Source organism: Eretmochelys imbricata, chromosome 2, assembly GCF_965152235.1.
Source record: "Eretmochelys imbricata isolate rEreImb1 chromosome 2, rEreImb1.hap1, whole genome shotgun sequence".
Taxonomy (NCBI): domain Eukaryota; kingdom Metazoa; phylum Chordata; order Testudines; family Cheloniidae; genus Eretmochelys; species Eretmochelys imbricata.
The window spans coordinates 157529497-157817854 of NC_135573.1; the positions used below are offsets into that span (position 1 = coordinate 157529497).

At 43.2% G+C, this 288358-nt stretch overlaps 2 protein-coding genes across 6 annotated transcripts; one reads left to right on the plus strand and one right to left on the minus strand.

Moving 5' to 3' along the window:
* Nucleotides 1–24102: 24102 nt before the first annotated feature.
* TPPP (tubulin polymerization promoting protein) lies at nt 24103–129989 on the plus strand. Its single transcript, XM_077810896.1, has 4 exons — nt 24103–24170; nt 53648–53959; nt 115702–115855; nt 129795–129989. The coding sequence occupies exons 2-4, from the start codon at nt 53652–53654 to the stop codon at nt 129987–129989; spliced, it is 657 nt and encodes a 218-aa protein (XP_077667022.1). The 5' UTR covers nt 24103–24170; nt 53648–53651.
* Nucleotides 129671–196928, minus strand: CEP72 (centrosomal protein 72). Of its 5 annotated transcripts, none has more exons than XR_013345248.1 (15): nt 196868–196928; nt 190786–190913; nt 189034–189226; nt 185175–185289; nt 180264–180442; nt 179384–179487; nt 176454–176505; nt 175579–175791; nt 172865–173172; nt 170152–170290; nt 166102–166304; nt 156210–156336; nt 151828–151939; nt 148163–148593; nt 129671–129991 (listed from the first exon to the last, which is right to left on the minus strand). XR_013345248.1 is itself a non-coding variant. In XM_077810895.1 (15 exons), the coding sequence occupies exons 1-14, from the start codon at nt 196926–196928 to the stop codon at nt 148437–148439; spliced, it is 2091 nt and encodes a 696-aa protein (XP_077667021.1). In that variant the 3' UTR covers nt 147424–148254; nt 148396–148436. The 5 variants fall into 5 exon arrangements, 2 of the variants coding, with proteins under 2 accessions (XP_077667021.1, XP_077667020.1); XR_013345249.1 differs by lacking the exon at nt 129671–129991 and adding an exon at nt 131116–132225; XR_013345250.1 differs by lacking the exon at nt 129671–129991 and adding an exon at nt 139392–139505.
* Between the last annotated feature and the right edge of the window lie 91430 nt (nt 196929–288358).

Consider the following 288358-nt stretch of genomic DNA (forward strand, 5'->3'; position numbering starts at 1 on the left):
ATCTGGGAACCATTAGCAATTATCTTTGAAAACTCATATAGGATGTGTGAGGTCCCAGAGGACTGGAGAAGAGCAAACATAGTACCTATCTTTGAAAAGGGGAACAAGGAGGGGCATTATAAACCAGTCAGCATAACTTCGATACTTGGAAAAATACTGGAACAAGTTATTAAACAATCAGTTTAAACACCTAGCGGATAACAGGATTATAAGGAATAGCTAGCATTGATTTGTCAAGCACAAATCACACCAAACCAAACCTAAATTCCCTGTTTGATAGGATTACTGGCCTAGCGGATAGAGGGGAAGCTGTAGCCATGATGTATCTTGATTTTGTACGGCTTTTGACACAGCCCCACATGACAGTTTCATAACTAAATGAGGAAAAAGTGGTCTAGATGAAATTGCCCAAAGATGGGTGCACAACTGCTTGAAAGACTGTACTCAAAGAGGAATTAGTTGTCAAACTGGGAGGGCGTATCTAATGGGGTTCCACAGGGGTCAGTCCTGGGTCTGGTACTATTTAATATTTTCATTAATAACTTGGATAATGGAGTGGAGAGTAGGCTTATAAAACTTGCAGATGACACCAAGATGGCAGGGGTTGCAAGCACTTTGGTGGACAGGATTAGAATTCAAAACAACCTTGGCAAATGGGAGTGTTGGTCTGAAATCAACAAGATGAAATTCAATAAAGAGAAGTATAAAGTACTTCATTTAGGAAGGAAAAATCAAATGCATGACTTGAAAACTGGCAATAACTGGTTGGTGGTAGTATTGCTCAAAAGAATCTGGGGATTACAGTGGGTCAAAAATTGAACGTGAATCAACAATGTAAAAAGAACAGGAGTACTTGTGGCACCTTAGAGACTAACAAATTGATTTGAGCATAAGCTTTGGTGGGCCACAGCTCACTTCATCGGATGTGATGCAGTTGTGAAAAAGGCTAATATCATTCTGGGGTGTATTCATTGGAGCTTAGTATGTAAGCCATGGGAGGTAATTGTCCCTCTCTACTCTGTATCGGCGAGGCCCCAGCTGGAGTACTGTGTCCAGTTCTGGGTACCACACTTTAGGAAAGATGTGGACAAACTGGAGCGAGTCCAGAGGAGAGCAACAACAATGATGAAAGGTTTAGGAAAGATTAAAACCTATGAGAAAAGGTTAAAAAATTGAGCATGTTTAGTCTTGAGAAAAAAAGGGCTGAGGGGGACTTGATAGCAATCTTCCACTAGGTGAAAGTCTGTTCTGAAGAGGACAGTGATCAGTTGTTCTCCATCTCCACTGAAGGCAGGACCAAAAGTCATGGGTGTAAGCTACAGCAAGGAAGATTTAGGCTAAATATTAGGAAAAACTTTCTAGCTAGAAGGGTAGCTAAGGTCTAGAACAGGCTTCTAAGGCAGGTTGTGGTATCCCCATCTTTGGACACTTGTCAGGAATGGTCTAAGTTTATTTCATCCTGCCTCAGTGCAAGGGGCTGGACTTGATGACCTCTTGAGGTCCCTTCCAGCCCTACTTTTCTTGTTCTTTTATGGTGCTTAGCAGCATCTAAACTCTGGTGGTCAGTAGAGCGACTCCTCTTTAAACTTCTGGGGCACCCCTCTTCAGGCCCAGACTCCAGTAGCTCCAGCCTCCTACAGCTCTGTTAGAGTTCCACAGTGGTTAGCGTAAGTGACTGTTTGCAGCTGGCTAATCTTCACAGACTTCATTCGCATGGAGGGACTGGAGCCTTTTGGCCTGCCATTGTGCAATGCCAAAGCTCACTAGGTGAGGGCTCCATCCTGCTTCATGGTTCCTCACCAGGGTCTCTCCAATAATAAACCCAATGCCTATGACCAAGCCGACCTGGTAGCAGGCTTCATCTATTGGGTAGATGGCAGGCTTGCTCTTAATTTCCCACACCCTGGTATGTAAGAGATCAAGACTGAGATTTGCAAACCAATCTAGAAGATTTGGACACCTCCACAATTAATTTGATTGATTGGAAAATGTCTAAATCCCTTAGACTGCTTGAACATCTCAACCATAGTGTTCTAAGGCTGAGGGAGTGGGGGGAAGTGATTTGGTTTTGGAGCGAAAGGAATTAATTGGTGGGGGAGGATGACAGAAGGATGGTCGTTAGATATATACACACAAAGCAGGTCATGCAATCCCCATTGATCAAGACTAATTGGTCAGGGGTTTAAATAAGAGCAAAATTTAACCTGGTCACGTTCAGATGTCGTCTTATGGCAAAATTATGAGGGCTGCATAGATGATATCATGCAGGCTGCCTGGGACTGTCAATCTGGTCCTGTTCACTGGAATTGCTGCTGAGTTTATAGCATAGAAATGGATTCGGTTGCCCTGAAATGTCGCTTGCACACCTTCCATCTCTGTTCAATGCTGATTGCAAACCCTGTGTCCATAAATCAATTCATTTACTATTTTAAAATACAGAGAAGCCATCTCCTTTAGGATGGCATGCCATTACATTTGCAAAGGGAGTTTAATTCAGGCTAGTTTAGAGAAGATGGGAGGGATGTAAAAATACAAACTGACATGCAAAATTAAATGCTCAGGAAGTCATTAAGCAACGTAGCCCCAGGAGATCTGTGCTTGCAGCTTTCTTTCAGTTCTATGTACTGTACATGCTGAAAAGACTAATGAACACTGGAGCCTCAGATGCTTCTCAATTCTCTGTAACCTCACTCTTGTCTAAATTCCAGTGTGATTATCAAAGAAGATGAAATATTCCCTTTCCTAATTTCCTGCTCTCACCTTTCCCTCCTGCCCTCCGCCCCAAACAACTCCCCATGCAGGACGTTTCTAGTATGCAGTTAAAATGTCAACACTTCTGGTGATCATTTTCAAAGGGTACGGTTCTTGAATAATAAGGTTGTAGCACTCTCAGGAGTCTTCTGGTGCCATCCAAAACAATACACATTAGAGTTCTGTGGTTTAATGTGGTTAGTGGCCTGCTGTAGTAGTAAGGGCTGTTGAATAATTGTGGTGCATGTAATTTTTTTAATGACTGATGAACACAATACAATTTTTGTTTATTTGGCACCCTCTCTGCACAGCATAGCTCAAAGCAGCTGAGAAAAGAAATACTGATAGTATTTGTTGGCCTCTTGTATTGATGTTTATAAAGTATTATGCCCAGCATTATAGAAATCCAAAGTCTGGTCATGTTATTTGAGATAGCACCCTTCATCCAAAGGGTTTTACAAAGGTGGATAAATATCATCCCTGTTCTACAAATGGGGAGACTGAGGCACAGAATTTTAAAGGTCTGATTTTGCAAGGACCAGCTGTTGTAGGCTTCTGGGGGAGTTGCTGGCTTCCACTGTGGTCTGTTCATTATATTCTTGCTCTTTATTCTAAGTTCATGTTTATCCCATAACCAACTTCCTAATAAAATTAGAGGAGTTAAAGGCCTGTATTTTCACTTAGTTAAGATACAGCCACAAGTTTCTCATGCTTAATACACTAGAGAACTTTTTTTTCTGATAATACTGAAAAAAGCATGTTTTTAAAAATTCTTCTTTCCTTCTTTGACAAGCAAAGAATTTGTCTCTGTACACATCATGGTCTTGTAAATTTATTCCACCTTTTTGATGGAGAGCCATATTTTGATATTTTTGGCATTTTTCCTAATAGCTATAAAGATGTTTGTGCGTGCATGTGCACACTGTTAAATTTGATCTCAACAGAGAGGAATATCTTACAGTCATATGTGGGCGGATGAGGGGAAGGCCTACAGACTGAGAATGAATGTACTGTGAAGATCACCAACTCATCTGACAGGTCTGGCAATTACTAAGATACTATGTGCTTTGCTGCCAGTGGCTATTCCTAAATGAAATGTAATAGAATTAAAATTTTAGTCCAGATGTAATCTGTCCAGATTCTTAGACATGCATCTCTAACTACCTTATGCGTCCTCATTATTTATTTCGCAAAAATGGCTCTAAACTAAACATTTGAAAGAGGCACAGATTCAGAAATCCTCCAGTGCTCTTGGAAATCATTTATTAAATTGGAAATCATTTATTATACTTACTCATCTATAAGTTTGTATGACATTTTACTAAATGCCTGACCGGGATTATAGAAAATAACTAGATCCAACTTAACTTTAGTTTTAAAAAAAATCCAGCTGTAATTAAATCTAACTCTTCTGATTAAAGATGTCCATTATGCTGCTGCTGTGGAAAACTGGTTAGCGTGGTAGAGAACTGGATTGTTTTATCAGGGACTGGAATTGCTAATGAGGAGAAATAGATTGACAGCATTAAGACTTGTATTGTGTGCTGGACCTTAATTCACTGTAGTATGGGAAATTAGCGTTCACTGCAACAAAGCAACCCACCACGCAGTGGACCATTTAAAACAATCTAATGATGGACATCCAAAAGAAGACAGGGTGGGGAGAAGGAGATTGAGAGAGAATAATAATTTTCAGATCTTACTTCAAGCAACTGAATTGCTTGGGAACAAAGATTTTCAGCCTACTTTGCCACACTATAAATTCAGAACTAGCTAATCTAATTTTGTTAGGTAGAAAAAATTTCCATCTCCTTAGGCCACAATGGAAAATGGGCCCTTCCCCCTGTTGACTGTATACAGTAATGGTTAACTGGGGAGCTGGGAAAGGGCAGATCTGCCTACAAACTTCTCAAAAATAAAAACAGTTATAAAATCCACCAGGGACATAGTACAGTCACACAGTTCTAATGGGCCTGCACTGTTCTAGATGCCAATCAGTTTGCCAACTGGGATATAAGGCCAGAATCTATGCATGCTCTGGATAGAGGAGGCAAATCCTACACCAGTGACATCAGTATGGGTAAAATACTGTAAGGAGAATCTCATGAGATTTCCTTCACCTAGATTTCCTACCTGTGATGATTATACTCCATGGGTTCAGTCGTAGCTTCACCATTCCTATTCCTGTCAACCAGTGCAACTGCTCGCAGCAAATATGCCCAGCAGGCAGCGATGGGACACTAGATGGGGAGGGCTCTGAGTTCCTAAAGAGAATTATTTTCCAGCTGTCTGGCTAGAGAGTCTTGCCCCACGCTCAGAGTCAAACTGATAGCCATAGTTGGGGTTGGGAAGGAATTTTCCCCTGGATCAGATTGGCAGAGACCCTGTGGGGGTTTCGCCTTCCTCTGCAGCATGGGTCACTTGCAGGTTTAAACTAGTGTAAATGGTGAATTCTCTGTAACTTGAAATCTTTAAACCATGACTTGAGGACGCCAGTAACTCAGCCAGAGGTTAGGGGTCTATTACAGGAGTGGTTGGGTCAGGTTCTGTGGCTTCCAATGTGGAGGAGGTTAGACTAGCTGATCATGATGATCCCTTCTGACCTTAAAGTCTATGCGTGCAGGCTGAGCATACTGGTTATGCATGACTGGGGAAATCTGGCTCCTCCAACCACCTGATTCACAGTGTTATTACTATGCCAGCGTGATAAAGGCCATGATGCCAGCGCTCCAGTGGCAGTTTGTACGAATAAGGTGGGTGGCTTGAATTAGAGCAAAATGACTTTGGAGTTCAGAAAAATGTTTAGGAGTCATCCTCCTCCCTTGTTACATACTTACCATTCCAGCCTTAGGGACTGTAATCAGAGTTTGTATTGCTATAGTGGTTTAGAAATCAATACAAAGTGGTACAGTCCTCCTAGCTCGGACACAGTTGTACATGTTTAAAGGTGCATATATTGGTATAGCTTATTCCCATTCTGGAATATGGACTATATAAGCACCTTTAAACTGGTATAGCTGCGTCCACACTAGGTTTGTACCTCTTTAGCTATACTGACTTCAGACGGATATAATAGACCAGCCGTTAGGTGGAATGGCTCAGTTTGTCAGAGAAGGGGGAAACGCACCATGTCTCATCACTGAGTGGTGAACTTAATAACCATTGGAACTTCACCCAGTCTTCAAAAATTGTGGGTCCATTTATGTCACTACACACACCTAGTTTTCTGTTGTATACAAGCCATTTTGGGTTCTCATGCACTAGCATAATGCTGCCACATTTGAGTTGCAAATACAGAAGGAGAGTGGTTTTTGGTTTGTTTTTTTTAAGTGTTTCCAGTGGAGTTAAAACAATTCTGTTAGTTGTAGCCTTTGTAAAATGTTGTTTACCAAATGTATTTGGCATCAAATTTCACCTGACTGTTCCATTAAAAAAATGATGATTACTCACATCGTTTTGCATTTTTCACCTTTGTGCCCTATGACAATGGAATTTGTAGGCCCAAAGGGAGAAAAAAAGTGGCACTCAGCCCTAATATGCACAAGCCTGGGGTGGTGGGCCTGATTCCATGTTCCTTATTCAGGCAAAACTCTCATTGCCTGCAGTGGGCTTTCTATCTGAAAAAGGAGCACAGAATTGGGTTCAAAACCATGATTTGGAACTGTGTTCTGATGCTGTCATCTTTAGCATCTCTCTAGGTTTTTAAAACTTTCTCTCATCCTATTAGTCAGTTATATAGAGCAGAATTGTTTTGATCTCAAATATTGTTTACTAGTAACCATTTCCCCCCCATTTGGTGCCATGTTATGAAATATTAGAACCTGATCCTACAGTCCTTCTTCAGCAAATGTCACATATCACCCCATGCATCTGGCTTTCCATGCTTTAAATTCTGCTCCTGTCAGTTGTGCTAATTGGAGAAGAGTTTAACATGAAGGCACCTGGATCAACCTATGAGTAGTAGGTCTGTGTTGCCACTTGTGACACCATGTGCTGTACCAATATTTCCCAAACTGTGCAGTTTAATCTTCCACCTTTCCTTTTTATCTCTTGTTATGTTTGCCTGCCTACATGAACTTTTGGGAGCATTCCATGGCTAGCTTTGGCAGGTTATGTTTTGTTAACTTTCCGTTCTTTCTATTTTGTTTGTGCAAGTGAGGTGAATCAGAAAAGATCAGAGGAGGTACCTCTCTCCTGCTTTCCAGTCCATTACCAATATGCAGGTGGCTTATGTGTAAAGTTTCCTTGGTTGTAGACTCCTGTGTAAAGTAATTTTTCTGTGTACATGATTGTGTTGTATAGAGAAAAAATTTGCATCATTTTGTCTTCCAGAGTTTGGCGTCTTACATGTATACAGATAGTTTAACTCTATACATTGTTTTTTTATAGCAATTGGTGTGTCTATCTTATAGTAGTTTATCTAATCTACATTTCTCGCCACAGAGAGCCTGGGATATACAACAGTTTGTTCAGAGGAAGGAAGGCCTGTGGGTAAGACTTGGGACTTTCAGCCAGGAGACCTGGGTTTTATTTCCAACTCTGCTAATGAGTCACTGTATGACCTTCAGCAATTCATGTAATGCTCTGCATCTAAATTGTTGTAGGCAGCGCAGGGAGTTGCACCTATAGTTAAGATGGCCTCATACTTCCTACTTAAGACACTCTATTCAATTGTTTATAAAACTTTGCTAAATTTAAATTATTTGGACTGACATTTTCTGTGCCAGGTGTCTGCCTCAGGCTGAATTCTTTGGGAAAATGTCAACCAAAACCGGGTCAGCTGTTTCCGAGATTAAGATTAGGAAAAAATACAATTTCCCAGTCAGGAAAAAAAAATTCTCACAAGCTTTTCTTTGAGAAGCTCTAGCATCTCCATGTGTTGAAAAAGGGACTTGAAATTTGGCAGGGTGTGTGCGTGTCAGCCTGGTGTCAGGAATGTGTCTTTTGCTCTTCCTTTGAAAAAAATGCTCAAATTTGGCCAAAAGTCTCAGTTCGCATATGCTCAATAGAGACTTGTTAGAGTTCAGCAGCTAAATTCTCCAAAGATTATGTCTGCACTGAGCATGCTCCAGTTTAGGGTTGCAGGATCTGAGCAGGACTTTCCCTGCAATTGCCCCTCCCAGCTGCTAGGGGGTCCATGAGTTCCTAAGTAATTCTTAGGGTTTTGTTTTTTAATCAGAGCTTTTTATTTCACCCTTATACATGATACCAGTGCCCAGGTATATTTGTTCACTGAGAAATATTTATGCGTTATCTGATATGTAGAAACTAGCCTAGGCTGCCTATGACCTTACTCAATTTGAAATGGTTAATGACCCTTGCTGTTAGAAATTTGTCCCTTATTTCTAATTTTAATTTGTCTGGTTTCAGTTTTCAGCCAGTGGTTCTTATGGTTTTCTGCATTATATTAAACAGCCTTTTTACATCTGGTATTTTCACTCCTGAAGGTACTTATATATTATAATCAAGTCACCTCTCAATTTTCTTTTTGATAAGCTACCCACATTGAGCTCCTTACATCTCCCACTGTAAGGCATTTTTTTCCAGCCCTCAAATAATTTTTGTGGCTCTCTTTTGCACCCTTTCCAATTTTTCAACATCTTTTTTTAAAATGTAGAGACTAGACCTGGACACAGCATTCCAATATTGGTCTCACCACTGCTGTACACAGAGATAAAATCACCTCCCTACTCCCCACTTTATACATTTAAGGATTGCATTAGCACTTTTTGTCACACTGGGAAATCATGATCAGTTGCTTGTCCACTATGACCCCTAAATCCTTTTCAGAATTAATGCATTCCAGGGTTCGGTCCCCATTCTATATGTATGGCCTAAATATGTGCCCCAGGGATTTGTTCCAACACTTCCAAGTCCCCTAGCAACCTCAATCACTCCAGTTCTTCAGTAACTCTACAAATTTCAGAGTAGCAGCCGTGTTAGTCTCTATTCGCAAAAAAAAAAAAAAGGAGTACCTTGTGGCTCCTTAGAGACTAACAAATTTATTTGAGCATAAGCTTTCGTGAGTTACAGACTCCTAGTTTATTTCAGGATCCATTTCAAAATTGCTATCCTTGTTTTTCAATCCCTTACTTGCTCCAGTTGACTTCCTAGAGCGAACATAGCTTCCCTTACTACTGTCTGTATTACCCGAAGGCCCCAGTCGAGATAGGATCCAATTGTGGCTACGTGCAATACAAACAGAGAATAAAAGACAGTCCCTGCACTGCAGATGTTATAAGCTAGAGTTGAGACAAGCTGCTACAAGTAGGTTTGACATGCAATAGGCAGGAAATGCTGGGGGAAAGATGAGAGTAACACTGCTAAGATTTATACGATCTGAAGAGAAACCAGAGTATGAACAGGTTTCAGAGCAGCAGCCATGTTAGTCTGTATTCGCAAAAAGAAAAGGAGTACTTGTGGCACCTTAGAGACTAACAAATTTATTTGAGCATCAGCTTTCATGAGCTACAGCTCACTTCATTGGAGTGAGCTGTAGCTCACGAAAGCTTATGCTCAAATAAATTTGTTAGTCTCTAAGGTGCCACAAGTACTGCTAAGATTATGCTTTTACAGAGGGTAGCTGGCATAGGCAGCATGTAATGGACGCCAGGGGAGGCTAAGCCTCCCCAAACCTCACACCACCTAGGGGAGGGGAAGAGGGGAAATGGTGGATTTGCGGCCCCTGGAAAAATCTCCCCGGAGCTGCAGTGGGGGCACAGAGCTTTTCCAGTCGCGGGCCGCAGAGGGGGTGAGAGGGTGGAAGGAGCAAGCAGGGGGCAGGGCCTCAGGGGGAAGAGGCAGAGTGGGGGCTGAACAGGGCAGGGCTGCGGGGAAAGAGCTGGAACTGGCGAGGGACTCTGGGCTCTAGCCAGGGCCGAGAGAGCTCCGGCGTGCTTTGGCCAAGCTCTCAGCCTCCCCACTCCATGGCCCTGACTGAGCTCTCAGCCTGCCCAGCTGGAGCCATGGTGGGAGGGGCCGAGCTCTCAGTACCTCACCCCCCCCCCACCGCCCGGGGCCATGTGGGGCTGAGAGCAGCGAGCAGGGGTGGGGGCTACCCTCCCCAAGAGGAAGCTTCACCCACTGCCCATAGTAGCTGGTGCATGACCTGATTTCTGAGTCAGGTATTAATATTCTTTTTATTTTATTTTATAAAGACCTCTCTGCCTCTGATTATTTCTCAAGTTTTACACATACATATTCTAAAATTTCTTTTATGGTCTAATTTTGTGAATTAAAGCAGACAAAAGGGAGAACCGTTGCCACCCTGTGTCCTCGGCTTTTCTAGTACTGATCTCTTTTGGAACCCTTCATGGACTCTTGACACTGTACCTTTGCATCGATGACTGAGGAGAAGTGAAGAGAGGAAAGGAATGGGAAGTAGTCGCATGACTGGGATGACAAATTCTCAGCTTGCTTGCTTTTGAAAAGCTGAAAACTCTGCTGATGGAAGTGCCTATATTGGCCTACTCTGACTACAGTTTGTCCTTCAGAGTCTACGTAGATGCTAGCAATAAAGGAGGGGGACTGTATTCGCCCTAGAGCAAGACAGTATAGAGAAGTGACTGCCTATGCTCGCAGAGGTTTACATGGGTCAGAACAGAAAGATGAGAGATACAGCTCTTTCAAGTTGGAGTTCTTGGTACTAGTCTGGGTTATCACTGAAAAGTTTAAGAATTATCTGACGGCAACCACCTTTGAAGTGCATACTGACAACCACCCATTAGCACATTTAATACAAAAAGAAAAGGAGTACTTGTGGCACCTTAGAGACTAACCAATTTATTTGAGCATAAGCTTTCATGAGCTACAGCATCACGATGCATCCGATGAAGTGAGCTGTAGTTCACAAAAGCTTCTGCTCAAATAAATTGGTTAGTCTCTAAGGTGCCACAAGTACTCCTTTTCTTTTTGAGAATACAGACTAACGTGGCTGTTACTCTGAAACGTTTAATACAGCAAAGCTACAGGCGTTGGAACAAAGATGGGCCTCCAGATTAGCCAACTTCAATTTTGTTGTGAAATGTTGCCCTAGGAAAAATAATGCCAATGCTGATGCACCATTCAGACTGCCTACCATGCCAGAAACAGAACATCATGATGAGGTGCAGGAGGATTTAGAAGTGCCACCTTTCCTTAATGTACCTTTAAGAAGTTGTACCAGCTTACTGTCAGCATTGTGGTGTTCCAAACCATGAGATGAGAAAAGAAGCAACTGAAATTGAGGGGTCTCAAGATGTATGGGCATGATTACAATCTGAAAGTCCTGTGTTGCAAAAGGTTAAAAGGATGCCTTGTATGAGGAGAGGCTGAGGGAACTGGGATTGTTTAGTCTACGGAACAGAAGAATGAGGGGGGATTTGATAGCTGCTTTCAACTACCTGAAAGGTGGATCCAAAGAGGATGGATCTAGACTATTCTCAGTGATAGCAGATGACAGGACAAGGAGTAATGGTCTCAAGTTGCAGTGGGGGAGATTTAGGTTGGATATTAGAAAAACTTTTTCACTAGGAGGGTGGTGAAACACTGGAATGCGTTACCTAGGGAGGTGGTGGAATCCCCTTCCTTAGAAGTTTTTAAGGTCAGGCTTGACAAAGCCCTGGCTGGGATGATTTAGTTGGGGATTGGTCCTGCTTTGAGCAGGGGGTTGGACTAGATGGCCTCCAGAAGTCCCTTCCAACTCTGTTATTCTATGATTCTATGATGCTGATTGAAAGGTGCAGGGTTACCCCTGAATACAGAAAACAGGCATCTGATGTGATATTAAAGCTGTTGAAACAGAGAGTATCTCTGTGAAGAACTGGGAAGAATGGACAGGGAAACTTGAGATCCACAGGCTAACGAGGAGCTAACCCAGATAGTGTTGACAAGAGTGGTGTGACCCGAGGTGCTTAGGGTAGCCCACACTGAAAATGTCATGGGCAGGGCAGGCTGCAAAAAGGAGAGCAGATTCTCCCAAAACTAGTGGTTAACACTGTTGTTAGATTTACCAACCAGTCACAAACTGTGCTCCTGATCTCCCACACTGGTTATCAAGAAAAGGAGTACTTGTAGTACCTTAGAGACTAATAAATTTATTAGAGCATAAGCTTTCGTGAGCTATAGCTCACTTCATCGGATGCATACAGTAGAAAATATAGTGGGGAGATTTTATATACACAGAGAACATGAAACAATGGGTGTTACAGACTGTAACAAGAGTGACCAGGAAAGGTGAGCTACTTGATTACAGACCTAAAAGTGGCAATTCTTCAACAAAAAAACTTCAAAAACAGACTCCAAGGAGAGACCGCTGAACTGGAATTAATTTGCAAACTGGATACAATTAATTTAGGCTTGGATAAAGACTGGGAGTGGATGGGTCATTACACAAAGTAAAACTATTTCCCCTTGTTTATTTCCCCTCCTACTGTTCTTGTAAAGTACTGGAAATGGCCCACCTTGATTATCACTACAAAAGGTCCCCCCCCACACACACCCCTGCCCTGCCCCGCCCCGCTCTCCTGCTGGAAATAGCTCACCTTTCCTGGTTACAGTCTGTATGGTAACACCCATTGTTTCATGTTCTCTGTGTATATAAAATCTCCCCATTCTATTTTCCACTGTATGCATCCAATGAAGTGAGCTGTAGCTCACAAAAGCTTATGCTCTAATAAATTTGTTAGTCTCTAAGGTGCCACAAGTCCTCCTTTTCTTTTTATGGATACAGACTAACACGGCTGCTACTCTGAAACTGGTTATCAAGAAGCTGAAAAAAGAAATCAGACAGCCCCCTTTATTGCATTACAGTTCTCTGGCTGCCAATCAGCAAATAAGTCCAGTAAGTTGAGGAGTTATTTAAAACTGTTCACTATACAAAATGTTCTTCTGATCCCCAAAGGGCCAGCCACGTTACCAGATCAATACTAGTTTGGATCTTACCTAAAATACATGCTGCCAGCCAATCCTTTAGTATCTAAAACTAAAGGTTTTATTATAAAAGCAAAGAAAGAGAAGAGAGCTGTTAAATGGTCGCAGCAATCAGATTCATACATATGACTTCGGAGTCCATATATCAGGGTCTTAGCAGCACTGGCGAGTTTGCTGGCTTTGTGAAGTCCCTCTGGACACATCCACAGCTTGGATCGGTCTGTCAGTCCTTTTATTCAGAGTTTCAGTTTGTAGAGAAGTTACTCCAGAGGTGAGAAACACGACTGAAGACAAAATGGAGAAGATGCAGCTGCCTTTTTATATCCTTGCCATGTGGCTTCTACATTCTTTGTCCCAAACCCAAGCTCACAGCACATGGGCATGGAAAAGCATTTGGAGTCCCCTGTCCACCAGCATGTCCCTACATGTGCTGCTGACTCATAGGTGTAGCCCCTGGCTTCTTTTAATGGGTTTGTTGTCAGCTGATTGCCCTTGATGGGCCATCCTACAGGCTAGATAATGCTGATGCCAATCTGTCTGGGGTGTCACCCAGAAACACAGCACAAGTTTGAGATATCAATATGCCATACATATTTATAACTCACTCACAAAGATGATACATATAAACAAGATTATCATGCTTTGCAAATCATAACTTTTCCACTGATACCTTACATGGCATATCTTGTAAAATTCATTGCAATTTTGCAATATTGGGATCAAGAATAAATGGTCACCCAAATTCAATACAGCATCACAAGCAAATTCAAAAATCATATTGGAAGCATACCATAATTCTTCTGGGCATTTTGGATGCTGACAAACTGAGCTGAACATTAGGGGTAGGGTTAAAAGATGACATTGTTCAGTGGTCAAATTGTCAAATCTGCAGTGCGAAGGACAGCAGCCAATGCACTATTAACCTCTCTGGAAAGTAATGCACCATTAGAACTGGTAGCGCTGGATCACTTTAAATTGGAACCCAGCAGAAGTGGACCATCCTATGTATTAGTGGTGATAGATCACTACATCAAGTTTGCAGTAGCTGTTCCGGTAAGGGGACATGACCACCAAACCCATGGCAAAAGTCTTCTGGAGACATTTTGTGCAGCTCTGTCGGTATCCAGTGCAGGTATAGACTGATCAAGGACCTGCTTTTGAGTCACAGTTGTTCCATGAATTGTGTAGCATGTATGGAGTCACAAGCTCAGAACCACTGCAGATCATCCCCAAACTAATGGCCTGTGTGAACACATGAACCAACCTATCATCCATATGATCAGAAGTCTACAGGAGGACCATAACATGGACTGGCTTGAATTGCTCTCTGAGCTGATTTATGTGTACAACACTACAAAACAGACTTCCACCCAGTATACTCGATATTATCTCATGTTTGGCAGACATGGCAGGTTGCCTAGGGTTATTGTTATTTGGAGTGACAAATGAGCCTCAATATAAAGAAAGGAGAGAGGTAACCAAATGGGCTGAAGAACATCATAAGAGGATGAAGGAATATGGAACAAAAGTAGCTCAATACCTAAAGAAAGCAAAACAAAAACAAAAGGAACAATGTGACTTTAAAAAAATGATGGTTGGAGAGCAGGTGTTGCTGAGATGACAGAGGTGCAATAAAATAGACAGCAGATGGAATCCTGAACCATATGTTGTGGTTGCAGTTCCCTATCCTGAGTTACCAGTCTACAGAATACAGATGGAGTCTGATATGGCTGTGACCAAAGTGGTACATTGCCACCTGCCGAAGCTTGCTGCTTTGACATGGATCCTGGTGCAAATGGAAGCAAGGCTGACCATGGAGCTAAAAAGGAGAGGCACAGGCAATCGGGAGGGGAAGCAGTAATGCTAGGCGTCCCAATTGTGCAATGGGACATTGTGTCAGGTTTCTTCCAGCTCACAAGGAATCTATAAGTCTAACAACTGACACAGATGAGGTACCTAGATGCTCTGAATGCACTACAAAAGGGGTACCTCCAAAAAGGTTGCTACAAGAGGCAATAAATGCACAGTAACCAAAAGAATGGGAGTGGTGGAACCCCACCAACCTTATGACTGTACGGTACCTATGGGGAAAGTGAACAATGAATAGAATGGTTCTAATCGAGAGTTAACATAAATGATGTTAGGAGTATAAGTTAGTTTAATGGAGTGCCACCTAAGTATACATGGGGACATGTATGTGAAGGGGGGGATGAGTGTAGTAACTCACATCCTGGCACTAGCACCTGCTGCAGTTGTGATGCAGCAGCACAGAATGCTGTCCTGGGGAGAGAGACGTCCAAGGAGAGCGCAGCTCGAGCTGGGGAGGGCGCTTGGAATCCACCCGAAGGGGCAGTCAGAAAACACTGTTAGAGAAGGGTGGAGATGCTGAGCGAGTGGAATGAACTACAGCTGGGGTAGGAAGTGAGGGGATACGATAAAAGAAGAACAGGAGAATAAAAGCAGGGGACTTGGAAGTGAGAAGGAGGAAAGAATACAGTTCAAAGGTGCCTAATGAGCAAGTGAGGGCCACAAAAGAAACCCCGCTTGTGGACAAACTCGGTGAAAAGAGGGACAGCCACAGGAACACTGAATCTAAGGAGCACTTCAAGCAGAAGAGAAGCTAAGAACGGGACAGCAAGGCTTTGTCTACACTGCCAGTTGAACAACAAAACTTTTGTCATTCACAGATGCTTAAAAAAGCCCCCCCGTCCCCTCCAAAAAAGACAAAAGTTTTACCACGGCAAGTGGCAATGTAAACGGCTCGTTGTCGGCAGGAGAGCGAACCCCGCTTGTAGGGGGTGGAAGTATTTTGTCACTAAAGGCTGTGTAGTGTAGACAAAGCCCAAGAGCGGAGTTGGATTTCCAGCCAAGGAGAAGAAAAGTTGATTCTTCTCTGAAGCGACACAATATGTTGTAATTTCTTTTGTTCATTTTAATAACAATGCATGTGGTACTAACTGCACAGCACAGAATCATAGAAATGTAGGGCTAGAAGGAACCTTGAAAGGTCATCAAGTCCAGCCCTCTGTGCTGGGGCAGGACCCATTAAACCTAGACCACAGTTTATTATTAAAAGTCAGCCAATCTTTGGTAATGTTCTATATTATTTATGCTTCTGGTACAATTTTGGGGGTTTCCCTTATAAAAGTTCTAAAAATTTAAAATTATTGCTTTTGTCTTGGTTTTCCTCAGCCATGCCTCACAGTTAGCCTAGCCTAGCTAGGTAACTGCACAGCATCCCTGAAAATCTGGCCATTTATTTAGGAGCCTAAATCTAGGATTGTGAGGCCAGATTTTAAAGGTATTTAGGTACCTAAAGAGACAGACAGGTGCTTAGTTGGTTACCTTTTGAAAATCCCACTTCAAGTATCAACATTTGAACATTTGGTCTAAATCAAATAATGCTGTAATGTATTAGAAGGTGTTCAACATGTGGATAAATGTTATTGTGTACAGCTTTCTGATTTCTTATTAAATGGAACCACTGACTCTCTGAGAAAGATACTTTGCAGTAAAAGATGAAATCAGTTTTTAATACTTTGGATTTCCTCTGGCTTACATTTAATAGCAACACAAAACACTGAAATAAAATGTCACTGTAGTAAATGAACTCTAGCCCATACAGGTTTGTAATGTCATTAACCTATTTACACTCCATAAAGTTACAAATGCTAAAACATGGTAAAGCTTTCCACAAATGTGGAGGTAAGGGGTGGCTACATATCAAGGATGAAATCCTGGCTTCATTGAAGTCAATGGCACTACTCCCAAAGACTTCAGTGGGGCTAGGATTTCACCTGTGTACCTAGTTTCATCTACAGTAAGCCCACTTGCTGTATCAGTGTACACTCATGCTGAAGGGATGAGCCCTAACAAAGCTCTATTTGTTTTACCTCAAAAAGAACACTGAGAAGTAGCCAAAGGTACAGAACAGCTTAGCTAAGAGTTCTGGAGGTGGTTGTGGGATATCTTAAAAAGGAAAAAAATAAGATGTGACAAGATAGCCATTCACAAAACAATGAATGATTTAGTTTAAAAGTACTCCACAAAAGTACTTCCATCCACTTCATCCCATCTCATAAGAACAAGGAGCACTTAATAACAATTGTCTACTACCAAATGTAATATTGAAAGGATACTAATTTACACAGCATATAGGAACATCTGTGGAATTCAGTGCCAAGGAAAATCAGTAAGATTTGAGACAAAGAAATTAGTGGGATTAGAAAGAACACTTTTTGTATATATCATAAAAACAGATTATTGTAGGCTAGGATGTTGAATAAAAAGGCAGTCTTCTCATGCTTCAGGGTAGAGCAGCTAATTGCTCACAGTGGGCCAGAAAGACTTTTTTTTCCTCTGTGAGAAATCCTGGTATATTTGGGAAAGTGCAATTATTTTCTTTTTTCCACCTTCCTTTGAAGCATCACATATAGGTCACTGTTGGAACAAGGTTACTGAATGAATGTCTCCACTATAGCAACTACTGTGGAAAGCTTGGTGTGCTCATTTGCATATGAATGCCCCACATATTTGTCCAGGTTCTGTCTATTGTTCCAACACAGCTGATGCCTAAGTTCTGGCCAGGGGACTTACACTGATGTTCACTCTCCCTCTATTGGCTTGGCAAATTCCAGGGCTGCTATTTCTCTTTCCAGGAATAGGACTGCAGGAGCAAAGACATTTATGGCTTGCTTCTCTCTAACTGATGGTAGTTTGACACCTGCAAAACATAAACTCTGAGTAAACTAAAAGGTGAGGGCATACTTGTGAGTGTGTGTAATGAATCAGATCCAATTTACCAACAAAAAGCTACTTGAAAAGATTCTTCAGGTTGCAAAGTGAAGCACTCAGAAATCAGAAAATTACAAAGTTAAAGTAGGTTTCAGAGTAACAGCCGTGTTAGTCTGTATTCGCAAAAAGAAAAGGAGTACTTGTGGCACCTTAGAGACTAACCAATTTATTTGAGCATGAGCTTTCGTGAGCTACAGCTCACTTCATCGGATGCATACCGTGGAAACTGCAGCAGACTTTATATATACACAGAGAATATGAAACAATACCTCCTCCCACCCCACTGTCCTGCTGGTAATAGCTTATCTAAAGTGATCATCAGGTTAGGCCATTTCCAGCACAAATCCAGGTTTTCTCACCTTCCACCCCCCCACACAAATTCACTCTCCTGCTGGTGATAGCCCATCCAAAGTGCCAACTCTTTACACAATGTGCATGATAATCAAGTTAGGCCATTTCCTGCACAAATCCAGGTTCTCTCACTCCCTCACCCCCCCTTGTCCTTGGACTGGCCGCTACCACCACCAAACTAATACTGGTTACTGGGGAAGAGCTGTTTGGACGCGTCCTTCCCCCCAAAATACTTCCCAAAACCTTGCACCCCACTTCCTGGACAAGGTTTGGTAACAAGCCTCACCAATTTGCCTAGGTGACTACAGACCCAGACCCTTGGATCTTAAGAACAATGAACAATCTTCCCGACACTTGCACCCCCCCCTTTCCTGGGAAATGTTGGATAAAAAGCCTCACCAATTTGCATAGGTGACCACAGACCCAAACCCTTGGATCTGAGAACAATGAAAAAGCATTCAGTTTTCTTACAAGAAGACTTTTAATAAAAATAGAAGTAAATAGAAATAAAGAAATCCCCCCTGTAAAATCAGGATGGTAGATATCTTACAGGGGTAGCTGGTGCAAACTTAACCATTAACCTTTGTGAAATATGATACAGGGTCTGATTTTCAAAATGCCTAAGTGACTTGTACAAATCCCATGGAAAGACATGTGCTCCTAATTCAGTAGGTGCTTTTGAAATTCCACCTACAATCTTTAATCACATAACCACGTTATTTTTTCCCAAAGGATGCCTGCCATATTCAGAGCACAAGATGAACAATGCTCAATGAATGAGGCAGCTGTTCAATATTTATTTTTATTTTCATTATTCAGTGGCTGGTCTTGTACTCTGCACAACAGCCAAGTTCTCCCCTGAATGAGAAATTTTTCTCTATAGGCTTTTCTGTAGTATCCATCAGGGTAGTATCTGAGTGCTTCACCAACATTTAATGAATATATCCTCACCCAACCAGACCAATGGGAAATAAGGGAGGATTATCATCCTCATATTACAGATGCAAAACTGAGGCATAGAGAGATTTAGGTTCAGATCCACAAAAGTACTTAGGGATCTAAAGCCCAGGCTTAGGCGCCAAAGTCCCAGTTTGGCTCCACTGCCATCCAGAAAACTCCCACCTGAACCCTGTGGTACCTAAACTCACTCAGCACCTAAGTTCCCAGGATAAAGGATCCCTCGGTGCCCAAGTTTCTGCCTCTGGGCATTCGCACTGCTGCCTCCCTCTGGGTGTCCAGATGCCTATCTCCTGCCTAACCCCCAGAGTGATTCACAAATGGGGGAAAGATAGGGTATGTGGGGCCCAATCTGGTAGGCATCCTCAGTGGGCGCCTACCGGATCAGGTTCCATTCAAAATCTGGTTGGAGGAGGAGGTAGTGGTAGTGGCAGCTACCTTATAAGTTTTAGCCAACTGGTTAGGACACTTGCCTGGGATGTGGAAAGCCAAGGTTCAATTCCCTCCTCTCTGGCATAGAGGGAAGAGAGGATTTCAAAAACGGTCTCCCACCTCTCAGGAGAGTGCTCTAACCACTGAGCTATGGGATATTCTGATGAGGGGCTTCGTCAGTCTCTCCTGGTGAAGCTGTTCCACTGTGGACAGCTACTTAAATAGTCACTGGGCCAGAGAGAAAAACACTTAAGCCCCTTAGTGGATCCAGGCCTTAGTGACTTGCTCAAGGAAGCATGTGCAGATGCGGCACTAGAATTCAGATTGCTTGATCCCAGGGTATTGTCTAAATCACAAGACTGTCTTTTCTTTTCTAGAGGATCTCTGCCTTGCTCAGTGCACATCACAACTTGTGCACTCAGCCACGGGTGTCATGGACTCCAGACTAATTAGTTACACAAATGTGCATCATTCTGTTTCCAGTGTACTCAGTAAATTAGATGGGTCTCTGAGGAAACAAACAACAAAGTATGTGATCATAGATTCATGTAAAGATTATGTTGTCATACATATGCATATCAGGGCAGACAACAGTTCCACAGGCAACTTTAACTTTGTCAATTTCCAAGTTTTGCATGCTTCATTATTTTTAATGTCATTTTTCGTATGGACATTCCAACGTATTTTTAAAAAGAAAATTGACTAACCAGAAATTCCACCATGTTCAACTATTGTGCTTTGTACTGCTCAATATGTGCAATGAGTGAGACAGAAGCCTATACATTATTCCATGCACACCTTTCTGTACCACATGGAAAAAAGGCAGGACTTCTTTACAGTTCCACCTCCCCCATATGCACCTTAATTATTATTAATGAAGTAATTACTTATTTGCATTGCAGTACTACTGAGGTTCCAATTGTGAGCAGGGCCTCCTTGTGCTAGCTGCTGTACAAAGGCATAGGAAGTTGCAGTCCCAATATAAAGTACTTTTGATACTCCAAATCCCCCTGCTTATGAAAACTGTAATTCTATTCCATTTTGTTATGCATTGACATCTACTGGAAGCCTCAGACACTATTCAGTTTCCCATTCAGTTTACATGTGTATTGCAAACTGTTAGTTTTACCATTTAACATAATCCAGAGTTCATGTTTAAAAATCCTTACAACTTGGCCACAACATACCCAATTTTCACCAGATCAGTGAAAAATGCATAAACCCAGGGACTGTTTCTGATAATTTTCAAGTATATATTACCATTGCCAGAGGTACTAGAAGATTTTCAGAAACTGATTGCAACACATTTCCTTAGCAGAAGAACTACATATTTGTTTTTCACTTCCTCTGTGATTTAAAATGTCTCAACCATTTTGATGGAACTTGCACAAAAACATTTGCTCCCTGACTCAAAATCACAAATTTTAGCTGTAAAGGGAAAACTTGGAGAAAGTTATAAGCAGCTGAAAATTACCCTTTGGAATAGAAATACTTAGGCAATCTTCACTATAAATTTCCCTACCCATGCCATTTATATTTCCAAAGATTATTTAGAAGAGGAAAAGAATTTAAAAGAATTTAAAATACTAGGTCAGACCAATGAACGATCAGGTTCAGGTATCTTGATTTGTGCAAGGGCCATGAATGATTTATCAGAGAAAACATTCATCCTCCAGCTACATTTGTGGCCTACAAACTCAGCTGTGATCCTCTGGGAAAATGCATTTTACAAAGCCCAGGCTGAAGATGGTGAGAGATGGAAATAAAGATTTTTGGGATTTTGGCTATGGAATAAACTTCCAGAAGGGATCAGACTAATCCAGAGTCTGACCACTTCCAGGGCTTGCTGCAAGATCCCCCTCTTTGACAAAGCATTTCCACCAGAATTAGCATGAAACTAACGAAATACATTCTTCCCTGAATAGGGAAGAATTCTTCCTACCTTATGCAGCGAGGAGAGAACAGAAAACTCACTGACATTTTAGGGACCTCACCATGTAGATTTAATTTAGCTGGAACATATTTGGATGCTAACATTATGGGTGCTGCAGGAAACCGTAATAAAGATACATGAGTTTGCTGCTGGATTTATCTTTATGCTTTGATTTGAGTATTTTAAGAAATTTCAAAGGCACATAAAGCCTAGGATAGCAGCCTTCTTATATTCTAAATCTAAAGGACTAAATAATAAATGTAACTGCTTCCTTTGACAGTTCTAGATTTAGAAAGATAGTCTAATCTTCTGGCCTCAAGGATGGGAAGATTTAATCTGTTTAGTGTGGAAATGATCTCATGATTACATCACTTATTGCAGCAAACTTTGAGATATCCCTTGAAATGGATTTTCTGGAATTTTCTATGTTTATTTGGAGGGGGCAGAAGATCAGTGTTCAGATTAGCAAATTTGGGTTAAAGAAGGAGAACAGAGCCTTAACCCTCTTCTATCTACTTTATTATTAACATTATTGTAAGGTTTCTGTCCCTTGAGGGTTAGCTTGCTATCTGGCTAGATGGTTGTGAGAGGAGTGGGGGCTAGCAAGGATTAGACTGGCAGAACATGTTTGTCTTGAGGTACGCTTGATCACTTTCCTATTGATGACTCACCTATCTTCCTCAATTAAAAACTGTCTGGTGGTACATCCTTCAATAGCATATACACTTAAGATTTGCTTTGTGAAAGGAGGGAGGTTATCTTGCATGGCAACTCCTAGGATCCTTCATATTTGTGGGTAGGAGTTTTCAAAGTATGGTCAAAAAGTAAGCCTATTTTTGTTTTAAAAGGTTTCAAGGACAAGGAACTACTCAACTGTGATAAAATGAAATAAAGTGGGTTCTTAATGGGGGTTCAAGTATATAGGCTGGATCAAATTCATACCTGGCATTAATTTATGCCAGGGCTTAATCTGCCCCAAGCACTACACTTCTATGGTTGATCCTAGAAGTTGAGGCCACGGATCTGTGCATGCTGTGGAAAGTCCTATTAGAGAAATATAATTTACCAGAACACCAGGTATACTGGCACTTGACTGGAAATAGGGATAGGATCAGCCACAAAGTCAATCAAGTAACAAAATCTAAAGGAGGGAGACTGGTTTGATGCTAATAGGGTCCTGATCTGGCACAGATCTAGAGAATTACTGGCTTGACTGCTATAGCATTACCTTCCCTTGCTGTAACCCTTCTGAAAATAGGTTCTCAGCATTACTAAGAATAATGACCTCCCTTTTATTAGACCTGAGGTTCCACTTTCAGTCTTCTAAAAAGTGGAAGAAAACTTTTTAGAGTAGAATGAGGGTTTACTGGCTCATTTTATGTCCCAGTTCTAGCAATCTATACCCAGAGGTTAAAGCAGATTGAAACAGGAGGGGGAGCTCTCACAGTACCAGCTGAAGGGGAGCTGGAGCTGTGAGGCAGCACTGCTTACCCAAACCAAATTTTAGTAGATAAGGGAGAGCTGTTCTAACCCGCCCCTGGGACACCTTACTTCAACTCCTGCCTGTCCCAGAGTCTGGTCACTGGTCTATTAAAGGAACTACAGTGCAGTCTTGGAGAAATTATCAGCCAACCTGCCTGGTAGGGAAGAGAACTTTGATCAGCAGTGCACAGTCTTCTGGGGTTTTATTAAGCATTAAGAGAACACCTCCTTCAAATGGTGATTTCTAGGATGCTCTCTGTATCCCATCTCTCTGCTATTCAATGGCATTTCTATAGGGATCATATGGCTGAGTATCCTCATTATATAGACTTCCTCTACACTTGCCCCTTTTCTTGCCTTTGCATTTAAGGGCTCCAGCTCCAGGGTGCTCCTCCCTGAGTACCTTTGTTGTTTAATCACACCTGTGATATATGACCTCTCCTTACCCCTAGCTAGTGCCTCTGAGACTAGGTTCCCTGTGCCCATAATGTGAGGAAGAGAGGTCCAGGCTAGGTCTACCTGGATCCTGCCAAATTTTAGACCAAAGTTCTCAAACTGTACTGCCAAAAAGAAAAAACAAATGTAGTCACCCCCTGCTGTGTTCCAGCACAGCAGTACCACAAAATCCAGGATGTGGCACCTGGATCCTGCCAATTTTTGGCCCTAATGGCATAACTTCCACTGCTTAAATTTGTTTAGCTGCTTCTGCTGCATCTTAAAAATCCTGACCCCAGGGCACAAACTCCAGATTAGCCCTTTTCCCACCTCCCAGGTACCAAAATGTCTTGGGGGGGGGGGGAAGAGAGGGAAGGTGTTTGGTGATTTTCAGAGGAATAGTAGAAGCAACACTTGTTCTCGAGATTGATGGAACCATTTCTGCATTTGTGGCCAAACTCGGCCAGGCTCCCGAGGCCAGGTCCCTGCGGTGCTGGGATTCTGGGAACATCCAGGGTCAGATTTCCAAGGCGCTGGGAGCAGCAGCGGCTAACCAGGGTCCAGCGAGGCCGAGGAATTTGGCCGGCCCCAGGGCAACGTGGCCCCCTCTGCAAGGACAGACTTGGGGGTGGGGGTTGCAGGAGCAGCTAGGCTTGCTGCCAGGGGGCGCCGATGCCATGCGAGGGCTAGGATGCAAAACGCAGCCAGGGGCGCCGAGCTCCAGCCTTCCCGCAGCAGAGCCACCGCCCCCGCGGCGCTGTGATTGGCCTCCCGCTCGCTGCCTGCCCCCTACCTGCCCGGGCACCTGCCGCCGGGCCCCGGGCGCAGCAGCAGCGCCGGGGAGGCGCGCGAGGGGACAGAGAGCAGGCGCGGCGGGCCGGGCAGCAACCAGCCATTTAAGGCAGCGGCTCTGGGCGCGCTAATTCATTACCTCACACCCGACGGGAGCCAGGGCGGGGCCCGCCCCGCTCAGCCTATGGGGGCGGGCGCCGGGGCGGTCACCAATGCCAGCCCAGCGGGGGCGGGGCGGCGGCGCCCGGCTCGCGGTGGCTGGGCTTCCCTGCGTGCGTCGGCTCCCGGGTGGCGGCCAGGCTGGGGGGGACCCGCTCCCGCTCAGAGCCGAGGGGTAAGTGGGCGCCTTGGCAAGGGGGCGAGGGCAGCGCAAGGCGTCCCCGCGGCAGGCGGAGCGCAGGGCGCTGCCGGGGGCTGGCGCTGCGGGTGCCGCTGAGGCGCAGCGCGGGCTGCAGCCCCTCGCCATCCCCCGGCGCGCCGCGGCGAGGGCGGCAAGTGGAGCCGCCGCCGGGCTCCGGGACTGGCTGGCGGGGCTGGTGGCGTTAGCGGAGCGGCCCGGGATGGCCTCTGCTGGGCTGCCACCGCGCCGGAGAGCGGCGTTTGCGGTGGACTTTGCTCCGGCTCACCGGCAGGATGCGGTCGCTGCGCGCAACCTGCCCGAGGCGCCTAGGTGCGCTTGTTGCACGTTCCCGGCGTTATAGAGCCATCTGCCCCCGGGGGGATAGAGAACCGGGCAGGGAGCTCGTCTTTAGCACCCTCCCAGCCTGGCCTTTTGCGCTCTTTATTGGGGCGACGTTCCCTCTCCCACTGGGGTAGGAGCAGGAGAGAGGCGCAGTGTAAAGCTGTTTCCCTTCTCTGGATCGGCCATCAGACCAGTGCCAGGCAGCTGGGATCTTGCTCCAGCTGCATCTTGTCTAACAGTGCAGGATGGAGCCCGTGAGCGTTGGTAGCTGCATCCTTGAGTAGGACGCCTCCTCCCGCTCCCCTGCTTGGAGGACATGCGACAGCACCTGCCTTGGAGGGAGCTGGATTCTTGCATGGTTGATGTTAGTAGCACTCCCTGGGTGACTGTTTAGCCCGCGTCGCGCAATGCTCCCTTCATTCCACGCTGAAGAGAGCGCTGCCTTCACCGGACTTGTTCACCCAAATGTTCCAGGTGATATCTGGCTCTGCATTAATTGTGTAAATGTTTTAATTTTATTTCACCTTACTAACGTAAAACTACCTATTCCTGTTTCCCCAGAGCTTCTTAAGTCCCTCATTATGAAATCCCTTGTGTTTTGATACAGAACAGGCAGTCGCCTTATAAAGTGTCTGGTGGGTAGAAAGCATCCAATTATTAAAAACATTTCACTATTAGTTCGAGATTTGTCATATAAAGCTACACAAAGCAGATCTAAACAACCCTCCAAAAATTCCAGTTTCCGGCATACAAGAATGCTCCCAGAGAACAGACTGACACCAGGTAGAAAAGCAAAATACCATATATAAGAAAGAAAAAAGTGAGAAAACACACAATATTTTAAATTAGCCAATTACCTTTTTCAGAGCTAGTTCATTATAAAAGTAAGTAGTTGAAATTAATACTTCAAACTCTGGTAAAACTAGTGGTTTGTGAATGGCTGCAGCTCTACTTTGGGCAAGTAGGATTTTTTTTCTCCCATTAGTATTGCAAAATATTAGTGTTTGAATATTCAAGTATGAAAACGGATTTTTTTTAAGTTCAGAAATTTGGTACAGTGCATACTTTTTTAATTGTTCCCTGGGAAACACAGCTTTTTCACCATGAACGCTTCAAAATGTCACTGGGGCAGTTTGTGCAAAGACTTGCCTTTCATTTTGACATAAACCAGGAAAACTTTGAAATGTGATTACAAAAAATGATTTTGTTTTCGCTGATCTTGCTGCCAGGGGAGAATCTTTTAACATAGCTCTGTTTATGTCTTTAGATAACTTGTCCTTTATAATATTTGCATATCCATTCTCAGTGGGATTTAAAGATTTTTTTTTCTGTTAAAATGAAAAATTGAGAACAAATGGGGAAGTGTAAAGAATTTTTATTGTAGGCTGTGTTCTCAGGCTTAAATGATGATTGTTAACAAGAGCACAGATATGAAAAGTTTCAATTTTGGTTCTTAACATTTCAGCAATCGTTTCTTCTTGCCAGTAGCTACATGCCTTTCAAAATTAGTTACAACTTTTTTTTGTCTAATGGCTGTATTGAGCTCTTTTGTGTCTGTGACCACAGCCATATGTCTGCAACCAGTGTGTCACTTGTGACTGCCTAAGTGCAATGTCCACTGTTAAGTATTAAAAGAGCGTTCGGTTTTATGGAGCCATGCATAGAACAATTCACAGATAATGTAGATCCTCCCCCTCACTATTATTATATTTAAGATTATTGTAACTGGAAAAAGGTCTGTATACATTGAAGTTTATGTATGGCAGTTATTTATCGTTCTATCTTAATACATGTTTTAGGCTACAGATTGACTGACTGTGCTGAAAATGGAGCTATTTTTATTTATGACATTCTAGCTACACTACATATAGCTAAATGCAGTGTGGCTTTTCCTAAACATTGTTTTGTTAGAGCCCTCAACTTTGTACTAAAACAACAAAGACAAACTAGTACTCTTAAGGAGGAGAGGCCACTAAGCCTATCTGATGGTTATGTGTATCATCTGTGCACAGACTAAAAGACTTAATTGTATGTCTAGGTATAGACTGACTAAAGGATAAGCCATCTAATGTTTCAATTTGGGTAACTAGCTGGACTGAAATGTGCACTCCGAGAGGAAAAGCTCAATACAGTTACCAGGTAAAATAGCAATGCACCATAGAAATTCAAGCATTCTCTTGCATTACATAGTTTACTTGTCATACTAGTCTGATTTTTCTGCAGTATAAGGATGTGCCAATATTTGCAAACCAATTCTGATTTTCTTTGTGATGGTTCCCATAACAAGAACATCACTTTCTTCAGCATAATAATTGGCTGACTTACTTCACCCTCTTACTCATGCATACCTGCTGACCCTATTTAAGGAAGAGAGACCATAGTGTTTAGCAAAGTATTTTTAATTTTTCCTCTCTCTCTCTCTCTCTCTCTTTGAAAAGACCTTCTCATGCAATGGATTTCAATGAAATTAAACTAGTTTGTCTCTTTTTCACTTGAAATGCCTCTCTTTGTAAATATGGCATGTGTGTCATTTTGGTGGGTCAGAGCAACAATTATCACCTTTTGCTTGTCATGAATAGACAGTTCTCTCACACTAGTGTTTTAAATGCTTGCTTTAAAAGTGGAGAAAAGATTGATATTAGTTGACCTGAAGACCTGCTATAGTTAAGTGTCTGTTACTATTGTTCCTTTTAGAAATCTCATGTGCTCAGACATCTCCCCAGTGAAAGTTATCTTTGGCCTCAAATTGGCACAAGTCTGGAGTAGATTATGTGCAGTGGGTTGAGGAGGAACTTTATCAGATTAAAAATGGAGATCATTGTGTACATATAGGCAGGAGAGGTTCTTACATGCTTCTACTAGCCAGTTAAAATGCTTGAGTTTAACAGCTTTCATGATGGGGATGTGCATGTGCTAGAATCCAAAATGGCTCTGCTTTCTTGTACACCATTTCTGCTCTGTGTTTGGGTTTTTTTTGCTTTTGGATTGTCAGCTGCTTTGTTCCTGGAAATGAGATCTGCTGGTTTTCTGGGTTGGGTGTGTGGCTGAATATCGGAATGCACAGGTACTAGCAAGCCTTGCCAGGCTGCAAGGGCCTTTTTCTACCTAAGGGGATTTATCTACAGTACTAGTGATATAGTGTCTCTCAGGTTGATTTTGTGCTGGCCTTGTTTTCTTGGCATGCAGTAATTCAAGATATGTTTACTCTCTAAGGACTATACCCTAGGGGTATGCTGGCATAACTCTGTAGGGTAGACAAAGCATACAGTGATGGACGGGTTTTCTGTCTGTGTAGGAACACCACTTTTCTGAGCTAGGTCTATGGAAACATTCTTCTATTGACCTTGTTTTGTCTACACTGGGGATTAGGTTGGCAGACCTATGTCACTCGGGTGCGGATTTTTCACACACCCTGATCAACGTAGCTATGTTGACCTAAATTTAAAATGTAGATGAGACCTAAGTTTGAGTTCATCTGAACAAGTGGAAAATCATTCTCTGTGTGCTTGTGGTGCATGAGCATGAGACAGAGAGAGGCGGGTGGGGCAGTTAAATCAGCTTTTCCCAAGAAGAGGAGCTGTTTCAGGACTTTAGACTGGGCAGCAGGTATACAATTGGATTTTTAAAAGATAAGTAAATAAGAGGGAGCCTAAACTGTGCCGCTCTTATAGGTTTCTTTGCTGTTCCTTCTTTTTCTGCTATTCTTTTTGCACATATGTGCATGTGTATGCATGCACATGTCTTTTGTGTGGTCTGGAAGCATGTAAACATGGACTTTATCTGGTGCTGGAATAATGCCAAAGAGCAAGAGTGACAACCCAGACTTCTTCAAGGTCCATGTAGTTAATGCAGATGCTGAAGCTTTCCCTGCATCTACAGTGCTACTGTCCTCCCCAGTGGTTCTCAGCCAGGGGTCCGGGGCCTCCTGGGGGGCCGTGAGCTGGTTTCAGGGGGTCCTCCAAGCATGACCGGTGTTAGACTCACTAGGGCCCCGGGCAGAAAGCCAAAGCCCCACCGTACAGGATTGCAGCCCGGGGCCATGAGCTGTATCGCCCGAGCAACTTAGCGTCACGGGGCCCCCTGTGGTGTAAGGCCCTGGGCAATTGCCTTGTTTTCTACCCCCTAACGCCCGTCTTGGCTTTTATATGCAGCAAAACAGTTGTTGTAGCACAGCTGGGCTGTGGAGGTTTTATAGCATGGAGGGGGGTGGCTTAGAAAGAAAAAGGTGGAGAACCTCTGGTGTACTACAGCTGTCATAGAGCTAATTGCTGGCAAATATTACTTGCTTCAGTGTACTTCTGTCTCTCAAAGTTTAAATGTAGGGGACATCAAACAAAATGAACATGTTAGAGAGATGTTTGAAGAAAACTGACCATATAGTGAAGCCCCTGAAGGTAACAGCCTGTTTCACTGAGGGAAGCGCATAGAAACAGTATGCCTGTTCCTGTCAAGATATTAAAGGCAAATTTAAAGTACAGCATTGAATGGAGTATTTAGCCTAATTAGTGCTTTGAAAGTGCAAGTCCTAACAAATTCTGTTGACAAAGGAATCCCTATATTGGAAGGACCTGAGACCTTTTGGTTTTGAAGTTAAATGTTAAAGACTCTGTTTATCTTGAAAGGACTTAAAGGAGCACCTGGTAAAGACAGTGTCTGTAACAGGTAACAGTCTGAGTTCCCTCTCAAAAGAAAAGGACTGGAACAGAATCCCTCAGGGAGCCTTTATTAGGGTATGTCTGTACAGGTAACCCAGGGAGGCATAACCATGCTAGCTTTAATTTAGCTAGCCCAGGGAACGACAGCAGCATAGACGCAGTGGCAGGGGCTAGCAACATAGTACATACAATACTTGCACTGCTAGCCTGTATTGAAGCCTGTGCCGACACATCTGCATGATGTGGTCATCCACACTAGCTAGACTAAAGCTAACACAGGCTATACCTACCCCATCTATGATCATGCCTTCACTTGCAGTGCGGACATACCTCCCCACTCTCCCAAGCTAAGCAATGTTGGGGTGCACCAGTCACTGAATGGCTAATCTTAAAGAAACTCACAGGTGGTTTCAGAAAGCACTGCTGATGATTCAGTGATGTCTTCCCCCCGCCCCCCATCTTATCTGGTACTGAACCACTGCCTGCACAGTATGCTGCTAGATGTACTTGCTCTTATGGATTAGCGGTAAAACTGATGAGGCCATTCATTCATAGAGTTTAAGTCCGGAAGGGACCATTAGATTATATAGTCTGATTTCCTGTATATCACAGGCTATTACATTTCACCCAGTTACACCTGTTTTGAGACCAATAACTTGTGTTTGACTGATATACGAAGGCATTCAGTCTTGCTCTGAAGAATCCACTGCTTCCCTTGGTAGTTTGTTCCAATGATGAATCACCCTCACTATTAAAAGTGTGTGCCTGATTTCTAATCTGAATTTGTCTGGCTCCAGCTTCCAGCCATTGGATCTTGTTATGCCTTTCTCCACTAGATTAAAAAGCCCTTTATACTTAGTAACTTTTTCCCTTGAAGGTACTTATACACTGTGATCAAGTCAGTCACCTCTTGATCTTCTTTTTGATAAATTATACAGATTGAGCTCTTAGTCTCTCACTGTAAGGCATTTTCTCTAGCCTCAAATCATTTTTGTGTCTCTTTTCTGCATCCTGACCAATTTTTCAACAGGTCATGACTGGCCATTAAAAATTCCACGGTGCTTATTGTAATAATAGGGCTGTTAACTCCATTTTCCTGACCAAATTCCATTTCTGTTAATTACATTCTGACTGATTTCCTGCTAGATTTTTAGTTGTTCACAGTATTCCATGTGCTAACTAGTTGTATAGAATTGCTGTACGCTTTTGAACAGCTGCTGTGCTCCTCCCCATTTTAGTGGTGGGTGAAATGATCTCTTATCTACCTCCTGGAGAGCTGAGTCCTCATTAGGCAATGTTTTGGAAAAATGTTTTAAGATCCACGGATGAAAAGGTGCTATAGAAGTTCAAAATAGTAGTATACTACAGAAAAGAGGTCAGAACATGAGTGGTTCAGGCTGATACGGAAGCTCTCCCAAGGTTAGTGGCTTGACTTAATTTGGCCCAGGCTCTTATCTGGAATTAAAGGCTACTGTGGCTGGAACTCTGGAGCTGTTTATTTAATGAAATACAGGAGACAGTTGAGAAGAGCTACCAGGCTAAAATAGAAAAAAAAATACTTTGAAATTATCACTTTGTATGAGTATTTTGTCCAGCCGCTTCCTCACAGCATAGCAAGGAAATGACTGGACTGAATAGTGGTGGCTCCTTTCATGCTGTATTGTAATCAAGTGAATTTGGACCCAGCCTTTTCATTGCAAATAGTGGAATATTGTTCATATATTTCTGTGAAACCTGTAGTGGACCTGTTGGCTTGCTTCCTTCCTATGCATGGACAATTGCAGAATATTGTGGGCTTGATTCTTTGTTCCACTACAGTCCATTGGAGCTACTTTGCCAGCAAATGGCAACCCAGCAGATCTGGGAATAGACTCAATGTAGGAGGAATCCTCAGGTGATGCAAAGCTAGTAAGGTGGAGAATAACTCATCATACAATTCACCTGCATACTGAGGTGTTGATGTTGCCGGTTGGAGTAAAAAATTCTTGTTACAATGTGATTGTGAGGAATGTTGTGTGTGTATGATATTACTGTACATGCCAGAGGTGTATGTGACTTATTTACAGAGCGGTGGAGTTTAGCTGTGTGTGTGTGTGTGTGTGTGTGTGTGTGTGTGTGTTAAGGTATGTTAAAGAAGGATATCTTAACTGGATATATCCTTGCTTTTAAGGGTTAATGTTGTGGTGTGTTCCCCCTTTAAGCAACCTGAGGAAGTTTCTGTTTTCTTTGTGGAAATTGAACTTACTTTACTTTATGTACATCAGCAATCTTGCAACATTTATAAATTATAAAGGTAGTTATCTTTGGTTTTTGTAATAAAACAATAACAACCATTTGGTTCTCAGATCAGAATCAAGTCTCTTTTTTTTGTTTCTTTTATCTAAAGCAGTTCTCTTGAATGGCATGTGTAACTTCATAAAAGTCTGAAATACTATTTTGCAAACTAAAAGAAGCATTAGGAAAGGTGTGTAATCAGTATTATTGTATTATTATTATTTATTATTATTATTACTGTGTATGTAAATTGGCGGCAATGAGCATTTCAACAGTTGTCTTTATGCAGCTCTGTATAGTCTACCTGCCTTACCCTGTCCATAGTGCTAGGCACAAGTACGCGTTTAGGCACACAGTTCCTCATAAAGCCAATTAAATGAATGAAAGTTGCATGGCTAAGTCCTTCACAATGCTTTGAAAAATTGTGGAAAAGATCTTTAGGCTTCACTCTGCAGTGAACAGTACATGGTCCACATCTCACAGCAATCATGCCATTTGCTGACCAAGTTGAGTGCTCAGTATCCCGCAGATTTGGGCCCAAATTGAAGAAATTCAGTCCAGAGCAGAGCTCAAAAAGGGACTGCAGTAACTCTGATTCTAATTGATAGCTGTAGATGCACTGCAAGGGAAGCTTGCACTGAATTGCCACAAGCAACTACATCTGAATAAGGAGATTTCATTTCTCCAGTTGCTAATCCCTTTACTCGGTATAAATGTTAACCCCAAAATGAGGAAAAAATTCCCTCTGAGTTTTGTCCCTGTTGCTTTAATGTGACACAATTCTATTTTCTGTTTGTAATTATTTATCTATAAATGCACTTATGGAATATTTTTAAAACAGCAAGATCAAATTTTGTCTATATTTAAGCAAAACAGAGAGAGAGATGCAATCAAGAAAAAAGAAAAACTAAAAAACTAAAAGGGTTTAGTGCTATATGCTAATGTTGGGGTTTAGAGAGCATGACCCCTTTAAAACCTCATCCTGAGGGAGAGGAAGCGCTGGTTGTTCCGAGGGGAGGGGAGTGAAGGAGAGTGAGGGCCTACAGTGAACAGGCCTTTATGTAGTGAAGCACCCAAGAACCGGTCCGAAACCCAGGAGGGACAGAGCGGCTGACCGGAGACATCCCAGGACAGGAGCTAGGAGGAGCACCGTATCAGGAAGGAATCCCCTGAGGAGCACAAACCAGAGCCAGACCCAGTGTTACTGTCACCCGGAGCTGTATGGGCCTGTGAGTAATGGGGCTTGTGACTTTGCATTGAAAATAAGGAGGGAGCCTGTAGCTAGCTAAGTTGAGAGGTTGTCGCTCTGGATTTGCAGAGTGTGGCAGAAGGGGGCACTGGAAGGGTGTGTTTCGGGAAAGTTTACTGGCATGGAAGACAACCAGGAGCACCCAAGACTCACTGCCTGACTGGAACTCTGCCCAGGATTCCTGAACTCTGAGTCTAGATGCAGGACCCCTGTGGGTCCACATTTTGGATGTACCCCTGTTCTTCCTCTCTCCCTGTCTTCTACCCACTCTTGTTTTTCCCCATTCATCACTTTAAAAATAAATATTTCCCTTCTTTATATTTGGTGTACTATTGTGTGTGTTTACTGTAGGGGGTTTGGAGCAGGTGCCTATGGGATGGAAGGGAGTTTTGCTGCATTCCAGGGCATGCCTTTTCTTGCCCAGAGCTGCCCAGAGAACAAATTCCATCTTGACCACAAGGGCGCTATTGTTACATCTGGTGGCCCGTATGGGGACTTCAGCTGGGAAGTCTCTGAAGCTCGGGATGTGCTTCCCCGCCCTTGGTGTAGCATTCTGTCCCCCATTAGTGGGGCTAGGCCACCTATAGCTTTATGAGCCTGCTACAGACTTGGCTAATAGAGGAATATCTTTTAGCTCATGCATTAAGATCAAGAGGTCCTGGGTTTGATCCCTGCTGCTGACTACTCCATATGGGTATGTGCAGTACACACATGCACACAGCGACATCATGCACCCTGAGCACTACTCTGCAGAGCAAAGAGACACCTGAGTGATTTCTCTCAGTCAGAAAAGCAAAGAGAGGGGATTACTAAAAGATGTGTGCCAAGGTGTGCGGATCTCAGAAACTAAGGGGGTGCTGTTGATAGGGTTTCTGGAAAAGATGGAACCCAGTGAAATTGAGGAGAACCTAGATGCAGTGGGAATACTGGAGAGAGTGAAGAGCTGCAGCTGTATTTACATCCATGTAGTGAAAGGCCTGGTATCTCTATGTACTCACGCGAAGGAAGTATCTGGACAAGGCTCCCAAATTGCTGCAGGTGGGAGTTACCCCCTAGAAAATCCTGGGACCAGAACAGCGCTTTGTTGGTATGCTCACATCACTTGAGGAAGATTCATTAGAGAGGAATTAATCTCAGCACTGGGAGGTGCTCTGGCACCTGCAGCACCCAGAATGTTAGAGTGGGCTAACAAGCTCGGGAATGCCCTCAAAGATGCATTGAAGCCGGCATATGAAAATGCACCATACAAGCAGTTATGTTCTTTCTCAGGAGTGTCACCCATATCCTTGGGGAAGGATGATTATGAGACCTGGAGGGATTTTGCAGTGCCCCTTGCCCAAGAGTGGGAATGCTCAGATGCCCAGAAGCAGAAATGGGTGCTCAAGAATCTGTGTGGACCTACCATCTGAATCGTCCAAACCCTGAAAGACTCCCAACTGGCTACAATGGTGCAAGACCATTTAGCCACTCTTGAGAGCATCTACAGCAACACTGACAATGGTGAAGAGCTGTATTATCATTTCCATCACACCTATCAGGAGCCCCGTGGACGTCTGTCAGATTTCATCAAGAGACTAGAGCACTTGCTGCAACAGGTAGTGATTCCACTGGGTTGGACCAGATCCTTCGGGTCACCCAACAAGATGGGATGATAATGTGGAAGGAGGACCCAACCCTCCCCTGTTCCATGACCCTATCTGAGAATACCTGAAGAGGAGGAGTGATCATTGTGGGTGGATGCAGTGATGCAGCTGAAGAAGGCAGGGAGTCACACTGCTGTAGGGCTCGAAGAAAGGGAAGAGGCCCCATCGGTGGTGGCTCTGAGAGAATTGACCTGAGAAGTGGCCATGGTGAAGACTGGGACAATCCCCATCTTGCAGGTGGCAGGGTAAGTAGCAGGAGTGGGCTGCAAAGGGAGGACAGTTGAAGGGGTGATAGTCCACAAGAAGATACCTGTTACAACTGAGAGAGAATTGGGCACTATGCCTTGGACTACCAGAACGAGACAGACAATGTAGCTGTATCCCGACAACTGTAGTGAACTGTTGGGGAGCTCCAGGGAAACCCTGAAAGTCCAAAGCTCCCCAGGAAAAACCACAGACAAAGGTTAAACCAAATGGGCTGATAGGACCCCAGACTGCAGTGTTTATCCATATAGGAGGATGATTGTGTGAGGCATTGTTGGACAGCAGATGGCAGATCACCATACTTTATTAATCTTGCTACCAAGAACACCTGCGGTATTTATTGTTGCACCCCCTGTCTGGCCTGACAGTCTGGGAAATGGTTGTGACTTCTGCCCTTATTGGGGATATATCCTTTTGAAGGTCCGATTTCTGAAGGACAACACAGGGCAACCCAGGAAATAGAAATGTTGGTGCTGGTCTGCTCAGATCCGGAATGAACAATGTGTGCACCCTGAATCCTAAGAACAAATGTAAACCAGTTTCAGAGATTGGTGTGGAAGTTCCATGAGATGGTGGGAAACAACTACCTGCAGGAGCTGCCAATGCATGCTTTATGTAAAGCTGCATATTGGAGAGTGAGGGGGCCCGCATCCCAAGAGGAAATTGAGGATAAACCCTTGGGGAGGGACAGTTTCCAGGTGGATTCCTCTCTTTCTGCTCAGTGAAAGGACTGCCTGTGTGAGAACTTAGTCGAAAGGAAGGCTGTTTTCGCTATGCACAAGTGGAATATAAGTTGTGCTCAAGATGTGGAGCACCATGTCCAAATGCAGGACAACTGGCCTTTACGAGAGGGGTCAAGATAATTAACCCCCACTGACATCGAAGATGTGAGGTGGCACCTGCGGGAGCTGGCCGAAACTAGTATCGTTGAGGCATCCGGGATCCTATACACGTTGCCAGTTGCTGTAGTGCAAAAGAGAAGTGGCAAGGTGTGCATGTGCATTGATTATCACACTCAGAACTGGTGGACGCTCCGCAACCAGTACATAATACCTTGGATAGCCTGAAAGGCAGTTGCTGGTTCTCTATCCTTGATCTCTGCAGTGGATACTATCAAGTATCCATGGCACAGAAGGACCAGGAGAAGACAGCTTTCATCTGCTCCTTGGGATTTTACCAATTTAATCATGTGCTTTGGGGGGTGTCCAGGGTTCTAGCCACATTTTAACAATTCATGGTGTGGGTGGTAGGGAATGTGCACCTGTTAGAGTGCCTGGTGTACCTGGATGACATTGTGGGATTTAGGCACACTTTAGGAGAACATGAAGCTCGACCATGCAAAGTCCTGGAGCTTTTGGAAGAGACTGGCTTCAACTTATCCCTGGACAAGTGCATCATCTGCCAGATGTGTGTAAGGCATTTGGGACACACAGCATCTACAGATGGTATGGTTGCGGACCTGGAGAAAGTGAAGGCATTAACCACTTGGCCAAGGCCCATGACCTTCAAGGAATTAGTTATTTCTGGGATTCTGTGGCAATTACCGCAGGTTGATAAAGAATTTTCCCCACATTCTGCATGAAACCACAGAGCTCACTGAGGGATATCCCCCATAAATAAGAAGGGGAACCCATGCCGGGATCAATACTTTAATGTGAGTGCACCTTTCAGAAAGCAGTGGACTGCCGAGTGTAAAAAAGTTTTCTGGAAAAACATTCGACAACTCACTCAAGCACCTGTCTTGGTGTACGCTGATCCCACCCAGCCACGTGAGTTTCATATTGATGCATGCTATACCGGGTTAGAAGCTGTCCTTTATCAAAAACACAAGGGCAAATTTCAGCCAGTAGCTGTTGCAAGTCGAGGCCTCACGCCCCCTGCGAGGAACTACACTGCTCATCAAGTGGAGTTCCTGGCATTAAAGTGGACTGTGTGAGAGGTTCCATGACTACCTCTATGGGACTGAGTTTATCGTGAAGACTGATGATAACCTTTTTGCTGTATGTCAAGAGAACAGCAAAATTATCTGTAGCAGGGCGCCGGTGGTTAGCAGCACACTCTGCCTATGATTTCACCATGCATTATTGGCCCAGGCAATGGATGCAGATGCCTTGTCTCATTGGCGTTAAACTGAGGACTGATCTCTCAATGCTTGGATGGATGTGGGGATTCCTGATTTGAGAGCATTATGCCAGTGGGTATCTGATGTAGAGGATAAATCCACAACTAATGGAGAATGAGTGATTGACTATCTGTGGTACCACCAGAAGCCACACCCACACCCACAGTCTACTCAAGTTTTACTAGAGTAAAGGACCCTCTGCTGCCCAGACTGAGGGATGAACAGATGGAGCATTCCCAGTGAGCCGATTCACAGATGACGGATCCCCTTTATGGGTTGGAAAGGGGAAAGGACTTCAAAGCTATGTGGGTGAGTCGCCCAAAGGGAGGTCCTTTTGCTAAAGGAATGGATCCACCTATTGGTTTGCGACAGGAGACTTTTTAATGAGGGCAGAAGCCCATCGTGTTCACACCTGCACCAGGTGTAATCTGACAAGACTGCCTAAGCAGGCAGTTCCTCTTGTCAACATCACAAGTTTGGCACCCAGGAAGTGTGTCATTATGGATTTTCTGTCTAGAGCCTGACCACTGGGGTACTGCTAATATCTTTGATGGTGACTGACCATTTTACTTGTTACGCCCAGGCTTACCCCACCAAGGATCAGAAAGCTTCCATGGCTTCCAAAGTCCTGCTTGAGAAGGGATTTTGGGAGCTGGTTAATAAAAGAACCGTGCAAGATCATGGGGATCAAAAAGTCTCATGCCACCCATTACCATTTGCAAGAGGATCTGCTGCCAAAACAAGTGAACTGCACATAGTTCAGCATGCTGGGAACCCTGGAGCCTCGGCAGAAGAAATACTGGAGCTGGCATGTGGAGCACTTGGTACGTGCCTATAACTGCACTTGGCATGATGCAACTGGGTACACACCATATATGCTGATGATTGCTTGAGAAGCCCAATTGCCAGTTGATCTCTGAGTGTTTTCACACGGGGCGCTACTGGAAACCTATTTGGGGTATGAGACTTGGCTGAGCGATCAATTGAAGGAGGCATATCAGATAGCGACACAAGTCTCGGGTCATCAGAATCAACAAAATAAAGCCCTTTAGGACTGGTGAGTGAGGTAACAGGAGCTCCAGATTGGTGATTGAGTTTTGGCCTGGAATCAGGGAAAACACAAAATTGCTGGCTGATGGGAGTCGCACCCATACTTTGTAGAGGAGAAACTGTGGGACCTACCAGTATATTATATATGCTCAGAGGGCAGTTATGACCCTGCCAGATCTCTCTGCTGGAATCATCTGTTACTTGTGGGACGAGTACTGTTCCCTAATGAGGATGTTTCCATGGATTCTGAGCCTGCTAGCACCATGAGTTGGACGTGGTCCTGGTGATGATCTACCTGGTCTGTCTGGATGCCCAGCTCCTGGGGGAGTGAGGATGAAGTGAGGTATAGCAGACATCCTGTTTAGGAGGCTCCCACAGCATTGGTCCTCCTTGTCATTGCACAAAGACATGGTGAAGGTGGAGATCCCATGCTGACCGTTCCAGAGGCTCCACTGTGAAGTGAGTCCCTTACACTGCCAAAGCTGTGGGGGGCCCTAGAGGGCCCAATGAGGAAGGGACAATGTGGGAAGAGAATGCTGTACTTTGAATGGCCACTCTAAACCTACATGCCCTTGACTTCATGCCTTACGGACCTGACCTTTTGCCTCCATGGTGAGTGGTAGCACTTCAGCTGGTGCCTGACAGCCAGCCTAGCTGTTCCTCCAAGGAAGGGCAGCCTGGGCATGTGCTGATGTATGATCATTTATACCACAGGGTGGGAGGGGGGGGAAGCAAGTTGCCTTGTGGGAACCTATTCCACCCCCAGGGTCCTGTGGGTGTAAGGACCCAGGGACTAGAACCCAGTTCTGCAGAGTTTGGGGTGTCTGATATTCCCACAGTGCCACCCCACAGCCAGGCAGAGCTGCATCCAGGGATCACTGCAGAGAGTAGGCACTGCAGGAAGTACCACCCAAGAGACCAGGAGTGACAGTATCCTGTGGCCTGCTGATTTGGCCAAGTGCCCTTCCTTAACCCCAGGGGTTGCCCCAGGAAGTTGTCTGGGCCACTACACAGACTTCAGACTGCTTCAACGCCGGAGTTTGCCTTGTCTTCTGATCTCCGGTCTCTCATTCCAGTCTGGATTCAACCCCTATTCCTGCCTCTTGATGCTAGCCTGGTACTGCCTCTGATCTCCAGTCTTCGACCTCGATCAGACTCTGACCTGGTTGCTTACGGGACCTGGCCTTGCCACTCCTCCAACGCCTGCCTGGTGACTCCTATCCCTGGTGGTCAGACATCATCCCACCTGAGACTTCTGCACCAGACTGCCTAAGCCTGGGTCCCTTACAGTGGGTTGGATGCTGGGGATGCTCTCAACCAGTAGGGGACCTGGGTCTGCTGCTGGAGATCTGCTGCCTAGAGTTGCCCACCTTGCTGTGGACAACAAGGATTATTTTTTGTTGGGGTTTAGAGAGCATGGCCCCTTTAAAACTTTGTCCTGAGGGAGAGGAAGGGCTGTTTATTCCAGGGGGAGGGGAGGGAAGGGAAGGGAAGATAGAAGGACCCACAGGGGCATGTGTGTGCCAGTAGCTTCAGCCAAGAGGGCCTACAGTGAGCAGACCCTCATTTAGCAAAGCAGCCAAGCATGGACAACGGGTGTTGTAGGCCAGGGGAGGCTTAGCCCTGTCCACGCTCCACCCCTGAGGCCCTGCCCTCATTCCCCCACAGGGTGGCCAGGGAAGGCAGGCTGGGGCTCCTTTGGCCTCAGGGGGAGGTGGGGCTTGGGGATCCTCCGGCCATGCGGGGGGGGGCCTCGGGCAGAAGGGGTGGGGCTGGGGGCTAGTCTCCCCGAGGGACCGGTTCACTCACCACCTATGCAGCTAAGAACTGATTCAAAGCCCAGGAGGGACACAGCGGCTGACCAGGGATGCCCCAGGATGGGAGCCAGATGAGCACTGTGCCAGGGAGGAATCATCTGAGAAGGACACTCTGGAGCTGGACCCAGTATCACTGTCGTGCACAGCCGTACGCGGCTGTGAGTACTGGGGGTTGTGACTTGGCCTTGGGCAGAGACAATGTGTAACTGTTGATAGTGGGAGGGCCAATTTAAAGTAGCGGTTTTCAAACTTTTTGAGCTAAGCTCCCCCTTTGTGTTACAAATTTTGGTTATGCCCCTCCCACCCAGACAAAAAGAGGTGAGTCGGGGTGGACGTGGCACTCCCGCCCCGAGCCCCGTTGTGCTGGGCTGAAGCCTAAGCCATCTGGCATCACCGCTGGCTCCCCTGAACTTTCCTCTGTGCTCCCCAGGTGGCGTGCCCCATAGTTTGAAAACCTCCAATTTAAAGGTTCTGGTGGTATGCAGCACGGTTTAGGGCAGGGCATATAAACCCTGGCAGAAAGCTGGGGGAGGGGGAGCACGTGACCCTCCTCCCCCTAGGCAGCACCTCTTGGGAGGTTGTTGCTCTGTGTGGGTTTGCAGAGAGCGTTTGAAGAGGGCACTGCAGGGTTTTGCTGGAGAAAGTTTACTGGCACCAAAGACAGCCAAGACTCTGCAGGACTGGAACTCTGCCCAGTATTCCGGAACGCTGAGTCTAGATGCAGGGCTTAGTCCCCGCAGGTCCTCGTGTTGGATGTTACCTTGTTCTACCTCTCCCCCTATCTTCTACCCCTCTTGTTTTTCCCCATTTATGACTCTGCACATCTATATTTCCCTTCGCTATATTTGTACTATATTTGTACTATTCAGGGGTGTGTGTGTATATATACTCCGGGTGCTTAGGAACAGGTGCTGCTGGGGCGAAAAGGAGCTTCTTGGGAAGGAACCGCCCCGCAGAGCAGTCTCCGTCTTGGCAACAAGGGCACTATAGTTACAACCAATTAAAATCTCTCTTGTATAAACAGCATCTAGAATGCTCTGTTAAAAATTGTGTTTCTGCCTTTTGCTTAGATTGCTCGGAAGGATATAAGCAGTGTTGGATGCACCTGCTAATCGTGCCGAATATTTTTTAAATGAGGACTGACTAATGTGATGTTTTGATCACTATTTTGCTTCAGAATTTGAAAAATTTGAAAATTCTAGCCTATACGTTCCACAAATTGCCCAAAAATATGGGTTCTGATCCTACTTGCATTGAAGTCAATGGCATACCTGCCAATACTTGAAAATAAACAAGATTGTAAGGAACATAAAACTCGAGGGTCATACACTTGGCTACTGATGAAGGCTGAGCACTGTGTATTATCCAACTTAAGTACATATGGCTTTTCAGTTTTAAGGACCAGCTGAGAAGGTATTTGAGGGGGAAGAAATCTTTGCTTGGCTGGCCTCAGAAACTGACAGTGTAGCTGTGGCAGGTGAGGCTGGAACTGTTGTGACAGTGAAATCAGACAAGAAGAGGAAAATTCCAAGCAGACGTGGATGGGAGTAAAAATGACTTGTGAAGGCAAGGTGAAAAATGTCCTGACAGAAGATTATGCACTCCTTGTTTCTTCTGTAGGCTGAGCTTATTCCATACACTGGGGCTCCTTGCATCCATCCGTTCCACTCCCCGCCCCTCCAAAAACAAACAAACAAACCTCCCTCTGTGCAGATACCTCCCCATCCTCCTCTGTTTCAGGGACTCCCTGCCATGTGCCAGGGGCTCTGTGTCCAGTACGCCACCTGCCCCCCTCATTTCCCCCTTCCCACTATTCTCCTCCCTGCCACATACAAGGGGTTCTGTGTCACCCCATGTCCCCCGCCCCCCATACTATTGTCCCCCATTCATCCCTATTTTCCTTCATACCACGGTTACCTATTTGTCCCCTGCCCCATGCCAGGAGCTGGGCCACTCTTCCCCCCACAGCGCGCCCCCCCCCCCCCTTCCCTCCTACCTCTTTTTTTAACTCCCTTTCTGAAAGAGAAATGTTTCATGGTGTCAGCATGTTAAACTAGTGGAAGGCTGGGCAGATATTATGCTGGAAGGTGTTAATGGCTGCCATCAACCATTTCTTTGATCTGTAGAGAATTACTGAGATGGCTGAAACTGCTGGCTCTGAGGGTGTGTTCACATTGCAATTGAAAACCTGTGGCTGGCACCTTTCAGCTGCCTTGGGCTTGTGGGGGCTTTGTCGAAGGGGCTGTTTAATTGTGGTGTAGACATTTGAGCTTGTGCAGGAATCTGGGCTCTAAAGACCCGGGGATGTGTGTGTGTGGGGGGTCTGTCTACACAAGCCCCGTGAGCCCCGGTCAGCTGGCATCACAGGGGTCTACCTGCAGTGTAGACATACCCTATGCGTGTCCTCCCCCCTCATTTCCTACCTTTTGGTTTTTCTGATTTTTCACTGAAATTGAGTTCAGCTCACTGATACCTAGGATATTCCCTACCATTTTGGAATTGATCTCCGGCAGTGTTCAAAAGTTGTCATGCTACAGACCGAGAAATGCCACCAAGTTCCCACTCAGCCAACTAAACAAATATGCATATAGAAAAGGAGTACGTGTTTTCATTGATCTGCATAAAGACTGTTCCCATTTATCCTATTTAGCAGGCAGGGAAATGGGGCGGCCAATCAGATGGGATTTCCCCATAGACTAGTTTTTTTCCTCTCCATAAACTCATAGTAGGGTCTGAAAACTCAGAGGGTTGGTATCTATGCCTGGCAATTTTATCTTCAGTGGAAGTAAAAGAAGGCCTATGATCTGAGGCTTACAGTTGTTTGGGAGGCATACACTGTTGACTAGAGGTGAAGTTGATAGTAGGAACCTATTGCCCCACAAATTAGAAAAAAAAAATTATCACCCTGGGATATAATGCTTGAAGGAATTGTTGCAATCTGAGATGAAGTTTTCCAACCTGTAGGGAAATAGATTTTCTTATAAATGTAATCTTTTCACTGTGGGCTCAACTCTTCCTGTCCCACTCTACAGGCATGGAAGGCTCAGAATTGCCACAGTTCTCTCCTTTGGGTGGGAAGCAGGCTATGTAGAGGCCAGTCAAGGGAAGCTGCATCTTTGGTGTCCCATGGAGCAGTGGTTCACAGTGGTTCCCATGGAGCAGTGGTTCCACATCTGTGTCATTGAAATTTAGGGTTTGGAGTAAGCAGGGGCTGGAGGCAGGGTGGATAAGCTCATGGCAATTCCTTTGCAAGGGAGAATGTAGCTGGTAAAACTGCTGATTCTTTTTCTCCCAACCTCAGTGGAGAGTCCAACCAGGATTTGTCCCTGTGTGCCTGTCTTTAAAAATGTCTTCTGTTCCTGTAAATAATGTGGACTGAAAACTTTACTTATTTAGTTCACAAGACTTTTGACCTTGTCGCAGCCAGCTGGTGAATAGTTTTAGAGAAAAAAAAAATTACTGATCAGCGAGGAGAGTAATAATTCAAAACTGTTTTAAGATACACAGCTCTCTCTCAGCTTAGCTGGATTGTGTCTAAGAAATTGAGGCTGTAAATAATTATACACTGCATAGTTAGTAGAATAAATTGGCTGGATTGCTCTAACCCCTTGACTCCTCTATCCTAGAATGTACACTTCAGTTGATACAAAAGCTAGTGTCTCTCCATAGTTAATGTTGAAGCAAGGCTTCCATTATAAACCTGTGGTGACACCCATTTGAAAGCAAGCTACTTGAAATCTTAGGTGTGGTCCGGTGCCAGGCCAGAATATTTCTGGAAAGCTGGAGACAAATTGGACAAGGCATTTGGGAAAGGAAATAGGGAGGTTCGAAAATGTAGGCGATCTCACTTTAGAGAGTTTTCTAATGCTGTGTTGTAATGTCGTAACTCAGAGATTCATAGATTCATAGATTCATAGATATTTAGGTCAGAAGGGACCATTATGATCATCTAGTCTGACCTCCTGCACAACGCAGGCCACAGAATTTCACCCACCACTCCTACAAAAAAAACCTCACACCTATCTGTGCTATTGAAGTCCTCAAATTGTAGTTTAAAGACCTCAAGGAGCAGAGAATCCTCCAGCAAGTGACCCGTGCCCCATGCTACAGAGGAAGGCGAAAAACCTCCAGGGCCTCTTCCAATCTGCCCTGGAGGAAAATTCCTTCCCGACCCCAAATATGGCGATCAGCTAAACCCTGAGCATATGGGCAAGATTCATCAGCCAGATACATGGTTTGGTGTAGATATCTTACATTTGAGTTAATAGGCTGCCATTGGTGATGAGTGATACCTTTGTCTAGTTCTGTGTGGGGTGGGAGAAAGAACAATACTTACACTAGAAACATCAATGTTCCGAATGCTTCATGCTGGCTCGTGCCTCTTTTACACAAAATATACTGACTTGCTCTGCTGCTTCCTAAGCAATGTCAGGGCCTTCGTGCAGCAGGTCACAAGGGGCTGGGCTGGACACCGTCTGCAGTAACTGCTTTAGAACATGCAAGACCCACAGATGTTTCTGTAGAGTTTATAAACTACTGAAATTATAAACCCCACAGGAAATTTAAAGCCAGTGAAACCCACAGGTCTTCCATATTTGAGGGTTGGTAAATAGAAAAGACAATCTCTGCTTTCATTTAAAACATCCCAGGGCTCTAGCCATAAGTGTACAGCCCTCTTTCTAGCAAAATAAACAGATGCAAATCATTGTAAACTGATCACTAGGGCTGAAAGTTTGTGTCCTAAAGATCACAGGGTATTCGTGCGTCTTCTAAGGCTACCCAGCACTGGCAGTTGGGATGCACGGACATGTTAGCTGTAGGTTCCTGCATTTTTGGGAGGATTCCAGATCATTATGCGGCTTCCATTGATGGTACTTGGATAACTATGCTCTGGGCTTGTTGCTTGCAGCTGAGTTGGCACCTCTGCAGTGACTAATCTGGGCAATCTGTGACCACAAGGAAAGGCAGTTCAGTAACATGGGAGGGAACGTGATCTAGTGGACTAGGCATGGAACTGTAAATAAAGGACTTCCACATTATAATCCTAGTTCAAACCTGAATCTTTCTGTGACCTTGGTCAAATCATTTAACTTTTACAGCTTACTTTTTCCATCTCTATAATGGGCAATAATGTTTACCTACCTCAAACTGGAAGGGGGAACAACAGTTTGTAGTTTGTGAGAATGAAATAGTATATATAAAGCACAGTATATGTACGATTCACTGGGCTGCACACACAATCCTCCAGTTGTTTGGGCCAAAGGCATCCTGGAACCCCAGTTCATTTGAACAGTTATTTCACAAAGCTTTTTTAAAATGTTGGCAGCTGTGCAAAGGCTTCAGCACAGAGATGATATCCAGCAATGGGAGGCTTAAAGGAGCAGAGACCTAAATGCACATAATGTTTTTATGAACATGAGTCTGTTACATTTGTGGTGCATCCCAAAAACTAACCTTGTTTCCTCTCCTCCCTGTCATCATCCCCCCCCACCCCCCCACCACCACCCCAGGCCGGCTCCAGGCACCAGCGTTCCAAGCAGGTACTTGGGGCGGCAGTGTTTCTGTGGTGGTGGCAATTCGGCGGCAGCCCCTCAGTGGTGCTGGCCGGGGCGGCAGTTTGGCGGCAGCTTCTATGTTCCGCCGGCTGCGGTGGCAAATTGACAGCAGCTTCTCCCCTTTGCCGTCCGTGGCAGCAGGTTTTTTTTTTTCAGTGCTTGGGGTGGCAAAAACTGTAGAGCCGGCCCTGCCCCCCCCACACCCCTCGCAAAAAAACCCAAACAAACCCAAGAAGGGACAAAAATATCCTAAGGCCATCTTTGTTGTATAGTAGTGTGAGCATGGTGGACTGATGTTTGGGTGGGGTGGGGGAAAGAGAGTGGTGGCAAAACATTGGTTCTCAGGCCTGCTAAAAAGTGCTCAGGCTGGCTCTGTGGAGTTTATAAGTTTTAGATGACTCTTTCTCTCTCTCTCTCCCCCCCCCCCCATAGTTCAGTAGGCTTTTTGGGTGGTGTTGAGGAAAGAAAAGCAAAATTACAGTTGTTTGGGTAACCTTAATTATATATTTTCATATTTTGTATGTGTGTATTTAATTCAACCTTTATTTAGAATTTCTTGACTTTTTAATGTTCAGGTTTTTAAATATACAGTGCTCTCAAGTTCTTCTTCCCTTAAAATTGCACAGAAGCTGGTGTTTTTGTTTTCCTTTTCTGCTGCTTAGAATGTAAAGGAGAATCAAAATCCTTTTTAGTTAATCCTAAATCAGAGATGGGCAAACTACAGTGGCCCGCGGGACCGTCCTGCCCAGCCCCTGAGCTCCCGGATGGGGAAGCTACCCCGGCCCCTTCCCTGCAGACTCAGCACGCTGTGTCACTGGCAGTCTGGCCCACCGCTCCCGCCAGGCAGGGTGGTGGTGTGGCTGTGAGCTCCTGCCGCTCTGAGCAGTGTGGTAAGGGGCGGGGAGGGGTTGGATAAGGGGCAGGGGATCCCGGGGGGCAGTCAGCGAGCAGGGTGCAGTTGGATGGGGTGGAGGTTCAGGGGTGGTGGTCAGGGGACGGGGAGCAGGGGGTTGGATAGGGGGTGGGGGCATGGATAGGGTCAGGGCAGTCAGGGGACAAGGAGCAGGGGGGGTTGGATATGGGGTGGGGTCCCGGGAGCAGTCAGAGGGCGGGGGTATGGATAGGGATCGGGGCAGTCAGGAGCAGGGGGGTGGTTTGATAGGTGTGGGAGCAGGGGGGCCTGTTAGGAGGTGGTTGGATAGGGCAGAGGTTCTTGGGGGGGCAGTTAGGGGATGGGGAACAGGGGGGTTGGATGGGGGTGGGGTCCTGGGGGGCAGTCAGGGGGCAGGGGTGTGGATAACGGTCGGGGCAGTCGGGGGACTGGGAGCAGGGGGTTTGGATAGGAGCAGGGGTCCTGGGAGGGGACAGTCAGGGGACAAGGAGCAGGTAAGGGTTGGATGGGTTGGAGGTTCTGAGGGGGGCAATCAGGCGGTGGGAAGTGGGACGGGACAGATAGGGGGTGGGGTCCAGGCTGTTTGGGGAGGCACAGCCTTCCCTACCCAGCCCTCCATAAAGTTTCACAACCCCGATGTGGCCCTCGGGCCAAAAAGTTTGCCCACCCCATCCTAAATTCATAACCATGCTTGACTTTTTAAAAATATACAACTGGTCCATATTCACTTTGGAATATAAATCTCCTTCCCATGATTGTGCTGGGTTACATAGTTTTTGATAAGTTAAATTGAAATTCTGTTTTTGATTAATGGGAAATAATGTAAAATTAATGGAGTTAGTTTCTTAGCTTTCATGTTTTGCTATTCTGTGCCTGATTAAGTCTCTTAATTTTTGTTTTCAAGGGGTTTGTGAACATTTGTCCTTGAAAGCTTACTGAAGTATTTTATTTGTATTGCCTGGAAGGATGTAGCTTCAGTTGATGATGAATCAGTGTTTTTCCTAAACAAGATACAAGGTATCCTTTTTTGCTAAGCTTCCTAGTGTAACCAAGGATTTGTACAGATAAATTATAGATAGGGCTATCAAGCGATTAAAAAAAATTAATTGCGATTACTCTCACTGTTAAACAATAATAGAACACCATTTATTTAAATATTTTTGGATGTTTCCCACTTTTTCAAATATATGATTTCAATTACAGTGCTCACTTTAGATATATTTTTGATTACAAATATTTGCTCTGTAAAAAAGAAACACAAGCAGTATTTCAATTAACCTCCTACAAGTACTGTAGTGTAATCTCTTTATAATGAAAGTTGAACTTACAAATGTAGAATTAAGTACAAAAAATAACTGCACTCAAAAACAAAACAATGTAAAACTTGAGAGCTTAGAAAGTCCACGCAGTCCTATTTCTTGTTCAGCTAATTGCTAAGACAGACAAGTTTGTTTACATTTACAAGAGATAATGACACTCATTAAAAAATATGCGCTAATTTGTGACTGAACTCGTTGGGGGGAGAATTGTATGTCCCTGTTCTGTTTTTTAGCCGCAGTCTGCCGTATATTTGATGACCCAGAACATGTTGTTCGTTTTTAGAATACTTTCACCTCAGGTTTGACAATACACAGAGAAGGTACCAATGTGAAATTTCTAAAGATAGCTATAGCACTTGACCCAAGGTTTAAGAATCTGAAGTGCTTTCCAAAATCTGAGAGGGACGAGGTGTGGAACACACTTTCAGAAGTCTTAAAAGAGTAACACTCTGATGCAGAAACTGCAGATCCCAAACTACCAAAAAAGAAAATCAACCTTCTGCTGGTGGCATCTGACTCAGATGATGATAATGAACATGCATTGGACTGCACTGCTTTGGATCGTTATTGAGCAGAATGCGTCGTCATCAGTATGGACACGTCCTCTGGAATGGTGGTTGAAGCATGAGGGACATATGAATGTTTAGCATATCTGACGTAAATACCTTGCAACGCCGGCTACAGAAGTGCCATGCAAACGCCTGTTCTCATTTTCAGGTGACAGTCTAAATAAAAAGCAGACAGCATTATTTCCTGTAAATGTAAACAAACATGTTTGTCCTAGCAATTGGCTAAATATGAATTATGACTGCGTGGACTTGTAGGCTCTAAAGTTTTACATTGTTTTGTTTTTGGGTGCAGTTATGTAACAAAAAATCGACTTTTTTTAAGTTGTACTTTCATGATAAAGATATTGCACTACATTACTTGTGTGAGGTGAATTGAAAAAAACTATCATTTTTACAGTGCAAATATTTATAATAAAAAAATATAAAGTGAGCACTGTGCACTTTGTATTCTGTGTTGTAATTAAAATCAATATATTTGAAAATGTAGAAAAAATACCAAAAAATGTAATAAAAACTAAAAGATAGAAAACAAAGGGTAGGAATAAATGGTCAGTTTTCAGAATGTAGAGAGCTTACAAGAAGTGGAAGATTGGACAAATGACCAGGGAAGAGTATAAAAATGTTGCTCGGGCATGTAGGAATGAAATCAGAAGGGCCAAATCACACCTGGAGCTGCAGCTAGTGAGAGATGTTAAGAGTAACAAGAAGGGTTTCTTCAGGTATGTTGGCAACAAGAAGAAAGCCAAGGAAAGTGTGGGCCCCTTACTGAATGAGGGATGCAACCTAGTGACAGAGGATGTGGAAAAAGCTAATGTACTCAGTGCTTTTTTTTGCCTCTGTCTTCACGAACAAGGTCAGCTCCCAAACTGCGGCGCTGGACAACACAGCATGGGGAGTAGGTGGCCAGCCCTCTGTGGAGAAAGAAGTGGTTAGGGACTATTTAGAAAAGCTGGACGTGCACAAGTCCATGGGGCCGGATGCGTTGCATCCGAGAGTGCTAAAGGAGTTGGCGGCTGTGATTGCAGAGCCATTGACCATTATCTTTGAAAACTCATGGCGATTGGGGGAAGTCCCGGACGACTGGAAAAGGGCTAATGTAGTGCCCATCTTTAAAAAAGGGAAGAAGGAGGATCCTGGGAACTACAGGCCAGTCAGCCTCACCTCAGTCCCCAGAAAAATCATGGAGCAGGTCCTCAAGGAATCAATCCTGAAGCACTTAGAGGAGAGAGAAGTGATCAGGAACAGTCAGCATGGATTCACCCCCAAGGGAAGGTCATGCCTGACTAATCTAATCGCCTTCTATGATGAGATTACTGGTCCTGTGGATGAAGGGAAAGCAGTGGATGTATTGTTTCTTGATTTTAGCAAAGCTTTTGTCACGGTCTCCCACAGTATTCTTGCCAGCAAGTTAAAGAAGTATGGGCTGGATGAATGCACTATAAGGTGGGTAGAAAGTTGGCTAGATTGTCGGGCTCAGTGGGTAGTGATCAATGGCTCCATGTCTAGATGGCAGCCGGTATCAAGTGGAGTGCCCCAAGGGTCAGTCCTGGGGCCGGTTTTGTTCGATATCTTCATAAATGATCTGGAGGATGGTGTGGATTGCACTCTCAGCAAATTTGCGGATGATACTAAACTAGGAGGAGTGGTAGATACGGTGGCAGGTAGGGATAGGATACAGAAGGACCTAGACAAATTGGAGGATTGGGCCAAAAGAAATCTGATGAGGTTCAAAAAGGATAAGTGCAGGGTCCTGCACTTAGGACGGAAGAATCCAATGCACCGCTACAGACTAGGGACCGAATGGCTAGGCAGCAGTTCTGCGGAAAAGGACCTGGGGTGACAGTGGACGAAAAGCTGAATATGAGTCAATAGTGTGCCCTTGTTGCCAAGAAGGCCAATGGCATTTTGGGCTGTATAAGTAGGGGCATAGCCAGCAGATCGAGGGACGTGACCGTTCCCCTCTATTCGACATTGGTGAGGCCTCATCTGGAGTACTGTGTCCAGTTTTGGGCCCCACACTACAAGAAGGATGTGGACAAATTGGAGAGAGTCCAGCGAAGGGCAACAAAAATGATTAGGGGACTGGAACACATGACTTATGAGGAGAGGCTGAAGGAACTGGGATTGTTCAGTCTGCGGAAGAGAAGAAAGAGGGGGGATTTGATAGCTGCTTTCAACTACCTGAGAGGTGGTTCCAAAGAGGATGGTTCTAGACTATTCTCAGTGGTAGAAGATGACAGGAGAACGAGTAATGGTCTCAAGTTGCAGTGGGGGAGGTTTAGGTTGGATATTAGGAAAAACTTCCTCCCTAGGAGGGTTGTGAAACACTGGAATGCGTTACCTAGGGAGGTGGTAGAATCTCCTTCCTTAGAAGTTTTTAAGGTCAGGCATGACAAAGCCCTGGCTGGGATGATTTAATTGGGGATTGGTCCTGTTTTGAGCAGGGGGTTGGACTAGATGACCTCCTGAGGTCCCTTCCAACCCTGATATTCTGTGAAATAGTGGTGTCTCCAAGGGGTCTGTACTGGGGCCAGACCTATTCAACATATTCATAAATGATCTGGAAAAAGGGGTAAACAGTGAGGTGGCAAAATTTGCAAATGATACAAAACTACTCAGGATAGTGAAGTCCCAGGTTGACTGCAAAGAGCTACTAAAGGATCTCTCAAAACTGGATGACTGAGCAACAAAATGACAGGTGAAAATTCAATGTTGATAAATGCAAAGTAATGCACATTGGAAAACATAATTCCAACTATACATATAAAATGATGGGGTCTAAATTAGCTGTTACCACTCAAGAAAGAGATCTTGGGGTCATTGTGTATAGATCTCTGAAAACATCCACTCAATGTGCAGCGACAGTCAAAAAAGCGAACAGAATGTTGTAAAGCCTTAAGAAAGGGATAGATAAGACGGAAAATATCATATTACCTCTATATAAATCCATGGTACGCCCTCATCTTGAATACTGCATGCAGATGTGGTCACCCCATCTCAAAAAAGATATATTGGAATTGGAAAAGGTTCAGAAAAGGACAACAAAAATGACTAGGGGTATGGAACAGCTGCCATATGAGGAGAGATTAATAAGACTGGGAATTTTCAGCTTGGAAAAGAGATGACTACTGGGGGATATGATAGAGGTCTATAAAATCATGACTGGTGTGAGAAAGTAAATAGTGTTGTTTACTCCTTCTCATAACACAAGAACTAGGGGTCACCAAATGAAATTAATAGGCAGCAGGTTTAAAACAAACAAAAGGAAGTATTTTTTTTTTTACCACACAACACCCACTCAACCTGTGGAACTCTTTGCCAGATGACGTTGTGAAGGCCAAGAATGTAACAGGTTTCAAAAAATAACCAGATAAATTCATGGAGGATAGGTCCATCAATAGCTATTAGCCAGGATGGACACGGATGGTGTCCCTAGCCTTTGTTTGCCAGAAGCTGGGAATGGACAACGGGATGGATCACCTGATGATTACCTGTTCTGTTCATTCCCTCTAGGGCACCTGGCATTGGCCATTGTCAGAAGATAGGATACTTGGCTAGATGGACCTTTGGTCTGACTCATTGTGGCCGTTCTTATTAGTATGAAGACCTCTCCTTTTTTAATGTAATTTATTTGGCTCTCTGAGTCTTTATTTAAACCTTTAAAAATATACACTGCCGCTTCACAGTCTGAGCAATATCCCTTATGGACACATTATGTGGTGCAAGTTTATTATGTAATGGCAATACAAAGCTCCCTTTGTTGTAGTAGTCTTTGTTACAAGATTGCCTATAGTGTAGGGCTACAAAATTCTAGCTTCAAGAAGTTCATTATAACCTCCTACTTCACAATAGATTGCTCTCTCAGCTCTCAGAGAGGATGCACTCTGTTGAAAATAGGTAAAGATATATGCAATAATTGTGTATGATTTTTTAAGAGAGCCAATATGATGTCTGGAAAAACCTGTGATGGTCTTGAGAGTTGTGTAGAACTAACCTAGGTGCTTTATTAAGAGTATAAATTCTGAAAATGTATTGTCCTGCTGGTAAATGTGAAATAATATAGTGATTTCTTAAAGATTTTTGTCTGGGAAGTAACTTTAAGAATGAGTTAAGGTAGAAAATTCAAATGACAATTACGTTATTATAGTTTACACAACAAAGCTCAAATACTAGAAAAAAGGAAATTTACTGTTCCAGTACTAAACTTTGTCCTTCTGTTTTCTCCCCTCTTCTGCCTAAGAGTGGGAGATGCTAATCATTGGCCACATGAAATTTATGTGCCTTATTGAGAGTGTGAATTCCAGTGGTACAGTCTTTAGTTGCATGTTGTTACAACCTGTACCCACGCTACAAGATTGAATACAGCCTGATTTCTGCTATGCATCTGGTGGGTATTGGGGCAGGTTAAGGGTATGTCCTTGGGACCCAGGTTCTATCCTGGAAAATGCCCCAAATAGATCAGCAGGTGTTGCACAACAAATAGCTTATGGTCAGCTGCGGTTCCAGAGTGCAGGACGAGGCTGAGTAGGAAAAGGAGAAATATGGGTATGTCTGAGTCCTCTGAGGTTACATCAGATAATTTGGTGACTGGCCTGAGGGGAGGCAGAAACTGAGCCAAAATCTAATCTAGGCATGATATCATATTCATTGCTGTCACATGTGAGCACTGGGAATCAAACAAAAAGAATTTTGCACGTAATTCAGAAGTAAAACGCACACTTGGGCACATGTGGTATTCTCTACACAAACTAACTAAACTGTGTTAAAAGGATGTGGTCTCTTACCCATTTCAGAAGCAAACACACAGTTAGTACAGAGTTTTCCGCCCATATCCAGAGAGGGTTGGACTGGATTGGAGTTGTGTATTTTCCCCCTTCCACTGATGAGTGCTCTGGATAAATCAATGTTGGAGGATTCTAATTGTAAGAAATTGTACTGCTTTTTTGTATTGCTTCTTCTTGATGCTGCCTGCAAACAGCTGTTACGCTAACTAGCAGCGTGCTAAAATTTCTCCAGAAGGGCATATCAGACATAGGTGCTGGAAGTAGGGGTACTGTGGGTGCTGTCTCACCCCCTGGATTGAAGTAGTAATAACAACCCAGATACATGGTTTCCACCTTCAGCACCCCCACTATAAAAATTGTTTTAGCACCCCTGATATCAGACTGTGAGTGAAAGAAAGTAAAACAGATGGACCAGATGAAATCAAATCTGAATGGCGTCACCTGGAATAGGAACATGCTTTTCTAGTGCTACTTCCTGCAGGTGTTGAATCCAACATACTGTAGCAGGTCAGTTCAGATTTTTTTACCTCGTAGTAGTTTTGCTAAGAGAAGGGTACCGTCCAAGAATTTTAACCAGAGTCTCTGGCCATGTGGACCTTGCTTCCAGGCACTAAAATTTCCATAGTGTGTTTTGATGTACTGCTGTTTCAAATATTTAGTGTGCAGTAGCAGGGTCCATGCTGCCATTTAATGTTCAGCTAGCGTGCTGTAGATTTGCACCCTGGATTGTCCCGCACTAGGTCTCCATGTACATAAACACTACTAGCAAGTGCCAAGTTACTACTAACTGTGTAGCATAAGCGCCCTTCACAGATTGTAACATGGACTGTAGCATGTGGAAAGTCTAGTTCTCAAGGGACAACCTAACAAAGAGGGTAAACTATGCAAATTAAACTGCAGGAAATGCAATGATCTTTTTTCCCCTCCTCTTTGCAGCACGATGGCTGACAAAACAAAGTCCACTAAACCTGCAAACAAGACCCCTCCAAAGTCTCCTGCAGATCCAGCAAAAGAGAGAGCAGCCAAAAGGCTATCTTATGAGTCCAACAGTTCCCACGAAGGGGCTATGGCAGCAGAGCTTAGTGCTCTAGAAGAGACTTTTAGAAAATTTGCCATCCACGGAGATACCAGAGCCACAGGAAAAGAAATGCATGGGAAAAACTGGTCAAAATTATGTAAGGACTGTCATGTGATAGATGGGAAGAATGTGACAATCACAGATGTTGACATTGTCTTCAGTAAAATCAAGTAAGTTCCTTCCCTTTTCTCGCTCCCTTGTCTTGTTATACTTTGCACCCACCCCCAGGTTTATATTTATATTCCCCTCACCCCACAAAGCTGGTGTGACTTATAGAATTAACATTTTATTGAGCAATAACAGGTACAACACACAACATGTACCTCTGCCACAATTACACCCTGGCTCTGGTTCAAGTCAGGCTATAGTCAGTGGTAAGTGAGGGGTTAACCCATGCATAATTCTACAGGTTTTAAACACACTTGTAAGCCAGAGGGCAGATTCACCAGCTGGGGCAGTCCGAAGAGCTGCCACAGACCCTCACTAGTTTTTGGGTTTTTTTTCCCCACCTTGGAGGCTAAGAATCCAGTTTGACTGAGGTAATAAATAAGATTTTCTTGGTGGTCCCAAACTTGTGTGGCATGGGCACGCATCTACATCGCAAATACGCCATGCATTTTTTGTGGCTGAAGCCTTCTACTTATCAGCCACCAAAACTTGGATGGTGTACTGGTAATGAAAATGCATGTGCATGCTGCCCATAGATTGGCACTGCCAAGCAAATTTTATTTATTACCTTTTACCAATTACCACCAAATTGGAATCCTAACCTCCCAGGGGAAAAACTAGTCAAGGCCTGATCCAAAACCCAGTGAAGTCAATGGAAAGACAGTTAGTTCAGTGGACTTTGCATCAAGCCCTAAAATTGCTATCTTACTTGCCTCCCCCCTCCAAACTGCTTACGTTTGATCAGATGTAGAGACACAAACATATTGGCTAATTAGGCCCTCTCCTCCATTACCTTAGAAGTTGTTTAAGTTGCACAACACTTAGTTTTATTTAAGGACAAATTTTCAGCAAGGTTCCTTAATTGTGCTAATAGTTTTCAGGAGTATATGTTTGGACATGCTCTTACCCACAGTTTCATGTGTAAATGCTGGTTTGAGGCCATGCAAACTGAGGCAGCTGCAGGTTCAATTAGGGAGACTTGCTGAAAATTTGACCCTTAGAGCCCACCAAAGATAAGAAATACGGAGAAGAAAGGGCCCTTTACCCTTCACGGGTTGTCCAATGTGATGTACACGAATCATAGGACATCATGTCATTAATTCTTGAATGAATCCATTGTTTATGCTTGAACAACCTCATCCACTGGCTTTTCCCTAACATTTGTCATTTTCCAAGAGGGGAAAAAATGCTGTTTGTGGTGAGTGTGTTTCCTCTCACGGCTGTTTGCTTCTTGCTCTGTCTTCAGCTGACAAGCCAGCGTAGGCACTCCAACCCTTTTGTTCTTGGGTTAGCCTCTCGCCATCTCTGCTCCCGTGACAGTATTTTTCTGGAGATTCTGTTACTATAACCAAGCTCTGTATTTCAAGTGGAATCTTATCAGTGAACTAGCCCACTGTAGTAGATGGCTAAGCTTGGAGGTGTTTGGCCTTTCAGTTTTGTGTTTTAATTAATTTTGATGGATGATGTCAATGTTCTATTTTCAAGTATTCTTTGGTTTTGATAAACTTAAATATTTATTTGTTGCTAGCCTAACAGGAAATGACAAAGGACTACTTTCTCAGGCCAGTTTCCATGCAGTAAATGATGTGATAAGCCCTTAGTATTGCAGAAACTGGCTGTGCACAGGATTGATGGATCCCGAGGACTCAGAACTGATGCCTCCTGGGGTGGAGTGGATTCACTTATGCTCTGTGGGAATGAGGTGTGGATCCAGTGGTGCAAGTAGGGCGATATGGTACGCCATACCACTAAGCTATTTATAGCCGATACGGGGTACCGGAAAGACACAGGAGGAGCAGAACGTGGGGCCACCGGGTGGCCCCAGGCCAGCAGCTCCTCTGGTATGCTTGTACCGTCACCAGCTGTTCCATCCAGCTGCATGCATGCATACATCTCCTCCTGTCCGGGGTCTATACAGCAGCCCCATTGGAGGACAGGACTGGGGGCGGTACAGCTGTGCTGGAAGAGTTGCCAACATGGGGCCTCTCGGTGGCCCCAAGTTCTGCTCCTTTCACCGCTGCAGTTCCCGGGAGAGCCCTGAGGTTCAGCCCAACATGTTAGCTCCTCCAGCACGGCTGTAGTGCCCCCAGCCCTTCCACACAGCTGCGTGCCTGCGTTTCTGGTCTGGGGTCTGTACAGCAGCCCCGCTGGGGGCAGGGCTGCCGTGCCGGAGGAGCTGCCAATGTAGGGCTGCCCAGTGGTCCCATGGTCTGCTCCTTTCGCTGCCGCGGTTTCCAGGAGAGCCATGTGGTTCAGGCCATCAGCGCCTTCGGCACGGCTGTACTGCCCCCCACCTTGTCCCCCCAGCCCTGTCCTCCAGCAGGGCTGCTGTACGGACCCCGGACAGGACTCAGGAAATGCAGCTGTGTGGAAGGGCCGGGGGAGGGGCTGGGGGCAGTACAGCTGTGCCAGAGGAGCTGCCGGTATGGGGCTCAGTTGCCAGCGTGTCTGAAAAAAATATTCTTTGCTGTCAGAGGGAGCTGGTTTGAAGCTCTTCTGCTGGCAATTCCCAAAGCAGGTGTGACTGTGAAGTGGCTATTGTTCCAGGAGCAAGCCCCCTCTTCTCTTAGCAGCCCACACAGCAGCTGTGCTCTGTCCACCCACTGGGAGCGCTCCCCGCCCAGGTAACGTGGGATGGATCATGAGGAGGGGGAGAGTGCATGGCCCCGGGTTGAGGGCGGATTGGGTCACGTGGGGAGGTAACGCACCCTCTCCCCCTTTAGCCGGTGCTGTGTACCTGTAAGACCTGAATTCTACTTGCACCACTGTGTGGAGCGTTAGGGACATGGGGCAAGAGCAGGGGTCTCAAACGCAAATGACCACGAGGGCCACATGAGGACTTGTACATTGGCCCGAGGGCTGCACCACTGACCACCCTTTCTCCCCCCCGCCACGCTGCCCTGGCCCCGTCCCTGCCCTGCCTCTTCCCACCCCTTCCCTGAAATCCCCATCCCAACGCTGCCCCCAGGGGGTGCAGGAGGGGTGCAGGGTGCGGCAGGGGGCTTAGGGCAGGGGGTTGGGGTGCAGGAGGGGTGCGTGCTGCTTCAGGGGGTCGGGGTGCAAGGTGGGGCAGGGGGTCAGGGTGCGGCAGGCAGCTCATGGCAGGGGGTTGGGGTGCAGGAGGTGTGCGGGGTGCAGCAGGGGGCTCAGGATGGGTGTTCGGCTGCAGGAGAGGTTTGGGGGGCGGGTTTGACCCGGCACGCACTGGAGGCAGGGCAGGCTCCCTGCCTGCCTACACTGTCCCTGTGCCGCTCCGGGAAGCGCCTGGGACCTGGGGGGGGGGAGGGAGGGTCGGGGCACAGGAGTCTCTGTGGTGCCCTGGCCGCTCCTCCAGGTACCTCCCCCCAAAGCAGCCTGGAGGAGCAGCCAAGGCAACACACAGACCCCTGTCTGTCCCCAGTCCGTCCGTCCCCCCCCCCCCCCCCTCAGGTCCCGGCCACTTCCCGGAGTGGTGCAGGGGCAGAGCAGGCAGGCAGGTGCGTGCCAAGCCGGAGCCGCTCTAGGTAAATGCTGGGGGGGATGTAGGGGGGCCACGGGGAGCTGGCAGGCCACAGAAAATAACCCCTGGCCCTCGGGCCGTGTGTAAGAGACCCCTGGGCTAGAGGGAGAATGCACTGATATAAACACAGGCCACTTCCACTCCCCTGTGATCGCTATTGTCAAGGAGGTAACCAATACATTTTTTTGTTGTATAAAAATAGCCCAGGAATTCCTGATTTCTCAACCTTTGCTGGAATGACAGAGCTGCAGTAACTCCCATGCAGCTATTACAGGGTTAATTGCTTCCCCCTTTAGGAATGGGGATCACTGGGTTCTTCCTCTCATGACTGCCCTGGGGTGCTGGCTCTTCTGGCTCAGAGGGCCCTGTCTTCCGTCTTTTCTCCTGGCTGGCTGCTTCCTTATGGAGCTCTGCAGTGTAGTTGTAGCCATGCCAGTCCCAGATCTATTCAGAGTGGGTGAAACCAAACAATCACTATGCTCTCGAATGAACTGACACAGAAAACTGATAAAAGACAAAACCACCCTCCCACCTGTGGGTGAACACATTTCAGCAATCACTTCATTTATGACCTCTCAGTTCTCATCCACAACATGTTCCAAAGACAAGCCTGGGAGCTTAAACTCCTAACTCTGCTAGACACTAAAAATCATGGACTGAACAGAGATGCTGGATTTATGGTTTATTACAACAACCTATAAGCTACTAATTGCCTCCTTTTGTCCTATGACTGCAGAGGTGTCAACGAGCCACTTTACCTTGAATGGTCCCTTAGCATATTCGCTAACTACTTATGCTAAACAATCTGTTCCACCTTGCATTTAGCTGTCACACTCTTGAGTGCCTTTCCCAGCCCTGAAGGAGAGCTCTGTGTGGTTCGAAAGCTTGTCTCTCTCACCAACAGAATTTGGTTCAATAGAAGATACTACCTCACCCACCTTGTTTCCTTTTGGAGCTGTCAGCCAAGGACAGTGCTGAAACAAGGGAACTTAGCCTCTTACCCCCCTGTCAATCAACTGGAGAAACCAGTCTTCCATTATCTTGGGAAACCGTGTGCATACTCATTGCCTCTTTAATGTCATTCCTCAGTGCCCAGGTGGGGTGGAGTCATGAGTAGGGTGTAAGTATTGAGCAGTGACTGCTGGTTGGGTGGCTTTCAGAGGCTCCTACGCAAAGGTGCCAGGACCCAGGATTAGCCTTCAGGTACTGTTTTCTGTTGATACCTGAAGTCACTGCCTTTTTAATAGTTGGAAGATAAAATAATTTATTTTAGAATATTAATTTCTTATTAACAAATTGCCCACCCATTGTCGGCAAGTGCAGCATAAGTTTTGAAAGTTCCCTCTGTGTAAATTAGTATTTTTAGCTATGACATTTCTTTGTATTTTATCGGTGGAGAGAGAAATAAGCAAAAACTGACATTTAACTGTGAAAACTTCAATATTTCAAGCCTTCCTTAAAAGATTCTACCACATCATTTTTGTACACCCTTTTCAGTAGTTATTTTTCCAACTTGTTTTTGTGTTTTGTATTTTTTTTGTTTTGAGGAGTTAGTTCATTGTGATGGAAGCTTTTATTTTCACTAGAGATCACATACATATTTCATGTAGCATTTTAATTATGATGGGTGTGTTAACAGGATCAGTGAAAACATCAGAAATGCTGAACAGTGCACACATTTAAAAAGTGAAATAAAAACTCGAATGAAATCTTATGTGTAGAAGGCTAACAGGCTCAACTGCTAGAACACTGGCACTGTATTCACTTTGTGGACACCTGGGAGACATGTGCAAGCTTGGTGTATACTGAATGTACTGGTTGTGCTCAAACAACTGCAATGTCTCCTTTCCTTCTCTTCCCCTCTATACCCAACCAAAAAATCAGTGGGCAGATTCTGTGACCCTTACTCATAGATTGAGTAGAACCGTAGTTTGTTGTGAATAGTCCTATTTTTCCCCCGTGGGATTATTTCTACAGAAAGGTAATAATAATTAGTGTAAGGTACGTGGGTTCTAGGCAGAGTTGGTTAAAATTTTTTAATCTAAACTGTTTTTCAACAGAAAATTTTCAACATCAAACACCTGAAAATGGAAAAATTTTGATAGGGGGAATACCACTGTGGTGCCTCATGGGAGTTGTAGTTTAGGTGCCTAAAGATCCCATTCTCCTCTATGGGTTGGGTTCCCCAGATGGACTACATCTTCCATGATGCATCATGGCCAAGGACTGCCAGGGTGCATTATGATGGCTCAGCAATAGGGAAAGCCATGATGCACCATGGGAGATGTAATCTAGTCAGAGACCTAGGCCTATAGAGAACAACGGGGCACCATGGAGAAATTTCGAAATTGGATTTTCAGATGAAATTTTCAGGAGGGACAATTTTCTGATCAGCCATACTCTTAGGGTATAACTGGAAAACTTTGTGGAATCTGGAGACAATTTAAGCTTAGTGAAATCAGTCTTCGGTCAGAATCACTATATCCTACATATGTATGGCTGTAGTCTGGGATGAGGGATAGCTTCTGAAAATAAGGAGTAGGTGATCACTGCTGACTCCTTTGCTCAAAGTCATCTGAGTGATGCAGTTGGTTCCGTTCTTCAGAGATACTTTTTACAAAAAAAAAAGTATCACAGTAAAGCATTTTCCCTCCTGCAGAGTGCTGGTACTGATAGAACACATTGGAACTTTCCCTGGGAGGTACTGAACACCTTGTAGGATTAGTAATCTTTTCTCAACGTGAACATCATTTATTGGTCTAAGCAAACTTAATCTATGCAAGTTATAGTGAACCTACACAGTTTGAAAGGCTGGAAATGTCTGTCTTTCTTTCCTTCTAGCTTTTAAAGGAAGCTCAGCTAAGGTTCATTATATTACTCAGCATTGGTGATGAAGCCATGTGGTAGCTTAGTTACACTATTTGAATTAAAATGAAAAATTCGGAGTCACTGTCAGTCTCTAGATGGGAACATAAATTCAGACTGGATTGTAGCTATGCTGGTGGCCTCTTGTGGGAGGATTATATACAGGGTAGAAGAGAAATTGAACGGATCTGGGAGTGTATGGCTTCTGAATGTACATTAAGGTAAGAGGAAGCATAGGTATGAAGAACACACAAGTTGAGATGATTGGAAAAATAAAAAAACATGTGTTACAAGAAGACGTGAGTTGAATTAATTGTTATTTATGGGAATGTATTTTTTGTTTGATAATCATCCAGATATTTGAAGACACTTAAGAAAACACTCACAAATCCCAGATGTTTGATGGATTTTAGAACAAATTACTATCATCTAAAATTTCATTCCAGAAATGCATTATTTGTAAGGCCCTACTTAATTTGTGATAGTGCAGAAATTGCAGATTCCTCAATATTAAGTTTCCACCGCACTTTTGATTTTTATTAGCTTACTATGCAGTCCACAATTTTGCATACATTTTCAGGTTTGCAACACACTTTTTTCCCCATTAGTGCAATAGAACCCCATTTATCCAAATTGATAGCCCTGTTGCTGGCGGTGGCGCTGCCTTCTGAGCTGGGTGGCCAGAGAGCAGCGGCTGCTGGCTGGGAGCCCAGCTCTGAAGGCAGAGCTGCATCAGCAGTAGGGCAGAAGTAAGGATGGAATGGTTTGGTATTGCCACCCTTACTTTGGTACTGCTGCTGTCGGGGTGTTGCCTTCAGAGCTGGGTGCCTGGCAGAGAGTAGTGGCTGTTGGCCGGCCGCCCAGCTCTGAAGGCAGCACACAAGTGAGGGTGGCAATACTGTGACCCCTCCTCACACACCTAAGATAATCTTCAACCCTCCTGCAAATCCCTTTTGGGTCAGGACCCCCAAATTGAGAAGCACTGGTTGCCCCTGTGAAATCTGTATAGTACAAGGTAAAAGCACACAAAAGACCAGGGGAGACCAGATTTCAAGGTCCATAATGTATTTTTTCATGGCCATGAATTTGGTAGGGCCCTATTGATGAGATCTCTTCAAGGTCATTGAATCATGACCATGTGAAAGTGCCTGAGCCTCCTGGGTCAAGTGGCGTCATGCACACACGTAGTGCAACACGTGAGACTGAGACTCAGACCTCTACAAGCCTGGCTAGCCACTGTCTGCTACCCTTCTTGCCATCACCGGGACTCAGTGATCATGGGTCTGGTACAGGTCCTCAACTCGCTGACATGGCGGCTGGACAGCCAGATAGTCTGTGTGGGGATACCCTTCTCAAATCTCTAGTCATCCTTATCTCTGATATGCAATGTCTCGGCCCTCGGCTCAGTTCTCCCTCAGAACTCAAGGTCTTTGGACCCAAGAAGAGCTCTCCCTGCACATCAGTGTCAGGGAACTCAGGGCAATACGTCTAGCCTGCCAGGCATTTCTGCCCCACCTGGTGGGAAAATGAATTTTGATCCTCACAAACAATATGAGTGCTATGTTCTGCATGAACAGGAAGGGCGGGGCACATTCTTCCCCCGATGCCAGGAAGCAATCTGCCTGTAGGAGCTCTGTGTCAATTACTCCATCAGCCTAGAGGTATCTTACCTTCCTGGGACTCAGAACCAGCTGGCAGATCCCCCCAGCTGTGGCATTCTCCTCTCACCACAGGTGGTCTCTCCATCTAGACATCGTGACGGTCATCTTCCAGTGGTGGGGGACTCTCTTTATAGATCAGTTCGCCACCTGAACCAACAGGAAATGCTACTAGTTCTGTTCTCTGAGAGGTCACAGCCCGGGGTCTCTTACAGATGCATTCCTGCGATCCTGGGCAAGGCACCTATACTCTGCATTTTCTCTTATCCCGCGGATTCACAAGGTTTTGATGAAGATCAAGCAGGACTGAGCACAGGTCATCCTCATAGCCCCGGAATGCCCCAGGCAACACTGGTTCCCATCCTCCTAGGCATGTCCGTTGAGACACCACTGCAGCTCCTGCTGCACCCAAACTAGATATCCAGGAAATGTGGCTGGCTGCAGCATCCGAACCCCACATCCCTTCATCTGACGGCTTGGAAACTCCAGGGCTGAATGTGGAGGAACTAGTTTGCTCAGAGCAAGGCCGTGAGGGCCTAATGGGCAGTAGAAAGCCATCCACCAAAGCCACCTACCCAGCAAAATGAAAGCAATTCTCCATTTGGTGTTCCCAACGTCAAGTCCTGCCCTTGTAGTCATCTCTGCGACTTGTTCTAGATTACCTCCTTCTGCTCAGACAACAAGGTCTAGCCCTTTCTTCAACTGCTAAATGGACCTTGACTATGTCAGCCTTCCATCTCAAGATTGACAACTGTTTGGTCTTTTCACATAACATGGTCATCCAGTTTCTCAAGGGTCTGGAGAGGGTATACCCACAGGATAGGGGTCCCACCCCTACTTTCTCTCTGGGAAGGTAGCTTTCCTGGTGGCCATAACTTCAGCCAGGCAGGTTTCAAAGATCTGAGCCCTCACCTTGGAGCCCCCATATACGGTCTTTTATAAAGACAAGATCCAGTTGAGACCACACCCATCATTACTTCCAAAAGTGGTCTTACAGTTCCATTGCAATCCAGCAATTTTTCTGCCAGTGTTCTACCCTAAGCCACATGCACATAGAGAGAAACATTTGTTGGACGTTCAGCGTGCCCTGTCTTTTTAGATACAAACTGTTCCGTGGATCCACTCACCTGTTCATAGCGATAGCAGAAAGTATGGAAGGTCTCCGGATTTCTGCACAGAGAATCTCGTTGTGAATTACTTTGTGTATCAGAGCGTGTTAGGAGCTCATGGATATTCTGCCCCCCGGCGAACCTAACAGCACATTCTACAAGGTCTCAAGCCTCCTCCGTCGCCTTTTTTGCATAAGTTCCAATTCAGGACATCTGCAGGGTGGCAACTTGGTCGTCGGTTCACATGTTCATGACCTGCTATCCCATTACACAACCGGCCAGAGACCATGCTGATTTCAGCAAGGCCGTGTTACGGTCGGCCTGTCCTTAATCTTGGAACCCACCTCTAGTACTGCTGCTCGTGTGTCACTTACATTGGAATGGACACGTGCAAGCACGCAAAGAAGAAAAATGGTTACTAATCTTTCTGAAACTGTTAGTCTTCAAGATGTGTTGCACGTGTCCATTCCAAAACCCACCCTCTGTCCCCTCTCTCAGAGGTGGTCGGCAAGAAGAAACTGAAGGGGAGCAGGGTTGGTAGGGCCCTTTATATCAATGGTATGAGTGTGTGACACCTGGGGGCACCAGAGCTGACCCAACAGATACCAGTAAGGGGGAAAAAAAAATTGGCATCTGTGCTCAGTGTGCGCACACCTACACTGGAATGGACACGCGCCACACATCTCAAAGAGCAACATTGCAGAAAGGTTAGTAACCATTTTTTTTCATTGATTTTTTTTTCTAGTCTTATGTCATGTCCTCAATGCTGACAGTTGATTTGTAAAATCTGTTCATCTGCATTTATTGTAATGGCTAAACCATGTACCTGCAGGGAAAGTGTGATGAGTTTGGTGAGTTTTGTGGCCCTAGAGAAAGCTGGCCAATTGATGACTGACTAGAAGTGGAAAAATACAAAATGTGTCTGGATTTCATGTTGATCCACCAAAACACTGAGGCTGTGACAGAGCAGGTCTGGGAGTGTTGTTTTTTCATGCCTTGGAAAGCAAAATATCTAAGAAGAATAGATGTGATTACCCTCTGACCGGCATTCCAACGTGTTGCTTTGGGAACATAAATTTCTTTGTTTATTGGGATCAGCAACTGCTCAGGGGAATTTGATACAGTAGATATGCCATACACATGCTCCACTTGTTGGATGCAGCTAATGTGGTGTTGGTAATAATAGCCCTGATATAAATATCTTTGCCCTTATTTTAGAAGTGCAAGCACTAAACACTGTAAGAAAATGGTGTATGCACTGCCATAAAATTGCTAATTCTATGATATTACTTTATAGAAAAATCAAAATATTTCTGTTTATACTGGCATGTTACTATGGATGCAGGCAGGCCTGGGTGACGTCATGCCTTGGCTCTCTTGTGAGCATTTATTTAGGTAGTTGTCTCCATGGAAACATTTGTTTGTTTTGATGTTACTATGTGTTAAATTTTTTTAAAAAATTTGTGTGTGGTTCTATACCAGTTTGTTACTGAAGACTCCTTTTAAACTAGAGAAATCCTGTAAATATACTTTACCTCTCCTACCCTCCAAAAATATTGTGCTGCAAAATATCAATCAAAAGCATAATTGTACTCTTAATTCCAGTAATAGCTTCTGACATTGCTTTGACATGTTTCATTGTTGCTGAGGAAGCCATGTATTCTAAAGACCAGAAAATTCTCCTCCATGTTTTTAAGAAAGGAATTTTTTTGTTCCCATGGAGAACCCTCACAATATACTGTGCTATGTCCTGACCTGAACAGATCCCACCCATGTTCTAACATACTTGCAAGTCAGCTGTTTAGCCTAGTTCCCACAGTCTGGGTCAACTAAGTCTCACAAGTAATGCTTCTACCTGAGGCCAGCTGGGTTTTAATTCAACAGTAGCTAACTGCTGTGGTAAAATCATGGAAGAATTAAACCAGATGTGATCAGCCTACACAGCTACTTAGTTCAAACTCCTGGCAAGGATGATAATATGCTTTTCCCACTTGACAATCGGAATACAACCACAGCTGTCGTTTATTTTCATTGAAAAGTATTACTTCAAACACTTGTCAAAGAGCAGCACTTTGAAACCTGTGCTCATTCAAAAGTCCTCCCAAGAAGCTGGACTGAAGTACTTCCTGTTTAACAAACACTTTCTGATGCCTCTTGTGGCTTTTTATGAATACATTGTGCAATGCAGTGAGACTTCCAAATCAACTCTCCTAGGTAAATGAAGCATATTTATCGTAATACACAATTGAAAATTGTCATCTTTCCTATTGGAATTATTCTCAAAGTGGTATTAGTATTTTGATTTTAGAATCCCACCTGATAACTGTTCTACCTGTTTTATGTGATTTTTGCACATTGTATCTGACTACATGGGGAAATGAGTACTAATTGGATTTGGAATGGTACATAGGGAATTATCTGTGTTAATCAATCTCTGACTTTCAGGCTGACTGAGAAAGGGCACGACTTAAGGCTGAAAAAGCAGGTCAAATTATAGCAGGAAGTGATTCAAAACAGTTATTTCTTCCTTCAGCACACATCAGATATTTGTTTGTTAATTGAAATTACAATTCAGATGGGGCTGCCTAATCCACTGTAGTATCCAAGAAACCAAAGACTTAAATGATGGTTGCTATTATGTATGTATACCAGCAAGTGGTGGTGGTGGTGATGGGGGTTATTGTTTTAAAATAAAAACCCAAACAACCTAAGTATGTACAAGTATAGAAGTGGGCAGTTCTGGGAAAGTAGATAAATATTCACATACACTGTCTAATTTGTACAAATGTAAAATGTATAGGTCAGTAATGTATGGTATTTATGATTTTAAAATCATAGGATTTTGTGTAAACGTATTTCACATGAATACTTATCTCTGGCAGTATTTGTGTTTTCTTGGAACTTCCCAGCTCCTTTGTGTGCTTATATGACATCACATCTAGTACGTATTGTCCAACAGCTTTGCTGTTCAGTACAGTTTGCATGAAGCAGTTCCGGATTATAAGGGCTTTTTTTTGGTTTGGAATATGAATAGGGCTCTGATATTAGACAGTCTCTCATATAGCTCTCATCACTTCAAGTAGAACTTCATTTTCATATTACTCCACTTAGTCTGTAACTTTTTTCTTACCTATTTAATCAACCAAATCAAATGTGTTTTTAACTATAAAAGCTAAAAGCTGGAACCCTGTTTACTGATAACAAATAAGTATTTTCTAGATCTATAACAAGGTTTGTGTCCCTCCCCTTCTCCATGGAAACAAAATGAAAACAAAATAAGATATTGGCCAATCTATAAGGAACCTAGCAGGATTAGTCTACCTGTAAGGAATTTAGCAAAACAAACTCTGCCTGGATAGCCTGTCTCTAACATTTTGCTCCTTCCTCAAGCACCTTTTTCACAAAAGTGTTGGTTGTTTTATGGATAAATGTAGGTAGAATTTGTATACCTAGAAAAGGAAGAATCCTCAAAACTCACATTGCTCCCGAATCCTGATTAGAATCTTAATAAATGTTTACTCTAAAATCCCCTCAGATGACTTGCTGAGATCCTCATAAGGTATGACTATAGGTGGTGGGATTTATTATTAGCCAGATTAATGTCTTGCATTTATACCTAAACCTAATAATGCAGAACTTCATACAACACACTATACTAAATATGAAACAAAGTTTCTGGCCAGTATGTATTGCATGTGCAACCGAAGTTGCAAATATTTCTGATTATATGCTTCACACTATTCCTGAAGGTTTGTACAAAAGGTTAAGTACTGTCTTGAAGTTATTGGAGCTAAATACATGTTGTTTTTTTAGATGAAAAACATTAGTGGAAGAAAGATATATATCTAATGTTTATGCATCATAAAGTAACTAGATCAACTAGGAAAGGTTACTATAACCACCTGAAATAGATACTTTAAATAAATTCCACGTTACTGCTCTAATGGTATGTTAATCTGCCTTTGGCCAGATAGCAGCTAAAAGAAATAAAAAATATGGTCCTGCTCTTGGGAAAAAGTGTGTTACTGTACTAAAGGAAAAATGCATGTGCTAACCTGAGTCAGTGGCACAGCTGTTGTGCTGTTCCTGTTATCCAGAGCTGCTTCAGAGGTTTGTAATAGAACCAGAAGAAGCTGCATGGCCATGCTTAGTGAGGGAGGCTGTGTTGTACCTCTATTTTCAAATGTATTTCTGAACCCATCTTTAGATATTGATAGCACTCATAAACTGAGGAAGGATTAGCCAAAAACCCAGCTTGAGTGATTGCTGGAGCTTCTGTGTTACATGGTCTCCCACGTCCATTTCTGTCATGAATGAATGTGAGGATCTCTTGTGGAAATAGGTTGGCAGAAGAACATTTTCAGCTGTAGATAAGCTCACATTAATCATGCTATTGGAACCCTTGGTTTGTAACTGGTTGGGATCTTGGGATACTTGAGAGCAGGAATCTGGAGCTAGTGTTACAGAGGAGGAATGGAAAAGTTCATTTGTAAATGCTAACTGTGCAGGACATGATCTGGCCCTTAGAGTTGTATACTACATGACCTTACATCTGCAGTGTTGGATGTAAGCCAAATGAGTAAAGTGTAATTTATTAAATTCAGCATGGTACTGGAAGTGATTGCCGTCAAGAAGATACCTTCTTTCCATAATTTGGTCATGTGCTAGCTTGGCTACTTATTGGTGAGAAGTTTTGGAGGCTGTATATAGAATTACTTACAGTGCTGAAACACTGACGTTAATATTACTTGAAACCATTCCTGAGGGTGTTTGCACTGACTTTAGTAAAATGGCTAATTCTTACCCTTTTCGAGTAATTTTCAAGACTTCAACCTTGTGCAGCTGTGGTTTATTTTTTAAAAAGCATGTACACCTTTTGTACGGGGCCCTGATAGAGCTAGTCAGAAAAATGGAAAATTTCAAAAATGTTCCATGGGGACAAAACTTTCCTAACTTTTGATCAACTCTAGGCCCTGGTTATTCACTAGGGTTCCTAGCTGCTATTGTAATATAAATAATTTAGTAATAATAATGCTGATATTGCTTGCACTTATACAATGATGGTAATCCTGATAGGTCCCAGAATACTTACACTGTGTATATGAGTCTCCGTGACAACCTGCTCTAGGGTAAAATACATCAGCTGTTTTACCACTGCTAAACAATAGGTTAGGGCAGCAACTGGCGGAAGCTATTGAATTTAAACTTAATGAGGAATTTAGGTAGATTGCACACAATTACTAGAGCTGGAATGTAGCCAGGACACCTGGATTAGCATCCCTCCTCTCCCCGAAAAAATGCTATGGGGTTTTTAATGACCGCACTATCCAAAATCAGCATTTTCAGTCCCAAATAGTACCATGCTGTTACTGTGTGATACAGCACTGTTCCTGGGTTAAGCGTTACTTTGGGTATGTCTACACAGTGAGCCTCCCAGGCTGACTTGACAGACTTGGACTTGCAGGGCTTGATCATTGCGCTAAAAATAGCTGTGTAGACAGAGCTTTGAATTTGCGGCTCAAAGCTCACTCCCCCCCCCCTTTTTTTTTTTTTTTTTGGGGCTGGAGCTCAGGCTCAGAAGCCCAATCCAAAACATCTACACAAGTATTTTTAGTGCAGGAGTGTGAGTCCCACCACGAACAGGAGTCTGTCGACCTGGGCTGGGAGTCTCACTGATGCGGGCTGTGTAGACGTACCCTTAGAGGAATAAAACCACCTATTGAGAAGCCAGTACTGCATCCTGCAGCTCTCCCATCCACATTCTAATTTAGCCAACTCTCTTTATGCTGTGAATTTAAAAAAAATTTATTTTTTTTTTGTTATATCCCATAAGCTAAAGTTTAAAAGGTGGTATATGTATGCAGGTCACTACTTTGGTCTGACTATAATTCTTGCCTCCACTACTCCATTGTTAGACTCCTTCTTTGAGATTGAAATGACATTGATAGTTTGTTTGTTTGTCTTTTTAAAGCCAGAAGGAACCATGATGATCATATAATCTGACGTCCTGCTTAACTGAGGCCAAAGAACTTCTCCCAGTAATCTCTGCATCAAGCCCATAGCTTCTGTTTGAGCTTTGGATAGCTCTGAAAAAGTGTTTTCTGTCTTGACTTAGACTGCAAGTGATGGGGAATGTACCACATCCCTATGGAATATGTTTTAATGGTTAAATGCCCTCACCATTTTAAAAAATGTGTCCTATTTCTAGCCTTCATGTGTAATATTATTGTAGTCCAACACCTTCTAACTCTAGACTTCTGAATTAGTTACACCAGTATTAACTTCTAATATACACAGGTACAATTTAGTTTGGGAAATTACCAGATTAAGCTGTACTGAAATCAGAACATGTTTTCCTCACAGCTTCCTCCTCCCCATCCCACCCACTTCCTTTTTACTTTTAGTCCCTTTGCAGTAAACCTTTGAGTACATTTCTCAAGGCTGACGAAAACTGAATCTCTCACCCTGCTCTGCCTTTCCAGCCTCCTCCTCCTCCTCTGTTCGTTTATATCTTGTCTAGAGGTGGAGAGGATAATAAGGAAGGATTCTTTAAGCTGAATCTCTTATATTGGAAAAGGAGATGGGGGGAATGTCTGTGACACGGTTAAAAACTTCTTTTCTTCTTTGACTAGTGTCCCTGTCATCCACTCCCAGCTTCTGGCAAACAGAGGCCAGAGACACTCAGAGCATGGTTTTGGAACCCTGACCGTCCTTTTAGTTTAGAGTTGTTAGTGTGTGTTAGTTAAGGTGAGAGGACTGTTTTCCTTCTCTTTTCCCCTAGGAGACTTGTCCTCTCCTGGCAGGATATGCCTAGTTTGCTGGGCTTCAAATGCTGCCTGTCTTGCCGGGAGGCTATACCAGTGAGCAGTGGACAGTCCAAGTGTGTCTGTTTCCTGGGGGAGTCCCACATCTCATAGAAGTGCTCCTTTTTTATGGCCCTTAAGTCTGGAGCTAGGAAGAGCAGGGAGATAAAGCTCAGGATGTTGGCGATGGAACATTCACTGCTCTCTGAGCCAGGTCAGAAGACCCCCAACTGCCCTCTGCCCCATACATCTGTCTCTGAACAGATCCAGTGGCCAGTCAGCCTCGTGGAATGCTTCTCCTAAGAAAGAGAAGCCTTTGGCATACCTTGGGAAGACTCACAAAAAGAGGAATCTGTATCTGAGGAGTCTGCTCCAAAAAAGACCAGGTCCCTAGTTTTCAAGGGTACTGTTGAGGCCAAGGACACTTTTTTCTCTGGTACCTATGGGCCTGTGAAGCCCCAGAGATCCAAGTAGAGGAAGCATGGCTCTAATAAGGTGCCTGTACCCTCCACTAGTAAGGAGAGTAAGCACAGGGTGTCATCGAGCTCAGTCCTGTCATCAGTACTGAAGCATCCCCCGTTGATCTGTTGTGTGCTTTAATCCAGCCATTAATGCCAATGCAAGTAGCTCAGCTGGGGATGCCTGTACAGGCGATACCCTCGGTACCTAGTAAGTTTGTCTGACAAAGCTCATGGTACCTTTATTGTTACTGCTACTGTCAGCTTCTGCCACGTTGGTGTTGGTACTTTGGGGTTCTCTCTGGTAATGCAGGAGTTCCAATACTCCAGGGATCTCTGTGTCAGATGAACCGGAGTCCCCGTTGTTGTCATGGTACCAAGACCTTGGACTCTGAGTTGCCACTCTGTAGCACAGGACTCTGTTCTCATTGGCTTCCCCCCAATGTGAGGATGTGGAGGAAGAATAGGACTCCCAGTCGGTCTCCATGATTTCTGTTAGTGGTTCCCCTACATACCCCTTTGGGAATGCCCCCTTCCACAGGGAGGACTTCCAGCTCATCCAGGATGGTGCTACCTCTGCTCCTTTATGCATCTCTGCAATGGCCATATTGTGACCTGTGGGTTGCCTATTGGCAACAATTCAGTAGAACACCGGTACCATCCCTGTGGGAGACCAGGGTTTCACATCCTCCCTTTACCCTTTCACAGCAGAAGAAGATGTTTGAGGAGTTAGAAGCTAGTGTAGATGAGGAAATCATCCCAGAGACTCCCATTTCATCGTTGTCACCAGATGAGGTGGGATTGGGAATACCTCCCTTGCCTTCCATTGCTGATGATGTCAGATGATTCCAGGACCTCATTAGGTGGGTAGCTGACACTCTGCACATCCCTCTGGAGGAGGTCAAAGATCAGCAGCACAGACAGCTTGATATTTTTCAGTCACCAGCACCCTCCAGAATGGCACTACCTATTAATGAGGCTCTCCTGCATCCAGCTAAGTCTCCATGGCAGATGCTGGCCACTATTCAACTAACATACAAAAGAGCTTCCCTGAACAAGAGTGTAGGAAGACCTTTAGGAGGACACAGATTCATAACTGAATGAGAGAAAAATTAATCCTCCATAGTCACTTATTTCTTTGTCCTTGCTGAGCCTGCCAACAAGGATGACAGTTAGTGCTATTTGTGATGGTTAGCAAATTGGGATAGATAGGCATCAGTGACTGATGGATGCAAGGCTATGCATCTCATTACAGCTACTCACTGCACCATCCAGTGTTCTAACAAAACATCTTTGTTCTCATGCTCTCCATCTGCAAATATTGTAGTTCAAAATAATGTAGACTAATAAGAGAAGTAGTTGTGGAGTCAATGGATGTATTTTTCTTAGGCTCTATGGATCCTATCATCAATAAAGATGGTAAATTCTATCATCATCAGCAAAGTGTGTCACAGGATAATGGTTTCTTGCAGCAAGCAATAGCAATGAATCCATGGAATGGTACTGTAATGTGACAGCTGCTCATTGTGCCATTATTGAAAATCTGAGTTCTGACTGGTTTAGAAAACAGACTGGCTGTGTGCTTAATAATCAGAAGCGGATTATATATACAAGTACAATGTCTTTAGATATACTTACCATTAAAGCGCTACAGGGTAATGCCAGTTAATCCACAGTTTGGCTGCCTGCTGTGCCTCAGAGGAGTTGATTATTAGGCATTACCCCAACCCTTTACCCGTGGTAACTGCAATTTTCACTAATAAATGAATGTGAAATTATGACTTTGAGACCCAGAGTGATGTGGAATGTGAGGCGGCCTACCACATGAGCAGTAGTGGCCAGAGGCATTTGGCCTGCAGAGGACAGCGATGGGCAGGTGGCTTCAGGAGTGCTGGGGACAGCCATGGGATTGTGTCCGATGTGTACTAAACCTTTTAAAAAAGGCTGAATATGCTCTCCTCCCCCAGTGCAGCCTTTTAGCTTTTGTCTCAGGACAGACAGTGCCTGAACTTGTCACCAGCCTGCCTGATCATTGCCCTTTTAGAGTGCTGAGTGTTGCCTTGCCATGCTTGCGCCTCCTGCTTGGAGAACATATCAGCCCCATTCTGGCTTCTTCCCTGGGAAAGAGGCCCATGTGCTCTTATCACCTCATGTACCCAATCGGGACGGCGAACACGTAGCCTTTCTTCCAGCTGTGCATTCTTAAGTTTACTGTAATTTCAAAGTGGATGGTGCCTGGATGCTGGGAGTGTGCCTGATGCCTGAGGCACATGGTAGCTAGGAGGGGAGTGGTGTGGGTAGGTAAGTGAGACAGGCATGTATGATATCTAGTTGGGATACGGTTGAGGGAAGGCTTTGACAGCTGGGAGGATGTGGTATATTGATTCATGTTGATTACTCTGAGGAGTCTCTATTTAGAAACTATTACTGCTTTCGCCAATCTAAATCAAGATTTTTAGATTTATTTAAAGTACATCTCTTTGAAGAGGCTGTTTCCTTCAATTTTACCAAGTAAATAATCTTGAACCGGTTAGGAATTTAATTGAAGACACTGATTTCACTTAGTATAATCATAAATGCACCCTTTGAATTACAAACCACCTTTATCCTTTACTGCTGGTAATGCCTGTGTAGTGGCTGCTCTTAAGCTTTTCCCCAGGGCACTCTGTGCGGAATCACAGAGGAAGTATGAGTTGCCAAATTTTGGATTGTCTTTTTCCAGCTCTAGCTCTGCAAGGGCTGTTTTTAATATCTATCTTAAATACTTAATATATTAGCCCTGTTTTACAAATGGGCAACTGAGGCACAGAGAGAATGAGTGACTTGCCCGATCACACAAGAAGTCTGTGACAGAGCAGGGAATTGAACCTAGGTCTCCCAAATCCCAGGCTAGTTCCCCAACCAGTGGACCATCCAGTTACTATCCTCTTTCACCTGTGGTAGCCCCAAAATATACCATGCACTGTGCCATTCCAGCAGAGCTTTCTAGTGTAGCCGCTCTAAGTTGACAGGAGAGAGCTCTCCTGTCAATTTATTTAATCCGCCCCTAATGAGTGGCGGTAGCTATGTTGTCGGGGAAAGCTCTCCCACTGACATAACTCTGTCCACACTGGCGCTTAGGTCAGTGTGACTTATGTCACTCCGGGGGTGGCTTATTCATACCCCTGAGCAACGTAAATTATACCAACATAAGTGGTAGTGTAGACATAGCCTTAGTGGTCCATAGAAGCAGTTACCTAACAAACAGTGCCACTAGAGAAAGGAGGCACAAAACATTGAATCCATAGAAATGTGTTAGTTACTACAGCTGTGCACATTTCTGCTGACATCCCCATTAATGCGACAGTGATAATGTGTGGGTATGTTTGTGTCTGCAATAGTAGTACAATAAACTCCCCAAACCATCTTTGTCTAATCTTCTGTTGCTAAAAAGAAAAACAATGGAAACGTTATTAAATTGTGTGAGTCTTCAAAGAGGATTTTGCAAACAAGAGTTTGTCCTGTGATTAAGATTTTTAAAAAATTCATAGTTTTAAGGAAAATGTTAAGTGTAGTTGATAGTCATTTTAAGTGAAGATGGGAGATTCTGATCTAACTTTAAACAAGGATCCATTATTAAAATAACACTGCTGCCACAATCCAGCAATGATTTTTAGCAATGCAGCCAAGATTTTCTAAAATAAGTCTACAATTTCAGGTTCCTAAATTCATAGTTAGAGACGCAGATAAGTAGCCTGTTTTTAAAAGGGCTGAGCACTTAGCAGTGCCCTCAACGTTAGCGGGAATAACAGCTCAAAGCTTCCACCACTCTGGGCCAAATTCTGAAAGGTCCTGAGCACCTGCAACTTCCATGTCTTCCACTGAGAAATCACGGGTGCTCAGCACTTTTCAGAATTTTGTATTTACAGTTTTACCTTGGGCATCTCCATGAAAAATACTTTCTCTTACAGAAATGTGCTGGCATTTCTTAAGAGGGCAAATTAAGACACAGATAAAGGAGTTCAGAAGGCAGTGCAGAGATCATTGTATTTCCAGATTAAATGAAAAAGAAAAATAGATGCTCTGTACATGTGAATCACATTTGGATGATATTCTTCAGTGTATCCAAGCCCATAATTAATAGGTTGTAAAACTTTTCCATTTAGTTAGTAAATGGTATCTGGTAAAGGTAAGCAGAAAAGAGAAGGATGCAAGCTTAGATATTGCACCAATGTGGATTAGAAGGTGGTATTGATTACAGTAGAGTAGACTGGGAAGGGAAGTGGATCAGTTTAGCAGAAAAAGGATATTCTGGGGCTTGCTGTTGGGAATCTAATGCCAGTGAACCAAGAGAACTTTGAGTTAATAATTTTCTAGTTTGTAGGGTGGATTTTTTTGGGGGGGGCGGGGTGCATTTGAAATCTGAATCTAATGGGTAACACAGAAAAGAATAAATTTTAGGGAACAAAATCTTTTCTGCATGGGGAGATTCTTTCCTCAGTCCAGCAGAGATGGTAGTTTAGAGGAACTAGGAATGTTAAAGAACCAAGCGGAGGATCACTGTTGGCTGGGGTTAGGGATGGAGGCCTGCATGTGGGATTTTGGTTGTACCCTCTGCACCTGATTCTCCATTTCTTTGCACGTTGAAGTGATTTACTCTTATGTAAAGTGGATGCAAAATACTGCTGAAGAAGAAAGTTACAAAATGAGATTTCACTTCAGGGTCCTGCACTTAGGATGGAAGAATCCAATGCACCGCTACAGACTAGGGACCGAATGGCTAGGCAGCAGTTCTGCGGAAAAGGACCTAGGGGTGACAGTGGACGAGAAGCTGGATATGAGTCAGCAGTGTGCCCTTGTTGCCAAGAAGGCCAATGGCATTTTGGGATGTATAAGTAGGGGCATAGCGAGCAGATTGAGGGACGTGATCGTTCCCCTTTATTCGACATTGGTGAGGCCTCATCTGGAGTACTGTGTCCAGTTTTGGGCCCCACACTACAAGAAGGATGTGGATAAATTGGAGAGAGTCCAGCGAAGGGCAACAAAAATGATTAGGGGTCTAGAACACATGACTTATGAGGAGAGGCTGAGGGAGCTGGGATTGTTTAGCCTGCAGAAGAGAAGAATGAGGGGGGATTTGATAGCTGCTTTCAACTACCTGAAAGGGGGTTCCAAACAGGATGGCTCTAGACTGTTCTCAATGGTAGCAGATGACAGAACGAGGAGTAATGGTCTCAAGTTGCAGTGGGGGGGGTTTAGATTGGATATTAGGAAAAACTTTTTCACTAAGAGGGTGGTGAAACACTGGAATGCGTTACCTAGGGAGGTGGTGGAATCTCCTTCCTTAGAGGTTTTTAAGGTCAGGCTTGACAAAGCCCTGGCTGGGATGATTTAACTGGGAATTGGTCCTGCTTCGAGCAGGGGGTTGGACTAGATGACCTTCAGGGGTCCCTTCCAACCCTGATATTCTATGATTCTATGATTCAAGTTAATAAAATTATTTTAAAAAGTGAAAAGGAGAGCTAATAAAAAAATTTCCCATAAATTAACATTAAAAAATTAACTTTTTTCATTTTTTGCAAAAAAAAAAAAATTGAAATGAAATTTTTAGAAATAAACTTCATTTCAAGTTTTGATTCTCCTTTCTTTCTTTTTTTAATTTCAAAAGTTGTGGGAAAATTCGCACTTTTAAAGATTATTTTTATTCATCCCCTTTTTTTGAGTGGAAAAGTATGTGAGTATACGAGCATGTGTGAAGTTTCTCAAAATACAAAGGATAAGAGAAAGTAATGCTCTTATCTCCCTTCCCATTTGGAAATAATTTAAAAAAAATAGTATGGGAAATTTTGCATAATTTTAAAAAAATTTTCATTGCAACATTTTATATAAAACTGTAAATAAGTAAATTCACTTTTTTTCTTTTTCCTGAGGTGGAGGAAATTTTTTTCAGAGTGTTTGACTAGCCCTAGTACAGAGAAACACATTGATTCTGTGAGTTGGACGAGCCTGGAAAGCTCTTGCTGAAATATTTCCAGGAGGGGGTGTTAGCGAAAAGCAAATTTAGAAACTAATTTGCAACCTGAAATAGCACTTAAAGGAAAAAAAAGTTAATTATGGATTGCATACAAAGCTTTCCGTACTGGTCTGGTGAGATTCCAGCTGGAATCTCTTATTTATTTCTTAGAACTACAACATTAGAAAGAAATTGTCAAATTAGAAGTTCTTTAGAGAAGAGCAACAGAATTATTAATGAATTGAGAGGGACTGAGTTAGGAGGAAAGAAGAAAAAGCTGAGCTGTGTGTATTTAGCTGAAGAGATTACTGAAGAGGGGATGATTAGACATTTCAGGACACGTTATTTTATCCAGGGTGGTGTGTAAATTAGTGACATTGCCCTCAACCCACTTCCTCCAAAGAAAAAACCTGCTGTGAATTTCATCAGATTTGAAAGTTGGATTGGGATGAGTGGGTACTATAAAGCAGATCAGATGGACAGAAATAAATACTCCATCATTGATAACCATGTTGGATGATATTCCTGAATGTATCCAAAGGTGAACAGGTTACTTTTTCAGGCACTGTGATGAAACCCCCCTTTTTAAAATCGGGATCCTGTGAAGTTACATGGTGGTTTGTCTATGGTTGGATTTGTGGCTTTTTGCCCCATTAGTTAAAGGTGGTAAGGCCACTGATAAACACACGTGCAAATCTGAGCAAGATGCCTATTAAGTGGTTGAGTAGAAGGCAATCTGCTTGTGGCTCACATTAGGAAATGGAAGTGCTGGTACTAGTTGAGAATGCATTGCAGTGTGTGTTCAGTTTGATAACTACTGGGATTTTGACAAAACCAACCAAAGCATTCTGTTCCAGTGGGCCAGTTTTTACTAGTATGACCATAAATGGTTTGGGTCTATAAGCTGTCATTTGCATTTTGGTGAGTAGTTTTATCGTACAGATAAACAGAATTGTTGATGATACAATTACTTCTTTACATAAGCAGATGAGGGGGAAATGTCAGATCTTCTTCGAAACTTGCATCTCCCTTTCATCAGAACTTAAAACAATTCTTAGTAATCAACAAAAGGAATCATCTAGTCATATTTAGAAGACATGATTGCCAATTTTGGAGATAAACTGCATTTTCCTAGTAATTGCCACTGCAGATACCTGTATACTAATCCAACCATCTCCAGAGAAGAATGACATGGGAGAAATGTAATTAGTTAGGAGAATTACACTTCACATCACGATGAGTATGATGAAGGAGTTGGTGGTTATTAAAGCAAAATGCAAAATTAGCTTGGTCCCAGTTTCTGCCGAAACAACTGTGTCTGACTTATTGCCTGTCCTCCAGCCCAGTCAAGAAGGTCTGTAGAAAGGCCCCAGAGCAGCCAATTAAAGAAGCTTCTTTGCTCTCACCCTGTCACACTACTTAGAAGAAGTCCGTGCTCCCTGCTTTGATTTCTAAGTCTGTTTTTAGAGTTTGACCTCCTAACCCCTTTGGCTCCATCCCCAAATCACAACTTGGTCACTTTAAACAAAGCCATTTTGCCTGGGTTGTATCATTCTGCTTAGAATTTGATACTTTATTCTAAAGCCAACAGCACAGATGTCCAACACACACGTCAGTCATTGGTTGGTTTTTCCCTAGTTCTAGGGATAATAAATATTAACATTGAAAGGTGTGGTGAAGGAGGACCATCTGGAGTGAGGGGGGGGATCTGAATTTCTTCTGTTCTGGGGTTGCTTTGTGTTTCTGCTGGGGACAAACATGAAAGTTCACCACAGCGTCAACAACTGCCCAGGGTATAAGGATTGCCTATAAAGAATGGGGTTTCTCTAGAGGGGAGGAGTTCAACAGCTGTGAAGCAGCTATAAACTTGGAAGTGGAATGATGATTTTATTTTAAAAACATGTCTGAGCCATCTTATGTACAAGGCGCTTTTCATTTTATCTTTTTCATTTTGTGCTTTGTATATGTCATGGCATTTGTGTTTAAAAATGTTTTTATCTGCATTTGTCAGTGCTGAGATAATAAGATGATGGTATGAAGTGTTAGGATACGTTTACCCAAATGCTGTCTTGTGTAATAATCTCAAATATTGTGTCATTTCCTAGAAAAACATGGTCACATTTAGTGAACAGCACACCTTCCTCGGGACACAACAGGAAATTCAAATAGATTTTTTGGTGGCTAACTATTCCTTTGGTAACTGTTGCTGTTGGCTTTCTCTTTAACTTAAAACTTTATAATTTAAAGGAAATTAAGAAAGTAACATGTGCTTGATTTGTCCTTCCAAAAAAATCACTTTGGAAAAAAATTCTGTCTCTAATTCTGCTCATCTTCCACACGTTGGTCCCTTTGGAAATCAATGGGACTACTTGGGTGAATAAAAGTAACAGGACTTGACTTGAATATTATTACTGTATATGTGCCTTCCCTCCTGGGATGTTATGTAAATGATTTACTTCTCCCAGCGCCTCGGATGGTTTGGCTTCACTACAAAATGAAGGTGTGATTGTAGCATGGCAGCCACACCCATGCTAGCTTTAATCTAGCTAGCACAAATAACAGTTGTGTGAAGAAGGGGCGTCATGGACTTCAGTGTGGGCTAGCAACCCGAATATGTATCCGGAATCCCTGACTGGCTTGTGTTTGGGTGGTTAGCCTAAGTACAAGCCCATACCACCATATCTTCACTACTGTTGTTACCCATTCTAGCTAGATTAAAGCAAACATTGGTGTGTCCACCTGTGCTAGACACATTGCCGTGTTGACATACCCTGATGAGGTAGGTAAAGAGGCACAGAGTGTGGCTTAGTGATCTAGCCAGGGTCACAGGGAGTGAAATTCATCTGTGGTACAGAAAGCCAGAATGAGATCCTCTGCAACACTTCATGCCTTCATTGGGGCCGTGTGATGGCGATACTGCTGCAGTGGCCACACAAGAGTGCCTGTCTACCTCCTCCACCCCCTGTGGAAGGGGTTTCTGCACTAGCCTTGCATAGCCTAGAGTCAGTTTATGCAGACCCCCTGAACCCAACATCCTGCACGATTGAGAAGGTCCGTGGTTGCCACTTTGGCCCTGTCATACCCATACAGCTAAGGGTAGCATAAAATCCCTCCTTCACCTGTAAAGGATTAATCAGTTCTATTAACCTAGTTGGCACCTGACCAGAAGGACCAATGGGGAAAGAAGATACTTTCAAATCTGGGGGTGGGGAAGATTTTTGTTTGGGCTTTTGTTGTTCTCTCCGAAGACAGAGAGAGAGACCAAGCAAGTAATCCAGCTCCTACAGAATGATACGTCTAAAATTACAGAAATAGTAAGTAATAGCAAGGAAATGCATTAGAGTAGCTTTTGTTTTAGCTTGTGATTTTTCCCTATGTTAAGAGGAAGGTTTATTCCTGTTTTTTTGTAACTTTAAAGTTTTGTTTGGAGAGGAATCCTCTGTGTTTGAAATCTTATTATCCTGTAAAATTATCTTCCAGTCTGATTTTACAGAGGTTTTTATTTTACTTTTTTTTCTTTGTAATAAAAGTTCTGTTTTTAAGAATCTGATTGGGGTTTTTAGTGTCCTAAAAACCCAAGGGTCTGGTCTGTGCTCACCTTGTTTACTCTCAAGCCTCCCCAAGAAAGGGGGTGAAGGGATTTGGGGGGATATTTTGGGGAAACAGGAACTCCAAGTGGTCCTGTTTCCTAAATCTTTATCTAACTCACTTGGTGGTGGCAGCAATACCGTTCCAAGGACAAGGAAGAATTTGTGCCTTGGGGAAGTTTTTAACCTAAGCTGGTAGAGATAAGCTTAGGGGGTCTTTCATGTGGGTCCCCACATCTGTACCCTAGAGTTCAGAGTCAGGAGGGAACCCTGACAAGCCCTCTAGGTTGAATTAGTACCTGCCAGGGAGGCTGCCTGGAAATGTATATGGTCTGGTCCTGGCCTTGCAGGTGGGGAGGATTTAATCCCTGTGTTCCACCTAGGGATGTGAATAGTGTGTGGTTTTAAAAAAAAAAAACAAAACCCTAACCATGTAACCAATTAAAATTCTATCAGTTAAACGTTTAACGGGGGAACTAGGGTGTGTGGGGTGCTGCAGCACTCCCACGTTTTACATGGGGCCCCGCTGCCAGCTCCGCATTCAGGATCTCCACTGCCAGCCCCACGCCTTGGGCTCTGCTGCCGCCCAGCATCCCAGCATAGGCTATAACCGCTATGCTTTCAGATAGCTCTGTAACAAAATCATCTGATGCCCAAACGCTTCAGCTGCAAGATAAGCAATAATAATTAATAGAGGCTATCTTACCAGTACTTTCCACTTTAAAATGCACTACAACTGCCATGTCTGCTGAACAGTCAGTGTCAACTTCAAATATTTATCCAATTAGCAACAGTCTTCTCCAAACTCACCTCAGAAGCGAAGCTCTTGTTAAAAATGGAAAAGTTGTTGATTTGTTCATCGCTCTCTGGAGCATCACATGAAACCCAACGATCCTGCCATAACTGCCAAACCTGCACGGATTGCCTTCTGGTTAAATCCACGCCATAAACACATGCGGTTTCTTTCGCCTGTTGTCCAGATTGCTGCTAAATCAAAGCTTCTGCAACTTGCATCGATGTTAGAAATAGAAGAACCTCCACGTGCCAGAGCTGAACTGAGACGTGCTGAACCGGATGAGCCAATAAAGCCAGCGCCGAAAAATATGCGTGAAACTGAGAAGAGTGCTATAATGATGCTTTTAGGTGAAGATTACACCAAGCCTTGGAAAACTCGCAAAGAGTTGCTTGTGCATTCCAGAATTGTCTGTGCCTGCAGAATATGTGTTTTCCAACGCTGGCCTTACTGTTAATTGGCTGTGCACAAGACTGACACCAGAGCGTGTAAACATGTTAATGTTTCTTAACAAAAATCAGCAGTAGAGTTGAAATTCTAATTAGACTTTTTGTGTTTTTGGATGGCTCAGGGATATTTATGTAAAAAGTTAAAAAAAAAAAAAGTGGGTTTTAATTTTACACATAAGACAGTTTGTTTTTGTTGTTCATAAAGGCACTTGACAAAGGTAATATGTGTGTGTGGTAGATTCAGTGTGATCCAGTGGCGCTGGGACATTTTTAGTAGTGGGAATGCTGAAAGCCAGCCCCCTCCTATTGTCCTTCCCACCTAGCTGGGGCTTGGAGCAGAGTCATGTCTCCAGGAGGGAGGACACAGACAGAGGTAAGGGAGTGGAGGCTGGGGCCACAGCTAGGGGTGGGCAGGGGCCAGGAGCGCAGGGTTAGATGTTTTATTGCAGTGATTTTTTACTCACATCCATAGTATTAACTGATTGCTATATATGGGGTGGGAAAACAAGGACATAGTGGGAGGACCATTTTCACGTTCCAAAAGAAGATTAACCAGAGATCACAAGATCAATTTCCATTACAAGATAAAGACTCTGGTCACTTGTGCTTTTTAGTTTCTCTAAAAACCCTGCAAGATAAGATCCCATAAACTTCACCAGTAAGTAATATATCTGAATTGACTATGTCTATCTATCAGAACATATAAGGGATCCAGTAGGGCAGGCAACAGAGCCCCAGGCCGGGCAGCAGCCAGGAGGGATTCCGGGCCCGGGGCTGGCAGCTGGGATCCCGGGCCTGGGGCAGCAGCAGAGCCCCAGGGCCAGCAGCCGGGATGCCAGGGGGAAGCAGAGTCCGAGGCATGGTAGCAAGAGAGCCCTGGGCGCTGGGCAGCAGCCGGGATCCTGGACGCCTGGGGCCAGCAACAGAACTGAAATGGATAAGCATTAAGCTTGTCGGTTAACCGGTTAAACTTTTACATCCCTAGTTCCACCCACGAGGAGCCAAGTTACTCGGGCTGTTCAAGAGTGGATATCACTCCGGTGGCGATAGCAGAGTTGGGATACTAGATCAGATTTGTGACCCGCCTTGCAGTAAATGCTACTAGATTGAGTGATGACCAGCCCAGGTAAAGAAGTAGACTTCAGAAGGAAACAATCGGGAGGTTCCACATTCAGATAATTTTGAATGAATCAGACATTTAAATGTGTAAGTATAAAGAATAATGGGCCATATTCTGCTGTCAATTACACTGGGAATAAATATAGAACAACTCCATTGATAACAGAGGAGTTACTTCGGTTTAGTCCAGTGTAATTGACAGTTTGGCCCAATGTATCCAGTCATTCCACTGGCTCTCATTTTATATCTGACATTTTATATCTGAGAGTGAGAATGAGCCAACTGAAAAATGTTCAGCTCTGAATAGACACATAATGACTGGAAATAAGAGTTCTAGTGGAAAACTACTGACCCACAGACTGAAGTGAACAAGAGGACTATGAAGCCATTACCTTGGTAACAAAGATGCAGTGTTTGTAGTCTAAAATGAAGTTGGGTGGGTTTGGGGTTTTATTTTATTGTAGTGAAGGGAAGCGTGTAGGCTTTGTTGTGTACTAAATCCAGCTCCCATAATTCCCTGCAGGAGTCACTTTTCAGTCTTGTTGTACAGTATGTACCAGTGCTCATAGACCTTTGCCTAATGTCATGTCTTAAAGAACACACAGAGATTCACGACTGACATTACCAGTTCCAGTATGAACTGAATGCAACCTTATGTCTTATTTTAGAATTTTATTTTGTTTTAATTGCAAAACACGATTATGGTTGATGATCTCATTCTAAAATTCAGTGGAATATAAAACAGCTGCAGCATTTATGGCCTGGACAAATTGGCCAGATTTGCAAAACTAGAAACTACTTTCCAACCTAGGATTCTGAATTACAGTTAATTTGCATAGAAAAAGACATGCATGCATGGAGTTAGAGGGTGAAAGAAAAGAGAGCCTTTCTCTTTGGTCAAGAATCTCTCTTATGAAATACAGGCTTGGAAAGTAGGAGGCAAATTTTGCACTTGCATGCCTGCTCATAAGTTCCAATGAGCTCAATGGCAGTTACATGGATATGCATGCACACAATTGAGGGCAAAAATTGACGTGTCAGATTATAGAAAAACAGCTTTTCCACAACATACTTTAAAGCCTAACTGTGAGAAGTTTAATGTACCATAAAAACCTTCCTTCTTTCTAACAGAAAAAGACTCTCATCCTATTAGTAGGTGATTGGTGCATACGTAAGTGAGCTTCAGACACTTAAGTTCACTAATCTACTAATGCAATCCCTGTTGTGACTTGTTGCTATTACAGTAAGGTTTATTGATTTTACATTTCATTTTTTAAATAAACCACCATTTTAGTGGGCTTTATGCAATATATGCTTCCAGTCTGAAAACTTTGTTCCTTGTCAAATAGGAGGGAACAGGCTATGAACACCACTTATTTACTAAAAAAGAAAAGGAGTACTTGTGGCACCTTAGAGATTAACAAATTTATTTGAGCATAAGCTTTTGTGAGCTACAGCTCGTGCCACAAGTACTCCTTTTCTTTTTGCGGATACAGACTAACATGGCTGCTACTCTGAAACCACCACTGATTTACTGTTTTGAACATATTCATCAGTTTTTTCTAACTCCTTCATTTTGATGTTCTATGGACTATTTTGGATCTCTCTCCCTGCCCTTATTCCCAGACTTCTAGCTGGCATTTAAACCGGAATTTATCTTCCAGCAGTCAATTTTAACTCAGTCTTTTATAAAGTTTAACTTCTGAATATTGAGCATCTCCTGGGTTAGCTTTTTCACTAGAAAATTAGTTAAAAGCAGCTGAAAGGGCAACACACATGAGGTAAGTGCTTTGTGGGAAGGGGCAGTGTCAAATGGTAACCTCTTTCACCTCCTCACCATAAGCTGCCTCAATGCTTGCAAATTACAAATCACAGTTTGCAGAAATATTATTTCACTAGTGCCATCCATGCCGCAAAGCTTCTTCCTGCAGGTGATTTGTGGGAAATCATCTATCTTTGCATATATGTCTTTGAAAATTTTGTAAATCTTTTCTTTCTGATTTTGCATGGTGAGGAAACAACCAAGAGTGGTTGAATATTGCTTACAGCTCCATGGCAACCAAACAGGAAGTGCCCCTTGTGAAAGCCACAAGTGGAGAGGGCCCTCAAATATCCTGTCAGTTTGGACTAAAAAAATGTTCTCTTGTTGGGATGGAAACCTGAAGGGCAGTTTGTGCTCTTCCTCCATTTCAGTTCTTTTGAGGATGGTAATTCCTGTTTAGCCACCAGGGAATTCAGTGCTGTTAAGGCCCTAAGGATACTAATGGAAATGACACTGCAACAAAATGTCTGTGGGGAGAAGTGGTCAATTTAACTCTTGAAGAATCAGCCTCTGCCTCAACCCTACCCCCTGTTTCCCAATAGATTTGACAGCAGATGTAACAAAGAGGCTAAACTTGCCAGAAATTTCCCATAATAGTTCAGTAACCCTAGCTGCTTCCTTGGTGCAGTCACTGACGTCATGTCAGACGCTTCCAAAATTGCTGGAATCTTTTCTGGCATTGACTTGATACCTTCCTTCAATTGCTGGTGCCCTAAATAAGTCACAGAATCCCACAAGAATGTGCACTTGTTCTTCTGCGGTCTCACCCTTACTTTCAGAACGCATTCCAGCATCTTCTTGGAGGCTTCCAGGTGTTCCTTGTCATTTTAGCTCCTGATGATGATGCCATCAAAGTAGATGGCTGTATAACCTTTGTTATCCTTTCAAATGCATTTATATGATTCTGAGAGGCTGTCTGGAATAAATAGACCTTTATGTCTGTGCTTAATTGTTGTAAATTTCCTCAAAGTTTGTCCAGTTGTACTTACAACTATTCATAATTCAGCTCCAGCTGGAATGGGAAACAAGCATTAATCCAGGGGAAGTGACACTGTGCTAATTTAGAAATGGGACTAGAGCAGAGTGCATTAACAAACTATTAATGCACATCAGCAGGGTCCGAACAGTTAATATCCGGTAAACTAGTGTGGGTTGATTCCCACCCCCGCTTGCCACAAACTAAATGTTTGTGTGGACACACCTCTAATGAAACTTGTTCACTGCCTGTTTGTAGTCTTCACAAAGTGTCACCTGCAAATTCTCTTTATACAAGGAAGCCCTCCGTTACCAATCTGTGAATTTCTGTTTCCCTCTTTGTCCACAAAGAAGACAGGACCAACATCTCCTTAAAAAAAATCCAAGGACTGCACCAGAATCCAGATGACTTTTGAAAAGGCTTTGGACCTTGAATGGTCCAAAATTTGTTCTTAAAATAGGCTCTAGGACTGACTTTGCTGTAGGTTGCTTGGTCTATCTTTATCTGATAAACTAACTCTTTCAGATCATGTCTCACGTTTCTAACCAGGCCCCGTAAAGAAATGCATCCTGATTATAATAGGATGTGTCTTTATCTATTTCAATTGAAGTGTTCCTTGTCAACTTGTTACATTATTTGTGGGTGAGAAGTCCATACAAATGAGCAGTTGACTGCTGAAATAAATGTAGTAACTAAGTGGGCAACTTTGTTAAAATAAATTAGCTCAGCATTTCAGAAGAAGTGGGTGTCTTCAGGAGAGATTTAAATGAGGAGCAACGTTGCTGGCTTTGTGGGGTAGCTCAGGAGAGGGTCATCTGTTCGTGGTGGGAGGATGGATGAAAGTGTGCTGACAGTAATGGGAGAAGTGGGCAAATGGGAAAACAAGGCCAGCATTGTTAGTAGAGCAGAAGGCCCGATGTAGTAAGAGATGAAGACAGATGAGTTTGGTAATTTCTGTTACACACGTGATTCAGAGAGAGCTGGAAATGCCTCAGTATGTAATGCTAGCAAGGGCTTGTTGCTACTTTTGAGGACTCAGTCTTCCACATCCAAAACCACATACCTTCCAACTATCCTGAGGTCATGCTCACATGGTTATTTTACTACAGCTCCTGGAGACGAAGGGTGGGGTTTTTTTTGTTTTTTGTTCTGTTTTTTCAAAAACGCTCAGCACTGCCCTAATTCTGCTCTCATTGATGTTGATGATAGAACTCCCATTGATTTCTGTAGGAGCAGTTAGGCCAATGTTGAATGCACTGGAAAAGCCCACACAAAATGTGTGTACAGACATTTTGTAATATGGTTCAGTCAAGGTTTTCCAAGGAGTACAGCATATGCCTGACCTCAGAACAAACAAAGCCAAATTTGCTTCTCTGATCGAGAAAAGAACAGCTAAATACCACTGCTGTTTAACGTCTAAATAAGTCTTCATTTGATATCAAGACCCTTTTTTTACATTATCATTTGATTTGAATGGAAGCAGCTTTACAATTTTTTGTAGACTACTTCCAGCTGCTGTGTAGACTAGTCTTTTGACAGTATCTTTCATAGAGATGTGATTTTAACTATTTCTGATTTGTCTTTTGATTTGAGATTAATGTGCAGGTATTCTATGATCTTGCTTAAGAAGAATTTAGCATGGCTATTCTAAAGACCTACTTGCTCCTCTGTACTGGTACCAATGCAGTATTCACTGTGGTTAGGACTCTTCATAGTTCTGATTAAACTATCAGAAAATAAGCAAACTGTACATACTTTGATATTTAAAATTTGTTTTCTGAAATACATTTTTTTAAAGTAAACTCCCAAGGAGCACTTTTCAAAATGACCTGTCCATTTGGATCACAGTATTACTTATGCAGGTTTTGGGGTGTTCAGTGAGTAATTGCAATGTTGCACTTGTTCCAAAACCTAGATTTATATAAAGAAAAGGAGGACTTGTGGCACCTTAGAGACTAACCAATTTATTTGAGCATAAGCTTTCGTGAGCTACAGCTCACTTCATCGGATGCATCCGATGCACCTGCATCCGATGAAGTGAGCTGTAGCTCACGAAAGCTTATGCTCAAATAAATGGGTTAGTCTCTAAGGTGCCACAAGTACTCCTTTTTCTTTTTGCGAATACAGACTAACACGGCTGTTACTCTGAAGCCTTGCTGTAGACGTTTACATTAAGCATCCTCTTCGCTTCAGAACTGCTGAAATGGAAAGCTGATGACACGGTTTTTAAAGGATTGGGCTTAAGCTGCCAGTTTTCTGTCCTCTTCAGATCAACATTAAGGATGTCTTCGACTACCTTGAGTGTTGCAGTCTACATCGTTAGTGCCAGGCTATCAGAATAAGTGAACTTGCAGCATGTCGTTTATGGGAACATCATTTATAAAGGGATGGTGTTAGTAGTGATCCCTGTGGGAGGCCATTGTGCAGACTCAGCTTTTTGCTGACCTGACTTCTGAGATGAACACACAACGTTCTGTCTGAAAGCATTGATCTGTGAGTCAAAATGTCTGGTCGCACTGAAGTAGGGTGGATAGCTTCAGCAGTAGGCCCTTATGGCAGACAGTGTCATAAGTTGATGACAAGTCACTAGAAGCTGTGGTCGTTTTAAGCTTCTGCTGGAAACTAGCTTCAGAATGTGTAGTCAGTGCAAGCACTTGGTCACAGCAGCTTCACCCTGCCCTAAAACCTGCCTGTTCTGGGGGGATTGCAGTCTCCAGAATGGAGGTAAGCCTTGCCAGGATCACCTACTCCAATAATTTGTATGTTGTACAGAGGAGATATATAGAATGAAAGCTTTTTGGGTTCTCAGGCAGCTTTCCAGGTTTTAAAATGGCCATTACCTTTGATTCCAAGTTGTTGGGAGTTCGTTGGTGGTGATGACTTCTGTGACAAGTGCTGCCATCCATTCGTGTCCTCTCAGCCCAAAATATTTAAGGAAGTCCAGAAGGATGCCACCACTGCCAGCTGCTTCTCCTGTTTGGTAGCAAAGAGGACAGCATCAACCTTGAGTCTTGTGAAGTACTGACAGAGATGATGAAGGGAAACTTTTTTTGCAGGATTCCTTAAGAGCTGTTTTCACCTCTCTTTTTGTCAGCTTACAGTCATCTTTGAATTTCTTAGCCAGAAGCTGGCGATGCTGTCAGCAGTGACTTTGTGGTGCTTAGAGAAAAGGAGTACTTGTGGCACCTTAGAGACTAACCAATTTATTTGAGCATGAGCTTTCGTGAGCTACAGCTCACTTCATCGGATGCATACTGTGGAAACAGTTTCCACAGTATGCATCCGATGAAGTGAGCTGTAGCTCACGAAAGCTCATGCTCAAATAAATTGGTTATTCTCTAAGGTGCCACAAGTACTCCTTTTCTTTTTGCGAATACAGACTAACACGGCTGTTACTCTGAAATTTGTGGTGCTTGTGTGTGTCATGGCACTGCTCCACCTAAGTGCCACAGAAGGGTCCATGCAGAATGGCTTTAATGTCTGAAGTCTGTGGCCTCCACCATTTCTATCCATCATTGTTGTCTTGTAGAGTGCAGTGATTGAAGGAGAGCAGTGGCTAAATCCAGGTCACCAGTAGCTTCATGATCCCTTAGGAATGTTTTGGTCTTTAGCCTCCAGCGGGGAATAAAGAGGCTCCTGTAACCATGGAGGAGCTTACGGAGTGATGGGGGCAACCTTCATGTGGTCCTCCCTGTTAAGTACACTTTAACTGATGTGTCCAATGTAATGCCACCACTTTGGAGATGGAAGATCATTCATCGACCTCCTGGTCAAAATAGCAACTATTCCAAGAAAAAGGCTCTTTTCAGAGCATTAGGGGGCTTATTCCTTCACCCACTTCCTTCCCTGGTCCTTCTCGCATGAACAGAGAGCAACAATACCCAAAGTCCAAAGGTGCAAACAATTCAATGTTTATTGGGGTGAACTTCCAGCAAGCATGATTCCAGGTTCCTTCCTTAGTGTCCCCCTTCCCAGCTCTGACGCCACAGAGCCTTATCTGTGTCCCTGTTCCCATTTCCCCCCCTTAGCAAAACATGATTCCAATTCCCTGTTCCCATTTCCCCCCCCCAACTTCCTGATTGACTGCAGACTATATAGTAAAACTTGAGTTCTGCTTAGCTATACCTTAACCAATCATTTTACTGAAATGTAACTAACCAATCCTAACATATTGTAACATGATTATTTAACCAATTATATCCCACCACCTTAATTAGTTTACACCCAGCAAAATTAATTATACAGCAGACAGAAACAATCACAGAACCAGACAGAGACCATGCAAATAAACAATAGCAAAGTGGGAACTATAATGACAAAACAATACAGAAGTGAGGATTTCACATCCCAGCTATTGATAAGTGAGTTCTTGCCAGACAGGATGCTATCAAACTGAGTTTCCTTTTATATTTTCTAGGCACTTCCCTTTCTCTGGAGGTGATAGGCATTATCAGGACAGGATTGTATTCCTAACAGCCCAATAGCACCTTATTTCAATGTGACTAGTTTGGAATGTAAGGATGTGACCATTCGCTTCCCAGTTTATGGCTGCCTCTGCTGCTTAGCCAAAGATCTCAGCCTAAGAACAGGGCCTCAGACTGTCACAGTAAGAGAAGACCCTTATACCAGCAGACAGTGATTTTGATTCTTTCTTTTATGCCTCTATAACTAGCTAAGTGATCAGAATACACCTAAATTCTTAGAGTATAGGCCTTTACAGACAGGCCTGAATATCTATATCCTAACACAGAGCCACACTAATCAAAGAATAGGCCCTTTGAATTGTCTGTGCCAACAATGTAGAGGGCCTATCTCATTCAAAGGCTGATGTCATTGCGAGGCTGCTGATGGATAATAACATCAACATCCTGGCGCCGCAAGAAACATATTGCGGAATAAGACTCAGCACACCTCAAGACACCAGGAGGCATCTTTCCCTCCAAACAAAACTATCCAAAATGGCATGGCCACCTAAAAGACATAGCCAAAGCACTGCCAATAATGGACAACCATTTCACGATTGGTATCCTAGCCGGTGAGCTGACAATATATAACATGTATAAGTTGCCCAGCTGGCAGTGGCCCTTACCAGACCTACCAAAATCACAACATCCATCTGTGTACCTTTGGTGATTTCAACAGTCACCATACAACATGGGGCTATTCAATGAATGATGTTTCACGTGAACAGTTTGCTGAGTGGGCATCGGCACAGGATCAGTACCTGCTATTCGATGCAAAGCAAAAAGGTACCTTCCGTTCAGCCTGATAGAAGAACGAAAACACACCCGACCTATGTTTTGTGTCCATAGACTCCAGCGGACCACTGCTTATTGCATCTTGAGCTATCCTGGACCCCTTCCTGTACAGTCAGCACAGGCCAGTGGTGGTACGCATCAATCTCAAGCCCCCTCTCGTTACCAGCATACCAATTCGACACTGGAACCTGAGATGGGCTGTTTTTTTACAGTGGTGGAGAGACCCAGCAATAGAATGCCACCAAAGCCTGAAAATGTTGACTGGTTCACAAGGCTTATTATTAAAGCTGCAAAGAAGAGCTATGGAATGATAAGTCATTCTATAATAAACCAAATAGCAAAACAAACTTGGTCAGGGTACCCATCTGGACTGATGGACAGCTGTGTTCCCTCAATTCCCCAAGTTGGGGTGCCTTCTATGCTGCTTTGCTGTGAGAACAACCACTCCTGGTCTGCTCACACACACACAGCCTACAGCATGTAAATAACTCCTAGCTACACTGTACAAGTGCTATAGCCAGCCATGAATTACACTGCAGAGCAACACCAGCAAATTCTCCAGTCCCAGAATTCCCCCAGAAATGTCTTGTATCTCCCAGTGCCAGCCTGGACAATACAAGCTCAAAGTCTGTTATTTGTTAATAGAATATGATCTGCACAAATCTTGTTATCCCAAATGGAGCTTCCCAAAACACTTCAATCCAAACACATTGGTTTAGAGAAAACAACAAAGCAAAGTCATTAACTACAGAAAGATAGATTTTAAGTGACTATAAGTATTGAGGCATATAAGTCAGAATTGGTTACAAGAAAATAAAAAGTAAAGCTAGGACTCTTGATTAATCACAGTTAACTCACACGATTAACTAAAAAATATTAACCGTGATTTTAAAAAATTAATCACAATTAATTGCATTGTTAAACAATAGAATACCAAATGAAATGTTTTAAATATTTTTGGATGTTTTTCTACATTTTAAAATATATTGATTTCAATTACAACACAGAATAAAAACTGTACAGTGCTCACGTATTTTTTATTACAAATATTTGCACTGTAAAAATGATAAACGAAATAGTATTTTTCAATTCACCTCATACAAGTACTGTAGTGCGATCTCTTTATCTTGAAAATGCAACTTACAAATGTAGAATTTTTTTATTAGATAACTGTACTCAAAACCAAAACAATGTAAAACTTTAGTGTCTACAAGTCCACTCAGTACTAATACTTGTTCAGCCAATCCCTAATACAAACAAGTTTGTTTACATTTACGGGAGATACTGCTGCCCTCTTCTTATTTACAATGTCACCTGAAAGTGAATACAGGCATTGGTGTGGCACTTTTGTAGCTGGCATTGCAAGGTATTTACATGCCAGATATGCTAAACATTCATATGCCCTTTAATGCTTCAACCACCATCCCAGAGGACATGCTTCCATGCTGATAACACTCATTTAAAAAAATATGTTAATTAAATTTGTGACTGAACTTCTTGTGAGAGAATTGTATGTCTCCTGCTCTGTTTTACCCACATTCTGCCATATATTTCATGTTCTAGCAGTCTCGGATGACGACCCACCACATGTTGTTCATTTTAAGAACACTTTCACTGCAGATATGACCAATGCAAAGAAGGTACCAATGTGAGATTTCTAAAGATAGCTACAGCACTCGACCCAAGGTTTAAGCATCTGAAGTGCCTTCCAAAATATGAGAGGGACAAGGTGTGGAACATGCTTTCAAAAGTCTTAAAAGAGCAACTCTCCAGTGTGGAAACTACAAAACCCGAACCAGCAAAAAAGAAAATCAGTTTTCTGCTGGTACATTAGAAGAAGATAGATAGATAGATAATGTATTTAAAGGAATATATATCTTCTTACTATATGTTCCATTCTGTGCATCCGATGAAGTGGGCTGTAGCCCACAAAAGCTTATGCTCAAATAAATTTGTTAGTCTCTAAGGTGCCACAAGTACTCCTTTTCTTTTTACAGGCAATTTAGACAGAGTGAAATTAACAGCATGTCTACTATAATTTTGTTTGCCCTCTGTGCTGTACCTGTCTCTTCCCAACAGAGCTCACTTGCTGGCAGTGCACCAAGTATGTCTTTTAATTTCTCTTTCAGTTTTTTGGTACTTTTGTTGGTACTACCTATTGTAAGGACTGTGGAGCTGGTTTTCAGGGTAACTAATCTGTTAAAGGAGCTTAACTTTAAGAGTTGAGGGACTGGAGGTCAGATGCTCCTCTGGCTTGTATTCTGTTCTTACATAGTCATATCTCTATTTTTCAATGAGATCACATTGTTGACTGAAGAGAACTTAAAAATCAGTAAAATGTGACTAATAGCCTGAGACAAACTGTTCCTCTAATGCCTAAGCTTCATTTTTGCAATCCAAAGTAGAGAGGGCCTTCTTCAGTATTTTTGGACTACACTTTGCTGTGCCTGTTTGCAGTGCCCTGGTCATATCGGAGAGGTGGCCTTCCACTTTAGGGGCCAGCCAGCCCTGTTCTGATCTGGCCCTGTTGGGAAGAGATCAGGAGATCCCTATAAAGGGCTGAAAGGGCTCCAGTGGAGGAGAGCTGCAGGAGAGAGGTTGGCTCCTGTGACTGACCCTGGAGCAGAGAGAAGGGGACAGTATGAAAGGCCTCTGTTCATTGGAGATGGCTTTGTTTTGTGAGACTTAGGGTATTTTCTGTTTGATTTTAATAAATTGTCCTGAGGGAAGGGCCTACGGTTGCCCACCCTCCAGGATTATCCTGGAGTCTCCAGGAATTAGAGATTAATCTTTAATTAAAGATAATGTCATGTGATGAAGCTTCCAGGAATTTGTCCAACCAAAGTTGGCAACCCTAGAAGGACCTGAAAGAGAGTTGGGCATGGTATTAGTCCTTCCTGGGCTGTGGGAGGCTGGCCAGCAGCCCGACATCACTATTCGTAATTCTCCTTAGCTGTATCATGGTCTTTGGCTCTTTAAGAGTACATATGGATCTTGCCTGAGGAGCCATCTAGGAAGTAAATCACCAATGAATCCTCCTGGCAGCAGCTGTGCTTGTGAGCTCTCTTTTGACCATGCACCCCAGCGTCCAACCTTAACCTCCCAGTACAACTCTGTAGGAAGCTCTCAAGATGTCCACAGAGCGACAGGGCTTCTGGGAATGGACCAGGACCAAGGTTAATCTCCTTCCCTCTGTATACAGCAAGCATAATTTCACAGCCCTCTTTCCTTATCCTGTGGGAAGGATGCCCTCGGCTTTAACACTCTGTCCCTTCATTCTTTGCCATCAGCAACCCATGCCATCTCCTCTTTACCCCGTCCTCTTGTCTGCTTTCCCCTCTTGTATCACAAACAGAATGTGCTTATGCTCCTATGTATAAAAGTTTCCCTTGCTGTCTCTTTTCCCAAACTACACACAAACAAAAATAATCAAAGATGGCTGTAATCCCACTTAATATTTTGGGAGCATTTTGTTGAGAAGTTTGTTTTCATGCTTGCATGTGATTTTTATATGAAAAATATCCATCCCTCTGACATCCTGTGAAATGTTGTGGGTGTAAAATCAGCTGGAACAGAAACACTTATATAAAACTTCAAAAAAAAATCCTTAGTTTTGTACCACTAAAGGTATTTTATTTCAGGATACAGGTCACTAAATTTGAAAAGGAAATTCAGTGCTGGATTAGACCAAGGCACTGTAGTTTTGGCTGTAAGATTTGTTATAAGCAATGAACTCACAAAAAAACACAGTCTGTGGGTATCAATCCGTGCTAATTCATTTCTGCATAAAGTTTTCAAACTATAATATTCTATGGAGTATTTGGGGGAAGGGTGGCGGTTATTTTACACGTAATGTTAATCATTGTCCTTATACTTATGTTCTCAAACAAAAAATGGAAAATTAAAATGAAATTAAATTTACAAACTAAAATTAAAAAGAAAAGGAGGACTTGTGGCATCTTAGAGACTAACAAGTTTATTTGAGCATAAGCTTTCGTGAGCTACAGCTCACTTCATTGAATGCATGCAGGTTCATTAAGGGGGAAAAAAATTGATCTTGGTCCACTCAGCTAGTTTCGTTCACATCTCTTGAGCATGAAATGTGAATAGATTTACTGGTGCATTTTGGCAGCAGTTCCTTGACCCACATCAGCAGTGGCTGAATAACAGAGTGAATGTAGTGTATATGAATTAAAGACTTCTTTTTTCCATCCCCCCTCTTCATTTTCCTTGACTTCGGCAAATGATTTTTTTTTTTCTTTATACCAAACAATGTGACTTCTGCGGAAAAACTGGAATTTTGTCAAAGGCCTTGCTGGAACCAAGGGTTCCAGGCATTTTTCCCCCATGAGAACAAACTTTGCTTTCTTACTCTGTGTTGATCTTGACCAATAAAATATTCAAATTGACCTTGCAGTTGTATTTGTCATGATTTGCTTCAATTAAAAATACATAAATCCTGGCCTTGTTTTTTCATATCACTCATATTGGAATGGGTTAACACAGTTACAGGCATAATTACCAGCATGACAGATTCTAAGGGCTAGTCTACACTAGATGGGCTTCAGCAGTGCAGCTGCACCACTGTGGCTGTATGGTGAAGATGCTCTAAGATGATGGGAGAGAGCTCTCCTGTCGACTTAATTACTCCACCTCCGTGAGTGGTAGTAGCTATGTCAGCGGGAGAAGCTCTGCTGCCAACACAGTGCTATCTATACCAGTCTTCGGTCGGTGCAAGTTACATTGCTCAGGGGTGTGGATTGTTCACACCCCTGAGTGATGTAAATTATACCAAAGTAAGTGGTAGTGTAGACAAGCCCTAAGACCCTTCATGGGGATGTAAAGCTCTTCTGTTGAGTATCCTGATGTTAGATGTTTGAACCTTGTATGGTGATGTGGGGCTATTTTTGCCGAGACACTGAAGTTAGATCAAATCTATCCAATGAGCTCCAAGCAAGGAGTTCTATATAGAAACACTGGGAATGTCTTTCTGAGGCAGAAGGAGCTAGGGATAGAAATGATGTTCTTTAGGGAAAATGCTAGGAAGATCCAGATTTGGGGAGAAAGTATAGGGTGATGTCTGGGGGGGAAGGGGGAAATGTTGTCTTTAACTTGATGATAATACAAGCAAACTACAAGAAGGAGGTAAATGTGTGATATATACAGTGTGTATATAATCTGTGTGAAGTAGAATAGGAATCCCACCTGCTCACAGTGCGGAGCAGAATTTCATTATAGGTCTCTTGAGGGGAGGGCGGTTAAAGACTTACGGACATTACACCAACAGTCTTGTGGGTCCAGAGTAGGCTGATTAGCTATTGTCTGCTGTTTCGCATTGATTTGTGCGTGCTCTAACCCAATGCTTTTTTTCCAACCATTTGAAGGCTTAAGGCACTCTTTGGGAAAATGAAGCTCTTCCTTCCCAGTTACTTGACCGAGCTGTATACATCTTCAGTGGGCTCCAGTGAGTCCTGGGATGAATGCATCCTGCCCTTTGAGAAACACTGCTAGAACCCCAGGATTGTAGCAGTCCAAGCCATAGGCACCGGCTTCCTCATTTCCCCCCTGGGGTGCTCGACCCCCAAGTCCCACACCCACTCCACTCCTTCACCCACTTAAGATGCCCCACCCCGCCTCTTCCTGCCCCTCTCCACTCCTGCCCTGCCTCTTCCAGCCCTGTTCCGCCCCCTCCCCCCAGCACCTTCTGCATGCTGCTGAAAAGCTGATCTTGGTGGGTGGGAGGCTCTGGGGGAGAGGGAGAGGAGCTGGTCCATGGGACTGCCAGTCCCACTATTTTTTTCCCCATGGGTGCTCCAGCCCTTGAGCTGAAACCTTGCTGAAGCTGGTGGTTGTAATAGGTGTCCTTCATTCAGGATAAATGTAAAAAGCTGTTAACCGTGTTTGTGGTAGATATCTGAGACAATTGGAGCTGGAAAGGCCAGTTAAGAATCTGAGCTATATGGAGGGAGGGGTTTCACTAGGGAGCACTGAATGCAAACACAGAGGGCCGGATATTGTTTGAAGGAACTGTGCATGTGAGTGAGAGAAAGAGAAAAGTAGAAATACCACACAAGCACACACAGAAGGTAGCATGCAAGCCAGTCCTAGAAACAGACGGACAGTGCTTGTAGCATGAGTCTGAGAAAAAGATGAGCGAGAGCCCCTTTGGGTAGAGTGCTGGCTAGAAAGAGGTTTTGACCTGTGAGCAAAGGCACCATCTCCTGTTGTTTGATTTCTACTGTGTTGAGAGAAACAGGACTTATATACGGGTTTCAGAGTAGCAGCCGTGTTGGTCTGTATCCGCAAAAAGAAAAGGAGTACTTTTGGCACCTTAGAGACTAACAAATTTATTTATGTACATTCTTTTAAATTAACAGGATTGAATCAAAGAAATACCTGACTCCATCCTCCATTTCTCCTCCAATGCAAACAACACACAAGACCCCAAATATTAGGTAACCGGGGTAAAACAAGTGTAACTGATTGGGATGTGGACAGTTGTAGCAGGTAGGTGCTCAGCGCAGAAGCGCTGCATTAAGGTAGGCAACGGTACTGATCATTAAAAGCCTGAAGTGCCGACACTGCTATTAGTGATTGAGGAGCTAGGTCTTTTCCATCTCTAATTTACATGTATCCATAAAATATACAGGTTGATAAAAAACAGAAGTTATGAAAAACAGTTGATGATCAGACTTTTTTGTTCTGAGAATTTTATTTCCTGTTTTGTTTACTTTTAAGCTGTTTTTTGTAGTCTGTTTATTTGATAGTTGACTGTTGCTTGGGGCAAAATGCATTCCTTGTTACTGGAGAACTCAGTTTGGTTTTTCAAAGTTATCCTTAGTCAGCCTGTGATGGTATTCCAGCTTCCTTTCAGCAGTGTTTGTGTTGAACATATTTTCACTAGTATGTCGACTGGGCTCCTTTTTAAACAAATATTTTCACACTGTTGTGGAGAGAGAATCAAAATGCACTTATTAACCTGTCTTTATTTTTTCCATCATAGGGCCGTGATTTATCAATTCCCATTGAGCTGCTCATTAACACTAGAAGGATTCCTTATTTGTGGCTGCCTACCCTCTTTCCCTATGCATTCAGTGTAGGAATGCATGTACTATTTGATTGGCAGACAAAGTACGGATGTTGGGTCTTTAGTCTGTCATCTGCCCTGGGATTTCAGCTATTCTATTAGGAGTAATGTCTTTTGCCATGATCTGCTTTGTAGCTTTCCAGTCACAGAAAGAGCAACCCAAGTGCATGGTAACAGTATTCGTCTCTTAACTAGTTAGCACAACACTTTGAAATGTAAAGTGGTGTATGTCTGAGTTTCAGGGTAACTGCACCTCTGGTTCCCCTCCATAGTCCCTCAAGAGCACCCACTTAAGATGTCCAGCTTCCAGCCATCATCTCTTGGGTAGACACCCACGTTTCTTTCTCTTCTGATGGGGTTTTAAGGCTGCACAGCTCCCTGCCTTATATTGTGATATCCCCAGCAAGCCAGTCTGTCTAAAGGCCAGCACCTGTGCTTTGCTTTCTCTCTCTAAGGGCTATGAACAGAGTACTGCCAGCAGTTATGAGTTATCACACAGATCTTACTAAGCAAGCACATTTATTCTTAAGGTAAAAGCATTACAGACAAAAAAATCCCCAAACCAATACAGTTTTAAATCAATACTATCCATGCCCAGAACCACCCACTAGTCTTTTGGGCCCTAGTAGGCCCAAGTCTTTCCAACCCTTCCGCCCGGGTGGGGCCTCACTTGGATAGAAGATCCTGTCCTTTGCTAGTTCAGAAAGAAGACCCTATGTGACTTCAAGCTCATCATTTTACACCAAAATCCCTTTCTTTGTGTCCTAGTCTCTGGAAAACCCAGTATGAATCTCTCCAGGGGCTGGTACCTTCCTAGACTAGTTTAGTTTCAGTGACTTGCCTTATCACACCTCTGTTTCTTAGTTCCTTGGAGGAACTGTGACCATCCTCTCCCCATGGAGTAGAGCACAATCAGACATAAACAATTCATACATTTAATACATTGGCTCCCAAAGACGCCAAGGCTGCAATATCTGTCATACTATATAAGTGCTAAGTAGTAGTATTATAAGAGAAGAGTTTCTTATCACGAACGCATGTAGGAACTAGTCAGAACTTGGCCATTGTGATGCATACTGAATAGTAAAATGATTAGCTGTTGAAAGCAGTCTCCACCACTGTCTTTATCTGCATGGGGCACCATGACTTCACCCTTTTGGATTTTCATATTTTTGGTGTGTTTAAAGATGTCTCTGGCAGCTGTCACCCTGGTAAGTTGTTGGGTCTCTGCAGTTTACTAACACTGCCCTCTTTTCCTGCAGTCGACATGTGTGTTCCAGACATGGTGGAGGCCAATAAGAGCACCGTTCTTTTTGTTTCTTGCTAATAATGGAGGATGACTGCGCTCATCTCCGCAGTGGGACACAACAAATGCCTGATTTGCCACCACCCTTCTCAAACCCTGAAGCACCCAGTCTCCTACTTAAGAATCCACCTAAGAGCCCCCATCGCACGGCAGGGTCCTGCTGCCAGTCCTCTCTCTTACTTGTCTAACTCTCGCACAGTCTCCTTGACAAGTGAGCCTACCAAACTCTCTTGTGACTGTCAGCCCCCCGGCATGCACACTGGTCTGAGTGCCTGTCCTCCCAGTTGCACCAGCCAGCGATGCCAGCCCTCCTTGCTCCCACCTTCCAAATTTCCCCTCCTGATGTGCCCAAAAGAACATGCCATTTCCAGGACTCATGCACCAGATACTAGGCAGCATTTGGAGGATTAAAGTGACGTACCCCAGACAGCATTTGTAATGTTTAGTCTTACAACTTCCTTATTTGTATGTGTCCTTCTTGTTATTCGCAAGTGTTTGTTTTCTTTGTGCAGTTCTCGCATGCCTCTCTCACTGTGGTGGAAATTTAGGAGAGAGAGGCCAGAGTGATGGGAGCCAAAATGTCGTCTCTTCACTTTTTCGAAGATTGGTGCCATATTTTCTTTTTTCTCCCCCCACCTCCCTCCCCAACCTTTTGGTACTTCCCCAGGTCAATGTCTCTCTCCAAATATAGGTTAGGGTCGAGTACAACACTGGTGCAGTACATTAATTAGCAAATCACTTTAGCAGCAGAGCTTCATGTATATTCCCTAGTCTACCTTACATTTAATTGTTTCAGCCAGTTTGGAGTCATGGGTTTCATTTCGCAACCACTACCCCAATCATTTAACTGACCTATTTTCTGCCTAGGCTTCCTTTTCACTTGACAAGCCCTCCTGATTCCCATTAATCTTTTTCACTGAACTCAGTCTGCATTTTGCACTCCCTTTGTTTTTCCTAGCATGCCTTCACAGACTGTTCTTTAGTTGCTTTCTTCCATCTCACCCATCTCTGGTGAACATGTATTTTTAGCCTTTCATTTTAATGAAAATGAACATTTAATGTGAACAAAGGACAAGGGAAGGAAACTCCAGAAAAGTGAAGCAGAGAAGGGGCTATAGGAGAATCCTCCAAAGAAACATCCGCCTCCTGTTTTCCCAGTTAGGATGAGAAAAGCATACAGATCCCTACTGCTATTGGGGGGGTCCCCAAAATCCATTTGGGTGACCTGCTTCAAATTTTTCCAAGCTCTTTCTCATCTGCTATGAGCCTGCGTGTGACAATTCACAAGCCGAAAGAAGTTTTTAACACTACTAAAAGGGGTTAAAACATGTGGATTAGATTGGAATGGGTCTTTCAGCCTTACCATTAGAATGACTCCATTGTGGGAAACTTAACATGTCAGAGGGCGCAATACTTTTCCTAGCTTCAGAGGGCAGGGACGAAACAATGCCATGATGTTCGGTGCCTTGCTATATGGCATCTGTTCTCCGGCCTGTGCTGCTCGGTCACGGACCCCAAAGGGACTTCTGCATCGCTGATTCTATCCTTGTGATGTTCCTCAAGAGCCCTTTGCATCTAGGTCAGGAATTCAATAGGTAAAGGAGAAGCTTCTTATTGTATGCACTAACATCCTTGTTAAAAATACAAATGAGGATCTCCAATCCCTTTGTTATCAGGGATGAGCATCGTACATTCCTCCCACATTCTACAGTTCATCCTGATGCCTCTCTCCTCTTGTGCAGTGAGACAGCTGGTGGAACTGCACAGTGATAAGGAATGCAGCCTTTTTATTTCCCTTCCAGGTCACAGCACCTTATCTCTGACTTGGCAGAGATGCTGGAGCCAGCGAGATCACATGTGTATAAAGAAGCAATAACGGCTTTATGTACTCTAGGCCAGTTCTTCTGTTTGGCTGCTGTTCATCTTGAGTGACTTATTTTAGCAGAAAATTACTGGTTCTGGCTTTATGAACCCAAGTTGGCTCCTGGAATCAGTTGTTGAGGTGCCTTCAGGATGACACCCATTTGTCCCCCCAGTACTGACTACCGACACATCCAGACTCCACAAGCCCCAGTGTCCAGGTGCCCAGCTTCAGAAATCCAATTCTCCACCATGGCTAGACTGGGCAGAGGCTTTTGGTTGGAGGCGATCCATTGGTTTTGGTTTTTGTTATCCTTTTGATTTTCTTTATATTGCCTTCTTTGACTTGTTCCTGCCTGCTGATCTATCTGACAGCCTAGTCTGATCTTCCAAGGAGCAGTAAAGGGTATTGCCTAATCAGGTCTGAGAGGGTTATATCACTAGAATAGTTTCTTTTTCATTTCTGTCTGTTTTGTTTGTAAGCTCTTGCTTAGAGTGGGTTCTGCTCTGATAGGTTTGAACACAGGAAGTGTACAATGTTACCTCTTCTCATTTGGAAATGTTCATCTTTTCTGACTGTGGCCTATGTACTTTTTTGTGATTTACTTTTTGGCGGAAATACAAAATGCAGCTTCACGGGACGTGTAAATACAGGCAGTCGAGATAAACTGCATTGGCAGAGTAACTTATCTACACCGAGGATTTAACTAGCTCTCAGGAAGAGTATCGTTGATTCTAGCAGTCATAGTTGCTGTAAAAGTACTGAGCGACTAACCTCAAAAAAGCTGAAAGTGGAATGTGTAAGCCACAAAATGAAAAGAGAAACAGAACAAGGTGGGTAGATGTATAATCTACTTCCTTCTACAGAAACAAATTAACCTTGGACTCCATGCCAGTGCCACTAAACCAAATACCCCTGACAAAAAGAATAAACTTGCCAAACAAATGCTTGCATTATCCACTGATCAATACAACTCTTTTCTTTCAAATCCCATTTTGATGCCAGTCAGTCCAGAACACCCTCACAAAGTAGTGGTTCTAATGTACTTTGTGTTTATAGATGACATCAAGGAGACTCACTGCTCTTGGCAGTAGCAGGCTGGAAAATCCTTGAAGGAGGTACGATACTGATGAATGAACAGAAGTTAGTGCCTTTAGCACACTGTAAAATACTACCAGAGGGGATTGGTCGTGCTACTGTAGATAGGGTTGAAAAAAGTTGCACTTTTAACTCCTGGATTTCATACAGGGATAAAAAGTCAAACTCAGGCTGACAAATGTTTGAGCCCTGCTTAAAGATGAAAATTTTCTGGAACGTTTTGAGCAAAATCCCTTCAGCTCTTTAGTTTGCTGAGGATGGGAAAGAAAAGCCACTATTCACTTTAAAAAACAACAAACAAACAAACCCTCAACCAACCAAAAACCAACAACCAAAGCCCACATATGTACCCTCGCCACATTTTTTAGGCAAGGCTAAAGCAAAGAGAGCTGAAGTTTGGAATCAAGCTTGAATGCTGTCCTCACTGAGGACTTGTGCCTTTGTTAGTTGTAGGAGAAAAAAACAACAGATATTATTGCCTACAAATTACATCTTGAGTGCACACACTGAAAAACAACATTCCTTAGGTCTAGAATTTCATCAGTTGCTGTTAAACTTGCCAGATGCCTTGGATAACTAAATAAAATTACCTATTTGTTTTATTCCTTGGGCTCTCATTACATTAAATCTAGGGAATACTCCAAATACTGATGTACCTGGGAGCATGACAATGGGGGCAGGCAGGGGCACGGGAGGGTCACAGAGCTTCTCTGCCCCTCCCCCCCACCCCCTTAAATAATCAGCAAGGACACAGAACTTCTCTGGCCCCAGGGCCACGGAAGGGTCACAGAGCTCCTTGGGACCGGAGAAGTGCTCTCTCTCCCTGCCACAGCCCCAGGGTCAGAGGAGTTCTGTGGCTCCACCGCAGCCCTGGGACTGGAGGAGCTATGCACCTCCTCTCTTTTGCTGTAATGAACCCTTGGTAATAATGGCCAAATGGCTTGGATCCTCAGGGGTTCGTTATAGCAAGGGTGTACTGGATTTCCTCATAACATCGTGTGTTTAAATGCCTCTCTAAAAGCGGTCAAATTTAAATTCCTGCAGATGCCCCCTGAACGTACCTTTATTTATTTATTCAAGGCAACCCTGACAAGTTTTAACAATGACTGCAGAACAGACTTGCACACACAACCACAGTAGTGGATTTAGACTAAATAGGATCATAGGATATCAGGGTTGGGAGGGACCTCAGGAGGTCATCTAGTCCAACCCCCTGCTCAAAGCAGGACCCATCCCCAACTAAATAATCCCAGCCAGGGCTTTGTCAAGCCTGACCTTAAAAATATCTAAGGAAGGAGATTTCACCACCTCCCTAGGTAACGCATTCCAGTGTTTCACCACCCTCCTAGTGAAAAAGGTTTTCCTAATATCCAACCTAAACCTCCCCCACTGCAACTTGAGACCATTACTCCTTGTTCTGTCATCAGCTATCACTGAGAACAGTCTAGATCCATCCTCTTTGGAACCCCCTTTCAGGTAGTTGAAAGCAGCTATCAAATCCCCCCTCTTTCTTCTCTTCCGCAGACTGAACAATCCCAGTTCCTTCAGCCTCTCCTCATAAGTCATGTGTTCCAGTCCCCTAATCATTTTTGTTGCCCTCCGCTGGACTCTTTCCAATTTTTCCACATCCTTCTTGTAGTGTGGGGCCCAAAACTGGACACAGTACTCAAGATGAGGCCTCACCAATGTCGAATAGAGGGGAACGATCACGTCCCTCGACCTACTGGCAATGCCCCTACATATACATCCCAAAATGCCATTGGCCTTCTTGGCAACAAGGGCATGCTGTTGACTCATATACAGCTTCTCATCCACTGTAAACCCTAGGTCCTTTTCTGCAGAACTGCTGCCGAGCCATTCGGTCCCTAGTCTGTAGCGGTGCATTGGATTCTTCTGTCCTAAGTGCAGGACTCTGCACTTGTCCTTGTTGAACCTCATCAGATTTCTTTTGGCCCAATGCTCTAATTTGTTGAGGTCCCTCTGTATCTTATCCCTACCCTCCAGCGTATCTACCTCTCCTCCCAGTTTAGTGTCATCTGCAAACTTGTTGAGGGTGCAATCCACACCATCCTCCAGATCATTAATGAAGATATTGAACAAAACTGGCCCGAGGACCGAACCTTGGGGCACTCCACTTGATACCGGCTGCCAACTAGACATGGCACCATTGATCACTATCCGTTAGGCCCGACAATCTAGCCAACTTTCTATCCACCTTATAGTCCATTCATCCAGCCCATACTTATTTAACTTGCTGGCAAGAATACTGTGGGAGACCGTGTCAAAAGCTTTGCTAAAGTCAAGGAACAACACGTCCACCGCTTTCCCCTCATCCACAGAGCCAGTTATCCCATCATAGAAGGCAATTAGATTAGTCAGGCATGACTTGCCCTTGGTGAATCCATGCTGACTGTTCCTGATCACTTTCCTCTCCTCTAAGTGCTTCAGAATTAATTTCTTGAGGACCTGCTCCATGATTTTTCAGGGACTGAGGTGAGACTGACTGGCCTGTAGTACTTAGGATCCTCCTCCTTCCCTTTTTTAAAGATGGGCACTACATTAGCCTTTTTCCAGTCGTCCGGGACTTCCCGGGATCGCCATGAGTTTTCAAAGATAACTGCCAATGGCTCTGCAATCACATCCGCCAACTCCTTCAGCACTCTCGTATGCAGCGCATCCGGCCCCATGGACTTGTGCTCGTCCAGCTTTTCTAATTGGTCCCGAACCACTTCTTTCTCCACAGAGGGCTGGTCACCTCCTCCTCATGCTGTGCTGCCCAGTGCAGTAGTCTGGGAGCTGACCTCGTTCGTGAAGACAGAGGCAAAAAAAGCATTGAGTACATTAGCTTTTTCCACATCCTCTGTCACTAGGTTGCCTCCCTCATTCAGTAAGGGGCCCACACTTTCCTTGACTTTCTTCTTGTTGCTAACATACCTGAAGAAACCCTTCTTGTTATTCTTAACATCTCTTGCTAGCTGCAACTCCAGGTGTGATTTGGGCTTCCTGATTTCACTCCTGCATGCCTGAGCAATATTTTTATACTCTTCCCTGGTCATTTGTCCAATCTTCCGCTTCTTGTAAGCTTCTTTTTTGTGTTTAAGATCAGCAAGGATTTCACTGTTAAGCCAAGCTGGTCGCCTGCCATATTTACTATTCTTTCTACACATCGGGATGGTTTGTCCCTGTAACCTCAATAAGGATTCTTTAAAATACAGCCAGCTCTCCTGGACTCCTTTCCCTCTCATGTTATTCTCCCAGGGGATCCTGCCCATCAGTTCCCTGGGGGAGTCAGTCTGCTTTTCTGAAGTCCAGGGTCTGTATTCTGGTGCTCTCCTTTCTTCCCTGTGTCAGGACCCTGAACTCGACCACCTTATGGTCACTGCCTCCCAGGTTCCCATCCACTTTAGCTTCCCCTACTAATTCTTCCTGGTTTGTGAGCAGTAGGTCAAGAAGAGCTCTGCCCCTATTTGGTTCCTCCAGCACTTGCACCAGGAAATTGTCCCCTACACTTTCCAAAAACTTCCTGGATTGTCTGTGCACCGCTGCATTGCTCTCCCAGCAGATATCAGGGTGATTTGAAGTCTCCCATGAGAACCAGGGCTTGCGATCTAGTAACTTCTGTGACTTGCCGGAAGCAAGCCTCGTCCACCTCATCCCCCTGGTCCGGTGGTCTATAGCAGACTCCCACCATGACATCACCCTTGTTGCTCACACTTCTAAACTTAATCCAGAAACACTCAGGTTTTTCTGCAGTTTCATACTTGAGCTCTGAGCAGTCATACTGCTCCCTTACATACAGTGCAACTCCCCCGCCTTTTCTGCCCTGCCTGTCCTTCCTGAACAGTTTATATCCATCCATGACAGTACTCCAGTCATGTGAGTTATTCCACTAGGCTGGCGTCCAATCCAGACAAGACTCCCTCCCCACTTGCAAAAGTGTTTATGGCCTCCCAGCTCTACTAATGCTACCTCCTGGTCCCCAATCCCTATGTCACACTGTGGTGGTGCTTCCCTCAGAACCACACTTTGAGGGTTGATGAGCCCCTTCACATCAGGGCGAGATTCATGGATCCTGCCTTTGCATGTACAGTGAATCTCTGTGTAAGTGTGCACTCAAGCCACAAAATGTACAAGCGTTGCTGGTTTTGAGAGAGAAACTTGTGAACTGTGCAATGTAGAAACCTACAGGGTAATGGGAAGCTTCTCTGATTGCTTCCAGATTTTCTTTGCCCTCTTAAAACTAGGAAATTAAATGCAAAACCTACCATTTATGAAATATTAAATTTGCTAGATCAGGCACTAAAAGTCAGGACATTTTAAAACTAAGATTGCACTGGAAAGCGTTCATGCCAAGGTGAAATGCATCTATCTGCTTAATTTCTCTCATCTATTAAGTTGAACCCTTAAATAACTGAAATTAGATTCTTTATTACAGGAGTTGAGAAAAGAGTGGAAATAGTATGTGAATATTTACAAAAGTTTGAGAGTAATTTTTAACATAGTTGTTCACATCCTGTGATGTGAGACTGCTCAGGCATTATACTAGTGTAGATGCTTTCAAAAGTTGAAAGTTAAGCTTGGATAATCACTGAAATAAAATTTGCAATTGCAATCTGCCCTCTACCAGTTCTTGATCTTTTTACTGATGTCAGGAAACTGAATTAAGATTTTCTCTGGTATAAATTTAGATCCTAGAAAACCAGGTGAAGGATCAAGGCCTAAATTCAGAATCTGTCCTTCTGAGCACACTATGTTGGGTTCTCAAACTGGGAGTTTGGACCCCTCAGGAGGTCACAAGGCTCTTACATGGGGGGGTCGTGAGCTGTCAGCCTCCACCCCAAACCCTGCTTTGCCTCCAGCATTTATAATAGTATTTGTTTTTTAATTTGGGGGGGGGGGTTTGCACTCACAGGCTTGCTATGTAAAAAGGGTCACGAGTACAAAAGTTTCAGAAACCCCTGCGCTATGCAGTTCATCCATTAGAGGAAGAAAAAATTAATGAATAATTTTGAATTACCAATTTTAAGAATGTATAATCTGTTCACAAATGGGGATAAAACCGGCATTTATCAAATGTATTGTGAATTATGTGCTCAGCTATACTTACTATGCACCAGGGTGATATATGTGAGTGATTCAGCTTGTGTAAGAAGTAGAGCTTAAAATAGAATGGTATGTAAGAATGTATCCTTCCTAAAGATAAAGGTTTCCTCATGTCATAAACAAGCGCAGAGAGGTTTTTAAGTTGATGATATTCATGATCCCTTTCATGACTCTCTTGTTTTCTTAATTGAACACCCCACCTCTACTGTTTCAATATTTTCATAAAAGCCTTTGTGTTTTTGCACACCCCATTGTAAAGATTTTCCTGTTGGTTTCATTTTCTGGTCAATGAGTTTCAATTTGCATTTCCTCTATCTGAGTTTGTCATTGTGTTTTATATTGTAATGGGTTGTTTAGACTTTCTTTCCAGTGCATTCCTCTTTGTCCTTTCTTTTCAGTGAGTATTTTATCTTCTTCCCCAGACTTCCATTAACCCCTTTGAAGTAAGAAACCACAGAGAAGAGACCAAATTGTTCAGATCTCGTCTTTGGGATACTTAATTGGAGTCAGCCCATTTGGAGTGAGAAGAGACAGTCCTATGAACTTTTAACACATGGAAGTTAATGCATTTGTTTTGTTATTCCCATGGAAACAAGATAGTTATTTTGTAATGAACTCCTAAAAACAAGTTACAAACATACACAGGGAGTCTGATTCTTTATAACAATTGCTTAATGGAAACTTTCTATTTTTGTATATTAACTCCTTGGCCCTTGTGCACTGTATGGATGGAAATGGTTTCAACCCTATTGTGTGAATGAGGCCTTTAAAAGAGCAGGAACGACCCAGAGGCCCTGATTGTCTTGTACATTGTGCAGTACTTACAGCCTCAGAAAACAAATCTTGAAACTTCAAAGCTAAGTCTTGGTAGAAGGACAGCCAGTTCTGCTGGGTCATCTCTAATGTCCTCTGAAATGTAAATAGAGAATCTGCAGGATTGGGGTGACTCACCAGTGTATATGCATCAAGTCCTATCCAAGGTTGTTAGCAGATCTGTTGACCACTTGAGTCTGACTGGTTCTGCTTGATTTGTTTACTTTGTATTTCACTGTGTGGAGATTTATCTGTGTGTGTGTGTTTGTTTCAGTCAGGGATGGATCAGACAAACCTGGGCTCCTACAATTTCATTTGATTGGGACCTTTATCTGTAAGGTTCAGAATCAAGTGTGTAACTTTCTTCTACTCTCATCTTTCACAACCTAGTATGCCATGGCAGCTGGAAGAGGCTTAGTTCCATTGGATGCACCAAAATAAAAAGTGATTTGTTGTGTGTTGTGGGTGGGAGTGAGAGGAACAGTAGATGGAATATTTATGTTTCCTATTAAATAGGTGATGGGGAGAGGACACCTGAGATGTGTCCAGCCAAAGCTAAGATAAAGGAAATGATATTCTGATTCCCCAAGGAGCTCAAGTTATTGGGCCACAGTCATCCCTGGTATAATCCCAGTTACTGTAATAATGTTATACCTGGGTTGAATTTAGACTTATACCATCAGATACCTCACCATAAGCATGAAGTGGCTTGTGCTTAACACCACCAGCACTGGACCATGAGCAGTAAACCTAGCACTGACATTTAATCTTGTCCACAGAGTGGAGGCCGTAACCCATAAACCAGGAGTCACATTACTCGGTGCTTCTGGATGATAAACAATACTGTAGTTTAAGGACTCAGACACAACTCCTACTGAAGTAAATGGGGGTAGAATTAAGCCCTAAATCAGTAAAGAAAATAACATGTTAAATTTGTTCTTAATCTTACATTTTCTGAGCTAAAAATGAGCAAGTTTCGTTTTAGACCCCATGTGTATTTAACTTACAGGCATTGCACATAATACCTAAGATTACCACTCTTGAAAAAGATAAGAGAAATTATTTGGCTTCTTTGGGGTCTTTTTTCCCCTGCTTTGTGCATTTGACAACAACCTCTATTGTCTTAGAATCATAGAATATCAGTGTTGGAAGGAACCTCGAGGTCATCTAGTCCAACCCCCTGCTCAAAGCAGGACCCATCCCCAACTCAAATCATCCCAGCCAGGGCTTTGTCAAGCCTGACCTTAAAAACCTCTAAGTAAGGGGATTCTACCATCTCCCTAGATGACCCATTCCAGTGTTTCACCACCCTCCTAATGAAAAAGTTTTTCCTAATATCCAACCTAAACCTCCCCCACTGCAACTTGAGACCATTACTCCTTGTTCTGTCATCAGCTACCACTGAGAACAGTCTAGATCCATCCTCTTTGGAACCCACTTTCAGGTAGTTGAAAGCAGCTATCAAATCGCCCCTCATTCTTCTCTTCCACAGACTGAACAATCCCAGTTCCCTCAGCCTCTCCTCATGTGTTCCAGTCCCCTAATCATTTTTGTTGCCCTCCACTGGACTCTTTCCAGTTTTTCCACATCCTTCTTCTACTGTGGGGCCCAAAACTGGACACAGTACTCCAGATGAGGCCTCACCAATGTCGAACAGAGGGGAACGATCACGTCCCTCGACCTACTGGCAATGCCCCTACATATACATCCCAAAATGCCATTGGCCTTCTTGGCAACAAGGGCATGCTGTTGACTCATATACAGCTTCTCATCCACTGTAAACCCTAGGTCCTTTTCTGCAGAACTGCTGCCGAGCCATTCGGTCCCTAGTCTGTAGCGGTGCATTGGATTCTTCTGTCCTAAGTGCAGGACTCTGCACTTGTCCTTGTTGAACCTCATCAGATTTCTTTTGGCCCAATCCTCTAATTTGTTGAGGTCCCTCTGTATCCTATCCCTAGCCTCCAGCATATCTACCTCTCCTCCCAGTTTAGTGTCATCTGCAAACTTGTTGAGGGTGCAATCCACACCATCTTCCAGATCATTAATGATCTTCTGCTGTTTTAGATTATTGCTCTTTGGGGCAGGTACTGTCCTTTTGTTCTGTGTTTGTATAGCACCTAGCACACAGCGAGGTCCTGGTCTCTGAGTCGGGCTCTTAGATTCTACCACCTTGCAAATAATAATAATTATAGTAATAATAGTGAGCTTCACTCTTTCCTCTGTATAGTCACTAGGTCAAATTCACAGAAGCTCGGATTTTCATAGTCTAAGGTGCCCAAATCCCACTGGGCATCTAATTCCCTTATTTTCCTTTGAAAATACCATCCACAGTTTTTTGTGTTAGTGAAGCTATTAGATATAACTGAATAATATTGGGAGTGGTTGTAGGGTGGTGGAGAGTTTCACGCTAGACACTACAGCTGAACAGACTTTCTGCCAACTTTTAATAAAACAAGAAGTGTGGAGGCAAAACGGCTTTGGGACTGAGAAGAAAGCATAATGAATTCAGACCAGAAGTTAATTTGGTGGGGAGTTCCTTAGAAGCCAGTTGTATCTGCCAGTATTGCATAGACAAAGTGGGTGAGGTAATATCTTTTATTGGACCAACTTCTGTTGGTGAGAGACACGAGCTTTCGCGCTATATAGAGCTCTTCCTTAGGTCTGTGTACCTCAAAAGCTTGTCTCTCTCACCAACAGAAGTTGGTCCAATAAAATATATTACCTCACCCACCTTATCTTTCTAATATCCTGGGAATGACACAGCTACAACACTGCATAACATATAGCATAGCTCATAGTGCCAATCATGGGTTAATTTCTTCACTGTTTATATGGAATACATGTAGCTAAATTAAACTGTTTCATTTTTTCAGGGCACCTGTTTGTGGTGGCTCCAGCATGCACTTTTGAGGTGGAGAATTTGAATATATGTTGTGGTTATGTCTTCAGTGCTCCTTGTTTTATAATCTGAGAGTGAACAGTGCAGACTTTTTGAGATAGGGTTGTCCATTTCATAGATTGGAAGGAGTCAGATCTGCATATCCCTTTCCCCACTACTCCCCATTTAACCAAACCAAAAAGGTAAATCAGTGTCACTCTCTTATCAGCTAAGTGCAGCTGTGAAAAAACTGTAATTGATAAACGTTCTTTTCATGCCAGAATAAAACTTGTTTGGCAGACAGTCGACATTATTAATTTCCATGGATTATACTGACTATATGCAGTCATTCCAACTGGGGCTGTGATTCTGTCAGACCTCATGAGCTAAGCAGTATTGGCATGGTTGGATGGGAGTCCTCCAGGTATAACTCGCATCTAAAACGTAGGGCTGGAAATTCTCTCGGCAGCCCCTTTTGCTATGAGTCAGTGCTGAACCAATGCCTTGGTGTGGCATTATGATGGGATACTGCATTGCTGTAGGTGCTGCATTTTTGGATGAGACACAAGACAAGGTGCTGACCTATTTTGCTCATTAAAGATCCCTTGGCATTTCTGATAAGAATAGGGCTGTTAATCCTATTAACGAGCTTCCTGGCCAAATTCCAGGTGGATAATTGCAGTATATTCTGCCTGCCTTATTCCCTTGCAGTCTTAGTTAGAGATCATATTCTTCTTCACTTCCTGTCTTTTAAAAAACATGCTATGTAGCGTTACTGTGTTCTGTTAGTAGTTGTTCGTGACTACTCACATGCTGTGTTCTATCGCAAAGATGGAGGCTGAAGTCATTTTGTGTGTGTGTGTGTGTGTGTACATAAAGCAGAACTTGGCCAATATTAAGTGCTTTGGGGTTCTCTTGAGATGAAAGGCTCCCTATATAAAGCAACTATTGTAAAATATTATTGCATAAACATATTCACTTTTTGTGAACAATTTATTCCTCTTTGCTGTAAAAACCCTAAGGGTTTTATATGTAGTCACTAGATAACACCATCTTTACAGCATTTATTCTTTCGGCCTATCTTTGCTCTTTTCTCCTCTTTCCCTCCCCCACCTCCCTTTTGGAATCACATGCACAAATCCTGTCATAGATGCTCATCTTCAATGCCTACCAGAGGAAGAGCCCCGTGAATATGACAGGATAGGTGAATCAGGCGTGACAGGTTCTTACATGCTTATGCCAACTACCAACATCTGTGCCTTCAAATGCAAAACACGTTAATGAGCATACAGACACGTGAAGTGAAAAGCCACTGTGTGCGCAGGGAGAATCAGGCCCAGGTCCACAAAAGGAGATTAGGTGCTGAAGTCCAATGTTTAGGTGCCATCAAGATCAATCCCCTGCTCAGCTGCCGCCTAACCATGGAGGTGCCTAAAATCCATCAGTGCCTAAATACCATGAAAGTCCCCATGGCGCCTAAGTTTCTGTGTGTCAGTATGTGCACAACCCTTAAGTCCAGGTGCCTGGACGCCTGTCTCATGCCTCAGCTCCAGCATGAGCCTCAAACCACGTGAACATAGGCATTAGCCAAGTTTCCCGCCTCTCGGATGACTGCCCCAACCGCTGGACTATAGAGTCATTCTCTCTCTGTCTGGCCCAGTGACTAGTTAGTTATTTATGCACAGATGAAGAGCTTCAACAGCAGCACTTGAGGGAGTCCCACATGGGAACATTCCCTAGCACGGTGGGTAAGTCACTCATCTGAGAGGTGGCTGTTCCCTGTTCATATCCCCTCTCATCAGGCAGAGTGGGGAATTGGACCCACATCCCAGGTGAGTTCCCTAATCATTGGGCTAAAGGCTATAAGGGGGAAGTCACTGTCCTCCCTCAGCTGATTTGTGTAGAGTTAGATGTCTACTGCTGCCTTCTTACAAGAAACTGCTTTGGTGCCTGACCCCAGGAGAGGAATCCCAGCTGTGGATTGTGAGTGGATATAGGTGCCTAACTACCTAGGGGAGGAGAGCTTAGAATGAATCTGCTCCTTGGCATCTGCTGTTGGCTAGCTCAGGCGGCTCCCCACCTAGTGTGCTGGCTTTTATGAATCTCATTCTCACTCTCCCCATGCATTGTATAGGGAGCCTGGGAGCCTAACTTGGGGTTTGTGGATTTCACTAGGTGGCTATGCGCCTAAAAGTTAGGTGTTGTAAACTCTGTGGGCCTCAGTTCAGAAAGCTTTTCTTCATGCCTGAGGATTTCAGATTTATTTTATATCAAATAGTACTAGAGTGCACAAAAGTGAAATGAGAATTTTTGCTGTTTTAGGTCACTTCCAATGCGCTGAATCTTAGATTCTCACCATTTGTTTTGTTGTTGGGGGGAGAGGTGTGTTCATTTTGGGTTTTTGGTTTTTGCCCTAGGAATACATTAAGAAACTGCCTTCCTTAATTCAGACCAAAATCTAGCTTCAATTTCTTTATGATCCCTTCTGATGAGAGACAACTGGAGTGTATGTTTACAAATCTGCTTATGAATTGTCCTCATTCTACCATGCTTGCTTGTGTCAGGCATGTTACATAGCAGGATAGTTGCACAGAGAATTACATTAGCAGTTGAATCTGGTATGTTTGCCAACATCTTTTTGAGGTCCTGCAAAGACTTAACGGTATTGTTGATGATGATGATGATAATGACATCTAGTCATTAAAGTCAAATTAGATTTTGGAGTGCAGTTTGTCTAGCCTGATTTCTCTGTTGCCAGCACACACTTTCCCTGTCCTCACCATCCATCACCTACACCTGTATAAACAGCTGTCGTCACTGAAAGGACTCGTCTGGTTTTTTGCTAATTTTGTCAGGACACTTCTTTAAATTGGTACAAAAAGAAACACTTCAGCTGCAAACAGGACTGATGTTGCCAAGCAACACAGATCTCTGCGTTGAACAGTTCTGACTTTGAGAGTTTCCTAACTTTGTAAATGGATCCCTCTGTATTAGAGATGCTGCTTTTTGGGATTGCATTAACAATACTGTCAGCTTTTCTGGCAAGGTTTTATACTTAAGCTTGGTATACACCTAAAACTTAGATCAACTTAGCTGCATTGCTCAGGGCTGTAAAAATGTTTGCACCCTGAGCTCTGTTATTAGGTCAACCTAATCCTCTGTGTAGATGTGGTTAAATTGATGGAAGAATTCTTCTGTTGACTTAGTTACTGCCTCTTGGAGAGATGGATTACCTGCATCGATTGAACAATGTCTTCTCTTGATGTAGGAAGGATCTGTACTACAGTGCTACTGTAGCGTAGACATACCCTTAGTACGTTAAATTTTAGCCTGGGATATGTCTATATGGCTAAATCTCAAAGGCAAAAAGTGTAAATTTTGGTCTAAATGTTTGGGGATATTAAATTAGGCAAGTGGAAAGATATATATTTATATCCTCTTTAATTATATCCTTAATAAGTTTTTGTTATTAGCAAAATTCAAAACAACCTCCATACAAATTAAGCTATGGCAAGTAAGTAATTTCCCCTTGCTATGGTCTTTGCTATTAGAAAGAAAGTGATTTGTGAACTGAAGTTATGCTCTCTGTCTGAAATGCACTTTTATTTAGACTGCCAAAAGGCAGATTTATATAAACGTCCTTTTGACTAAACACATCTTCGGAGTGATTATTCAGACATTCTTGTTAAGAGCTTTCAGAGCTCTTCTAAATGGGTCACTATGGTCTGTCAGGTGTATAATGTATAAAAGTGTCTAAATATATACTGACTTCTTTTTAAAAAAGGTATTTTCAGAAGCAACAATCTATCAAAATCTACCCATAGGCACCTCTACAGCACACTTTTCTACTCTAGCAAATAAAAACAACCAAGCAAGTCACCAGACTGGAAATGTGGTGCACCTTTCCCTTTCCCTTTTAATCATTTATCAAGACAACACAAAGACTTAATGATAGCGTTTCAGCTTCAGCTATGAATTTCTGTGCTTTTCATGAATGTCAAGCTCTCAAATAACCTTTTCCATAAATTATTATTTGTGAATGTTGTCTCCTAAATGGGACAGTCACAGAGAGAAATAAAGTCCTATTTCACAATAAGTTTATTTTTTAACTTGTTTAATAGGTCACGATATCAGACATGCAGTGCTACTGGGTTGTATGGTGCTTTTTGAGGAGGAGGAGTTCAAAGTGACATGTTTTCTTTATAGTTTAAGCTTGATTTCACAGTGCTCATATCACAAAACAAATGTTGTACGATTGGGTAGGTCGTGATCATCGTTTCGAAGAGGAGACCTATGCAATATCATCTAAAATCACCTTTTGAGTTCAACACTAAGGCTATGTCTATGTTCAAACCACTGCAGCTGCACTGGTGTAGCACTTGAGTGGAGACACTCACTACAGTGATGGCAGGGGTTGTCCCATCGCGGTATTTAAACTACCTCCCTGAGAGGCAGTAGCTAGGTTGATGGAAGAATTCTCTGTTGACCTAGTGCTGTTTACAGCAGGGGTTAGGTCGGCTTAACTACATTGCTCAGGGCTGTGGATTTTTCACACCCCTGAGTGATGTAGCTTGGGTCCACCTAACTTTTTAGTGTAGACCTGGCCTAAGCTGCTGTCACTCATTTCATTTATGCAACTGAGTTTACAAATAATTACCCAAATGAGATTACATCTTCAGCTATGTCTACACTACAAGCACAGCACAGGAATGGAAGTGGTTTTTCTTCTCACTGTAGTAAATCCACCTCTTGAGAGGCAGTAGCTAGGCTGACAAAGAATTCTTCCATTGACCTAGGGTTGTCTATACCCAGTCTTAGGTCGTCTTAAATATGTCTCTTGCGGTACGAGATTTTTTTTTCACACCCCCTAAGAAACATAGTTAGGTCAAGCTGAGTTTTAGGCCTTGGTTTAGACATTCTGAGAGAAGTATGAGCAGTAGTCCAATTCCTTTAGTTTCTCTTTCATTCTGTAGCCGAGCCAAGCGAGGTTCATTACTGTTACGGTGACATTCAAAAAAAGAAAAGGAGTACTTTTTAGAGACTAACAAATTTATTTGAGCATAAGCTTGGGATGAAGGACAATTCCTTTTATGTAGTATTTGTATGTCGACTGTTCTTCACTATTGCAGACCACATCTGTTATCTTTCTCTTGGAGTACTGTGTATCCTTTCTGTAATTTCTTCTGATTTTTGTGTGTGTGTTTTGCCAGGGGGAAATCTTCTAGGACGATTACTTTTGATCAATTTAAAGAAGCTCTTCAAGAACTCTCCAAGAAACGATTTAAAGACCAGAGCAATGAGGAAGCAGTTCAAGAAATACATAAACTAATAGAAGGAAAAGCCCCGATCATATCTGGAGTAACGGTACAGTAGTACTTTAGTAGTGACATACAATAAATCTCACTCTCCTTTCCAAAGCTGTTTCTTTTTAGGAGCCTAAACACTGACTCAGAGACTTTAGTTAAGATAAAAAAGGACTATTGTGATAATCTAGCCCAGTGGTGAGCAACATGTGGCCCATCAGGGTAATCCACTGACAGGCTGCCAGACAGTTTGTTTCCATTTGCACGGTTGTCTGCAGCTCCCAGTGGCCACGGTTTGCCGTTCCCGGCCAATGGGAGCTTCAGGAGGCCGTGCAAATGGAAACAAACTGTCTGGCGGCTCACCAGCAGATTACTCTGATGGGCCGCAGGTTGCCCACCACTGATCTAGGCTGAGCTCCTGCATATTGCATTCCACAGACTCTTACCCACCCACTTCTGAAATAGACCCCCAACCTCTGCCTGAGTTACTGGAGTCCTCAAATCACAGTTTAAAAACTTCAAGTTACAGAGAATCCATCATTTACTTTAGTTTAAACCAGCAAGTTACCCATGCCCCATGCTGCAGATGAAGGTGAAAAAAACCCAGGGTCTCTGGCACTCTGACCTGGGGGAAAATTTCTTCCCGACCCCAAATATGAGAATCAGTTAGACCCTGTGCATGTGGGCAAGACCCACCAGCCAGACACCTGGGAAAGAATTCTCTGTAGTAGTAACTCAGAGCCCTCCCCATCTAGTGTCCCATCACTGGTCATTGCAGATATTTGCTGCTGAGGTGAACTGGGCACTGGCATGGGCCTGCTTGAAATGTTTGTGCTGAAATAAACGGCAACAAAGTTCATGAAATATCTCCGTATCACACTATTGCAAAGGATACTACATAGTCCTACTATGCTGGCAGAGCTATGCTGCTCAGTACCACCCAATAAGAAAGGAAAATCAAAATAGTCAAGAAAGCTCTAGCATGTGATCTGAGCAGAGAAATATTAGTTATAAGTTGTGCTGCAAGAAAAATGGGAGTTAAATACAAGACTTGTTAAACAGCTTTAAAATATTTTGATTAAATCCACAAAACCAAAGAAAGCAAGGACTTAAGTCTTAAAGTAAAACTAGCGCATGATATGAGCCATGTGGACATGGGAATGTTAAGGGCAGAATTCTCAGTTTTATATGGTCTGTTCTTAAATCTATTTCCCCCCCCCCCCCCACTTAAGACTGTCAGACCCATAATGTTGTTCAGTGTTTTTGATATTGGTAGAGATACTGTTAGATAGCTTAGTCCCAATAGATAGGTTTTGTGTAACAAAACCAAGTTTTACAAAGCCTAGTGTTGATAGATTTGTTTATTTTTAATATCAAGTTTGGTTGCTTTCCTCCCCTCCACCCCATTTCCCTACTTCTGTCACCCAAACAATGCAGCATCTGGCCCAGTTACACGGGCTTATTTATTTTCACTATCAAAACTGCGTGAAATGCAAAATGAAATAGACAGCATACAAGATAAAAAGTAACCTAGGACCAGTTTCTGGAAGAGTTTTAAAAACATGCTTCAATTTAAGTATCTGAGTACTCCCGCTGAAGTTAAGACAATGGGACAATTCACTTGCTTAAAGTTAGGCATGTGTTCAACTATCTTACTGAAACTGAGCCCAGGTCTTTTAATTAAAACTTTAATTTTAAACAGTCTTTCCAAGGAGAGGTTTTGGGACAAATGCCAATACACAGTCAGAGTTTCTGGAGAAGAGAGACAGATTCAGAGAGAGCAATCTTCATAATCCTTATAGTACTTACTAGGTTTTTACAGGATCTTTGAAATCTGTGATAACTATAATGTTGCTGCAGTTCTAAGGTTGGGTTCGATTAATTAAGAGCCAAATCTTGTTTCTGTGTAAAATCAGCAGTAACTTTGCAATTGACTTAAATGGGATGTGTTTCACCCTTTATCGTATTTGACATCTGCCAAAATAATGTTACATTTCAGCCTCGCTGGCATGCTTAACCTTGTGAACTATATTAACTAACTCACTACTTACTTTGATTTGTATACATTCTATAAAGCTTACTCCAGGCCCCTTCTAATCTTTGGTGTTGTCAGTCAGTAGGTACTGAAATGAGCACTGGCTAATAATGCACACATACCTGCTTCCTGCATGTGTTGAGGGGCATTGAGTGGTTTGCAGATGTACAGTGTAGCACTGTGTAAGTGCTTAGTATTCTCAATGAGATAGGCCAACACAGTAGCGGTGGTAGGGAGGCAGAATGACTCTCCCCTGCATTGCTCCCTCTTGTACCTGCAAGTTATTGCATAGATAACATGGGAGTAAGGGGGGTGGGGTGGGGTGGGGTGGAAAAAAATCAAACCCGGGGAAACGAGGGCCGATTTGAATTAGTTTTTATTCCTTATGCAGGACTTCTAAATTGATACATTTAACAGTTATGCTCTCATAAGTGAAACTCAGATGGGATCCTGTGGCTCTTAAAATATGCTGTGAGGAGCTCTCCATCATTGCTTTGGGCAGGGTTCTGATCGAGGTGGCGCCCAGTTTTTTTCCTGTTCCCCTGAAGGTTGAAGGAGGGGTCAGAGCGTGCCTGTTGTTCTTGGTGACCAGGAGGTGTTAACAGATGCAACAGCCCGTAATATCGTGTAAACCTGAGTTGGAAGCTTTCCACAGTAGTCTGTCTACTAATCTAGTAACTCCAGATACTTTCCTCAATCATCAGGTGTCTAGGAGAAAAGCTTATTCTGAGAGCTAGTAGCCAGAATGACATTTAATTGAGATACAAAGTTGTTTACAATGGCACGCAGAAAGGATTTGATCCAGCCATCTCTTCATGCCAGTCTAGTTTAATTTGAGATTTACCACCGTGCAGAGAGGAGCAATACGTTTTAAGACATTAGTAGAGAGGCCAGTGAAATATTTTCCAAGAGTGACTTTTTTGTTTTATGCTTTTGGCTGTTCATGTTTTAACTGATTTTGTGTTTGCGTATCAGGGCTGTGCATTCAGTTCTGCTGAAGACAGAATTAATCTGTATTTCTTGGTATGTGTATCTGATGGTCTTTTTAGGCTTCAGGGGGCCATTTTGGGGGCCCAAATAATATTTTGGGCATATCCCACTATTTCAGTTGCTGGATGATGTAAATAATATGAAGTGGGACTCAGGTGTTGGTAGACTTCAGTGGAAGATCAAGGGCTTTTGATGGCTTACCTTCTTGGGTTGAATTTTGGCTGAGGTTTTTTGTGGTGGGGCACATCTATTTTAAAGGACTGCCCATTCTTGCTTAGGGAGATCTCCGCTTCAGCAGTGAGATCTACAAGTCCTTGCTTTTGAGATTGGAGGGTGCTATAAGGGATTCATTTCTTTTTTCTTCAGAATGTTTTTCAAATGACAAAATTATCTGTTGATTGATATGATTGGAAAGACAACAGTTGGCAGCCAGATACTAAGATGAGTGGAAATGTTGATCTGTATCCTGGAATGTGAGCTGCATCAGCATTCCTGTAAAACATTATAAAATGGTTATGCATTGCAAACAGATGTGTTGGAACATTGATTTTTGTGCAGGGGTTTTCCCTCATGTTGGCAGAAGCATGGAAACTGAAATTGCAACTGATGGCTCAGATGTTTGGGATAGTGACGATAACTGAGTGAGGGGAAGAGAGGTAATTCTTGGGAGTCCAGAGAATGTCATAAATTAATTCCATTCCAATTTTGGTAGTGAAAGATGTATTTTGGGAAAGTGCCTGTGACAAATCAAGATGACCCAGATTTTGTCATGGGTCTTTTGTGTTTCTCAGCACTTTATCTACCCATTCTACACCAAGCAGCTCTCGATATTTCAGAAAATGCCTTAGGCAGCTTAATTTGGCAATCCAGAATGGATTCTCTGTAGAAGGGCTAGAAGTTTAACTCTGCTCTGCTGGAAAATGCTGGATTCAATGCTTACTTTCATTTTTTTTTAAAGTGGAGTTCTGTTCAGCTTTGTTCTTTTCTAGGTTTACATGTGCAAATCGTATATAGGTGCAGATATATAGGTACGTGCATGCACACGCTTTTTTTGTGATTGAAAATATTCATTAGGGGCTGGATCATAAAATGGTGTCGTGACAACAGAGGGTCAGTTGTATCTGAACTATTGTCTTGAGAATAATTTACTTGGAGGCACCGTATAAATAAAAAACCAAAGTGTGACTAATTTATCATCCAATTCAAGCAGTTGGAAGGGTTGCTAAATTAAAGAACAGAAATGTTTGCCTGCTCTTCAGCTAAAAACCATCATTGTGAAGGAGAAGATAGGTGGCTTGCTAAGTGGGTTAAGTAGCACTGTATTTAAAGTAACCACATAGTTAATTCAAACACAGTGCTACTTTTTGTTTTTTAGGCACAGGCGGGGACAAGCACATAACTTCATACCTCTCTTCAAACGTTAGAAGATGTCATTTACATCAGAAACAAACATTGACCCAGAGGCCATACAGCAAGAAGTAAAACTCCTTTAACTTAGCGGGATGGGGAGGTCATTTGGGTGCTCCAGTTGAATAGCAATCCTTGAAGCATTGAAGAAAAAGGGAAATTTAGATGCTTTGGTCTAAGGGTTGGCTTCTCTTCCAAGTTGTGTCACTATAACACCCAAGTATCATCCTTTTCAGGCTGCTGGACAACTTAACCCTTTTTCAGAAGAAGGGGTTCCTGTCCACTTTTAGGAACGTGATGATGAATGTATTGGGAAGGTGTGAACTACAGACCTGTAATCCCCTCACCAGTAATTGTAAAGCACTGTCTAAAATTCAAGTTATCAGGCTGAAGTCCTGTTTGAACTGATACCCCTGGCCCATGTGGGATATAAAATCAGTTTACTCCCAGACAAAGAGATACATGGTTCAGATTAAAAAGAAAAGGAGTACTTGTTGCACCTCAGAGACTATCAAATTTATTTGAGCATAAGCTTTCGTGAGCTACAGCTCACTTCGTTGGATGCATGTATGAAGTGAACTGTAGCTCACGAAAGCTTATGCTCAAATAAATTTGTTAGTCTCTAAGGTGCCACAAGTACTCCTTTTCTTTTTGCGGATACAGACTAACATGGCTGCTACTCTGAAACCAATGGTTCAGCTTGCATCGTAAAATTTTAGACTATAAAATGTTTCCTAGATTGTAAACTCTTTGGGCCAGAGATCATACCTTCTTCTGTATTTCAAAAGAGTCTACTCAGAACAAATAAAGGAGTAGAGTGGATAAAGTTATAGCCCACATGGCAAAACAAAATCAGAGCTAAATAAATTTGCCATCATCTCAAACATGCATGCCATTTACTAATGTGAATTTAAAAGAACTCGTACAGAAGAGTCCATACAGGGGCAACACAACACTTTGATAGAGCAAGTTGCGTACACAACAGCGCATATAGGGAGTTCTGTTGAAATTTGAAACGTCTCATAAGCCAGCTGAAGAACCTGTATAAATATCCTACAGGTTTACTTGTAACAAACTAGTGTCCACTGGATCCCTGTCACAGGGTCTATGCCGGCACTCCCACTTTTGTGCCTGAACTCTGTGTTTAGGCTGGTATAATAAAGAGTCCCACCACCTTCTTCAGTGGTTTCACCTTTGTGTCTTTATTTACAGTGTTCTTGTGCAGTCCCAATTCCCTCAATAACAATCACACCACAGACCCCTCCCAGGGTCTTCTGGCTCTTGAGGTTCTTTCCAGTAGGTAAGGAGACAGAGAAACAGCCCTCCTGTCTCCTCCCAGGCCAACAACCCCTCACTGAGGTTTTCTCAGGGCTTTTATAGCCCCCCCCAGTCTTTAGCCCAGCTGTTCCCACTCGGCCCATCTTGTTGCTCTGAGCTAGCCCTCATTAGGGCTTACAGCTGGGCTCCCTGCTGCATACCTATGTCTCTCTACCTGGCTTTTTGACTAGAGAGCTGTCTGCAGCCAGCATTTTGGTATTGCTTTAAAGGGGGTTTTACCCCTGACCTGCCACAATCCCTTTCATTTGAAGGCAAGATTTCCTCTTTTCCTTGCTTGCATCAGAATAGCAGGGATGAAGAAGCAATATGAGGGACGCAGTTTGGTTTTCTGGAGGCTAAAATAAGTCTCTGTAAACAACCACATGCTTGCTTTGAAAAAAATCTTCCCATTCAGGCCCCCTGCGTTATGGGTACTTTGGATATTTTTTTTTTTAGTCCAGGCTTAGTATAAGTGTAGTTAAGTCAGAAGCCTAAAAAGTTATTGAAGATCAGTATTTCTATTGGACAGCTTAATTCTTTTAAATACCTGGATATATAAAGAACAGTTGACCTTAACCAAATCATGCTCTGTGGTATCTCCACTGATCTCTGACAGAAGAGACCTGGAAAGATGAAAGTCCTTGTCTTTGTAGGAAAACAGACCTGCTTGAAATGTACATCTTACCATGATAGTTTTGTCCACATCCTCCCAATCTCACATTCCACTGTCATTTGTTTCATGGATGTAGAAAAGTATTTTATTCTTATATTAACCAAGAATTCATTAGAAGTAAATGAGTTTGGCCAAAGGAGCATCTTGCATTTCCTAAATCTGTATAGCAGCGAGTCTGAAATTCTCTGGGTTGATCTTTTGATAAGGATGAGAAACCCATTCATTAATCACTACAGAGTGAGAGCAAATTAGATTGTGGAAGGAACTAAATCTGCCTATGCTATCTGCCTATGTTTTCAAAAACATGGTCTACACTGAACTTCACCGTTTCTTTAGTGTTCTGTTAATGTAAGCAAAGCATTTAGAAAACTAGTAAGTGTAGTGGGAGTAGTATCGTCTGAGTGTTCATCTATCTGAGCATCTACAAATTTCACAATCTGTGAACGTATCTGGACCAAGAAAACCTGGAAGACAAAGAAATGGAAACTGATGCTATTGTATTATTATCTCTAATGTCTTTTGAAAGAAATATGAAAAATATTTAATAAAAAAAAAGAAATATGAAATTGCCAAGGTAGAATTGTCTGTCTTTTGGATGTTCACACTTCTGGAAGCATGGTGGACAGTTTGTCTCTTGGGAAACTGTGCTAACAGAAGGCCAGACAGGCTTGTCATCACCTGCTTATAGTACAAACAAGGGTGGGATTCTTCTCAATACCTTCAGATACAACTGGCGAAAAGACCTTTGCATTACTCAGTTAATTTGCAAAAAGAAAAGGAGTACTTGTGGCACCTTAGAGACTAACCAATTTATGCCACAAGTACTCCTTTTCTTTTTGCAGATACAGACTAACACGGCTGTTACTCTGAAACCTGTCACTCTGTCAGTCTCCATGGATGCTACTTTTATGTTTCTTACATATACTTCTTGAATCCCCTGGTGCTGGAACTGTTCTCAGTAGATGGCTCCAGCTTGTGATGGAAATGCACATAATGGGTGGGATCACTATTTTCTTCGTTCTAAGATCGTGAAATTGATACACTGTTTTGAAGGCTTGTGGCCTGATTTTTCAGAGGTAATGAGCATCCTCATTTTCCAATGGCTTTACTGGGAATTGTGGTTGCTTGGTGACTTTGCAACATGAGAGTTTAAAATCATTAGCAAGTTGATGTGAAGGCCAATAGCAAAGTTCACAGATCTGAATTTAGTGGAAAACGAGATCAGTGGCTTTCAAACTTTGTTTCTGGGGAGTTGAAGAAAATTGTTGATGCCTGTGACCCAACAGAGCTGGGAATGAGGAGTTTGGGGTGGGCTCAGGGCTGGGGCAGAGGGTTGGGGTTCAGGAGGGGGTCAGGGCTCTGGGCTGGGGGTGCGGGCTCTGGGGTGGGGCCGGGGATGAGGGGTTTGGGCTGTAGGAAGGGGTTCCAAATTTGTGGGGGGCTCAGGACTGGGGCACAGATTTACCTCTGGCAGCTCCCAGTCAGTGGCGCAGCCGGGGTGCAGAGGCAGGCTTTCTGCCTGTCCTGGCACTGTGGACCATGCTGCTTCCCGGAATCAGCCAGCAGCAAGTCTGGCTCCTAGGCAGAGGAGCGTGACTCTCACCTGCAGGCACCGCCCCCCCCTGCCCCTGCTCCCGCCCCTCCCCTCTCCCCCCCCCCCCCCGGTTTCCAGCCAATGGGAGTTCGCAGACGGTGCTTGGTCGGGGGTACCACGCAGAGCCCTGTGGCCCCGCTGCTGGCTGCTTTGGGGCGCAGCGCAGTGCTGGAACAGGTAGGCACTAGCCTGCCTTAGCTGGGCAGCACCGCCGAGGGGACTTTGAATGTCCTGGTCAGCGGCGCCCACCAGACTGACCCAGCGCTTGACATGCTGCGACCCAGTACTGGGTCATGACCCGAACTTTGAAAAATGCTGAACAAGATGATTAGAGAAACGAGGAAGAGTTGCTAAATTGTAGGATGGGGCTGTTTTGTTACATCTATTTTGATCTACCACACTTTAGAGAGAGTATTGCTACAGCACTGAAAACGGGTTTGACCCTTACTGATGAAGTATGGACCTTTCTGTTGATGTGCATTAGACCTAGCATTGGGGTTCTATGAGGTAACAGTAGAAAATTGTGTAGATACCTGGGGAAATAACTCACAACATGAAGCAAGTTCCCAGATAAATGAATGGCAACTTCTGAAAACAAATGTAGCAATATTGTTTGTGCATTGTAACATTGACATTGGAGAAATTCTGCACTGATGTACACTTTCTGCAGTCCCATTGAAACCAATGGGATTAAATAAATTGTACATCTGCTCAGAAATTGACTTTGGGTGTGTGTGTTCCATCTGAACTTCAGCAATCACAGGGCTGGAATTGAGTTATATGGACAAGTCTGCTAAATCTCTACTTATCACTACTGTTTTTTTTGTGGGGGGGGAGGAGGTGGGTGCGGGGGACAGAGTTGGGAGTGGAAGGAAGAGAAAAAGTTGGAGAATATCATTTTTCATCCAACTCTTTAATTTGAGATGTGCCCTTACAACCCATCAGAACTGAATTCTGTCCTGCGGACTGATCTGCTGAAGTTTAAGGAAGTCACCTAAAATGTAGAGGGCGTCTCATGACATGAGAATGTATAACTTGTGGAAAACCGAAGTTCGGCAGAGATGAAGATGAGGCAAGTGCTACACAATGTGTGTGTTTTAAAACAGGGACAGTGATCTTAAATAACTTCACAACTGCAAAGATTGTGTCTTGCATTGGGATTATTTCTGTTTACAAAACAAACAGCCTTAATTGTTGGTAGCATCCTGTGGTGTGCGGGTAAAGAACTATTTTAGCAACAATGTTCTATAAACACATATGGGAAAAAACTAAGTTTACCCCTTTGACTACTTACTAATAAGCTTTGCTTTTTGCAAGTTTCCAACCCTTACAGCCCTTGCTTCCAGTATCTGGGGAGATTGAAGAATACTTTGGCAAGCATCACAGCTTGATTAACTTTTTTTCTGCTTACTTGAGGTCATTCGCTCATCCTACAGACCATACAATCTGCTCCGGCTTCTTTATATTTTTAATAAGCTTGGGTCAGCACTGTCCAAACAGGCAGGAGGTGCTTGTAGCAGGAAGCTCCTGGCTCTCACTTACAGAGAGGGAATTAGGGACCTATAAATAAACCTAACCAATAAATGCCCCAAATGTATTTTGTCTTACAACCTGCCCTTTGCTGATATGCTGCTGCAACTGTTGTTCTGAGCACCCAAGGCGCTGAGATGAGGGGGTTCTCCCCTCCACTTCCAGCCTATATAACAGATGGGGACACATGCTGTTGCTCACCAACTGCCTAATTTAGCTGTTCCTTAGACTGAAAATCATGTGTCTATGGGTGGCGGAGGATGGAGAGGAAAGGGCCATGTGTTTTGCACCAAAGCCCTGACTAACCCTTTGCTCACACCTGTTGCAAACTCCATGCTCTGTGTAATTACATTGGTATTTAAAATTATTTTTTGGCAGTTATCAGTGTTTTTTGGCCCACTGAACTCTTTACAGCAAGTGATGTGGGGGCTGGAGGGGAGACTTGACTATACACAGGAGCCTGGGTACTCCACAGTAAACTGGTCCTGAATTCTGCAGCAAGAATCCCTGGCTTTCTCCTGCTCCTGACAGGCATGTCATGTCCTGAGACTGCTGCATTTGCAGTAGGTGGTAATGTATTGTGTATGTGCTGAAACAGCTCTACAAATAATACACATGTATGCAAGCATTCTACATGCGGTGCAAGGTGGATATGGAACCCATAGCCCACACAACGGTCTTGTTCTTACAATCCCATTTCAAAAACACCATGTGTGGTGGTCTGCCTGGAAGAAAGCAGAACTGGGTTATTTGCTACAAGGAAATTAACAAGCTAACTCTGTGCCTGAGGTCTAGCATGTCTCCCATATCAGTCAGCTGTGAATTAGGACAGCTGCAGCAGTGGACAGTTGTGGTCAGCATTAATACAAATAGCTGTGGAGTATCTAAGCTGCCCACACTCCAGCATGTGACTATCTATATACAGAGTACATGTCAGATTCACTAATGCTTTGGGTACATATTAACAACAGTAAGATCCCTGATGGGCATCAGGCCAAGAGTCCAACTCTGCTGTCCTGTTGTCTGAGCTTATTCATTTTATTACACTTTGGTTTTGTCTAGCTGTGCAGCTGAGGCAAGTGCTGATGGGGGTGTATTTCCTACTATCACTGTGACTGCAGTGTACTGGTGATCTGTGATAAATCAGAACAAACAAAATAAAGCCCCATATAAAGTAATGCCATGCCAAAACACACCAATAAAATATACATATTTGCAAGATGGCTTCTTCCCAGCCATCATTTTCATTTCTGTATGAATCCAGGGGAAAAAAACATTTTGGAAGCTCCACTTTACAAGATAGTAGGGAAAAAAGGCCCCAAATATCTTTCAACAAAATTATTTGAGAAATAAATGCTCCAGAAGCCTCATTCTTGCTGCTGTTACCAATGTTTTCTGTAATGTTGGCCTATCTCCACATCAAAACCAAGCCCCAAAGTTGCACTGTAGAACATCTTATTGTGTACTAGTAGCTGAAAGCCCATCCTGTCTCCCCAGTGTAATTAGTAAAGTCATAAGTATAAAAAAGCTGCAAACTTGAATGATGTTTGGGATTATTGTGTTTGCTGGTTGTGGCATTGTGTGGGTGGGTGTGTTAATTTGTGAGGGGGTTGTATTGTTTTGGGAGAATTGTGTTGATTTGTGCGGATGGCAGTTGGACCAAGTAATCCACCATCTGTGCAGTCTCCCTCATACAATCAATGAAATTGTTCCATGCAAACTCACTGTAGAGTAAGGGTGGTGATTGGTTGAGCTACCTCTGATCTCGCAATGGTCTGACTCTTGGCATAGCCCAGCTCATGCCTTACTGTAGCTGTATACTGCACAGGTATAATTCATAAAGTCAAAATGGCTGAAAACTTAAAAAGTGGACAATAGCAGACCAGGAATCCCGGTGATGCTCGAACCTGGTGATATTCTGAACAGAGAGCCCTGAACCGCACTTGCAGCAGTTTCCATCATTTCAGTGACTCAACAGACATTTCAGGTGTGTTGGGTTTGTTTGCAGGGAGGGGAGGGGAGAAGTGTATACATTGGTTTATTCAATATCTAACAAAAAGTTTACATAATTTTTAAGGCCACCTCCACTATGTTGTTGTTATGTTGCACGTCCTCATCAAATGTCGTTAGTCTAAAGCAAAACATAATTTGGAAACATTCAGCTTCATTATTTAATTGGTGATGGGGGCACGTTGCTCTCAGTGGTGGAGGGGCCTTGACATTGGAGTCTGTATCTGCCTTTGGTGTACTAAAACCTGAGTGTGTTGACCTTTAGGACAAAGTGAAAGTAGTGCTTTTCTTCTCTCAGCTCTCTTGACAAAGGGGGTACATATTTGAGTTGTGTTGTATTTAATGGAAGTTGTTTGTCTGCTAATGTGACCAGATAGACTGGTCACATTTCTTCTAACAAAACTATTTTTTGTGGAGAAATCTCCTTATTTTTCTTTATTAAACAAAACAAAGTTGTCCTCCATTAATTTTTTTCCCTTATTTAAAAAAAAATGGAAAACAACTTTTGGGGTATTTTGGAGGGGTGGGGTGGAGAGATAGAGGGTTGTGAATTTTTTTCTGTTCTGTTTAGTTTTTATACTGCACTTATTGCTGTAGTATCTGAGCGCCTTCCAGTAGTGCATCTAGCAGTGTGATTACACATCGGTCGTAGTGTTTGTTCTCTCATCGGCTCCCCAGAGGGAGAAGCGTGTGTGATGGAGTGTCTTGGTTTGATAGGGTGTTGTTATTCTTAAGTGTACCTGTTGCTATGTGTTTATAGTAGAGAAGGCAGGTGGGGAGATCGTGATGGTCCTTTAGTTCCTGGGAGAGTTCATCCCAGGAACTGAGACGACCCCTAGAGAAGGTTCTGTTTCCTGCACAGAAAAGCTTTCCTCTTGTTGTTGAGAGTTCCATTGTACCAGAGGAGAGTAACTGTCAGTTACGGCCGGCAGTCTTGTAGATACCCTGAGCCCACACTATGGCGCTTTGAAGATAAGGACTGAGACCTTGAACTTGATTAGAAATGCTCTGGGAAGCCAGTGTAGAGGGCGGGTCTGGTATGCTGTCAGTCACCTGTGCACTGCAGCATTTTGTGCTGGCTGAAGTTTCCTAAGGGCTGAAGGTATATTGCATTGCTGAAATCTATCCAAGAGGTGGGTATTTTGGTGATTTTTATCATTTTTATTCCCAATGTTATCAAAATTATTATCAACACTGGTTTGCTGAAAAGTGGGTTTAGATAAAAAAAAAGTTTGATTTTTTTTAAGTCTTTCAAAAACTGCAAACAGAAACAACTTTGAAATTATGAAATCTTTCGTGAATTATTTTTTTAGATTTTTTTTTTTACCAGAATGTGTTTCATGTCAAGAATCCTTTGTACTGTAAGTTTTTGTAAATCAAGAAAGAAACCTAAAAGACAGCAAACAATTGCATGTTAACTATTCTCTTTTGTCCTGAAGGGGGCTTTGTCTCAAAGAAAGCACTTTCTTTCCCCTAACATGCACTGGACCGCACAAAAATAGTACTGACACTTTGTCTTTAAAATACGGAATAAACAATTACTAATTCTGCAGCACCCGCATAAGAGAGGTGAGCAGTATTATTGGACATTGATCATCTTAGTGCCAGGTGCATCAACTGACCACACCAAAGATGTCACACCTTCTCTGTCTTCTGCCACAATGCAAAAACCACAGAGGTGTAAACTGGGGGTTTGTATTTTTTCTCTTCTCCTCTGACTTAACTATAAATCTACAAAGCTAAATTGTCCAAGATGGCCACTATCTCACCTCCGCTTCTGGTCACAAATGAAGTTCTCATGATCCCGCATGGCTTTGTGAAACACCTTTTTCTCTCCTTTCACCCCGACTGTTGAGTAAAAGCCAGGTCACCTATTTCTTGCCCAAAAATGTGGTTTTAGTGGTACCACCCCCGCCTTTTGCCCAGTAGCCAGAGCACTCACCCAGGACGTGGGAAACTGAGGTTCTCCTAGTCTCATGTGGAGCAGGGATTTGAACCCAGGTCACCTATCTCTCAGGAGACTACCCTAACCATTGGGCAATAGGATATTCTCTCTAAATCTGTTCTGCTGAAGCTTTTCCACTTTTTAAAAAATAATTATGTATTAGGCCAGAAAGAGTGTGACTCCATAGCCTGATGGGTAGGGCACTTATCTGGATATTCATTGGAGTAGGGACATGAATCCAGATGTTCCACCCTCCCCACCCCAAATAGGAAGCCACTTTTGAAAATTCATGCCCAAAGCCATTCTGTACTCCAATTGGTAACTAATGAAGTCATTACATCCAGTGCCACAAAACTAACATTTCTCATTTATTTTTGGTCTGTTAAAAGGCATCACTACTCTGCAGTTCCGATATCAACAGTAGTTAATGATTTATAACGTTAAAAGTAGTTTTCTTTTCAATGAAAAGTATTTTTTTGTGTTGTCTTTCTCCCAATAGAAAACCATTTCATCTCCAACTGTATCACGACTTACAGACACGACAAAATTCACTGGTTCCCACAAAGAGAGGTTTGATCCAAGTGGGAAAGGAAGAGGCAAAGCAGGACGAGAAGACCTGGTTGATGCGTCGGGCTATGTGCCTGGGTACAAGCACGCAGGCACATATGATCATAAAGTACAAGGAAGCAAGTAAGCCTGGGGGGGTTAAAAAGAGAGAATATACCTGTAAGAATGATGTAGATGAATCCCACATGTTTCAGTTATCATGAATGTGAAGACTATGTTGGCGAGAAGTGTTTTCAGGAACTGGAACTGATTTCAACATCCGCTGAGATACTTGCAAGCACAGCAACACTTCATTACATTCCTCATGCTTACATTGGCAAAAATATCAAATACAAAGTTGTTGAGCTTTAGACAAGAAACCAAATGCAAGGGCTGTTCTACCACACTTAGTCAATACTGGTAAAAGATCTCAAACATTCCTAAATGTCCAGTTCTTTCTTGGGTATAGAAGAAAACCACTCTCCAGATAGTTGAAAAGAGGGTCACTGTAAATTTTCCTGTGATAGCAGCCTTTCCAAAGAGCACCCCAATATTTATGTAGTTTGATTTGAATACTTATTTATTTGAAAGATGTCTTAAAGAGGATCCAGCTCTGTCCTCAAAGACAAAAATTCAGTATTGTACTAGTGGGAAGTAAATGGTTGTAATATAACAGGTTGCTATCCTGAAAAGAAATAGATTTTCCTAGACCACTGGTGAACAACGAAAGACTTATTCCTCCTTGCTGAGACTATTTAGGTTCCAATGTATTTGTCAGCAGAAAGATGTGGAAGATACTAGCCTTTGTCTCTTTACCCCCCAAAGCCCAGGACTTCTCAAAACCAATACTGTACTTCCTGCAAGTTACCGCATGTATTGGTAGCATGGTTCTAACTGAAACCACAGAACATAAAAGGCGCTAATGTACTAACATGATCTATGGAGGAGCTAGATATATTGCTAAAGAAGTCGTGATAGAAATATTAATCTTGGTTGCAATCTGGTTTTTGGTCTGCACAGGGCAAGTGAAGGGGGCATTAAGATGATGGATTATACGTTTTAAACTTTATGTTAAGTGTGAGCTAAACACCACTGATCAGAGTTTCATTGAGCTAGGCACATATTCTCATGCACATGTACACACATACACAGGCACATGCTCCTTTTTAAGTTGCGACTGCGTTAAGGAAGGTCTGGGACAGCTCTGCAATACAGAAGTTCAAGTAAGGACAACTAAATTATCACCACAAAATAGTAATTTGTTAGTCCTTTATTTTACAGTTAGGTGCGTCTCACCCCCTCTAAAGATATATTACGAACGTTAGCTACATTATTTGTTAAGTGTCCTATGTTTGAAGCTAGGGGCTCTCTTCTCCTCTTATTTGGACTGTCCAGTGTAAGTCAGGAATAATTCCTTGAAGGCAATCAATTTCTACTGGTTTAGAGCTGCTGTAAGAGGAGAATCAGGACCACAGTCTTAATGATCTAACAAACTGGCCACAAGTATCCCATATATGGCCACCATAACAAGTGGTATTAATTGATAAATCACTGAAAAAATCTCACTCATTTGATATTGCTTAAAAAGTAAGGAGAAATATCCATACAGAAAAAGTGCAGGGGCTCATTAGCTGATCTCTATATCCTACATGTGGTTATTGATATTCCACAAAGCAGAATAAGCACCACAATGTATAATATAAAATGATAAAGGAGGACTTTTAGTTGGGTATTTGATTACAACCATTTAAAATTCTGCTTTGCTTTCTATTAACTGAAGTTCAAGCATTAACTTTATAACTCCAGATAGTACAGGGTAATCACTTCTGTTGCCTCTCTGCCACCATCTGTGTCAGGGTTCTAATGTACACCGAACAGGTAGCGTTAGTGAGCTACTTATATACAGTAAGCAGTAACATATGCTAGTTTTTCATGCAGGCCAATACCCTGTATTTGGCAGATGTCCAGACACTGAACACAGGTTCTCATCCTTTGAACAGACGGTCTTTTAAATTCTGCTGACTTTCTATAGAACTCTTTTTTGTAACTTTGCCACCACTGACCTTTCAAACCAACACATGAACGTGAAACCAAAATAACAATAAATAAAGAGAAGAAGTCCCTCATGGGCTTGGAATTTTTTGTTTGTTTGATTATAGTTTGTTTTGATTTTGGTTTTCAGGAGAGAGGGAAGTCTGCGCAACCCAGTGCATGCTTTTAAAAGGTCTTGTTTGTGTGTTTTCCGCTTTAAGCCCTCCTTGGTGGCTCTGGTTACCTGACACAATTTTACAGATACACCAGGACTGTCAGTGTGTGGAAGTATTTGTTTGTGAAGCCTTTCCAAGCGTTTCAAAGTTATCCACTTTTCCTGAACCATCCAGTTCCTGGAAAAGGAAAGGTTATCCTTTTACACATCATACTGGCTACCTGCCTTCCCCTTCAAGGAGAAGTAACAGCATAAACCCACTTTCAGATATTTGTTATGGCCAATTAATTCCAGAAAAGCAGTGGAACACAGAGTAACTGGTAAAGTGTAGACTAGAGAACACATTCCTTCCTGAAATGTCCTATAAAGCTTCAAATCAGGATAGTGCTCAAGGACAGTCATTTTACTGCAACGGATGTGTAACAAACCTTGAATTATTTGTAAAACACTATCAAAGCTGAATATCGCAAAGATCACATTAGCGCTGTCAATTCATTTCAGTTAACTCATGCGATTAACCCCCCAAAATTATTGTGATTAAAAAAATTAATTGCGATTAATCACACTGTTAAACAATAGAATACTAACTGAAATTTATTAAATATTTTTGGATGTTTTTCTACATTTTCAAATATATTGATTTCTATTACAACACGGAATACAAAATGTACATTGCTCACTTTGTTATTTTTGATTACAAACATTTGCACTGTAAAAATTATAAAATAGTATTTTTCAATTCACTTCATACAAGCGCTGTAGTGCAATCTCATTAATCGTGAAAGTGTAACTCACAAATGTAGATTTTTTTTTTTTGGTTACATAACTGCACTCAAAACAAAACAATGTAAAACTTTAGAGCCAACACATCCACTCAGTCCTATTTCAGCCAATTGCTCAGACAAACAAGTTTGTTTACGTTTACAGGAGATACTGCTGCTCGCTTCTTGTTTACAGTGTCATCTGAAAGTGAGAACAGGCATTCGCATGTCACTTTTGTAGCCAGCGTTGCAAGGTATTTACGTGCCAGATATGCTCAACATTCGGATGCCCCTTCATGCTTTGGCCACCATTCTAGAGGACATGCTTCCATGCTGATGACGTTCGTTAAAAAAATAATGCATTAATTAAATTTTTGACTGAACTCCTTGAGGGAGAATGGTATGTCTCCTGCTCTGTTTTACCCGCATTCTGCCATATCTTTCATGTTATAGCTGTCTCGGATGATGACCCAGCACATATTCATTTTAAGAACACTTTCACAGCAGATTTGACAAAACGCAAAGAAGGTACCAATGTGAGTTATCTAAAAATAGCTACAGGACTATACTCAAGGTTTAAGAATCTGAAATGCCATCCAAAATCTGAGAGGGACAAGGTGTGGACCATGCTTTCAGAAGTCTTAAAAGAGCAACACTCAGATGTGGAAACTACAGAACCCGAACCACCAAAAAAGAAAATCAACCTTCTGCTGGTGGCATCTGACTCAGATGATGAAAATGAACATGCATTGGTCTGCACCGCTTAGGATCATTATCAAGCAGAACCCGTCATCAGCATCGACACATGTCCTCTGGAATGGTGGTTGAAGCATGAAGGGACATATAAATCTTTAGCGCATCTGGCACGCAAATATCTTGCTACAAAAGTGCCATGCGAACACCGGTTCTCACTTTCAGGTGACATTGAAAACAAGAAGCAGGCAGCATCATCTCCTGCAAATGTAAACAAATTTGTTTGTCTGAGTGATTGGCTGAAGTAGAACTAAGTGGACTTGTAGGCTCTAAAGTTTTACATTGTTTTATTTTTGAATGCAGTTATTTTTTGTACATAATTCTACATTTGTAAGTTCAACTTTCATGATAAAGAGATTGCACTACAGCACTTGTATGAGGTAAATTAAAAAAATACTATTTCTCTTGTTTTTTACAATGCAAATATTTGTAATCAAAAATAAATATAACGTGAGCACTGTACACTTAGTATTCTGTGTTTGTAATTGAAATCAATATATTTGAAAATCTAGAAAACATCCATAAATATTTAATGAAATGGTATTCTATTATTAAAAGCATGATTAATCGCGATAATTTTTTTTTAATCACTTGACAGCCCTAGTTCACATGGCTGTTGAGAGCCTGACCTGAAGCCAATGGGATCTGCTTCAAGCCCAAATTGAAGGCCAAGTCCTGCAAGTTGCTGAGCCCCATCAACTCCTGTTGACTTCACTGTTCATCACTAGGAAGTTGCCTCAGCTAGTGTGACAGGCTGTACCCACCTCCTGCAGGGTGAGGTGTAGGAGCTATTGCATCTTTGAAATGCTGCTGATCCCACAGAGTGTCAAGGCTTCAAAGAGCACTGCTGTGCTCTACTGCTGCCCAAATGTGGCAGGGCACAGCAGTGAAGAGATTTAAAGTTGTGGCTCTGGGTGTTTGAGAAGCCTTACAACCTAAGGGTCTGACTGTGTGCAGGAGTTCCATGTCTGGAGTGTGTGTAGGTCCTGACCCTAAGGCTAGTGGGTGCAGGTCATAGTTACATGCTGAAAAGGAACAGACCTATTGCACTACTCCTTGTTGCATAGACAAGCTTGATAGCACCAACAACACTATTGCTATAGTTACTGCACACTACTTCTGGCTTACAAATAGGCTTGGCAGAATTTGATTTTTATTTTTTTCTAATTTCATCAGATATCAATATTTATTTTAAAGCATCCCCTTCCCCCCAATTTTTGTTGATTTTAAATTTTCCCAGTTGGGGGTGGTCAGACCATTATTTAATGACAGTTGATGTTGCAAGTCAAAAAAGTTAGCTTTGCAACCATTAAAACACAAATTGTAAACATCATATGTCATAATACGCAAAGTAAATATCCTTAAATCAAATTCTAGTAAGTTCTCAAGCAGCATTTTTCTTACGTTGCCTATTGATAAATGTTGATGATTATCTATGGCAATATTTTCTGTTGGTTTGTTTGTGTGCAGTAAAATGGATGTTTACCAACATTTAAAGATAAAACTTGAATCCTTCCAACCCTACCAAAAGTTCCTACCAAAAGAAACATGCTCTTATCCAAAGAGCACTGAAGTCAATGGAAAGTCTCCTATTGACTTCAATGGGCTTTGGATCAGGCCTTAAGAAAATAACACCAACAGCAACATTATCGGTTGACAGAAGCATTTCTGTATTTCCTATTAAAATGTTAAATGGATATTTATTTTAATATTTTTTCCAATTGTCAATTTTTAAAAGCCAAATAGAACAGGTGAAGAAAAGTTACTTTGAAATGAGGATGAAGAGGGAAGATAGTAGGAAAGAAAATCTTTTGTGATGAGTCTTTTCTCTGCTGCTAACTGGAGGTGAGAACACAACAAAAGAGTGACACTTACTTTCTGAGAGTCAGTGTCTGCCTAGCCCTTACAGGCTGGGAAGGATGCAAAGAGCCTGCCCCTTGTGTAGCCTGCATGAGGGCTAGGCACAGTGGCAGCCCCTGCACTTGGAGAGCAGGGTGTGCGGAGGATAACAGCCACATGTGTAGGAGGCAGCAGGCTGCACCCCGTTAAGCGGTGTAGAAGTAGGTGTGCTTCTATTGTACACCATTACTCTAGGCTGGGTAAATGGCATGGTCCCTAGGCAGGATTTGTGTACACTGCAGGTTTTCTGCTTGTGATCTTTTTCCATGCATCTAAGTCTGTTACATCTGACTGCATTCTTGTCAGTTTGATTTGAAGCACCCAATGCTTCTCAATTCACACACACACACACACAAAAAAGTCACTGTACAAATCTTGCAGTCCTCATCTTTTGTTTTCATTTATAATTTGATTTTGCATCCTTTGAAGCTCATAGTATTGAAACATAACAAGATAATTCAAATGTGGTATTGCAGATATCAAAATCTATATTTTAAAAACAAATCGAACACAATTAATTTAAAAATAAATTCCATTCATAGGTGTAGTCTGGGGGGACCAGGGGACGTTATCCCCCTTCCCCCCCCAAAACTGCAAGCCTGGGGCAGGCACTGTTGGCCTGACTGGAGGTGCCCCTCCCCACCCCCAAATACAGAAGTCATAATATGCTTATGATTACGTTAACACCAAGGCAGGGCCCAGTCCTGCAAAGCCTTACACATGTGCTTAACTTTACACCCTGAGTGCAAAGTTAAGCACATGCATTATGAGTCTTTGCAGGATCAGGGCGCAAGAAATTAAAGTGCTGACTGGGGGAAAAAAATGGATTTTTAAAAAGTGAAGTGACACAAAAATCAGATTTGATTCTTGCTTTAGTGCTAGTTTAATAAATTATTTTGAGTACATGATGTGCTTTAATGTTTAGTCAGTGTAGTTCTCTCACGCTTTAGGATTTTTCCCCAGTAATCACATTTATATAGAGCATTCAGTAATGGATGTTTTTGTCCTTTTATTTATGGCCACGGAAGCTCTAACAACAGCCTTAAAATAACGCATGCATTTAAAAGGGCAATTTTGCTTTAACAGCTCTTCTGCATGAGCTATTACATGATGAATTCTAATAAAATATTTTTATGAGTTCAGATTAAGTAAATATTTTACGCGGGGGAGACTGGCCAGGATAAAGCCACCAGATTTAATATTTGCAGTTCACCAAAATTTCCTAGTAACTGTGTGGTTTCAGTAAGAGATTTATTGCTGGTTTTCTGTTTGGTATCTTCAAACTCAAAAGCCTCTTCAAAGTTCATAGTTTTCAGCAGCTTAGGGATTCCCATCTGAAGATATTTTTGGCTAAAGCATGGCACCGGCACATGCTATTGATCTATGTCAACAAGAAAACGTGCTGGGGTTATAGGAGGCCTAAACCTTCAATAAATATTTTGAACCATGCTTGGTTTTTTTCCTCCGCTCACTCTATTCATTTTTTTTTAATTTACAGCACCTGACATTTCATTTCATGCTTCAGATCTACCAGTAATTTTTACTGACTTGGTTCGCGGTGCTGGGTGTACCCCCATATACTTGACCCTTCCCCAAACATCTTAAAACTAATTTGAAAACCAATTTTTATTTCTTTTAGGCTATTAACTATTACAAACTAAAGTTGATTCTTTGTGCCTCCGTGTGCAATGCCATATTGCTTGATATTTAAAGCATAACCCTGCCTTACAGTGATGTATGGATGTACTTGTTGGGGGCATCTATCTGTGTCCTGTTTGTAATCATGAAGAGGTGTTCTCTGCCCTCCATTGGCCAAGAAACAAACCATTTTGATCTCATAATAAGGAGAAAATGTAATGTGTTGCATGCATTAGCACATGCCCTCCAAACTATTAGCCTTGAGTGTGTGCCAAAGTAACCACACCTTTTTGTACAGCAAACTGGAAGTACTTTACGTACCCTGCCAATTGCTCAGTAGTGAGTAATATAATACCCAAGATTTGTACATGTTTGTTAGCAGGTGTGTATGTGTGTGTACCGACGCTGTAGATGTAACTAGTATTTGTGCCATATGCGTGCTGATCCAAAACTTTAAGCTACCAGGGCCAAATCCTGGCCCTTCCACAAAACCGGACCAGAGCTGTGTGGCTCTGATGCTGCAAAGCCCTCTCCATACAATGGAGGACAGAAATCCCTGTCAGGGCAGCTCTATAGCTCCTGCACAGAAGTCTAACCCATTCCTGGTTCTGGAGGGCAGCGTCCACAACTCTGTCCCTCGCTGGACTACGTTGCAGGGCAGCTACAGAGTAGAGGGGGGTAACATCACAGGAGCACGCCTCCCTGATGTTCCACCAGGAAAGGAAACAGCTATCAGTCAGGGCGAGGACAATAGGTCACCAGAATGGATGCCCGCACATGCCCGCCAGGCAACATTTTACAATTATCCATGGCAGGGAGTCCCAATTCATACCCTGAGCTCTTTGGCCTCATGCACTTTTGCAGCCCTTTTTCGTTAGGCGAGTATGTAGTTACTGTACAGACCACTACACCAGGCCAGCCATCCTCAGCAACAATCAGGTCAGTGCAGAGCCCATGTATTTCTGGGGGGGAAAGGACTAAAAATGTGTCCTTTTATTCCTGTGGAACTGGGCCTAAGGTGTTGGCCCATAATGATTACACAAGCCCAAAAAGTAAAAATATGAAACATCAGTGCAGAGAGCTCAAATGCGCATTAAACTCCTAATAAATGCTACAAGCCACGTAATCAAATTGGGTGCCTCAGTTGGACACCTAAATAAATCCCACATTGGCACTTGATGCCCACATGACCATTGGAGCACCCAAATATTTGAAAATAGGGCCTAGGCTGTTTTCATATTTTTATCCATAAAGGCAGCAAGAGACACTCTACTACCATCACAATCACCTGCTAGATCCCCAAAGCAATGGGAATATAAGAAGGAAGCTCTTGAAATGTTGCCTTTCAAACTAGTGATGGGGTAGCCTCCGAAGGTTTGGATGCACTGCAGACAGAACCTCCGTTGCCCAAGAACTGATCATGATATCAGGAGCCGTGGGGATACTGCAAGGACAGCTATTTTTTCATAGTTTTCCAATATTTCCTCATCTATATTGCACTGAAGCAAGAGAGGTGGATTTCAAAACAAGGTAAAAAGACAAGTCTAATTTTAGTTTTTGTTAACGTTGGAAAAAAAGGATTGGAATTAATTTGGGGTTTGGATTAGCTCTTATTTCATTCAAACTACCTTACCCCACATAAGCAGGAAAGGGGAAGTGGATTTTTGCTGTAACACAAGGCAATTTGATTAAAAATAAGGAAAACAGGCGTGAGTGCATTTGCTGGATATTGACACATGCATGGTGGTATTGAAGTGTTCTAATGCCACTCTGAAATGGATATTATACTGTACCACCTTTTCTCATGCATACAGATCTATTTGGGCAAACGTAAACAGTATACAAACAAATGCCAAGATTATCTAAAGTTGGTGTCTAAAGTTAAGCTCCTAAATTCCTATTTAAGTATCCAAATAACTGGCCTGATTTTGAAAAGTGCTGATCATCCAGCACTCTCCACTGAAGTCAATCACTCATCAGGTGATGAGTTAATTTTTGAAATACATGTATAAGCATCTGTTAACTTCCTGAATAACTGAAAAGTACATGGCACTTGAAGGAAGCCGTTTTCATTGTACTGTTAATTTTTTTCTGAATATATGTTTTAAAGAGACCCATCACTCAGTGGTTATTTCAGCCAGTGTTCTTAATAATGCATGCTCAAGATTCAATTACTTTTGATTTTTAGTGCCACATGAATAAAGTTATATTCAAATTAACTAAAAATACAGCCTTGAAAAAATATACTCACATGCCTCACATAACTCTCCATTTTAACTAGGAGTTATTCTACGGATGGTTTAAAAAAACGAGGCAAGACAGAAGGGTGATCTACTCCCAGATGATGGTGCATTATTTCAGGTTCCAGTTTACAGTAGATGAATTTGTGTTGGTATTTGCTCAAGTGCTATTTTAAACATATGAAATAGTTCAGCATGGGCTCAGTTAAAGACTGTTGGTGTTAATGCAGTCATCAAATACAGCCTTTTATTTTTCTGTGGTAAATTATTCTTACTAACTATATAAAGGCCTTGTGTAAAAGCCTGGACACACACAGAAGAGCTTAAAGCTGTTGACAAAGTACATTCACTAAGCAGTGAATTACATGAAGTTACAAAGTCAAAAACAACAACAAATTATAGTGTGTAACATGAGAGTGTTTTTCTCTGTGCTGGCTTCAGAATATATTCGCCTCAGCAGACAAATCCACCGGGAGGTTTTCCCCCATACTGCCAATAGTATAAAGTGGTTTGTTTGGCTCGAAATGCTGCAGATTAAAAAAATGGCCGATGATGGGTATATAGGTTGAGGTTTATCCTCATCAAGATTTAATCATGTCATAAATTTAAACATCACCGGAAAAATATATATTTATACAGAGGAATATTTTTTGAATTCAGTTTCTGGATGTTTTTTATCATTCATTTTCAGCCATAGCCATTTATTTATGCATATTATCCTTTGCTCTTTAATTACATCTTTTATCTGTCTCATCCTGTTCCAATATACACATCTGATTTGGCTTATATTGTCTCAGATCTACATATGTCTGGATGTGCTTACTGTCAGGACCTGCCCACTGGTGTGGAAGGAGAATTGCTTTGGCTAGAGTAGTAGCCGCAATCTGTGTCAGATAGTTGTTTGCAACATGGAGATAGGTCTTATTCTCATCTTCCTTGGAGCCCTGTAAAGCCTGATAAATAGCTAAAATTAATCTGATCATTTCTTGTTCCTTTTTATGTCTTTCATCTTGGCCCAGAAAACCAGGAAGCTGCTGTGTGCTTATGATTACCTTATAGTCAATGTTTAGTATTGCAAACATTAACATTCATCTGTACTAGCATACTGTGTCCACTGTGAAATTTTCAACATTGTAAAAAACTAAGATCATTTAACCTTACAAGTTTACTTTTTTCTGACTAATTTATCACTGATTTTTTTTCATTATTGCAAATGAACAATTTGAGTGTAGCATCTCTTAATGTTTACTGTAGTGGCTAAACATACTGCAGTATTTCACCTCTTGATGAAGGGAGCCATGCATTTTTCATTGCAGAACACACCGGGTGGAATGCTGGCCCCATTGAAGTCAATGGCAAAAGCCCCATTGACTTCAATGGGGACAGGATTTCATCCACTGGCTTTAATGGCAGGAAAGATGAACCCACCAGTGAGCCAAGGGGTTAATAGCTATGACAGAGGTTATGGGGGAGCACATCAGTAATTCTCTGTGCCCAGATCTTAGTTTCATTTCAACTACTATTCAGTCTAACAAAAAAAATAAAGACAGACACTTGAAAGGGAATCGTATACTACTAGTTTGTACTAGGTTTTTTTCAGGAAAAAGGAAACAAATATATATATATGCAATATATTTTTACACTGTTTAATAATGCTATAAAGTATTAAACATATCACTTTATCGGTGTGAATGTTAAAGTAATGACAATGTTGTGGATGTTTAAACCTTTTAAAGTTGTCTGGCTGATTTCTAAAACCACGTTAACCATGGACAAGCTACTTTGTCAAGTAAACAACATTATTCCTGATGTTTAGAGGAAAAGTTCAAGTATGGCAGTAGTCTGTTTAGCACTGTAAAAGCTTGTTTTGAAAACTTTTAGTAAACTTCATATTGTGTACGCCATTGTTTCTTAGGAGTATAGCTTTTCATAATGTATGCTACTGCTGCTGATTGTATAAAATTGTATCTTAAGGCGGTTAAGTGATCAATAAATCTGTTAATACATGTTAGCCTCTTGTTTTCATAAAGTAAATGACACTAACCATTAGTTAAACTGTCTGTTACAAGTCATTTTGTAATTTAGCTGTTAAGGTAACTGCAATAAACTACCGTTAAAAACACTTCACTGACTGACACCCCCACTTCTAGCTTTGAAAGACACATTTCCATTCAGCCTTAGTTAACCCCATCTGTCAAAAGGGGGATCATTATTCCTATCTATTTATCTTACTCGTGGCGATGTGAAGATAAGTTAATGATTGCAAAGTGCTGTGAATATGAAAAGTGATGCTTAGTGTAAGAGCTAAGCAATATTATCATACTAGGACTATATAATGAGCATTCTCGAGTTCTGAAAATATAAAAATGAATACAAGTTCATTGTGAACAGAAGTTTGGATAGTCACAGTACTTAAACTGGGCTCTGATCTCAAGCTCCTAGGCAGCTACTCTACTGTTGACAGAAAGCATTGTGACAATAAATGCTTTACTCCCAGGAAGAGCCGTCAATAAATATAATCCCTTCTGGAAAAGCAAACGCATTCCTTTCCTGGTGGAGCAAATGGCCTCTGGAGAAAGTAACTGTCCTGCCTGTTGGATGATTGGGCAGATGTAACTATCAGTGGTGCATTTGCTCACCCTCAATGACTTTTGAACCTTGCAACATCTTGTTTTATTATTTTAAACAAAAAAAGAAGACTGTACTCAATAAGGTTTTTAACTTAATCACAGACCCTTTATCCATAAGTATAAATACTCCTCAATGCCTCGCAGCTGTATGATAAAAAGTAATAGAATGAAGCTATTTCATCAGAACATACACTAAAATAGTATTCACAATTAGCAGATAATATCACAATAACTTTGTGCTGTTAAAGAGCTGTAGAAGTACTATGGTGGAAGCTGTACATGGTACTTTCCTACTTTATCACAATACTACTATCAAACTGATTGAACATGTTATAGTGCAACATACTACCGAATTGTCCCATACATACTATTGGAATGAATGTCATTTTTGCACTCACTCACTCAACACACCTATGGAAATGTCTTTGGCTAAAATCTGAGAAGTAGAACTGAAAACCTCCGATGACCTTCATTTCTCCACAGAGGCCTCCGACTGTAGCCAACACGACTGCCTCAAAGAACTCTGTTATTTGTGAAGTTGTGATTCCCTAAGCATGTGTGGTAGGTCACCCGAACAGCAGCAATCAAATAAAACATGACTTTTTGGAGCTTTTTTTAAATTTTTTTTTTAATAGGTCAGTTTTTTAAACTCAAAAACCTCTAAAGAAAGGGTGTTTTCCAGTCCACTATTCTACTTTACTGGGAACCTAGAAATTAAGGTTAGGGTTTTCAAAGGAGTCCAACTGAGCTGAGTGTCCAAATCCCACAGAATTTCAAGAGAATGACCTGCAGCTATTTCCTTTGGGCTTTTTTGACTGACACAATGAGCCTGGGATTTCCAGTGACATAAACGCAGCCTCTTGAAATGGGTATTTGTGTAATTCCATGTATATATCTTTGTACACACAGTATATGTATGCTGTCTATGCAACATAGTATTATTTAATTAAAATATGTAAAATTATCTTGGCCAGATTCTCTGTGCTCTAGCTTCTGTGAGCTGCATCAGAGAGGGGGATCTGTCAGAGAGCTGGTTATGGCTCTATGATTATCCCCCTGACTCCAGCCCCAAGTACATCTTAGAGCAAGCTGGGGGCTAAGCCAAACCACACCTGGTAGCTCCAGTGCTCTAGGGTCCATTTGCCAATTCATTTTCAGAGTGCATTATGTTCTGGTCCCTCTGCCTGCCCCACCATGCCCCTACTGTACCGGGGTTGTGGGTAGGAAGACAGAGGTGCTAGTTGTGCTGGATCTAAGACTGAAGAGGATCCCCCACACTTGCTGTACCCCTGCCAAGAGATTTGCATTGGAGTAGGACTTAGACTCTGACTCCTTAATTAGCCTGATACTGAAAAATCAACTCAAGTTCATTATGGCAGCGGTTCTCAAACTTTATTGCACCATGACCCCCTTCCTACAATAAAAATTACTCCACCACTTCAGAAGGGGGTGACCTGAGCCTGCCCAAGCCCCACTACCCCCAGTTGGTGGGGGAAGGACCAAAGCTGAAGCCTGAGGGCTTCTGCCCTGGGTGGTGGGGCTCAGGCTTTGACTTCAGCCCCAGGCAGTTGGGCCTGGGCCCCGGAGTCCAGCACGTCTAACACCAATCTTGGCCACCCCATTAAAACGGGATCATAACCACTTTGGGGTCCCGACCCACAGTTTGAGAATTCCTGCATTATGGTGCACCAATCTGGTTGAGATACAGATTGTATAATCCTGAGATGTGTATATGAGACTCTCATTATCTGAGACTGAAGGCTCTAAAACTAGCCAAACATCTTTTAAGTGGTTATGCTAACAGCATAGTAACCACAGCCCCAAACCACAGCCACCAAAGCACGTGTGCGCTTAACTTAAAGCATGTTCTTAACTCCATCTCTAGTCAGCAAAGCACTTAAGCATAGGCAGGTTCCAGATCTCAGGAGGGAGTGCTAGACAGAGGCTCTGTGCTCTGGGACCCGAAGACTGAGGCAATGACGGGCCTCCAGGAGTTTAAAATACCTGGGAATCCAGAGGTTGGGTTCCTTCGCAGCAGATTGGGGGTTAGCCAACAAAGGAAGCCTGCCTGGGTCTGTGGCAAAAGCATTAAGCCAGATCCTGCCCTCTTGTACAGCTTTACAAACACTAGACCTTCAGTGGGATTGTGCAGGCGTAACTGAGAATTTGGCCAGCACAGACTATTTCCTTCACAACTAACTAACTACATAAATATTTCTGTTTGACTGCTAATTAAATACTGATAAGGCAAAAGTGGTGTGTACTGTTTATGTATCCAAGGCAATGTGGCAATAGAAGCTCACTCTTAGAAAAATGAGAACGTTTCAGTGCTAAATGGCCTTCATAAGTGAGGCATTTTTATATAGCACAGAGCAAATAAGCCCAAACGAAGTCCACACTGCCATTCCTAGTCAAAGGGCATTTGGTGCCTATAGTGAGGCCGGGGGGGGGGGGCCCTCCCAAGGACCCAGAGTGAGAGGGCCCCTGCCCTGAGTCACTACAGGGCCAAAATGTGCTTGTATGGATATATCTGATAAGAAGCAAATGCTGTGTGTTATCTGAAAGCTGATTTAGCAAACTAGCTCCTTTGCTAGAGCCCAGTCATCTTTTGAGCTCAGCTGCTGGTTTATTTATAGTCAGTTTAGCATGCCTAGAACATGTAGGGGTTACCCCGTTGGTGTATTTGTATGGAATCATTTAAAAGTAGGCTGGTGCTGTAGTACACCTGCCTCCATTTCCAGACAATTTGGACTATTCAGTGAAAGCTTCTCCCATAAATGTGATTTGTGCTTGTGAGTTTCTGCAGCCACGAAAACATTATGCACATAGCACATTTTTGGCGGTTTGTTTTTCCACAATGTAAAATGAGTTAGTGTACAAAACTTGCCACCACAGCTGGTATACAAGCTTCTGCACTAACTGCAAATACAAAAAATCATTCAACATCAAAGGATGCTGCAAGCACAAACACAAAGGTAACGTCGTTGTTACTGTAGCTGGAACACGTTGAGCAAGTGTACCTAACTCCCCCGGTCCGCTGCACCTTCTTGTTTGTCCATTTGTATATCCCTGGTCTAGTTCCCCAAATCAGTCCATGGATTTATGAAATTACATAGATGAGATGGACAAGACCAATTTCCTTTCCTAAGCCATGAAATGCTAGCAGTAAATGGTGCTTATGCTACATCTCACCCTGGCTTAGATGCTGATTCTTATTTTTCTATTTGTTTTCATACCATTAACATATGTCTTCATGACACAGGTACCCTAAGTGATCAGCACTTGAGTCTGAGGCCCCGAGTTAGTGTAGCCCAGGCGTGAGCAGCCACAATGCAAAGCCATACCTCAGTTACTCTGTCATCAATGATGCTGCACTTCTCCATTTGTCACTATAGCTTCTGGGGGCATATCCCATGGTTCTTTATGCTGCTGTAAGTGCTAGGATTCTTTCCTAGTGAATTATGGGCAAGCTTGTTTGTCCTTCTGGGCATATGGGGGGGAATTGTGGGAAGGCAGTGGAGGACTCTCAGTGCTGAAGTGAGTCAGTTTGTATGCTCACAGCAAAGTCAGCTGGTTACCACTCAGAATGAAAGCAGGCTCTAACCCATACTCCCAGCTGTGCCTGAATGCAAGCACCACTAAATTCAGGTGAGATGTTTGTGTCTGTGGATGAGAGGGGGCTACAGGGGCAACACGTGACTAAGAACCTGAGCTAACTGTACTGTGAGGACATACCCTCAGACGACAGGGGCAATTTCTATGCTTTGAGACTTCTTTTCTTCCCTAGTTTCCCTTTTGCTCCTGTTCACTTTTTGTGCTTTTCCTTTCCTCCCCCTGCCCTTATTTATGGTAATTGAAATGACTTCTGTTTACTTCAGTTTCTTATATTCACAATCCTTTTCACCCAGCTAGAAACCCAAGTCCCTTTCCCTCTCTAACAGCAACCATCACTGGGAGCTTACAAACAGGGTTTTGGCTAATTTATTGCAAATGTGTTTACATCACTCATGGATAATCCCTCCTTCTTCAAGCTCTGTCCATTGTAAGAGTGAGTTCCTTGGCCTTACCTCTGCCATTTAGGGTGTAAATATTATGCTAATATTAAGGTGGAAATTTGCACCAGGAAAAAGTAATGATCTGCTGGCTTTACATTATGTGCACAATCTCTTAGTATTTACAATGTATTTATACAATACTATGCATTATGGAGTATCACCAAAGACTTTATCATTTATATTTATGCTGTGTTATTGGAGCTGTATTGCTCCCAGGATATTAGAGAGACAAGGTGGGTGAGGCAATATATTTTATTGGTCCAACTTCCGTTGGTGAGAGAGACAAATCATTTACAGGAGTCACTTCAGCCACCATTGAAATTGGTCTATGGGGCTGGAAAACAGTACATAGCAACACTACACATCCATTTAAAACAGAAAGTGAAGCATACTGTAACCAAAGGAGATGCAAGGGGAATTGTCCTGATGGACAGAATGGACAATGATTCGAACTGGATTTAACAAGGAGGCTGGGGCTAACACTTCAACCCTTGCATAAAAAGGTTCAAAGTATCTACAGTGAGAGTAAGCTGGCAGGATATTGGAAAGGAAGCTTCATTCCCGTTAGAGGCGCTATTAATGTTATGCTAACACAGAGGTTCAGGACCAGCCAAAGGGAAAGGGCAACTTTCTGAATCACCTACAGCCTTTCTTGCAGCATGGGCATGTTGGCAACTTTTTTTTTTTTTTTAAATTGAGGGGTAGGGGAGAAGCTAGAGGTTTTTTAAAAAAACAAACAAAAACCAGCTGTTTAATGAATAGTTTTGTACCATGACTAAATCGGTCCAAATTTTAATAAAATTAGATAAATGAGCTTCTGTTCCAAGCTCAACGTTTCATTCCTTTATTAACCCGATCCCACAGCCTAGCTGTCTATATCCAGGCAGCGTCATGGGAATTTGTTCCACAGCTTCTATCTAAATAGGAGCTAGACCCAACCCTGCTTATCATATTCAGACTGGCCATGAATCCTGCCAGTCATGACCCAGTGACAGCCCACATGATGAATATGATTAATGAGAGCTTAAGTTACCATGAATGTACAGGCGACTGCTATTAGTACATAGGTATGATTTTTGTTTTAGGTTTGTTTATGTATTAAGTTCCTTGGAAAGAGTCCAAAAAGGAAAAGCATATATAGCGGTCTCCTGGGAACTGGCACATTCAAATGTTAAATATTAATTAAAAATACCGGTCCTGATTATTACATAATTTACAATCTCTTACTTATGGGAAGTCTCAAGTACAAGAATCCTTTTGACTAATCCAACTACAAAAAAACCCTTCATTTTTTAAAGTTACATGTACACTTTTAATATTGCTTAACTCAAGAATAGCTGTTAGTAAAAGTGACTTGTATTTAGTATGTATCAGAACTGAGTAATTAGTAGGAGATCAAATAATTTCAATTTCTTTTATTAGAAAAAGATAACGAGAAAAATATTCAAGAAAGTTATGAATCAGACTACAGTAAAAAACAGATTATACCTGATCCATTTATATTGCAGAAGAGAGTAAGCTGCATCACATATTAACTGCTAATTATTTTTTAAAAATCCGACAAGATTATTTACTGCACATTTGACAGGGGAATTTTCTGCTGACTCGAGTCCACCCTCTTTGTGCTGCCTGAGAGTCCAGAGAGGGTGGGTCTCAGTAGAGAATGTGACTCTTACTGTACTTGTAAGTGAAAGAGTACAGCTCATACTCAGTAAGGTTATGGAGAGTAAAATAAAAGCTTTAGACAATAATGGCTGTATAGGGAAAATGTTTGATAGTGTTATTTGTAATGGAATAACTAAAGTAACTATCAATCACACATAGGCCAAAGGACTATCACAGATACATTCTTTGTAAAGTTTCACCTCTTGGTACAGGTGCTCATCCACAGTGAAATTGAAAGAGCAAGCAGTAAATATTTTCTTTCCCTAAAATGTTTCCCTTCTAAACCATGTTTAATATTACATTTGATAATATGGACAGCAGTACCCAGTGCATAAGTACAGATCAGTGCTATAATTCAACTTATGTTACACTACATTTATATATAAAAAATATGTGCTATGTCCTTCTGAACTATCTCAGCCATTGGCACTTATGGCCCTGATTTCAAGATAATAGTTCTAATTTTGAACTCACATTTAGCTTTAGGTAGCTCTGACTTCTGGACTGAAAGTGCTCAACCAAAATTTCTGACTGGGTTTAAACTGCCCTCATGCACATCCATGTTTCTGTAAAAAAGAAAGTGAAGATTTGTTCTGGAAAGTCTCTGCTGAACAATTTCTATGCACAAAGACAGAAAAACAATTCTGAATAAATAAAAGGTATCAAAGACATCAGCTCATGGTATAGTCGTAAATGTTTGCTATCACCTCTTATAAATCATTTTACAACAAATTTCCTTGTATTGTCACTAACACCTGCTGTTGTCCATGTTGCTATGAGGATGTTTATCCATTGTTTTTTTTAACTGATTGTAATTCCAGTGGAGCTGCTCAACTTCAGTCCTGTGTCGTGTACGCGTCTCTGCTAATTCTTGCAGGAGATGCTCATTGGTAGAAACCAAAGTTCTGCAAATAAACAATCCAAACAACTAATTGTGCTTATTATTTCAACCATTTTACTTCTTTTAACTTCCTTTCACGTTTCTATTGGGTGCTACTATTTCTTTGTAATTCTACTACAGAATAAACTATTGTGGCTATTTTTTTCCCACTTTGAAAGTGGAAAAGAAGAGAGACATCAATGAGAGATTTTTAGGAATAATTTATGACCAAGTAAACATTCCTTACTGGAAAGAATAGTCTCAATAATACATTTCAAATAGAAGTGCTCTCCATATGAACAAGTTTGCCTTCACTGGGCCAAATCCTCAGCTGATGTAAAATTGTATTTTACATTACTGAAGCTCTGGCCAACTAGTTTTTAGCCACTGAAACAACTATAAAATAAGCTGTTGTGTTAATTCTGAAATCCTCATAACTGCCAAGATATAGACATACTGTATGATGTTATCTTATTATGGTAACCCTCCCCCTTCAGAGTCACAGCACAGACTCTCACCCCATATGTTTAGGACACAGATGGGCAAGACCAAGGTTGCTTTTGTTTTTCCAAATCCAAAATTGGGATTTACATTCCATTTTATCTGAAGCTGAAGATTTCCCCCCTAGTTTTGTCCCATCTCCAGACCATGCTGAAAGGAAGTTATATAAAGCAGCCTTTCAGACATTTACTGACACTGATCCTAAGAACAAGTGCCAAAAATTATAAGTCATATGAAAACAAAGTTTATAAGGGGAACTTTTTCTAGCATCTCCCCAAAACAGAGAGACAGAGAGCAACTTACTAAAGCACAAAAACACAACAAAAAGGGACTGGGGTCATGCCCCTTCTATCCTTTCACCAGATGAGTAATTCTATAACTGGACAGAAACATTAATTTCTTATTAGTAGATCACATATCATTTATTACAAGTTTATAATATAAAACTGTTAGATATATTACAGATCATAAAAAGATGACCATTTAGTGGCCAGTAGAACTTGTTTCAGGTGATTTATACTGGGGACAAAGGTCAGTACCAGAAAATGCCAGACTTGGCTCCTAGCCAGAGTTTCACCATCAGCCCCTGGAGTCCATAGTCCATCCACCGCAAACAGAGTGGATAGGTGTATTTTCTTTAGTGTTGGCTTGAGTTCATCACGATTCTGGGAGTTGATGTTTTTTAGATTATCACACCGGGACATTCTGACTCCAGCAAGTTGTGGTTAACAGGAAAGCTCTATAGGCTGCTGAAGAAGATTCAAATCCTTTGTGAGGGATGCTACAGCCGCATCAATAGAATGTAGAATAGCAGGGCCTGCTTAAAGTGAGTTGTTTCTATGAGACCCCGTGGGATTTTTGCCACAGTATCTGCCACTGGTTTAAATCAGCACAAGTTGATCAATGGCTGAAAGTCATTACCATTGGGCAGAAGGCCTACATTACACTGAAATAAATTGGTTGTTTCAGTCCATCTCCTCAAATAGCATGTAACTATATCACAAAAAAAACACATAGTACTCAACCCCTCTTTGCTGACTGTTTTGGCAGACAGGGCAATGTTTAAATGGGCATGGAGACTAAGATATTCTCTGCTCCTACGAGATGATCCCGCCAGAATATGGCTGAAACTTATTTACTCGATTTAGAGAATCGGCCATCTAATCCCCAGGGTACTGTTCAAACGTAACACATTAGTAGGCCAGTGTGTGTGGCACTTGGCACTGCCAATCCCTCTGCTGCTATCTCTTCTGGGGATAAACAGCGTACTTCAGATTCTAGTTCTCCCAATTTGAAAGAGCACCACTATTCACTTAATTAAAATAAAACAGACAGCAATATTTACACCTTCGTAAAACACGTCTATAGTATAGTCTCTCTTGTACACCTCCTCTCCAGTGAGTCAGCCCAAGTCATGGGTCGCCTTTGTGCATTGAAACTGGAGGCAGCTCAAGCTGTTGCTTAGCAACCCATCTGCTCTGTCCTGTCTTCTTCTTGCTGCCCAGCTATTTTCCACCAGTGGGAGGGCCAGCCTCAATTTCTCCCTCTCAGCTCCTGTCTTTAAATACAGATTTAGTTTTTTTCCCCCAAGAGGTATGTGTGCAGAACACCAACATTCCAGCTCAATTATACAGGACCTAGAAGAAAATCCATCATCCGTTTTCCACCCCCCCCTTCCACACAAAATGCCTAAGATCTAGCACATTCACACCTCACTAGCAAAATGGATGTAGTGCTGCATCAGAGAGGCACACAAGGCCTCTAACCAACTAATTCCAGGGGGTATCACAGCACGCTGTACCAGTATCAATGGGCAGATTGATTATCACCAGATGGCTAAAGGAACAAGTAGAGAATGCACTTGCATTCCCAGAAGAAATCTGAAAAGCAACAACAAGGTCATCCCTGTGTACTTTTATAAAACATTACAAGATAGACTTCAATCCCCCCCAGAGAGCCCTCCTCTGGTAGAAGCATACTTCAGGCAGCGGTCCTTATATAGGCCCAGGTCCTGCTTTCCATAGGAGGGAGGAATTCTATATTTTGGGGGCTGATTCAGCCTAGCATTTCAATTTTAATGCCAGGCTAGCTCAATTAATTGACTTACACTAGTGTTAAGAAACACAGTGTTAATTCAAGCCCGTTATTCCCCTCTTTCCCCCTGCCCATCTCAATTTGTTGCTGCTTGTTACTTCCCAATATTATGTACTGATGGAGATGCCATGAAGCAGAATGGAAAATTTGTTATCTGATCATTTTCCTTCTGTAATTAACATTTTAATTCATCCACCCCACCCTCCTCCAGGATAGTAAGTTATTGAAGTTTCAATTGAGTATAAATCTATGCAGTTTAAAATTTGAAAAAACAAACGAAATGTTTAAAATGTTGCTCCTGATTTAGTTGTATAGTTTGTCAATTTAAGAGGTAGAGAGCTGGCTGAGCAGACTGGTTGCTAAGCATCATCTTGTGCTACCAGAATCTAGAGACAACTCAGTACTATGGACTAAAAATTTTACTATGGAGCAGTAAGGAAATCATCAATTAAACTTTCACTTGTTCATTAAATACTGAGACTAAAAGGCCTACTATGTTTACATTTTAAATACACTGAACATCTTCCACTCATAGTAAACATTTAACTGAGAAGCTCTGGTACTTTAATACAGAATTAATTTAAAATTTCAAAGTATTCAATATGCCAAGGATCTGGGTTTCTTATGTCATTTCTCTTATTTCTGACCAGGACCTTCAATATACCTATGACTTTCCTGCAACATCTCGGTGAGCTCCTGAATCTGATCATAGTGCTGAAGACGCTGTTTCAAGTTGATGTTTTCACTTCTTAACTGTTGATTCTCCTTTTGCAGATCTAAAATTCAAAGAGACAAAATATCTTAAGGAGGCTATATCTCTTGATGAAAATTCAACCTAACCTCAGAGGGGTAAATATTGCACAGTAGCATAAAATAAGACTGAATATCCATCCCTTGGATGAGACCTACAGTTGACAGCCTGACCTTTTGTGCCAGTTAAAGATCCCAAAATATTCTTCATGGACCTGAAGTCATGTCAATGACAGGCTTTCCACTGATTTCAGTGCAGTTGGGTCGATCTCCAAAATTAAGGGCATTAAAGCCAGTGCCCTGGCCAAATTTAACTTACATTTTAACTATAAACCTCCCCTTGCAGTTTCCATCTGGCTGGCCCCTGTGAATGAAGCAGGTCCAGCTCCCTTGTGCCAGAGCAAGTGTTCCCATTTTGCCAATTAGGAGGGTAAGGCAGCTATAAAGGATCAGAGAGAGAGCTGATGAATCAGAAGCTGTGAAGATGAGGGTAGGTGAGGATTGCCTGGCGGTGAGGAAGAAGGCAGGTAAGCTGCTGCAGACTGTACATTTGGGGGCTGGGAGAAGGCTGAAGGCCAAGAGAACAGCAAGAGGGATTTGCTGGGTCATGGTGGGAAGATGAGGAGAAGGAGAAGAATAAGCAGAAGCAGCCTGCTGGCTCAAGCCAGAGAGCTGGAGCCAAGGGCTGGAGAAGGTTGAAGGCAGGGGAGCAGATTACCTGCTGACATTTCCAGACCTACAGAGCTGGACCCAGAAGAAAAATGAGTAACTCAACCAGAGGTTAGGGGTCTATTACAGGAGTGGGTGGATGAGGTTCTGTAGCCTACAATGTACAGAAGGTCAGACTAGATCATCATGATTGTGTGAGGGATGCTCCCTGGCAAGGAAGCTCCCAGCAGAGAGGCTGTGGGAGTTCCACCAGCTCTCCCTAGAAGGCACTACAGTTGAAAGGGTTATGGGGCGGCCTGGTGTAAGGTCAGGAGAGAATGGCACTGGAGAGCTGGGACATAGTGAGGGATGCTGGACCGGTATGTTGCAAGTACTGTTTTTGACTATGGTGGGAAAATATGGACTATGGCGGGAAAATATGGACTATGGCTGTGGGACATCTGTTCTAATTTATGTTTGTGGGACTTTGGGAATAAGTGACCCCACAAGGGCTATTATTACAATTGGGATGATGCACTGAACTATTTCTGGGGAGCCTGAAGAAAGGAAACTTAGGCAGCTGCCTGTCATGCTGTGGCCTGCAGCAGGATGGTGCTCAGGCGGGACTGCCCTATGACACCATTGTAAGTTGTATTTTCACCATCTGTTTTAAACTGTTTATAGTAGTATAATATAGTAGCTTGTTAAGTTTGTAAAGTGCTTTGGGATCTTCCAGGCTGAAAGGTGCTATATTAATATAAGAGTATTATGAACTTCAGACACATTTTTATTTCCCTAAGCCAAAGTAATGTCTTCTGGTTAGCACCCCAAAATCTTCAGGCTCCAAAATGCCAATACAATGCATTATATTGGTGGGAGGAGGGGAAGAGGATCAGGAAACCTTATTTTTATAGTTTTAGAGCTAGCGACGATGAGCCTAATTTACTTCAGATCCCTCTTCTTTACAGATAAGGTGAATGCTGGCAGTGGCCACTCCATAGTTAACTTGGAAGCTAGCCTAACTCACTCCTGCCTCCCAAAATAAACTTATCTTTCTGTGATTTTGAAGAGTTATATGGCACAGGGGAACTGTTTGAAAGTCAACATTTGGGAGATCCAGACTTTTTGTGGTTGTGTGTCTGAGTGAAAGTACAATTTTTCTAATGGAGGTACAATTTTGGAGAGTGCTTTTTAGCTGGACTCTGCTGTTTAGTTCTCAAGGTCCCTTCCAGCCCTACATATCTATGATTCTCTGAAACACGCTTTCAGATTTCTTTTCTTTTTTTTAAACTGAGTAGGGCTTTGTTTTTTGGAGGTGGATAGGTGGGCGTTCAAGTAAATTGTTTCCTGCTCTTCGATACTGAAATAATTAAATAGTAAAAGTATCTAGATGAAAAAAAGTATGAGAAATGTATTGAATACTAAGGCTCAGTAACGCACCAAATAATTTTAAAAAAGGACTCTGTCAATCATTTTAGACCTAAAATGCAGGTACCATAAAAATCTAAAGGAACAACTTAATAAATTACCATTGGTGTGCGCAACACAATCATCTGTAATAAATGCCCTCAGTATTAAACTGAGCAAAGGAAAGTTTCCTAACAATGAGTTCTAACTGCTGGAAACTCATCATGTAGAAAGCATTGGTGAAAAGCACTGATGAATGTTGTTGTAGTGAACAATGCTGCACTGACCAGGAAGGATGGACTGGATGATCTAACAGGCCTTTTTCCACCAGTTATTTCTATGAGTTTATATATGCCTCTTCCAGACGGTATACAGCTACCATTGTCCTATACATGAAAATGTTTGTTTGCCTGCAGAGATGCTGATATTTGCTAATTGGCTGGTTCCTGAAAAAAGTAAACGAGAGTATTCATTCAATTAAAAACCAAAGTTTACTCACATGGCATTTCCAGTCCTCTTTCATCATTTTTATGAACATTTGTCCAAATAAATTATGATTTTAATGTTCACAGAAAGGAAAAAGGTCACAAATTCTTCTGCAAATGTGAATTTGCGTTGAAAGCGCAAGGATGAAGTGTGAAATTGAGTGACAGGTAATATACTGGCTCTAGTGCTTTAAATAGAGACAGAGTTCATCAGTGTAACAGTGGAGCAGACTCAGACCAGGTCTACGCTATAAACTTACATTGGTAAAACAGTCGCTCAGGAGTGTGAAAAATCCACACCCGAGTGACCGTTATACCAACCTAACACCAGGGTAGATAGCACTACGTTGATGGGAGGGACTCTCCCATGGACATAGCTACCACCTCTCGTGGAGGTGGATTAATTCCACCAACAGGAGAAACTCCCGCATCGGCATATTAGCATCTTCACTGAAACACTGCTGCAGCATTTTAAGTGTAGACCTCAAGTTATTAGTGCATTCATACCTGATTGGATGGGTTCCTTGGCTTCCCAGGGACTAGTGGGGAGAAATGGTCATAGTAATTGTAAATGGTAATCCCTGCACAACTGGTGTTCTTTATCCCTTATCCCAGATTCTGGGCACTTCAATGTGTTGATACTAGACTGATGTCACCAGCATGTCAGGCTTTGTGTTACATGGCACGCCTCATTGTTGTCCTGATACTTACTCATGAGGAAAGGGGAGAGTGGAGTTTGTGAGTGGATGAAGTGCATCTTTTATTTGGGCATACTGGAACTTCGTTGATAGGGCTACTAGAGGGAATCATGTCACCAGATTAATAGTATGATCCACAGTTTAACACTAATAGAATTATTAATAAGGTTGCAGTCAGTGGACTTTAATCCATACTTGTATGCCATGTGTCCTTATTCTATTCTGGTTGGTACTACGCAAATTTAGAATCTATGCTGGATATGCAAACACACACTAAATAAGTAAGCATTAAGAGAAAATTTGTCCACTTTAAATGTGGTTTGGCTGAGAAATTGTTGATTATATCTTTAAAATAGTGAGCTACATCCTCCACTCTGCTGTAACCCCACTCTTTGAACCCCTCCATTGGCTTCCCCTTCTCTGTCACATCCAACATAAGCTGCTTCTGTTCACTTTCAAGGCCCTTCACAAATCAGCTACCACGTTACTTATTGTACGCTGTCAATCTGTTCATGCTTGCCTCCGATCAGCCCATGATGCCAGTCTCCACTGCCCAATTGTTAAATTTTCAAACAAGCACCTATGTGCCTTTTACCACGCTGCCACACATGCTTGGGAGGCACTCACTGTAAACATGCACAAAGCTACCTAATTCGCTACCTTCAAATCCCTCCTTTGCTGTGATGTCTACAAAAAACTTGACAATGGGTAGGCTGCTGGTGTGCACAGACCAATGTTGTCTCTGTTTCCTTGTACTCCTGTCTATACTTATCTATTGTCTCCTAGTTAGTTTGTAAGAACCTTGCGGCAGGGATTGTCTTTTTGTTTGCTGTTTGTACTGCACCTATCACAATGGGGTCTTGGTCTATATCTAGGGCCCCTAGCCATTAAGGTAATACAAATAATAATTGCCATGGAAGTACTTATGGAATGTGGCAGTACTTGGTGCGAGTAAAGGCATCATGATATACAAAACAAATTAAACCTAAAGATAGAACACAGCCAAGGGATTGCCTCTGACACAACAGTTATTAAAACAAGTGTTTTTAAAAACTCACCAATTAGTTGCAAATGTAATGAACTAGAACTGTCTGCATTTTTGACATTCTGTTCCACATTTAACAGATGAGCTTTTAAGTTAGTGTTCTCTTCCAACAACTGGTCTAAACGTTGCTTCAAGATATCCTAGTGACATTTAAAAAATTAAGAAAAACAGAACGAACCTTAAAAAGGAAATTGATAACTGAACATTTTCCCAGTAAATTATTCTTTGACAGTCTAAACATGATTTTGTAACACAGTAAATCATAAAGCAATCATCACTGAAAATGAAAAAGGCAAGACCTGGTATTCCTGCTTTATTTTGTTTTCTGTGACCTGGTTTCATGGAAAACAAACATTACACCAGTCATTGAATCACAATAGTCCAGAACTTGGGAAAGCCTGGTATTCCCCTGGATGGAAAGATATAGACAGGGACCCAGATTCACAGCCTTTATGGTATCTGTGAGCTGCTGACTGTCCATAGCAAGAGGGATTTTCCACAGGGTGTGAGTGCATATAGTCACAATGGTAACTACTATCTTCATGGATCCATGGCTCACAGTGCTGTGATGTGAACTTATTTCACAGAGTAATTATAACTGACCATTACTGCCTCGAAACGGCAGTCTAACAGCCAAGCAGAAGAGACAACTTTTTGCCAAACTTATCTATCTTCCTGGATTCCTTGTCAGATGGAGTTGTTTTGGATTGCTCAGCAACAGCTGAAGCTGCTGAAGATCAAGGACTGAATTAAGTCCAAAAAAACCCGTATAGTGCTGTTCACACACATGGTATAATTAATCTGGCTTCTTGGCCATAACAATTCTCCATAGCAGAGAATTGCTTGTGTTCTTTCATGTTGCTCTCAGGCACGGAGGATGAAGGTACAGGATGGCACAGGGATCCCATATCCCAGGAAAGGAAAGACTAACAAGTCGGGAAGGAAGGTAGTATCCTGGATTGACCTACAGTGCCAAGTGAAGTCATGACAGAATAATCCTGGATTGGATACAGACCACATAGGAGGCTGCGATGGGACACACTGGCAGGGAGATTAATGAGGGCCTGTGGACCCATCCAGCTGCATCTGCAGTAGATGTCAGGTGTGGAGTGGAGTGGAGTTAAATCAAATTCTAGTTCTCTTCCTGGCTGACCAGGAAGGGGAACAGAGCTCTGCTTCTCTCTCTATGAAAGAAGCCTAGTTACAATCAAGAGTCAGATACAGAACCATAAAAATGTAGGGCTGGAAGGGACCTTGACAGGTCATCTAGTCCAGCCCCCCTACCTCATGCTGAGGCAGGACCAAGTATACCTATACCATCCCTGATATGTTTGAATAACCTGGTCTTAAAAATCTCCAATGACAGGAATTCTAAAACTTTCCTTGGAAGCCTATTCCAGTACTTAATTGTCCTTATAGTTTAGCAAGGTATTTTTCCTGATATTTAAACTAAATCTCTCTTGCTGCAGATTAAGCCCATTACTACTTGCCCTACCTTCAGTGGGCATTGACAGCAATTAATTACTGCCCTCTCTTGTAACGCCTCAACTTGTCTCAAGACTTATCAGGTTTTCCTCAGTCTTCTTTTCTCAAGACTGAAGATAAAGTGTAACCTTTCCTCAGAGGTCAGCTCTTCTAAACATTTCATTTTACTTGCTCTCCTCTGGACTCGCTCCAATTTGTCCACATCTTTCTTCCAGCGTGGTGCCCAAAACTGGACACAGCTGGGGTCTCACCAGGGCCAAGTAGAATGGGACTATTATCTCCAGTGTCTTACTTACAACCCTACTGTTGATACACCCCTGAGTGATATTAGCATTTTCTGCAACTGCATTGCTGCAACTGCTCATATTTGAGATCCACTATGACCCCTTAGGTCCTATTCTGCAGTACTACTGCCTAGCCAGTAATCCGATTTTGTAGTTGTGTATTTGATTTCCCCCACCTCTTCTTAAGCGTAGTACTTTGCACTTGTCTTTATTGAATTTCATCTTTGTTTTCAGACCAATTCTCCCATTTATCAAGGTCACTTTGAATTCTAATCCTGTTCTCTGAAGTGCATACAACCTCTCCCAGCTTGGGGCCATCTGCAGATTTTATAAGCGTACTCCTCACTCCATTTTCCAAGCTGGGCAGGGATGCAAGCATCTTGGAGGACAGGACCTCATGAAGGATGGACAAGTCTCCCACCAGATGGGATGACTGGGCACAGGAAACTGATCAAAAAGAGTGGTCGTTTGAAGACAGTCCCTGAACAGAAGGGCAGAGTCCTGCTGAAGACTCTCAGATGACCCTGTTTTGAGTTCTTAACTCTTAGGACTCGAGTGCCTTAGCCAGAGGGCTAAAGCACCACTGCATCAGATTCTGTGAGAGATGGCAACTGACTGTCAGAGATCCCCATGACAAAATGAGTAGTGTCACAAGTAGGTACCACTGAGATGGGAACTGTCTGAGGGTACGTCTACACTGCAATTAAAAACCAGCAGCTGGCCCCGGCAACTGACTTGGACTCACGGGACTTGGGCTAAGGGGCTGTTTTAATTAGACTTCTGGGTTCAGACTGGAGCCTGGCCTCTAGGACCCTGTGACGTGGAAGGGTCCTAGAGCTAGCCTGGTAATCTGCACTGCAGTTAAACAGCCCCACAACCCAAGCCCTGCAAGTCCGAGTCAGCTGAGGGTGCCTAATTGTAGTGTGGACATACCCCAGAGAGGCCTACGACAGAATGAAGTAGGTGTACACATCACCTGATAAGACTGGATATCTACACTGGATCTAGTTCAGAACATGGGAAGTGTATTCCATTAAATGGAGACCTCACTTGATACCAAAAGCCTCACCCAGTCAGAAAAAACCTCTGGGGTCAAAGGAAAATGCTCAGTCACTATGCATGGAGCAGGTGATGGACTAGCCATGGAAGGGACCAGAAGATACGTTACTACATGGATTTCCCATTCCTCTTGAATGTGGAAAGAGTGAGTTATGACTTTCATGGCTAATACAATAATGGCTACAAAGGAGTTGCAAAGCCACTCCGCTGAACAGGTGAGTGTTCCTTCTGTCAAAGCTAGGACCAACATTCAGGCTGACTGCTGGCAGGCAGGATTTGGGTCTTAGATCTCTATCTTCTTCCACCTATAACCCCTTAAACACCCCTTTTTCCTTCTGAGACCCCAAAATCGCTCCATGTTTCTTCCATTACCCCTATATTCCAGAATTCTTTGTGCTTTTAGCCAAAAAAAACCCCTCCAAACCACCCCCCCCAAATCTCCCCCCAAAAACCCCCAAACTAAAGCAAATAAGTGTGCAATAATAAATAAGAACTTAATTTAAAATTCATTGTGCCATACTGAGCCAAAGCAGATATTTACCTTCAGAAAATAAAGATGAGAAATGGCACACTTTAAAATATATCAAGGTAAAAATTACACACACTGAGAACTTTGAAAATTGCCTAGTCCTGAAAACTGTACACTCAAACCTTATTACCGCAACCATTTACATTCAGGCAGCTAATTTTACAATCAACCAATAAACATTTTAACATCAAGTTTAGATTATATAGAAAACAACTCTTGCCATGTGGGGGGAAGGGTTGGCAACCTACTTTTGGATCATGAGCCTAAAATTCAGAACCATTGTTTTAAGAGGATAATGGAACAACCAGGAATAATCCAGATGGATTCACAAAAAGAACAAATTCAGACAAACTTGAATGCTTTTTTGATGGAATTACAAAATTAAAGGGAGGAAAGAGACACATTTGGATTTTAGTAAAGCATTTGATACACATGAAATCTTACTCTTATTATTATTTCAGCAAAAACAACGAGGATGAAGTGAGCTGTAGCTCACGAAAGCTCATGCTCAAATAAATTCGTTAGTCTCTAAGGTGCCACAAGTACTCCTTTTCTTTCTGAGGAGTCCTTGTGGCACTCTGTTTTTGCTGATACAGACTAACACGGCTACCACTCTGAAAATTATTAATTCAGTTTACTTTAAGTATGGGCACTGTTAAATTGGCTAAAAGAAAATAAGTCTCTTCTCGATTCCATGAAAAAGCTGCCCAGTGGTCAAGCTTAAAAATGTGTCAATTGCCATAAATTACCTTCTTTAATACTTGCAGTACTCCCTATACTAAGCATATGGACATACAAGAAATGCCACAAACATCAAAGTAACATTATCTAGGCAAAACTGCAAAGAGATTAGGCATGATCACTGATAAATGCTCAATTTCATAGGATGAAATTATTAAAAATTTGGGGGAGGAAAAGTGGTTCAAGCCCTCTAAAACACACACAATATATTTCATAAATATACAGGGAATTAGAAGTTGTTTTTAAATTTAGTAACTGTTTAGTCTTGGCATCAAAATATTTCACTTGAAGAGGAAAAAAGTTGATACAAGCTGCTTACACAGTGCATGCTAATGAGCACAGAGAAAATTAGCTGAATCATTCCTCTGAATTGTCTGACCATTTGATATGATAGGATGCTACTGGGAGTTTGATCAGAAGGTAAGTGCAATTAAACCTACATTTCCAAAAGAGTTCAGGTTACATAGCCAAGCAGGAGCTTTGGTATGCGATTTACAAATATTTTGAAGTATTTGTGGACTCACTTGCCTCTCCATTGCACTCCTATCCTATCACACTATGAAGTAGAATTATACAAGACTTATTTTTCTGTTTAACCTGCTTCCCTCTTTATGTTGCTGTTTTATTCTTTGTTTATTCTAAAGGCAAAAGCTGTTTTCATAAAGCATGGCCTAAGGCAATCGTGCATTTGAATGCCAACTTTTGCATGCAAATCAAGTTTTTATATGCACAATAGACCTATAAATACCCACGCAATAGCATGTGCAAACAGCTGATTGCCTGCTCAAGTGTGCATACAACCTTGTAAAATTTTACATGGAGGCAACAAAAACATCTGCATAAACTGAATAATCACAAAAATAGATGGGAGGTGGAGGAATTGGACAATAAATCAAGATTAATATGGTATTGGATATCCTGGGTTGAAACTATCAGTGAAATGCCCCAGAGGGAGAGGGCCAAGGACAGAGTCTTGTGGCTCTCTGTAATAGAAAGAATAGCTGGTAGATGTGATGCTCTCTCCAGAAGAGCAACAGAAGAAACCCACTTTTTCCCAGAGGCAAGTAATTCTAACAGAATAGCAAAATATCAAGAATGACCTGTTCAGTAGGTCAAATTTGATGAGAAGATAGGGGGATGATATGAGGCAAGGCAGGTAAATCACCAAAAGGGCAGTCTCACTGTTGTGAGATTTGCAAATTAGTTAGCTAGATGTTAGAATGAAGAAAGAAAAAAGACTGCCTTTTCTCAGAGTCTTGCTGAAAAAAGGAGGTTGGAGACAAGATGGTCATTAGCAAGTGGGGAGGTGCTAGTCAGGATTTTTGAGTGAGACAGGAAAAGGTGTCTTGTTGAAAGTGTGACATGCAGGGTTAGAAAGGCATGGCAATCAGTGATTCCAATCAACTGGATGCCAAGCTGAAATCTCTAATTGAGAGAGAGAATGGAGGTGCCTGGGCTTGAACCAGAAACTGCCTTTTTTTCATAAAGAGAATGTTGCAAATTCTTTCAAGTGCTCACTGGGGAAAGGGATAAAGAAAGATGTTTGTAGGAGGGTACTGATTCAGGAGTTGCCAGTTCACAGTAAGCTGTGAGCTCCTACCAGCCTTAGGCCCTGTCTACACTGGCAAGTTTCTGCGCAGTAAAGCAGCTTTCTGCATTGTAACTTCCAAGGAGTACACACTGCCAAGCCACTTCGTGTGCAGAAACTGCGCAGTTGCAGCACTGTAAAATAACAGCCGAACAAGAAGCAGACAGCTTTCTGCGCTGGGGGTACAGCGCCATGGTGCCAGTGTAGACACCCCAGGCTGATTACAGTGCTGCGATTGGCGTCTGAGAGATGTCCCACAAAACCTGTTCTTGCATCTCTGGTCTTTGGTTTGAACTCTACTGCCCAGCCCTCACGTGACCAACTATCATCCCCACACCATAAATTTCTTTGGAATTTTGAACATCCCCTTCCTGTTTGCTTGGTGATGTGTGCAGTGGTCTCCACGCATCCTACCAGGTGACCATGCCTGCTCCACGCACCAGGTGATCCCCCGCTTGGAGCGATGCTGACTGCTGGACCTCATCAGCATTTGGGGAGAGGAGGCTGTCCACTCCCAGCTGTGCTCCAGCCATACGAATTATGATACCTATGGACAGATTTCACGATGCAGGACAGAAAGGGGCCATGACTGGGACACACTGCAGTGCAGGGTCAAAGTGAAGGAGCTGTGGAACGCCTACCACAAGGCGCGGGAGGCAAACCACTGCTCTGGTGCTGCGCCCATGAGCTGCCGGTTCTACAAAGGGCTGGATGCAATACTCGGCGGCAACCCCACCTCCATCGTGAAGGCCACTGTGCATACTTCGTTGGCTCACATGCCAGTCGAGAGTTGACCGAGCCAGGAGGAGGAAATCTTGGATGAGGAGGGGAAGGGGGACCCAGAAGCAGAGGATGACTTGGAGGTCAGAGATGCATGCAGCCAGGAGCTCTTTTCTACCCCGGAGGAGGCTGTCGGAGCTTGGCAAAGTGCAAACTGGAGAGGAGGCCCCTGGTAAGTGGATTTGATTTTGGTAATCGCTGAGGCAAGTTGTTGGGGGTAGGGGGATTGCAGAAGCAAGCTTGTGTCTGTATGATGCACGTACCACCACATGCCAGTGGAATAGGGTGTAGATTGACTCCCTCACTTCACAGGAATCTGCTTCAGATCTCCAGGAAACGCTCATGGAGATACTGGCCAATCCGCTGCTGCAGGTTCTTTGGCAGCACTGCTTTGTTTCTTGCCCCATTAACTGTAACTTTCCCATAGCACTGTGCCATCACAGAAGGGGTGGGTTAGAACCATTTCTGCACACAGGCAAGCCACATAAGGGACAGGGCAGAAGCTGCAGTCTTGGAGAAGACCCTCCCTTGATTTCCCGCTCACCCTCAGCGGCGAGATATCTTCTATAAAGATCACATTCTATGGAAAATGTGGGGACAGGAATGATTATCAGGCTCCCCCTATCATGCTGGCTCTCCCCAAGAGAACAGCAAGGTCCGGGAAGGGCGATTTACCCTGCCCCTGCTGCTACTCACCATTTTGGGAGTCGTGTGGCTCATGTGTGCTTGCTTAGGGCAGCGAGTTAGTGACAGGTGTGTGAATACTGAATGTGTTTTAAATCACTGCATCAGCATTTTGTGTGCTGCAAACAATACTGCCTCTGTAAAATGTTACGTTTAAACTTCACAGATATGACCTTGGGAGCTCAGCCTCCCTCGTTGTTATCACCAGCTGAGTGGCTACGCAGAATTAGAAAGCAGGCATGAAGAACTAAGGAAGACTTTCTGCGTGACGTTATGATGCACTCAGTGGCTGAAAAATAGGAATTGAAAGAGTGGCGGGACAGCGAGAAGAGGGACCGAAAGGAGAACACGGAACGCCAGAATGAAACCACGGAGCAGCTTTTAAACATTATGGAGTGCCAAGCAGACACACTGCAGGAGATACTAGCACTGCAAACTGAGCAGCTCCGCGCCCAACTTCCCCTTCAGCCACTGTCGCAAAACTCTTTCCCATGCACCCCTCAGACACTGCCAACACCTTATCAACCTCCTGGCTCCAGTCTGTACCCATGGCATTCCACTCCTCCCTGTCACAGTCCAGCATTGTTGACTCCCAGTACCCACTGCACACAACACCCATCCCTCTGCAGTTTGGCCCTGCTGAAATACAGTACCCCCTGCATTGTAATTCAAAGGAGGTTTGACCCCCAGACATGCACAAATCTTTAGCCGTCCCAGGACCGCACCTCCTCCTGGGACCTTCCCTTCCCTCATCCCTCAGTGCTGATGTGTTGTTTGTTTGACTGACTCTCTCCTCCGGTGTTGTTTTTTAATAAAAGAATTGTTGGTTTGAAAACTATTTTTATTCTATTAATTGGAAACAAACAGCCCTGCAAAGCAACAGACAATTGTGTTAAACCTTCATGTTGCATCGTTTGCACCAATCACCTCCTAGCATTACAAGCACTGCACTCATGAGCACAGCAATAAATATTAATGGCTTTCAGCTTCAAATTACTGCCTCAAGGCATCCCTGATCCTTTTGGCCCTGCACTGCACTCCTCTAAATAGCCCTGTTCTCTAGATGTTCAAACTCAGCCTCCAGGCACTGAGTCTTAGCAGTCCAGCCCTGCGTGAAGCTTTCACCCTTCCCAAATATTATGGAGCGTACAGCACGATTGTCATGGACCAGGTCCAGCTTCCCATATAGGCAGCGCCAGCCGGCCTTCAAACGGCCAAAAGCACACTCAACAGTCATTCTGCATTTGCTCAGTCTGTTGTTGAACCGCTCCTTGCTGGTGTCAAGGTGTCCCATGTATGGCTTCATAAGCCACGGAATTAATGGGTAGGCAGGGTCTCCCAGTATCACAATGGACATTTTGACTTCTCTAACGGTGGTCTTCTGATCCGTGAAAAAAGTCCCTGCTTGCAGCTTCCTGAACAGGCCAGTGTTCCAAAAGATGCATGCGTCATGCACCTTTCCGGACCAGCCTGTCTGTGAAACACCCATGGTGATCCATAAGCACTTGGAGAACCATTGAGAAATACCTCTTCTGATTAATGTACTCAGTGGCTAGGTGGTCTGGTGTCAGAATTGGAATATGCCCCTCTGCAGTTTGGGAGGCCCATTTGTGCAAAGCCATCCACATCACACACGTTGCCCAGAGTCATGGTCTTTCAGAGTAGGATGTGATGAATGGTCCTGCACACTTCTGCCAACATGAGTCCAACGGTCGACTTTCCCACTCCGAATTGGTTAGCGACCGATCGGTACCAGTCTGGAGTAGCCAGCTTCCACAGTGCAATCACCACACGCTTCTTCAACTGCAGGGCTGCTCTCATTCTCGTCCTTGCGCTGCAGAGCTGGGGCAAGCTCATCACACAGTCCCATGAATGTGACTTTTCTCATCTGAAAGTTCTGCAGCCACTGCTCGTCATCCCAGATGTGCATGACAATGCAATCCCACCACTCAGTGCTTATTTCCCAAGCCCAAAAGTGGCATTCCACTGTGGTCAGCACCTCCATGAATGCCACAAGCAATCTCATGTCATACCTACTACATGTGGCAAGATCAATGTCGCACTCCTCTTGCCTTTATAGTTTAAGGAATAACTCCACTGCCACTCGTGACATGTTGGACAGAGCGAGCAGCATACTGGTCAACAGTTCGGGATCCATTCCTGCAGACCAAAGAGGCAGAGCCCGCAGCACACAAACTGTTGAAAGATGGGGCCAAATGCAGATGGAAACACAGGGATTGCTGGGATGCAAAGCAATAGATCACAGGGCGAGGGGATAGGACCCAGGATGCCCCGTGACCTCCCCCATCTTCCCACAACTCTTAGAGGCAGAAGAGGAAGAGATGCTCTGTGGGATAGCTGACCAGAGTGCACCGCTCCAAATACCGCTGCAAGTGTGAATACGCTATTCCACAGGCAGCTGATAGTGTGAACACACAACAGCGGTTTCCCTTCAGGGGTCTCTGAGCGGTGCTGTAACTCTGCCAGTGTAGACATACCCTTAGTGATGACTGACAAACTAGCTCTCTGTAGTCCAGAGAGATTCAGGCTTTTCACATATTCCAGTGATCAAAATCAATTTGAACTCTGATCAGCACAAATTGAAAGCTAGTGTATTAACTATACCCACTAACAAGATCTTTCCAGTTTGAATTAGAAACTCAGATATGATTAAACACTTAAGTTTTACCACACATGCATTCAATTTCATCCACACCACAGAATCATTAGAAGAAAACGGAAGTGCCATAATCACCATGTCTTTTTGAGTAGTGCTCAGTTCTGACATCAGACTGTTAATCTTTACGTTGTATTGTTGATCTTGTTCAGACAAATGACTTTGTAAAGTCTTTTTCTCTAAGAGCAGATTATTCACCTCCTGACACATTGTTTCAGAATCTTTTTGTTGATCCGCAGGTGCAGATTTCTGCATTGCAGACAAAACAGGCCCTGCCTGAGCTGTGAATTAAAAACAGAACAGAGCAGATTAGGCAAGGGTCTCAAACAATGTCTGTAGTTAGTGATAATGGTACAAAATCTGATCAGTGATTTCTATTGACTTCAATTGAGTTAATCTGAAATTACGCTACAGTAATTTATTGCAGAACTCGGCTCAGTAAGTGTAACTGGACTGAAGAAAATTGCTTTCCTGTAAACTTCATAACACATCCTACTCCTACATTTCTGCAATGGAAAGGTAATATCAAAACTGTATTATGTCATAAATCAAGTACTCAAAATCCAGGAAATACAAATTACATGTTTGATGGCTAATTTTTAGGATTTTAAGTTACTCCCATTGCCAACCAGCAGCAGTGTCTCATTCAAGTGTGTGCAAGAGCTGCACTTAGGAGAAAGTGATAGCCATGCCAGGCTTGAGGGCAGGGCACTGCTGCATGAATGTATTGGGGGTTCCAAGAAAACTGTAACCAGCAGAGGCAGCAGCTCCATTCCTCATGGCAGATGATAAAGAGAGTTACCAAACAAAATAGCCTGCAGCACCTACTCCCTTCAGTTTACTGTACTGTGACATATCATGCTACAATCCAGACTAATGGATAGCTGTGTCATCCCAGACCTCTAACCTAGGGTGCCCTTTGCAATGCTTTGCTGCTGTTGCCTCCAGCACGCAGCTCACTCCCAGCTATGTCTGTCTGTGTGCTGCAGCCAACCAGCCACACCTTGGCTCTTACCAGCCTTGGTTATACTGCAGGTGACGCCAACACACACCCCGTCTTAGATTCCCCCCAGAAATATATGCCCTGTACAACCCAGCCCTCTCCTGGACACTACAAATTCATATAAAGCCTGTTATTACTTTAATAGAAAAAATATGCACATAACTTGCTACCCCAAATTAAGTTTCCCAGACGCTTCCATTTAAACACACTGGATTAGATCAAACAATAAAACAAGTTTAACTATAAAGAGACTTTGAGTACAAGTAATGGGGCACAAAAGTCTGAAAGGGTTACAAGAAAATAAAGTTAAAACACTGCTGGTGCCTAACTTAACAATCTAGATCAGGTTCAAGCAAGGTTTCTCACCGTATGCATTCAGCAGTCTTACTGACTTAATTTCTTAGGTCAGGATCCCTTCTCTAGTCCAGCGAATGCTTCCTTTGTCACTTCTGGTGCCATGAATACAACGGGGGGGCGGGAGGGGGAATTCTCTTAGGGTGTTTGTCCCTCCTTTTTATAGTCTCCCTCTTGAAAAACACTTCCAGCTAAAATTCAGGAAACAAAGAGTCTAACGAGAAGGATGTTCCCTACTGCTTTTCCTAGCCTGTTTAAGCACCCTTTGTTTCCCCTTCCTGCTTGATTACTCTGTTTACTGCTTAAATGCAAATTAAGCAGAGCACACATTCCTTTGTTTGAGAGAGAGAGCTGTTTGCCAATCTCAGTTTGGAACATGTGTTAATAACATACAGTGAAATCTTGTAACTTCACATGCAATGTTGCCACACACATTTTATTGTGACAATAATGGCCAGCAAATTGTAAGTTTTCAAATGATACCCAAATGATAGCATACATTGTACAAAGATTATTACAATAATGTGTAGGGTGTGGACATGGGTACATTCTGTCACATACACAAAATGAATTTTTTAGAAAAATACCATGCTCAGTAGCCCTACCTGTTGCTTAATTATGCATTCTCATAACCTTCATCTGGAAATTCATCTCCACATGGAAATTCTGATATTTCACAGAACACAGAAGTTTTGATCTGTAAAGATCTGAGTTGCATCACTCCTTTCCTATTTAATATTGTTCATTCTACTTATAGAAGAATGGCCATATTGGGTCAGACTAATGGTCCATCCAGCCCAGTATACAGTCTTCCAATAGTGGCCAATGCCAGATGATTCAGACCTCCACAACATCCCCTGGCAACAAGTTCCACAGGTTGTCTGTGTTGTGTGAAGCAGTACTTCCATTTGTTTATAAACCTGCCTCCTATTAATTTCACTGGGTGACACACCCCTCCCCCAGTTAGTGTTTATGTGAAGGGGTAAACAACACTTCCTTATGCACTTTCTCCACACTATTCATGATTTTATAGACCTCTGTCTGCAAAGGTGAAGTTAAGTAACTTAGGCACCTTAGCAATGGTTATAAATATTAAGGGAAGGGTAACAACCTTTATGTATACAGTAACATAAAATCCGTCCTGGCCAGATGTACTGAATCACTTTACCTGTAAGGGGTTAAGAAGCTCAAACAACCTGGACCAATAAAGGACCAATAAAGAAAGATGATACTTTCAAATATGGGGGGAGGTTTTGTTTGTGCTCTCTTTGTTTGTTCCCTCTCTGGACAGAGAGAGAGACCAGGCAGGTAAAACATCTCCTGAAAGCATACCCGAAATGACCCATCTAAGATTACAAAAACTGTAAGTAAGGGCAAGGAAATGCGTTAGATTATCTTTTGTTTTAGCTTGTGAATTTTCCCTATGCTAAGGGGTAATTTCATTCCTGTTTTGTAACTGTGAAGCAGAGTCAGAGGGAAATCCTCTGTGTTTTAAATCTTTTTATTTACCCTGTGAAGTTACCTTCCATCCTGATTTTGGAGGTGTGATTCTCTTACCTTTTTTTTTTTTTTTTAATAAATAAAATTCTTCTTTTAAGAACCTGAATGATTTTCAGTGTCCTAAAAACCAAGGAGTTTGGTCTGTGCTCACATTGTAACCAATTGGTTAGTATATTATTCTCAAGCCTTCCCAGGAAAGGGGGTGAAGGGGCTTGGGGGAATTGGGACTCCAAGTGACCCTTTTCCTGAATTTTTGTCTACATCACTTGGTGGTGGCAGCAATATTGTCTAAGGACAATGAAAGGATTTGTGCCTTGGGGAAGTTTTTAACCTAAGCTGATAGAAATAAGCTCAGGGGGTCTTTCATGCAGGTCCCCACATCTGTACCCCAGCGTGCAGAATGGGGAGGGAACCCTGACAGCAACACAGATAGTAGTAGATCCATTACAGCAGTACCGCACCTAAGGTGGGGGTAAAATAAAATGTATGAATTAATTTCCTTTTTAATAGGTGATTGTAGCAAAAGGAGTTTCACTAATTCACTGTGCCAGGTTTATATCCAGCTCATCATATATTCCCTGACATGACAGCACAGCTATGCTAACCTGGATGCGACAGGGTGAGGAAGACAAAGAGGGAAGGGAAGCCAAACCTTCACCCTACTCTTCCCCCTCCCATCCATTTGCACAAGGCAGAGGACATAATGGTTCTGAAGAGCCTGCTTCCCTTTCTGTGCTGTTCCCCATTATGTGAGTATCTGATGTAGAAAAAACAGAGGCATCTTGTGCTGCTGGGTTGCAATGTAGCCCTAAATTAAGATCCAAGCTAGCTGGTCTAACATTAGTGGTGCAACATCTTACTTCTGTCTGGCCTGATACCATCATTCTAACACTGTATTTTTATTCACTTCTGGTTTTCATGTCCAATTAATAAGTAAAATAAAAGCCACCTTATGCACTGATGTGGAATTGCTTATGTCTGTCTTCTGTTCATAATGTGTTGAGTGGATTATTATTATTGGATTAGGTTCTGGAAATCTGATTACTAATTATCGTGCCATAGACATAGGCTAAAATCTATCATTTAAATTACACTACTCAAGATGGAATTATATCGCAAACTCACAAAACCTGAAAACACACTAATCTGTTAATCCAGGAAGCTCCTGTGTTTTCAAGCAAGCCTCAATAAATAATGATTTTTCTGTACATCACTTATATAAATCTTCGGTTGTTCACTAATCCCTGTTAAAATATCTTTTTCCTACTTACAAAGAAATTTCTCATTGCAGTGGAGTGATTTATAACCATTCCAATATTTGTCCACTAAGTCCAGAAGATGTTCCATAGGTGTTGCTTCATACAGATGTTTATTAGCTGATTGAGTTGCTACTTGATGTGTTTCAAACACCTGAATTAAAAAAAAAAATTCTTTTTCATGCATTAGAACTGCAAATGTTTTCAATTTGGTCCATATAACCTTTTAAACTGCAGAAATGTGACATGCAACAAAGAGAGGAATTTAAAGGGACAGAGTCAGGTAGTTTTGGCCCAAAATTGGTGTTGGTTACTAAAAAACAAACAAACATAGAAAACAACACTAATATTACAGTGGTGGCCTTATAGTACCAGCTAATTTTAAAGATGCAATTTCCTTCATAGTTCCCAGTATTCTCACACTTTTATTTCTGAAAACTTTTGGTCTGAAAATACCTATGCTTGGTTTCTGCCTGAAGGAGAACTGTCTAGGAAAAATTCTGACCACAATTTTGTCAACATTTTTTATTTACGTGAGGGTAAAATATCATTACATGCAGGGCTGGTAGTACTGTACTGCCTATTAAGGTTGCCTGACACTTCCCACTATAAGACCCGGTTTTCAGTTGCTTATAACTTTGCCAAACTTTAACCATTTCCATTGAAATTGTACACGTTGGGTGTTTTTGCCTGTTTTTTTTTTTGGCGGTGGCAGGGGGGAGAAGAGGGGGTTGGGGGAAATTGCAGCCAAAACAAGTCATTTCCAAAAACCCAGCTAGAAAAAATACATTTTGCCCATGTTAATAACTTCTGATGATCTTTTCTCTGAACAACTCTGGCATCCCCATGCTTTGCAATGGTGACTTGAAATCTGACAGGGGAGTGGCCTTTTTGTCAGGAATGTGTTGTTTGCCCCCTTATATAAATTTGCCCAAATCTGGCCAATTTATAAGCCGGGGGGGGGGGGGGGGGAGAACCAGTCTGCACATGCTCAGTAGAGGGTTCCTAGACTTCAGTTACCATAATCTCCAAAGATTTCATCTTCACTGAGAATGCTTGAGCCTCTCACAGTTCCTAATGCTGACCGGACTGCCATGCACCATCCCCGCCACTTGCCTAACACTGCTCAGGAACTCTGTGGCACAGGCAAGGATAGAATCCAATACCGAGGGCAGAATTCAACTGCTTTAACCATGATACCATCCTTTCCCTTCCTGCAATCCCCTGCCTCATTCACTACACACCTTCCAACTTCTGCAACAAATGAGGCAGGGGTGATCCAGACAACAGCCTCCTTCACTTCACAATCCTGATTCATCCCCAGAGCAAGCTCCTTTGCACTGAATGAGGAAATGGATCAGTGGGGGAAAAAAAACAGCACTTGATCACATAATTAAAGATCACATAATTGTATTATTTATAACCTATACATGGAAGGGGCCAGGCAACATTAATTCTAACATTTTCTAACTTTTTGAGTACTTGAATTTGCAAGCTTAATGTTTTTAAATGTAGTTTTTCTTGTGTAATATATACACATAGAGGGAGAAAAATGTGTTTTCTCCAGGACAACAACTGTAATTAAACATTTTTGAATAGAGTTACAGCATAAACAAATGGAATTTGAAACACCATACACATACAGTACTGCTTGGTTTGGGCAGTGGGAAAGTAAAAAGTTGTAAGTGATTGAAAGTTTTTTTGAGCTTTCAGATCAGCATCTACTAAATTTCAGCAGAGCTTAATGAAGCTCCATCTCCATCTGACACTAAGTCCCTCTCAACTTAGCCAAGGGTCTAGTGCCCAGTTACCTCAGTCTGCTCTAGGACAATTTTCGGGAGGGAGATAGAAGCTTTTACTAAACATACACAGAAAAATCTTCACTCAGACAACCATTACATCAGGGAGAGCTGATACATATAAAAATGAATCCTGCAAGAACAGGGTCTTTTTGCAAGGTTTACTGATTACTGCGATATTCAATACATTGTAATTTTTCATTTTTAAAAAGTATGTCTCTGTGAAGTTGCAGCCACTACAGTATAAAACTTTCTCCTGCCAAAGAATAGCAGGAGCAAAGATGGGAATTTATCTCCCAAATTGTGAATAAGCATGGGGTATTTGGTTTTTATTTAAAAAAAAAAAAAAACTCAAAAAATTGACTGTTGCCAACTCCCAAAATTTTAATCATAATTTCTATTTACTGTAAGGAACAAAACAATCCTGCATTTTTAGGGAGCTGGAGAGGATGATCTAACAATTTTTCTATTAACTAACTTGAAGCTGCTGCAGAAATTCCAGGGCAACACAGAATTCTGCGCTGCTATGCCACAGAAGTCAGGAGGCCTTGCTGCAAAGGTTAGGTCCAGTAAACAACAAAGCACACAGGGCCTTGCCATAAACTGTCAGTATGTCATCTTGACAATCCTCAGGTTTTTTTTACTGCATCAGTGAGATTAATAGTCACTCCTAAACCATCTTCCTCAGTGGTAGCATTCTGCAGTGTCAGATCAGATAATGACCACGCTAAACTACTGTGGATGTTATGGGCATCCATTCATGGAAGGATAAAAAGAGTGCACCAATGACAAATTGGTATTGGTTGAGGAAAAACTAAACACTTTTGTTTTGTCTTTAGTAATTGTCCATTTTAATAGTTCAGTCTAATAATAAATAATGAAACTAAACATTTTAAAGAAATTACCAACTCTTCTGTTCTAGCATTTACCTCTCTGACATCTGTAGTTTTGCTATTTGGCCTTTGCTCTTCAGGTCCAGGTCCCTGAATGGAAGGGGGATGGTTTCTGCCACTCTCTTGCATGGTTTCTTGTTTAGACACATTCACATTAACATTAGGTTGTCCATTATTTTTCTGCAAAGCTGCAGGGTAAGTTTGGTTCTGAACTGGTTGGTTTCCTCCATTATGTGATATTCTATTGCAAAGTAATCTAGATGCTGATAATGTATTAAAAATCTTCTGAGCCTGTGAATGTATCTTTGGAGAGGAGAGGACTGGAGAAGAAATTTCTTGAGAGTCTCCAAAAGAAAAAATACAGAGTCACTTAAACAGAATGACCTTGTTCTTTTAAATTAGCATCAAAAGTCAAAATTAACAAAACATGAACATTCCATTTTTAAACAAGGGTTGAATTATTTTTTTCTGAATACTGGTGAAGAGATTATAAAGTTAATTGGTTCAGAGAACAGGTTTATTACTAGGATGGGTCAGGAAAATTTAACTTTTTTCAGCTTTGAAATAAGCATGTTTTCACTGAATGACATCTAAAGGACATATTATATACATTATTTCAAAATGAATAACAGATTTACCCCAAGTCTACTAGTCATTCAATATTATGTACAGTGCCACTCAGTCTTACAATTATATGTTATTGAAAACAAATGGCAAGCATTATGTAGAGATATTATTCTAATAGTTACAGTAAAATGTTTGTTTAAAAAACTAGAGGCAGGTTAAGATTGAAGCCCAAATTTACATTTACTGAATTAAAAAACAAAAACAAAAGACACCTCTGTCCTAAGCGTAAGCATGATAAGCTACATGGAAGACTTAATATCAAAATTAAATTTCTAAGGGAAACTGTCCAAAAAATTTTAACTACAGAGCCACTACTTGGGCGTAGTACAAATGTCATTCCATGACAGTAGCATTTAGAACTTTTAAAGTACTGATGTTCATGATAACCTAATATGCTATGGAATCAGTGAAGACTGAGTAAGTCAAACCAAGTAATATTTGGCTCCAGTGCTCTTTACGTGACAGCTGTTTATGATGTGGCCAACAACAGTCCTTTGTACTTAAATTGAAAGACACTAGTTGAATAAAAGTATTTCATTACTATAGTCTAGAATATGGGTACATACTTCAGGAAATGAGTGGAGAGTTCATTTATTAAACAATCCTTGTAAAATGGCAAACATACAGCAGTATTAGAAAAATCCACTAGGTGGGGCCATTGACATGGACCAGATATTAAATCAGAGACCTTCCAAGAAGATTTCAACCAAAATTCCTTCTGGAGACTGTGGCTGCTGCACAGTCCTCCTAGAGCTAATTTAAGACAATGTCTTCACTGCACAAGAAAAAGGTCTGGGGGGTTTATTTACTTTTTATCTTGAGATGGCTGTCCATACAGTGGAGACAACACACTGGTACTTTTCTACTCGAGCTGGGTGAAATTTTTCAGTCCAATACCTTATTCGCCAAAAAAATGCATTTTCAGGGCAATTAAATCTATTTACAAATCTGGGTTGATTTCAGAAAATAGTTTCAGCTCAATAAATGAGAAAAATTCAAAAGAAAATTGTTCGTATCAATGTTTTTTAAATGAGACATTTCAACGTTTCAAAACAAAGTTTCATTTTGATATCTAGCTAGACTTGTTTAAATTTTAAAAGTAACAAAATATTTCACTTTGTTTGACCTCTAACAAACTTTGTTTTCATTTCAGTCACTAAACTGAAAAATCAGTTATTCACTCTGCTCTACTTTTTACTTCGCAGCTCCCTGGGGGGCATAGGCTTGACCTCTACTAGCTACGGTATGCCTTGTCTCTACTATGATTTCTCTCTGAGCGCTCACTCTGTTTTCTCTAGAAAAGAGGGGGAGAGGGAGAGTTAGTCAGAGGCTCCCCCAAATAACTGAAATAAGCTATTGGGCTAGATTCTGTGGTGTATGTCTCAAGAAGCTCAGCACAGATAGCACTGCTCCAGGCATCTTTGGGTCTACCAGATTGTACCTGTTCTAAGGGCCATTACAGCCCTTAGTGTAAGTCAGAGTGTTTCCAAGGGGTTCTTTAATTTATGGCAACCTCTCCAGCTATTTTGGGTTGAAGAGCAACCCCTAGTAATGTTGCTCCAAATGCTATGGCCAGTCTCCCTTCTGCCATGCCCCTATGCCGGGTACTGTCAAATTGGGAGGGGCAGCACGGAGCCATGTACGCTGGTCCCATGCTGGTCCTGCACCAGGGAAAATTCTCTCTGGGGCCCTTGCAGTTCCATTATGACTCCTATATGCCACCGGATGTGAGGTGCGGGAGACACACTCGTCTTTCACCAACCTGTGAGTAAATAAAAATGTACGCAAGTCACATCTTGACTAGAATTTCAAAAAGTTGTTTATAATCTGATTGAGTAATCACATCTGACTGTACACTATGCAGACTTTGCTGACTAATGAATACAGAACACACGGAAATTCACTGGATTTGTAGACAGTTTGGGGTTTGTTTGTTTTTTCATTTGGATTTAACAGAGGTCTGACTAGAAAGATTAGAAATACACTCAGAAAACCACAAATGAGATAGCAGAACTGCTGTAACCAGACACTTCCATATAAACGCACAGGGGACAATGAAAGTTTGCATTATAGAGGTTAACTGAACAACTCAAGAAAGAGCACAAAATTTCTGCATTTGTTACCTGGATGGGGTGTGAAATTGGCATGGGTTGTAATTTTTTTATAAGATTCAGCCTCATCTTGAAATTTCAGATTAGGATCTCTCTTAAGAAGATCTTCAGTCTTATTGTCTGAAAATGTAACTTTAGTGCTATTTTTCCTTTTCTCATTCCCTTGCTTAATGGTATTATGTACAACAGGCAGAGTTGGTGAACAATCAGGCAAATTTCTGTACTCTAGAAACAAATTATATTATGTTTTAAAAACTTATTTAATCCCCTTAAATTAGATGGTAGGAAGTAACATAATAAACACACATCTTGGAATTTGTAACATAGAATACTCGTTGGTGATCCTCTATCAGAGTTAACTTTTTTTAAAAAATGGTAAATAAATGTCTGTTTATTTTTGCACTGAAATTAATCCACGTTTTAAATCTTTATTCAGGAAACTGAGTGTGTATAGCTTTATAAATTTCTAATTCAACATTCAAATGAGTCTCCTGTAGGTCTCCACACAATAGCAATACACAGGATGCAGAATTATTGGCATAAGGTATGAACCTGAAATATTTTCAAATGCTATTACAGGGCCAAGAATGAGTAATTTTATTGTTGATAGAAGCATCTGACACAAACATGAAGTCAATGATTCAAAACTAGAATAGATTAAATTATTCTCTCAATGCATGTTGAAGCCCTCAGTTTTTCCTTTATTTGTCAGTAAAACTCCCATAGCAGTAAAATTAATGGTAAATAGTCCCATTAAATTGGAATATCCTATAATTGACAAATTAGATTAAAAACTACATAATCTTTACTCATTTGTTGTACTACAGATTGTTCTTTGTACACAGACATAATATACAGCACAAGGTTAACACACAAACAACTGTTACCTTTGTCAGTTTCCTGAACTTTCAACGCATTTCTGTTTTCTGAACTACCATCCTAGATTTAAAAATATCAATACATAATCAGTATGAAAACATAGCACTCAGGAAACTATACTGCAAATCTGATAAAGTGCTTCAAATCAAGACTTATGCCTTGAAAGCCTTATTCTGCTTCTTAAAATCATATCATCAGCTATTATAGGAAAAGCCACAGAATCCAGGACTCGGTACAGGTAAATAAAGGAGGTATGTATTTTAAAATAAGATTGTTTTTAAAGTGCAAAGATAGTTGTACTTTTGAGCACACATTGTAACTGGTTTGGTATGCTGAATAGTTTATTAAGAAAAATTTCTAAACTTTAGTTCATCTTTACATAAAGCGTATTGCCACTTAGATCCCAAACCCATGAAGTCTTGTATGCAGGTGCTTAACTTTAAGGATCTGCATAAATCTTTGCAGGATTGGGGCCCTAGAGTTTACAATTCAGTAGAAATTTTGGCAGGCAATGTCTTCCCTGAATTAACTGTACTTCCTATTAAAAGGACATGTAAGTGAATAAATACATTAACAAGAAAACATTTTGAAAGTGCTTGTCTAGAATTCTCCTTTTCTCCCACTACTTTTTCACCCTTTCAAAAGGGAGATAGAAAACAAATGTTGAAGCCAATAGTAGATTTTATAGAAACAGAACAGTACTCAGCTTATTATTTATTACTGGACCAGAACATTGAAATATTTAGCAAGATGGTCATGGCACCTTGGGGTGTGAATCTGCCACACACTAAACTGTCCATGTGGACCCTGCTGATGGGTGTTAACAGTTTGCTAGTGCACTTTGATCTAGTCCAGAGAACTAAATCAATGCACACTAACAAACTGTTAATATGCAAAAAGAAAAGGAGTACTTGTGGCACCTTAGAGACTAACAAATTAATTTGAGCATAAGCTTTTGTGAGCTACAGCTCACTTCTTCGGATGTATTAGCAGGGTCCACAGGGACAGTTGGTCCATAGCAGGCTAGGGCAGGGAAGATTCACACCTCTGTTTGCCGCAAACTAAATGTTCACATAGACAAGCCCTTACCCTGCATTAGTGCAAAATTCTAGGGAATAATTTAAGAGTAATTTCTGAAACTCTATTCTCACTTTAACTCATATCTTACCTTTAAAAAAAATTTTTTTTTATTCTAGGCCAGACTCAGGCTGTATGTGCAAATACAAATTTTTCTCCATGCCTCAGAAAGCACTCGCCTACTTAAAGTAGCAACTCTCTCACAAAAAAACAGATGGGCTTTGCAATGTGACCCAAAGATTAAGAACCTTAAGCTCTCTCTCTCTCAAAGAAGGGAGCAAGATCTAGAACTGAGGCGTCTCCTCTGAAAAACACTCTGCCATGAGACCCCTCATGTTAATTTGGGGCCAGTCAATTTAAGAAGACTTGATGGTCTCAACAGTTAGACAAAAGTATAAGGAGAGAGGTGGCTGCTTAAGCAGTCAGAGCCCAAGCAATAATGAATTTCTGACCAAAAAAACCCAATATCTTGAACTGTACCCAGATTAAATTGGTAGCCAATGAAGTCTCGGGAGCATAGATTTAAATGGTCCTTTTCTAAAATACCACTGAGTCTGCAGCACATTCTGCATTAGCCTCTCTTTGCATGCAATACTACTAAGCAGTGGACGTGCCAAAACCAGAAATAGCCTTGGTTTAAAAGGGAAGGGGCTGCCGACAGGGCCTTCTCCATGAAGGAAACCTAGGCTTTGGAGCTCACTCTCCTCCCGATCCAAATTACTCCAAAGCTGTTTACCTTCAAGACACTGAAAACACCTCTATTTGTTCAAGATTTTGGAGAAGGATATCTTTATTTTTCCCTTTTTAATTTTGGCTAAATGGGTAATGTTAGGTTACTTGTCTTGATTAATATTTTTCCATTACCTATCAAAGGCACCTACACACAAAAGACACACTTTGTGAATGTAAACTGAAATCTATTCAGGCAAAAATGGTCATTATATATGGCTCTGAGCATTAACATTTAAATTCCTTGGATTTTGGCACGTACCAGGTCAGTGCCAAATGGGGATTGAAACCAACCTGCACATTAGTAATTACATGTATTAATGGATACTGTGTTGGTTCTACGACTGATTTTAATCAGCATCCACCCATTTCTGCCAAAGAGATTTTGCCTGTCAGGCACCTAGCATTCTTTTGAAACTATATTAATAAAAACCAACCACCCACCCAATAAAAGCAGCGCTCCATTTTGAACTTTTTTTCTACTAACCAACTCACAGAACACTAAGGTTATGTCTACACTGCAATAAAAGATGCATGGCTGACGTGGGTCAGCTGATTTTTGTTTTTTGGCTCGTGGGGCTCTAAGACCGCACAAAGCGGGAGGGTCGCAGAGTCTGGACTCCAGCTCGAGCCCTAACGTCTACATTACAATTTTATAGCCCTGCAGTTCAGTAACAAGTCAGCTGACCTGGGCCAGCTGTAGCAGTACAGATTTATGCAATGGGAGTCCTAAAATTTCCCACTGTTGCTACCACTGGTGGTAGCATTAGAATGAGAGTTAGTATAGTCTAACTGCCAGCATTTTAATCATTGTATTACCTAACCCTACTCAGAGCAGGACTGAATGTGATTAAAATAGTGGTAGCCACAAGAGCTTTGAACCAATAGTGGTAGCCATCCCAGTTTTGAACCAATACCATCAACTGAACTAAGCTGAATATACCTGACAAAGACTAGATTCAAACATTTAAGATTACTTCATTTACAGCCAGAGGAAGGGCATTCCTATAAGCCTGCACTTGTGTATCTAGTGTTTCTCCTAAAATCTGTATGGTAGCTTACAGGTTCAAATAGTTAAAGACAACACAATACAAGTTTGTCTGTCTTGGGTTTTTTTTGTTTTTTTTTTTACCATAGGCATATTTGCTTGTTGCTTCCACATTTGTAGGCTCTTGGGTCTGGTTTCAGATTTCCTATTCATAGTAATGCCAACATTATCTTCCATATTGCGAATACCTTAGGAAATCAGAGACTGGATTAAAGTTTAGTTGTTATATAAAACAGGCTAAGTTTAATAGGGTTGCAACATAATAGATCTAAGTGTGAAGAGAGGGTAGTTATAGAGAGCCACAGGGCCTCCCTGGATCTTGGAGGATTGATCCACTAGTCTGAGGCGTCAGTCTTCCTGTTACTTTTACAGGGGTCCAGTCCAGCCCTACCCCATTCCCAAATGCAAAAGGAAGTCCCTCAAAGCACTTTTTCTTTCCAATACGTGGGAATAGCTCAAGGGGGAGGTGACATGGCCCAGAATTCTTAGGGCTCCAGTATAAGTTTCTGGATATAGTACTTGCATGGAGGGAAAGTACTACTACTGCACCTCTACAGAACTCTTTTGGACTTATGTTATGATTTTTATTTTATAGGAGCATTTTATTTCATAGTATTTTTCAAAGTTTCTACTAAGGGATGTGTCACAAGATAATGGAGGTTTTACTCAATTTCTCTTCCATATAGCATGTTTCATATAAAATATGATGCATAATAAAGACTTCAGTGGAAAAGTAAGCAAAGAATATCAATGTTTACATACAGTTCAATACATAAAAATCTTTAATTTTAGTCTTATTTTATGCAAGCAAAGTAAGTAGACTGCTTTAAAAATGCTAAAGTGATAATTTGAAAATATTCAAAAACAGAAAAGATATGGCTCCTAAACTCTGAAGATCTCCTTTTTAAACTATTCACTAATTACCTAATTTTTATGACAGATTTTTAAATGTATATCAACATACTTTGTAAACTGTGAAATTCTACTTCAGGGTCCTTTTTAGCAGATCCGGTTATTCCAAGAGGTTTGCTCAAGTCCCATTCACACTTTGTAATTAGGTTTAGCACTGCTTCATCTTCTTCATCCATCACTGAACACTTCCTTGACATTGAGTTAATATATGCTATCCGTGGCTGACCAGATCTGTTAAGGAAAATATGTCGTCACACTGTCACCTTATTTTAAATGTTGTGGTTTCCTGTATTTAAAGATCCTTTTTCTGTTGATAAAAATCAACTTTACTTATTTTACTGAGTATCAATGTTAGTGGACCAGCCCAGTTTTTTATTCTAGGTAAAAGATTAGTTGTTTTGTTACAAGATATTAGATAATGGATAAAGCACTAGATTGACTCGGGAGATCTGGTTTTAATTCCTAGCTCTACCACAGATTTCCTGTGTGATTTTTAGGCCATTCATTGAATCTCTGAGTCTCAGTTTCCCATCTACGAAATGGGAATAATACATTCTTTCTTCCACCTTTTGTCTGTGTTGTGTTTTTAGGCCCCAATCCTGCAACTGACTCCAACCTGTACTGTAATTATTGGGGGAGTGGGGGGAATGAATGATAATATGTTGAAAGGAATCTTCCAACATATTTTTAGAAGTAAAATTAAAATGCTCTGATTTGTATGCAACTGCCAGCTAATTTAAGGTTGATTATAAACTTTTAAATCAAATTTCAAATTTGCTGTAAGTTTCAAAATATTTTGTGACTGATTATTGAAAGAATTCAATTCTTAAGATTTAAAAAAAGCAATAACAGCACATGAAATTTACAGCATAACAAGATTAACACCTGCTAATACAGGTAAAGTTTGTAACAGTGGTACTAGGAATAAGTTTCTTCCATTAAATAATATCTTTGGAGATATGTAGTCAATCACACCAGCTCCTGAAAAGTAGTTACAGCTGAACTGAGGTTGGATGCCTCAGCCACCAAAGGAAAAGGGAAATTTCCACAAAGGGATTTAGGTGCTTAACTGCTACTTTAGGTTCCCAAGTCGAAAATACAGATCTCCAAAATCCCATTCAGCTGCTGCATAACCCAGTAGGTGCCTAAATTCCCTAGGTACTTAAGTTTCTGCCAATAAAGTCCCCTACATTTCTCCTGCCCAGTTAGGTGTATAAATTTCTTTGAGAGGTGGGGCTTAAGCAACACCTCTCTCATACAGTATAGGCTGCTCAGCTTGTTGGCTTTTGTGAATCTCATTCTCAAGTGCCTAGGGAGCCCGATCAGTTCCCCATTTGCTAGGCACTGTACAAACATACAACAAAAAGATTGCCCATTAACAATTTAATTACATATTAGGTTAAGTAAGAGTAACTAAACTGCTTTTAAAATGAGATCCAGAAGGGCAAAAAGCATTTTGAATACAAGAATCCTTCTACCGTAAATCCATTTGTAATGATATTCACTCTCAGAAAATGAACTGATGTCCAGCTCTGGATGTAGAAAGACAGGCCAACAAGCACTCAGGGTGGAATCCACAAAGGGACTTAGGCATTTCAACAATCAGTGTCATAGCACCTAACTTTTAGCACCTACAAACTCACAGTAACACTGTGATCCGCAAAACATGAGATAGGCTCCTAGGGTCCTAGGAAGAGATATGCGCCTTCAAAGGTGATCTATAAAAGCCAGCATGCTAAGCAGGGATCCACCTCAGATATCCCATGGGAGATGCCAAAGCCAGGTATCTGCTAGCCACCTATCTCTGGGCGGGGGACGAGGCTGAAGTCCAGGCTGCAGTGTGGTTCCTAGCTCTGCTTTGGAAACCAGCTGCCTGGAGTCAGGTGGCTTTAGGCACCTCAGCAGTTTCTTGTAGGAATGAGTTAGGCACCTGCCTTACTCTACATAAAACAGCCAGCGGAAGAGGGGGTACCTCTGCCCCAACTTTACAACTTTTAGCCTCATGATTAAGGCACTCACCTGCTCCCCCATTCTCTCCTGCTGAAGCTATTCCACTGTAAAAAAATAATGACAGTCACTGGGCCAGAGAGATAGTGAAAGAGTGGTGGGTCCAGCAACCAGTGGTTAGGGCACTTACCTGGGAGGTGGGAGACCCTGCTCTAGTCCCTCTTTCATTATTTACCCGCAGAAGAACAGCACCAACAGGAGAGACTGAGGGGGAGCCCACATCAGAATATTCCATAGCTCAGTAGTCACAGCACCAGCGTTCCCTCTAATTTTTTATGTCCATGTACGGAATGAATTTTGTTATGTGCACCAATATGGAGGTGATGTGTGACACATCACCTCCATATTGGTACACTTAACAAAATTCATGTGGTGGGGGTGGGGCCAGGGCCAAGGGATTTGGAGCGTGGGAAGGGGCTCAGGGCTGGGGCAAAGGGTTGGTGGGCAGTGGGGGTGAGGACTCTGGCTGGGGTGGGGCCAGGCTGGAGTTCAGGAGGGGGCTCAGGGCTAGGGCAGAGGGTTGTGGGGGGGATGAGGGCTCTGGTTGGGGTACGGGCTCTGGGGTGGAGCTGGGGGTGAGGGGTTTGGGGTGCAGCCCTCTTACCACAGCAGCTCAGGGCCAGGTGAGAGGTACCTCTCACTGGCCCCGGCAGCCCTGGGCCTGGGGAGGGGCTCCTCTCCCCAGCCACGGTAGCTCTGACGGGCCTGGACCGGGAAACGGGCTCCTCTCCCCAGCAGCGCCAGCAGGCCTGGAGAGACTGCTGCGCAGCCATGCAGCTCACAGGGAACATAGCACAGCACTCTCCTGAGAGGTAGGATTTGAACTGGGAGAACCTCCTTTCTCCCACTCCAGCACAGGGAGGAATTGAACCTGGGCCTCCCATTGAGACCCTTACTATTGGGACAAAAATTATAAAATGGGAGGCACCATCACCACCTCTTCCAACCAGATTTTGGATGGGACCTGATCTGGTAGGTGGCCTCTCAGAATGCTCCACGTGCAACTCAGACAGATGAACACCTTGTGACACTGCTTCCCATATTTTTCAGAGTAATATTATATGATTGTGTCAATCATAATGTATTTTATGCAAGAAAGATCATGTGATGTATCACTGGAAAGGTTATTTACTAAATATGATTATCCTATTTGTGGGAATGTATCCTTTTTGTATCTAAAGTTAGGACTATTGACAATACATCTGTACTACAAAAGTGTTTGCACCTAGGGAACGCCCACCAGACAGAATGTAATCAGTCTGGCTGGCTAGCTGGGAACAAGTCAACAGACCATTAGGGAGAACAACAGGTCTTTGAAGATGCTAATCTCCCACCTTCCTGAGAAGCTTTCCTGGGATGCTACCAAAAAACCCTCTGATTTATGGCTGCTTTGACACTGCAGAGTCATATGATCAAGTCATCTGGTCCTGGACTCCACGATAGAATACCAGTATTTTTTCGGGGTGGGTGGGGTGGGCAACCACACTAGAAAACAAAGGATTCCCGCTATATGTAAAACCTATTTCAGGCAGGGGAGTGACATAATCAGGGTCATTCTTCACTGAATCCCCAGCCAGGATGGCTGCTGGAAATATCTAAGAAACAAAGACAAAGTGGGGGAGAAGAGCTGAGCCCATGCTAGAAAGGGGTCTGACCTGTGAAAGAAGAAACCTTGAGTTTTAAGTTGCAAGTAAGAGCACCTTGCCTTCAAGAACCACCTCAATCTAGCTAAAACAACATTTCAGGTGAGAAATTACTACTTGTAAGCAGTTTTTTTTTTAGTATCTTAAACTTAAGTTTGTATGTTTGTTTCGTTTGATAGTTAATCTGCTTTGATCTGTTTCCTAAACCTTATAATCACTTAAAATCTATCTTTTGTAGTTAATAAACTTGTTTTTGTTTAAAACTAGTTTGTGGCATTCATAACTGGGGGGGACAAAAACTGTGCACATCTTTCACCACACTGAAGGAGGGAGCAAATTTCATGACCTTACACTGTACAGATTTCTGTGCAGTGCAAGACGATATAATTTTGGGTTTGCACTCCAGAGGGGGTGTGCACTTGAGTGCTGGGCAATTCCCTAGCTGAAGCCTACTCATGCAGTGCTGATTTCAGTGTCTGTGTCCTTCTGCAGCTGGGTGTGTCCCTACCTGTGTGTGTGTTGGAGGAGGCTTGAGGGTCTGGCTCAGCAGGACAGCGTAAGGGAGTCCTGCCTGGTGGAACAGGCGGGCTCAGTGGTACCCCAATACATCAGGTGGCACTGGGGCGGGGGGGGAGGGAAACCCATCACACACCTATCTGTCTGGGGTGTCCAAGAGCTTAGAGTTGAGCAGCAGTGTGCCTATCTAGAGGCGGGAACGTTTACTCTGAAAAATTTGGCATCGACTGAGTTGACGCCTCCACTGTTTGGCAGGCATTTTGTGGATTGCAGCCAAGCCAAAACTGGGATGTACGTGCCTAAGTACCTTCATAGATCGCACACTCAGATACCAGAGATTAGTGCCATTATAAAAATACAAATTGATGGGCACAGCACAGAGAAAGGCTTACTTATAGCAAGAGATCAACAAAGACAGAACTGAATATGAACAGCATTAACTGACAAATGAAGAAAGAGGAATCATGTAACTGGTAATGAGGCAAGAATTCCTAAGCCAGAGACCTGTGGTATTCAAAACACATAGAAATTTGCCTGGAGGAATTTAATGCACAAGTAACAAATAGGTAAGGTTTGTCAGACACGGACTTGAGTAATTCCCCAAAGTAACTCATAAGATTTACACTGATGGGACAAGAGAGCCTTGAAGATTTTCCATATGTTTTCACAGCTGCACTTTTGGATTCTTCCACTAAGGATGTTTATAAACTTGCCTGAGTGCAATATTTGCTTTAGAATTAAGCCCTAATTGCCTTTCCAACACTTCAAAACTACTGCTTCTGTTACTTTGTTCATACCTTTCAATTTCATTCACTTTTGCTGTTGGTGAAGAATCTTTTAATTCAAATGCATGATCTGTGGTGAAATGCAAAAGGGATGCTTTTCGTTCACTATCTCTCACTGGTCGATCATCTAGAAAAAAATCCCCATAAAAAGGAATCAATGTCATTAATATTTTTCACTATAGCTTTTAACTCAGGAAATCAGAACGGTATCATGGCACCTTCAAACTGACTACATTTACAGAAGATAAACCTCTGATAACCAGTGAGGGCACAGATTTCATCATGTCAGTTTTAAGGAAAATACATAACGTGCTCCTAGTGGAGAAAAAAAGGCCAAAAGTTAAAAATATATAGATTTCTGAAAGTTCCATTCATTGTGAAAACAACACGTGCATATGTCTAAGCTAATGTTATAGAACATAATTGCTATTCCAGAGCCAACATTTGTAAACCCAACCCATTCTGTAGGGGCTTAAAGTTTTGTGTCTGGGTTTTGTAGGCTTTTTATCTCATAATTCATTTGTAGGAAAACAACCCCTTCACATTTAAATAGACTGTAACAGAGAGGATGATTCTCCTCATCCTGATAGCAGGTGTTGGAAGCCCCGTCAGGCCAGGTATAGCTTATTATAGCTTATAGCTTATTAGATTCCACCCTAATAAGGGAGAACGGCAGACAAGAAAGAAAGCCTGGAAACAGCCACGTGGCAGCGGGTAGAATAGGCCAGGGAAGGCTGAGCCTGCCCAGGCACAGCTGCGACCTCCTGACACCGGGTGTGGGTTTGGAGGGGGAAGTTTTCTCTTATCATTATGCCCCATACAGGTCCCGGGGCAGCCAAGGAGGTGGTATCTGCTATTCCACTTCCTGGGTTAATCAATAATCTCCCTGGACTCCAGAAAGATTACTGATGAAGCTGAGTAACACATACCTCCTCAGCCACCCCAGAACCTTCCATGGAGCATACCAAAAGCTAAATGAATTCTCCCGGAAGAGAAGAAACAAGAGCTTTTCACGCAGGGCAGCTTGGGGTCTGGGAAGACAGAGTGCTGTGGGGGGACTCTGGCTGGCCCAGGGCTTCTCTGACCATGTGGGGGGGCTCAAGGGCTCTAGCTGGCCCAAGGATGCTCTGGCTGTGGGGGAGGGACTTGGGGCTCCTCTGGGCAGAGGAGAGAACTCGTGGCTCCGGCCACAAGGAGGGGGCATAGGGCTCTGGCTGCAGGGGGCTTGGGCAGAGGGGCACAGCTGGGGGCTAGCCTACCCGACGTGGGGCTCCACCCACCGCTCATGGGTTCATGTAATATGAATTTGAAATCACAGAAGAACACCTTGGGAATGGAGGTTGTTCATAACTCTGAACAAAACGTTATAGTTCTTTTAAAAGCTTACAACTGAACACTGACTTAAGACAGCTTTGAAACTTTACTATGCAGAAGATAAATGCTGCTTTCTCTTTTTGATTTTTTAGTACTTTGCATTTAACACAGTACTGTATTTGTGAGATTTTCATTTTGTTTTTGTCTCTGCTGCTGCCTGATTGCGTACTTCCGGTTCCAAATGAGGTGTGTGGTTGACTGGTCAGTTCGTAACTCTGAAATTCTACTGTAGCTTTTCGTTAATGAAACCAGAGGCCATGAGCAATGATCTTTCAGTTGAAATCTTGACTCCACTGAAGTCAACAGCAAAACTTCTATTGATTTTGAGTGGGACAAGATTTCTCCCTTTGGCTCCGCAACGAAAACAGAGCTTTATATTTGGGGCTGACTGGCAACTCCATTCACACAGACATAAGTGAATTCTGTTCTCAGGCTAGCAGAAGGGGAAGATGGCCTCAATGACAATTGTCCTAATTTTCTTTGTATAATGAACTACTCAACAAAGAGACAAAAGTTAAAGAGGTTTGTATTTGGCATGGTTTTTTTTTTTTTTAAGTTAACATCTTGCTATGGTAGTACAGCTGTATGTACCCAACATTCCCTTTTAAAGGATCCTGATACTTAAATCTTTTAACTTACAAAGCCACAAACTACACTATTGACAGCAAAAGATATGCAAAGCACTACTGAAAATGGGTCACTGTTCTGAACAATTCTATGGGAAGGGGAAAAGACAAGTTCTCAAAGTGATATTTTAAATAGTTAGTTCTTCTGTTTTGGTATAACTGTTGGATTGGTTCACAGAAGCTAACAGAATCCTACAGGGAGCAGGATACGGTTTTCTTCCCTATATATCCACTAGTCATAAGTTAGTTGTGGGCAGAAGTCCTGATAAGCATTATCAGAAAGTTTGAAATACAAATAAACGCAAGGAGGAAATAGTAAGCTTTCTTATCAAAACATTTACGTATACAGTTAATTTGTGTAACAGCTGTGTGCATATTTGTGTGTCTAATTAATCAAATCATATGTTCATAGAAAATATTAATACAAAAGCATAACAGAATAGAGCACCCTTCATATTACAAAATGTTTACTCTAAACCTTTATTCAAAACGTCTTTATTCAGAAAAAATATATTGCATTTTCAAAACACAGTCAACCTTGGTAATGTTTTTTTCAAATTAAACATAGGGTGGGATTTTCAAAACCGCTCAGTGTTGGCCTTATTCTTCTACTACTGAAGACAAGGGGAGCAAAGCTAGACCAGTGGTGAGAACATTAGAAAAATCACATCCGTAAAGTCTATAAAATTGTTTGTACTAAAAGAACATCTGCAATGGGATATTTGAATGATCTAAAATTGTTTAATAAAGTACTGAATACCCTAAATAATCATGTTACGAAGGTTAATGCACATCAGCTTTGAACTTCATTATGTATTTAAGTTCATGCAACAGCCAGCCCTGCTGCTGATAAATGGCATTGGCTCGGTCTCAAACCCTAGCATGCACTAAGTTGGTAATGTACATCAACCACAGAAACCTGTTGGAGTGATGGGCTAAATCTGTCAATTCATGCTATTGGTACAGGACATGGTTCCTACTGATTCCTGAACCAACACACAATTTAAAAAAAAAGATCCTGCACTAAAGAGCTTACAGATTAATTTAAGATAATTTGCATTCACAAAGAAGCACAAGCATGATGATAATAAAAACATGCTTTAATGTGCACAGGTAGATGGTCTCCAGTCAATCTATCTAGATATCTTAGGTACATATACAGCCCCCATTACCATGGGTATTTGAGCATCTGGCAATCTTTTATGTATTTATTCTCACAACATCCAGGGAGGCAGAGAAATACTATTATCTCTCTATTTCCCAGCTACAGAACTGAGGCATAGAGACTAAGGCTCGGATTCACAAATGTATTTAGATTCCTTACATCCACTGATTTCACTGGTTACATACCTTTGTGGATCTGGACCTAAGTGACTTGTCCAAGGTCACCCAGGAAGCCTGTGGCAGCACAGGAAAAGGACCCTGGGTCTCCTGAGTCCCAGGCTAGCTCTTTAGTCACTGGCCTATCCTTCCTCTCTATCTAATCTAATATTCTTTCATATTTTTTAAAAGTTATAAATAAAAAGGGTATCAGAAGTCCTACTGACCATTTAGCTAGCCATTATTATGGTAACAAAGGTATCCCTCCACCTGGAAAGCCAGGTGCAGGGATACAACATTTTGTTCCATACATTTAAGAAATACCACCAAAACAACATTCTTAAAAGTACATATATAGCCTTTAAAGAATAAATATGGACATGGTATAAAGGTTTCATTGGCACTCATATGGAATAAATTGCATAAATCACACACCACAGACACATTCTTGATACATACACATATATATTTCTCTTTCATACAAGATACCTAACACTATATCTAAAATTTCAAGAACTCAATTAAGTTTTGAAGTTCTGAATTGTACTTACCTAAGCGTCGAAGGTTAGGAAGCATGTGCACAACAAAAAGACGATAATCAGACTCATTTTTAACTACAGGGTTGAGACGGAGGTCTACATCCTTGAGTGCAGTTAAACTATGAAGTCGAAATATTTCAGACAGTGATGAAATGTGATTGTAATAGAGATTGAGCTTTTCTAAAAATATCAGATGCTGAATGCCCTGTTAATGTATAGAAAATAGAAACCATATTAGTTTGTACTCACATATGACTCCAATAAACTTTACGTTTTCATAGAGTGAAATACACTAGGTCATTGATATAAATCAAAGCCAGGCAACCAGTGACTTAACAGTCTTTACCAGCTGCCTGTAGCTGTTTGGTGGCTATGTGAAACGAGTTGCTGGTCTCAGTCCAGGTTCTAGTGCATACATGAACATTTTAAAAACCTCACAAACAAAAATCACAGGTGACATTATTTGTTATTCTTTTTGGCTGTATCAAAACTATCTACCAAGAAGATGTTCCTTCCAGACAAGGATTGTAGCTGAGTGGTAGAGCACTTGGGGACAACTTCATAACCGCTGCCCATGCCATACCTGTTCTGTGCATATAAAGCCCTTCTGTCTTCTAGTGGCATCTTTAAATATTTAAAATTTTCTAGTGACACTTAAAACATTTTTGAAGTTAACATTATTTTGCTGAGCAAGATGAACAATTAGTTAAGAGTGGTGACACTTAAATGTGAATTGAGCACCTAAGTATTGACATTCATCAATTTGAGCTCTTCAAGCTATCAAGAAATATTACAGATATTATGTAAAATAAAGTAATATAGCATATTGATGCTGCTTTTCACAAAAAGGGTTGAGGTAAGCGATTATGTACTTACACTCTGATCCTGCAAAGATTTAAGCACATACTTATTTCTACCCATATGAAGAGTCCCGATGACACTAGTTGAACCCGTGTTTAAATTAAGCATGAGTGTAAGTCTTTTTAAGATCAGGGCCACAACCTGAAAAAGGTGATGGATTGATAGCACTTGAAACTAAAATCCTCCTTCAACTACAAAGGAGCTATAGCACAGGCATGGCAATGCATGTTTCCGCATACTAAACCATTGAAGTGCCACAATCTCCGAGAAAGACAACCTGTAAATTTAATACATTAGTTCAGACTCCAAGCCAGCTTTTGCTGAGACTACAACCAAAGGTGCCAATTATAATCTGGACTCCAGTCCACTTGGAATTAGACTAAAACTACAAAATCATTACACACAGTGCTCTGAACAGCCACCAGCAAATGATTTTTGACCACTAACCCAAATGAGATTCAAAATTGTCATTTGGAGATAAAACACTATTCTGTTACCAATCCTCCAAAGCTTCATTTACTTGTAAAAAAAAAAAAAAAAAAAAAAAGTAAAGTACTCACAAGTGTTTGCAGGATCAGGGCCTAAATCAAGATCTGCATGCTGTGCTGGTGATGGAGCAGATAGCGAGGCTGCTCACAAAATACTTATTTTCTTTACAGATACTGAATTTCAAGTTTATCGGAAGGTAAACTGGTGCCCCCTCCACCTGTACCCTCCATTATTTTTCCATAAGGTACCGGGCTTGCAAAGCACAAAAAAATCTGATATTGTTTCAACCTCCATAAAACCTTCAATATGACTCCCCCAATCCTCTTGTCCTTTCTCCATGACTTCAAGACCTAACCCAGTTCCTGTTATATTTATCTTAAATAATCATTTAAAAAAATTAAACAAAGAACGTACCTCCAAGCTAACCAATGCATTGCGAGAGAGGTCTAAGGATTTTAGGCGAGTGAAATTTTTCAGAGAATTTCCTAAATGAGTAATCTTTTCATGATAAGTTCCAGGAAGAGACAATGATCGGACATCAGCTACAATGAGAAAATGTGAAACCTGAATATATTTATCTAAAGACAAATGAAGTTATTGAAATTATTCTAATTATGTTAAATACACCTGATATTGAAGTGACAGAAATGCAAGATATATGTTTAAATTTTTTTGGTGATTTTAGGGTTGTGCGTGTCAACGACCTGGAGAATATTTATCATCGGCAAGTAGAGCTAACAATCACAGCGATCGGCCTCCCTGTGCCTATGAGGGCAGATTTTAAAAACTGTCTGCAGATATGCTGCGTGGTAGAACTGCAAAGAGGACCTAGAGGGAGATAATACACCTTCCATCTGTATTGCTTCCCACCAAGCTGTCTGCATGGAAATTGAGCCACAAAGGCAGAGGATAGAAAGCAACACTTCCGCTTCCATTCTCAAAATTCTAATGACATTCACATGTGGCCAAAGAGGGGTGCATCTGTAAATTATGTTTCTTGCCGTCAGATTACATCTATATCAACTTGTGAACACAGTATACCTATTTCAACTAGATAGATCTGTGGCAGTTTCTTAAGAAGCCACTAAATTATTACACTAAAACCTAGTTTCTAACCAAACAGTTCTGCCACATTCTAATGGATTTATTGGCATGTACCCAAGCAGCCTTTTTGTACTTGTCTTCTGGGTCTATGTGATGAAACAAAACTTCTTCCCTAGTTCTTTTAGCAGAAACAGCTTGTATTTCATCAGATAAATAACCAAATGGCAAAAAAAAAAAAAAACCCACACAAAAAAACCCTGCAGGTCATGTGGGGCTTGATTGTAAGCACCTACTGAGCATACACTGTTCCTATAGAAATCAATGGGACGTGAGGGTGCTCAGCACCTTGCCGCAGACATTTAGCACTTTTTGGATCAAACCCTCACAGTTAAGAGCAAGAATGTGCTTTACGAGATATTCCTAGATCAAATAACAAAAGTATTATTAGTGATGTGCTCAGGGCTGTTCTGTAGTGAGGTCTGATCACGGCAGAATGGTGAATCGGCACTTTTGCTGCATGGAGGATGTCATTTATCCAACCTCAAAATGGCATGCTCCACATAGCATGATGCATTGCAAGGTCACGCCACATGAAAGATGGCATTTGGTATAGCAAAATGCCATCCTCCGCACAGCAGGAACTCATGTAAATTGTACATGCAAGGTCACACCACATGGAGGATGCCATTTTAGGGCAAAATGGCATCCTCCACACAGCATGACCCTACTATCACCGTGTGTGAGTTCATGCTGGTGGGGGCATTCTGAATAGAAAAGGTGGCACAGTCACTACTGTAAAAAGTCTGCTTAGTCATACAAAAGCAACAGTGAGCAAGAAGATTTCTATGATAGACAGGGAGCACAATGCCATTGTGATTGGGATGTTTGCCTCACACAGATGGTGAAACAGTTAACGTGGGCTGGCAAGGCCAATTAACACACCTGGTTTCACCTACAGGGTGGGCCAGGCTTATTTAAAAATGAAGCTCGGTTAGGGAGGAGCTGGGTGGTTTCTGTAAAAGGAGGAAGACTAAAGCAGAAGGGGGCTATATGGAAAGAACTCTGCAGTCCCTCTCTGAGTACCAGAGACTGTATGCAGGACGTACAGAGATGTCACTGGGGTGGAGCATGCTCTGCCAGTGAGCTCTGAAACAAAGGGCAGGACCTGGACCTTCAGAAAAGAAATCCAGCCAGGCACTCAACCGAAGAGCTTCAGGAAGGAGTTTATATGCCTGGGCCAGGCTCTGATGGCAGAGTGAAAAGAACTCCTAGAGTGGACTTGATAAAAGCCAACCGATAGGCAGACAATGTTAGGAATAGACAGAAGTGGAGGATTCAAAGAAGAGGCAAGGCTCCAAGGAAGTAACTTGTGAGAGTGAGCATTCTCCAGAAGAACAGAAAGCTGGGGGAGATTCCAGGATGGATTAAAAATTTAAACCTGAGGGAATGGGCAGAAGTTGCTATCGTTTTGGTTTGTATTTCGCTTTTGAATTTGGTTAAAATACTCCAGGGAAAAGTCCTAGGGCCAGTATTCTGACAGAAAAAGGGAATGGAAGAGGAGCCCTGGAAAGGGCAGGAGATGTCATATTGATGACCAGTACTGTGTGGGACAAGGTCCCTTAGGGATGTTGATACTGTGGAAGAGGAGAGCTTTAATGTGACCTGGCTGGAGATCTGAGCCACAGGAGAGACACGGTAGTGCCAGAGTGGATGTCAGCAGGAAGCGCTAGATGAGCAGAGTTAATACCCAAACCCAGCCATAAGGGGGTACATCAGTAATGAGTCCACTCTTCTATAGCCATCAAATACCGCAGAATCCAGGCTTGATTTGAAGGGGGAAAAAAGAAAAAAAAAAACAGGGTAGAACTGAGTGCTGTGGGTACAACCCACACTAAGGGCTAGTCTACACTATCGTGCTACAGTGCAGCAGCTGCAGCACATCTGGTGAAGATACTTTCCCATTGGCATAATTACTACATCTCAACGAGAGGCGGAAGTTATGTCAGTGGGAGAGCATCTCCCTGCAACAGCATCTCCCTGCAACACAGTACAGTGTAGACACTGCTTTAAGTCAATGTAACCTGTGTCACAAAACGGTGACTTTTTCACACCCCTGAGTGACATAAGTTACATCAATTCAAGTGGTAGAGTAGATAAGCCCTTAGTGGAAATGTGGTAGCACACCACACTAAAGGAAACATTGGGAGCGTCTGAGCATAGCAATGCTGAATCAAACATCCTTACACCACTGGGAGTTCCTAAGCATATAGATCAGAGGTGGGCAAACTACGGCCCACGGGCCAAATTCTGCCTGGCCTGGGAGGCTCGCCCCCAGCCCCTCCCCTGCTGTTCTCCCTCCCTTGCAGCCTCAGTTCACTGCACTGCCGGCACAATGCTCCAGGCGGCGCAGCAGGGGCTGCAAGCTTCTGGGGCAGTGCAGCTGCAGAGCCCGGCCTGACCCAGTGCTCTGTGCTGTATAGTAAGGGGGCAGGGAACAGGACGGGTTGGATAGAGGGCAGGGATGGTCAGGGGGTAGTCAGAGGGTGGATAGAGGTTGGGGTGGTCAGAGGGCAGGGAACAGGGGGGGTTGAATGGGGGCAGGGGTCCTGGAGGGGCAGTCAGGAAGGGGGGGGGTTGGATGGGGCAGTGGGGGCAGTCAGGGGACAGGGAGAAAGGGTGGTTGGATGGGGCAGAGGTCCAGGCAGGGCAGTAAGGAAGGAAACGGGGATGGGGGGGTGGTTGGATGGGGTGGCGGAGGGCCAGGCAGGGGTAGGGGCAGGGGTTGCGGGGGAGGTCAGGGAACAGGGAAAAGGGTGGTTGGATGGGGCAGGGGTCCCGGGGCGCCGTCAGGGGGTGAGAAGCAGGGAGGGCCATGTCCCCCTCCCTTAACCAGTCTCCATACAATTTTCGAAACCCACCCCGATACAGATGCTGCATGCCCACTATTACATTTCTTTGTAGGGTGCAGCTTATGTCCTCCTCCATCTCGCATATGGCTTGACAGTGGTAAGCACTGGTAGATCTGTCTACCACGCACAATGCATCCTTGAAATGTTACATGCCCCTCAAGTACAGCAAATGCAATTCTCCCTGATCCTTATGTGGACCATGCAAGAGCTGGCAAGGGGAGGCTCTCTGTGCCATTTCCCATATTGCACATTTGTTAAGCGGCAAGCAGAATCTGTCCCAAAGTTTCTAGCTGATATCGTTGCAAGAGAACCACACAGTACTGTCTTTGCACAATTGAAGTCAGGTGACTGTTGCCCAGAGCTTTTCCCAATTTACAACTGAATTAAAACAGTCTATTCTTCCAAGCTACCCCTTTTCATGTCTAGCATGCCAACTTCTCGTTCTCAACACTCATACACTCCTTAAGACATGCTTTTCCTAGGGGTCTTTCAATGTCAACCCACTTTACGGAGAAATGCATTGGAAAACAAAGGAAGATATCTGCATCCATTTGAGTTTGGATCATCACTTAGTAAGTCCATGTGCTATGTTTTATCCGTGCTAGTCTAATCAGGATTGTGAGGTACTCAAACCGGCAACTGATCTTTCTCTAATTTCACATAGTACCAAGTGCACAGATGGTGTACCAATTAAAGAAAAAAGAATAGTCTGATTACACTAGCCTGACTGGAAGCGAAGTGAGGAAAGAAAGGTGCTTTTACCGGTTAATGGGCCTCCATCTTAAGTACTCATCTACTGATTCCAATTTTGCAGAGCTTTATACTCACTTTGCACTGGAATAAATGACTATGAGTTGCAAAGAAATGGAAGATTATGCTCATTGTGACATGAGCTACTACAGCTGTTGGGCTATATACTGCTCTGAGATACACTGGTGTAAGACCAGAGTAATACATTTAATTTTAGCAGAGTTACTTTGGATTAAAACTAGTTTAAGTGAGAGCAGTACTGGACTCTGCAGGTACATCTATTCTCCAGTTAACCACCCGTTGCTGGCCCAGGTCAGCTGAACTGGGCTCTCGGAGCTCAGGCTGTAAAACTGCTGTGTAGAGGTTTGGGTACAGGCTACAGCCCAACCTCTGGGACTCCATGCGGGGGTGGGGGAAGGTCCCAAAACCAGGGCATCAGCCCAAGCCCAAATGTCTACACAGCAATTTTTAGCCCTGCAGCCCAATTTAGCTGAGCTGGACCAGCTGTGGCTATGCTGGGGTCTTTCATTTCAATGTAGATATACCCTAATACTCCACGTTTTTCTGCTTGAAAGTGGGCTTCCCAGCAGCTTTTATAACTGGCATAAAGCAATGGTCTCTGACTCTAATAATTTGGAGGCCTCCACAGATATTTATGGGACAAGAAACAGGACAGGGGGCCAGATCCCCCTACACAGTCTACTGTAAAATCACCATCTTTCGGCTAACTGGGGATTCCCCTAACCATTGATATATACTGCCTCCACAGTCCCTGCTGTAGGGAGCATCATGAAGGGAAGAGGGGCATGGCCAGAGCGCAGCTCGACTATGACAGTTGTATCTGTCTGCCACTCAAAGGACCAGCCCCCTGTGTACAATCAGGGAGCTCTAAAGGTGATATAAAGTCATTTCTGCCCCCTCCCTTATGATGTGGGATTCAGGCTGCTCCAATCACAACAGCTGTCATTTTAAAATCCAGGACAGTTTGAACATGTGGGTGGGCTCAGAGCAAATACCTGTGAAACCAAGCATGTCCACACTGCCACCGCCAGGATCACAGGCAGCAATCAAACCCTGACCAACATCGCCAAGGTCCCAAGCCTCAGCCACTTGGGGCGGCGGTGGTGATGCCCTCCCCCTGCTGTGCTGTAGCAAGAGGCCAGGCAGCCACTAGCAGCTGACACGGGCACAGCCCTGTGACAGGCAAAGCCGAGTGCTGCGAAAAGGGCTGGGCATTGTGGCCAAGCTGACGGGCTCTTGCCTCCTAAGTGTTCTTGCCGCATGCCACATCCCTGCTAACCTGCTGCTGGGGGGCATCTGACCAAGCACAGGGCCCATCAGTCACCAGCAAGGGCAGGGTGATGGGCGACCCCAGTAAGCCCCGCCCTGCCCTTCCCAAGCGTGGCCACGCCCTCATTCCCACACCGCCATACGAGGGGGCGGGGCAGCTCCTGACAGGCGCATGCACCGCGTCTCAGCCCCGCCCCCCACAGCCCCTCCCTCCCCGCCAGCGGCCTGCCTGAGGCAGCCACACCGGGTGGGAGAGGGCGGGAAAGGGGAGCTCCAGCTGCTGTCAATCGTCTCCTCCCGTTGGTCAGCGGTACTCTGGAGGCGCGACCACTACATAAGCCCCGCCTCTTGTTTTCCAACCCGCCTAGTGCCGCCGGATTAACGGTTTTAACCGCCACCGAGCGGGAGAAGCTGCTGTCTTCGTCTCCAGGCTCCTGTCCCCGGCGACCATCCTTGCCACCCTCTCCTGGAGGAGTGGCACCGCCAGGATGGGAGCTGGTTACCGAGGTTCTGGTGCCGCAGATTGACTCTCTCCCGAACCGCCTCCTCCGTAAGCGCCGCCATTGCTTTCAAACAGTGCGCATGCGCCCTGACGTCCTAATGCTAATACCCGCCTGAAGGGCCAACCAGACACCGCCTGCGGGCGGGGCTTCCGCGGGGAAGCGCGAGGGGCGGGGGCGGGGCTTGTCGCAGGCGGCAGCCGCTTGAAGTACTGGGGCGGGGCTTAGGGTTGCAGCAGCAGCAGGTTCCCCGACGTGACTGTGTCCAACCCCGTGCTGGGTGCAGCCTGTCGCCCAGTGTCAGTGCTGTGAACGACGCTGGTTGAGAGCTTGTTCCAAGGCCCATTGAAATCAATGTGCAGCAGGCCTCTAGACCAGAGCCTTACCTCCCCTACCTAGCTGTGCTTCGCTTGTTGGCTTTTTGGGCATTGATTGGATTTTTACTTTTTTTAATAGAGGGAGCAACACTGAATTCCCAAAAACAGTGCTTTGGAGAATGAAAAAATCCAAAAACAAAAATCCCAAATCCAAAAGGGAAGTCCATCTAAGACCAGTGATTAGGTTGGAAAACTAACTGCCCTGCTTCTGGGCATCTAAATACCCTTGTGTGTGAAGATAATCTGATTAATTTTTTATCAGACTAAGTCATTCCTGCTCATGAAACAATTTTGTCCTCTGACAATTTTAATATTAAAAATCAATTTCTATTCTTTATAACAATAAATAGTGATGAGTTACCAACACATAATTTGTACAAAATAATAGTTTCCAGGGATAGAAAAAATACACATAGCCAAACCTGTGTTTCCTAAGTCTCCTAGCTAATTTGAAATAATATCCAATATTTTCAAAATACAGCTTTAGTCTTCCTCTTGAGATGTGATGGAAACCATCTATTCTAAGAGCAAAGACATTCTTGTTTCTTTTTTTTTCTCACATTGGTTTTACATGGTCTTAGATTATGCAGTGTCACAGTTAGGACAGTACACATTTCACAAAATAGTCTGTGACTAAAAATGTAGAATTTTATTAAATATGAGATAGCTCAAACATCCCAAATACATCTACTGTATAAAAAACCCTAGTCATTTCAAAGATTAAATTAGCTCTTTTACTATAAAACGATTACTGAGGTTTATCAAATTCAATATTCAGCCTCATACAGAACAATGAAAAGTTAAAGTTGACCGTACAAATACTACAAACTTGTGAATGCAAAGACAAATATACAGAGTAACAGCTTTAATTTCTTCTGGCAGTTTTGTTCCATTTCTTATACAAAATATATCATTTGTGCCTTGTCCCTGTCATATGTCATTTTTCTTATGAATTATATAACAGCAATTAGGCATATGTGGAAAAACAAACAAATGTTTCCATTAAAAGATTTTCTTAAATTTGGTATTAAAAGATACCTTTGTGGCCATTATACACAAACCACATTGTTGTACACACTAACATGAGATACAAGGGAAAATGGAATCATATTTCATTGTCTGAAGAAGATCAAGAAGAAAGATAGCGGAACATCCAGTTCATTATCTTCACAGTTTTCCACAAGAAAATCTTAAATAGATATTACTGGATACCAGACTGTCAAAATGCCTCAGGTTTAGCGAATCAAAGTAAACTGTGCAGATGCTACCAACTATCAGCTAAAAACTGTCCCACATAATATTTTTGTCACAAATTACAGAAGAACTGTTGCAGTAAATGCAAAGGTAACAATGATGAATAGATATAACTGCCCCTGCCTCCTGGTCTATATACTAGATTTAGTAGATTAATTAAATCTTTCAACATATGCCAAGAAATGGGCACTAGTATGCCTGTTAGTAGCAAAATGAGAAATTCTCATAAAATAGAATTCTAACACATCTCTAGCATATTTGGAATGGTTAAAAGAATTGTCAAAATACAACTTGGATGGAGAAAAAAACTTTACATCAGCAACAAAATGAGAAAAAAATATACTAAAATTCAGTGTTATATGAAGGTATTGATGTAATTCTGCATAATATGGCTAACACAAGATTAAGATTTTGCAATGGGCCTTTCTTTTATTAAAAATCAAATAATAAAGGAAAAGAAAATAGATGCTGAAAGCACAAACCAATAATCTTGTCTGTTTTCATTCCTCTGACCCTCCTGATGTCCTGAAATACAATAAAAAGAAAAGGAGGATTTGTGGCACCTTAGAGACTAATAAAATGATTTGAGCATAAGCTTTCGTGAGCTACAGCTCTCTTCATCAGATGCATTCAGTGGAAAATACAGTGGGGAGATTTATATACATAGAGAACATGAAACAATGGGTGTTACCATACACACTATAACGAGAGTGATCAGGTAAGCTGAGCTATTACCAGAAGGAGAGCTGGGGGGAAAAACCTTTTATAGTGATAATCAAGGTGGGCCATTTCCAGCAGTTGACAAGAACATCTGAGGAACAGCGGGGGAAACTTACTGACCGCTATGCCTACCTACATGCCTCCAGCTTTCATCCAGACCACTCCACATGATCCATTGTCTACAGCCAAGCTCTACGATACAACTGCATTTGCTCCAACCCCTAAGACAGAGACAAACACCTACAAGATCTCTATCAAGCGTTCTTACAACTACAATACCCAACAGCTGAAGTGAAGAAACAGATGGACAGAGCCAGAAGAGTACCCAGAAGTTACCTACTACAGGACAGGCCCAACAAAGCAAATAACAGAACGCCACTAGCCATCACCTTCAGCCCCCAACTAAAACCTCTCCAACACATCATCAAGGATCTACAACCTATCCTGAAGGATGACCCATCACTCTCACAGATCTTGGGAGACAGGCCAGTCCTTGCTTACAGACAGCCCCCCAACCTGAAGCAAATACTCACCAGCAACCACACACCACACAACAGAACCACTAACCCAGGAACCTATCCTTGCAACAAAGCCCGTTGCCAACTGTGTCCTCATATCTATTCAGGGGACACCATCATAGGGCCTAATCACATCAGCCACACTATCAGAGGCTCGTTCACCTGCACGTCTACCAATGTGATATATGCCATCATGTGCCAGCAATGACCCTCTGCCATGTACGTTGGCCAAACTGGACAGTCCCTACGTAAAAGAATAAATGGACACAAATCAGACGTCAAGAATTATAACATTCAAAAACCAGTCGGAGAACACTTCAATCTCTTTGGTCAATCGATTACAGACCTAAAAGTGGCAATTCTTCAACAAAAAAACTTCAAAAACAGACTCCAAGGAGAGACTGCCGAATTGGAATTAATTTGCAAACTGGATACATTAACTTAGGCTTGAATAGAGACTGGGAGTGGATGGGTCATTACACAAAGTAAAACTATTTCCCTATGTTTATTCCCACCCCCCACCCCCACTGTTCCTCAGACGTTCTTGTCAACTGCTGGAAATGGCCCACCTTGATTATCACTACAAAAGGTTTCCCCCGCCCGCCCCCCCACCCCCGGCTCTCCTGCTGGTAATAGCTCACCTTAAGTGATCACTCTTGTTACAGTGTGTATGGTAACACCCATTGTTAAATGTTCTCTGTGTATATAAATCTCCCCACTGTATTTTCCACTGAATGCATCCAATGAAGTGAGCTGTAGCTCACGAAAGCTGATGCTCAAATAAATTTGTTAGTCTCTAGGGTCCCACAAGTCCTCCCTTTTCTTTTTGTGGATACAGGCTAACACAGCTGCTACTCTGAAACCTGAAATACAATGGGTTTCCGTCTCCATTGGCTAACACTCCCTGCATCTTCATTCATTTTAATGAGATAGTACCAGGTGTGAATCAGTGAAGAATTTTGCCCTTTATCTTTCTGCCTTTTGATACGCTCTTACATTTTTTAACCATCTTGTTCACTAACCTTTGTAAATGATTTTCCTAAAATATTTTCTCTGTTGACACTAGAGAAAGATAAGCTATCTAAGAAGTAATTAGCCATGGAATATTGCTATGAGAGACATATTTTAACTTTGAACTGCACTGATTTTGAACTGGAACAATACGAATGTGACTCAACATATTTTTTATGATCTGTGAATTTAGTACAGATGAATGCTTATAAATCTTACTTTGTTGAATACCTCGGGTGAAGTTCAGTCTTACTAAATTCCGATTTGGAACAACAGGTTTAGTCTCAAGTTTAGGTAGATAAGATTTTGAATTTTTTTTGTTACTTGATCAAATTTTTAATTTCATTGCAAAAGAAAAGCTGTGTGACCATCTTAAAGTAGCTAGCCTTTTCATCAGCATCCTCTTCCATCCCTTTCTAAAGTGAAGTTAGACTTACTGAACATTGATTGCCAGAACAGCTCTTTTATTCTTTTTGAGGTTAGTACCACATTTGTTTCAGTCCCCCCTTTCTGTATGTCTTTTAAAAATTAGTTGCCCAATACTCTGTAAAGACTTTGTTGGGGACACTGTGGCATGGCCACTAGGTAACTCGAGGGGATGGAAGACCACGAGTGTCGATGAAGCCCCCTCGCACTAGGCCCAAGTGTCCTTGGCTCCCCCCGGAGGCACTCGCAGCAGCTCTGTGTACTAGGCCCAAGTGTCCTTGGCCCCCCCGCCTGGAGGCACTCGCAGCAGTTATGCTGAGGATCTGCAACAATATGTTGCAGAGTCAGACTGCCTGAAACTAAACAAGGCCAAACAGGGCAGATATGGAAGAAAAATGCTGAATAAAGCAGCTTTATGTATAGTTTAACAAATGATACAAAAAACAAGGGAACTAGCTGGTAACTGGATTGGCTGGCTATATGGATACTTAGGGCAGCTTGCTATTGGATAAGTATGCTGAAGAAAGGATGTATAAAAGCCTGTGTAACTTCCTGCTCTGGGTGCAGGATTTGAGATCTTATTCTCCCTGTACCTTTTTGCAGCTGCAAATAAACTTTTCTGCTTCTCCACCCCATTGTGATTATTGAGTGAAGCACACCGGGTAACGAACCAACCCCTGCTGTTGTTTTGCCTCTCGGCACTGGGTGCCGGCAACAGTTTTTGACGTCCCTGGGTGGGCGACGAGGCTGCTATTTAGCCTTGCCCGGACCCCTCCTGGAGGTCGAGCATTGCGGCGAGAACCGACGCCCAGCACGCACCGGTGAGTTCATCGGGGGCCTCGGAGGAGACGCAATTTGATCGACCCCGGAGGGCACAACAGTGCAACACACTCATATAGTGGAGAAGCAGCTGTGGACGATGGTGAGGAACCGGTCCCTTGGACATGGGGGAGGAGCAGCTGCAGACGACGGTGAGGAACTGGTCCCTTGGATAAGGTAGGAACCTTTTGAAATCCGGATTGTATGCTCTGTTGGAACCTGGGGACGCCCAGAGTTACCCTGTAGGTATGGGACAGGGACAGAGCTCAGGGGTTAGGGCACGGTGTACGCCCCTAGAATGCATTCTAGCAAACTGGAAGGTATTTGGTGCGGATCCGATGACTAAGAGTCAATTGATTCTGTATAGTTGACTGGCCTCAATATCAACTAGAGGACCAGGAGTGGTGGCCACCAGGAGGGTCAATTAATTACAACACGATCCTTCAGTTACTCCTGTTCTGTCAGAGAACAAGGAAATGGAATGAACATATGTATGCGCATTTGTTTCTGACTTTATGTACTCAACCAGATATTTTACAGCGCTGTAATCTGACTCCGACTGGTTCGGTAGGAGCTAATGTTAGTCCCCAGACCCCCACCCTCACTGTAATGGCAGAGCCGGTGTCCCCTTCGGCCCCTACACCCACACCTTGTAAGTCCCCAATGGTTGGCCTATACCCCTTAATCACCGAAACTAAAGTTGCCCGGTCTGGATCGGACAGGCGTCCAGCCACGACTATGCAGGTTTATACTCATGTGCCCTTTAATCTTGTGGATTTGGCTGCTTTCAAAGCACGGGCAGGAGAGTTTTCTATCAACCCAAGCAGGTTTATATCAGTCTTTGAGGGGTGCCTCAGTAGTCACAAGCCAGACTGGGATGATTGTAACATCCTCCTGCGAACCCTATTGTCTGAGGTTGAAAGACAACAGGTTGTGTCCAAAGCAAGGGAGGAGGAGCAGAAACAGTACGACCGGGATCGTATTAATGTCCCTGACCCGGATGCACAAGTCCCCTGAGCAGACCCCAGGTGGGATCCAAATAATCATGGGGATATGACCCGCCTTACCTCCTATAAGGAGTTGCTTTTGCATGGACTCCGTCACTCGGCTGTCCGACATAATAATTGGGCAAAGCCATATGAAGTAATGCAGGATTTAAAAGAAAGCCCAGGGGCCTTTCTACAGCATATTCGGGACACAATTCGACAGAACACTAATGCAGACCCCGATGATCAGGCAACTGAGTCAATTATTAAGGGAATTTTTACGAGAAGAGCAGCCCCTGATATTAAGAGAAAGTTACAAAAAAAGGAGGATTTAATGGGCATGACCATGGCACAAATCTTAGAGACTGCAAACCGAGCTTATAGTCTGAGAGAGACAGAGAAGGAGAGAAAGCAAGTGAGTCTGATGGTAACAGCGGTACAGGCCGGCACTAAGGGAAGTGGTCGGGGAGGAAGGGGCCGTGGACACGAACGTCCGGGCTCGCAGGAGAGACGACTGGGTCGCAACCAGTGTGCCTTGTGTCGACAAGAGAGACACTGGAAAAATGAGTGCCCAAAGAGGAAGGAAAAGGGGGGTGCCTCTATAATGGCGATGGCAGAGCAGGAATAGGGGTGTCAGGGGAGACGGACCACCCTACCCTCGGAACCCTGAGTAAAGATGCGGGTGGGAAGCTCAGAAATAGATTTTTTTAGTGGACTCTGGAACGGCACGAACTGCTGTAAATCGACCCCTTCAGTTGCCAGTAGCAGATTCCCTTACTGTGGTGGGAGCCACAGGCAGGGACACCAAGTGCCCAGTGTATGCCCCAGCAGAATGCGCTTTGGGAAACAGGACTATATCCCACAAACTGGTATACCTCCCTGAGTGTCCAACACCTCTGCTGGGACGGGATCTGCTTTGTCGCCTTGGTGCCACCCTGCATTTTACTGAGGATGAAATAACCCTTACCTTACCCCCTGAGAATGCATGGATCATGACCCTTGCAGTTGAGCCCTCAGCCATGGAAGCCCCAGAATGGAGCCCGTGGGAAGACCAGGTGTACCCCCTCATGTGGGCATCAGGGATTCCAGGAAAGGCCACCTACCAGACCCCCATTACTATTCAGCTCATACCAGGGAAAGGCCCAGTGCAAGTAAAACAGTATCCAATCAAGAGGAAAGCCAGAGAAGGTTTACAGGAAACTATAGATCGATTCCTAATGTATGGTATTCTCCGGGAATGTCAGTCAGCCTGGAACACTCCCATTCTACCCATACAGAAGCCTGATGGCACGTATCGGCTGGTACAGGACCTAAGGGCAGTCAATGAACGGGTTAAGACTTTGCACCCTCTTGTCCCTAACCCGTATACCTTATTGGCTTCTATAGGGGGACAGTGTACCCATTTTTCAGTCCTCGATCTGAAAGATGCTTTCTTTACCATCCCAGTTGCCACCCCGTCACAGGAGATCGTCTCCTTCGAGTGGGAGGACCAAAAAAGCGTTAAAAAGCAACTTTGCTGGACAGTGTTGGCCCAGGGATTAAAAAACTCCCCCACCCTCTTTGGCCAGGCTCTGGCCAGGGACCTAGAGGAGTGGGATAATGAGGAGGCCTTCCTTCTGCAGTATGTAGATGATTTGTTAATTGCCACTGTGGGCCAAACCCCCTGCCTTAAAGCCACTGTGAGCCTCCTGAATTTTATTGGACTCCGGGGATATCGGGCAGCACGGAGTAAGGCTCAAATCGCCCTCCCAGAGGTACGGTACCTCGGGTTTCACATACGGCAAGGGGAGCGTCAGCTTTCAAGCGAAAGAAAGGAAGCTATCTGTCAAGTTCCTACCCCAAGTAATCGTAAGCGGCTCAGGGCATTTCTTGGTATGGCAGGCTTTTGCAGGATATGGATCCCAGAGTTTGGACTGTGGGCTAAACCCCTGTACAGCTGTGTAAAAGGAGCAGATCATGACCCCTTCTATTGGACCCCAGAGGCTAACAGGGCATTTAAAATCCTGAAAAGAAAATTGATGGAAGCCCCGGCTCTGGGCCTGCCGGATCTCTCTAAGCCGTTTCAGTTGTATGTACAATGAAAGGGGGTGGCCCTAGGAGTGTTCACACAGCTGTTAGGAGCATGGAGACGTCCCGTGGCTTATTTTTCTAAGCAACTGGATCAGGCTGCAAAGGGTTGGCCGGCATGTTTACGGGCGGTCGCAGCTACTGCCCTAGTGCTTGAGGAAGCCGAGAAGCTAACATTGGGAGGGGTTATGCAAATCTATACTCCCCATATGGTCCGAGCCTTATTGGATGCAAAGGGAGGGCTTTGGCTCACCCAGGCTCGGATTGCTCGGTACCAGGCTAAGCTGTTAGAGAACTCTGAAGTCACCTTACAGCCTTGCCCCTCCCTTAACCCAGCCACCCTCTTGCCAGAAACAGAGGAACAGAAACATGACTGTTTAGAGATCATAGATGTCCAGTTCTCCAGCCGTCCGGATTTAAAGGATGTACCCCTCCCAAATGCAGATTATGAGTGGTACACTGATGGTAGCAGTACTGTAATAAATGGGCAAAGGAGGGCGGGTTATGCTGTTGTGACCCTCCATGACACTGTGGAAGCTGAAGGTTTGCCTGCTGGGACCTCTGCCCAGCTTGCCGAACTAATAGCCCTGACCCGTGCACTTGAACTGTCAAAAGGAAAGCAGGTCAACATTTTTACCGATTCAAAGTATGCTTTTGGTGTGCTGCATGCTCATGCTGGCCTATGGAAGCAAAGGGGAATGCTGACAGCCCAAGGCTCCCCAGTCAAGTACGGGCCCCAAATCCTTCGGCTCCTAGAAGCCGTACAACTTCCCTCGGAAGTGGCGGTGGTGTACTGTAAAGCCCATCAAAGGAAAGATCAAGATGTGGCCAGAGGTAACGCCCGGGCAGATAGAGAGGCTAAGCATGCTGCCACCCTGCCATCCCCTCAGAATGAGAACGCCCATATGCATGCCCTTATCCCATCAGTAGGGGAGCTTCCAACCCCTCAGTACTCTGGGGAGGAAAGACAGCTAACTGACAAACTTGGTCTCCAGGAAAAGGAGGGATGGCTCCATTCCCCGGAAGGGAAGGTCCTCTTACCAAAGGGCCTGATCCGGCCGGTGCTGCAGAAACTACATCAAACCACTCATGCTGGCAGGGAAGCACTTATCCAGCTAATGGGAAAATACTTTATCACTTCCGGACTCCGACTCCTGGCTGCCCAGGTACAAGCGGACTGCTTAGTCTGCCAAAAGAATAACCCCCGACCGGGACATCCTGTGCCACCAGCTGCCCTAGAACCCACTCCGGGCCCCGGACAAGTGTGGCAAATAGACTTCACTGAGTTTCCCCGGACCCAAGGGTTCAAATATCTCCTTGTCATAGTGGATCGGTTCAGCGGATGGCCAGAAGCCTTCCCATGCCGTAATTGCACGGCCAGAACAGTGGCCCTCAAGTTTGTTAAGGAGATCATTCCTCGCTTTGGACTCCCCCTGTGGATGGAATCTGACAATGGGACACATTTCACGTCAAAAATCATTCAAAGTATGTCACATGCCTTACAGATCCCCTGGAAACTCCATATGCCCTGGAGACCGCAAGCCAGTGGTGTAGTGGAGTGTACCAATCAGACCCTTAAACGGCATCTCTCAAAAGTGTGCCAAGAAGCCTCACTGCGATGGCCTGATGCTTTGCCCCTCGTCCTACTTTGTATTCACATTCTCCCTAAGGGTAGATTAGGGCTTAGTCCCTTTGAAATTATGTTTGGAAGGGCATGACCTATGAATGGCACCCTGGTTCTGTCAGGGGAATGGGAATTGTTTTTTGCCACAGTATATGTGTTCCCTGTCTGCTGTTCTCTTGTCTCTTCACAGGTATACCAAGGATTCTGAGCCTCTCCCTTTGGACTCTCCCGTCCACTCCTTACAGCCCGGTGACTCTGTGCTTGTTCATATCTGGAAAGACGAGCCTCTCCAGGAAAAATGGAAAGGACCCTATACCGTACTGCTGGTCCCCCATACAGCGGCAAAGATCGAGGGACACAAGAACTGGATCCATCACTCTTGTCTGAAGGCAGTACCCGCCCCCTTGTCAGCAGAACAGTGGACCGTCCTCTGACTCCTCATCTAGTGACGATCTCGGGCTAAAGCTACTGTTTAAAAGACACAAATAGTGGGCACCTTTACGCTAAAATGGGCCCACCCAGGTACTGGAGACCCTGGATTGGGAAGACTCTGGTAATAATTAATTGGGTAACATTGTTATTCTCTGTATTGGTATTTCCAAACTGTGCATATCGGGAGCATAACTCCTTTGTTTTGCTTGTGCACCTTGTTGCTACTTTAACAAACCAGACTGATTGCTGGGTATGTGCTCCAACTCCACTGTCCCCCAAAACGGGAATGCCCCTTGACACGCTGCCCCTGACCCTAGCAGAATTGGCCACCACCAAAGAGCAGGAAAGAACGGACTTGCCGTTCTGGAATAAGACCTCTTTACAGCAAGCCACCTATCAGGACCAGGAGTATTCAGTTGCAGTACTCACTGAGGGAGTGTTATGTTTTACCCGAAACCAATCTGATTACTATGGGCGTCCTGTGGGAAAAAGCTCCTGTGTTATTACACAGTGGGCTGATGGGTATTGGATAAAGACCAAAAGGGGAGGACAGCAGTGTGGGTGTAATGGTTCCTCCCCTTTTAGGGAAACTCTTACAAATAATCTTACCACAAAAAAAAAAAGGGTTTGGAAATATAACTTGCCGTCCAGTTAATATCTCCAATGTAGCAAGCCAATGGTGGGTTTGTAGTGGTCCCTATGGCGAGTGTAATTTGAACGGCACAATTAGAAACGCCCCCACTTGTACCCAGTCAGGAGGATGGGATGCCCCCTTAGGGGCATATGAACTGTTTGGAAAAACAGCTTTAAATATCCCAGGAATCCCCTTAAGAAACAGTGCTTACTGGGCCCTACAGGGTCACTATTTTGTATGTGGCCAAAAGGCTTACAAGGTGCTGCCAGCCAACTGGACAGGTAGCTGTTATATAGCTCATGGAGTTCCTCATCTGTCAATAACTGCCACACTGCCCAAAGGAAAGATTAGAAATGCCCGAGACACCTCTGTTGAGTCACGAGAAAAGACCCTGCAGCGACTGACTACGGCATTGGAGGGCAATATGAAGAATTCCCTCACAGCCGAGAAGCTGGTAGGGTGCTCTGTACTGGGAATAGCGCCACTGTTTACCGGGCCAGCCATGGCATGCATAGGCCGCTATACTATAAGGCTGCAGATGGTACTTGAGAATGGTACTTAGGGTTAGAGGACTCGCTTAGTAATTTAGGGTCAGCAGTAAAAACATTAAATAAAGAGGTACAGCAGCTCAGGACGTTTTCTCTCCAAAACAGGCTGGCTTTGGACTATCTCTTGGCATCCCAAGGAGGGGTTTGTGCCCTCGTCGGGCCCCGATGTTGTGTATATGTAAATGATAGCAGTTATGAAATCTATGAAAAGGTGGTAGAGGCTGAGGCCCATGCCCAAGCCGGAGCACAGGTTACCTATACTGCCTCAGAGAGCAATTGGTTGCAAACCTTGTTTTCAGGCTGGGGTTTGTCATCTTGGCTTGGTGGTTTATTTAGCTTGTTATTAAAATTTCTCTTTCCTGTATTGCTTGTATTAATGGTATTATGTTGTGCAGTATCATGTGTCAGGGCCCTTTTGCAAAAGTTAATAAGTCATTCTCTTCAGGGCTATCACAAAGTGCTTATGCAAAGTCCTATTGTAAAAAAATAAGTAGCTCAAGTGAGAAAACTCAGAGCCAAGGCTGTTAAGTGTTCTCAAAGGAGGGAGTTGTTGGGGACACTGGGGCATGGCCACTAGGTAACTCGAGGGGATGGAAGATCATAAGTGTCAATGAAGCCCCCTCACAGTAGGCCCAAGTGTCCTTGGCCCCCGCCTGGAGGCACTCGCAGCAGCTCTGCGTACTAGGCCCAAGTGTCCTTGGCCCCCCTGCCTGGAGGCACTCGCAGCAGTTATGCTGAGGATCTGCAACAATATATTGCAGAGTCAGACTGCCTGAAACTAAACAAGGCCAAACAGGGCAGATATGGAAGAAAAATGCTGAATAAAGCAGCTTTATGTATAGTTTAACAAATGATACAAAAAACAAGGGAACTAGCTGGTAACTGGATTGGCTGGCTATATGGATACTTAGGGCAGCTTGCTATTGGATAAGTATGCTGAAGAAAGGATGTATAAAATCCTGTGTAACTTCCTGCTCTGGGTGCAGGATTTGAGATCTTATTCTCCCTATACCTTTTTGCAGCTGCAAATAAACTTTTCTGCTTCTCCACCCCATTGTGATTATTGGGTGAAGCACACCGGGTAGCGAACCAACCCCTGCTGTTGTTTTGCCTCTCGGCACTGGGTGCCGGCAACAACTTGATCCAACTCCCACTGGTGTCAGTGGGAGAATTTCTGCTGACTTTAATGGGTGTTGGAGCCGTTTCTAAATTACGGTTCAGTTCTGCTGCCTGTTGATAAAATAAAGGTAGAGAAGCTAGTGCTGGGCACTCAGCTTTTTCTCAGCACAATCAGAAAAATAAGTTCCCAAATAGGGCTGGATCCTGCTCCTATTAAAATCAACAGAAGCAAGACTGGGCCCGTAGTGTGGAAACGCGCACTGAGCTAAGTAACATAGTAAAATTTTATGTTTTCACTGAAATAAGCACTAGTGAGTAAGAATGAAATAAGCCTTGGTGCAGTGTGTGAACAAAGGCCATGGTCAGGACATAGTGTCTTAAAGTATAATTATGTTAAGGCACAAATGTATGTATAACAGCCTTTTTCCTTATTTCAAGGTACTCTTGAGGCATACACTTTAGAATGCTTTTAGTGTAGAATAGCTAACCTTAGGAGAAAGTGGGAGACGAGGCTATCACAGTGACAGGTACAGACAAAAAATGCTTTCAACCAGTCCCATGCAACAGTATTTCTTCAGAGCCAACTACTCTGGCTCCAGGCAGTTCTCACAACTCTCCCTATACCCTTGCAGAATTGAGTCCTTATTTAGATAATATCCTTATCACTTTGGGACACCTATCATTTGAACCCAAATGTTGATGTGTATATATTTAGTTTCTGCAGGAGTTCCTTTACGTGCTTTTTACCAACAGCTGTCTTAAAGACCTTAGTTACATAGTGATTGTCCTTTCCTCTTCATTTTTCTTATAAAAGACCTTTAAAAAAAAGAACTTTTATTTATTAATGTCTACCTTCTTGCTTTGCATATCTATAAACTCTTCTTAAACATTCGGCCCTGATTCCCCTCATTTATGTTGGTTTTACACCACTATAGGCAGTTGTGTTTTCCCCAGGAATTGAAATTAGAGGGGTTTTCGAATTTACTGGGGGAAAGGCAGGGTTGGAAAATGACTAAATTGACAACACTGGATGTAACTAGGTGACCACTGTGGGTTGGGGGGGGGCAGTGGGAGGCAGGGAAATCCCCTTGACTTCAGTGGAATTACTTCTGCTTTAAGCAGTGTAATTTGAGGAGAATCAGGCCTTTTGGCTACCACATTGGTGCTTTAAATGTGACAAAGGAACCAGAAGTTGGTTGAGAGGTGTGTGTCCTAGAGTAGGTTCATTTGTCTGATTAAATTTTGTCTAAATTTATGATGATATGCCTTTCTTGCACCCGGGGGCAGTTTGGTTGCTGACTTTCTAAGGCTTATTATGCTGGCGTTTTTCTTTTATTTCAGGTGGTGTTTGCCCTCCCACAGTTCTGTCTTGCATACCTAGAAAGCAACTGACCAGTCACCAACATTACTTAACTGTCCTATGTAGAATGGGAGAAATGACAAAAAACCCAGAACATTACCCAGAAAAAAACCCAGCAGTGCCACTGTTAGGCTCAGTAACAGCATGGTTAGTTGTCTGCTGGAAGACACAATGCAACTCGTTAATTAGCCACAGTGCTGCCATGCTATTAACAATACCTGTATGGCATTGTTTGCTCATCCTGCCATTTTGCTGCTCTTATATTTTCCCTGCAATCCTTAACTAGCTCTTTATATTTTTCTGTTGTTTCATCTCCTCGCTCACACATCCATCCACCATGGTCTGTTATTCTTTGATTTGTTGTGTCTTCCTCCTAAAAGGCAGAGACCATGTCTACTTACACTTTGGGTCAGGTTCTTTATTCTTTTCTGGCTCCCTTGTGTCACAAGGGCCATTCAGAGGGGCCCTAAAGCCAGTTTAACCAGCCATTCCCTCTGCATAGGCCCTAACCAGACACTGTCCAACTCCCACATGGGGCTGATCCCATAATTTGAGAAAACTTCTTTCCAATCAATCTATGAAGGAAAAATACAGGAATCCCTGCCATAGAGAGCTGTTTACTCTTTCAGAAACATGTACATTCCATTCCATCCTGGAGATGTCAGCTGTATTTATTAGAATATAATGTTCTCCTGCTTGATAGAACTATGTTAATACGTTTTTTAGTTGACATCTCTGGATTTCTTAATGCCCTTTAAGTGGGTAGAGGTTCTTTTTAGACAATCAGCAGGAATGCCTGCTGCACTTAAATGCTGCATACCTTAGAAAGTGTGCATGAACCCCTGGCAGACCTTAAAATGGGCTTAGAACACTGATCTGAAACCTAAAATAATCAGAAGTGTCTCTTTTCTTAGTTTGGAAAAAATATTTGGAAATAAATCTTTCTTTAACAATTATAATGGTTAGAATGTAGGCAGGACTGTAAATCCTTGGTACAGACAGACCTCTCAATGGAGGAATTATGGCCTAAAGTTGGATGATCAAACAACATATAGACATTTGAATAGATAAAAACTGAAAGCTAGGTTCCTGGGGATTTGTTTCAAAAGATACTTATGTCTTCTGAGCAAATGAAAAATAAGTATCAACTAGCAAACACTGATTTTTAAAAAAATTCTTTACAGTTACTAACAAACTTTATACAGCCTTCCAATCAAAGGATGCAGTAGTAGAATCTTAGGGCTTGTCTGCATTACCAGCTAGATCGACAGGCAGCGATTGATCCAGCGGGGGTCGATTTATCGTGTCTCATCTAGATGCGATAAATCAACTGCCGAGCACTCTCTCGTTGACTCTGGTAGTCCACCAGGGCGAGAAGTAGAGTCGACGGGGGAGCGTCAGCCATTGACTTACCACAGTGAAGACACCGCGGTAAGTAGATCTAAGTACGTTGACTTCAGCTACATTATTCACAAAGCTGAAATTGTGTAACTTAGATCAGGGGTCTCAAACACGCGGCCTGCGAGGCTATTTCCTGTGGCCCGCCAAGTTCCCCACGCCCGCCCCCAGGCAAGGGGTGGGCAAATTACAGCCCACGGGCCGGATCCAGCCAGTGGGATTACCCGCCGTGGCGCCGCGAGCCCCACACTGCTCCCTGAAGCAGCCAGCAGCAAGTCCCTGCGGCTGGGGATGGAGAAGAGGGCTCCGTGCATTGCTTTTGCCTCCAGGCACCGCCCCCCACAGCTCCCATTGGCCAGGAAGGGGGAACCACAGCCAATGGGAGCTTCGGGGGAGGTACCTGGAGGAGCGGCAAGAGCAGTGCACAGAGCTCTCTGCCCCTCCCCCCCTCCGGGCCTTAGGGACGTGGTTCCGGCTGCTTCCTGGAGCGGAGCCGGGCCAGGGCAGGCAGGCAGGGAGCCTGCCCTGGCCCTGGTGTGCGCCGCTGTCACCCCGGAGCCACTCAAGGTAAGCAGCGCCGGGCCGGAGCCCGACCCTGAACCCCTCCTGCAGCCCACACCTCGACCCCCTGGCCTGAGCCCCCTGCCGCACCCCACACCCCTCCTGCATCCCAACCCCCTTCCCTGAGCTCCCCGCTGCACCCCAAACCCCTCCTGCACCCCAACTCCCTGCTGTGAGCCCCCTACCGCATCCCAAACCCCTCCTGCACCCCAACTCCCTGTCCTGAGCCCCCTGTCACACCCTGCAAACCTCCTGCACCTCAACCCCCTGCCCTTAGCTCCCACCACACCCTGCACCCCTCCTGCTCCCCCTGGGGGCAGGGAGGGGGCGGAGTTGGGGTGGGGACTTCAGGTAAGGGGTTGGAATGGGGGCAGAGGAGGGGCGGGGCCTCAGGGAAGGGGTGGAGTGGGGGAGGGGCCAGGGGCAGCGAGGGGTGGGGGTGTCAGTGATGCGGCCCTCGGGCCAATGCACTCGTCCTCATGTAGCCCTCATGGTCATTTGAGTTTGAGACCCCTGACTTAGATCAATCCCCCTTCCTCCCCCGCAGTGTAGACCAGGCATTAGAGACTTTGGGCCACCTCCTCAACTTGTGTACATCATTGTGGCTTCAACAGAGCTATGCCAGTTAATGCCAACTGACAAACTGGCCCTTTAACTCTGAATCGTTCCATATAAATGCTTGATTCTGGCTCATATCTTCTGTACAGCCAGTGGGTTGAAAAGCTGGAGATGAATGGAGAATGAAAGACCTAGAGTTAAATGAAGAACAATGGAATTCTTATGGGAGAACAATATGAAAGCAGTGCTTAATTAGTAATGAAAGAGATGCCAGGCACAAGCAATTTTTTTACATTCACAATGATGCAGCAAGCCCAGAGGTGTAGGGGCTATGAACTGCTAAGCCTAGAGGTGCCCTGACACAAATTAAGCGCTGTATGAAAGCCTTAAAAATAATGAGAATTAAACTATTTAATTTGAGACTTCAGCCCAGAGCATATAGTATTCCCAAAATAACAGGGAAAATTACAGAAGGGATGTCCAATTTTTACTAGTAATGCCCACAAGCAGTTTGCAAGTGATGCCATGTGATGTCATGTCTGTTCTCATGTTGTTCCTCTGTGGAATTTTGCATTTCAAGAGTTCTTGCAGGAACAGACTGCAGCTACTCTTAGGATGGCTCTTTTGGATGGATAGCTGATGTCAAAGCTTTTCTCAGCACACAGAACAAAACATTACTGAACCTACTGTTAACCCTGTCAGTTATGTTGCAATAAGGTATTAGAAATTAAATGTTTATGGAGGAAGAATGTTTCAAATTGTTAGCAAATGCAATGAATTACAAAACATTGTGAAATACCATCCAAATCACACTCCAAAATTTTTCTCTCTTTCATTGATGATAATTAAAAAATCTGTTAATCAACTTAGGCTCTATGAATATTTGGTGTGGCCATGCCTCAAACTGGATCCAAATAAACACAATCAGAAAAACTTCTCAGATTCTGGAAATGGTAATATTTTACTCCAGTATGTTCTTGTCATCAACCAGTTAAAAATATAGCAGAGTATTCTGAAATTAACTCTACCCCAGATGCTTCTATTGACATTTTATAAGATGCAGCAAAATTGGTTCTGAAAGTCAAATTGGAAAGCAGCAGAAACCACATGAATAAGCGGGAACTTCTAAAAGAATTTTCAAAATTAGGGGCAGATTCTGCCTCTTATTCCATGAGGAGTCCCATAGACTTCAATGCAACATATCTGACAGTGGTTAACAGTAGGTTCAGTAATGTTGTATTGTGTGCTGATGAAATCACTGACTTTAGTGGGACTACTCACTGAAGCCTTGTCTACACTACAGAGTTTTGTCGACAAAAGTTATGTTGACACTCAAAAAGCGCTATAATAAAAATCACTTTGCATGTTCACACTCACTCCCTCTGTCAGCAGAGCACGTGCACACTTGGGGCACTAGTATCAACAGTGTGAGCAGTGCACTGTGGATACCTATCCCACAGTCCAGCTTGGCACCTTCTGCCGCTAGGTCTTGTGGGAAGGCGGCGTGGATCTCGGCACATCTTGGGACTGGGCTCAATGTCTCATGATGAATTGCTTTCTGTCCCAGCATTCCATGGGCTTCCGGCTTTCTTTCACAGCATTTTTCAACTGCCCTTGTTTGCTGTGCGCCCCAGCATCTTTGTGAGAAGGGATGGATCCCGCATGGCTCTTCTATGCTCTGATAACTGTCATGAATATGTCGCAGACAGCAGTATAATTAATCACAAAGTTCCTAACTGAAGAAGACTCCCAGTTGCCTGACATGCTGCATGATATGGATAGGAGCAACTTTAGATTGTTTTTGGCATTCACAGAACAGCTGCAGAGGGTGGACCATCGCTTCTGGGCTCAGGAAACAAGCATTGAATGTTGGGATTGTATCATCATGCAGGTGTGGGATGACGAGCAGTGGCTATAGATCTTTCGGATGCGGAAAGCCACCTTCCTGGAACTGTGTGTGAAGCTCATCCCAGGACTGCGGCACAAAGACACCAGAATGAGAGCTGCCCTATCGGTAGAGAAGCCTGTAGAAATTGCTATGTGGAAGCTGGCGACTCCAGACTGCTACTGGTTGGTCGTGAATCAATTTGGAGTTGGGAAGTTGACTGCTGGGACTGCATTAATGCAAGTGTGCAGGGCAATTAATCGATTCCTGCTACGAAGGACTGTGACTCTAGGAAATATGCATGAAATAGTGAATGGCTTTGCAGAAATGGCTTTCCCTAACTGGAGGAGTGATAGATGGCACACATATTCCAATTTTGGCACCAGACCACCTTGTGACGGAGTACATCAATATGAAGGGCTACTTCTCCATGGTGTTGCAGGCGCCTATGGATCACAGGGGGCGTTTCACTGACATCAATGCGGGGTGGTCCGTGAAGGTGCATGACACCCGCATCTTCAGGAACACCGGCCTGTACAGAAAGCTACAAGCAGGGACTTTCTTTCCAGACCAGAAGATTACAATGGCTCATGAAACTTTACATGGGAAATCTGGACAGCAGTAAGGAGTGGTTCAACTACAGGCTGAGTAGGTGCCAGATGACAGTGAAATGTGCCGTTGGCAGATTAAAGGTGTGCTGCTGATGCCTTTATGGCAGGTTAGACCTTAATGAGGATAATATTCCCCTGGTCATAGTCGCGTGTTGTATGTTGCATTATTTGTGAAACTAAGGGTGAAAGCTTTGCTCAGGGGTGGAGTGTTGAGGCAGACCGCTTGGTAAGCAAATGATTAAACTGCCTGTGTATGTATTGGTAGTGTTTGCTATCTCAATTTGTAGGAAACAAAAAAGATGAGTTACCATTCCAAAACTTTGCTTTTATTGCACAAGAAACAACACACACCCACAAAACGATGCTTGGTAGGAAAGGAGGTACCAGGAAAGGGCAGGTCCAGCTGTCATTTTGAAAGTTGTCTGAGGAGGTCGAGTGAATGGGAGACTGAGAAGTCACGGAAAGCAGACAGGACTGTGTGGGCGGAATTTGGGGGGACACGGAAAAGAGTTCTGAATGTGCTGCAGGAGAGGGCAGCATTATTAAGGACTTCAGCATCTGTGTTTGCTCCTCCATTACTATAATCATCTGCTCAGGAGTGTCCTTAACAAACTCCTGATTTTCTTTTCTGTCCTGCCTTTCAGCTTCCTTCCACTCCTTGCGTCCCTTTTCTCTGCATTGGAGAAGTGCAGTACCTCCCAGAACACGTCTTCTTTGCGCCGTCCTGGGCGCTTTCTTATCTGGCTGAGATGCTCGGCCGGTGCGTGTGGGGTGTTCCTGTAGGCCACATCAGCCAAAGCAGAAGGAACAGTGCACAGAAGCACAATTGTTAAGTTCACGCACAGTATTGAAACATTTCAATATAATACACCTCTGGTAACATAACAATTACTTTCTCACTGACCCTTGGCAAGCACACATCTCTGCAAACACCGAAAGCATGGTGAGTGGTGGCTGGGAGTGGGGGCGCGCTACATGGGGAAAAGAGCACTCTGCAATGGTTGCAGTATAGCCAACTAGGAAAAAAATTCTTAAAATTCTCCCACACTATTCCACAGGCAGAGGTCATTGTAGCAGATATCTGAGTCACTGCTGAGGGTAAGAAGGGAAGAGAGGGTACATCTACACACTTGTGGCTTCTGCCCTGGTCCCTATGCTGCTCACGTATGTGCCGCTTTGGTCCCTGCACAAGCAATTGCCGAATGGCGTGGGAAAATTTCCTACAATGGGGGAAGAAACAAAGCAGCTCTGCCAAGGAACCTTCAGCAGAGGATTGCCAAGTATGTCCAGGAAACTTTCCCGGAGATCTCTCTGGAGGATTCCCATGAGATCTCGGTGTTCATCAACACCCTGTTCCGCTGTACAGATTAGCTACAAAGGGAAATGTCCTGCACACAGAAACACAGCCAGCCTTCTCCATTTCTATATCCTGAACCCACCTCCACACTACACAAACCACAGCCACTTCCCAGGCATCTCCTCTCCTGCTTCTTGCTCACCGGAGAGCAACTGCTGAGACTGGCTATATACCTCTGGAGTGGTGAACAGTTCCTGGCTGCCTGCCCCACTGGGAGACCCCTCCGGGAGCTCCAAATCATCGTCTAACTCCACTTCATCATCAGTGACTTCATCCTCTGGGTTAGGTCCTCTTCCGCTGCCTCCAAGCCTGCCGAAGTATCCACGGGGCTCTTGGCAGTGGAGGTGGGGTCGCTACCGAGGATAGCATCCAGCTCTTTATAGAACCGGCAGGTCTTAGGTGAGCACCAGAGCAATGGTTTGCCTCCCTTGCCTTATGGTACGCCTGCCATAGCTCCTTTATCTTCACTCTGCACTGCAGTGTGTCCTGATCATAGCCCTTTTCTCACAAGCCTTGAGAAATCTGCCCATAGATATCCCAATTCCTATGGCTCAAGCACAGCTGGGACTGCACAGCCTCCTCTTCCCATATCCAGTACTGAGCAGATCCAGCAACTCTGCAGTGATCCAAGCTGGAGAGCATTTGCTGTGATAACCTGCCATGATCACCTGGGAAGATGCAATGAGACTTCTCCATGCCGAGCAAACAGGCCATGGAATTCCAAATATTCCTGGGGCTTCTAAGCGGGAGGGGTGGATGGTTATTTACCTGGCTGCAGGGCAGTGGAGTTCAAATTGCTGACCGGAGCAGTCAGGATGGACATTGTGGGACACCTCCTGGACGCCAATTAAAGTGATAAAAACAAGAGTAGTGTCTACACTGGCACTTCATCAACAAAAATTTTGCACAAAAAGCCTTATGTCTCTTGTCGGGGTGGTTTTATTTTGTCACCAAAATGGCATTTTTGCTGCCAAAAGTCGCATTGCAGTGTGAACGCATCACCAGTTTTGTCGACAAACGTTGCCTTTTGTCGACAAAACTTTGTAGTTTAGACAAGGGCTGAGTAAGGTACTACTCAGTGTGAGTAAGGATGGCAGAATCTGGTCCTTGGGGAAAAATCAATAATGTGGTTAAATTCTTTTTAAAGGCATGAAAAAAAATGAAAGTCAAAATTCCTCTGATGACTACAGTTCAGAAACACTTCTGAGTCCTACACAATATTTCTTTGAAAATGGAGACTGAGTCCACAAATTATAAGTAGAAATGCTGTATAGGCAACAAAAGAATTAGTTGCATCCACTAAGAACATAGAAGGCCATTTAATTCATGACCCTGACTAAATACATAAAATATTTGCCCACTACAAAAGGCTTTATACCATGCTTTTCAATTAATTGACAATAATTCACTGGGTGAAAACTATGTTTAAGAAATAATTAAACCAAATGTGGAAGAAATTGATAAGGAACTATTCAAAACGCCTATTGCATAAGACAAAATAGAGAATAATGAACGTGGTATCGAATAAGGCTTGATCCTGTGCCCACTGAAGTCAATGGCAAAGCTGCCTTAGACTTCAATGATACAATGTTTAGACCCATAATGACTAGGGTCTGATGGCTTTGCTGTTTTCAAAGCATATAAATATTTATTTTCCCAAAATTAGCTCTTTTATTTCAAAAACTTATCAGGACATTAAATTGCCTACTTTGGCAAAACATCCATTCCTGGTATTTTAAACCCTGATAAAAATCCAATTTTCCCCCTTCATTCTGCCGATTTTTTACTAAATATTGGTAGAAATATTTCACCTACCACAGAATTTTAGCCATTTGAATGGATAATTTAGTATCAAAATTAATTTATGCAGATTAATCAGGCCTTAATAAGGGATAACATGCCTCAAAAAACATAAGAAATATAGGAATTATCCATTCACTTGGACTGACCAAGACAAATTACATCAATCAAAATGAAAGACGAATCAGGTTCTATTTAGCGGGCATAAGGATAACATAAAAATAAAGTATGTAAATACTCACACAAGTCAGGGGAGAGGAGAAAGAAACCAAAGTGTTATTGTGGGAAAGGAGGGTGTGGAGAAGACCTGAAATTGACTATATGAAACAGAAAACCACCGGAGTTGGTTACATATGAATATCAAAGCTGCCTGGCCTAAACATTTTGTCCTTTTGTAATAAAAGAAGAAAGGAGAGCCAGTGAGGCCAAGATCTATGGCATGATTCCAGGAACAATAGAAGGCTTTCTCGAGTGGGATAAGGTCCAGTCATGAATTGGTCTAATGTCATCATGTGGGTGTTAATTTAGATTTCTAAAGACTGATAATAACTCATTTTGCCATCAATAAAGATAACTGTACAAACCTTTCCATATGGCACTATAAGCAGGGTTTCTTAGCTGGAAAAATGTGTGATACATTTGATGTATTAGCACTTTTTCTTTTAATCATTGTAATTGATTTTATAATGAAATGTTGTGTACAGACATTCTGGTTTTGTCTACACTCCAAAACTTCTAGTTGTTATCAGAGAAAGTCATTGAGTGACCTTGGATTTGCAGATGGCAGAGTAGTTTTGGAATCAAGTTGCTGTATGAAGTGTTTCTTTACAGGAAGAGTTACAGCAAGTTATTTGCCAGAGATTAAATTCTGTCAACTTGGCCCTTGCAAGTTTCACTTAAAAATCCATTTACCTCCCATTCCTAGTTAGGTTCATGTTGGGATACTACTAAAGCACTGCTACTAACATGGGTCTTAATAAGAAGTCAAGAAACAGGGCATGTGGGGATCAGTAATACAGATCCTTTGTGGTTCACACTAAAACCCGAAACTGTTTGGTTTAAGGCTTTTTTTTTCTGCACATGCTCCAAGTTTGCCAAAGTGTTTTTAAAACCTTCTAATACTCATTCTAATCCCAAATTTGAAGTTAAACTATGGGAGTGCTAACTCAGATCAGCTGAAACAAAGTCAGCTTCACTGGGATCGCCAATAACCAATCAGCTTCAGTTCAGATGCATTTTGTGCCAAAGTACTGAAAGCACTTCAATCTGTTATAGACAGGAGAAAATCAAAGGGCCTCAAAGAGTGATAGCGGAGAGTGAATATTCATTCAGGTAAGCATGGGATGAAATTTGGTTTGAGAAAATAATTTATGTGAAATTGCCAAAGAGCTGATTAAAAATTACTTTGCAGAAAGGACAATTACCAAGAGCTATCGTGATGTTGACAGGGAAACAAGCGGACCGAGTGAATGGAATTCAAAGTATGTACAGTGTTTTTCTTCCCCCCTTCCAACCTATTTTATCTGTGGATGGGGAACTGGGAAGCCCTCACAATGTAAACTTTTAAAAACTGCATTTATTTAAAGGCACATACAAAAGCAAAATGTCTCCATCACTGCAGAATTTTGAAATATAAATAAGATATAATAGAAAAACTTTCTCTCAGTCACAAGATTTAAAAGATGATCACAAACTTATAACCTTAAACTGCAATCAACAAATCTTCATGAGAAAATGTAGATATTGCCTTGAATTTGATTAAAATGGTTAGTGTCTCTTTAATGCACAGTCCCACTTTGTAGGTCTGATGAAAATGTATCAACTCCCAGAGGCATTGAGCCTAACATAGCCACAGTGGCTCCCAGAGCTCCAGCTACTCTTAAGGCAAAGCTCACTCTGCTGTCTGGGGGGATGTAATCTGGACGTAATAGAATACTATTCTAGTTTTGGGAGGCTAATCCTAATGCCAGCCTTGCATCAGGCAAGCACAAGGAACAGATTGTGCCCTACCCTTGCATGAGGGCTGCCCTCTTGATTGAACTGGGGACCTTCAGGATTAAAAGCATGAAGAGCTACACCTTGAGCTAGAGATCCAAGCCTCACTATGTGTGGCTATAGCAGACTTATCTTATATAGATTCAGCACAGAAGAGGTTCTAGAACACATGCTCACCAGCATGTTACACTGGCACAAGGGCATATATAAGGAGGAAAGTTCCTTGTGTCTTCCTCCCCTTGTGCACATATGTAGTGCTGGACATAATACAGCCCTCAGAGTCAGAAGAGAAAATTCAGTACACACCTTCTGAATAAATGGTGGCCAAATAGATATACATCTTAATTATGACCTTATGTTTCTTCCAGAAACACATTACACACTTAATGTGTACACATATCTCAACCCTGATAGTTGTTAATGTCACTAAAGTTATAATTAAAGCTTCGTGTCATACTGTGTGGGAGATTAATGTGTAGTGTGTTTCCTAACTGTTGGAGATTGAAGGAAGCTCCTTGTGAAAATATGGAGTCTGTTACTCTCAATGGAAATGTTCTGTGTGGGCAATAGGCTGCAGTTTAAGAGATGTCCCAGAGCAAGGAATTTTCTTGCTTCTTAGGGTATGTCTACACTACGAAATTAGGTCGATTTTATAGAAGTCGATCTTTAGAAAGCGATTTTATACAGTCGATTGTGTATGTCCCCACTAAGCGCAGTAGGTTGGCAGACTGTGTCTTCAATACCAAGGCTAGCATAGACTCACGGATTGGTGCACTGTGGGTAGCTATCCCACAGTCCCCGCTGCCCATTGGAATTTTGGCTTAAGCTCCCAATGCCTGATGGGGCAAAAACATTGTTGCAGGTGGTTTGGGGTACATGTCATCAGTCTCCCCTCTCTCTCTCCCTCCCTCCTTGAAAGCAACAGCAAACAATTGTTTTGCACCTTTTTTCCTGGGTTACCCGTGCAGACGCAATAGCACAGCAAGCATGGAGCCCACTCAGCGCTGCTGTTGTGAGCATTGTAAACACCTTGCGCATTATCCTGCAGTATGTGCAGAACCTGGCTAGGAGACGCCAGCACGAGGACAATTGTGAGGAGGACATGGACACAGACATTACTGAAAGCATGGGATGTGGCAATTGGGACATCATGGCATCAGTGGGGCAGGTTGATACAGTGAAACACCGATTCTGGGCCCAGCAAACAAGCACAGACTGGTGGGACTGCATAGTGTTGCAGGTATGGCATGATTCCCAGTAGCTGCAAAACTTTCGCATGTGTAAGGCCACTTTCATGGAACTTTCTGAGTTGCTTTCCCCGGCCCTGAAGCACAGGAATACCCAAATGAGACCTGCCCTGACAGTTGAGAAGCGAATGGCGATAGCCCTGTGGAAGCTTGCAATGCTTGACTGCTACCGGTCAGTCGGGAATCAATTTGGAGTGGGCAAATCTACCATGGGAGCTGCTGTGATCCAAGTAGCCAAGGCAATCAGTGACCTTCTGCTAGCAAGGGTAGTGACTCTGGGAAATGTGCAGGTCATGGCTTTCCTGCAATGGGGTTCCCTAACTGTGGTGGGGCAATAGACAGAACGCATATCCTTATCTTGGCACCGGACCACCTTGCCAACCAATAGGTAAACCGCAAGGGGTACTTCTCCATGGTGCTGCAAGCCCTGGTGGATCACAAGGGCCGTTTCACCGACATCAATGTGGTGAAAGGTGCATAACACTCACATTTTTAGGATCTCTGGGCTCTTCAAACAGTGCAAGAAGGGACTTACTTCCCAGACCAGAAAATTACCGTTGGGGATGTTGAAATGCCAATAGTTTCCTTGGGGACCCAGCCTACCCCTTGCACCCATGGCTCATGAAGCCGTACACAGGCAGCCTGGACAGTAGTAAGGAGCAGTTCAACTATAGGCTGCGCAAGTGCAGAATGGTGGCAGAATGTCACTTTGGATGTTTAAAAGCTCGCTGGCACTGTTTGCTGACTAGGTTAGACCTCAGCACAACCAATATTCCCATAGTTATTGCTGCTTGCTGTGTGCTCCATAATATCTGTGAGAGTAAGGGGGAGACGTTTATGGTGGGGTGGGAGGTTGAGGCAAATCGCCTGGCGGCCAGTTTTGCACAGCCTGAGACCAGAGCAATTAGAAGAGCACAGCTAGGCGCGCTGCACATCAAAGAGGCTTTGAAAAACAGTTTCATGACTGGCCAGGCTACGGTGTGACATTGTGTGTGTTTCTCCTTGCTGCAAACCCTCCCCCTTTGTTGAATTTACTTCCCTGTATACCAGTCCTCCTCCCCCCTTTGACCACAGCTGGCAAAGGAAATAAAGTCCCTATTGTTTTGAATCCATGCATTCTTTATTTATTTTTAAAAAAGGGAGATCACTGACAAGGTAGCCTGGGTGGGTTGGGGCAGGAGGGAAGGACAAGGCCACATTGCTTATTGTAGCCACACTACAAATCAAAGCTGTTTGAATGACGGCTTTGTTACTTGGGCCATCCTCTGGAGTGGAGTGGCTGGGTGCCTGGAGCCTCCCCGCCACGTTCTTGGGCATCTGGGTGAGGAGAATATGGAACTTGGCGAGGAGGGCAGGTGGTTATACAATGGATGCAGTGGCAGTCTGTGCTCTTGTTGCCTTTCCTGCAGCTCCACCAGATGCCTGATCATGTCCGTTTGCTCCCCCATTAGCCTCAGCATCTCCTCCTGCGTGTTCTGATCATGCTCACTGAATGGCTTTCCTGGCCTCTGTCACTGAATGTCTCCATGCATTTAGCTGTGCCCTATCAGTGCAGGAGGACTGCAGGAGCTTGGAAAACATGTGATCGCAAGTGTGTTTTTTTCGCCTTCTGATCTGCGATAACCTCAGGGACAGAGTTAATTCAGGGAGCATAGAAACATTTGCTCCTGCAGGGGAGATAAAAAGGGAGAGTAAAATTTAAGAAGATACATTTCTGAGAATAAAGGGGAGACTCTTTCACAGTGAGTCAAGCAATTCACAGCAGACAGCACATGTGCTTGAGGTACAAGGTCGCATTTTGCCTTTTATATTGAGCACCTGCCAGTATGGTGACACATCACACATGGCTGGGCAACAGAATTCGGTTTCTAGGCAGCCATGGTAAGCCAAAAGGTACATGGGGTTGGCTTCTTCCACCTTCATAACATGTGGGAATGATTTCAAACTGCAGCACTCTCCTTTCCCATAGCAAGCAATGCCAGTTGGGTTTGCTGTTTAAAAGGAGGGGCTGCGGTTTTGGGTTGGATGTGCAGCACACCCCTCCCCCCACCACGTGGCTATTCTCCGGGATGATCCCTTTTAGCCAAGCACAAACAGCCCAGCATGAATGGGGTACTTTTACTGTTCCCTTACAAAAATTCCCCTATTTCAACCAGGTGACCATGAATGATATCACTCTCCTGAGGCTGACAGAGAAAGATAAAGACCGAAAGTTTATGAATGAGACCAAAACCCAGGACCATTCGCTACCATGCCTTGTGCTGCAATGATTCCAGACTACTTGCTACTGGCTTGGTGTGGTAAAGTGTCCTACTGTGGAGGACGAAATAAGGCAGCCCTCCGCAGAAACCTTCTGCAAAGGCTTTCAGAGTACCTCCAGGAGAGCTTCATGGAGATGTCCCTGGAAGATTCCGCTCCATCCCCAGACACATTAAAAGACTTTTCCAGTAACTGTACTGGCCGCGAATGCATACCAATTGTTCAGGGCAAATGAAACATTAAACACAATTGCTTTTAACCCCTGTAGTGTCATTACAAATGTGCACTCACCAGAAGAACCTTCTCTGCCGTCAGGGTCCGGGAACCTGCCTTGGGGGGGTTATTGGCTCCAGGGTGATGAAAAGGTCCTGGCTGCTGAGGAGAACGGATTCTCCGCTTGCCTGCTGCGCATTCTCCTCCTCCTCCTCTTCCTCATCCACAAAATCCTCCTTTGTCTTGTAGTACACTTGTCTGAGATCCTTAACTTTCACGCGGCACTGCTCTGTGTCCCTGGTGTAGCCTCTCTCCACCATTCCCTGTGTGATTTTGGCATATATATTAGCATTTCTTCTTTTTGATCAGAGTTCTGCCTGCACAGATTCTTCTCCGCATACAGCAATCAGCAGTATCTCCTGTTCGCTCCATGCTGGAGCTCGTTTGCAATTCTGGGACTGCATGGTCACCTGTGCTGCTGAGCTCGCCATGCTGACCAAACAGGAAATGAAATTCAAAAGTTCCCTGGGCTTTTCCTGTGTACCTGGCTAGTGCATCAGGGTTGAAAGTGCTGTCCAGAGTAGTCACATTGGAGCACTCTGGGATGGCTCCCGGAGGCCAATACCATTGAATTGCATAACACTGCATCTGCACTACCCCAAATTCGACCCAAGAAGGTGGATTTTAGCACTATTCCCCTCGTCGGGGAGGAGTACAGCAGTTGATTTTAAGAGCCCTTTAGGTCGACGGAACAGGGTTGGTTGTGTAGCCGCATTGCTTATAAAAGCTACCTAACGTGGCTAAATTCAACCTAACCTCATAGTGTAGACGAGCGCTTAGAGTTTGTGTTGGAGGGACTATCACACATATGCAGCCTTAATCTTTTTTAATTGAGGTTTTTGTTTATGGAAGATATACATGATAGGGAAATCAACCATTTGAAAGAATGGCTATCTGGAGCCAAAGACAAACTAAAGTTTGAAGACTGAAACTTTTAGAGGAGGGGTATCAAATATATGGCCCATAAATAAGGTGTATTTATGTGGCCTGCCTGATAGATCCAGATTGTGCAGAGTCTCAGCTTGCATTTAAAAAAAAGTTTCTGTCCCTCTGTGTTAGAGGAAAGGACAGAAAGACAAAGAAATATATGTGGGCCTATGCTTCCTGTTTCCTTAGATTGGACCCTCCCTGTCCAGCGTCTGTCAACTGGTAGATTTGATTTTCCCATAAAGGGTCCCTTCCACCTCAAATAACAAAGAGTCAGTTGGGATAAGGTGAAAAACAACTAAAGTGTAATGAAGAATTGGTGTACAATGAATAGGCCAAAGAAAAGGAGGGAGTAAACAGTAAAATTATGCAATACAGTGATTCCTCAAAATAAACCCTATAAACAGGTAAGTAAACCCCTCAATAGAAACCTTCTTCTATAGATTAAGCTTCGATTGTTGTCTGGGACCTCAATCCTCCGGCTAGTTGAAAGCCATCGGAGAGGAGCTCCAGGGAGTCCCTTGGTGTTTCTCTGGATCTGAAGAAGAGTAGATGGTATGTCGGGGGACAGCAGCTGCAGATGGATGATGGTAAGTGGGATGTGGCTGTCTGTCCTTCTCTTCTCCTTGCAGGTGATGGCAAATGCACATCCAAGTGGAGGCAGAGCTTTGAAAAGAAAACCCTAGCCCCCTCTACCACTAGGATGGGTAGGTAAGTGCAAGTCAGACCTGTGATAGTCCCTTGCTGTCACTCGGATGGACAGCCTCTGAGCAGTGCTCGGGACAGACTTATCTAACCTTGCCCGGGAAACTCCGTAGAAGGAGCAGGAAACCCCTTCTGGGAAACCCCATGGAAAAGGCAGTAAAAAACCCCAGTTTTATCCAGAAGTTGTTTACCACTTCTGAGGAGAAATAAAAGGTGGGAAAACTGTGATCAGCTGGGTCGCGTGGGCATAAATTCCATTTTGGGAACCAATATGGGTTCCTGAAATTATACAAAACATACAAAATGGACATAACCGAACATCTGTGATGGGGTATACAGATCCCACACTGACTAAGAAGGGATTAATGAGTGTCTGTGGGCCCATTCAAGCCCACCCCATTACACCTGGGTGAGGTATCAAACTTGGAAGGAGGAGTTAAAAGAGGAAAAGCCCATCTCAGTAGAGGCTGATTGGGAGAGGGAGTGGACCTCTTGAGCTAGTCCTGTGAAGGAAGGCCTCTGGGGCCAGAGTCTAACCAGAGATTCCTAAATGTCAGAGCCCCCTTGGGGTAGATACGTCTGGTGTGGGACCTTTTGTTCTCCATAACTAGTGTGGTTTCCCTTGTTGGGATCTACGGAACATTCAGCCTGGAAAGAGACTTTAGGAAAAGCCTAGTTGCAGGCCATGGTAGGAAGCAGCCAAGGGATACAGCAGAGGAGCTGACTAAACAGACCTTCTCCATTCATACAGGGTCCCTGGACTGGAGCCCCGACTAGGGGGTGGGTCTGAGTTCCCCTACCCACCCACCTTGGGTGGTGGTGCAAGGACCCTGGAGCCAAGGACTTGAAAGCCTACAACTCCTGAAGTTGGCCTGAAGCTCTGGTGTCGCGCTGCCAGACTACTTCTGTGTTGTTGGACTCAGTTTATCCCAGAAGGGGTGGGACTAACAGTGACCTGGCCAGAGGGTTGAGCCACAGCATAAGGCAGACAAGCTAAGTGCCAGCGAGGCTGTCAGCATGGGGTGACAAATGAGAAAAGGCTGCTATGGAAGGCTTTGCCTTGAAAGACCTGCCTATGGTGAAGAGACTCTTCCAAACCTCTGCAGAGAGAACCTTACAAATGAGAACCAGCTATAACTGACACAGTGGTATCTGCCCGAGTCGGCAATCAGCCTAAAACAATGAAATGGAGCAAACTCCCCCCTTTGGTATTAATCTTAGTGGAGTAACATCTCTAATGATGACAATTGAGTGTCAACATAAATATTTTCTTGCTGATCATTTTAGCAGATGGAATGGGAGTAGGAGGTGGGAGTGAAGTACACTAGGCTAGGAGTTACTATGGGGAAGGAAATGCAGAGAAAACAACAGATGAAACTCACCATAACAGGGAATGGGGAGAGGTACAGGGAAAGGAGGATGGAGAAGTTAAAAAAACAAAGGGCTGAAATACCAGTTCCCCAAAAAGGGCAGATATTCCCACTAAGAGCTGAACAAATAATAAATAACTAAACTAAACATTTAGTTACAATATAAAAACCTCATTCTTTTCTTGATCTCTGTGAAAACTTCCGTATATTTCACTGTATATTGTGCGGAGTACTTAGTCCTGAGTTTATAACCTAGTCCACAAACCATGATTAAATATGGAAGTTGTCCCTCTCCTCCAAAATGAGCTTGACACCTCTGATCTAGCGCCTGTCATATAACCATACACATACCAGAGCATCTGATTCCAGCTGGGTGGTAATTTTTTGACAAAATGTTTTTTGGGCTTTTTGGTCAAAAAACACCAATTTGTTGAAACTGAAAGTTTTTGCAGGAAAGGGTTGGTTTTGATGAAACTTTTGTTAGGAAGACAACAAGGAGTCCGCTGGCACGTTAAAGACTAACAGGGCATAAGCTTTCGTGGGTAAAAAACCCACTTCTTCAGATGCATGGAGTGAAAATTACAGATGCAGGCATTATATAATGACACATGATGAGAAGGGAGTTACCTCACAAGTGGAGAACCAGTGTTGACAGGGCCAATTCGATCAGGGTGGATGTAGTCCACTCCCAATAATTGATGAGAAGGTGTCAATTCCAGGAGAAGCAAAGCTACTTTTATAATGAGCCACCACTGCCAGTCCCTATTCAAGCCCAAATTAATGGAGTTAAATTTGCAAATGAATTTTAGTTCTGTAGTTCCTCTTTGAAGTCTGTTTCTGAAGTTTTTTTGTTCAAGTATAGCTACTTTCAAATCTGTTATAGAATGTCCAGGAAGATTGAAGTGTTCTCCTACTGGCTTTTGTTTTCTCAGGTCTAGGCTGAAATTTCCAGCCAAAAATGAAAGTGAAAGAAACTCCTCCATAGCACAACCACCCCACCTGTCCCCTAGAACAGTGGTTCTCAACCAGGGGTACATGTACCCCTGAGGTTACACAGAGGTCTTCCAGGGTATACATCAACTCATCTAGATATTTGCCTAGTTTTATAACAGGCTACATAAAAATCACTAGCGAAGTCAGTACAAACGAAAATTTCATACAGACAATGACTTGTTTATACTGCTCTAAATACTATACACTGAAATGTAAGTACAATATTTATATTCCAATTGATGTATTTTATAATTGTATGGTAAAAATTAAAACATAAGCAATTTTTCAGTACTAGTGTGCCTTGGCACTGTTGTATTTTGATGTCTGATTGTGTAAGCAAGTAGTTTTTAAGTGAGGTGAAACTTGTGGGTACTCAAGACAAGTCAGACTCCTGAAAGGGACACAGTAGCCTGGAAAGGCTGAGAGTTACTGCTCTAGAATAGCCAATAGCTTAGTGGTTAAGGCCTTCACCTGTGCTCTGGGAGAGCTGTGTTCAGGTCTCTGCTCTTCCTGTTTTGGAGCAACAACTTGAACTGAGGTTTCCCATATCCCGTGTGAGCGTCCTAACCACCCATCCTGGGGTGGGTCTCTCGGTTTTTTGTGAAAATTTTGAAAACGTCTCAGTTGCATCCTGATGTGGAATAGAAACGGTTTTGAAATCTCAAACATTCCCACAGTGGGAAAAAATATTTCCTGCCCAGCTCTACTTCACACATGGCTGGACCCAGTTATGATGCTATGTGTAAAATCAACATACTTGAGTGTCACAACTAGAAAAAGTACCTTGTCCCAAGCCCACAGGCATCAGAGTACAGACTGATTGAACAGTAACTCGTTGAAAGGGAAAAGCCACTGTCCTAAATCCTTTCTACAGCCAGAACTACAACACCCATAGTGCAAGCACACAAGCATGCACACACAAAACACAATAAACATAGGCATGGGAAGGTTTTAGATGGGATGTTCAGACTTGTTGGTGAACAGAGATTCACAGGAACTCATGTCAAGAAGATTTTGCCCAAAGTATGGTTTGTTCAGAGTCGAATATATAGCCAACCTGATCTGTACATGTATGCATGCAAATTCCAAGCTGCTATTCCATGGATTAAATGGTTAAAGAGTCTTTTATCCAAAGTCTTTTTTTATGGTTCTTGGCAGAGTAACACAGTAATCATAGTTAATGCAGGTTTTGAAAGAAAGGGAGTGAATCAAAACTTTGTTATTATGTGAAGCAAGCACAGGGTAAACGATTTGGATGTTCTGCCAGTTTTCTAAAGATTCTCCTTAAATTTAGTTTTAAGATAATAATAGCATTCAGAGCAGGGGCTGTTTACATTACTTTTATTAGAATTTTACAACAAATGTATACAAGTCAAAAAGGCTACTCATTGAATTAAAACTGGCATTGTAATTTCAGTGCATCAGGACTTCGTTTTTTAACAGTAACATCACTTCACAGCAACATGCAGCTCTGGTCAAGACACACAAACACTTTTCAAAGCACTATACAAACACTATTTCTCACAACACTTTGCAACGTAAGCCAATTGTAGTACTATTCCTTTATGCAGCTAAGGAAACTAAGACAAAAAGAGAGAAAAAAGCCAGAGTCAATATTGCCTGAGTGACCTAGAAGATCAGCATCGGACTTAGAACTAGAAATTCCTAAATGGCCTTGTGGATAGATCAGTAGACTGGGGAACTTGGATTCTATTCCTGTCTCTGCCACTCCCTGATGGGTGACCTTGGGCAAGTCACTTCAGCTGTCTGTGCTTTAGTTTCCCAGTAAAAGAGGGATTATAATGTGTACTTCTTCATAAAGCTCTTTGAGATTTACTAGATAGACGGTATTATTATTTCTTATCTTGAATTTACTACATCCTTGGTTAAGATAGCAAGGCCTGATTCACTATTCCCCTGCACCTAGTGTAGTGACTTATACCAGGGCAAAATAGGTGTAAAATGCTACCATTCTGGCTTGGTAGTGTTACATGTCCGCTTTACACATTGCTGTGAATTACTCTACAAGGTGCTGAGTCATAGTGAATCAGGTCCTATGTAATTTGCTAAACAACACAGTGAATTAGTGGTAAAGCCCAGATTACAAAATTACAGTCCTTGTCCCATGGCCTGTGCTTGATCCTGTAAACCACATTGCTTCTCAGCGAAGCCCAGTTGTTGGGAAACTGACTTTCTTGAATAGAAGACCTTCTGTATCACCTTCCTCAGTTCATCTCAAATGTGAATAAGGACATCTAGACATTGGCAATGAAGCTTCTTGTCCTGTATCAGTTTCTCTCTCTCTGGATACTAGCTATCCAGCATCATCTGAGAAGTCTTCAAGGAATCAATTCTGAAGCACTTAGAGGAGAGGAAAGTGATCAGGAACAGTCAGCATGGATTCACCAAGGGAAAGTCATGCCAGACTAATCTAATTGCCTTCTATGACGAGATAACTGGCTCTGTGGATGAGGTGAAAGCAGTGGACGTGTTATTTCTTGACTTTAGCAAAGCTTTTGATACGGTCTCCCACGGTATTCATGCCAGCAAGTTAAAGAAGTATGGGCTGGATGAATGGACTATAAGGTGGATAGAAAGCTGGCTAGATCGTCGGGCTCAACGGGTAGTGATCAATGGCTCCATGTCTAGTTGGCAGCCGGTATCAAGTGGAGTGCCCCAAGGGTCGGTCCTGGAGCCTGTTTTGTTCAATATCTTCATTAATGATCTGGAGGATGGCGTGGATTGCACCCTCAGCAAGTTTGCAGATGACACTAAACTGGGAGGAGAGGTAGATATGCTGGAAGGTAGGTATAGGCTACAGAGGGACCTAGACAAATGAGAGGATTGGGCCAAAAGAAATCTGATGAGGTTCAACAAGGACAAGCGCAGAGTCCTGCACTTAGGACAGAAGAATCCCATGCACCGCTACAGACTAGGGACTGAATGGCTAGGCAGCAGTTCTGCAGAAAAGGACCTGGGGTTACAGTGGACGAGAAGCTGAATATGAGTCAACAGTGTGCCCTTGTTGCCAAGAAGGCCAATGGCATTTTGGCCTGTATAAGTAGGGGCATAGCCAGCAGATAGGGGGACGTGACTGTTCCCCTCTATTCGACATTGGTGAGGCCTCATCTGGAGTACTGTGTCCAGTTTTGGGCCCCACACTACAAGAAGGATGTGAAAAAATTGGAAAGCATCCAGCAGAGGGCAACAAAAATGATTAGGGGACTGGAACACATGACTTATGAGTGAACTGGGATTGTTTTGTCTGCAGAAGAGAAGAATGAGGGGGGATTTGATAGCTGCTTTCAACTACCTGAAAGGGGGTTCCAAAGAAGATGGATCTAGATTGTTCTCAGTGGTAGCAGATGACAGAACAAGGAGTAATGGTCTCAAGTTGCAGTGGGGGAGATTTAGGTTAGATAGAAGGAAAAACTTTTTCACTGGGAGGGTGGTGAAGCACTGGAATGCGTTACCTGAGGAGGTGGTGGAATCTCCTTCCTTTTGAGGTTTGTAAAGTCAGGCTTGACAAAGCCCTGGCTGGGATGGATTTAGTTGGGGATTAGTCCTGATTTGAGCAGGGGGTTGGACTAGATGACCTCCTGAGGTCCCTTCTAACCCTGATATTCTATAATAAGTGAGCAGCTAATTCTATGGCATTGCTGTGGTCTCTGGGATCTGGTCTGAATTCAGCTGAACAAACAAATGGTAATTTAGAGAATGCTGTCAATTTCTTGTAATCTGAGGGCTGTTTAGAAAAGCTGTTGGGAAGACCCACCCATCCCAGAAACAGTACAGCATGCTGAAAGGGGATTGCCTAGGTCATGTATATGTTTTCTGCTAAGGATGAAGAGAGAGGTTTGTAGCATATATGTAGTCCCGCATAGAAAAAATCGTTAGGCCTAATTCTCCTCTGTTTTATGCTGGTGTATCTCCATTGACTTAGTGGAATTTTTCCTGATTTACTCCTGATCATAAGCTCTTGAACAATAAACTTCCATATAGCATCTATAGCAGCTTGTAGCCAGCTGCATTTCAACAAGAGACATTTTGCAATCTCAGAACAAAATATGTCCCTGATGATTACCACTATGCACTATGGTGCTGGTGTACTTGATACTGTTCCTTGGAGTAGGAGCATACATGTTCAGCAGATATTGCCTAACCCCACTCTTTTTAACAGCAGATTGCATCCCTGAATTGTTGTGGTTCATATCTTAGATATAAGGAGGCAGTGTAGTCTAGTGGCTAGATCACAGGATTAGGACTCTGGGTTCTATTCCTGCTACTGGCTTGCTAGATGATAGTGGGCAAATCATTTCACCACTCTGTGCCTCAATTTCCCCATCTGCAAAATGGGAACAATACTGACATTCATAGAATCATAGAATATCAGGGTTGGAAGGGACCTCAGGAGGTCATCTAGTCCAGCCCCCTGCTCAAAGCAGGACCAATCCCCAATTAAATCATCCCAGCCAGGGCTTTGTCAAGCCTGACCTTAAAAAACTTCTAAGGAAGGAGATTCTACCACCTCCCTAGGTAACGCATTCCAGTGTTTCTTTGTAAAGCGCTTTGAGGACTATGGATGAAAAGACCTAGGTATTATTATTAGCTACCAGCAGGATGCCGCCTCCTCCCTTAGTCATGCCTACCTCCACCCTTTCCCCTCCTTCACACTTGCACAATCAAGGGCAGGTTTGAGCCCATAGTGGGAGACTTTCAAAGGCACTCATGGTAGTTAGGCTCCTACCTCTCACTGACTTTCCAGGGGAGCTGGGTACCTAACTGCCATTTATGCCTTTGAAAATGTTCCCCATACTGTTTATAAGGGAGCTGAGGAAAAAAGATTTGGATTTTGAGCCACACTAAACTGCAGAGGGCACAGTGTGTCCAAGAGAAATTACAACATGTGGATTTGAGAGCAATGCTCAAGCACGATTATAAAAAACAATAAGGAAGACATAAAATTAGAGCTGATTGGCTGGAAGAAATGTAAAGATAGAGGAATTGGAAAACATTAAACAAGATAAAACAAAGCCCATAAAAATAGTCCAAAAAGATAAATAAGTAAAAACCGCTAAAAATATCTTACCTTAATTTCAGGCGCACTAAAATAATATTTGGAATCATCTCAGCTCATGTTCCAGGAAACAGTTATCAGTCTGGACTAAAAAAAGAGAAGACAGGAGGAGGATTAAGGAGACCTAAAAATAGAACACACTGAATGATAAATAGGAGATAGGCATAGGAATAGTAGTAGTCATATAGGATTGGGTAAGGGAATGGAATTTATTTCTGCCTGTAAAACTGGGGTTTCAGAGTTTCTCTGTACCAGACCCACCTTCTTGCTCAATAATGTCAAGGATGGTTCTTCCTAGATCATTCTTTTTCTTCAGTGATGGGTTTATGGTTTTCTAGAGTTTTTCTACACAGTGTGTTGCTACTTGAGAAATTCTGAACTGAGTAGGTATTTCACTGATTAATTAGATCTCTGACCTCAGTCTCCTCTGCCTTGCACCTTGTATAGTTGCCATGTGTATGGCAAGTGCCAAGTGGCTATAAAATGCTACCAAGCCAGAGTAGTAGCATTTTACATGCACTTTGCACAGGTTCCAGGCACTGGAGAATCAGGCCCATAGACTAATATGAAAAGTCCCCATCGCTGGTGCAAGGATGGGCCCAAAGACACAGTCTGGTATCAGGAACAAAAGAGAAGGTGTATGAAGAAACTACATTAGTCATGAGAAATGTGACCATCTCAGATATAAACTAAAGAAATATTGTAAAAGGGAGACATATTTTAAATTACTAAATGTTCTAGGCAGGAATGCAGTTTATATCATGAATTTAATATGGTGTACATTGTTGGTTCTGATGCATCTTTTGACTTGTGGCAAAGGAACATTGGATTTTTCATAACAAATCAGACCACACATGTTGGTTCAGTGGCAAATAAAAAAATCCCAAAATGCATCTAGCTAACTGTAATACTGTACATGGTGGGGGGAAGGAAGCCCCGCAAGTGAGCAGTTTGCTCTGCAGCATGAGATTTGATTACTCTTATTTTAGCTTGCTGCCAAGTGTGACTGTTATTAAAGGTCACACAATTAATTAATTCTTTTTTAAAATTCCGTTTTAAAGTATTTGACTCAGGGGCATCCAGTGTAATCTACAGACTGACTACACATCATATGGAGAATTACAGTCCATTTCAGTTCAGCAGTTACAAGGATCAGTCAGTTACATTGACCAATTTCTGCAAACCCTAAGCGGCCACATATTGTCCATGCATGGTATAGATGGGCTGGCTTCTGATCACTTGGCTGCCAGTGACAGGGATCAGACTGCACCATGGCAGTGCATTGGAACAATGGCAGCACAACTTCACTCAGCCTGTTCTGAGCTTCCACTGCACCAAAAGGTGAGGATTTTTCAGACCATTGAAACAATGTAAAAAAAAAGCCAGAAGGAATTGATGAGGTAATTCAGAATCCCTCAGTCGGCTATCATCTTGGCCTTGAAAGTACCATATTGTGTGATGGGGGGAGGAGTCTGTAAATATTGGAGACTGATGCTCATTTCATAACTTGCATAGTTTGGCTTTTCATTCTGTAGAAGAAAGAAGCAACAGAAAGTTACTGGAGTTGTTGTTTGAGGGTGGGGGAAGAGATTGGAGCTGGTAATTTATGGTTTATTTTCCATATAATGCTTTTGTTGTATGCTTAATGTTTCTGCAATTTTGAAATTCTAATATTATCTATTGGCCAAGATTTTTTTGAACAGGCCAAGGAGCACTCGGTGCAAGTCTGGAGAGGGGAGGGAATATGGTAAGGTGATTATAAACCACCTTGTGCCTCCCAAATCCTGGGGACAGTGGGCACTCGTCCAGCCCCTGTCCTAAATTAACGTGGTCTAATGGCTCCTCTAATCTATACCAGTAGTCAATGAGCTCTAAGAGCAGTTCTAGCAGCCAGGGATCAACCAGTTGGAGGGGATGTCCTGGTAACACCCCCTTTCCTGGCCATGCCCCTTGAACCAGTGGCAAGGAGTGAGATGGCTTCAGACTGCTGCAGAGGCTCTATGACACTCAAGGATTCCCCTGTGCAGGAGTATCTTCCAGTGTTGTTTCCACCAGTTACAGAGCTATTTTCTGCCACTGGGGCAGTGCAAAGCAGACACAACTCACACAGCTCATATAGGGTTTCCTATAGCACACTAAAGTGTGGTGGTTGCTTATAGTCAAATAAGAAGACATGATTTCTACAGGTTTTGCAGGCAGAGTACACCAGCAGTGCAGTGCAAAACACATTGTAACCCCAGGATCTGGTCTGGAATGCTGAAACATATAACACAGCAAAAGTCTTCACGTTATACCTTATATTGCTTTAGGCTGATCTTTGCCATGGAGTCAGGCATCTAACTCCCACTGAATTTCAGTGAGATTTGTACGCTTAACTCTTAGTCCCTTTTGAAAATCCCAGTCTTAAACTGTCACTACAGTCGTAATAAGTTAGATACCATGGGATCCCTTTAAGACAACAGCTGTAGATTTAGCTACATTCACCATTGTTTGTAAGCCTGAATTCACAGAATCATGGAATCATAGAAGATTAGGATTGGAAGAGACCTCAGGAGGTCATCTAGTCCAACTCCCTGCTGAAAGCAGGACCAACCCCAACTAACTTATCCCAGCCAGGGCTTTGTCAAGCTGGGCCTTAAAAACCTCTAAGGATGGAGATTCCACTACCTCCCTAGGTAACCCATTCCAGTGCTTCACCACCCTCCTAGTGAAATATATTTATATATTATTATATATTTATAAATATATTTCCTAATATCCAACCTACACCTCCCCCACTGCAACTTGAGACCATTGCTCCTTGTTCTGTCATCTGCCACCACTGAGAACAGCCTAGCTCCATCCTCTTTGGAACCCCCCTTCAGATAGTTGAAGGCTGCTATAAAATCCCCCCTCACTCTTCTCTTCTGCAGACTAAATAATCCCAGTTCCCTCAGCCTCTCCTCATAAGTCATGTGCCCCAGTCCCCTCATCATTTTCGTTGCCCTCCACTGGACTATCTCCAATTTGTCCACATCCTTTCTGTAGTGGGTGGGCCCAAAACTGGACACAGTATTTCAGATGTGGCCTCAACAGTGCCAAATAGAGGGGAATAATCACTTCCTTCGATCTGCTGGCAACGCTCCTACTAATGCAGCCCAATATGCCATTAGCCTTTATGGCAACAAGGGCACACTGTTGACTCATGTGCAGCTTCTCATCCACTGTAATCTCCAGGTCCTTTTCTGCAGAACTGCTGCTTAGCCAGTTGGTCCCCAGCCTGTAGCTGTGCATGGGATTCTTCCAGCCTAAGTGCAGGACTCTGCACTTGTCCTTGTTGAACCTCATCAGATTTCTTTTAGCCCAATCCTCCAATTTGTCTAGGTCACTCTGGACCCTATCCCTACCCTAAGTAATGACTATCAAAGCAAAACATTATCTCATACAGGCTAGTTAAAATATCCAAAGAAGTCAGGAGTGAAAACTGAATGATGGAAACAATTAGGGAGAAGATAAGGGCATTCTATTTATTCAGGTTTTTTTAGAATCAAGAACATAGTGAACATCGGAGAAAGAAGAAAGTTGATATGTTTAGCAAGAATGAAGAATAGAGAACTAGGAGGCCATGAGATAACTGGAGTATTTTAATGCAAATGTCCTAAATAGTTTTACTAGATAAAAATCCCAAGGAGGGTGTTCTCTAAATCAGCAACATACCTGGGAGTCTTACCTCCCTCCTCCATGTCACTTGGACAGGAGCTCTAGTTCATTTAAGGATAGTCATAACAACAAATCTCTGCAGGCTACAACAAATTTCATATTACAGTGGGTTGTTTTTTTTAAATAAAAAGAGGCTGGGAAAGAAGAATGTAGGTAACTGAAATTATGAAAAATCTTCTTAGATATAAATATGGTCCTGGAACAAATTATCATAATACAAGACAGGTTTAGCTGGCTCAGGAATTCATGGGTCATTCATTTATACAACTGGCTAGGAACGAAGGGTCCTTCTGATTAAAAAACAATTAACATTGAGGCCTTTATTTCTAATCAGAATGCGGGTCTGTGTGGAAGAAATGACAGCTTTGCTTTTCTTCTTGTTTTTTATGTATTATGAATTTGATATTCCTGAAGAAGATGACTTAGTCATATTCTCACCTCTGTGCCAGCCCTTTTACTGCCCAGATCTGACTGGGGGAGAGTTCCCCCAGGACAGGTACTGTGGCAGATAGCTGTAAGTCTGCTTCCAAGAAACCCTTTGCTAGTACTAGTGTACGGGGAGGTACCTGGGGTGGGGTGGGGCCACAGCACATAATGCTGAAGAGATTCTGGGCAATGCTGTCACCCATAGGAGGACATTTCAGGGGGGCTGCTGGAATTTATACAGGCCCCCAGGACTATCTAAACTATTCTGGAGGCCACCCCAGTCTCCAGAGCAGCCCAGGATTTCTGTGCTACACCTCTTAAAGGCACAGCACAGAATCGCATCCTTCCTCAGTGCTGCCCGTTAACTTCAGTCCCAACACTCTACCATGCTAGATGTTGGTTCACACATTTCTATTGCTGCAGCTCAGTCCCAGCATTCAACACACCTGATATTCACATCCTGGGCCCTTGAGTACAGGCTTCCAGTCATGCTAAATTCTGCCCAAAGCTATGTTCCCTGCACTACTTTAGTGCTAGAGATACCAGGCCATATCATGCCTTATATAAAGTCAAGGGGACAGGATTGGAAAAGTATAAGTAGGTTCAAAAAAGGATTAGATAAGTTCATGGAGGATAGGTCCATCAATGGCTATTAGTTGAGATGGTCAGGGACACAACCCCATGCTATGGATGTCCCTAAACCTCTGACTGCCAGAAGATGGGACTGGACGACATGGGATGCATCACCCAATAATTGCTCTGTTTTGTTCATTCCCTCTGAAGCATCTAGTGCTGACCACTGTCAGAAGACTGAATACTGGGCTAGATGGACCATTGGTCTGACCCAGTATGGCTATTCTGATGTTCTTAAGGTGTTCAGAGAAATCATTTTAATATAAGAAAAGATACTGTTTGCTACTGACTAATTATGTCACTGAGCAAGTGACTCAGCTCAGCAGCAGCTGAAACAAGAAGGTGAAGCTTTTGGTAGTTTGTAAAGTGGTCAGACCTATTGGGATTTGTCTGAATTATTTTGTTAGAACAAGTGTTAACTAACATGATGTTAAGTACAGCTTTGCACTCAGTGTGGATAAAAGCTATTATGTCTAACATCATGTCAGCTGTGTGTGGTTAACTCTGGAGTGGACCCTAAAATTAACAATGACCAGATGACATGATGCATAACGTTGTACCTGACTGTCTTTGTCTACAGCGAATGTTTAACTAGGGTATGTCTACACTTGAGCTGGAGGTATAATTTCTAGTCTGGTACACACATGTGCACTAGCTTTAATCGAGGTAGCATGCTAAAAATAGAAGTGTAGCTATGGCACTTCAGATGGGTACTGATTCGGGCAGCTGGCCCAAGCCACCACCCATGCTACCCTGGCATTCTAGCATGCTAGATTGAGCAGAACTAGCACATATAGGTCAACATGAGCAGGGAATCATGCTTTCCAGCTCAAATGTAGACGTACCTTTAGTGCTAGTTAACACATGTTCTCAAATAGTATCATTTCCCAGTATAGACAAGGTCTTGGTGTGTGCTGAAAGATAACAGTTAAATACTGAATGCTAATGTAGCACAGCTGGTTGTGCAAAAGTAATAACGGGCGCGCTGCAATGTAGTATAGGCCAACATACAGGCCTATACTAATGCAATGTAGTATAGGCCAACAAATGCATGCAAGAGTATTGGCTGGTAAATACAAAACTGTGATTATTTTGGTCCTCTGCTCAGTGTGTGTTAAAAAACCTCTCTGCATGTTTCCTTCAGGAAAATAAACATGACTAATGGCACCAATTCCTCTATGCCAGGGGTGGGCAAACTCTGGCCTGGAGGCTGCATCCGGCCCTCCAGAGATTTTAATCCAGCCCTCAAGCTCCTGCCAGGGAGTAGGGTCTGGGGCTTGCCCCACTCCAGCCAGGGAGTGGATCTTGCCCCGCTCCGTGTGGCTCCCGGAAGCAGCGGCATGTCCCCCGTCCAGCTCCTAAACGTAGGGACAGCCAGGGAGCTCCACCCCCTACCCCTCGCCCCAAGTGCTGCCCCCCCCCCCGCAGCTCCCATTGGCTGGGAACCACAGACAATGGGAGCTGTAGGGACATCACCTGTGGACAGGGAAGCGTGCAGAGCCACCTGGCCACGCCTCTGCATAGGAGCTGGATGAGGGACATGCCGCTGCTTCTGGAAGCTGATTAAGGTAAGCGCCGCCCAGAGCCTGCACCTCTGACCCCCTCCCACGCCCCAAACCCCTGCCCCAGCCCTGATCGTCCTCTGAAGCCCTCAGTCCCAGCCTGGAGCCCCCTCTTGCACCCTAAACCCCTCATCCCCAGCCCCACCTCAGAGCTCCCACCCCCAGCCAGAGCACTCCCCCCCCAAACCCAGAGCCCCCTCCTGCACGCTGAACTCCTCATTTCTGGCCCCACCCCAGAGCCCGCACCCCCATCAGAGCCCTCCCGCATCCCAACCTCCAATTTCGTGAGCATTCATGGCCCGCTATACAATTTCCATACCCAGATGTGACCCTCGGGCCAAAACGTTTGCCCACCCCTGCTCTATGTAGTGATTTTGAACATTACATGCAATACTTCAAACTGGAGTCATTGTTACGTGAACAAACATTTCCTGCCCTTTCCAAGCAGGAACAACAATTTCGAAATATCAGTACAAACAGGAGGCCGAGTTTTGGCAGCTGCAACAGCCAGTGATTAAAATAAAGTGCCTATGCACATCTGTGCCCCCTCAGCCAACCGTCCTTGCGAAGAACATAAGACTAAAATTTTCACAAATGTGTGTTCTTTACAATGACTGATGCTGCAGCTGCAAATCCTGCCTCTCTGTCAGCTGCTACAGATTGTTCATAGCACCAACCTGTGGTGTTTAAAAAAGAACCACTAAAACCAGATAAATTTTCTGAGAAACAAAGGGGTCTTTTTTTCAGAAAAAGTCGAACATATAAATCTCTCCAGACAAATCCACATTAAATTATGCTGGAAACTTGGGATGATTGACTATTTACAATTATTTTCTTGGGGAGTGGGATAGGGTGTGCATACCCCATGGTGGTTTAGCAAAGGTTAAGGAGCTGCTGTGGGTTCATTAATCCCACCCTGGTACACCTGTACTTGTGGTCAGGCTTAGAGGGGCAGTTAAAAGGAGAAGGCTCCCAGAGGGAAGGCAGGCCTGCTGTGGGACTATTGTGTATGTTTTTACCTGGGCTAGGTTTCTGGTCTGAATGAGACTGCTGCTGGTAATGCCTACTCAGTCAGGAGTGACCACTCTGGATAAGTTTCAGAGTAACAGCCGTGTTAGTCTGTATTCGCAAAAAGAAAAGGAGTACTTGTGGCACCTTAGAGACTAACCAATTTATTTGAGCATGAGCTTTCGTGAGCTATAGCTCACTTCATCGGATGCATACCGTGGAAACTGCAGCAGACTTTATATATACACAGAGAATATGAAACAATACCTCCTCCCACCCCACTGTCCTGCTGGTAATAGCTTATCTAAAGTGATCAACAGGTTAGGCCATTTCCAGCACAAATCCAGGTTTTCTCACCCTCCACCCCCCCACACAAATTCACTCTCCTGCTGGTGATAGCCCATCCAAAGTGACAACTCTTTACACAATGTGCATGATAATCAAGTTAGGCCATTTCCTGCACAAATCCAGGTTCTCTCACTCCCTCACCCCCCTCCAAAAACCCACCCCCATACACACACAAACTCACTCTCCTGCTGGTAATAGCTCATCCAAACTGACCACTCTCCAAGTTTTTAAAACTCTTTTTGCACTCTCCCAGAGTCCATGCTGTGATTCTTCCTGAGCCTAGAAGTACCTTGGCCATAGAAAGCTAGTAGCCATTTTTAAAAGGGCTTTCAGCAGACCCTGCCTTTTCAGAACTGATCATATGCGACGTCCCCCACCTAATCTGGTGCTAGTATTTATGTAATGAGACTGAGGTTTCAGAGAAGCAGGGGCATGTGTCCTGTATGCTCTGATCCAGTGGTTCTCAAACTGTGAGTCAGGACACTGTTTTAATGGGGTTGTCAGGGCTGGTGTTAGACTTGCTGGGGCCCAGGGCTGAAGCCAAAGCGCAAGGGCTTCAGCCCTAGGTGAGGGGCTCAGGCTTTGGCCTCTCCTGCCTGGGGCAATGTGGCTCAAGCAGGCTTCTTCTTAGCGACGAAGTCATGAATGCACAAAAGGAGTTAAGCACTGTGACAATCAGCATCAAAACATCTAACTTTTAGGTGCCTATAAAATCACTGGTTTCAGAGTAGCAGCCATGTTAGTCTGTATTCGCAAAAATAAAAGGAGGACTTGTGGCACCTTAGAGACAAACAAATTTATTTGAGCATAAGCTTGCGTGAGCTACAGCTCACTTCATCGGATGCATTCAGTGGAAAATACAGTGGGGAGATTTATATACATAGAGAACATGAAACAATGAGTGTTACCATACACACTGTAACAGGAGCGATCACTTAAAGTGAGCTATTACCAGCGAGGTGTGGGGGACCTTTTGTAGTGATAATCAAGGTGGGCTATTTCCAGCAGTTGACAAGAACGTCTGAGGAACAGTGGGGGGTGGAGGGGGGGGGAATAAGCATGGGGAAATAGTTTACTTTGTGTAATGACCCATCCACTCCCAGTCTCTATTCAAGCCTAAGTTAATTGTATCCAGTTTGCAAATTAATTCCAATTCAGAATTATCCATTTATTTATTTAAGGAACCTATCCTTGCAACAAAGCCCGTTGCCAACTGTGCCCACATATCTATTCAGGGGACACCATCATAGGGCCTAATCACATCAGCCACAACTATCAGAGGCTCGTTCACCTGCACGTCTACCACTGTGATATATGCCATCATGTGCCAGCAATGCCCCTCTGCCATGTACATTGGTCAAACTGGACAGTCTCTACATAAAAGAATAAATGGACACAAATCAGACGTCAAGAATTATGACATTCAAAAACCAGTTGGAGAACACTTCAATCTGTTTGGTCACTTGATTACAAACCTAAAAGTGGCAATTCTTCAACAAAAAAACCCTTCAAAAACAGACTCCAACGAGAGACTGCTGAATTGGAATTAATTTGCAAACTGGATACAATTAACTTAGGCTTGAATAGAGACTGGGAGTGGATGGGTCATTACACAAAGTAAACTATTTTCCCATGTTTATTCCCCCTCTCCACCCCTCACTGTTCCTCAGACGTTCTTGTCAACTGCTGGAAATGGCCCACCTTGATTATCACTACAAAAGGTCCTCCTCCCCTTTGCTGGTAATAGCTCACCTTAAGTGATCACTCTTGTTACAGTGTGTATGATAATACCCATTGTTTTGTGTTCTCTATGTATATAAATCTCCCCACTGTATTTTCCACTGCATGCATCTGATGAAGTGAGCTGTAGCTCATGAAAGCTTATGCTGAAATAAATTTGTTAGTCTCTAAGGTGCCATAAGTACTCCTTTTCTTTTTATAAAATCACTGTCATTCATAAAGCCTAAGTTAGGCACTTAGGCTCCCTATGCAACGAAGGCGGAGATATAGGTGCCTTAGTGTGTGATTCACAAAAGGCTGCATGCTAGGCAGGGATCCACTTAAACGAGCCAATAGGAGATGCCAGCAACAGGTGCATGCTAAGCCCAGCCCTGTCTTGGAGATACGTGCCTCCCTGCAGTCCAGACTTAGCCACTTATCTCTGCCAGCAATTCTCAGCTGCAAACCCTCTCTTAGCATTAGGTACCTCTGCTGTTTTAGCAAGAAGGTGGGGGGAAGGAAGGCCCTCCATCATAACTTTTAGCTGAGTGATTAGAGTACTCACCTGGGATGGGAGAGACCCTGCCCGTTCAAATCCACCTCCTCCTGAGGGGGAGAACAGATCTGAATAGGGATTTGCTGCTTCTCAGGAGGGTGCTCCAACCACTGGGCTATTCTGATGTGGGGCTCTCTCAGTCTCTCCTCTTGAAGCTCTTGTACTCTGGGTAAATAATGAAAGCATCATTAGCACAGAGGGACTGGATCCTGGGTCTCCCATCTCTCAGATGAGTGCTCTGATCACCATGCTATAGTGTCACTCATACCTCACTCTCTCTGTTATTTGAGCCAGAGAAAGCAAGAGTGCCCTCTGAGCACACCTATCAGATCAGGGTCCCCATGTGATTTAGGTGGCCAAATGCCTGTCTTTTCCTGGTTTGTGAATTGTTCAGGGGCTTAGGCAGGAAGTTGGTGCCCAGATGCCTACAGGGAGGCAGCAGTGTGTGTGTGCTCAGAAGCAGAAACATAGGTCTCTGTAGAGCTTTTACTGCAAAACTTAGGTGGTGATGGAGTTTAGGCCCATACAAGGTTCAGCAGGAGTCCTGTCTGTTGCAGTGGTCCCAAAACTGGGACTTGAGTATCTAACTCTTTTTGTGCATTCTGGCCAAAGTGCTTTGTGTTTGGTGCCTGTCAAGTGCTTTCTGTTTCTTCACCAATGTCTGTCACTTTACTCACTGCTGAGTTGACTGCTTGTGCCTCATCACAAGCTTAGGATTTGCAAATGCTCTTGGTGGATGGTGGCTCTGGTTCATCTTCCATTTTTCATATTCTGCTGTTTGTTGTCCTATATGTACAGTGTGGTCACTTAATGTCCAATCCAAAGAAAACATTAATTCTACAATGTATCAGTGTGCCTACCAGTGTCTCCAGAACGTAATTCTTATTCTCTGCATGGGAGATGTTTCAGATGTATTCCTTCTCAACACTTAAAAGTTCGGGTGTACCCGCTGGGAAGAACTTCAGCCTCTACGATTGTATTTGATCATCATTGTACCATGTTTCCTTATCCTTCTTGTACCGTGTCCTCCTTATCCTCACTGGGTGACAAGTCCTGGAAGTGAGTTTCTATGGGGGAATAATTTTGCTCCCTCTCCATAACTTTGGACTGTTCCCCTTGATCTGGGGATTAAAATTTTAACAGTAAATCGCTGCCCTCATTATTACCTTTTGGGTTACTCTGTTGCATTGATGCAGTTAGGACAGGAGCAATGTTATTCACATCATTAGTTCCCTTTGGGGTGGATGAATATAAGAGTGGCCATATTGGGTCAGACCAAAGGTCCATCTAGCCCAGTATCCTGTCTTCCGACAGTGGCTAATGGTAGGTCCCCCGGAGGGAATGAACAGACCAGGTAATCATCAAGTGATCCATCTCTCTGTCGCCCGTTCCTAGTCCCAGATAGCACTCTGTAATGGCTGTTATGGGGCTATCATATTGCTGGTTGTGCTGCTGGTTAGCAAACTTTGAATACCTGGATGAGTACTTCTGTAGCAGCTGCCACTCAGTGCTTACTTGCCTCTCACTTGGTTTTTATTTAATAGTGACACACAGACTGACACTTATTTCGAGGCTGCCTTGCAGATATCCACTACATCTTGCCTGTCAGACCATAGGTGTGCAAATTAGGGGTGTTGGGGGTTGCTGCAGCACTCGCTGGTAGATTCCATCACATACAGGGTTTACAGTTTGGTTCAATAGCTCTTAGCACCCCCACTATAAAAACTGTTCCAGCACCACTGTGTCAGACTTGACCTGTGTTTGGGGGGTTGAGGTGACTTGCACTCACCTGATTTTGGTACTTGTCCCCAGCCAGTGGAGCATTTAACAGAAGCAGAGCCACTTTGACTAAGGTAACAGTAAATAATTATCCCAGCAATATTTATATATTAGCCTGCCTCATACTTTAGCTCAAGCAAAATGTGAGATAAAGATGATTTTGAAAGGTTTTCAACAGAGTTTAAAAAACACAACACATACAAATGGCCAGCCAGAAGCATGTACTTCAGTGCTATACCAGCAAGCGCCTCTATGGCATGCAAGAGTTAATCGCTCAGGAACTGCTACATGAATTAAGATCCACCCATTATCTGACTGTTCCTGGACCTTTACATTAGTAATGTGTGAATGATTTGTTCCCCTGCACAAGTTATGGTAGTTAAACAAAAGGCCCTTTCTCCCAACATTTTGATTCCCATAACTTTGACTTGGGAAAATTAACATTTAGTCATTCAGTACACTAGTAAGTATTCTTTCATTTAAATTCTTAGAGTTTTAGCTTTATTGCATACTACATAGGGCAGAAAAAATGCAGAGCAAGGTTCAATCCAACACACACCTTGATTTGAGGCTGTCCTATGCTTCCTAACTGTCATACGTTACTTTGACAACAGGACTAGCTGAAATGCATGTCTGTAAAAAAGCAGATACGTCACAAATGCTGTGAGTATTTCATTGTTTAGAGCTATAGGAAATGCCATTCATTTAGAAATATGGTTGTTTTAGAAAGCAAATGTTAGTTCAGAATATTTCCACTCTTATCATTTCGACTAGAGTTCTTCCTGCGGCACATGGCACTCTGTTGGTATTAGAAAATGGACCGTCGAAGGCAAATTGTCTATGTTGATATTATTCACGTCTTCTTTTACTGCTTGGTGTTTACAAATGAACTTTGAGTGGTCTGACTGGTGAATGCTGTTGTCATCCAAACAGTGAACTGGTAGGATGACTTTTTCTACATAATAAGAGAAATGCTGATTTAAAACATGTGCTCTTGAAGATCCTCATAAAACAACCAACTGTAAAACACATACCAGCATATGAATGCATATGAGTGAGGAATATGAAAACCAGCTGAGTATTAGCAGAGTATACAATCAATTAATCACAACCTTGTACAGCTATTTAGCTGCTCACACTTGCAATTATAAATTCATAGTAAACTAATGTAATTGCATAAATGCGTGAGCTTTCATGAAGCATGGAAAATTAGTAGATCGATTGCACTAACACAGTTTTCTCGAACTGTGATCTGCGAGCTCCATTTAGGTGGTCTGCAGCTAGTTCCCTCTAAGGTGCATGCCTGAGCAGCCGCACATGACAGAATGAAGGGCCACCCACCTAATTAGTGGAGCCACACAGGTGTGACTCCACTAATTAGGTGCCTGGACCCTGGAGAAGACGCACATGTAAGGTAAGGTGAGGTGGTGGCTGGGGGGGAATAGGGGGTAGGTGGGAGGGGCAGTGCGGGGCAGGTGGGAGGGAGGAATTTGAATCCTGCTGGGCTGCCGCGGCCAGAGAAAGAGGCGACTTTCCCCAGCTCCCGGGCTGCGGCTGCCAGGGAGAGACTGCCTTCCTTCCTAGCCCCAGCTCCGGGGCTGCTGTAGCAGGGGACAGATCCCCCTCTTTCCCAGTCCCAGTTTGGGGGCTGACGCAGCGGGGGAGAGAGGACACAGCCATCGCATTAGAAAGGTAACACTTCTGATATAAAAATATGAGTTGTGTTTTTTTTATTTGTAGAACAAAATAATGTTTATTAAGGTTTTTTTTATATAGCGCTTTTATCCAAAGTGCTTTACAGTAGTTAGCTAATGGTACAAATAACATTTGGAAAAAATCATTAAGTGGTCTGCCAAGACCCTCAGCAATTTTCAAGTGTTGATGGCAGAAGCTGCTGTTCCACAATTGCTAGGTTATGATCTCAGGCAAAAGCACTGATTTTTCTCATGGTAGTTGTGCTCAAAACACCCTATCCTCTTATGCTAGTGTGAAGACACACTTGTCAGCATGTAGATGCAATCCCGGAGAACTTTTTTTGCTCTTTATAAGGGTGATTTAGCAAGGCTGTTTAATTGCAATCAACCAATCATTGTATTGTTTGAATACATACAGCTCCTTTCAGAATAAGATTAGTACATTATCATGTTGGTCAGATAACTAAGTATTTGTGTGAGGCTGAAGAGTGGCAGTACACTATTAATTGGCTAATGAAATACCTTGATTTATTGAGTATTACTATAGTAACTTTGCAATAGCTGCTTTGAGTGTCATGTATACATATAATTGCCTATTAAGCATGCTTCCTATAGGCATTGTAAAAAGTGCTTGCAAAATGAGTAGTATGATAGTCTAGTAATATACTGTTGAGAAACTGCTGCAGTAACCAAATTTTAATCTTGATTTTAGCTTTCCCTGAGGAATGTTGTATTTGATCCAGTGTGCCTTGTCACTGGTTTCATTGCATCATTTTCACTCCTAGATTTAAGTCTTGAAGAGACCATTGTGATCATCTAGTCTGACCTCCTGAACATCACAGGCCACAGAACCTCACCATTTATTCTAGTTCAAACTATCAAGGGACCCATGCTGCAGAGGCAGGTGGAAAAAAACCCAGGGTCTCTGCCAATCTGAGCTGGGGGGGAAATTCCTTTCCAACCCCAGATATAGCGATCAGTTAGACCCTGAGCATATGGGCGAGACCCACTAGCCTGACACCTAGAATTCACTGTAACTCAGAGCCCTCCCCATCTAGTGTCCCATCTCTGGCCATTGGAGATACTTGTTACTGACAGTTGGTGATGGGCCACATGCCACTGTAGGTGACTTCATCAGACCACCCCCTCCATAAACTTGTCAAGTTCAGTCTTAAAGCCAGTTGGATTTTTGCCCCCACTGCTCCCCTTGGAAGGCTGTTTCAGAATGTCACTCCTTTGATGGTAAGAAACTTTTACCTAATTTCAAGCCTGAATTTGTTTATGGCCAGTTTTATCTGCATTTGGTCTTCTGCCAACACTGGCCCTTAATTGAAATAACTCCTCTCCCTCCCCGGTATTTATCCCTCTGATCTATTTATAGAGAGCAATCATATCTCCCCTTGAGGTGTTCGTGCCAGCTTGGTTTCTAGTCACTAGTACTATGTTAGTGACTCTTTGCTGTTTACGTTTTGTGTTTTGCTTCTTTAAAAATGTGTGTAGAGGAAGCTAACCTTGACTACACCAACAACTTCTTCTATGGCCATTCTGATCATAGTAATGGGGAAAGCAATGCAGGAGACTTGGAGCCACTGCATCCAGGGTTTGCTGCCTGAGAATAAGGGTTCCAAATGTTATATGTAATTAAATATGTTGCCCAGAGAGGCATGCTATCCCAATATTACTTGTTCCAAGGAGGGTAAGGGGGGTTCTCATTGGGGTGGAATAGCAGGTGGCAGCAGGTGTTGGATAGCTACATACTGGCAACTGAGGGATGCTGAAGGTGCAGGGCCTTGCACCATCCATAGTCACATCTGTGCAAAGTGGGCGTAAAATGTGTCAAGCGTGTTACACCTACTCTGCCCAGTATAACTGACTACGCAAGATAGTGGAGAACTGAACCAGGAGGCAGCAGCATTCACTGCTGTAGAGGAGTATGATAGTCAAAATGGAGGAACTAGAGCTACTGGTGCAGGAAGTGAAACCAGATATTACAGGGATAACAGAAACATGGTGGAATAGTAGTCCTGACTGGACTACAGGTATTGAAGGGTATGTGCTGTTTAGGAAAGACAGAAATAGAGGCAAAGGTGGTGGAGTAGCACTGTATATCAAGGATGAGGTAGAGTGTAAAGAAATAAAAAGCGATGGAATGGATAAGACAGAGTCCGTCTGGGCAAAAATCACATTGGGGAAGAAAACTACTAGAGCCTCCCCTGGGATAGTGCTTGGGGTGTGCTATAGACCACCAGGATCTAATTTGGATATGGACAGAGCCCTCTTTAATGGTTTTAATGAAGTAAATAATAATGGAAATTGCGTGATCATGGGCGACTTTAACTTCCCAGATATAGACTGGAGGACGAGTGCTAGTAATAATAATAGGGCTCAGATTTTCCTAGATGCAATAGCAGATGGATTCCTTCATCAAGTAGTTGCTGAACTGACTAGAGGGGATGCCATTTTAGATTTGGTTTTGGTGAGTAGTGAGGACCTCATAAAAGAAATGGTTGTAGGGGACAATCTTGGTTCAAGTGATCTTGCGCTAATTCAGTTCAAACTGAACGGAAGGATAAACAAAAATAAATCTAAAAATAAAATTTCAAAAGGGCTGACTTTCAAAAATTAAGGAAATTAGTTAGGGAAGTGGATTGGACTGAAGAACTTATGGATCTAAAGGCAGAGGAGGCCTGGGATTACTTTAAGTCAAAGCTGCAGAAGCTATCAGAAGCCTACATCCCACGAAAGGGGGAAAAATTCATAGGCAGGAGTTGCAGACCAAGCTGGATGAGCAAGCATCTCAGAAAGGTGATTCAGAAAAAGCAGAAAGCATACAGGGAGTGGAAGATGGGAGGGATCAGCAAGGAAAGCTACCTTATTGAGGTCAGAACATGTAGGGATAAAGTGAGAAAGGCTAAAAGTCGAGTTGGACCTTGCAAAGGGAATTAAAACCAACAGTAAAAGGTTCTATAGCCACATAAATAAGAAGAAAACAAAGAAAGAAGAAGTGGGACCGCTAAACACTGAGGCTGGAGTGGAGGTTAAGGATAATCTAGGCATGGCCCAGTATCTAAACAAATACTTTGCCTCAGTCTTTAATGAGGATCTTAGGGATAATGGTAGCATGACAAATGGGAATGAGGATATGGAGGCAGATATTACCATATCTGAGGTAGAAGCGAAACTCGAACAGCTTAATGGGACTAAAAATCGGGGGGCCCAGATAATCTTCATCCAAGAATATTAAAGGAATTGGCACATGAAATTGCAAGCCCATTAGCAAGAATTTTTACTCAGTCTGTAAACTCAGGGGTTGTACCATATAACTGGAGAATTGCTAACATAGTTCCTATTTTTAAGAAAGGGGGAAAAAAAGTGATCTGGGTAACTACAGGCCTGTTAGTTTGACATCTGTAGTACGTGAGGTCTTGGAAAACATTTTGAAGGAGAAAGTAGCTGAGGACATTGAGGGCAATGGTAATTGGGACAAAATACAACATGGTTTTACAAAAGGTAGATCGTGCCAAACCAACCTGATCTCCTTCTTTGAGAAAGTAACAGATTTTTGTAGACAAAGGAAACACAGTAGATCTAATTTACCTAGATTCCAGTAAGGCATTTGATATGGTGCCACATGGGGAATTATTAGTTAAATTGGAAAAGATGGGGATCAATATGAAAACTGAAAGGTGGATAAAGGAATTGGTTAAAAAGGAGACTACAGCGGGTCCTACTGAAAGGTGAACTGTCAGGCTGGAGGGAGGTTACTATTGGAGTTCCTCAGGGATTGGTTCTGGGACCAGTCTTATTTAATCTTTTTATTACTGACCTCGGCACAAAAAGTGGGAGTGTGCTAATAAAGTTTGCAGATGATACAAAGCTGGGAGGTATTGCCAATTTAGAGAGAGAGACCAGGATATCATACTGGAAGATCTGGATGACCTTGTAAACTGGAGTAATAGTAATAGGATGAAATTTAGTAGTGAGAAGTTAAGGTTATGCATTTAGGGATTAATAACAAGAATTTTAGTTGTAAACTGGGGACGCATCAGTTAGAAGTAACAGAGGAGGAGAAGGACCTTGGAGTATTGGTTAACCATAGGATGACTATGAGCCGCCAATGTGATATGGCCATGAAAAAAGCTAATGCCATCTTGGGATGCATCAGGCGAGGTATTTCCAGTAGAGATAAGAGGTGCTAGTACCATTATACAAGGTACTGGTGAGACTTTACCTGGAATACTATGTGCAGTTCTGGTCTCCCATGTTTAAGAAGGATGAATTCAAACTGGAACAGGTACAGAGAAGGGCTACTAGGATGATCCGAGGAATGGAAAACCTGTCTTATGAAAGGAGACTCAAGGAGCTTGGCTTGTTTAGCCTAACCAAAAGAAGGTTGAGGGAAGATATGATTGCTCTCTGTAAATACATCAGAGGGATAAATACCGGAGAAGGAGAGGAATTATTTAAGCTCAGTACCAATGTGGACACAAGAACAAATGGATATAAACTGGCCATCAGGAAGTTTAGACTTGAAATTAGACGAAGATTTCTAACCATCAGAGGAGTGAAGTTCTGGAATAGCCTTCCAAGGGAAGCAGTGGGGGCAAAAGACCAATCTGGTTTCAAGATTAAACTTGATAAGTTTATGGAGGAGATGGTATGATGGGATAACATGATTTTGGCAATTAATTGATCTTTAACTATTCATGGTAAATAGGCCCAGTGGCATGGGGTGGGATGTGAGTTAGTACACAGAATTCTTTCCTGGGTATCTGGCTGGTGAATCTTGCCCATATGCTCAGGGTTCAGCTGATCACCATATTTGGGGTCAGGAAGGAATTTTCCTCCAGGGCATATTGGAAGAGGCCCTGGGGTTTTTTGCCTTCCTCTGTAGCATGGGGCACGGGTCACTTGCTGGAGGATTCTCTGCACCTTGAAGTCTTTAAACCATGATTTGAGGACTTCAGTAGCTCAGACATAGGTGAGAGGTTTATTGCAGGAGTGGGTGGGTAAGATTCTATGGCCTGCATTGTGCAGGAGGTCAGACTAGATTATCATAATGGTCCCTTCTGACTTTAATATCTAGGAGTCTATGAGTAGAGAAGCAGCAGTCAGTGCTGCTGTCTCTGCTACTGCACCTGAGGCCTCCAACTGGCCAAAGCAAACTGAATATCCACCCTGAGACTTTGGCTTTATTTGGGACTGAGCAAATGCCACAATTTATGTATGTATTCAGGTTTATACAGAACCCAAATATTCCACCCATTAATGGAGTTCATATGGTGATGTCTTAAGTGTCCCAGCCCTACAGAGTTTGCTTATTAAGGGCTTGATCCAAAGCCCATTAATTGGAGCCCTTCCACTGACTTCAGTGGGCTTTGGATCATGGCCTCAGTGACTCTTCACTGATTAGATCTTTTGACCTTGCATTACCTTTTCTACACCTTTAAGTAGCTTTCGAATTATTTCTTATATAAATATTTAATGTGTGTGTCACCACCATTTATTAATTCCATCAAAGCTGTTTTAAAACCATCCATCATATTACAAAAGACTTGGAGATTATAATTCCAAAGTACAGCACTCACTATCAGAGCGACCTCCCCATTAGTTCTTGCACTGTACATGTCAAAGATTTCAAAAGGCTAGTTAAATGTCAACTGCAGTCTGAGAGGCTCTCTGGTTTTTAGCAACCTGACATACCTGTTCCTGTTGAGGAGTACACTGGTTACATTGTGTCAGCACATTGGCAGTATTGTGTCTTGTGATCTAAATTCTATTTGCAGTCTGTAAAGTTCTTTAAGGAATTGAAATGGGACTGTTCAAGGGATTGGTAGTTAAAAGCATAGGCTGGATTACACTTAGAAATGCAAAGCTGAGGGTGCTGTTAACCTGGATAGGTCCTCACCAAAGGTTAGCCAAGGAGGAGGTCTTTGTTATCTGGGCCTGCTTAATCTTTGCACTTGTGCAAAGCTTGTCACTGACAAGGAAGGGAGGTAGATTGTTTGTCTGATCATGAGATGCCTGAGGGACAGTTAACCACCCCCTGATCCAACTTCACCCAGATACCAAATGCCTCTACGATGTGTCTTGTAGCAAGTGGAGAAATAGCCAGAGCACAGGACTGCCCTGACCAAACTTCTCCCATCTCCAAAATGCTATCTGTGAGGAGACGAGGGAGTGCAGAGCCAGTGGACCTTACTCCATAGCTGACAGGGAAGGCCTTCTATGCCAGTGGCTTTACCCATGGGGCCAACCCTGACTCAGGCTCTCTTTGAATAGAAAAAAACACAGCTGCATGCCCTGGGTGTGGGGGTTGTCAGGTGAACAGGGTTGGTCTTGTTTTGGCACACTAAGGCCTTGTCTACACTGGCAAGTTTCTGCATAGTAAAGCAGCTTTCTGCGTTGTAACTCCCGAGGTGCACACACTGCCAAGCCACTTAGTGCGCATCCCCTGCTTGGAGCAATGCCGAGCTGCGGGACCTTATCCGCATTTGGGGAGAGGAGGCTGTCCAGTCCTAGGTGCTCTCCAGCCTTAGGAATTATGATACCTGCGGACAGATTTCACAATGTATGACACAAAGGAGCCATGACTGGGACACATTGCAGTGCAGGGTCTAAATGAAGGAGCTGTGGAACACCTACCACAAGGCGCGGGAGGCAAACCACTGCTCCGGTGCTGTGACCACGAGCTGCCGGTTCTACAAAGAGCTGGACGCGATACTCAGTGGCAACCCCACCTCCACTGTGAAGGCCACTGTGGATACTTTGGTGGCTCGTGTGCCAGTCGAGAGTGGACCGAGCCAGGAGGAGGCAATATTGGTGAGGATGTGGAGCAGGAGGGGGACCCAGAGGCAGAGGATGACTCAGAGGTCCGAAATGCATGCAGCCAGGAGCTCTTCTCTACCCTGGAGGAAGCTAGCCAGTGACGGCTGTCAGAGCTTGGAAAAGCGCAAACAGGAGAGGAGGCCCTGGTAAGTGGCTTTGATTTTGGGAATTGCTGAAGCGAGTTGTTGGGGGCAGGAGGGTTACAGAAAGCAGGCTTGTGTCTGTAAGATTTGTGTACCACATGCCTAGTCTGAGCGGTGGAACAGGCTGTTGACTGACTCCCTCACCTCACAGGAATCTGCCTCAGAGATCTCCAGGAAACTCCCATGGAGATACTGGGCAATCCACTGCCACAGGTTCTTTGACAGAGCTGCTTTGTTTCTTGCTCCATTAAGGGTAACTTTCCCATGCCCCTCTGCCGTCACGGGGGTGGTGGGGACCATTGCTGCACACGGGCGAGCCGCATAAGGGCCAGGACAGAAGCCACAGTCCTGTGGAAATATGTCCCTGCTAGTGACTGCTTCTCCCCCTTAAATGAACCCAAGATATGCCTAACTTGACTTAACACAGTGGCCTATGCCGACCCCCTTAGCAAGGAAAGAATCATAGACTTTTGCAGACCATCACCCTAGTTGCTGTATGCTTCATACTCTCTCTCTCTCTCTGGCTGACAGCTATGGTGTGGTCAGGCAGGGAGAGGCAATGGGACATTTGGCTATGTTTACCAAAGATTTCCTCATCTCTCCCTGGACTGACATTAAGCGGCAGAGGAAGCCATGTCTCACAGCAGTGATGTAATAGGGAGTTCACCAGTCAGAGCTATTAGCCCCTCCTCAATACCTGACAAGAGTAATCACGGGCGGAAAGGGCCTCCACTGAAACTAACTTCTTTCTTTTTTTAAAAAAAAAATGAAGAATGTGCACGGTTGTGTCAGAGAGCGAGGGACTGACTTTTGGTTTCTGAGACCTGGGATGATTGGTGCATGAGTGGTGAGGTGCTCATTTACACAGCTTCCCACTCCCAGAATAGTTCAGCACTTCCCACATTGAGGGGTGTTTTTTCCCTCCTGCTAAATGTGTGTCTCCAAAGGCTACATATTTTTGCTAAATAGTTCCTAAAATTGATAGTGAACAACACGTCTTACTGATTGGTGACTATTTGACCTATGTAAAATGAGCCAGTGGGTCCAGATGCAGCTCCTGATGGGCAGGAAATTAGCAATCAATATCTGTTTCTACTGATTGTCGTCCTTGTTTGCAGTCTCATTTTAGAAGCCAATAATTAAATGAGCTATAGAGACTGAGTTACTTCCTTTCCCCTGCCACACGCCATGAGCGTGGTCCCTCCAGAACAGCTTGTGGCACTTTGCTCAGACAGCGTGGGGATGCTGGCCCTGCCACAATCCCAGCTGTACGTATTCTGGGGATAAGTACAGGATTTCAGTCAGCAGGGCTGAAGGAATCCTCAGGCCTGTGGGGTTGTATTTAAATACTAGTGCCAGCTGCACTAATATATTTCAAACTTCATGCAGAGAGAAAAAAGAGCATCCATTTTCTAACTTCAGATTGTGCTGCAATGTCTTAGGGTTTGATTGTGTCCTGATCCTACCTGGCTGCACAGGGAAGTAAGGTCCCACCCTCAAGGCGCTGACCAGCCACGTAGGACCCTCCAGTCTCTGGCCTGGGTGTGGTGGGAGAGAACGGCGGCTGCACACTTGATACTCCCCTTTGCCAGCAAGTGGGTGGGGGGAGTGGAAAGAGTCTTGGTTCTTCCCACCTTTACATGCTGGCAGCAGGAGCAAATTCTCTTGAGTCACTATTCATTCCTAGGCTTCCTTCTGGGGTGGTGCAGTGATACAGGGCTGAGACTAAAGGCAAATCTAGCCCTTGATATCATAGCCTTGCTTATGTAAGGGGACCGTTGCCCCCTTACTAACATTCAGTGGGGGTGTTTTAGTTGCTAGCTCCCAGTACTAAAAAGGGGGAAGGGTCAATGGGGAATCAGAGAACCTGGGGAACCTGAGACTGACAGCCCCCAGGAACAATGGGGAGAGGCCAATGCTCCAGGTCAGCCTGAATGACAGGGCGAGCAGGCTAATCAGGGAGTCAGGAGGCCAGGGAGGTCCCGTCCTCCGTGTGAGCTGGATTTGCCTGGGTTGGACAGAGCGGGGCCAAGCTAAGGAGAAAGCAGGGGCCCAAGCTGAGCTGGGGAGCAGAGCTGTGCCAGATCCAGAGAGAACAGATCCTGTGCTGGGAGCAGAGCTGCAGCCCCAAAGCCAGAGGCACATCCCAGAGAGAGCAGACTTGCCCTGGGAGCAGAGCTGCAGCAACCAGAGCCAGAGGGGCCAGAAAAGCAGCCCACGAAGCAGGTCAGTGCTGGGAGCAGAGTCACAGAAGCAGCCTGCAGAGCAGACCTGTCCTGGGAGCAGAGCTGCAGCAACCAGAGGCAGAGGGGCCAAAGAAGCAGCCCAGGGAGCTGGAGGCAGAGCAGCAGCAACAGCAGCAGTGCAGAGACCGAGTGGTGGAGCTGGGACTGGAGCAGTCCGGAGCTGGGTGCGGTGAGCATCTGGGGAAAGCGAGGGGGACCCTGGGCAGCGGACCCAGCACAGGGAGACGCCTCAGCCAAGAGGCTCTGCAGGCCAGGCTTGGATCGTAACCCGGACAGGGCGGGGGCGACACTGGGAAGAAGGGCCCTACCACTTAGAGCCTGAGAGCGTGTGGCCACCACCAGAGCAAGTGTCCAACCCGCAGCATCCCTGCAGCACAGCCAGGGCCTGAGAAGAAGGCCTGGGACTTACAAGAACAGACTATGAACTGCCCTGACGTTCCAGAGACACTGTTTATGATGTTCCCTGCCACGGAGCGGGGTGATGTGTTTCCTTTAACCTTTCCCATTTTTCCTTATTCTTTTTAAAATTAATTGTTGATTAAATAACTTGCATTTGCTTTAACTTGGATGTAATGGTCAGTGGATCAGAGAAGTGCCCAGTGCAGAGAGAGTACCCCGGAGTGGGGACACCCTAGCCCCTGTCCTAGGTGACCACGGCAGGGTTGGGGGTCGAGCCCCCCAGGAATCCTGGGCCCAGCCTTGTTGGGTTACAAGGACTCTGCCAGACAGGAGAGTGGAAGGGGAGCCCTCAAGGGCAGGGAGGCCACTGGGTAAAGGAAGTGGGAGCGAGGACTCAGATCCTTTTGCTAGCCCACTTCACTGGGGTAGTGCAGAAGCCAGGAAAGTTCCCCACAAGAGCGGGACTATTCCCCCGCTTACACTTAGTAAGCCTCTGCTTACCAGTGAAAAACAGCTAAAGATGAAAAGCCTGAGAAGGAATTCCATCCATTGATGGTATACGCTGAATTGAACACAGCAATCTTTTATGTTTGCTTTCTATCTTGAGCAAGACGCACAAAGTAATCTCACATTAAGCTGCGTTCCTTTCTAACAGGGGCAAAGTCTGTGTCACACGGCTCACGCGAGCCGGCTTTAAACACCTATTGCTTCATAACTGTTATGAACAGAAGTAGTAAATAATAATCTTAGTTCATGCCCATAGATCTATAAATAAGGGGAAAAGCAGAGGCCATGAATGGTTTTGAGATCATTACTAGATACTGTAGTAGTACACGGCTTTGACAGACTCCTCCTCCCATTCAAATGCTCTCACTTATAACAAGTGTCCTGCATTCTCCCAAAGAAGTTAGGAACCAGCACTGAAGAGGGGACTGGGGACCTCCTGGGAGAGGTCTCTCACCTCCAGCACTGCATTAGGAGGGCTGCAGAATTAAGGAATCAAACAACAGACTCCATCAGAGACAGCGCAGCACTACAAAAGGGAGTGCCTCGGGGAAGATAGCAAAAAGGGTTAAAAATTGGACCTCAAGGAAGCTAGAAGCAAAGCTCTGAAGCCCACATAGAAGAAGAGCTTAAAATTAAGCCAAAGCGGGGTACTAGAAAAGAAGACAGTTTAAAATCAAGCAAAGACATTCCTGCCGCTTCTGATAACGAGAGCAGGAACGCTTAACCTGTATTCCTCTGTGCTCCTGGCATGGTTGGCTTGCCGTCCAGGAAGCCTGGCTGGAAGTGTCCTCTCTGAACCCACCATTCCAAATATGGCTTTTGAAACCTCTCAAGAGACATTAAGAAAAGCTGTAGATATAAGCAACAGCAGCAGTGGGAGCAGCAGCCAGGGATACCAGGTAGTCACCTTTGATTGGCTTGCGGTTCATGTGCCTTATATCGTTACGTTCTGGATCCTAGTGGCGGCCTCATCTCTAATTGGTAAGTAGTCTTGACTGATTGAAGTCTATTTTAATATTATGCATAGAGATGGTCAAAAATGCAGGAAAAAGCTTTTTTTTCCCCTGAGTGCTTTCATCAAAATTCCAGAAAGATCAACTACTTTATTAGCTGGCTGAAAAAAATTGTAAAAAACCATAGGACATAGAAACATAGGTTTGGAAGAGACCTCGAGAGGTCCTCTAGTCCAGTCCCTTGCGCTGACGCAGGACCAAGTAAACCTAGACCATCCTTGATTGATGTTTGTCCTACCTGTTCTTAAAAACCTAAAGTGAGGGGATTCCACGACCTCCTTGCAAGCCTATTCCAGAGCTTAACTATCCTGGTAGTTAGCTTTTCCGAGTATCTAGCTTGACTCTCCCTTGCTGTAGATTGTCCAAGAAGTAATGATCACCATTTCCAAAATTTGTGATTGGCTCTAGTGCCACGCACCTAAAGGAACCATGAAGCAATGAACTAGTGATAGGAGAGCTATAAAGGTTTCCCTACTCCGAGGAGCAAGCAAATTTGACCCTCCTTCAGGAGCAAAGGGAATTCCCGCAGCTTAGCAGCCTTGAGGAGGCAGAGGGTGGAAATCACCCCACACCTTTCTGTTAGCCTGTGGGGAGAAGAGAAGATAATCCTTCCATGAGCTTGGTCAGGGTAAGGGAAGGGAATCCCCCTATTATTTCAGCAGTCAGAATGGAGGAGGAGGGGATAAATGTTGCATCATTGTAGCGTGACACTGTCACCATATATGATCTAGGTGTACTTGGTCCTGCCTCAGCACAGGGGGGCAATCCCTTCCAGTCCTACAGATCTATGATTCTGTACAATGATGCATTGAGTCAGCATAAAGTGGTGTCATGTATCGAGCTGGTAGAAAGGGGAGGGGAATTCTGTGAAACTATTCCCCCACCACCACCTTTTTTAAATTTGTGAACTGATTCAACAAGCTGTAGAACTGGTCAAAAATGGCTGAAATATTTTTGTTTTCATGAAACGTTTTTTAATTAAATTTCATCTTGCTCTAATGACCTATTAGTAGCAGTAAATATTTTTACTCTGGTAGCACGCAGAGGCCCCAGTCGGGAATGGGTCTCCTTTGTGTTGTGCACTGTTCAGACAGAAAAGTAGTGATGCCAATCCAGAGAACAATGTAATGTGAGGACAGAAGTGTAGTGCCGGAATGCCACAACCTGATGATGTGAGTGTGAGCTATTGTTGTGCACTCATAGGCCATGGCTTTGGTAGGGGCCAGAACAATCCCATTCTGGTAGCATGTGCCAAATCTACACCAGTGAAAACGTCCCAAATGGTGGCGCACTGGTGATTCCAGCACTTGGTAAGAGAGTTGAGTATTTCCTGCGGTGAGGAAGTTTCAACCTATGTCATAGATAAAATTGACTGAGTTACATCAGTGGTGGCTGGTTTCATGGGCACAGTGCCAGAAATGGCACCATCTGCCCTGCTTGAGTTCTGCTCGTCTTTCCTTATTGACGTGTTGCATGTGCTGGGAGAGTAGCATCTACTGACTGTGATCGGATCCCATGCCACTTGTGGCTGGTGAAAAACTGTTCAGAAGTTTTGGGTCTCTTATTTATGTTTATTATTTAAATTACTGTGGGGACTAGGTCCTGAGTTATAGACCAGGACCCCATTGAGCTAAGCGCTGTACAACCACGGATGCCACTTTCTTGAGGTAAACAAGATGCCAATTGCTCTTCAGCAAGCAGGGATTAGTCCCTTGCTCAAAAACTCCTCCCTGGACTTTAAGAACCCTGTCAATTATCATCCAGCATCAAACGTGCTCATTGGAGGAGAAGTTATCAAGAAGTTGATGGTGGAACAACTCCAGTTACAACTAGATTCCACAGATTTCCTGGATTCTGATCATTCTGGTTTTAGCCATTGGTATGGCAGAAACTGTAACAATATCAACGTCTAATGATCCACTTCTAGGCCAAGCTTTTCAAAGCTACCTAAGAGAGATGCTGGCGAGCTCCCATACAATGATAGCCTCAAAAATCCTACTGCTAGTGCTGTTCCATTGTGACTGTTGATTCTCAAGTCATTTCCCCAAATCGTCTTGTGTGTTTATTATGACATCCCCCATTTGCTGTCCCACACAGAAGATAAAGCACCTAGCATTACCACTAGTGAACGGAGATCTTGTTTAACCTAAGTGGTCGAAGCCTATGCTTTTGGAGTTAAAGAACTAGCAATCTAGTTCCAGCTGAATTTGATTGTGTGTGTGTGTGTGTGTGATGTGTGTGGGTATATATACACAACAATAGTTATATATATACGTATAAATAGTAACTGTGTCCATTGAGTGAAATGCAGAGTCTTAGGAGAAATGCTAAATTATGTCATGAACGCCAATCATTTACACATTCTACTGCTTAAGTACCCCAAAAACTACTCTGTACCTTGTTTCAAATGTCTAAAAGCAACTCTCTCTGTAAATATTTGTATTATGATATTATCTGTAGGTATGCAAGATCTCCTTGATCGTAAGACTTCCATATATGAAAAGGATTATAGTTTTCATGGTCATATAGCTTGAGTCATAATGAATAATCACTGGTTTTGTTATTAATGAATCTAGTAATAAAAAGGAATTAAAAGGTAGCCTCCTTTTTTTCCTTTACCTGCACTCTGAATTCTTTACCAGTAAAACATACTAATTACTTTTTACAGAGGCACTCACAAATATTACCTGTTTAAAAAGATCAGAAGCTTTACAGAAAGAAAAGGAGTACTTGTGGCACCTTAGAGACTAACGAATTTATTTGAGCATGAGCTTTCGTGAGCTACAGCTCACTTCATCAGATGCATACCGTGGAAACTGCAGCAGACTCTATATATACACAGAGAATATGAAACCATACCTCCTCCCACCCCACTGTCCTGCTGGTAATAGCTTATCTAAAAGCCATTTCCAGCACAAATCCAGGTTTTCTCACCCTCCACCCCCCCACACAAATTCACTCTCCTGCTGGTGATAGCCCATCCAAAGTGACAACTCTTTACACAATGTGCATGATAATGAAGTTAGGCCATTTCCTGCACAAATCCAGGTTCTCTCACTCCCTCACCCCCCTCCAAAAACCCACCCCCATACACACACAAACTCACTCTCCTGCTGGTAATAGCTCATCCAAACTGACCACTCTCCAAGTTTAAATCCAAGTTAAACCAGAACATCTGGGGGGAGGGGGGTAGGAAAAAACAAGAGGAAATAGGCTACCTTGCATAATGACTTAGCCACTCCCAGTCTCTATTTAAGCCTAAATTAATAGTATCCAATTTGCAAATGAATTCCAATTCAGCAGTTTCTCGCTGGAGTCTGGATTTGAAGTTTTTTTGTTTTAAGATAGCGACCTTCATGTCTGTGATTGTGTGACCAGAGAGATTGAAGTGTTCTCCGACTGGTTTATGAATGTTATAATTCTTGACATCTGATTTGTGTCCATTTATTCTTTTACGTAGAGACTGTCCAGTTTGACCAATGTACATGGCAGAGGGGCATTGCTGGCACATGATGGCATAAATCACATTGGTGGATGTGCAGGTGAACGAGCCTCTGATAGTGTGGCTGATGTTATTAGGCCCTGTGATGGTGTCCCCTGAATAGATATGTGGGCACAATTGGCAACGGGCTTTGTTGCAAGGATAAGTTCCTGGGTTAGTGGTTCTGTTGTGTGGTATGTGGTTGTTGGTGAGTATTTGCTTCAGGTTGCGGGGCTGTCTGTAGGCAAGGACTGGCCTGTCTCCCAAGATTTGTGAGAGTGTTGGGTCATCCTTTAGGATAGGATAAGTTATACCGACATAACTTGTAGACAAGTTCTCATTTATACTCAACTTAGTGTAACAAGATTTCAGGGCATGTTAGAAAAGTGTGTATTACAATGAGCTTCATCACACCACTGTAAAGACAGGTAAATATTACCCCCCTTTTATAGTGGAGAAGCAGAGGGGAGAGGCTGGGTCCCATAGAAAGTCTGTGACAGAGCGATGGAAGTCTCTGGTTTTGTTCTCTAATCACTACAGATACTATTCTTTTGTCTAACCTTTCATAATGGAAACAAACAGATTCAAATATCCTGTAGAAAATATTGAATTGTGGTCATGCTCCTTTCAAAGGCTAAGTTTTATATATGCACATTTTCAAGTAACTAAGTGGGGAAACTTCTGTGTACAGAACTAGGAGCAAAGGGTGAAGTCAGGCCTGCTGTAATTGGGAGACCATGAGTTCGCTTGCTTGTAGGCAGCAGCTATAACCTAACCTGGTATTGAAAACTGACTTTTACCGATAAGGACTTCATCACAATTGGCAGCCAGTGTTTCTACAAAATCTAACTGCCTATACATTTAGTTAAACAGAACTTTAAAAACTGGTATTTTTCACAAGTATTCACTTCAGGGGAGATTTTCAAAGGCACAAATAAGCAACTAGGTGCCCAAATGCTACTGAAAGCCAACGTGTTGTGAAAAAATGCTAGCTTGACAGCACCAAAAAGTGAACTGTTCTTATATATCCTCAGGGAAAGTACAGAATAGGGAACAGCAACTCAAGTCTCTGTACACTAATGTGCTATAGCCCAGGCCTGGGGAATGAGAAAGTAGTTCATGCTCCATCAGACAGGCTGCAGATTGTAAAACCGTTTGCTAACTATCTACGAAAGGTGACAAACACCCAATTCCCTGCAACCTTTATTCAGGCTAGGCTCCCAGTTCACACCCAAAAATGTCAAGAGGAGTTTTGCCCCCTAAATCACCAATCCCCTGAGCCACTGACTCCTTTTAATGTAAACCGATGACCCTGTCATAAATATAAAGGGAAGGGTAAACACCTTTAAATCCGTCCTGGCCAGAGGAAAAACCCTTTCACTTGTAAAGGGTTAAGAAGCTAGGATAACCTTGCTGGCACCTGACTAAAATGACCAATGGGGAGACGATACTTTCAAAGCTGGGGGGCGGGGGGCAAGGAGAAACAAAGGCTCTCTCACTCTGTGTGCTGCTTTTGCCGGGACCAGAGCAGGAATGCAGGTCAGAACTCCTGTAAAGGGTTAATAAGCAATTTAGTTAAATATGCGTTAGATTCTGTTTTGTTTAAATTGCTGATAAAATATGTTGTGCTGAATGGAATGTATATACCTGTTTTTGTGTCTTTTTGTAACTTAAGGTTTCGCCTAGAGGGATTCTCTATGTTTTGAATCTGATTACCCTGTAAGGTATTTACCATCCTGATTTTACAGAGGTGATTCTTTTACTTTTTCTTCTATTAAAATTCTTCTTTTAAGAACCTGATTGCTTTTTCATTGTTCTTAAGATCCAAGGGTTTGGGTCTGTGTTCACCTATGCAAATTGGTGAGGATTTTTATCAAGCCTTCCCCAGGAAAGGGGGTGTAGGGTTTGGGAGGATTTGCGGCGGAAAGACGTTTCCAAGCGGGCTGTTTCCCTGTTATATATTTGTTAGACGCTTGGTGGTGGCAGCAAAAAAGTCCAAGGGCAAAAGGTAAAATAGTTTGTACCTTGGGGAAGTTTTAACCTAAGCTGGTAAAAATAAGTTTAGGGGGTTTTCATGCAGGTCCCCACATCTGTACCCTAGAGTTCAGAGTGGGGAAGGAACCTTGACAGACCCTATCAATGCTGTGGTTATTAGCACAGCTGACCTTAGCAGCTCCGCCACTGTAAGTCAGGCAACACTTACTAGGGGAAAAACTTGTTCTGCTCACTCCGTTAGAGTTGCAAAAGCTCTCCAAATGTGGTTTGACCACAGTGGTTCTGCTGCAGAAGGGGAGTAGTTCCCTTCACATGGGCACAAAGCTCCAGGTGAAGGAGTGCTCCACAGCCAGGTGCTCCAAGACAGAGCAGAGAGGAAGCAGAGCCAGTGAGTTGATGATTAATCAGACTGATGGATCAAAGCCCTTGCATGAAAGGAGATGTCAGCTGCAGCCAAATTCTTATGTAGAAGTCAGCCCAGTATGGCAGCCATTAATAGATTCCCAAGGTGTGACTCATGCTGAACCTACAAAGAACCATTCTGCCAACTCTCCACCACAGGTGGATCCTCCTATACCTAAGTAATCATCTCATAGCTCCACCAGCTTTAGGGCTGCCATGCACTGATGATGGCATAATGATGGCAAAATGGCATAATGCATGGGAAAAGCTGGGACTCTGAATGTATGTTTCCTTAAAGAAAAATAACCATTTTACGACTTGTTTCCAAACCTGCAGAAAGTACACAAACTGTTCCTTGCATTTGGTGACGTGCCAAGCTATAACGAGAAAGGATAACAGGGATTCCACTTTCAAAAGCACACATTGTTCACTGTCTGCTGAAATGGTTTCATTTCCCAATTAACTATTTTCTTCTGAAGGTTTTGGGAACCGCTTATTCTAAAAGATTAAAAAAAAAAAAAAAAGACTGCAGGGATTTCCTGGGAAGAGACATTGACATTGCTTCATGGCAAAGGATGTTGTGACACATTGTTCTGATTTGAGTAATATGTTCTTCAGCAAGGGATTTCTTGTGCAAGCTGAGAAGTTGCTATCAGTATTCTGGCATAGTCTTTGTAAGAAAGAAGTCCTAATATGTGTCCTGCATATTTTGGGAAACACTTAATGAAAAAAATTACTGTGCTTTAGTGTGCAGAACTGGATCAATTATCTAAAGTTAGGGTTGGCAAACATTTTGAAGAAAAAAGTGTTCTTGGGTTTGTTTTTATCATAGAATATCAGGGTTGGAAGGGACCTCAGGAGGTCATCTAGTCCAACCCCCTGCTCAAAGCAGGGCTGATCCCCAACTAAATCATCCCAGCCAGGGCTTTGTCAAGCCTGACCTTAAAAACCTCTAAGGAAGGAGATTCCACCACCCTCCCTAGGTAACGCATTCCAGTGTTTCACCACCCTCCTAGTGAAAAAGTTTTTCCTAATATCCAACCTAAATCTCCCCCACTGCAACTTGAGACCATTACTCCTTGTTCTGTCATCAGCTACCACTGAGAACAGTCTAGAGCCATCCTCTTTGGAACCCCCTTTCAGGTAGTTGAAAGCAGCTATCAAATCCCCCCTCATTCTTCTCTTCCGTAGACTAAACATCCCCAGTTCCCTCAGCCTCTCCTCATAAGTCATGCGTTCCAGTCCCCTAATAATTTTTGTTGCCCTCCACTGGACCCTTTCCAATTTTTCCACAACCTTCTTGTAGTGTGGGGCCCAAAACTGGACACAGTACTCCAGATGAGGCCTCACCAGTGTCGAATAGAGGGGAACGATCACGTCCCTCGATCTGCTGGCAGTGCCCCTACTTATACATCCCAAAATGCCATTGGCCGCCTTGGCAACAAGGGCACACTGTTGACTGATATCCAGCTTCTTGTCCACTGTAACCCCAGGTCCTTTTTCTGCAGAACTGCTGCCAAGCCATTCGGTCCCTAGTCTGTAGCTGTGCATTGGATTCTTCCGTCCTAAGTGCAGGACTCTACACTTGTCCTTGTTGAACCTCATCAGATTTCTTTTGGCCCAATCCTCCAATTTGTGTAGGTCCCTCTGTATCCTATCCCTACCCTCCAGCGTATCTACCTCTCCTTCCAGTTTAGTGTCATCTGCAAACTTGCTGAGGGTGCAATCCACCCCATCCTCCAGATCATTTATGAAGATATTGAACAGAACCGGCCCCAGGACTGACTGTTGGGGCACTCCACTTGCTACCTGCTGGCAACTAGACATGGAGCCATTGATCACTACCCGTTGAGCCCTACAATCTAGCCCGCTTTCTATCCACCTTATAGTCCATTCATCCAGCCCATACTTCATCTGTAACTATGGCTTTTCCACACTCCTCAAACTTCTTCACACGTAGTTGGATGGTGCCTTAAGTGCCGTTTCCCCACTTCAGTGAATTCCGTGTCACTTAAACATGTGCCTAGCTATAGCATGTGAGAACTCAGTAGAAAATAGGCTATAGAGAACAATGGAGAGAGAAATTAGAAATGCCAATACTGAATGGCAAAAGTTAAATGGGGAAATTTACTCTGATCCTTTGGTTGAATCAGGAGCCTATATGCTGTGTAGCACCTAAGTGGTCTGGAGTTCAGTCTTGCTGATATTTTTACACACTGGTTCTGTGTATGAAAATTCCTTATATTCTACAAACTAGATTCACAAAAGGACTCCAAGTACTTAACTGCCACTCTAGGTGCCTAAGTCCAAAATTCAGATCCTCAAAACCCTGCTCAGTAGCCACCTAATCCTGTAGGCACTCAAAAATCCCTTTTTGCCTAAATTTCTGTTGGTTGGTATATACAGAGCTGCTTCTTTCTCTGTCCTTTTGTAGGAAAGGACTTCAGGCTTGTCTACATTTACATTTTATAATGCTGTAACTTGCTGGTTCAGGGGGGTGAAAAATCACCCCCCTGAGCGTAGCAAGTCTGAGTGCTTTAAAGCGCTAGTGTGGACAGGCTGCCACTTTGAAGTTTCCAGTGTAGCCATGACCCAAGGCACTTAACTCCAATAAAGGAGTCACAGCTTTTGACTCCTGTGCAAAGGTAGGAGCCTCCTTGTGACCCCAACTCAGGTGCCTAATTCCCTTCCAGGGGTTGAGCCCAAGCCCTCTCCCTCCTGCTGGCCAGCTTAGGTAGCTCGCAGCCCAACAAGCTGGCTTTTGTGGATCCCATTCTTGAGGGCCCAACTCTCCCCATGCATTGTAAAAGAAGCCTGGGTACCTATCTTGGGGCTGTGCATTCCATTAGGCCGAAGGGCACCAAAAAGTTAAATGTTGCAGTACTGAGGACCTAACCCTTTAATTTCAACTCGCATATCCCTAATGCACGTTCATGTTATGACAGGGTTAGAGTTTATCTATTTTGCTGTCCATCTAGTTCTTTCAAAATGAGTTAAATGAGTGACCCAAGTGATAAAATGACTCTTCCTTTCATAGTCACTGAAACGCTTCTCTGGAATATATTGAATGGCAAAATCTACCTACTACTATTTGCTACAACTTTTTGTGAAAGATTTATATAAAACGCCATCATGTAATGTTGCAAAACTGTACAGGTAAGACTTTGCAAAAGGTCTGAGCCTTTAAAGCATTAATTTTTTTATGAAACAATTAAATAAAAATAGGCAACTTTAATGAGAATATTTATCGTATGATAACTCCACCCTAAGGTGATTGATTGCACAAAGATTTGATTTATTGACAACTTTGTTATTAACATGATAAGAAAGGAAATGTATTCACCTCTGCACTCCATCCTTTTCTTAACTGCTGAGCGGAAGGAGATAAAGCAGTAAGTGATCTGCAGGGTCACGGGAGTTGATATTTCCTAACTAATTGATGGCTGTCAGCACCACAGCATTTAACACATGTCCTGGTGTTTACTTCACTTGCTAAGGGAAAAACTGTTTTCAGTATAGATATATCTTAAGATACTGAACACTCTTTCCAGCGGAGTGTAGAGTACATACACTATGCATACCCTTAACGCAGCTCTAAATGGCAGTGTAAGTGGTGAGGCACCACTTAGGTGAGTAAAAACATGCCTGAACCCTGTGGGTGTGTACCCGACCTGGTTCACTACATGCCCAAGCAATGCCTCCCTAGTCCACACTGCACCTTTTAGGAAGTGTAGTGTCCTGCTCTCTCCCTGCTGCCAGAGTCTTGCCCCACCACAGCAAAAGACTCTCTGGCAGAGAGAAGCAGAGGGGAAAGACTCTGGCAGCTCCCTGCTGTTGAGCATTCTTCCTCCTTCCCCCCCCCCCCCGGTGTAGCTACACACCACAGTGTGGACACAGCCTACTTTTCAAGGTGGCATGTAGCTACACATACCCTACATGCCACTGCCCATGGGGTGCAGTATCAATTGAAGCTGTACAGATAAAATCATGTGAAATGGTTCCATACCACTGTACTACCTGGTGTTGTAATCCTAGCAGAACATACACGCTTAGCGGGGTCAGGACAGATCAAACCTCAAATGGGAAGCCTCTAAATAATACTGAAATGCTGTATGAAGGAGTGCTGGTCATTCAGCATATGTCACCTGTTTCTGGGCAGGGACGCTTGGCCCACTCCCTTCTGGCTGGGGTTCAAATGCTGCATAGCTCCCTGCGTACACTGATATCCCCAGCAAGTCTGACGAACATCCAGCCCGTTGCTTTGATCCAAAGGAAATGACTTTTATTTTTTTTTTACTAGTGACCACACAGTTCTTCCTAAGCAAAGTACATTTATTAGGGCAAAAGCATCACCAGAGGAAAAATGTAAAATAAAGGAGTTAAATGCTCACTAAACACTCCAAGAATTGCCTGTCTTTCATATGGGTGTCTGGCATGCCAAAGTCTTACTAATCCGTCAGCAGGAGTGGGGACCTCGGAGGTTCTGTCCGTTTGCTGTATCAAAAAGATTGAGTCTGTTTAAACTCAGACTTTTATACAAAAAGCCCTAGAACACAATCATACATAAACCATTCACAAATTTAATACAATAGTCACCAAAGATACTGCATGGGCTTGCAATATCTGTCTCAGCAGTCTTCCCCATGAGTTGGTACTGAACTAATAACATGTAACAGGACATTGAATTGCTTTCTTTAATTATACATAAAAACAGGTCCTGATGACAACTAGTTGGAGAGTAGGGGGTTATTCTGCAAAAAAAAAAAAAAAAAAAAAAAAAAAGGTTTTCTCAGAAAAATCAAACTGCTAAAACTTTCAGCTATTAACCAAAAATTTCAGTTTAGAGATGGTACCACAATGTTTCATGGGAGTTGTCATTCAGATGCCTAATAGCATCCTTTTCTTCTATGAACTAGGCTTCCTGACTAGACTTTGTCCCTCATGGTGTCCCTTGTTCCTATAGTGCATCCTGGGAGTCCCTACCCAGGCTGCATTATGGGAGAAGTAATCCAGCTGGGGAACTCAGTTGGAAGACAACATGAGGCAGCAAACTACAGTTCTTATGAGTCACTGCAGCAAAATTTCTCTACATTTATTTATTTATTGGCTGACATTTTTCAGTTTTTAGTGGTGGTAGTAGTGCTATTGACTCAAAGTACATAAAGTTAAGCATGTGCATAAGTCTTTACAGGATTGGGGAAGGTGGGGCATATATTGTAGTCTTAATTCGTAACAGGTTCTTTAATCAATGCACTGAGACTCGGTATTGAGATACCTAAATATCAGTGTCATTACTGGCATGAGTATCCACACATTACTGACTTAGGCCAAAATTTTCAAATGTAGGTGCCTAACCAGGAACCTACATATGAAAATCAGGTCATGTATATAGGGCCCAGTTGTGGATTTAGGAGCCTATATGCAAGGGTTTTTTTTAAATATTGGCTCCCACTTTTAGCACACTTTCCAACCTGTTTTATCTATGCTCAAGTCCTTTCATTACTCAAGTTACAGTTTTATTACTATAGATATATAATAATCACAGTTTTACTATCTTCCATCTGTTGATCCTAAAGCCCTTTACAAACATTAATTAGTTAAGCCTCCCAATGTCCTTATTAAGGTAGTTAAGTATTATTATCCCTATTTTACAGATGGGAAATGGAGGCAGAGACGTTAAGGGCCAAATTTCAAAGATGTTTGGACAGATAGGTGCATAGTGGGATTTTCAAAAGCAGCAAGGTGCCTAATGGGAGTTAGGCACCTAAACTCTTGAAAATCCCATTAGGTGCCTCTCCTGGATCTTTTAGCACCTGAATACTTTTATAAATCTGGACCTAAGTGACTTAGCCAAGGTCATACAGCTAATCGGTATGAGAGCTGGAATGAGAACCCTGATGTTCTCACTTCCACTCTAGTTTTTCATCCTTTTCACTATTTACACCCTTTAGATACATGTCCTGTCTTTTCTTTGTCATACTTTTGCCAAACAAAACATACTTACTTCCTTTAGTCTTTTCTCATAAATCAGTTCCTCTAGCCCTTCAATCATTTTTGGAGATTTTTATTCAGATCCACAGCTGTTGGCTGGGAGCCCTACATTTACTGGATTTTCTGCTCACACCACCCACTGAGGAGCAGTGCTTAATATAAAAACTAATATTAACAATAACTTCCTTGTACATCTAGGGCAAAAAATTTTAAAGTGCCTACATGACTTGGGAGCACAAGTCTCGCTTTCAAAAGTGACTCAGGCACTTAGAAGCCTACGTCTTAGTGAAAGTCTTTGGAACTTACAGTTGTAAACGGTTTAATTACAACCTACACAGGAGAAACTCTGGTATAGAAGATAAAATAAAATGTTTCAATCAGTGCTAAAAAGCAGCTGCCCTCACTGATTGTAAAAACAAAAAATATAATAAAAAAATGGATTATTTCAATCATTACGTCATTATGACTTGTCAGTTGTAGTAATAGTGCATGTCATGCGCTACCAGTAGGGCCTTGGTATGAAATAATGTAAATATGGAGATGAAACAAATCCATAACATAAAATTCAAAATTACATTTTGAAATTCCAAAATGAAAATTTTCTGTAACCAACATTTTTCTGAATTTCTGATTTGTGGAAAATGTATAAAGTATCTGCGTTTCATTCTTATTTGAACTGAAAACACTTTTCAACATCATAGAACTGTAGGCCTGGAAGGGACTGTCAGAGATCATGTAGTCCATCCCCCCACTTGCTGTGGTGGAACTAAGTATGCTTAGATCATCCCTGACAGGTGTTTTTCTAAGCTGTTCCTAAAAATCACCAATGGTGGGGATTTCACAACCTCTCTTATTAACCTATTCCAATACTTAACTATAAGGATAGTTGTTAGAAAGTTTTTCCTAATCTCTAAATCTTCTTTGCTGAAGGTTAAGCTGATTACCTCTTGTCCTACTTTCAGTGGACATGGAGAACAATTAATCACTGTCCTCTTTATAACAACCCTTAACATATTTGAAGATTATTATCAGGTTCCCCCTCAATCTTCTTTTCTCAAGACTAAACATGCCCAGGTTTTCTAACCTTTAGTCATTTTTGTTAATCTCCTCTGGACTCTCTCCAGTATGTCCACATCCTTCCCAAAATGTGGTGCCCAAAATTGGATACAGTAGTTCAGCTGAGGCCTCACCAGTGCTGAGGACAGCAGGATAATTACTTCCTGTGGCTTACGTATGACACTCCTGTTAATATACCCCAGAATGATATTTATGTTTTGTTGCAACTGCATCATATTGTTGGCTCATATTCAATTTGTGATCCATTATAACCCCCAGATTCTTTTCAGCAGTACTTCTGCCAAGCCAGTTATTCCCCATTTTGTAGTTCTGTATTTGATCTTTCCTTCCTAAGCATAGTACTTTGCCTTTTGTCTTTACTGAATTTATCTTGTAGATTTCAGACCAATTCTCCAATTTGTCAAGGTCCTTTTGAATTCTTATCCCGTCCTTCAAAGTGCTTGGTGTAATCCACAAATTTTATAAGTGTGCTCTGTGTTTTCATTAATGGCTTGGATAACGGAATAAGTAAACCAGGACAGACTCCTGAAGGACACCCTTAGATACGATCTCCCAATTTGATAGCAAACTATTGATGACAACTTGAGTGTGGTTTTTCAACCAGTTGTGCACCCACCTTATAAGTTATTTCATCTAGAGCACATTTCCCTTGTTTGTTTATGAGAATGTCATGTGGAACTCTGTCAAAATCAAGATATATCATGTCTGCTTTTCCTCTCTTTTTCACAGGTTGAGTAACCCTGTCAAAGTAGGAAATTAGTTTGGTTTGGCATGATCTTGACAATCCATGTTGGCTATTACTTATCACCCTATTGTCCTCTAGATGTTTACAAATTTACATTAAATAATTTGTTCCAGTATCTTTGCAGGCATTGAAGTTAAGCTGGCTGGTTTACAATTCCCTGGGCCTCTTTGTTCCCCTTTTTGAAGATAGGTTCTATGTTTCCCCTTCTCCTGTCATCTGGGACGTCACCTGTCATCCATGACGTTTCCAAGATAATTGCTAATAGTTCCAAGATTTCTTCAGCTAGTTTCTTAAATAGCCTAGGGTGAATTTCATCAGGACCTACTACCTTGAATACATCTAACTTATCTAAATAATTGTCAATCGGGTCTTTCCCTATTCTGGCTTGTGTTCCTTCCCCCTTGTTGTTTAATATTTAATATTCAGTCACAATTAAGAACATAAGAATGGCCATACTGGGTCAGACCAAAGGTACATCTAGCCCAGTATCCTGTCTTCCAACAATGGCCAGTGCCAAGTGCCCCAGAAGGAATGAACAGAACAGGTAATCACCAAGTGATCCATCCCCTGTCACCCATTCCCAGCTTCTGGCAAACAGAGGCTAGGGACACCATCCCTGTCCATCCTGGCCAATAGCCATTGATGGACCTATCCTCCATGAACTTATCTAGTTCTTTTTTGAATTAACCTTTTAATCTAAGACTGAAGCAAAATAGGCATTAAACACCTCCGCCATCTTGGTGTAGTCTGTTATTAGCTCTTCTTCCCCAGTAAGTAATGGACTTAAACTTCCCTTCATCTTTCTCTTGCTCCTAATGTAATTATAGAACCTCTTCTTATTATTACCTTTTATATCCCTTGCTAGATATAACTCAAAATGTCTAAAACTTTCTGCAGATTGGAAATTCCAAGGTTTAATGAGTCGTATTGCTGAAAAGGGTGTCAGCAACAGGTGCTGTTGGATTAGTGGGCTGAACATAGTTTAGCTGCAAGTATAAATAAAGAGAAACTATATTCCGCACTGTAGCAGAAACCATGGTTAAAACCTGCAGAGGAATGGGATGAAGTTGATGTCCTAATACCTTAAAAGTCAGTTTTAACCCTATTTCCTGAAATGATGCCAAATTACGCTATTTGACTTTGTCTGCACATCCTCAGCACTTATCCGTACATGCCCATTGCTACTGCCCACTGTCAGCAATGAGTCTCTTTTGAGATATCCGCAAAGCTTAATGCAATACTGAGTTTTTTCTCCTAGAAAGACTGTTACACCCCAAATCCTATCTCAGACACTTAATTCTAAGACTTGTTTATCTGATCACTTTACCCATTAGATGGCAGCAGCCACTTATCTATTGTTAAGCTATAGTGGGGATGGCAGTATATGCAAATAGAAAGCTGTAAGGAAAGCAGATGTTTGGTATGTACACAATATTCCACCTTTTGGGTCTCAGTGTAGTTTGAGTGCAGGTCACCCCTTTCTCTCAAAGAGCTACATTCTCAGGTGGTGTAAACAGGGAGCTCTATTAACTGAAAAGAATTTTCCTTCCTGTACGGCAGCAGATTTATTTTGGTGCTGTTCAGAAGAACTCAGACTTGAACTGAAACGCTTTCCAAGTTTCAGAGGAGTACGTGCATTATTGGCTTGTTCAGGATTACTGGGATGCTGGCATCCAATATAAAAATAAGACACCCAAGGCAGCACCAAAGTAGTTATCTGGTGTGTGGATCAAAGCACACCTCCAGTGGTGTGCCATACACCAGGTATGCCACCTACCTAAATCCTTTGAAATCTAGTGATTCCGCATCTGTTGCCTTCTGCCACAGCAGATCATTTGCAGTGAGAATGAGCATGGGGTTTTAACACGGTTGTTTTGGAAATGAATAGGAGTAGGTGTAACCCACACACATCCTGGGTGTGATGCTCTGTCCCCTCTACTAGCACCTGAGACCACTTAGAGAGAAAGATTGAGTCTGCTCTACAGCCTTAGCTAAGGTGCATGTGGCTTTTAGCTCTTGCAGTAGAGGCTCATGCATTTACCTCCAGAGGTCCCAGGTTTGATCCCACCCAATGACGACTGGGGTCTGTCAGTGTAACATAGGCACATCAGCTGAGCTTTGGTTTTTCAAGATCAAAGACATTCGATGAGAGTTGCGTGCCTAACCTGCTTCGGCATTTTTGGCTCTCAACACCTCTGTGCATCTTTAGGTGTTTCAGTATTCTTGTAAATTTGGCTCCTAGTCTGAAAAATGCATTCAGTAAGCTTCAGGACTGCAGTTGATCTAACCTGAGGATGAAGATCAGAGTCAGTGCTGCCTAGATCAGAGTCCAGGGCTTTTTTTTTTTTAATGCCATGTTAGCTATCCCTGTGTTGCTCTCATTTTCTGTTTACATCAACATCCCTCTCTAAAGAATATGGGCCTGATCACTGAGATCTGGGTAGCGGGGAACAAAGATGGATGTAAAATTCCTTTGTTACCCTGAGTTCAGGGCCACCAGGTGCTAGTCTGATCTCGAGAAGAAACTTAAAGGAGCATCAGAGTTGCCCTAATTATATTGGCTGCCAACACACCAAGGACTATTCCAGTAGCCAGTGATGGACTGGGCCAGAAGTGCGTGGTGCCACTATGCCAGCCTTATGCCACTTGGGTCTTCCCTCACACCAGGGAAATCCTCAACTAGCCAGCTGTGTGCTAAGCAACCTTAATAGGGACAAGGATCTGGCCCCATATTGGTATCAAAGATACCCAGTGTCTCCCATTCCTTCTCTATTTATATCCACGGGTAATCTCTGCATACATGGCACATTTTGAGTTTAATTGTTCAGCCATTATTGTGCTATCCTCTGCAAATGTCACTATGGTACTTTTTTTTAAAAAGGGGGAGGATGTCCTTCCCCCTCCCTCCTGCCCATTACTCTACGAACTCCAAATGCTACAACATTGACACAAGCCTCTCCCCATACCTTGTTCACTCATCAAAAAGGCCCTTAGACTTTGAGAGACACCAAGCTTGGAAAATGTCATGTAGTGAGGCGATGTGGGCCCCCGCCGTCCCAGAGAGGGATGAGCCCATCCGGATGCCAGACTAGGCAGAGCTAGGGAGCTCTGAGCCCGCCTCTCAGAGGGTCAGGTGGTATAAGTATAAAGTATACTTTATATATATAAAGTATACCGGAAGTATAAAGGCTCGCCCTCAGAGCTCACTGGAGGGCCAGCCGCTGGGGAGGCCAGACGCCTGCAGCCTAGCCCACGACTGGGAAGCCCCCACGGCCCAAGGGACGCCCCAGGACTGGCCCAACCTGCCCTGTGCCCGCTACCCGGAGGAGTTGCCGGGCCTGCCCTGTACCTGCTACCTGGAGGAATCCACAGTGCTGGACCCCCTGGAGGATGCCATCGTGACCCAGGTACCACAAGAGGGGGAGTCAGGAAAGTAGTCCAGGGGCAGCTGACCCTAGTCTGGCTGTAGCACTGCCAGAGCCCATGTCGGTGTGTTGCGGCCAGGATCCTCACTGACACAGCAGCGGGTCTTCTGCCTCTGCTAGGGCCCCGGGCTGGGACACAGTGGAGTGGGAGGGCCTGTGTCCCCCCGGCCACCCAACTTGTGGGTGGCAGTCTCCCCCACTTCCAGGTCCTTTGGAGGCCTGGGCTTATTGCTACTGTTTGCTACCGCTCAGCCCCTGCCTGAGGGCCTGAGCACCTGACCCACTGTTGCCCTGCCCTGACCCAGGGCCTGGGCTTATTTCTATATACAGCTGTTGCTCAGCCCCTGCCTGAGGTCCTGAGTACTTGACTCACTGTTGCCCCGCCCTGACCTAGGGCCCGGGCTTACGGTGCTTATTTCAGTTGCCGCAAGGGCCGCCGAGGGAGACTCTCATGGCCGGACTAATTTCCCCCAAACAACAACTGTGTGTAGTGAGGCGGTTTGGGCCCCTGCCACTCTGGAGAGGGTCGAGCCCCGGCTAGCCTCTTTACAGTCATCTCCAAAGGTGACTGACTCAAAAAGTCATGAGCATCTGACAACAGAGAGTTAGAATGTAAACTTTTTTCAACCTTAACTAAATCAAATAATCTATTATAAAAGTAGTTCTCAGCAGCTGTAATCTCCATAACCCTTCCTGGTGCTAGATAGTATTTTCTGCATATGCATAGTCTACACTTTCATCAAACAGCTCTTTTTTCAATTCAACCTCCTCTCAATCAGGAAGGAACTGATTCACATTTCTTTGTAGATAATCTATAATGTAATCTACTAGCTACTTTGCATGTATAGAGTCAATCTACATTTGAACAGGTAATGAACATGCAGCCAGATGGTAATATACTTACGTTAATAAAACTGTCTCCTCTAAATGCTCAAGGTAAAGGCATGGTAAAGCACAGAAGAGAGCCATTAATATTGCCCAAGAACTATTGTCTCCCCCACCACTCCACCCAAGAATGCCCAGACAACCAAAAGAGAGAACTATGGGAGGAAAACTTACCAAAAATACTTCTTTATGCTAGGGGCTCAGAGGAACTGCAATAAAAGTAAAAGGACCTGAGGTGAGGCAAGTCTCACCTCAGGCAGAAGTTGACGTGTGAATTCAGCATTAAATCTCTGGTAAGTATTGTTAACTGGCAAATGCAAGGAGATTATCACAGCACGATAAACATAGTGGATATACTGGTTCTTTGCTATTAGGTAACGTCTTCCATCTGCGAATCTCAAAATATGTTATAAATATTAGCAAGCAAGCTTCACTCTACCCCTGGGAGACAGGCAGATAAGTAGCATTATCCACGTTTTACAGCTGGGAAAACTGAGCCAGAGAAAGTCAGGTCATTTGGCCAAGGTCACAGCTTGTATGCTATTGTTAGTCTTCTGGAAAGTACCTGTCTTTTCCTAAGCCAATGTACATCCTGTATGTGAAATGTGGTCCAAATGGCCCATTTGATTTCACTTAAAATCATTGCCCTCTGCAGCCTCCGCTATTGGAAGTAGTATAAAGCATTGGTTTCTACCAAGCAGGAGGTTCCAGTTGTAAGTGTTGTTATATGGTTTGTTTGGACAATGCTATCTGAGGTGCAATCATGGATTTCACACTTTTGTTTTTACTGTCTCTGTTTACACACTTTGAAAATCTATCCCATCAACCTACTGTACTTCAGGAGCATCAAAACACAATGCAAAATGTTGTTTTTGCTAAAATGTTCAGGCCATGCATAATTATCTCCGGGAGTTCATCGTCTGTATACAGTCAATGGCCCTTTTCAAGGGAGCATTGAATAATTAAAGCAATTGTGTAATGAAGGGTATGTCTACACTGGCCAGGTAATAAGTAGTCATTTAATTCATTCCAGTGGCACTGCAGTGGTATGACCATCAGTGAACATTCATGGGACTCTCTCTTCTCTGTTAACTCCTGCATGCCTTCATCTACTGGTGACACAGGAGTTTGAATGCATGTGAGCCCTGAAATTGGTTAGTTCCAATGGGTGGAATAGGTTGTCTGTCCCAAACGAGTGATTGGTATCTCTCAAAGGGTCCCCTTTCCTTAATTTTGTTAACACTTGCAGCTAGATCATAATTTCTGCAAAAAAAAAAAAATTGAGTTTCTTCCCCACTGTGCTAACCCTTGTTAAATCTATATTTGTGATATAATGGTTTGTGACCGATGCAAAAAGAGTGGGAGTGGATATGGAGTCAGGTTTTATTCCCAACTATTGCAAATTTGCTGTGTGACCTTGGGCAAGTTCCTTCACCTCTCTACCTGAGTTTCCCATCTGTAAAAGGAGATAATGATACGCACACCCACCATTGTAAAGCATTGAGACCTACAGATGAGAATTCCTGAGTATTGATAGTACAGAGCTGGCTGACTACAGAATAAACAGACAGTTATCTTGAGTGCTGCATTTAGAGGGTCGTTGTTAGTATTAAAACAGCAGATGCATGAGTGCATTCTGGCAAGCATATGTTCAGTAAAATAGTAGAGGCATTGTAGTGCAGACTGGCATCTGAGCAAGGAAATGGCATATGAGGAATTATCCTCTTCTGGAGTTTCCCATCTGAAACTTGAACCAGGAACCTTTAGACCTCTAAGTACTGAGCTAAAGAAGGATCTGAATTAGAAGCCCCTCCTAGAAACAGTAGCTCTTACAAGAATCTATGGTGACAGCACTGCAGTTGTCATTTAGGGTCTGATTCTGCTCCCGTTCAAACCAATGACAAAATGCCCATTGATTTCAGTGGAAGCTGGATGAGGGCCTTATTGTGGGGGCATATCTAAGTTCATGTCATATTGGGGAGACTACATCACTGTGTGTGAGTGAATATTAAATCCTGAACTGCCTCACCTCTACAAAAGTGTCATGCGAATGCCTGTTCTCACTTTCAGGTGATATTGTAAACAAGAAGCGAGCAGCATTATCTCCTGTAAATGTAAACAAACTTGTTTCTCTTAGCGATTGGCTGAACAAGAAGTAGGACTGAGTGGACTTTTAGGCTCTAAAGTTTTACATTGTTTTGTGTTTGACTGCAGTTATGTAACAAAAACAATCTACATTTGTAAGTTGCACTTTCACAATAAAGAGATTGCACTACAGTACTTGTATGAGGTGAATTGAAAAATACTATTTTATCATTTTTACAGTGCAAATATTTGTAAAAAATTATAATATAGAGTGAGCACTGTACACTTTGTTTTCTGTGTTGTAATTGAAATCAATATATTTGAAAATGGAGAAAAACATCCAAAATATTTAATACATTTCAATTGGTATTCTATTGTTTAACAGTGTGATTAAAACTGCAACTAATTTTTTTAATCACGATTAATTTTTTTTAGTTAATCGCGTGAGTTCCACAGCCCGAGTTATTATTGGACAAGGTGTTCAGCAATGGTCATCCTGGCTAAGAGTTAGAGCTCTGCCCTAGTTGAAAAGTCTACAGGTTTGCTGGCTCCTTTCCCCTGTCCTCTCCAAAAATCCCTCTCACCTCCACTCTGTGTAGCACAAGAGGGTCTGAGGATTGTGATAATGGTATGGGTTGTAATGAACGATAATTCAAATCCAGGGGCAGAAATCTCTACCAAGTGTTCCATGTTGAGATTTCTCCTAATTCATTCCATCATGGGGGAAGGGTTTTACACACCCTAACATGCTGTGCCCACAAAATCTTCCTGGATCTTGGGAGGATCTGACCAAGCCCAAGGCCATCAGTGTGATATGTCTATGCCTCCACGCTGGCTCTGCATTCCCAGTGCAACCCCCTGGTGCAGCAGCTCCAAGCAAACTAAACCCAGAAATCTAAGTGCACAGTGCATCCTGGATGAATAAATGACAGCAGTCAGAGTAACACTGTTCTTTTACTGCCTCATAACCCTGCTTGTCTGGATGGGTACAGAGTGCAGTCAGGTCCAGTGCGATAAGTGTCTAGAACAGTGGTTCTTAACCGGGGGTGCACGCACCCCCTGGGGGTGCGAGACACCCTTTCTGGGGGTGTGAGACATGCCAGATTTTTTTAGAAGGTAAATAATCGAAAACACAAATTAAGCACAGGCATGTAAGTACAAATACTTTGTTTCATCAAACCTATGTATTAACATTATACATTTTTTAACGATTACTGTAATATACAAACAAATATATATCTAGGTTTAAAGAACTGACCTACTTCAACGATTTTTGATAAGGGGTGCAAGAACATATTTTGAGAACCAAAGGGGTGCAGGCTGCAGTAAAGGTTAAGAACCAGTTCTAGAATGCCTTCTTGTCTCATGCATGGTCAGGAACTATGGAGCTGCTTGTGATGGGGCCGAGGAGCTCATATAGATGCTGGGTGCTGGTCCTTGGGTGCTGATTCTTGTGACACCACACTGTGTCCATGGGATTATTTCAGCCCCGGGGCATCCAAGTGGGGCAAAATCCCACCCTCCATCTTTGTGTATAGGGAAGGGATGGGTGGCCCATGACACAGCAGTCATTGAGGAGGGTCCATCCTTTCCTTTTCAGGTAGGCATAGGTCTCCAGGCTGTGGAGCCCAGTTTGGTTACTCAGATCCAGCTGACTGCACAGAAGAGGCAGGCTGGTTTTAAGTAATTTGCCCTAAGCCAAATACTGATTCAGTGACAGGTAAGGTAACAGAACACTGGAGGCTGTGCACCAATCTTGTCCATGCTCCCTCCTGTTCAGCAGTAAGGTAGGTACGACCCTTCCCCATCCAGGACATAAAGTAACATTTTATAAGATCACCTAGTTGTATAACTTAGCTGGTGCATTAAAAACAAAAAGCAGACCTTTGTTCTGCACTGGAACAAAAACAAAATGTTCTGAACATTTTTGTGAAATGATATTCTGTTGAAACAGCTGTTTTCAGATTGAAAATCTGAGCTATTCAATTTGATGTGTTTCTCTCTCTCTCTTTCTCTGTCTGGTCAGAAGTTACCTGAGAACCTTGGATCAAAAAATACCTTTGTTGACACTGATGCATCTCTATAAAATGTTTCAAAATTTCATTTAATCAAAAATGTTCCAACCAACTCTGCTATGCAGGCATTAGACAGATGATGTGGCAACAACTACAGATAAATACTGGTGTATGTTCAGAACAAGCTGTAATCTTAATTTAATAAGACTCTTCCTTACTGCATTGAATCTTTACTGAGTCATAGATTTCAGGAAGTTCTGATTCCAGGATGAAAAGTATTTTCTTACAGGTACATTGTCTAGTAGTTTAGACCCAGATTAGACCTACCTTAAAATGTATTTGAATTCTTAATTTGCAAGTTCACACACTAGATTATGCTAGCCCATCTCTGATTCTTACTCTGATTTTCAGTATGACCTCCCTGGATTGTCATAAGGTGGAGTCTTGAGACTTAAAGAGCTGGGGATGAAAGCTTTGAACTGGATGTGTGCTAATGCATACCTGCTCTGGGTTGTACTCATTCGTGGTCAGGCATTCATTGAGCAAGATAATCAAACAAGAGAATATCCTTAAAACAATATTTAAGATGTATGGATGTTAACAAATGCAAAAATGCAAAAGTAATGTAGAAACAAATGACAAAGAACCACTAGCAGTGCAAGTAACATTAGATTGTCTGTAGTAAATCTAGAGCAGAAAATACCTAGTAGCATTACACAGAAATACTTCCTCTCCCCATATGGAGACACTCACAAATATTTCTCCTTCTTTCTTGACCTGACATTCAGTTGTACTAGAGTTAAATCATCCCTTTTTATAGCACAGTGAAAACTTTGGCTGGTGCTTTTTCAATTATACACCATGCATCATCTGATTTGCTGGGGATAACCTTTTATCCGTGTTTACTTCACGTAAGCTCAGGACATAGAATCACAGAATATTAGGGTTGGAAGAGACCTCAGGAGGTCATCTAGTCCAGTCCCCTGCTCAAAGCAGGACCAACACCAACTAAATCATCCCAGCCAGGGCTTTGGCAAGCCTGACGTTAAAAACCTCTAAGGATGGAGATTCCACCACCTCCCCAAGTAACCCATTCCAGTGCTTCACCACCCTCCTAGTGAAATAGTGTTTCCTAATACCCAACCTAGCCCTCCCCCACTGCAACTTGAGACCATTGCTTCTTGTTCTGTGATTTGTCACCACAGAGAACAGCCTAGCTCCATCCTCTTTGGACCCCCCCCCCCCTTCAGGTAGTTGAAGGTTGCTATAAAATCCCCCCTCACTCTTCTGCAGGCTAAATAAGCCCAGTTCCCTCAGTCGCTCCTCGTAAATCATGTGCCCGACCCCCCTAATCATTTGCGTTGCCCTCCACTGGACTCTCTCCAATTTTCCACATCCCTTCTGTAGTGGGGGGACCAAAACTGGATGCAATATTCTAGGTGTGGCCAGTGCCGAACAGAGGGGAATAATCACTTCCCTCGATCTGCTGGCAATGTTTTCCTGCTAATACAGCCTAATATGGCGTTGAGCTTCTTGACAACATGGGAGAACTGCTGACCCATATCCAGCTTCTCATCCACTGTAATCACCAAGTCCTTTTCTGTGGAACTGCTGCTTAGCCAGTCGGTGACCTTTTTTTTAAAAAATGTTTCTTATCTTTTGGAATTCTCCTTTTCAGATCTTCACAATTGCCCTGTTTGTCTATCAGTCACTATATTTTGATAGCAAGGTTGAAAGTTCAGCTTTTTCCAGTTGTCCATAGAAACTGTGATCTTTACACACAGGTTTTCTGGTAGCTCTGGTTCAGTGCAGCTGGTCAAACTCTTGCAATTCTTTCAAAAACATAAACCCCTTTTACTCTTAAAACACAGCTTTTTGCTGATGGAGCCCCATAACATGATCTGAGAGCTCTCCAAGATGGCATTCTGTCCAGTGTACTAACATCTTGGAAACATACTGTATGTTTTGCTTATTTTGTACTCTGCTCTATGGAAAATATTGATTTATTTCCCTCTTTGTGTTTTATACTAGAGATTAAATTAGCATGGTTGTTTTTATTTAAAGGGATATTGGCACATGATTTAAGGTCAATATTTACATTCTGTTTTTTAAAAATGTCCTTCAAAAATCTAATGGCCTCAGTTCTCAAAAGTGACTATGAATTTGGGTGCCTCCATTTTTTTGGGATGCACAATTTGAGTTACCTTAGAGGCAGTTTGGCCTAGTGAATAGAGTGTTGCTCTGCAACTCAGGAGAGCTGGGTTCTAGTCCTGGCTTTGCCATTGGCCTGATATATGACCTTGAGCAGTCCCTGCTCTGTTTCTTGGTTTTCCAATGGGGATAATGATACTGACTTTGTTTAGTAAAGTGCTTTGAGATCAACTGGTGAAAAGTGTATTTAAGAGGTAGGTATGATTATTATTAAGGGGGCCTTGTTTTGAAAGTTGCTCAGCACTGTAATTTTAGTTGAAGATGTGTATCTAAATAGCCTAGTCAGCTTTGAAAATCTCAGCCAAGGTCTTTGCCCCAAAGGGCTTATAATCTAATACAGATAAAGATGGAAGCCTATTATTCATTAACTGGATTGTTTCTGTATCTCCTGCATCTTTGTTTTTGTTTATTAAACTGAATAGCAAATTACAGTGTATTATAATGTGAGCTTGGCTGGAGATTTATGATATCAGGAGTGGATGATATGTGGGGAAACACTTGACTTTAAAAGATAACTTAGTCTGCCATGCTAATTTGTCGGTCATAATTTGTAACAATGGGCTGGTTTAATTTTAATTTTGAAGCACATATCGCAAATCATGTTTGAGACAGATTCTAACTTAGGATACAGAGTAGCACATCTTTTAAGTTACATGATAATGAGTTGTAATGTATAGTATGACTAGGACTTCTAGGTGCTACAATAATAATAGTCTTGGAAAGGGAAAGGAGGCCCCTGCCTAATGGTAGATTGAAGAAATTCTAAACATTAGTCCTCCACTAGATGGCAGATTGCTATTTTCTGAGTCAGAGAAATAAACTTGCATATCTATAGGAGGGACAAAGTCTTACTGCTGCTGAACTCCCACAGTCTATCTGAGAGCCACAAGCATTCCTCTGCGTGCAAAAATAAATAAATAAAAATTCATTTCAGAGGTATTGCATTTGAGCTATTTTTAAATCTTCATTGTTAGGGATTGTATAGGGGTGGTTAAGTACTGAATAAGTTGTAAGCGTTATTGGTTTACTTACAAAGAATACAATGTGGTTTTCCTTTCTTTTGGGGCGGGGTGGGGGGAAAGCAAATAACTTTTTGAATATTGAAACCTAATTTCACCATCCTATTGGACCATCCTCTTTGTTGGTGGCCTTCTTACTCTGAATCTGTTCACTCAGTCACACTTCTGCACTTTTTCATTCTCAGCGTGGAACGCTTTAACTTGTGTCTTCCAGGTAGCTACAAATCAGATTTAAAAACTAGCACACATTTGCATTCTCTGCCACCCCCAATCCCCCTTAGATTTATATATAGTCTCTCTGTATCTGAAATTGCAACACAAATATTTATTTCAGCATGGCAGTGGCGATGATGCGCCAGAGTCTAATTTCATTTATGCTGGTGTATATGTTATATGGCTGTCCAACATCTTGACAGAGAAAAGGAGGCATGATTAAGTCAATCCATCAGTGCTGCTTAGCAATGGTTTGGGAAAAGAACCTGATGCGGGAGCAGCAAACCTTCCCACAGTGGCTACAGATCCACTCACCAGATGGAGGTTGGAGCACACTCTGCTTCCAGGCTCAGCCGTGAGCCTCAGCCTGGGCTCTCTGGTGGCTCTCCGCAGTGACTGCCCCAGCCTTAACATGGCTTCTCCAAACTGAATGATTTTGGGCAGGATTTTCCTGGTTGTCAGTGGGAATGCTGAATTTCTTGAGGCCTTGCTTGATCTTGTCGCTGTATTGGCGCTTTGGCCTTTCTCTGCATGACAGGCAGTTCTTAAGTTGGCCATAGAGCACAGCCTTTGGCAGACTGTCTTGAGGAATGTACTCCACGTGTCCCAACCAGTGAAGCCTGCGAACGTTCAGTGTAGCCTGCATAGGCCACAGGCCAGCTCTCTGAAGGATCTTGTTATTGGTGATCCGTTGATTCCAAGTAACTCCGAGAATTTTTCTAAGACAGTGGAGGTGGAAGCTGTTCTATCTTCTCTCCTGCTTGGAGTACGTAACCCAGCTTTCACAATCGTAAAGGAGGGTACTAAGGACACAAGCCTGATAAACAGACATCTTTGTGCTCAGGGTTAGCAACTTGTTGTTCCAAACATGTGAGGTAAGTTAGCCAAAAGTAACGGAAGCTTTGCCAATTCTAGCATTAAGTTCCCTATCACGGTTGAGTAAGCTGGTAAGAATTGAGCCGAGATAGCAGAAGTGATCCACGTTGTCCAGAGCTGCTTCATCGACATAGGTTTTAGGTGGAATGTTATACTGATTTAAATCCAGAGTAATTCTGCTCACGTTCAGTAGCTTTTTTCCAGATTTACAGCAATGTAATCGAGATCTGAATCTGGCCTCATGCAGCCAAAATGTGGAACTCAAGCTATGAGACTAGATGTGTATAGTTAAACTAGTACCCCTCCCCACCCCTGGTGTTGGGCACAGTTATAGCAGTATGAAGGTGTTTTTATCAGTATAGTTTATTCCTGTAAATATATGGTATAACTATATTGCGCCCCTAACTGAAATAGGTATACTCGTACAAAAACTGTGTGTAGACCAGATCTTAGGTTCTATCTTCACTACTGATTTCTGCCAGCCTAGCTATGTCAGTCAGGGGTGTGACGATCCCTGATCGATAAAGCTGTCCCTGCAGAAGCCCCTACTATAGACACAGCTACACTGGGATAGTTCCCAGACATAAGTCTATGTATAGGGCAATGGGGTGGAGTACTGGCACCATTTTCCACAGGCGGTGGTGATTTTAGCTGATATCTCACTCCTGAGGGTAACAAAGGCAGACACGGGCACAGCTGCTGCTGGCGTCCCAATGCCACCCAGGCCCGTAGGCTGCTTGCCTATATATTGCAATGGTGCCTGCTGAAGTAATCACTGAGCGGCGTAGGAAAGTGCCCTGCCATGGTGGGAGAAATAAGGCAGCCCTCCCCAAAATCATTTGGCAGACTACCTCCATGAAACATTCATTGAGATCTGTATGGAGAATTCACAGGATGTTCTGGTGCACAATGAAAAGCAGATAGCAACTCTGCCTCTCTGGGTTGTTTCATTTACTCTTCTAGCACCAGTCAAAAAGAGTAAATCAACAGATGTGTCCAGCAGGGACTACTTTGGGGGTTCCACCCCTGTAATTTCAAAGCAAACTGCATCCTTTCCAGAGGTTCCTTCCCTGCATTGGGCTTGCCCCCATGCTCAACTGGTTGGATTGCTCTGGAGTCAAAACCATGTCCTAGCTCACTGTGCAGCTGGATCCCCTGGTCGACTGTCCACCATACTCCTCCTCCTCCTCCTCCATCATCCACCTCCTCTTCCCCCCCATCCATGGAAGGGGCTTGTGACTCAGGCTCCTCTGAAGTATCCACGGGGCTCTTGGGGGTGGTGGTGGGATCTCCACTGAGGATGGCATGCAGCTCTTTGTAAAAGCAGCAGGACGGCAGCTCCACACCAGATCAATTATTGGCCCCTCTCACCTTTTGGTACACCTGCCGCAGCTCCTTGGCTTTCCTGTGTCACTGATGCTGGCCCATCTTCTAGCCCTTCTCCTGCATGCCCTGAGCAATCTGCTCTTAGATGTCCACTTCCTATGGCTGGATCGGAGCTGTGCCTGCACAGGCTCTTCTCCCCACAGGCCCAGGAGATCCAACACCTCCTGTCTACTCCAGGCAGGAGTGCATCTGCAGCGCGTAGCCACCATGGTCAGCTGCACACAACAACCAGCTGCTGCTAGGTGTGCTCGGCAAGCCAAGCAATCCGGAAAGGAATTTTTAAAATTCAAGGGGCTTTAAAGGAGAGTGGCAGCTTCCTGTCCACCTGGCCCTTTGGCAGCTGAGTTCGCAATGATGACCACAGCAGTCACTGTGGGTCATTGTGGGACAGCTCCTGGAGGCCAGTAACAGTTGATGTAACCAACACAGTGTCTACGCGGACACTGTGTCAACCTAACTACATCAAGCATGACTATGCCACGAAAGAGGTGGTATTAAGTCAGCATCGCGGGCACTTACGTTGATAGGAGCTAAATTTAAGTGTAGTCACATCCACAGCTAGGTTGACGTAAGCTGCTTTGCATCAACCTACTTGTGTAGAATAAACCAGGCCTAGAAATTCTGCAGTGCTGGAATTGCTGAAGGAATAGTTTCTTTCCATTGACTATGGGAGTGCAAGTTGAAATGGAGCATCTTTAAGCCTTTAAAAGCATCACTCACCATTTTCTGTTTGTAGAGATTTTGATCAGTTACAATTTCCAAAAGCCATTCAGAATGCCATAAGGCACATGGAGCCCAGAGGAGGCTGTGAAATGTGGTCTCTATGGAGGGAAGGAAGCTATATTGCATCCTGTGGGAAATGATGGCATTTAATCAGTCTCTGCTGCAGAAGATTGGTGTCTGGGGTATGAGAAGACCCTGGAACCAACTTTCCAGCTGCAATTTGTTTCCAAATCCTTGGGGTATATATGAGAAATATTAATGCTAACACCTAGACATAGTGTAACACCAACAGACCCCGGTTGTCAGATGGTGGGATGGAACCTGGGACCTCTGGAGCTAAATACATGAGCCTCTACCGCATGAGCTAAAAGCCTTAGGCCTCTTAGCAACGGCTGTAGAGCAGACTTATTAATCTCTAAGGGGGCCTTGGTGCCACTCGAGAGGACAGAACCCTACCACACCCAGAAGGGATGTGTGAGTTACAGTAGCAGCAAATATGTGGCCCTAGGGTAACACAGCCTGAGTTTTTTTTTCCTTGTCTTACGATCCCTTGGATCACTAGAAATTAAGTTGTTCTTGCTTACAATGCTTTCAGCAGTTGGTGCACCAGAATCTGCAATCTGATGCCTTCCTCAGCATGCTCAATAAGTGGAAGATTATCAAAGACAAGCTCACGAAGACAGTGGTGTGATTATGGAGAAACCTTGCTTTGACTGTAAAGTATGCCACTGAAATGCTTTTGTCCAGACCCAGGAACTTTGTTTAATGATACTTTTTTTGCTCACTCTCTACCAAAAATGGGATATTTTGGGGGGAGGATGGGAAGGGGACACACCATATTAACGCTTGTCTGGCTGTTGCTTAAGGCTTAAATGCAAACATCTTCTGAAATGTATGTGGAGATATTGATAAAGGTTCTGCTCAGTTTCAGAAGCCAGGGCTCACATTAAAATAACAGTGTCCTTTCACTTGCAAATCTCACTGCATCTGATTTCACCATCCCTCCTACAAGCCCAGGGAAGCGCAGCCAGAAGCCTGCTGCACCCTTGGTGAGAGTGAAGCGTGGATTCCCTTACCCACACTGGGCAGGCCTGTTCCATTGAAGCAAAGGGAGAGCTGGAATACAGCCCTGCCTTGCATGGCTCATCTCTCTCTTTGTCAGGCACTTAAGGAAAATGGCACCCTGGGTGAGCTTGTATTTTGGCACCCCCCCACCCTCCTGTCCCCACTGCTTCCCCGGTTCCCCACTCTCCCCTATCACCCCTGAGCCCCCAATGCCTCCCTAAGCTCCCCATCTCCCTGAGCTCCTTTCGGTGGCCTCACCCACACCCTAAGTCTGCCACAATCCTTGCCTCTTGACCACAGTGTCCTCCTGATATTGGTGCAAGTGCTGGAGGAACCAACTAGGGGCAGATGTCTTCTTGACCTGCTGCTCACAAACAGGGAAGAATTAGTAGGGGAAGCAAAAGTGGATGGGAACCTAGGAGGCAGTGA

Excerpts from the sequence above, each read along its gene's own strand:
- TPPP (XM_077810896.1), top strand. The coding sequence starts at position 53,652 with ATGGCTGACAAAACAAAGTCCACTAAACCTGCAAACAAGACCCCTCCA. Across the intron at positions 53,960-115,701 it reads ATTGTCTTCAGTAAAATCAA|GGGGAAATCTTCTAGGACGA; the intron begins GTAAGTTCCTTC and ends GTGTTTTGCCAG. Across the intron at positions 115,856-129,794 it reads CGATCATATCTGGAGTAACG|AAAACCATTTCATCTCCAAC; the intron begins GTACAGTAGTAC and ends TTCTCCCAATAG.
- CEP72 (XM_077810895.1), bottom strand. The coding sequence starts at position 196,928 with ATGGCGGCGCTTACGGAGGAGGCGGTTCGGGAGAGAGTCAATCTGCGG. Across the intron at positions 190,914-196,867 it reads TCTGCGGCACCAGAACCTCG|CTGATGTCCGATCATTGTCT; the intron begins GTAACCAGCTCC and ends TTCTCATTGTAG. Across the intron at positions 179,488-180,263 it reads AGAATTTCACAGTTTACAAA|GTATTCGCAATATGGAAGAT; the intron begins GTATGTTGATAT and ends TGATTTCCTAAG.